Source organism: Doryrhamphus excisus, chromosome 3 (assembly GCF_030265055.1).
Source record: "Doryrhamphus excisus isolate RoL2022-K1 chromosome 3, RoL_Dexc_1.0, whole genome shotgun sequence".
Taxonomy (NCBI): Eukaryota; Metazoa; Chordata; class Actinopteri; order Syngnathiformes; family Syngnathidae; genus Doryrhamphus; species Doryrhamphus excisus.
The window spans coordinates 12,678,439-12,959,487 of NC_080468.1; the positions used below are offsets into that span (position 1 = coordinate 12,678,439).

At 39.5% G+C, this 281,049-nt stretch overlaps 13 protein-coding genes across 39 annotated transcripts; 7 read left to right on the plus strand and 6 right to left on the minus strand.

Moving 5' to 3' along the window:
* Window positions 1–1,956: 1,956 nt before the first annotated feature.
* On the minus strand, window positions 1,957–6,295 carry LOC131125204 (E3 SUMO-protein ligase ZBED1-like). Its single transcript, XM_058066505.1, has 2 exons — window positions 4,797–6,295; window positions 1,957–3,580 (listed from the first exon to the last, which is right to left on the minus strand). The coding sequence occupies exons 1-2, from the start codon at window positions 6,201–6,203 to the stop codon at window positions 3,152–3,154; spliced, it is 1,836 nt and encodes a 611-aa protein (XP_057922488.1). The 5' UTR covers window positions 6,204–6,295; the 3' UTR covers window positions 1,957–3,151.
* A 597-nt stretch (window positions 6,296–6,892) lies between these two features.
* si:ch211-252f13.5 (uncharacterized) lies at window positions 6,893–25,245 on the plus strand. Of its 14 annotated transcripts, XM_058066788.1 has the most exons (10): window positions 6,914–7,076; window positions 7,298–7,344; window positions 7,751–7,861; window positions 8,274–8,393; window positions 15,380–15,882; window positions 17,482–17,687; window positions 18,686–18,856; window positions 18,929–19,081; window positions 20,112–20,178; window positions 21,041–25,245. In XM_058066788.1, exons 4-10 carry the CDS (start codon window positions 8,359–8,361, stop codon window positions 22,588–22,590), a joined length of 2,685 nt encoding a protein of 894 aa, XP_057922771.1. In that variant the 5' UTR covers window positions 6,914–7,076; window positions 7,298–7,344; window positions 7,751–7,861; window positions 8,274–8,358; the 3' UTR covers window positions 22,591–25,245. The 14 variants fall into 14 exon arrangements, 13 of the variants coding, with proteins under 13 accessions (XP_057922774.1, XP_057922771.1, XP_057922770.1 ...); XM_058066787.1 differs by having other exon boundaries at window positions 7,751–8,393; XM_058066789.1 differs by lacking the exon at window positions 7,751–7,861.
* Window positions 25,246–26,930: 1,685 nt separating this feature from the next.
* LOC131125342 (annexin A13-like) lies at window positions 26,931–36,324 on the minus strand. Of its 2 annotated transcripts, none has more exons than XM_058066798.1 (11): window positions 36,178–36,324; window positions 33,714–33,789; window positions 32,599–32,693; window positions 32,358–32,525; window positions 31,167–31,200; window positions 30,936–31,015; window positions 30,536–30,604; window positions 29,173–29,274; window positions 29,010–29,085; window positions 28,770–28,882; window positions 26,931–27,848 (listed from the first exon to the last, which is right to left on the minus strand). In XM_058066798.1, the coding sequence occupies exons 1-11, from the start codon at window positions 36,190–36,192 to the stop codon at window positions 27,729–27,731; spliced, it is 948 nt and encodes a 315-aa protein (XP_057922781.1). In that variant the 5' UTR covers window positions 36,193–36,324; the 3' UTR covers window positions 26,931–27,728. The 2 variants fall into 2 exon arrangements, with proteins under 2 accessions (XP_057922781.1, XP_057922780.1); XM_058066797.1 differs by having other exon boundaries at window positions 32,358–32,528.
* A 1,263-nt stretch (window positions 36,325–37,587) lies between these two features.
* On the minus strand, window positions 37,588–95,816 carry LOC131125339 (probable G-protein coupled receptor 158). Of its 2 annotated transcripts, XM_058066781.1 has the most exons (13): window positions 94,746–95,816; window positions 89,372–89,477; window positions 70,024–70,126; window positions 64,073–64,284; window positions 62,575–62,643; window positions 54,637–54,746; window positions 51,378–51,616; window positions 49,642–49,780; window positions 47,685–47,790; window positions 44,882–45,028; window positions 43,593–43,836; window positions 41,967–42,523; window positions 37,588–41,097 (listed from the first exon to the last, which is right to left on the minus strand). In XM_058066781.1, exons 1-13 carry the CDS (start codon window positions 95,582–95,584, stop codon window positions 40,147–40,149), a joined length of 3,822 nt encoding a protein of 1,273 aa, XP_057922764.1. In that variant the 5' UTR covers window positions 95,585–95,816; the 3' UTR covers window positions 37,588–40,146. The 2 variants fall into 2 exon arrangements, with proteins under 2 accessions (XP_057922764.1, XP_057922765.1); XM_058066782.1 differs by lacking the exon at window positions 44,882–45,028.
* A 3,674-nt stretch (window positions 95,817–99,490) lies between these two features.
* dis3l2 (DIS3 like 3'-5' exoribonuclease 2) lies at window positions 99,491–113,670 on the plus strand. Of its 2 annotated transcripts, none has more exons than XM_058068803.1 (21): window positions 99,491–99,578; window positions 99,802–100,552; window positions 100,618–100,748; window positions 102,020–102,073; window positions 102,174–102,275; window positions 102,355–102,505; window positions 103,480–103,541; window positions 103,627–103,856; window positions 104,159–104,332; window positions 104,483–104,562; window positions 105,648–105,760; window positions 105,979–106,086; window positions 107,169–107,402; window positions 107,483–107,562; window positions 107,652–107,835; window positions 108,232–108,318; window positions 108,418–108,565; window positions 108,651–108,781; window positions 108,896–109,000; window positions 110,052–110,156; window positions 111,157–113,670. In XM_058068803.1, exons 2-21 carry the CDS (start codon window positions 99,802–99,804, stop codon window positions 111,256–111,258), a joined length of 3,132 nt encoding a protein of 1,043 aa, XP_057924786.1. In that variant the 5' UTR covers window positions 99,491–99,578; the 3' UTR covers window positions 111,259–113,670. The 2 variants fall into 2 exon arrangements, with proteins under 2 accessions (XP_057924786.1, XP_057924785.1); XM_058068802.1 differs by having other exon boundaries at window positions 99,493–99,578; window positions 99,787–100,552.
* A 3,466-nt stretch (window positions 113,671–117,136) lies between these two features.
* LOC131126159 (unconventional myosin-VIIa-like) lies at window positions 117,137–119,222 on the plus strand. Its single transcript, XM_058068402.1, has 3 exons — window positions 117,137–117,967; window positions 118,676–118,828; window positions 119,070–119,222. Exons 1-3 carry the CDS (start codon window positions 117,842–117,844, stop codon window positions 119,220–119,222), a joined length of 432 nt encoding a protein of 143 aa, XP_057924385.1. The 5' UTR covers window positions 117,137–117,841.
* LOC131126158 (unconventional myosin-VIIb-like) lies at window positions 119,223–152,404 on the plus strand. 2 transcript variants are annotated; one of them, XM_058068400.1, is made up of 45 exons: window positions 119,223–119,318; window positions 120,220–120,347; window positions 120,461–120,603; window positions 120,833–120,946; window positions 123,030–123,183; window positions 123,266–123,342; window positions 123,427–123,546; window positions 124,454–124,596; window positions 124,678–124,888; window positions 125,814–125,949; window positions 127,641–127,807; window positions 127,901–128,041; window positions 128,844–129,002; window positions 129,191–129,283; window positions 129,514–129,608; window positions 131,470–131,554; window positions 131,629–131,730; window positions 132,773–132,889; window positions 132,954–133,184; window positions 133,264–133,488; window positions 134,978–135,133; window positions 135,204–135,266; window positions 135,348–135,472; window positions 136,084–136,210; window positions 137,430–137,549; window positions 137,637–137,810; window positions 137,954–138,181; window positions 139,508–139,675; window positions 141,234–141,351; window positions 141,425–141,551; window positions 141,622–141,788; window positions 141,865–142,046; window positions 143,158–143,264; window positions 144,397–144,512; window positions 144,598–144,751; window positions 144,826–144,981; window positions 146,176–146,281; window positions 147,527–147,640; window positions 147,733–147,820; window positions 147,889–147,995; window positions 149,755–149,940; window positions 150,029–150,145; window positions 150,237–150,320; window positions 151,800–151,919; window positions 152,009–152,404. In XM_058068400.1, exons 1-45 carry the CDS (start codon window positions 119,281–119,283, stop codon window positions 152,099–152,101), a joined length of 5,982 nt encoding a protein of 1,993 aa, XP_057924383.1. In that variant the 5' UTR covers window positions 119,223–119,280; the 3' UTR covers window positions 152,102–152,404. The 2 variants fall into 2 exon arrangements, with proteins under 2 accessions (XP_057924383.1, XP_057924384.1); XM_058068401.1 differs by lacking the exons at window positions 119,223–119,318; window positions 120,220–120,347; window positions 120,461–120,603; ... (3 more) ...; window positions 123,427–123,546; window positions 124,454–124,596 and having other exon boundaries at window positions 124,849–124,888; window positions 125,821–125,949.
* Window positions 152,405–154,736: 2,332 nt separating this feature from the next.
* LOC131126603 (serine/threonine-protein kinase tousled-like 1-B) lies at window positions 154,737–184,399 on the plus strand. Of its 7 annotated transcripts, none has more exons than XM_058069316.1 (25): window positions 154,737–155,210; window positions 157,659–157,780; window positions 159,147–159,215; window positions 161,256–161,294; window positions 161,402–161,477; window positions 161,550–161,593; window positions 161,688–161,771; window positions 163,461–163,535; window positions 164,715–164,807; window positions 165,157–165,267; window positions 166,121–166,257; window positions 166,347–166,538; window positions 166,624–166,690; window positions 167,465–167,562; window positions 167,682–167,763; window positions 167,845–167,936; window positions 168,008–168,097; window positions 169,287–169,456; window positions 169,547–169,682; window positions 169,753–169,864; window positions 170,214–170,321; window positions 171,093–175,465; window positions 178,719–178,798; window positions 180,307–180,453; window positions 182,856–184,399. In XM_058069316.1, the coding sequence occupies exons 1-22, from the start codon at window positions 155,009–155,011 to the stop codon at window positions 171,240–171,242; spliced, it is 2,349 nt and encodes a 782-aa protein (XP_057925299.1). In that variant the 5' UTR covers window positions 154,737–155,008; the 3' UTR covers window positions 171,243–175,465; window positions 178,719–178,798; window positions 180,307–180,453; window positions 182,856–184,399. The 7 variants fall into 7 exon arrangements, with proteins under 7 accessions (XP_057925299.1, XP_057925298.1, XP_057925297.1 ...); XM_058069315.1 differs by having other exon boundaries at window positions 154,738–155,210; window positions 161,682–161,771; window positions 178,607–178,798; XM_058069314.1 differs by having other exon boundaries at window positions 154,738–155,210; window positions 161,682–161,771; window positions 178,612–178,798.
* On the minus strand, window positions 175,540–182,108 carry LOC131126606 (Golgi reassembly-stacking protein 2-like). Of its 3 annotated transcripts, none has more exons than XM_058069324.1 (11): window positions 181,987–182,108; window positions 181,534–181,782; window positions 180,941–181,021; window positions 180,679–180,882; window positions 180,512–180,598; window positions 180,289–180,419; window positions 178,636–178,768; window positions 178,356–178,479; window positions 178,029–178,136; window positions 177,619–177,744; window positions 175,540–176,639 (listed from the first exon to the last, which is right to left on the minus strand). In XM_058069324.1, exons 2-11 carry the CDS (start codon window positions 181,594–181,596, stop codon window positions 176,386–176,388), a joined length of 1,311 nt encoding a protein of 436 aa, XP_057925307.1. In that variant the 5' UTR covers window positions 181,597–181,782; window positions 181,987–182,108; the 3' UTR covers window positions 175,540–176,385. The 3 variants fall into 3 exon arrangements, with proteins under 3 accessions (XP_057925307.1, XP_057925305.1, XP_057925306.1); XM_058069322.1 differs by having other exon boundaries at window positions 175,541–176,642; XM_058069323.1 differs by having other exon boundaries at window positions 175,541–176,642; window positions 181,534–182,033.
* On the minus strand, window positions 183,124–204,638 carry LOC131126605 (glutamate decarboxylase 1-like). 2 transcript variants are annotated; one of them, XM_058069320.1, is made up of 17 exons: window positions 204,486–204,638; window positions 203,887–204,004; window positions 201,523–201,579; window positions 199,632–199,766; window positions 196,742–196,984; window positions 194,656–194,746; window positions 189,258–189,370; window positions 187,746–187,861; window positions 187,527–187,606; window positions 187,401–187,455; window positions 187,194–187,310; window positions 186,577–186,641; window positions 186,316–186,394; window positions 186,041–186,190; window positions 185,854–185,961; window positions 184,634–184,723; window positions 183,124–184,553 (listed from the first exon to the last, which is right to left on the minus strand). In XM_058069320.1, the coding sequence occupies exons 2-17, from the start codon at window positions 203,960–203,962 to the stop codon at window positions 184,380–184,382; spliced, it is 1,749 nt and encodes a 582-aa protein (XP_057925303.1). In that variant the 5' UTR covers window positions 203,963–204,004; window positions 204,486–204,638; the 3' UTR covers window positions 183,124–184,379. The 2 variants fall into 2 exon arrangements, with proteins under 2 accessions (XP_057925303.1, XP_057925304.1); XM_058069321.1 differs by lacking the exon at window positions 201,523–201,579.
* Window positions 204,639–211,178: 6,540 nt separating this feature from the next.
* erich2 (glutamate-rich 2) lies at window positions 211,179–214,093 on the minus strand. The gene is made up of 5 exons (XM_058069325.1): window positions 214,032–214,093; window positions 212,437–212,529; window positions 212,319–212,376; window positions 212,166–212,237; window positions 211,179–212,103 (listed from the first exon to the last, which is right to left on the minus strand). Exons 2-5 carry the CDS (start codon window positions 212,512–212,514, stop codon window positions 211,979–211,981), a joined length of 333 nt encoding a protein of 110 aa, XP_057925308.1. The 5' UTR covers window positions 212,515–212,529; window positions 214,032–214,093; the 3' UTR covers window positions 211,179–211,978.
* A 17,561-nt stretch (window positions 214,094–231,654) lies between these two features.
* On the plus strand, window positions 231,655–243,343 carry LOC131126361 (kidney mitochondrial carrier protein 1). Its single transcript, XM_058068808.1, has 9 exons — window positions 231,655–231,718; window positions 231,823–231,970; window positions 233,040–233,134; window positions 233,284–233,369; window positions 235,277–235,372; window positions 236,424–236,548; window positions 237,430–237,553; window positions 239,335–239,415; window positions 240,398–243,343. The coding sequence occupies exons 1-9, from the start codon at window positions 231,655–231,657 to the stop codon at window positions 240,437–240,439; spliced, it is 861 nt and encodes a 286-aa protein (XP_057924791.1). The 3' UTR covers window positions 240,440–243,343.
* Window positions 243,344–266,939: 23,596 nt separating this feature from the next.
* On the plus strand, window positions 266,940–280,500 carry ednrba (endothelin receptor Ba). Its single transcript, XM_058068875.1, has 8 exons — window positions 266,940–267,113; window positions 269,298–269,760; window positions 271,550–271,662; window positions 273,777–273,981; window positions 274,401–274,550; window positions 276,241–276,374; window positions 276,451–276,559; window positions 276,734–280,500. The coding sequence occupies exons 2-8, from the start codon at window positions 269,347–269,349 to the stop codon at window positions 276,869–276,871; spliced, it is 1,263 nt and encodes a 420-aa protein (XP_057924858.1). The 5' UTR covers window positions 266,940–267,113; window positions 269,298–269,346; the 3' UTR covers window positions 276,872–280,500.
* The last annotated feature ends 549 nt before the right edge of the window (window positions 280,501–281,049 follow it).

The following is a 281,049-nucleotide window of genomic DNA, read 5'->3' on the forward strand; positions in this document are numbered from 1 at the left end:
AGAGTCAAGTTTCACTGACTCACGACTATTCGATGAAGAGTCAAGTTTCACTGACTCACGACTACTCGATGAAGAGTCAAGTTTCACTGACTCACGACTACTCGATGAAGAGTCAAGTTTCACTGACTCACGACTACTCGATGTAGAGTCAAGTTTCACTGACTCACGACTACTCCGTGAAGAGTCAAGTTTCACTGACTCACGACTACTCCGTGAAGAGTCAAGTTTCACTGACTCACGACTACTCCATGAAGAGTCAAGTTTCACTGACTCATGACTACTCGATTAGTTAAGTTTCACTGACTCATGACTACTCGATGAAGAGTTAAGTTTCACTGACTCATGACTACTCGATGAAGAGTTAAGTTTCACTGACTCTTAACTACTCAATGAAGAGTCAAGTTTCACTGACTCACCATTACTCGATAAAGAGTCAAGTTTCACTGACTCACCATTACTCGATAAAGAGTCAAGTTTCACTGACTCACCATTACTCAATAAAGAGTCAAGTTTCACTGACTCACCATTACTCATTAAAGAGTCAAGTTTCACTGACTCACCATTACTTGATAAAGAGTCAAGTTTCACTGACTCATGACTACTCGATGAAGAGTTATGTTTCACTGACTCACGACTACTCGATGAAGAGGCAAGTTTCACTGACTCACGGGTGTTCGACGAAGACTCGAGTATCACTGCATATACAGCCAAACTTTTGCACACGACTCACAAGCTCAATTCACCTGCTCGGCCCACGAGTATCACTGACTCACAGATGTTGGACAGAGACTCAAGTTCTACTGACTCATGGGAGCTCGCCGAACTTTGTGCACATGACTCACAGACAATTCACTCGCTCAGCCCGCGGATTTCATGGTTATTGAAGGCAACTCACAAATGCGCGCTGTGACGGTTGACTGGAGTGACTCAAGAAACTGATTCACTTCAGTAAACGACTCATAAGCACCGAGTTAGAAGAATGGCGTATCCCATCACGAGTACAGTATTTCCTGTATGTTTTGCAATACTTTTATCCATAAAGTGTGCGTATAAAACTGTCGATAGAGCACAAAAATGTGTTTCTTTCTTTCTTTGTCACCACGATTCAAGCTTCCGTCTGACGCCACATGAACAATCATTTGTCTCCGATGGCCGTTCAGTGTGAAGCTTCGTTCAGGAAAAGACGAAAAATTGAATGCTTTTGTTGTATTCCAACTTAAAAAAAGAATACATGCTGCCAATGTTGTGTTCATACATCCCATTTATGATTGTACTTTTCCATCATGAGGTGACAACTTTTCTATCTAATGAATTTCTAGCTTTGCATTCTACTTGTTTTTACATCTACTGTATGTTTGGAGCAGCGCACAAAAGGTTTGCTCACACTTTGTATGTAAAGGATTTATTTATACTTTTTCATAAGAGGACAACCACAGATGTGCAGAACTTTGTAATGTTTGTCATGTGACGTTGAGCATTTCAGGGCATCGCATGGGGTCAAGATGAATATTTTGTTATTTAATGTGCGGTTTCGTATGACGTATGACGCGGGGTGAAAAAAAAAAAAAGAGCGGTAACTTAAGTGTTCATGAGAAGTGAATGGATATTTGTCTTCTCTGAGTTTGTACATAGCATGTGTTCACTGAAATGAATGTACAGTCGTTTTGTAATAAACACATGAAAATGCATTGAAACTAAGTCAAATGTGTGATATGTGTCATAGATTTCATGGTAATCATGGAAAAAGGTAATATTTCAAATGCTTTAAAAAGTTTACATGGGAAATATTTAAATATAAGTATGATCTTGAGTATTATTTAGTGTAGTGGTGTCCAAATGTCCAAAAATCAAATGATGAGGGGGCCAATTTTTCATTAAAAAACACAAAAAAAACCCTTTATGCTGTTTTAAAAAATATATATTAATATTGTGAAAAAAGTAACAAAACCAGGCAAATTATTTTCAACATTTGGAACCGTTTTAATTTATAACTTTGAATGCATTAACTATTCAACTTCTTTACACAAATAGAAACTGAAACAACATAATGATCAAACTTAAAAACAGTGTTACACAGAGTGCGACAACGGATTATTTGGGCCATGAGAAAATTCGTAAGTCGTAAAATTTACTAGAAATTAAGTTGTAAATTTGTGAGAATAAAGTCATACATCTATGCGAAATTATTATGAGAATAAATTAACGAAAATAACGCGATTAGCATGCCTAGACCTTACGACTTCTCGAAATCTCCGATTTATTTTAATAATCATTGCCAGAGACAGCTATGAAAAGCGGTGGCTTATGTGACCTTTGGCCTTGGGCAAAGACATGATTTCTCGAAATATGAATTTTTAATTTTTTTTTTAATGTGGCCCGATTGCTTAATAATTGCGCAATAACATATTGCCTTGAACAGCTACATAGATCGGTGGTTTATGTGACCTTTGTACTTAGGCAAAGGCAATGTACAATTTTTTTTCCTGTGAATTTACAACTTTTATTGAGTAAATGTACAACTTTATTCTTAATTAATTTACTTTTATTCTGAATTAATTAATTTTAGTTTTTTCTCATAAATGTTGACTTTATACATTATTATACATTATACATTTTTGCCTTTTTTCCCCGCTCATAAATATAATACTTTACTCTCGTAAATTTATGACTTTTTTTTTTTGCTTAAATGTACGACTATATTCTCATAAATTTACAACTTTGTTCTCGAAATCTGAAGGCTTTTTTTCCAATGTGTCCCTATTGCCTGAGAAAGCTATGAAAAACGGTGGCTTATGTGACCTTTAGCCTTGTGCAAAGGCAATTTCCGACTTTATTTCCCGTGAATGTACAACTTATCTAGTAAATATCCAAATTTATTAATGTAAATTTACGACTTTTTTCCTTGTAAATATACAACTTTATTCTCGAAATTTTTTTTGTCTTTTCTCAAATTTGCTACCATTTTTTTTCGTAAATGTACGACTTTTGTTCTTGTAAATGGACGACTTTATTCAGGTAAATTTACAACTTTACTCTTGAAATCTTTTTTGTGGCCTTATACTCCGTCATAGAGTGCAAATAGAAGCTAAGGTTTTTTTTTTTTTATTTCAAGCATGCAACAACACGTTACAACTCCACAGCCTAGCCTAAGCTAAGCTAAGGCCATGTTCTTCTTCAAAAATATGAACATATTGACATTTTCTGGCAGGAGTTGAGACCTTTGGGCACTAACTATATCTCCTGCAGTTGAGAAGATGCGTTCACTTGGAACACAGGTAGCGGGGACAGAAAGGCATGCTTTGGCGAGGTAAGACAGCAAAGGGTACTGTCCGCAGTTTTCACGCCACCACTTCAGAGGGCAGCTGCTGAGAGGGATGGAGGGCTCTTTCCTGTAGTTCTGCATTTCTCTCTCGGCTCGTTCTAATCTGTTGTACTGCTCCGGATCGGCGTAGAAAGAGTTTCCTAGCAGGTCCTCGAGCGCTGTCTTTTTGGGAGCGGGTTCTGTCACTTCGGGCTCGGTTTTCACAGCGGTACATGGAGCTCCACCAGCTGCATCTTCTTCTCTCTCCCAGGACATGGTCTTTTAAACAGAAGAAGAAGTAATGTTAAATTGAATATTCATTCATTCATTCATTCATTCATTTTCTACCGCTTTTTCCTCATGAGGGTCGCGGGGGTGCTGGAGCCTATCCCAGCTGTCTTTGGGGCGAGAGGCGGGGTACACCCCTGGACTGGTCGCCAGCCAATCACAGGGCACATATAGACAAACAACCATTCACACTCACATTCATACCTATAGACAATTTGGAGTCGCTAATTAACCTAGCATGTTTTTGGAATGTGGGAGGAAACCGGAGTACCCGGAGAAAACCCACGCATGTAAACGTGGCTTTCTGTTACTAAATTGAAGAAGCCAAAAACTTACCACTTCCACACAGAATAGGAGGATAACATGCAAACTCCACACAGAGATGGCCGAGGGTGGAATTGAACGCCGCTTTCCCGCCACGCAGTCACTGCTGATTACTAAAGAACGGAAAAAGGTAGAAAAACACTTTTTTTTTTTGATGGCCGAGGGTGGAATTGAACCCTGGCTGTGAGGTCTGCGCGCTAAATTGAATATGTCGCAAATGAATGAATAAAAGGCGGCACGGTGGTCGAGTGGTTAGCACGCAGACCTCACAGCTAGGAGACCAGAGTTCAATTCCACCCTCGGCCATCTCTGTGTGGAGTTTGCATGTTCTCCCCGTGCATGCGTGGGTTTTCTTCGGTTTCCTCCCACATTCCAAAAACATGCTAGCACCAACAAAAGTGATGCTAAAAGTTGCCCATCCGTCATTTGTAATTAATTTTTGGGTGTCTGGAACAAATTAATTGTATTTACATTATTTTCAATGCAACAATTTGCTTTGGTTAGAGTCCGTTTTGGTTTTAATGATTGATTGATGATGTTAACCAGGGCTGTCGAGTGCTTAGCGCGTGAATGAATATTCTGCATTATACGTTGGTAGTGTCTTATGACACAAGCCGTAAATATGCTTCACATACTTATTAGACACATTTAAAGTATGACATTTTTAAATTGTTAAAAAAAAATTTTTTTTGCCCCATACCGAAGTGGGTCTGTTTATGTTTATGTCTATATGTGCCCTGTGATTGGCTGGCGACCAGTCCAGGGTGTACCCCGCCTCTCGCCCTCAGAAGACAGCTGGGATAGGCTCCAGCACCCCCACGACCCTCGTGAGGAAAAGCGGTAGAAAATTAATGAATAAATGAATAAAGTATTGAAATGATACCTGATATTGCTGCAACTGTTTGGCCTTGTTCTGCACCCTCAGGAAGACCGCCTCACACTGGTCACTATCTAGCTGAGGTAGAGTCCGGAATCTTGGATCCAAGGCCGTGCACTCCAGCAGATAGTCGTACGAATCCCCGCTGTATCCGTCTGCAATATTCCTCAGAATAGCAGTCTTGGTGTCGGCCACGGTGGTGGAATCGCCGTCATTCGGCGTCATGCTCTGTTCGATCATGCTCTTCAGCGGCGCGATGAGCGACACGGTCGGACGTTTCTCCTCGCATAAAACCGTCGTGGCCGTCTTCAATGGATACAGCAGCTTCACCAGATCTTCGGCATCTCTGATATCGCAGCTGTCGAGCGTATCAAGATATCTGATGTTTTGTCTTATCTCAGGGCTGGCGAGAGCTGCCGCTATGGCGGCTTGTTGTTCCAGATAACGAGACAACATCTCCAGAGTGCTAAGCCACCGCGTCGTCACGTCGGTGATTAGCTCATGTGACGGAAGTTGCAGTTGCATCTGTTTGGATGTAAACACTGCGGTGGCTGTGGAATTCCCGTGAAAAAAGGCAGCCACGCGTCTCACCCGTCCGAGCAAGCGAGTGACACGTGGGACGCCGAGGCCGGCTTGCGTTGCAAGGTTTATAGTGTGCGCAAAACACTTAATGTGCGGTTCCAACCCCGCCTCGCGCACGGTTACTTCTGTGTTATCAGTAACAACAGCAATGGTGCGGTTTGTTCTCTGAAGGTCCCAGTCAGTGACTGCTTCTTGCAAAAAATCACATAAATGGGACTCGAATAGCGGTTTGGTTTGCAGTGCAACACTTTTCATTTCCCATGCATTGTTAATTATGTGCGCTGTTATTGTTATATAACTCTGAGTACCTCTTAATATCCAATTATCTGTTGTTAATGCGATGCTTTCTGCCTCTTTCAGTGTCTGCACAACGCTAGCCTTTGTTTCTTTATAGAGGTTCGGCACCACAGTGGATGTAAAATACGTGCGTGGTGGAATTGTGTACTTGGGTTCCAGGGTGTGGAGTAGTCGCCGGAATCCTTTATTTTCCACCACAGAAAATGGCCTCATATCAGCTGCAATAAAAACACCGATGTCTCTGGTTATTGTTTCGGCTCTGGAACCCGCTAGAGTTGCTTGGCATTTAACCGGTTTCTTCACAGGTGATTTTAGTATCCAGCTGTGGTGGTTTTGGATGTGTCTTTGCATAGTGCTGGTGTTAGCTGCGGTGTAAGGCATTCTTTTCTGGCAGAGCTTACATATCGTCCGTGTTTTGTCCGTCACTCGGTTGCCGTCTATTATATCCAATGGAAAGCCAAAATACTGCCATACAAACGATTTAAAACTGGCAGGGGCCTCTTCAATGATAATGTTGTCTGATTCCGAAGTCATTTTGAAACGTTCTCGATCCTTTTTTTCCTTCTTCCGGTCTTCTTGTTTTGGTTTAATGACAGCGAGTTTCAACCATGACTTCTTCGATGCTGTGTATGGGAAACTAAACGTAGCAAAGGCACATTACTGCCACCGCAGGTCATACATTGTAATTACAGTAGCCGGCTCACTGTCAAGGGGGGCTCTTATCTCGCGAGAAAAAAACGAGAAATCTTCTCACACCTCAAATATATACACTACAGTAAGCATAGTACTCTATATATGAGAATATTCAATTTAATTATTTTAGTATCGATGCTGTCCATATTCTGGTCGAATTATATACATTGACTTGATTGTTTCAGCTGACCGTAGCAAAGGTACATTACTGCCACCGCAGGTCATAAATTGAAATTACAGTAGCTGGCTCACTGTCAAGAGGGGCTCTTATCTCGCGAGAAAAAAACGAGAAATTTTCTCACACCTCAAATATATACACTACATTAAGCATAGTACTCTATATATGAGAATATTCAATTTAATTTTTTTAGTATCGATGCTGTCCATATTTTGATCGAATTATATACATTGACTTGATTGTTACAGCTGTTTTAAGGCTTTCTGGGAGTTTATTCCAGACACATGGGGCGTAGAAACTGAACGGTTCCAAATTGACTCTCCTCCTGTCGTTCGTGTCAAAGAGCCGACTCTCAGAGCCGATTGGTTTGCGAACGACACATCTACGTGGAGCTGGTAATTTGACAACTACTTCAACATTAACTAACATTTGTATTTCATTGTCAGGATGTTAATTTGCCACTACACAAATAACTATTCAATTAAAAATCTTATTTGTATAGTTACCCTATTTAGTAGTGCGTCTGTAAGTCATGGGTAAGTATTTATTCGACATTGATTTTGAGCTAAACCGAAAGACGCTAGCTAGCTAACGAGAGACTTGGCTAGCCACCTAAATTGACCACAAATGTAACATACAATGTACTTATTTCTTTTCCAAACAGTAATTCTTCACGTCAAACAGAAATATCACTTTACCAGAACATGAAAAAAACTACATTTCATCGAATAACTTGATGTGTACATTATTATTATAGCATTGCAAGAAGAAACGTAGCTGTTGCAGGGTATAAAGTAAGTCCAGGTGAGTTGAACCGAGCTTCTTCAGATTCCCCCACTGTGATTTATTAATTTATATAAAAAACAGAACATTAACAAGTAAAGTGGCACTACAATGTAAGGGACTATATATTACTCATTGGATTTCATTATACTGAAATGCGTGTAGTATTCGGTAAATCCAGCAGAGGGCGTTGTGAACCAAATCAAGCTTGGAGCTCCTGTTGCATTGTTTTATAGATAAAAGAATTATAAATAATTGTGTGCTTAACGTTTCACTGCAGTACATTACGTAATGTTCTTACTTGTTTTATATGAGTTTAATGATGATGCACAGTTGTCAGGGTTTGTGAACTCCATGCAGTCACATCAATCTTTTCAGACGACTTGTGAAGAACCTATCACGTTGTCTGGTTTTAATTTCTTCAAAGTTTTTAAAGCTGCCATCACTCATCAGCGTATTTTATGGTCAACTGGGAGACACAGTGAAACCTCGGCTGCAATGTGAGCATCGGAAGTATGAATACACATGCTGACTTGAGGTATTTCCATGTCCACAACACAGCTGTTTGGAATGTGTCGCGTTGCAATACACGCAGGGTTTAGTGGGGGGGACAACAAAGGACATTCGCGCATACATGCGATAGAAGAAGATAGTGTTTTTGTAGTATACATGGGGGGTATGGTTTTGGTGGTTAGATGTCTGTAGTCTCTGTACAGTTAGTGTCTAGGGTTCATGTGCAACACATGGAAACCATATGAACCATACAATGTACCAGTATGTATGCGTAACAACACAGGAGCTACTGTTACACAATGGATGTAGATTTGTTTGTTTCTTTCGGCTTTTATTTCCTGATTTGTGATTGATTCATTTTTCATGTAGCCATCATGCACTCCTCAAAGTATTCCCATCCTGATTTCTTATGTATTTCTTATGTACATTTGTCTCAGATCATCTAACAAATGAAAATGTTCGTCAATGACAACACAACTGGACACAAAATGACTCCAGCCAAGAGAACGCCGCTTGCCCGCCATGCAGCCACTGCTGATTACTAAAGAACGAAAAAGGTAGAAAAACACTTTTTTTTTTTGATGGCCGAGGGTGGAGTTGAACCCTAGCTGTGAGGTCTGCACGCTAAATTGAATATGTCGCAAATAAATGAATGAAAGGCGGCATGGCGGTCGAGTGGTTAGCGCGCAGACCTCCCAGCTAGGAGACCAGGGTTCAATTCCACCCTCGGCCATCTCTGTGTGGAGTTTGCATGTTCTCCCCGTCCATGCGTGGGTTTTCTCCGGTTTCCTCCCACATTCCAAAAACATGCTAGCAACAACAAAAGTGATGCTAAAAGTTGCCCATTTGTAATTAATTTTTGGGTGTCTGGAACTAATTAATTGTATTTACATTATTTTCAATGCAACAATTTGCTTCGGTTAGAGTCCGTTTTGGTTTTAATGATTGATTGATGATGTTAACCAGGGCTGTCGAGTGCTTAGCGCGTGAATATTCTGCATTATATGTTGGTAGTGTCTTATGACACAAGCCCTAAATATGCTTCACATAATTATTAGACACATTTAAAGTATAAAATTTTTAAATTGTTTAATTTTTTTTTTTGCCCCATACCGAAGTGTGTCTGTTTATGTTTATGTCTATATGTGCCCTGTGATTGGCTGGCCACCAGTCCAGGGTGTACCCCGCCTTTTTTTTACTCTGATGAAAGACAGGAGTGTCTTTCTTTTGGTCGGGGCTGCAATTTGGACACCCCTGACCTGCAATTACAATCTTGTCATACTAGAAAAAGGCATGATGTGACATGGGTAATATAATGTGTATAAGACGCCAAGAAGACTATAGCTGTGTACATTTTCTTTTGGCTCCCAGGCAGTGAAGAGGAGAATGGATCAAATCCGGTCAAGTGGGATTAGTTTAAATCCCTTTCATTTCTTCCCACTCGGAGAAGCCAATCACAATTACTTTCTAACAAACTGCAGTTAACAGCTTATGGCGTGGAGGAAGGATGTCGTCGTGATGGCGTTCCAAGCGACCGGATGTCAGGATGACATTTATGTCTGATGTCACCGCGATGACTGATCCCGTTCTTAGCGGCGCTCTCATCCGACTCGTGCGCACGATAACCAAACGGTCTGACGTACGTAATGTTTTTCTTGGCCGGCCGCTGTTATACAATAAGCAGCTTAAACGCTTTAAAAAGGAATCTGCAGCCACGGCCCACGGTCCAATCCAGATGCGATGACCTCACATCACTGTGTCACCTTGGATTTTTTTTTTTTTTTGTGCCATTTGCTGAGTTTTAGAAAGGCTGCCAGGGGTAACGGGATCATTCCCGGATTAGTGAGGTACACTAGAAGTGATTTGCCCGTGTCACCGCTTGTAACCCTGTACCAACTTCAAAAGCATTGCTCACGCAGCTACGTGGTAAGAGCTCATCTCATCTGCTCATATTTTCAGGAAGAATGTAACTAAACTTAATTCATGTCATGCTTCCCGACATTTCTGACAATCACATTGATGATGTGGAGGCTTCACAGAGTGGATTCAGTTACCACTCAAAGACGATGTGTGTATGTAGTCAACAGAATGAATGAATGAATGAATGCATCGACCACCATCTCACTGTAATACACATCTGTCATGGTAGGAAGTGCATGTAGGCACCTGGGGGCCATACGTACTAAAGAAGGGGCCACTTTGGTGTTTTGTAAAGCGACACATGTAGTGCAACTTAGCCTTGTGATATACGTTGGTATGAAAAAGTTTGGGCACCCCTGATAATTTTCAAGATTTTCCTCTACAAATCACTAAATGCCTATTTTTTTGTTGGTAGGGAATCAGGAACTCCAACCACTTGTGCCTGATGGCGGCGTCCTTAGGAATTTTAGGCTTTCATTCATTCATTCATTTTCTACCACTTTTCCTCACGAGGGTCGCAGGGGTGCTGGAGCCTATCCCAGCTGTCTACGGGCGAGAGTCGAGGTACACACTGGACTGGTCGACAGCCAATCACAGGGCACATATAGACAAACAACCATCACACTCACAGTCATACCTATTGAAAATTTGGAGTCGTTAATTAACCTAGCATGTTTTTGGAATGTGGGAGGAAACCAGAGTACCCCGAGAAAACCCACACATGCACGGGGAGAACATGCTAAATTGAAGCAGCCAAAAACTTACCACTTCCACACAGAATAGGAGGATAACTTGTTTTTACTTCTATCATAATAGTCATGCCATGGCAGACTTCATGCAGTGTTAAGGTAATGTATGTAATGTAAGGTAATGTCTCATCAATGTTTTGTCATTACTGCCACGTAGTGACCAGAATACTACATATCAATATGCTTTGACTAATAATAAACCATAGTCACACACAAAACAGTAACGATTTATTAAGGGATACTGTTGATACCGTCTTCCTACTATTATTATTCTTCTTTTTGAGGCCTTTAACATATTTGATTTTGTGTGATTTTTGAGACACACAGGTTGGTCGTGTTTACATTTATCTGTAGAAAATGTCACGAGCCAAGAAACAAAAATGCGGGGCCACACTTTGGACACCCTGATAACTATCTTGTAAGCTAATATATTTAATGGGACTTTGTGTGCTCCGGTGATTTTCCAAGCTACCGACTGATGTTTATAAATAGGAAAGGTGTCAAAGAGTTGAAAGAATTCTCAGTTGACATTCTTCAGTTTGTTTTATAAGCCACGCCCCCTGCCAGATGTAGTTTGAAAGCGACTGATGTCAGCTCCCAGATGTGGAGTGGAGCCTGCTGAAATCTTTATTTATTCTCCTTTTTTTTCTTAAGAGCTACCAGTAAACACTGTGACGTATTTGAGTTTGTGTCATTGCATGCTGTTCTGGGAAAGTTTTTTTTTTCTTTTTTTTGTAGACCCGCTGTTAAGTGTCTCACTGAAGACTTTCAAAACCCTCTCTCATTGTTTATGTTAACAAGAAAAAAATACCCCCATTCATCACACTTGAAGAGCAGCGTTAACATTGTTTATGTTGATCCTGCATTGTACATTGGGATCAGCAAAACATACTTGAAATACAACTAATACAACAGCCACTACAAACATACTCGGCAATGTATATTATTGTGACTGTAGAGGTGTACGGTTGCACTGAATTATACTGAGAACTGTTCAGAGTACTGTTTTCTCCCAGGTAAGCTAAATGTTAAAGCAGCTCAGTGTATATCCTGGCCATATACAGAAAAACAGCTTCTATAGGATCAAGTATTTAGTGTAACCTCCAATTACACGTGAGCAAAAGCGGGATTCTGCCTCTTTTAATCCTAAATGGAATCCTTATTGCTAACCGACCACTGTTAAGAAAAAAAGATCTGTACGCTTCACACATACTGCTGGTGAGATCAACATTTAATAACATGTTCAAATAAACGTCATCATGTTGTCAAGTAAGTGCACCACTACAAAAGCTGAAAAAATAATAAATATTAATAATAATAAATATTTTTTATATTAACTACAAATAAATTATGCTAATAAATGCTAATAATATAATAATAAATGACTAAATATTTTTAAAATAAATTAAAAAAATGCGCAAATATGAAAAATTTAATTAAGTAAAAAAAAGACAAAAAATGTGATTACATTTCTGTATGACAGTGGTGTCCAAAGTGTGGTTCAGGGTCCATTTACAGCCTGCAACTATTTTTTGGGGGCCCACGGCACAATTTAAAGGGTACCTATTATGCTATCTCCACTTTTATGACTTATAAATGTATTCAGAATGTTTTATTCTCATATTAAACGATGCCAAAGTTTCGGATAATTAGGTTTGCAAAATTGGAAATGAGCCTTGAAACAAGAAGGGATAAATTTGAGGCTAAGTGGTTAGCTTGCTAGCTCACGTCTGCCATCTTGAGTCCCGGCAGCACAAGAGTTACACAATGTGATGTAAACAATGAACAATGGGAGTGTAAAGGTGACTGTAGGGTTGTTATTTCATGTCTACAAGGCTCTTATAATGTTAAAAATTGCATTTTGGAAGTCATAATCAGGCTTTCTATGCTTTAACTATGGAAATATTCCATTTAGTAACATTGAATCTTATGTTGCATTAAATTAATTGAAGGCACTGGAACTCATTAACCGCTATAAACGAGGGATTACATAATTTGAAGTGTTAGGGCTGTGTGCTTCTTTGCGTAAGTTGCCCTGTTGATGGCAATGTTGGCTTACCTGCTTCTGTTGACTAAATGGGGTGATTTCTTGCAATTATGTGAAATAAGGTGGCAACACAACAGCAAAATAACATCAAATATTGGTTTTATTTGATGGATTAAAAGTCTGTGTAAAAAGTTTGGTTATCCCTACCTCCAGCCCAAAAAGCCCCCTACCCTTTTAGGGCACACTGTGTTTACATAGACTGTAAACAGATGGTCCATTAAATTATACGAAGGGGACTGTTTCCACGTGAAAAAGACATATTTGGATCAACAGATCCTCACCTTTCAACCGCACATTCATTTCAATCAGCCATGCTGTTATTTCTATGAATCACCTGTCTATTTACTCCAGAAGTATTCTCTTACCTTTCACCCTCACATTACAGTCACTGCTAACTATGTTTTTCTTTTCATTTGTCACCCGTCTGTATGCGCTTGCCAAATCCACGGTAGTACTCTCACAATCTGCAGCTCCCAGCAGCAGCAGCAGCTAATCAAAGCACACGGTGTTTCCAAATTCCACGCTCTAATTAAGTAGATTGTTGCCGCTCTCTCCCACTCTGTGGTCTCACACATCAACAAAACAGAACTGGCGGAACACAAACATATGCCAAAAACCAAGAAATCCTGCCGTGGAAAAGAGTGTTTTATGGAGTTTAGATACATGAAAGGAGTCAAAATGTGTTTCCTGCACACAGTAAAAAGTTGTAAAATGTTTCCGCATTTGTGTGTTTGGCGATCATCTTACAGTTTTTCAGCAGTTGCCAAAGTCGGCAGCAGCTGCTATGTAACGTATTCGCTGTGATTTAAACATCTTTACCGCTTAACATCAACATATGAGCAGTGTTTACATGGCACAGACCTTTGCTGTGTGTGAAAGAGACTGAGAGGAAGACCTGAAACTGCTGGATTATTAATAGTGGGGCGAGTGCATTTATGCAAAGACTTAGCGTGTAAAGCAGGGGTGTTCAAAGTTTGGCCTGCGGCGCATTGTACTAATAAAGTTAAATGGAAAAAACCCCAGTAAAGATGGGAAAAATCAAACAGAAAGGCACAACATAAAGAGAAAAGGCTGACATGTTGATCGTAATAACTACACAAGGTTTTTGTTTTTTAAATAATTGGGCCTGCATGTTTCTTGCCTTACTGGGCTTTTTGGCTTGTCCATTAATTAATTTCTTAATCAACAAATGTAAACGTTGAATTGTATCATTTGTATACTGTATCAAATTGTTCTGTTTTTAAAATATATTGTTTTTTAATCATATCTTAACCTGTGTATCTGGATTGTTTACTACAAAGAGCTTTCTAGCTCTTTCTAGTTGTGATTAATTGTGATTAAATATGAGTTAAATGTGGACCAAATGTGATTAGTTGTGATCCAATATCAAAACCGATTGATCCACTTTCATATTTGTATTAGTGCTGTTAGATTAACCAGATTAATCACAGTGGTTGCTGGGGATTCATTTCGATTAATCACAATGCCATAACATAGATTTTTAATCAGTATTTGTTTGTTGCGATTCACTCTGCAATTTGTTTGAAGTAGACTTACCTTGTCGGTTGACTGTTCCGTCATGTCGCGGTTGTTTGGCTAAATGTGCTCTGCAATTGGCTAGCGGCCCGCCCAGAGTGTACCTGAAGACAGTTGGGATAGGCTCTAGCATAACTGAAACCCTAGTGGTGACAAGCGGGATTGAAATTTGCACATACGTGACAGTGACACGACTTGCACAATTTTGAGTCAGTCTGCGCTGCAGATGGATTTTAATCTTTGAATCATATTAATAATCATGGATTATAATAATCGTGGATTAATTAGTATGAAGGCGCCAATTTTAACGGCCTCGATTTATTGTTTTTTTATTTTGTAAAAAAGCTGTAACATGTATTATTAGTATATAGATTTCAGCATGGGCTGCATAGACCTCACAGCTAGGAGACCCGAGTTCAATCCCACCCATCTCTGTGTGAAGTTTGCATGTTCTCCCCGTGCATGCGTGGGTTTTCTCCGGGTACTCCGGTTTCCTCCCACATTCCAAAAACATGCTAGGTTAATTGGCGACTCCAAATTGTCCATAGGTATGAATGTGAGTGTGAATGGTTGTTTGTCTATATGTGCCCTGTGATTGGCTGGCGATCAGTCCAGGGTGTACCCCGCCTCTCGCCCGGAGACAGCTGGGATAGGCTCCAGCACCCCCCACGACCCTTGTGAGGATAAGCGGTAGAAAATTACTGAATGAATGAACATTTCAGCATTTTCTTTTGAAACTTTGCTCTATTTCTCCATGTGTTGCTGTTTTATTTGTGTCATTTTATGTGATGAGAAAAAAAAACACAAAGCGTCTCCTAAGACTTAGCCTTATTTTTCCCCCCAAAGTCTGGGATGTTATGTGCAGATCTCTTGCCCTTGCACAAAACCTCACTATCTTGATAGGTATCTGTTAGTGAGTTAATTTGGAACAGAACAGCCCAAAAGCGTTTAGTATGTTTTGTGGTGTGACTTGGCAGAGTGGCATGTCCGGGAAAGCTACGGGTTAATTTAAGACTGGAAGCAAAAGCTGTTGCCAATTAGGAGCAGTGAACGCCACATGTGGGCTGTGCAGAAGGAGCAAAAGGGGGGCAGAGACCAGTGAGTGCATTGGAGCTCAATAACGTCAGTTGCTCCTTACATGGTTGGACAGTTAACAGCCCAAGGGACTCTGAAGAGAAGCGAGATAAAACAGACCTGAAGGATTAAGACACAGAAAATAATCTTTTCAGCATCTCAACATGGCATGTATTGCTGTAATCTTTATATTCAGTCTCGTTTTTTTACTGAGCAGGACTGGGAGTGCTTCCGAAATGTGCCGGGGCTCTCGGTGCCTCAATAACCAGGATTGGAGCAAGACATGCGTGGGAGTGCAATGCCAGGGGCGCACAGACACCGCAGTGTCAAGACGACAGTTTCACCTCGGACAAATGCACCCCGGCTACACTCACCACCAATCCAAGGCAGCACCTTTGACCCCTTACACCAACATCCAACCTCCGCAAGGAGGCTTTGTGCAACAAACCAGCAGCGACGGCACCAGGAGGACCAACCCGAGAACCATCACCGCTGAGGTGTTTCATCCAGGCTGTGCAGGTGGGACCTGTCCGACCACTGTCGCACATCACTCCACGCCTGGCAATGGGGACGCATGCAAAGGGAATGACTGTAAACCGCGTCAAGCTAAACCTGATGGGAACTCTTCACCGATTCATATAAGAGACAGAGCGGCACAATTTATGGAGGAGAGATCAGAACGTGGTCACTGGATACAGTTGACATGTGACATGAAAGCAGGTCTGTATGGAATCACAAATACTTAAACTTGCTGATATAGTTAGTCTTCAAACAGCTAAAATAATGCATTAAGGCTAAAAATAACCAATTAGCTAAAAATGTCATCCAATACTTCTCTACAAGAGAGGAGAAATATGATCTCAGGGAAGAACTACATTTAAATAAAACACTTATATGCTAGGACTACGTTAAAAAGCCATAGCATTTCAGTATGTGGAATCAAACTATGGAATGGATTGAGTAAGACCCTCAAACAATGCACAACGATGAGCCAATTCAAGAAACAATACAAGCAGTTGATGTTTGCTAAATACAAGGATGAAGAGTCTTGAACCAGTCATGATGTGCTATACATATCACTATATTGACACTTACTGTGGTACCCATTATGTCATTGGATGGTCATATCACCTCGTCCTTCGGTACGTGACAAAAAAATAAAAATAAATAAATTACATAAAAAACTTGAACTATATTAGGAAAGCAGGAAGTGAACAAATGTAACAGTTACTGATTGTAAAAGTACCAGATGGATGGTCATTTTAATGCATTGTATGTAATGTCATTGTATGGTGGCAAAAAAAAATAAAAAAATTAAAATTTAATTATTATTTTTTAATTCTATTAAATTTTAAAAATAAAAAATACAAATAAAAAAATAAAAAATAAAACAAACAAAAAACTTAAACTATATTAGGAAAGCAGGAAGTGAACAAATGTAACAGTTACTGATTGTAAAAGTACCAGATGGAGGGATAGGATTTAATAAGCTTTGCTTCTTCCTACTCCTTTTGGACATGTGGAACTGTGAACTGATTATGTGATGCATTCAATTGTAATCTGAGGCATGCTCAAATGCAATAAAACCATTACCATTACAAGGTGAGCAAATGATTAGAAACACCTTTCGGTATGCTGCAGTACGGTTCTACACGATAAAATAAAGTATCTATTAAACATTAATAAATTAAACCAAGAATCAATTAAGAATAAATCCTTAATTAAATAAAAAAAAAGAATAAATCCAAGATTTGTACTTATGTAGGTTACACATGTACACCTTCTTCCTATGGAAAGAGTTGAAATGAGAACGAAAATTAAAGAATGGAGAATGCATGGCGAAAAAGAGGAGAATGCGAAAAAAGAAAGCTATTTCTCTCTTCACCTCAAAATTAAAAAAAGTATATCTAATATCAACTCCAAATATTAAAGCTCTGATATACTCAAATGTTTGAGTTTATGAACTAAAAAAAAATGTGGCAACTAATTGCCTCACTTTTTTCGAGTTCTGCTAACTTATTCGGGTTTACAGTGTGTATATCTTCATTAGTTAGCCTGACTTGTTTGGCAGTGCTATCCAATACATCAGCAATGTTGCTTGGCACTTGAATGATGGATGGTTAACACATCTGTCTCATAGCTGTGAGGTTCTACAATATGTTCCACTCGGACATCTGGGTGTACTTTGTATGTTCTCTTCATGCCTGCATGGGGTTTCTTAAGGTGCTCCGATTTCCACCCCTACAGTCCAAAAACATTCATGTTAGCTTGTTGTGACTGGTGAGTGTGTGACGTAATGATTTCTCTCTGATGCTGCAGGTACTAATGACGTTCCTTCTGAGGATGCTGTCGTTTTGCAGCTGCAGCTATCCAAGGACCAAGAGAAGCTTGTGGAAGCGATGAAGGGTCATCAGGAGGAGGTCAAAGAGCTGCACAGACGCCTCAGCGAGCAACAGGGGGCTCTGGTCCACCAGCAGAGAGAAATACAGGAGCAACAGAGGAAGATGCATGACTACATGGAGCAAGTGAGTGTTCATTTGTTCATGTTATTTTTCAAGGTAAAAGTACAATACAACTTACTATTGGCCACCATCAAGCAAATTGAATTGTATAATTTGTATACTGTATCAAATTGTATTCAATTGTTCTGTTTTTAAAATATATTGTTTTTGAATTATATCTTCGTATATAGATTGTTTACCACAAAGAGCTTTCTAGCTCTTTCTAGTTGTGATTAATTGTGATTAAATATGAGTTAAATGTGGACCAAATGTGATTAATTGTGATCCAATATTCAAATCGATTCATCCACTTTTATATTTGTATTAGTGCTGTTAGATTAACCAGATTAATCACAGGGTTGCTGTTTGTTGTGATCCACTTGGCAATTTGTCCGAGGTAGACTTACCTTGTCGGTTGTTTGGATAAGTGGTTTAATCATGTGTATTAGAATAGTCATGGTCACAGACAAGGACTTGAGTTTCATTTGTTAATGTTATTTTTCAAGGTAAAAGTACAATACAACGTACTATTGGATACCATCAAGCTAATTGAATTGTATAATTTGTATACTGTATCAAATTGTATTCAATTATTCTGTTTTTAAAATATATTGTTTTTGAATCATATCTTAACCTGTGTATCTAGATTGTTTACCACAAAGAGCTTTCTAGCTCTTTCTAGTTGTGATTAATTGCGATTAAATATGAGTTAAATGTGGACCACATGTGATTAATTGTGATCCAATATTAAAATTGATTGATCCACTTTCATATTTGTATTAGTGCTGTTAGATTAACCAGATTAATCACAGGGGGGGGTTGCTGGGGATTAATTTCGATTAATCACAATGCCATAACATAGATTTTCAATGTGTTTGTTTGTTGTGATCCACTTGGCAATTTGTCCGAGGTAGACTTTCCTTATCGGTTGTTTGGCTAAATGGTTTAATCATGTGTATTAGAATATTGTAATGTTTAATATGTTTTAATATGTTAACATATTGTTAATGTTATTTTTCAAGGTAAAAGTCCAATACAACGTACTATTGGACACCATCAAGCAAATGTCCATGCAGAACCTCCAGGAGGAGCTGGACACTCGCCTTGATGCGCTGAGTGAGCCAAGCGGACCTCACCGAGCCCAGCAGGCCCTTTCTTTGCACAAGGTGGACATGGAGGCCAGTGTCATGGAGGTTAATATCAAATATGTGCTAATATGATTGATAAATGGCTGCACTGACTGATGCCCTCCCGCCCCTCCCCAGGTGGGACATTCCCATGTGGCTTGTGGAAGCTGTGGACCCGAAGAGTACTGTGGCTTCAGCAGCGGTCATCCTCATTGTGAGAAGTGTACCGTGTGTCCCGCTGGCTTCTTCCTGGTTGCCCAGTGTTCCATTCACGCAGACAGAATCTGCCAGGTTGGATGAGTCGTTTTTGGCCATATTTATCAGAACAGAAAGAAATGAATGAATGAATATAATTTCCAATATTGAGCTCACCCGAATATAAACCGCATCCACAAAATTTAGAAAAAAATATCTACATATTAAATAAAGCGTATAAAAAAAGTAGCGGCTTATGGTCTGAAAATTACACCTTTTTGTGTTCAATGACACAATAGCCACGTTTACATGAGGAGTTTTTGTATTTCCGAATTGAATCTTTCCGAATGATATTTCCGATGGAAAGGAATATTCCAATCGCATGTCAACATGCCTCGCTATAATCAACCAGAATAGTCAATGGGGCATGGCAGTAAAGCGTAAACACCAACATCACGTGATACTGACTTCCTCTGGAGTTTTTCTTTCGCTTATTGGAATAACTCCGTATTACCAGTTTTTCGTTCATCCAGTCTTGAAATTTAGTTTGAATCAAAAACAAACTTTCCGCAGCAGTCCAGTGCCGATTGCTCGCCTCCATTTTTTTTAATCGAAGAACGTCTGGAGCTGCGTGTTACGTCATATCTCAGCATTCACTGACAGAACGCACTCAGGAACAGGAAAAGATAAAGTTCAATCTTGCTAATATTTTATAATTAAGCTCAACACATGTTTTATATAGATATGTATTTTATTTTTTAATAAAACTGGACTTGTGAATGGCGTATAGAAGGGTTTAGATTTTGTTCCACAGATGGCACTAATACACACGAAAGCTGCTTGCCAACCGCCAATAAACAACAGAAGAAGAAAAACACCACGAAGAAGAACGCAGTCTGACAACTTTCCGTTTGAGCGGGTTCAAGATACCTCAATCGGATTGGGGAAAGGAATATTCCACCCCTGGGAATCCGATTATATATTCATTCGAATTGGCACTTTTCTTTCGGACTGAGGTGTATACAAAGGTTACATTCTTTCCGTTTGAGCAAATAACCCGAATGGAATTGGAATATTTAGGTCCATGTATACGTGACTAATGTTCAATGTACATTTGTTGTTGCAGGACAGAGATGAATGCCTTGAAATAAGTGACCTTTGTGAAGATCAACTTAAATGTCTAAACACACCAGGTAATACTCACAACTTCTGTCAAAATTGATAGTAAAATACCATATACTTTATATGCACTCGTGGATCACAGTAATTACTAAACATGGATGAGACATGACATTACATTACTGTTAAACTGCATGTAGTCAAGTTATGGTATGTCTGACATAACAGAGTAAATAGGTTCTCCTCCTATTCAGTGTGGAAGTGGTAGGTTTTTGGCTTAATTGCCAAATGGTATGAATGTGAATGATTGTTTATCGATATGTGCCCTGCGATTGAATTGAATTGGATTGGATTGAAGTCAGCAGGGATAGGCTCCAGCATACCCCCGCGACCCTAATGACGACCCTAAGCGTCATAGAAATTGGATGGATGAAAATTGGAATTGCCTCATTTGCATGCTATGTGGCCAGAACTCGTTCTTAACCTGAGTATTCATATAGTATACAGTACTGGTGTATATAAACCCATATATTTTTAAAGGTTTTCATTCGTATTCGGGCGGCACGGCGGACGAGTGGTTAGTGCGCAGACCTCACAGCTAGGAGACCAGGGTTCAATTCCACCCTCGGCCATGTCTGTGTGGAGTTTGCATGTTCTCCCCGTGCATGTGTGGGTTTGTGTGGTTTCCGCCCACATTCCAAAAACATGCTAGGTTAAATGGCGACTCCAAATTGTCCATAGGTATGAATGTGAGTGTGAATGGTTGTTTGTCTATATGTGCCCTGTGATTGGCTGGCCACCAGTCCAGTGTGTACCCCGCCTCTCGCCCGAAGACAGCTGGAATAGGCTCCAGCACCCCCCGCGACCCTCGTGAGGAAAAAGCAGTAGAAAATGAATGAATGAATGATTCGTATTCCGTGTCCATGTTCTTTTCAGGTGGATTTAGGTGTCAAGGGATGACAGAGCGAGAAGCCAGAGCCGGCATGTGCGGACACGACTACTTCTACAACTCGGACATGGATGAGTGTCAGGCCTGTGCCGAGTGTGATGGAGAAGCTGTGACATCACCGTGTACTTTTACAACAGACACCATCTGTGCTGGACCTTCTGCTGGCGACGGTGTCCTCTCCCTGTCCTGGGCCGGACATGTGAGTCTGTCAGGTGCCAAAGGCCGCATGATGAATCTCATCTCGCCGGGAGTGCCGCTTCACATTCGTGGAGCGAGCGACGGGAGCCTGGTGTCGGCCGAGGAAGGGCACCTGCTGCTGAGGAAGCACGGTCTGGTCTGGCTGGAGGAGAACCTCTCTGTGAGCCACGGCTGCCGCAGCTTTGTGCAAGTTTCTTTGCGTCTGAACGGTACAGACGCCTCTGAAGGCCGTCACCTCAGCGGAATGAGAATCGAGCAACAAGAAGTAAGGTCACTCCAGGGTATCAGCATGAGCGGGGTAGCAGAGGTCGCCCCCGGTCACGTGATCTCCACTTCTCTGTGGAGCGCCAACCACTGCAACCAAAGTAATGAAGGTCTACAGCTGTATGACACCTCAGCTGCTTCGATGATGAGCCTCGTGTGGCTCTCTCACGACACCGGTGCCGTCGCCATGACGGCACAGGCGATGCTCTCCACGCATTACCACACAAACCATCGGCCGATCTTTAGCACCACCTCCACTTCGGACCCTTACGTAGTTGGCTTGACTCACGACGGTCGTGGGATTCGTTTTGCAGAAAGCGGTACCGTGCGCTTTGTATACCAGCAGGCGTTGTACTCCATGGGTCAGGCGTGCGTGAGCGAAGGTTTCCAAATGTTGGCGTACCTCAACCATAACGGTACCGGCATGGAGTTGTGCCGGAGCTTCAAACCAGGCGTCCACTACCGCGACACATCGATATCTCTCTCTGGAGCGACGGAAGTTAGTTCCGGAGACACGCTGGCGTTTGAGATTCTGTCCCCTGCTCAGTGCAACGTACGGTTCTTTAGCGACAGAACAGGTATCAGTCTTCTCAGTTTGGTTTGGGTTCCTGCCGCTATGTCGTCTTCTATCCACGCCTCTGTGGCTCAAACCGGACTTCCCTCAGGAGCCGTACGAAACAAGCCGCTTTTCTTTCGCCAGGATAGTCCCCAGGTGCACCAAATGGGTCTGCAAGCAAAAGGGTCCGCAGATCCCAGTCGAGATTTTGTCTTCAGGGAGAGCGGCACCGCCAGTGTTGCTCTCGACCTCAAACTGATTCACTCGTGCAGCCAGGTAAAGGTGACTCTGCTCCGGCGTAACGACCCAAACGGAGGAGCTCGATCCGTCCCCCTTTCCCAGCAAGTGGGTGGACAGATGCCCGACGGTAGCCAATGGGCCAGCGTGAGCCTGCGAGCATCATTCCAGGTACAAAACGGCACCACAGTGTTCTTCACACTGGACTGCGTACGAGGACGAGTCAACCAAGTCAGCCACCAAACAGGAAGTGGAGTGTCGGTCTTCTGGGTGGCAGCATAACATCAGCACCCATTACTGAGTTGCACAGCTTTTGGGCAAAGATACTGCGACCATTAAAATTGATAGGAGGTTAAAGACGGAAGAACTTCCACAACTTCCACTCCACCAAGACTTTCTACTGTGGGAATTTTGGTCCATTCGTCCAGAAGAACATTTGTGAGCCTGAGAGAGGACTTGTTGTCTCACAGTCTCAACTTCTTCCACGCCGTACTCGTCCACTATAACAGAAGACGACCACCCCCCAAATTGTTTCCCCCAAAGTACAAAGAATTGACTGATTTACTTTTGGGGGTAAGTCTGAAGATCTTCGCTCATTATCTTTATTTGTATTCTTCATATATCTTACAAAGTACACCCCTCACATTTCAGCAACAGATACAAATCTCGGGTTTAACCTTGAGTAGTCAGTTTGAGCTACAGTAGATGATCTGTCTTCTGAAATAAGGAAGCACTAGTCAGTACAAAGCACTACGTCCTCACTCCCCGAAGCCTTAAGAGCTGCGCTGGACAGTTTTCCAGTCGACTGGTTCTTGTTACGCAAACCATCAAACCAAACCAAAGTATCAATATTTAGTTTTTTAGACTAGATTGCAGAAATTAAAGTGCTCATGACACCAAAACGCCGTGAAAAATAACAATGAAAGGCATATTTTCTGTGTTAGATGTGTGCTGCGGCTGCACGGCGGTCGAGTGGTTAGCGCGCAGACCTCACAGCTAGGAGACCCGAGTTCAGTCCCACCCTCTGTGTGGAGTTTGCATGTTTTCCCCGTGCTTGCGTGGGTTTTCTTCGGGTATTCCGGTTTCCTCCCACATTCCAAAAACATGCTAGGTTAATTAGCGACTCCAAATTGTCCAGGTATGAATTAAGATATGCCTTTATTCGTCCCTCAGTGGGGAAATTTGTATGTGAGTGTGAATGGTTGTTTGTCTATATGTGCTCTGTGATTGGCTGGCGACCAGTCCAGGGGTGTACCCCTGCCTTTCGACTGAAGACAGCTGGGATAGGCTCCAGCACCACCCGCAACCCTCATGAAGATAAGCGGTAGAAAGTGAATGAATGCTAGTTACTAGTTGTGTTGAATGCTTTTGTAGCTATCACTGCCAGTAAAACACATCATACTCCTCACAGCACAATGTTAGTGAATGTTATTATTATTGTGAATATGTCACCTTGTTGGCAATCCATATTTTTTGGACTAGATCTATTCTAGGAAAGTAAGATAATATTACAGGGTGAGAGGGCTGGTATTGTTTTTTTCATGACATTGACAATCCAAAAAACATACTTTTGGCCATTTTTGTGTGTGTTATATCATAGTTATCACAAACAATATTTTTGGATTTGCTGTGAGGCCACAGCTGTATGTGTTTGGTTCCCGGAATGTGTTATGATCGTGACGTCACAGTCAAGATGGTGTCGGTTTCGAACACTCCCCGGGGGGGTGATTTATTACAAAAATATGACAAAAATGTTTTACTAAGTGAGTACTTTGTTTCTTTGGTGTCATGAGCACTTTAAGGTGAATCAGTGACAAATTTAAAATATATTTTTTTAATGAAATGCAAAACAATGCAACTTTACCAACAAAATGATGGACAGTTTCAGTCATATTTTTGCAATTTATGACTGCACAAACCCCATTGAGCGGCTATAAAATATCATAAAATCTCAACTGCACATTCTTCCACATTTATGTATGTAACCATAATACGAACATATGTTCATTTATGTTTGTATCTGCCCTTTTTATAGTCAGCAAGACAGATCACCTTTCTGCATCTGTTATCCATCCCATATTTCACTGCACTGCAGCTTTATATACATATATGATTCACCCGTCACTATATGTTTAAAAAAATCATACTGTAGCATTGTGTGATACTACATAGGTTAGATTTGCTGCAGTATTTATGTAAGGAAACGACCAGCCACATTTCCTGCTGTCACCAAGAAAAAGTTAGCCCGTGTTATGAGCATGTGTATCATGTTTTCAACATTCAACCGCGTGCCTTGTTTAATATGCTGTGTTCTGCATCTTAAAAAACAGACGCCACATGTTCCACAAACTTCATATTAATACTCAATATCCATAATAAGACGTAGCTATCACATACCGCAGCAAGTGCTGTACGTTTATGTTCGCTAATCACGGAAACAAATAAAGTATAACGTATGACCATTTTCATGTAGAGGCTGCTTGATCCTTCCAGGTGGTTCCGATTACACGAGAAAGCAATGAAGCGCTTTTCCATAAATTTCGTATGACAAACTGATATTATTCAGCCAACAGTGGCCCTCCGACAACCTCCTCATTCCCTCGCTGCTGAATTGCTTTGGCGTGGGATCAAAAGTTCCCAGGTGGGTTTTTATGAAAACCAGTAAACCAGTTGATGTACTTGTTACCCCACATCGGTGTGTGTTGGCGATGGATTTTTAAAGAAACCATAACAAACAGATTGTGGACTTGTTTAGAAAGTCAAGTATGTATTTATATTAAGATATTATGAAGATATTATTGCCCTTTTAATTCTCAAACTTTATGCTAAATCATGCTGACCAAAATAATACATACAGGGTATATTTTGATGGCTGGTCCGAGCTGGTCTGAAGGGACTAAATAGGGGACGGCAGCTGTCCGATGTAGCCTGCTCAAAGACATCCCTTCAGACTTTCTCAAAAACTAGATAGGACAGCTCTACTCCCCCATCTAGTCTCTTCAGACTACTGAAAGACTAGATAGGACAGCTCTACTCACCTATCTAATCCAGTCAGACTTGGTTAAAGACTAGATAGGACAGCCCTAGTCTGAAGGGACAGGCAAGAGGGCAGGCAAACCCTCTGGGCAGTCCATGCTCAAACACTAGGTAGGGTAGTTGTCACCCCCGATTTAGTTCCTTCAGACTAACGTAGATACCAGGTAGGACAGCTATAGTTACTTCAGACCCGCTTAAAGATAAGACAGGAAATGACAACACCCCAAATTGTGGACTAGAACTGTATACTCCCAGATGAAACAGGACTGAAGGGTGGAGCTGTCCTATCTAGTCTTTAAGCATGTCTGAATGGACGAGATAGGGGAGTAGAGCTTTTGAGTGAGTTTGACAGGACTAGCCCCAATCTCGTCCCTTTAGACTAGAGCTGTCCTATGTAGTCTTTAAGCAAGTCTGTATGGACTAGATAGTAGGTGAGTAGAGCTGTCCTATCTAGTTTTCAAGTGAATTTGAAGGGACTAGCCCCAATCTCGTCCCTTTAGACTAGAGCTGTCCTATCTAGTCTTTAACCAAGTCTGAATGGACTAGATAGGTGAGTAGAGCTGTCCTATCTAGTCTTTCAGTAGTCTGAAGAGACTAGATGGGGGAGTAGAGCTGTCCTATCTAGTTTTTGAGTGAGTTTGAAGGGACTAGCCCCAATCTCATCTCTTTAGAATAGAGCTGCCCTATCTACAGTAGTCTTTAACCAAGTCTGAATGGACTTGATAGGTGAGTAGAGCTGTCCTATCTAGTCTTTCAGTAGTCTGAGGAGACTAGATGGGGGAGTAGAGCAGTCCTATCTAGTTTTTGAGAAAGTCTGTAGGGACTAGTTCACAATATTGTCCCTTGAGACAAAAGCTGTCCTATCTAGTCTTTAAGCAAGTCTGAATGAACTAGATAATACACTTGAGCTGCCCTGTCTAGTCTTTCAGTAGTCTGAAGAGACTAGATGGGGGAGTAGAGCTGTCCTATCTAGTTTTTGATAAAGTCTGAAGGGACTAGTTCACAATCTCGTCCCTTTAGACTAGTGCTGTCCTATCTAGTCTTTAAGCAAGTCTGAATGAACTAGATAGGACAGTAGAGCTGCCCTATCTAGTCTTTCAGTGAGTCTGACGGGACTAGATAGGTGAGTAGAGCTGTCTTATCTAGTCTTTGAGCACATGTGAAGGGACAAGTCTCCAATTTAGTCCCCAATCCAGTCCCTTTAGACAACAGCTGTCCTATCTAGTCTTTAAGCGAGTCTGAATGAACTAGATAGGACAGTAGAGCTGCCCTATCTAGTCTTTCAGTGAGTCTGACGGGACTAGATAGGTGAGTATAGCTGTCTTATCTAGTCTTTGAGCACATGTGAAGGCACTAGTCCCCAATTTAGTCCCCAATCCAGTCCCTTTCGACAACAGCTGTCCTATCTCGTCTTTCAGCAAGTCTGAAGGGACTAGGTAAGGAATTCGAGTGGTCCTATCTGGAAAACGTGCATAAACATAATAAAAAATATATATCCTATGTATAATACTAAAATGTATTTGTTTTTGGATTCTATTAAAGTGACAATGTTACAAATAAGACCATGTGCAAAAAAACGAACTTCATTAGCTATCAGTTTTTATTTTCTTTGCACGTGTATACCGCTTCTTGCATCAATGGATTACACCAACACCCTTTATATAGTCTAGTAGTGCATTACATTAGTCTATTACAGCAGCCGCTATCATCTTTGCCTTACATTAGCACACAATTGCTAAACACATCAGTGAGCAACATTCAAGTCTTGTATAAGCAAAATTGTCCTAAATGCACACATGATCTCCATGTTACGTGAGTGTAGTGAATGTTAATGGGGAGGGGGGGGGGGGTGTTGTCCAGTACAGTGAATTCATAACAAAAGGATACAACTGGGTAAGTGTCATGTCAAGGGCAAGTATGATGATGGTCTTTCGGCACTTATGTGTTGAGCGTTGCAGCTGTAAATCATTTGCATACTATAGGAAAAGGCATCTTTGAGGCAAAGAGTAAATGAAAGGATGAAACGTCAAGCAACGTCAAGCAATGAAATGTGAAAGTGTTGGAGAAATGTAATTCATGTATGAGTGAGTTTGCATGGTCCCTGTCCTCCATGTTGTTAAAAGCCAGTGAACTACGGCAGTAAGGAAGTTTCCACTGAATGTAATCATCTTGGGAAAAAACTCTAAACAGCAGTTAACATTTTTGCTTTTTGGTCCATGCTGCAGAGACATTAGAGACGTATCAGTGGACACACGGCTAATTCGGAGTACATGACAGCGAGGAGAGTGAGTAAGTACACACAGGAGAGGAGTGAAATACATAGATGGAGTGCTTGGAGGAGGTAGAAAGGAGGATAAATAAGGCAAGTGATGGAGAAAAGTGTTTTAATGCAAGATCTCCAGCAGGAGACGCTTGAAGTCGCCGCCGCACTCCGAATCCAAGGCGTCTTTTAGGGTGACGTCGTACTTCTCCAGGTACATGTCCTTCACCGTCTCAAGGTCAATCTGGTTGGTAAAATTGCCGTCAGGACAGAAAGAATGACAGAATTGTATTTGAATTTCATTCATTTTCTACCGCTTATCCTCATGAAGGGTCACGGGGGTGCTGGAGCCTATCCCAGCTGTATTCAAGCGAGAGGCGGGGTACACCCTGGACTGGTGGCCAGCCAATCACAGGGCACATGTAGACAAACAACCATTCACACTCACATTCATACCTATGGACAATTTGGAGTCGCCAATTAACCTAGCATGTTTTTGGAATGTGGGAGGAAACCGGAGTACCCGGAGAAAACATGCAAACGCCACACAGAGATGGCTGAGGGTGGGATTGAATTCAGGTCTCCTAGCTATGAGGTTTACGCGCTAACCACTTGTCCGCCATGCAACCCATGAAGTAAGATTCCTTATTCATAAATAGAATATTTTTGTAATTAGAGCAAAGAAAACAGTTTTAGGAACTTCTAAAAATGGTGATTAAATGATAAGAGTCCTCTAAACAAAAAAAAAAAAAAGATGGCCGAGGTTGGAATTGAACCCTGGTCTCCTAGCTGTGAGGTCTGCGCGCTAACCACTCGACCGCGATGCAGCCCTTATTTGAATTTAATTTTAAAAAATGGTTCCCGGCATGTGTTGTAGTATTATGAACTTTCATACTGTGACTTCCTGTTCAGTGCAAAGTAAGCTTCAAAACAAAAGCAGAGCTTGATTAACCTGGATTCTACCACAGTAACTAGTTTCGGTTTCAATAACAACATAATCCTGATCAATGATTAAAGCTGCCGCAATTAATCCATTACCCAACTAATCAACAACTTTTTTGCTATTCAATTAATCTTTTTTTGAAATAAAAATTGTGGCAAAAATTTTCTACGCCTACTAGTATAAAGATATCACACACACACACACACACACGAGAGCACTCACCTCAGAGCGACCCACAATGATGCGGATGAGTGTGTCCTCATCAGTACCGATTCCTTTCATAGCAGCGTTAAGACGCCGGGCGAAGTACAGCTGCGGGTTCTTGGCACACCTTACTATACAACACACACATTCACTAAATTTAGGGCACAAATATTTATTATTATAAATATAATATTATTGACTGTAAGAATTCTGGTCTGGCACCAGGGAATTATTATAGGAAATCCTTAAGTTGCATACCGAGAGTGATGTAACAGTCCTTTAGAGTTCCTGTGGCCTCTGAGTCAATTGTGTCCAAAATATCTGTCCCTGAAAGCTTCAAGGCAAACAAAGTTGCAATGAATCAACACGGACATAAAGTCAAAATGAAAAGTGGTGCTTCCTTAGGATGAACACTACTTACCGCCTCATAGGCCTTAAAAGTGGCCTGAAGCTGCATGTAGTTCCTCTGTGCCAAGATGTGGCTGAAGGTGGACTCGTCCGTGCCAAACATGCCTTCTCCTGCCTGTGGGTTACAAATAAATAAAAGCAGGAAACCCTTCAGTATACAATCTGGTTCCAATTTCCAGGAAAGATGTAAACACAGCATTTGGCTAAAAAAACTGTTTGAAGCTAAATAAGATCCAAAACAGGAAGCTGCTTCACAGGCTGACTCAATCATGTGCTCATTTTCAGGTACTAAAAAACGTGCTTGAAATGGGAGTGAGTCAAAAAAGTAAACAAGCATTACGGCTCTTTATTAGCTGATCAAAAGGTTTAAGACCATGGCCTTTAAAAGACAAAATATTCTCAAAAATGTGGATTCAATGTCATTTTCACACTGTATTGATCTCTTGATGGCAAAGGCAAAAAAGCTTTCTCTCTTAGAATGCGAGCATATTGTTGAGCTGCATAAGTAAGCCCTTTAGCGTAGCGCCACTAGCGGAACCAATCAGAGTCAGACCAGGGGCGGGGCAAAAGACTAGATCCGAGAGGCGGGGTACACCCTGGACTAGCCGCCAGCCAATCACAAGGCACATATAGACAAACAACCATTCACACTCACATTCATACCAATTTGGAGTCGCTAATTAACCTAGCATGTTTTTGGAATGTGGGAGGAAACCGGAGTACCCGGAGAAAACCCACGCATGCACGGGGAGAATATAGATGGCCGAGGGTGGAATTGTACCCTGGTCTCCTAGTTGTGAAGTCTGCGCGCTAACCACTCGACCGCTGTGCCGCCAAGACTGGATCCTTTAAAGCTAAATATTAAGCTCACGATAACATCAATGTACAGCACTGGAGGTTCTAGTTGGGCTCCCATGCCCAAACATTCATTCAGACACTACCAACGTATAATGCAGAATATTCATTCATTGATTCATTTTCTACCGCTTTTCCTCACGAGGGTCACGGGGGTGCTGGAGCCTATCCCAGCTGTCTTCGGGCGAGAGGCAGGGTAAACTCTGGACTAGTGGCCAGCCAATCACAGGGCACATATAGACAAACAACCATTCACATTCATACCTATGGACAAAATGTGGGAGGAAACCGGAGTACCCGGAGAAAACCCACGCATGCACGGGTAGAACATGCAAACTCCACACAGAGCTGGCCGAGGGTGGAATTGAACCCTTGTCTCCTAGCTGTGAGGTCTGCGCGCAAACCACTCGACCACTGTGCAGCCCTCATGCCCAAACAATTAACATTGAAATATTGCTTTGGCAGACATAAAATCAGATGATGAAAAAGTTCTGCTTTCCACACCACATCTGAGAAAGTACCTCAAACAAAGATGTGGCGTCCTGTTCGGCTAAATCCTCATCCACCTCGTAGCCCTCATCTCTGCTGGCCTGTAGACAGGTTCAGTTATGAAGACAAAGAGATTTCGCAAGCGGATTACACAAATATCCTCACATATTCAATGGGATCATAATCATCTGCAACACATTCATAGGATAGGAAGTCACAAGGCTTTGTTGTGTTTGTGGTTTCTTTCAAGAGAGGGGAAAAAAAAGGGGACGGGGGTTGAGAGGGATGGGGGACGGTATGCAGGCATAACAATGGCGCCGTGTGTTGCTAAACATCTCAGTAGGCGAACACGAGCGCAGACTAAAAATGCACCATTCATATTAATAACTCTTTGACTGAATGTTCCATAAATCAGGTGAATCAAAAGCTTACCTGCATCAGCGAGATGAGAAGGTTCCTCACATCTCCACTGGTGTCATCCTCAATATCGGCCTCTAGGTCACGTTCATTCACTGCAAAATCGTTACATTTGAAAGTGTATCACTGTCATACAGTAATCCCTCGTTTATCACTGTTAATTGGTTCCAGCGATAAAGTAGTAGGTGAAGGTGTATTTTATTTAACTAGTATTTTTATGATGACTCAGCCCAAAACAGAACCTACCCTGGGCATAGGCCTCCCTGTAGGCGATGATGTCCTGGTAGAAAACACAAACATCGCTTGAACAGGAACAATAACAGAAACATACAAGAATACTGACAAAATACTAACGTTACAGGCAGGGAGTAAAAAGTAAAAAAAAAAAAAAGGAGCGCTTGATTTGCTCACCCGCACAGGTAATTTCATCTCCTTGGAGGATCGGTTATCAGAACTTTTACCTTCCTTGAAGATGTGTGCGGCGTGGAGACACCACATACGTAGACACCACCTTCATGTTTTGCCATGAGTTATTCCTTGACTTCAACAGTGGTTCTCGTCTTCTTTATTAAAAATCCGGCACCAGCAAATTTCTTTGGTTCCATTTTGGAGCAAGAAAAGCAGAGACTTGTGGTGATAAACGCCATTGAACTGAAGAAATAAGAAACTCATGGCAAAACAGGAAGGTGGTATCCGTGTTGATCCTGTTCCCACATCGTATTTTTCGCAATACTAACGTTTTCAATGACGGTAAAAGTAACCTTAAATATTCATTTGTCATTTAAACGCATTTTGCATTTTAGAATTGTAAAACAGGCAAAAACATGGCAAAACAGGAAGGTGGTATCCGTGTTGATCCTGTTCCCACACAACATTTTTGGCAATACTAACATTTTCAATGACGGTAAAAGTAACCTTAAATATTCATTTGTCATTTATACGCATTTTGCATTTTAGAATTGTAAAACAGGCAAAAACATGGCAAAACAGGAAGGTGGTATCCGTGTCGATCCTGTTCCCACATCGTATTTTTGGCAATCCTAATATTTTCAATGACGGTAAAAGTAACCTTAAATATTTATTTGTCATTTAAACGCATTTTGCATTTTAGAATTGTAAAACAGGCAAAAACATGGCAAAACAAGAAGGTGGTATCTGTGTTGATCCTGTTCCCACATCGTATTTTTGGCAATACTAATATTTTTAATGACGGTAAAAGTAACCTTGAGTATTCATTTGTCATTTAAACGCATTTTGCATTTTAGAATTGTAAAACAGGCAAAAACATGGCAAAACAGGAAGGTGGTATCCGTGTCGATCCTGTTCCCACATCGTATTTTTGGCAATACTAATATTTTCAATGACGGTAAAAGTAACCTTAAATATTAATTTAAACAAGAACAAGGAACAAGAACAGGAACATTCAAGAATACTGACCTCATTAGTAGCCGTGCACAGGATCTCAACCAGCACTGCTTCGTCCGTCCCCGCCCCCTTCATGGCCTTCCTCAGTTCCTTGGCGAAGTACACATGGGGAGGGTCCAACATGGCCATGATGGCGTTCTCCAAGTTACCAGTCAACTCCTTTTTCAGGACCTCCTCTAACTCCTCAAAAAAGGGACACAAGCCAGATTGTCGACATGGAAATCCAGGAAAAAAAAGGCGGGCAGGTACTTACGTCGTCGTACTTTTCAAAATAAGCTTGCTTGATCTCCAGACGTTGGGCTGCAGAGCGATTGGCCAAGATTTGAATAATGGCCTCCTCATCGGTACCTGGGGAATATACGCAACAAGAATCAGTGTCAGTTAAAGTCATCAAATTTATAGTTAGCAGTATCACATGTTGGATAATCTTGCATAATTTAGAGGAATAAACAGATTTGTGCACATATAAGCCACATATGTCCATGAGCGATGAAAAACCACCCATTGGAAATTTCAGATTATTACTCAATATAACAGTCTTACAAAGAACACTAAACTCATCACGCAGCAACTAAACACTCAAAGGTATACCTACTTAATATACAAACATGTACCAATGTAAGTTTAAATTGATTTTTTTACGTTTTCCCATAATTCATTTCATCTGGAAGGCAAGCAGCATAGAAAATGAATGCATGGTGATGCAATGCTGCCTATGGGAAGCTGACGTCATTGCAGCTCCCCTCTAGGGCAGGCAGCAATGAATGCCTTGCTCAGTTACGAGACGAGGCATTATGGAAAAACTTTAAAAACTTGTATTGGCATATGTATATTTCTCAGGTATATCTTTGGAGTGTTAAGTCGCTGTGTGATGAGTTTAGTGTTATTTGTTAGATTTGTTATATATATTAACCCAGCGTCGTGAGTGGACCGATAGCTCATGATTGGCACCTGCCAAAGAAGGAGTTACTGTTTCCTCACTGATTTGCAGCCTGCAAAGTATTTAAACAATGTGGAGTAGTTTTGAAGTAAAGGAGATCTCGCACTGAAAAAATGTAGCAGCTTACACACCAGGTATTATGGTACTTTTCTGTAATAATGATTCCAATTGCCTCCATAAAATACAGTATCACTGTTTTGCATATACATCAATGTAAATATTATGGGATGTTTCCTGGCTTGCTTCAAAAATGAGGTTAAAAACTGGTCATGTCCTCAATGTTCTACTTGTGTGTTCTCCCCTCCCCACTTAGCAAACCAGTATTTCCAGTGTGGACATGACTGGTTGTGTGTAACGAGAGCAAACATCTATCAAGCTTTACCTGCATGAAGTTTATCTTCATGTTCCAAAAAGATGAACATACTCACCTAAACCTTTGCACGCTTGTCTAATAGCCTTGATGTCGGTTGTCGTATCAAAGTCCTCAAATGGGACTATTGTGGGCTAGGGAGTAAAAACACAAGACATGAGAAGTCACAGTTTTTCCCATATATTCATTTATTGTGGGGGGGCCCGCCAGAAGTAAAGTTGGACCGCCACAAATCGGAAAATTTGCGCCAATTTTTTTTTGCCAAATGTTTCTGTTGGCGTACAATATGGCGCACATGTTGTAGTATTATTAATACACTGCGTGAGTGCAACTGTATTTTTACCTGCTCTGGCCCAGCAAGGTGCACTGTATTCGGGCATATGCTCCGAGCAGCCGGTGTGACGACCCTGAAGTCTCTTAAAGTGAATATTTGCTTATAAGTGAGCTCTGGACGTTAAGCCAGGCCATTAACGTTACAGGCAGGGACTAAAAAGTAAATTTAAAAAAAGGAGCGCTTGATTTGCTCACCCGCACAGGTAATCTCATCTCCTGGTAGGATTGGTTATCAGAGCTAACTTTTACCTTCCTTGAAGACGTGTGGCGTGGAGACACCACATACTAGACACCACCTTCATGTTTTGCCAAGTCAAGTTATTTCTTGACTTCAACAGTGGTTCTCACATTCTTTATCAAAATTGTGGCACCTGCAAATTTTTTTGGTTCCATTTTGGAGCAAGAAAAGCAGAGATTTGTCGTGATAAACGCGATTGAAATGAAGAAATAAGAAACTCATGGCAAAACAAGAAGGTGGTATCCGTGTTGATCTTGTTCCCACATCGTATTTTTGGCAATACTAACGTTTTCAATGACGGTATAAGTAACCTTAAATATTCATTTGTCATTTACACGCATTTTGCATTTTAGAATTGTAAAACAGGCAAAAACATGGCAAAACAGGAAGGTGGGATCCGTGTTGATCCTGTTCCCACATCGTATTTTTGGCAATGCTAATATTTTTAATGACGGTAAAAGTAACCTTGAATATTTATTTGTCATTTACACGCATTTTGCATTTTAGAATTGTAAAACAGGCAAAAACATGGCAAAACAAGAAGGTGGTATCCATGTTGATCCTGTTCCCACGTCGTATTTTTGGCAATACTAATATTTTCAATGACGGTAAAAGTAACCTTAAATATTAATTTGTCATTTATACGCATTTTGTATTTTAGAATTGTAAAACTGGCAAAACATGGCAAAACAAGAAGGTGGTATCTGTGTTGATCCTGTTCCCACATTGTATTTTTGGCAATACTAATATTTTTTCATGACGGTAAAAGTAACCTTAAATATTCATTTGTCATTTATACGCATTTTGCATTTTAGAATTGTAAAACAGGCAAAAACATGGCAAAACAGGAAGGTGGTATCCGTGTTGATCCTGTTCCCACATCGTATTTTTGGCAATACTAACGTTTTCAATGATGGTAAAAGTAACCTTAAATATTTATTTGTCATTTATACGCATTTTGCATTTTATTTTTGCATTTTGCCAGAAAATATATTTTGCATTTTATTTTTTATATCAGAATTGTAAAACGATACAAATTTATTTTATGTTTATTATTTACATTTTGACTTTTTGCTCAATTTTTTTCCCGAATTTTTCAGTTTATTTTCCCTTGTTTAATTTATTTCTAGTAAAGAACCTCAGTTTGCAAATGGCGCTAAGGCTCCACTAAGCAGTTAACTCAACATTTGTTCATCATATTTGCCGAAAGCTCACATGCCGATTTTGCCCAACTCTCAATTTCCGATATCGATATCAGCCGATACTAATACCGATATGTGTAACATGACATATATCTCCTATGGTGGAATGAACACATATGTGTTATAAGCAGCGCTTTTTTTTTTAATATCGGTTGTCATCGTGAAAAAAATCTGATACCGATATCAACCATTGCATTTTTATTATGCTGATAATTGGACCGATAATTATCGGTCATCCTTAATCGCAATACAAGATGCTACAAAGCGTTCCTTATGAGTAATTTATCATCCCTAATGACTGAAACAAGAGGGGGTTCGGGAATTGAGTTACTGGGCGTGACATGCAGGCCATTTTGTTGTTATGCAGAATGTTGCTGTGTCATGGCTGATAGCCCCCCACCCCTACCCCCCTTTCCTCCCCCTCCTCCTCCATTCATACAATGCAGTATTATTGATTACAATTTCCACATTATTACTGCTTTTGAATTGTGCAAAAATAGAATTGAACCCTGAATAAAACCCACTGTTATGTTTATTGTTATGATTTTTCTTAGAATTTAATGTATTTATAAATACATCCAAACAAAAGCTTATAAGCTCAGGTGTAAAAAGTGCATTTTTAAAGGGAAAACTCCAAAAAATAGACCAAAACTAGTCCCCAAACGGTGAATAAGACATTTGACAGGTACTTTCATGACAAAAAAAGTAGTAATAAATACAATATAAGGTGAAATTGGATGTTGGCCTACCTGCACGTTACCCATGATGCTCCTGATTGTGTTGTTATTAACACAACAAGAATGTCTGATTTGTCTGGTTTGTTGTGTGTTCGGATGCGTGTGAGAAAATGAAAAGGAGTGTCAGGTCTGGCGGGATGATCCTGCAGAGACTCAGCCCTGTCCGGTACCGCAGAAGTGACGTCACTACTGCGTAGTGAAAAATCATAATAATTAAAAAAAAGCTATTTATATGAGATTTTGTTGGTTAGTCACACTGGATAACAATATACGGATGCTACGAACATCACATGGGCGTTTTCATTTAATGTTATTTATGCTGGAAAAGCCTTATTTACTGATGTTATGATTCAATTTCTCCACAGGGTGGCGGTGTTGTACAACATGTGGGAATTTTTCTAAATAAGCCAAGAGGACGTAAAAAGGAGGGATGATGAAGGGCAGACACAGGGAGGAAAAGGACAACAGGTGAAGCTAATAATGACCTGCAGCTGGGAAAGTAGGTAGATAAACCTTGCTAGAAGCTGACAGCCAAATGCATAAAGGTCCAACAGAAGCCTTGGATAATACTTTATGCAGCACTCTCAATGCATTATGCAAATCTGGATGGAACACAGCAAGCGTTAATATTGCATAAAGTGAATGTGGGCCATAATCAAGGCAAGTGGTTCTTTTTATTTTATTTATTTTGCACGTGCAGAGTAAAAAAAAATATAAAGGTAGTACTGTAATTTACATTCAGGACAAGTGTTTTTTATATTTAGATAATAATAATAATTACTATAATAATAATAATGGTCCAGTCTAGTAGTCACCATGTTGGCCTCAAAGGGGGGAAAAAAATGCAAAAACAATGTTTAATGTGCAGATTGTTTAAAAAAAAAATAACTAAAAATTTCCTCTGAAAGTAGGCATTTTCCCCGCAAAAAATAGTTATTACAAAAGTTATTAATTTTTTAATTGTGTGTGTTAAAAATAAACCATAATAAATACAGTTTTACTGTCAATAAAGTACAGTAAAAATGGGCATATTTAATACATAGTTGCAAGCAAATGCTAATTAATCATGATTAATTTTTTAATTAACTAAATCTGTAATTAACTCACTTGAAATTTAATTTGAATTATACAATACAATAATTTATTTATTTTTTTTACAGAAAACCGATATTATCCAACGATATCAGGCGATACCGACATGTACCGACGTGTAACATGAGCTATTTCTTGTGATGTGAAATCTCACTTTTCATGATCAGCAAAAAAAATTTTACCGATATCAACAAATATTGCAATTTTTACGCTGACATCCAGCCGATAATTATCGGACATCCCTAATAATAACAATAATAAAAGTCAATTTTTAATGGTAATCCTAACCATAATAATGAAATGCAAAAAAAGCCAGACCAGTGAGTTAGAAATATTTAATTTGGATCGTATATACATGCAACACAATATGAATGTCCATATATAAATACTCCCACATGGACGCTACAACAGTCTGTAACATTTTTGGGAGTGAAACCATGAAACAAGCATCAAATATTGTACATGAAGGGGGCGGATCTGAACAATATTTTTAAAAAGTGCGTTTAAAATGTGAAAAAAAAGTGATATTCATTATTCACTGTTCTTGCCTTTCTGTCCAACTTTTTAAAGTGTATAATATTCAAACCTGTGGGTTCTTTTAATTAAAAAGAGCACCTAGCAAAGACACAAAAACAGACCGGGTACTGCAAGTTGGTATCTGCACAAATGGTGGTTGAAGATAGACAAACACCGTAACAACATTAATAGTTCCACTGTTGTAACAAGTCAAAATTAACACCAGGATGCCCCCACAGATACCGCATGCGATAGTTTTTTCCAAGATGCTGACAGACAATTGAAGAAGGTTGGATGATAAGACTTTGTTATCCTTGTGGTCTTCGGAACTTTACGTATTTGGTCTGCTTTCAGACACTAGCTACGTCATTTTGCCACCGTTTGCAGATGCTGCACTGATACACTTCTCCACCATACGCTCCAACCTTCAATTGTAAACAAAAACCCAACATAGTACTTGGACCTGAACCTGGAAGATCTCACTCCCAACCCAAAGGGTACAATCCACCGTTTTCCGACTTGAGATTTGGAGGTTCTGGGTTTCGCCTGTAAGCCTTTCCAGTAAACGTTGAAGGTCAAAGCCCTGATGAGACCATCAGGACCACATTGTCTGCAAATAACAGAAACAAGATCCTAAGGCCCTCAAACCGGACCCCCTAGAAATTTGGTCCATTATTCTGAACAGAATCGGTACCAAGGAGAACCCAGTTAGCATTGACCAGGAACATGTTTGACTGATTCCTGGCAATGCCGAGGTTCGACTAACAGTCCTTCCCTTTTCTCCAGAACTCCAGTGTAGACTTTCCCAGAAAGGCTGAGGAGTGTGACACCCCTAAAGGTGGAACACTCTGGTCACCCTTCTTAGAAATATGGACCACCACCCCGTCTCAGCTAATGCAGAGGTTCTGTTCCCGACAGTCCCTCAGAATCCAGAGAAATTTCAGAAATTCAGGGTGAAACTCCTCCAACCGTGGAGCTTTGCCACTGAGGAGTTTCTCCGGAGACCTCAAGACACCTCAGCTATGGTGATCCGAACAGTGGGATCCCTGCCTGGGCTCATCGATATTCCAATAACTGGGTGAATAATTCCCTATTGGTGGCAGACAAATCTACTGGTAAATACAATTAAGATTCAAGTGTGGTTTAAAAGGTGCAGACGAGCAATTAAAGTGACTTCAAGGTTGCGTTGGTAGCAACATAACAGGAAGTTACATTTGCAAATTTTACTTTGACGGACCTATTCATTGCCTAAACACTCATGTGAGCCGACGTCTGATTTGAATGATTAGAAAGAATGTCCGTCAGTGTAAAAAAGGATTTCCACATACTTCCTCAAAAGTGCCAAAGTCAGACTTAAAAAATACAAGGATGAAGAGTCTTGAACCAGTCATGATGTGCTATACATATCACTATATTGACACTTACTATGGTACCCATTATGTCAATGGATGGTAATAAAATAAAATAAAAACTATATAAAATAAATTTGGAAAGCAGGAAGTGAACAAATATAACAGTTACTGATTGTAAAAGTACCAGATGGAGGGGTAGGATTTAATAAGCTTTGCTTCTTCCTACTCCTGTTAAACATAAAGTAAAGTAATGTAAAGTAAATTTTCATTAATTAAATTTAATTAATTTAATTAAAGTAAACAAAACAAAATAAAATGATATATCACAAAATAAAATAAAATAAAATACTTAAACTATATTAGGGGGCGGCACGGTGGTCTAGGGGTTAGCGCACAGACCTCACAGCTAGGAGACCAGGGTTCAATCCCACCCTTGGGCATCTCTGTGTGGAGTTTGCATGTTCTCCCCGTGTATGCGTGGGTTTTCTCCGGGTACTCCGGTTTCCTCCCACATTCCAAAAACATGCTAGGTTAATTGGCGACTCCAAATTGTCCATAGGTATGAATGTGAGTGTGAATGGTTGTTTGTCTATATGTGCCCTGTGATTGTCTGGCGACCAGTCTAGGGTGTACCCCGCCTTACGCCCGAAGACAGCTGGGATAGGCTCCAGCACCCCCCGCGACCCTCGTGAGGAAAAGCGGTAGAAAATGAATGAATGAATGAACTATATTAGGAAAGCAGGAAGTGAACAAATGTAACAGGTACTGATTGTAAAAGTACCAGATGGAGGGGTAGGATTTAATAAGCTTTGCTTCTTCCTACTCCTTTTGGACATGTGGAACTGTGAACTGATTATGTGATGCATTCAATTGTAATCTGATGCATGTTCAAATGAAATAAAACCATTACCATTACCATAAAAAAAGAAAGAGTGTCCGGGTCTTTTCAATCCGACATTTCAATCCTTAGTTGATTGGTCACGAGTCTGCGAATACAAATCCCAAAACAAGACATAAGTCATCATGCCCTGTCCCCACGGTCTTGGTCCTCAAAGTCCCAGGGACAAACGTCAGCCGTTTTTGGAACACTCACAACTGCAGGTTTGTAACTCCTCTCTTTCTTCCTGTCACTGGAGCTTTTAGTTTGACCAAAGCTGCTATGCGAGGCTTCCATCTCTCTAGAGAGGATCTCTGTTTTCCTGACCTCCATTCCGTCTGGGTCTCTACTGGAGCTTCTCCGCCGCTCAGAGGCCGGAACGCCGCACTCTGACTGGCTGATACGCCTTCTTTCTGACACGGGCTTGCTGGAGGAGCTCCGTCTTTCTCGGGGTTTCTTCTCCTTTTCTGGTTTATGAGTGGATGAGCAGGAACCTTTCCGTTTCTTCTTGTGTGTGGAAGGGCTGCTGCAGGTCTTCTCCTGCTTGGGAGAGGGCGGACTGGAGTAATCCCAAGGACAGATCTCTACCATTAAGGAAGGAGGTTGCAAAAGGCTTCCGGTGGATTTGGAGTGGTCCGAGTGGAGTGCCTTGGGTTTACCATCAGTGGGGGTGACGCTTTTTTTACGGCGGATTCTGTCTGGTGAAATGGACTCTGAAACCCCCTCCAGCATGGGCTGCTCGTCAAACTCCCATGCGGATACATCCGGTTTGAGAGGCAGAGGTGACCTGGGTACGCGGGTTTTCCTGGTCTCCCTGATCTCCTCCCTTTCCCCTCCTCTATCTTTAGAACGCCGTCTATTGGAAGGGGATTGTCCGGTTTTCGGTCTCTGTTGAGAACGATTACTTTTACTCATGCCGGAGCTGCTACTTCCTCTTCGGCCTGCATTGGCTTCCTCCGGGGCGATGGAGACATGTTTCTGGGTCTTGGATTCGGACGGCGTCTGAGGCTCTTCCATCTCCCAGGGACAAACTTCGGAAACATCGTACAGGTTTCTTCCCGTCTCTGAGCAAATGGATGGCTGGCTGCCACTCACCTGTTATAATTAAGCAAGGAAATAAAAACAAAATGTGATTCATGAGGTCCAATTGGTACTTTTACAATCAGTAACTGTTACATTTGTTCACTTCCTGCTTTCCTAATATAGTTTAAGTATTTTATTTTATTCTTTTTTTTATCACGTACTGAAGTACGAGGTGATATGACCATACAATGACATTACATATAATGTAATACAATGACCCTTCATCTGGTACTTTCACAATCAGTAACTGTTACATTTGTTCACTTCCTGCTTTCCTAATATAGTTAGTTTTTTTTAATTTATGTTTATTTTTATATGAAATTTTATATTTTTATTTATATATATTTATTTTTGTCACGTACCGAAGTAGTTTTGGTCCCAGTATTGACCCCTGGGGAACTCCGCACGTAATATATGAACTTGCAGATGTGTATTCTCCTAGCTTTATGTATTGCTTTTGTTACGTTACATTATTGTTACGTAAAGTAACTTTTGACTCAGTTCAGAACTAATCCTCTTATTCCATACCTTTCTAATTTAGTTATTAGGATGTCATGATTGATTGTATCAACGGTTTTTGTCAGATCCATGGATATTTTCATCTATTGGTTCCTTTTGGATTTATTCTCCTTGTGTTCCCGTTTACACCTCTCTTGATGAATATTGTGCTTGCGAAAGATGCTAAGCTAACGCATGGATGTGCATAACATTGCATGGTTGCTATGGCAATGCCAGAAAAGCCACTCCACTAATTACAAGCCAGCATACTATACAGTTCTTTGGAGGCTGATCTAATGAGCTATTTGGCAACAATCTGATGACTGTAATTAACTATTAACTACAGTATTTAATTTCAACGTAAACCAGTTGTGAAACCGTACCTGCTGCTTCATGATGCCCATCTTCAAGGGTGTCTTGGAATACTCCACCGACTGGCTGGCGATCATTTTGGGATAATGCTCAGGAGTCTCATCCACCTCGGACAGCATCCTGCCCTCCTGACACTTCAAACCTTTTTTGCTGGCGTCCTCCACGCTTTGCGTCTTGCTGGCGAGCCCCGGCATCTTCTCCTTGGCGCTGGCGATCACACTGAGAGACTTCTGCATGATGGAGGTGCGAAGGTGCACTGGTTTCTTTTCGTGTGTTAAATTATGAACGCTGGCGGATTTCCAGAAGAGCGGGACTGACTCGGTCGAGTCTGCTGGTTCCAACTTGGGCGGCGGGGCGGCTGGTTCCAGCGGCTTTTTGGAATGTTTGCGGCCAATGAGGGAACCCAGGAGAGAACCCTCACCGACTCCTCCCACTGGAGTTGTTTTGTCTCCTGCTGTGGAGCCACTTTGGCTTCCATTTTCTTCATCTTGGTCACAAACGTGGTCGTAGCTCAACGACTTCTGCAAGCCGATCACTTTGTTCTTCAGAGAGTCATCTCGGCTTTTTCCTAAAGGAAGAATAAAATGGACATTTATGAAAAACCTCCCCCTCATTTTAAGATAAGATATCATTTCTAGATTGATAGTATATTGGCAACAAAGCATTTTGTGGCTCTCAGTCCAGACTTAAAAAAAGCAATCTTCACTCGCTAAATGTACTGCAAAAAAGGTCAGTAAGGATAATTCATAATGCCGCCTACAGATTATTCTGCATTACATGGCTGGACGGTGGTCGAGTGGTTAGCGTGGCCTCACAGCTTGGAGACCCAGGTTCAATTCCACCCTCGGCCATCTCTGTGTGGAGTTTGCATGTTCTCCGGTGTCTCCGGTTTCCTCCCACATTCCAAAAACATGCTAGGTTAATTAGTGACTCCAAATTGTCCATAGGTATGAATGTGAGTGTGAATGGTTGTTTGTCTATATGTGCCCTATGATTGGCTGGCGACCAGTCCAGAGTGTTCCCCGCCTGTCGCCTGAAGACAGCTGGGATAGACTCTAGCACGCCCCGCTACACTCGTGAGGATAAGCGGTAGAAAATGAATGAAAAAAATGATTTTTAAATTTTTAAATTTTTAAATTTTTAAATTTTTAAATTTTTAAATTTTTAAATTTTTAAATTTTTAAATTTTTAAATTTTTAAATTTTTAAATTTTTAAATTTAAATTTTTTTTAATTTTTTAATTTTTTAACTCAAGCACGCCCCGCTACACTCATGAGGATAAGCAGTAGAAAATGAATTAAAATTTTTAAAATTTAAAAATGTTAAAATTTTAAAATTTCTTTGTCCCATACCGAAGTGTGTCTGTTTATGTTTAGTGGTAGAAAATGAATGAATTAATGAATATTCTGCATTATACGTTGGTATTGTCTTATGTCACAAGCCCTAAATATGCTTCACATACTTATTAGACACATTTAAAGTATGAAATGTGCACATACTCACTGCTAATGAATGATAATGTAAGGCCAGAGAAGACATTTCTCTGATGATAATATATAATAATACTTATGATAATATATGAATTACATTAGTGTGAAATCTCAACACTTGATGACTAATCATGGCAGGACTCTCACCCTGATGACTCATCTCCATGTGGTTTCTCCTCAAGGTGCTGCGGTTGCTGCCGTGTTCGCTGCCGTCCTCACGGCTGCACTGGCGGTGTAAGTGCATGGTCTCCGGGATCTCCGTGATTCTTTTCATCAGGGTACGACCCAGGCCCTTTTTGGAATTGCGCTTCTTTTGGAGGTGAGGGTTGTTGGCGAGCATCTTCTTACGTTTGTAGACTTCTAGCTGAGCGTACAGCTTTTTCAACTCGTCCTACAAGAAGAAGGAGACCTTGGATTATGTTGTTGTTAGAATAAGCATATAGAGTGGTGTGAAGAAGTGGTTCTTACTTCCATTTATCACAGCAAGTCTTCCATGTTCTGAAGCAGCAAAACAGGCCTAGACCATCACACTACTACCACCATATTTTACTGTTGGTATGATGTTCTTTTTCATGAACACCGACCTGAACTGAGGCAAGTAAGGCCTGCAGTTCTTTGGATGTTCTTGTGGGGTCTTTTGTGACCTCTTGGATGAGTCGTCCCTGCGCTCTTGGGGTCATTTTGGTTGGCCAGCCACTCCTGGGAAGGTTCATTACTGTTCCTTGTTTTGGCGATTTGGGGATAATGGCTCTCATTGTGGTTGGCTGGAGTCCCAAAGCTTTAGAAATGGCTTTATAATCTGTTTATTCATCTTCACGATCATCTATTTATTACATTAACTAATAATAACTATGTTATTATTTATTATTACACAGGAGCCAGGCAACAACATTTCATTGGCAATGGCAGTAAAGGAAGTGTAGTCATCAACCCAACCAACCCAACCAAACCCAACCAATCCCAACCAATCCCAACCAACCCCAACCAACCCCAACCAATGGCAATGGCAGTAAAGGAAGTGTTGTCACCCAACCAACCCAACCCAACCAACCCAACAAACCCAACCAAACCCAACCAATCCCAACCAACCCCAATCAACCCCAACCAACCCCAACCAATGGCAATGGCAGTAAAGGAAGTGTTGTCACCCAACCAACCCAACAAATCCAACAAACCCAACCAACCGTTTTCCAGATGGATAGATTAATTAATCACACTTATTATATTACTTAACACTTTGTGTTCAGTTGTGTTGACATTGACTAACACTTAAATTTATTTTAATGATCTGAAACATTTAAATGTGACAAAAATCAGGAAGGGGGGGCTGGGGGGTAAACCCTTTTTCACACCACCGTATACAACGTATTTAAAGTGGATCTCAATAGATTGTTACCCTTCTAAAGGCACCAACACAATCATTCATTATCCCTCACCCGTATGTCCTCAGGGTCCAAGCTGTGCTCGCTCCAGGCCGACGTGATGCTGTTGTTGAGGTAAGAACCGGATCTCCCAATGTCCAGCTCTTCCTCATAGGCCTCGGTGGCAATATCATCCCGAGCCTGAGTCCCTTTGGACAGAAACTGATACAAACAGAGAATACCATAATAGAAACTCACTTATATTGTATGTATATTTATTATATGACAAAATAATACTTTGGTGTGACAGAACTAAGAAATTGTTTCCTGCAACAAACAAGTAAGTGATATGGAATTTCTGAAATGACATTAGTTGCTTTCCTGTCTGAAATTGAATTTTCTGGACCTGGACAAATGAGTCATTCCTGCCAATATGAAGCACAGAATAAGAGATGATTATATAAAAGTTGGTACTTCTGCAAACTTCCAATGATAGACTTAACTCAATCAAGGCTATGATGCTGCAGTCTTGCATTGAAAGGCAAATACTGCACAAAAGGCAGCAGTATATACAATTACAGTACATAGAAAAATAATAAGACAAATACTGCAATATGCAAGGTAAGCTCGAGAAAAAGTGCCATGTTTACTTTTAATGTCGTAATGGCCATGAAAAACTTTCTGTGTTGATTGTTGACTGTGTGATATTCATTATTAAGTTGTTTAAGTTGTAATAATATAAGATATGCTGCAATATAAGATATTTTTAGAAAGCTAAAAAAGTTGGAAAATTAAGTTGTAATAATAGAAGATATGCTATAATATAAGATATTTTTAGAAAGCTAAAAAAGTTGATTTTTTTTTTTAATGCTGTAATTTTATGTTAGGAAAGTAAAAATATTAAACAAAAAAGTCGTATTCCAACAGAAAAAAAGTCACATTTTACATAAATAAACTCATAATAAAATGTAATTTTAGTAGCATAGAATTGGAAAAAAAAATATGTAAAATGTATTATTTTATTATAAAAAAATAAAATAAAAGTTGATAAACAGGTAAAAGAAAATGAAGTTGCCATTTTTGTAAATTAAGTTGGGAATAGATTGTAATATGAGAATAAATTTGTGAACATAGGCCGGCCGTGGGTGCAATAAATTAAAACAGACCATTTTGGAAAAGCCAAGGAAAAACAGCCGCAATAGGTGCAGATTCTAGAAGATCTAGAAAGCTGTATGCGCGGGTTATTGAGTGTAGCTGCTCTATAGGAGTCCACAATAATAACAATAATAAGTTGCCTTTGAAGAGAAAAAAGTAGCAATTTTTTAACATTTTAGTAGCGTAAAGGTGAAAATATAATAATATAATATAATAAATATAGTATAATAATATAATAAATAATTTAATAAATAATACAATCAATAATATAATAAATATAATATTATATAATTATATAATATTGTAAAATATAATAAGAAAAAAATAATAAAAATAATATTTTGTAAAAAAAAAAAAAAGCCAAACACCAAATTTCTGGAAAATTCGGTTGCAAAAAACAGTTTTTGTTTTATGAAAATAAACTAACAAAAAAAGCTGAGATGCATTTTTTTCTTGAACTACCCAGACATGTGTTGCTTTACAAAGTATTTTTGTAAATTTTTGAAAAATTTTGCGTCATAGTCAGACCGACTCTTGTATGATGACACAACGACTCGGTCACGCATAAGCAAAGAAAGCCAGAATAAAGCGTGACCAAATATTTAGGCCAAAATGAGAACCAGCCGCCGTGTGAGCTTAACAGCCTCCCATTGTGCTTCATTATCCCGGCGTGCTCCAACGTCTGAAGAGCCTAATTAAGACCGAATGAAAGAAGCGAAAACGTTGATGGCGTGCCGCTTTTCTCTCGCAGCGGGACAATTAAATGTTTTCCATCAGACATAAGAGACTGCGTATAAAGACACCCATGGGAGACTTTAGCGAAATTACAATAATGACTAAGACATTTTGAAAAGGTCGACGGCACGGTGAATATACTATATTTTACGTCAAATGATTTGAAGATGATTCATGAATCGTCGCGATTGGACGGCATCGTCAACAACGTCAATCTCTGTATTGATTCTTGATGCTTTCATGACAGGACTCATTTAAAAAAGGATAATGAATCCCAGTGGGGCGCTACGGAAAATCGGCATTCTTCTCCATTTGCTCCGATTCGGCACCATGCCTACTTTGTTGCGACTGGGCCAAAAATATGTAACATGTAGACCTGTCACAAGACGCTCAATCCGCGATGAAACAAAGACGGCTAAAGTCATCACACAGCAACTTAACACACGTCACTTTTTACAGCGGTGCGGTTATATGATGGCCAAGTTCTTGTCAACCCACTGGAATATTCTATATAACAGTCTGACTCGCGGTGTCAACGAACAAAGACGGCTAAAGTCATCACACAGCAACTTAACACACAGCACTTTTTACAGCGGTGCGGTTAATTGATGGCCAAGTTCTTGTCAACCCACTGGAATACTATGTAAAACAGTCTGACTCACGGTGTCACCTGTCACCGAACAAACACGGCTAAAGTCATCACACAGCAACTTAACACACATCACTTTTTACAGCGGTGCGGTTAATTGATGGCCAAGTTCTTGTCAACCCACTGGAATACTCTGTATAACAGTCTGATTCGCGGTGTCACCGAACATGGTGATGGCTAAAGATGGCTAAAATCGTCACACAGCAACTTAACACACGTTTAAAAAAACAAACAAACAATTTCAGTGGAATCCATGCATTTTCTATGCCGCTTATCCTCGGATGCAATGCATTACGGTGCGATAAACTACCTCCAACTACTACAGATGTGGAGTCGTACCTTTGGGACAAGAAGCAGACCCACAGTCACGGTGACGGTTAGATGTGTGTGGGCAAAGATCAGCATCAGCATCCAGTCAGGGTGAAGGCCGGGTGCCAGCGAGAACCTGTCGGATCAGAGATAGTTGAACTTTTTCCAGTTTGTGAATCACTTCCTTTCTCTGTTTACGTCGGCTGTAAATAAAGTCAGACTTATTGCAATTACTATGTTTACATATGGAAGTTGTCTTTGTAATATTCCGGGAGATGGAGAACAGGGAGTGATGCAAGTGTTGTGCGCCGTTGGCCGTCCTTTTAAAGGCGAGCAAACGCTGTTGACTGATGTTTGCGGATCAGGCGAACAGTTTGGTGTCCTCATATTTGCATCATTTGGTGAGCTGTTTCGTGTCTTGGGCATCGTTGTACATTCAAGGTGACAACCCAGAAGAAAACACAAGCTAGTGGCTGTGATCAGAAGAGGGGTGATGATTACTAATGTCATATTAGTCCTTCCCGACCTTCATTCAGCCAACATTAATTGAATCTACCGCTTTTCTCCGGGTAGTCCAATTTCCTAACGGACAAAATAACATCAGGGGTGTGGCATGTGGCTATTTTTTTTAATTTAAAAAATATAATTTAACAAGAAAAGTGCAAAAATTTAAAACTCTGCAGTTATAATATTAACAGAAAAAAGTTGTAATCGAATGAAAATTTTCATGGGAATATATAACATCATAAAATCATAAAGAAATAAATCGGAATATGTGAAAAAATTAGCAAAATTCGCTTGGCAACAAAGTTATAATATTACGAGAATAAAGTCGCAATATCATGGTAGTAAAGTCACAATTACAAGAAAAAAATTGTTTTTTTAAAATTAGGTTCTAATTTTGTAAGAATAAAGTCAAAATATTCAGAGAAAAAAAAACCATAATCTAACGACAAAGTTGTAATTTTAAGAGAATAACATTATGAAGGAAAAAATACATTATTTCAGTAGTGTAAGGTAGAAAATATGAAAGAAAAATATATTTTAAATAATTTTGTGAGGAAAAAAACCAACTGCAATTTTTTAAGAAATTTGGTTGCAAAAAAGTATTACAAGATAATATATACACATCAATAATAATAATAATAATAATTATATATATATATATATATATATATATATATTATATTACAAGAATAAAGTCAGAATAGGATGAGGAAAAATAATGTCAATAGACATAAAATATACAAAAATAACTGACCACAATTTTTTGAAGTTGAAATAACAAGCAGAACAAAATGAAGCTGACATGTTTGGAAAATTAGGTTGGGAAAATGGTTATAATTTAATAAAAATAAAGTCAAAATATTAAGAGAAAAATCTAGTGAGGGACTGTTGGAATTTGACATTAATAACATTGATATCATGAGGAAATATAACATCATTTTAGCAGTGAAAAGTTGAAAATACTCACAACAATATTTAAAAAAAAAACTTATTTTTTTTTTAATACTTATTTTTTTTATTGTAATGTTATGAGAAAAAGCCAAACAGCTAATTTGGGGGAAAAATTTGTTTGCAAAAAAAAGTGTTACGAGAATAAAGTCCAAAATATTATGGGAATAAATTTTATAACAAAATTGAAAAGTGTAACAATATCTAAAAAAAACGATAGCAACATAAACAACACAAAAAAGGGTTGTTGAACATAAAAAAAAAAGTTTCCCGAAGAAAGTGAGCACAGATTGATTTATAACTACGGTAATGATAAATGTGTGCACACTGGAGTTTTTGAATAACTTAAAGAAATTCTGACTCCTAGGAAATGCTGCTCATGTAAAACATCTCGGTATCAATTTTATGATTTGGGATTCAAGTCCATCGTCGAGAAGGATCATTTTTAATAACGACAGAAAGGTTTTGTGCAACTCAGTACATTAAAAATAATTTCGACATACATACATTTCATAACAGTCTTCACACCTACCTGATGATGTGGAAGACTGCCGATAGGAGGAGCTCATTGTAGATGGCCACCGCCATGTATCGCGGTTCGTGGAACGCCGAGTGAATTGTTCGGACGGCATAGCACAAGTAGACACCCCACAACAGGAACAGGAACTCCGCTGGGAAAAAAAAAATGTTTATTGTTTATTTTCATCGTCAGTATGACATGTGGAGCTGCTGGAGTGTTCACAAGAAGCTTCGCGGGGTGCTTCCTTTTTGATGCGTAGCCTCAGTACAAATGTGTTCTCCCCGGTTGTCACAGCAACCAGCAGGCTCCCTCATTTCCTGGTCCTGCACACGCTGTATGCATGCAAATATGGAGGGATTGTTGTGTTTAACGTCAGTCCTTCCGTTGACAGTGCCTGGTGTGTGTGTGTGTGATTCTCTCTTTCTTTCATCTGCCGAGCATCCTCAGCCCTCCTGACAGATGTTCTACTGTAGTTATTCAAGGAAGCAGTATTATATGCCATTGTAACACTTGGAAAAATGACTAGTAAATTCTTAGAAATATATATTCAAGAGTTTCTTTAATAACTCTTGCATCAAACAATAAGCATTTGGAAACAGACATGGAACGAGCAGGCATCAGACACTGATATACAAACTCTTAGTGAGGTACAGTTGAATAACGTTTATGCAACGAGAATCAACACAACGGCTTCTAAAGAAAATTCCCAACTGTTTATGCTAAAATGGAAAACCACATCTGAAAGGGAAAGGGTAATATGAGGTGATGATAGGCAGACTCACATGCCCAGATACCCAAGGTTATTTGAATCAGGTGGTAAGCATGTGGAGGACGTGTTTTGCTAGGTTGTTAGGTTAATTGGCGACTCCAAATTGTCCATAGGTATGAATGTGAGTGTGAATGGTTGTTTGTCTATATGTGCCCTGTGATTGGCTGGCGACCGGTCCAGGATGTACCCCGCCTCTCGCCCAAAGACAGCTGGGATAGGCTCCAGCACCCCCGATGAAGATAAGCAGTAAAAAATGAATGAATGGAGAAAACATGTGAAATGTATCTTTTCACAAAAAGCTTTTTTAGTCGGGAACTGATATTTTCCTGAAACTTACCAATGTTCTACTGCTGATTAATAAAGAACGGAAAAAGTTAGAAAACAAAAAGCTTTTTTAGTCGGGAACTGATATTTTCCTGAAACTTATCAATGTTCTACTGCTGATTACTAAAGAACGGAAAAAGTTAGAAACAAACTTTTTTCCGGGTACTCCGCTTTCCTCCCACATTCCAAAAACATGCTAGGTTAATTGGCGACTCCAAATTGTCCATAGGTATGAATGTGAGTGTGAATGGTTGTTTGTCTATATGTGCCCTGTGATTGGCTGGCCACCAGTCCAGGATGTACCCCGCCTTTTGCAGCTGGGGTAGGCTCCAGCATCCCCACCACCCTCATGATGGATGGATGGATGGATGGACCTCTGATGGCTTCCAATGTCCCACCCGAGATGTTTTCCTTCAATGGAACAATGGAGCTTGAGGTTGTGCAGGGGCGTCAAACGGTAGCCTGCTATGTGGAGACGTTGCAGGGGGAACTTATGCATTACAATTGAGAACTTTGGTGGATAAATTGCAAGGGAAGTTTACAAAATTAGATCCTCTTTAAGATCTGAATTGATAGTTTGGACAACCTTTCCCCGAAATGTTACATAAAAACGCCAGCTGACGAGTCGAAGCAACATGAACAGGAAGTGACTCACCAACAGCCATCATGTAGTCCCAGCGGTCTAACAGACACATCCGAAACTGCAGTCCTTCTGATGAGAAGCCAGCCGTGATTAAAGCCCGACCTAGCTCAGGGTTCTGGCACACCGCAGACGTCCAGGCCACCAGGAACCACAGCACCACCAGCAGAATCACCGTCAGCAGCTTGAGAACGTGCCAGCTGGTCATGTAGGGCGTTCTTTGGGCGGTGCGGGACAGGAACACCTTTAATACTCTGGAGGAAGCGAGAAGAGAAGACGTTTTTGTCCGTGTTCACACAATGGGATGAACGACACAATGGGATGAACGACTCCTTTATTGTTTTTGTTGGATGTTTGTTTGAATTAATGTCATATATTTAGTGTTGAAGTGACAAATACTGGATTACCGCTTTAAGGAGGAATTAACTAACAAGAGAACGTGTTTTTTTTTTTTTTTTTTTACAAACAAGACGGATTTAGCTAATTGGAATTTCCTCATGGGGCTTAGCTGGGAGAGGGAATTTATTTCCTGTGTAATTTCGTCTTTTCACTGCTTCCATAAGACAATGTTGCATCTGTAAAGAGAGAATTCAAACACATCAGCCAAAATTGATTGATTTTTTTTTTGTGTGTGTCGTCCAGCTTTTTGGGGCAGATAGTATTGTTGATGGAATGGAATGGAATGGCCTTTATTGTCATTATATAAGATGTACAACGAGATTGGAGAGCTTCTCCTTTCAGTGCAGTAGTCAAGTTTTTAAAAAAAAAAAGTATATAAAAGTAGAGTAAAAAAGACAATTTAACAAGATATATACAAGATATATGCAAGATATCCAAAATATACACATAGTATTGCACAGGAGCATATGCAGGAGCAGATATATTAATTTTAGTGCAATGATAAATGGGTCATAGTGCAAATAATGATAGGTGTATAGGTGTATACAGGTGAGTAAAGTTACATATGAGTGTATTGTAATGGGTTGTTAAATTTATTTAAAAAAATTTTAATGTTTAAATTTAAAAATTTAAAAAAATTTAAATTTTTAAATTTTTAAATTTTTAATTTTTTTTTCCAATCACAAGGCACATATAGACAAACAACCATTCACACTCACATTCATACCTATGGACAATTTGGAGTCGCCAATTAACCTAGCATGTTTTTGGAATGTGGGAGGAAACCGGAGTACCCGGAGAAAACCCACGCATGCACGGGGAGAACATGCAAACTCCACACAGAGATAGCCGAGGGTGGAATTGAAATCGCGTCTCCTAGCTGTGAAGTCTGCGCGCTAAGCACTCGACAGCCCTGGTTAACGTCATCAATCAATCAATCATTAAAACCAAAACGGACTCTAACCAAAGCAAATTCTTGCATTGAAAATAATGTAAATCCAATTAATTCGTTCCAGACACCCAAAAATTAATTACAAATAACGGATGGGCATTTTTTAGCATCACTTTTGTTGGTGCGAGCATGTTTTTGGAATGTGGGAGGAAACCCATGCATGCACGGGAAGAACATGCAAACTCCACAAAGAGATGGCCGAGGGTGGAATTGAACCCTGGTCTCCTAGCTGTGAGGTCTATGCGCTAACCACTTGACCGCCGTGCAGCCCACTATGAAATTTTATTTGCCGTTATTTTATGTTTTTGTTATGTGAATTTGGAGCAGCCGGACTGGAGCAGGAAGAAACACAGACAAGTAGAAGAAGAGAAACTGGGGTGGGTGTGGGGGGGGGGGGGGGGGGGGGGGGGGGGGGGCAGTAGAGCGAGAGAGACAAAAACAGCAGCAACAACAATTCCCATAACAACAACAGTGACAAACAGGACTGCATCAGTTAAATGTCAATGATGGCTAAGGGTCACAATGGATTCCATATTTCCAATACCGGAGATGAAATGCCATATGGACTTGGAGATATGATCAGATACTCTATGCAGACAGTCAGAGCCCCCCCCCACCCCCACTAGAATATCAAATCGGTACATTTGCCAGGAGAACACTCTGACCGCCTTGACCTCCCTCGACTGTCTTCAAGACGCATGCACAGGAAGTGTGTGTCTGAGCACCAGCTTCATCTGGCAGCAGCAGATAGACATGATGTGAAATTTAAATGTGATGCTTGGTGATGCGTGTGTGTGTGTGTGTGTGTGTAGACCAAGGAGAACTGGTGAAATGGAAGAAAACTTGTACGCTTAAGTATGTTTACTCTTTTGGGGGGCGCTTGATTTTGCGGCACAAGTCAACATTTGAAACACAGCTCTTATGATGATCTAATCTGGATCTAGTTCTGGTTCATTCCGCCAAGATGCAGGAAGTGAACAAATGTAACAGTTACTGATTAGAATTTAATAAGCTTTGCTTCTTCCTACTCCTTTTGGACATCTGGAACTGTGAACCCTGTTTTGTAAATAAAATAAAATAAAATAAATTTGGAAAGCAGGAAGTGAACAAATGTAACAGTTACTGATTGTAAAAGTACCAGATGGAGGGGTAGGATTTAATAAGCTTTGGTTCTTCCTACTCCTTTTGGACATGTGGAACTGGGAACTGATTATGAAAGTAAAGTAAAGTAAAGTAAAATACTTAAATTATATTAGGAAAGCAGGAAGTGAACAAATGTAACAGTTACTGATTGTAAAAGTACCAGATGGAGGGGTAGGATTTAATAAGCTTTGGTTCTTCCTACTCCTTTTGGACATGTGGAACTGGGAACTGATTATGAAAGTAAAGTAAAGTAAAGTAAAATACTTAAATTATATTAGGAAAGCAGGAAGTGAACAAATGTAACAGTTACTGATTGTAAAAGTACCAGATGGAGGGGTAGGATTTAATAAGCTTTGCTTCTTTCTACTCCTTTTGGACATGTGGAACTGTGAACTGAAAAGTAAAGTAAAGTAAAGTTTAATAAAATAAAATAAAATAAAACATAATAATATAAAATAAAACATAATAAAATAAAATAAATATAATACTTAAACTATATTAGGAAATTATTATATTATATAATTATTATAATTATTATTATAATTATTAGGATTTCATAAGCTTTGCTTCTTCCTACTCTTTTTGGACATGTGGAACTGTGAACTGATTAAAGTAAAGTAAAGTAAAATGTAATAAAATTGAATACAATTTAATAAAATGTAATACAATTTCATAAAATAAAATAAAATAAAATAAAATATAATACTTAAACTATATATGTTTAAGACCTAGGACAAGCTGGAGTGTTTATTTCTCACAGCTGGTGGAAAACAGGCTTACCTGTACAGTTTAAGGATGATGGTGCCGTACATGATAGCGAAACCCAACAGGCGTACCCATCGCAGCAGGATACAGCGGAACACACTGGGGTGGAAGTACAGTATCATCACCTGCAAGGGGGGATACATATCATATATTACATCCAATCAAAAATCAACAAGACAGAAATAATTTGAATGGCATGGGAGAATCTGTCAAGGGATGTTCTGAACTCCTGTTTCCCTGACAGGAAAGAATGCTATTTATCTCAACTGTACATGACTTTAGTGTTTCCCCACATTCATTCATTTTTTACCGCTTTTTTTAATCGGGTGCTGGAGCCTATCCCAGCTGTCTTGGGGCGAGAGGCGGGGTACACCCTGGACTGGTCGCCAACCAATCACAGGGCACATATAGACAAACAACCATTCACACTCACATTCATACATATGGACAATTTCAAGTGGCCAATTAACCTAGCATGTTTTTGGAATGTGGGAGGAAACCGGAGTACCTGGAGAAAACCCACGCATGCACGGGGAGAACATGCAAACTCCACACAGAGATAGCCAAGGGTGGAATTGAACTCGGGTCTCCTAGCTGTGAGGCTTGCAGCCCCCACTCAAATTCAGTTTGAAGTAAAACTTGATTTGTTTGTTGACATAGTCTTGTTGTCAGTATTTCCTTGTCCTCCTCGTGTCACAGGGTATGCTGGAGCCTATCCCAGCTGACTTCGGGGCGAGCTGCAGGGTACACGCTGGACTAGTCGCCCGTCAATTGCGGGGCACATATAGACAAGACACTCACATTCATACCTATGGACAATTTAGTCGTGTTGCTGCTGGATGTTCACAGTATCAGAGTGTAACCTAGCATGTTTTTGGAATGTGGGAGGAAACCGGAGTACTTGGAGAAAACCCGGGAGAACATGGAAACTCCACACAGAGGGTGGAATTGAACTCGGGTCTCTTAGCTGTGAGGTCTGCACGCTAACCACTCCATCGCCGTGCAGCCCTGTTTATTTATTTGATGTGTCCCGCCACAAATACAGTATCTTTGGACCACCACAGATAAATATGGCGTTTCCTGGTCACACTAACAGGCAAATTTCAAATTGCAAAAAAATTTTAAAAAAAATTGCAAATTTTCCCATGGGGATGAATAAAGTCCCTACCTACCTAACAAACACATTATAACGGGACCACCTGCATAGCTTAAGGATTCAACTCCATGGCTTAAATATGAATACTTATAATGAAAACAACACTCATTTCAAGCACAAACGAGTCAAGACTGAATAAACAGCCCTTTATCTAAAATACCTTCAGGCCCGTTTAATCAATCATAACCACACAAGCCACCGAATTCTACCTAATTAATACATTGCTCTGCTCATCCCTATGCAGCAAAATCTCTCTGGAACTGAACTGAAAAGAAGAAGCAGTGTCATTATTCTTGTTTGATGTCGTATTCATTGCTTTTTAATGGAGGAAGAGATAAAATCCCTCCATTAAGTAGGAATTTAGTAGCATAGATAAAGGTTTCAAGTGTATTACTAACACACTCAATGATTCTTATTATACTGGCCTGGTTGGAGTTACACGGAAGCCATCTTTAATACATCGGGAATATTTATTATCTATTCTTTTCTGTACCGTTTGTCCTCAGGGAGCCTATCCCAGATGATTTTGGGTAAAATATGTAAACACGGCAACACACAGAAAAAAAATTATATCATCTACAACAGTGATTCTTAACTGGTGGCTTTTCAGTAGGTTGCAACACACAGCTGCAGATATCTGCTGGAGAGGAACACGTCATAAAAAGAAAGGCAGCCATTCAATGCTGCAGCTCATGTTATGTTGCAAACAGCCCCTTTAAATATAAGATAGTATTGGAGACATTTGGGTCCCAAAGCTGCATCTCGTGACCTAAAAGTGGGAGCTGAAACATTTTCAGTGGGCCACAAACAGAAATACGGTCATCCCTCGCTACATTGGGGTTCGAACATCGCTCCTTCACTCGATTGTGTTTTTTTTTCACTTATTAAGTTACTCATTAAGTGATTGCCGGCTAAATTTAATATTGTGCTGGGCCTGGGAAATGCTAGCTTTGCCAGTAGAGTTGCTGAGAGTTAGCATAGTTAGCATTGTGTCTATGTAAGATGTTATTAATATGTCAGATATATTGGTTATTATAAGTCTAAAAAGGCTGCACGGCGGGGGAGTGGTTATCGCGTAGACCTCACAGCTAGGAGACCAGGGTTCAATTCCATCCTCGGCCATCTCTGTGTGGAGTTTGCATGTTCTCCCTGTGCATGCGTGGGTTTTCTCCGGGTACTCCGGTTTCCTCCCACATTCCAAAAACATGCTAGGTTAATTGGCGACTCCAAATTGTCCATAGGTATGAATGTGAGTGTGAATGGTTGTTTGTCTATATGTGCGATTGTGATTGGCTGGTCACCAGTCCAGGGTGTACCCCGCCTCTCGCCCGAAGACAGCTGGGATAGGCTCCAGCAACCCCCTGCGACCTTTGTGAGAAAAAGCGGTTGAAAATGAATGAATCAACAGGTCTAAAAGTAATTATAGGGGTGCTATTTCATGTCTAGAGGGCTCTAATAATTCTTAAAAACATTTTTTAAATCTTAACCAGGTTGTCGAAATTCACAGAAATTCACTTATCAAGGGTCGGTTCTGGAACAAATTAACTGCGATAAACGAGGGATGACTGTAATGTAATGACCAGAGGTCTGTGAATGCACCTCGCTTTCCGCCATCAGATATTTGAGAAGTGTCCAAATTTGCAAAAACAGTTAAGAAATCCAGGTCTGTTAGTAGAGTTGCTGAGAGTTAGCATAGTTAGCGATGTGTCTACGTAATGTCTTATTTATGTTTAAGATGTTATTAATATAGATATAATATTATAATAAATAATAATAATAACAATGTGGACAATAAATAGATGACATCAAATATGAACAACAATGTACAGCGTAAACAGTAATTTGTACAAATAACAAATATATTGGTTATTACGAGTCTAAAAGGGACTATAGGGGTGCTATTTCATGTCTAGAGGGCTCTAATAATTCTTAAAATATATATATTTTTTTATCTTAACCAGGTTTTCTATGTCGAAATTCACAGAAATTCACTTATCAAGGGTCGGTTCTGGAACAAATTAACTGCAATAAACGAGTGATGACTGCAATGTAATGACCAGAGGTCCGTGAATGCACCTCATTTCCCGCCATAAGATATTTGAGAAGTGTCCAAATTAATCTTCTGGTTGATGGAGAGTACAAAGTTTGTTTTTTTTTAATCGAAAAGAGGTTATAGCGGACTTGAACGTCATTGGCCTTCCTGTTTTTTCAAGTTGAAAAAGTCCTATTATGGTTCAGGTTGTAATTCAAACCCCGGTTCGATGCCCGACTGATGCTCTCATATTTTTATTTACTTTCTTTCACACTTCCTCTGCCGTCTGGCTTCTATCCAATTCACACAAAAGGATTGTGACACAAACAGGAAGTCTCCAGTAAGTGGCAATCACAGGAAGAATGGACTTCCCACCTCTTGCTCTCCCTCGCTCCTCCGTCATCCCCTCCTTCATACATGCTGTGTGTCGTGTCAGATTGTAAACATGCTCCACTTGCCGCTCTTTCATTTGCCACATATTACAGGTGTGTCCAAACTGTGGCACAGAGGCCATTTGCAGACAAAGGCCTCCAGCAAAATATAATTGAACATAAAACAACCGCAAAAGTGGAAAAATCTGCAGTCTAAAAAATAATCTAAAAAGAAAAATCTGTCATTTTACAAGCATAGCATTTTTAAAAATTGTAATATTACCAGAAAATGTAAACAAAAATCAGGGTGCGGAAAAGTTATATCATGAGAATAAAGTCAAAATATTATGGAAATAATAATAATAATAATAATAATAATAATAATAATAATAATAATAATAATAATAATAATAATAATAATAATAATAATAATAATACATTTTATTTGTATAGCGCTTTTAAAAGAGTACTCAAAGATGCTTTACAGTAGAGAAAAAAAATAAAAATAGAGTAAAAGATGCATTAAAATACAATACATTCATACATTCATTCGATGGAGAAAATAAAGCCGTAATTATGAGAAAAACATTTACAAGGAAAAGTTGAAATAGTTGGAAAATTAAATAAATCTACATAATAAAAAAAACAGCTGTAATTTTACAAGAATAAAGTCAAAAAATAAAAGAAACATTTTAATTTAAAAAGTTGTAATTTTATTTATACAGTAATCCACACAGTGTTGTTATTTCAACCCCTATTTGCTTATTTTTTTCTCTCACAGGAAGTGAGTGTCATGTAAAAATTATGACTTGAATATGAATTAGTAGTGACAGACATGTAGAAAGTGGCCCGCTCTGCTTCTTCCTACTCCTTTTCAGACATGCCGAGTTGTTGCAAATGTTCCCACGCGATGTTGTATGACCAAAAAGACACCAATATGGGTCCAAGAGGATCATAAAAGCCAGATGAGAACAATAAAAGTTCCATATTTACATTTTATTTGTATAGCGCTTTTTTTAGAGTACTCAAAGATGCTTTAGAGTAGAGAAAAAAATAATAATAGAGTAAAAGATTAAAATACAATATCCACACATTCATTCGATGGAGAAAATAAAGTCCTAATAATGAGAAAAACATTTACAAGGAAGTTAGAAAATTTAATAAATCTACATAAATAAAATAAAACAGCTGTAATTTTACAAGAATAAAGTCAAAATATATAAAAAAAAATAAAATGTAAAAAGTTGTAATTTTATCTACACAGTAATCCACATTTATTTCAACCCCTATTTGCTTCTTTTTATATTTTCCCTCACAGGAAGTGAGTGTCATGTAAAAATTATGACTTGAATATGAATTATTAGTGACAGACATGTAGAAAGTGGCCCGCTCTGCTTCTTCCTACTCCTTTTCAAATGTTCCTGTGCGATGTCGTCCGACCAAAAAGACACCAATACGGGTCCAAGAGGATCATAAAAACCAGATGAGAACAATAAAAGTTCCATATTTACATTTTATTTGTATAGCACTTTTTTAGAGTATTCAAAGATGCTTTAGAGTAGAGGAAAAAAATAATAATAGAGTAAAATACAATATCCATACATTAATTCGATGGAGAAAATAAAGTCCTAATTATGAGAAAAACATTTACAAGGAAGTTAGAAAATTAAATAAATCTACATAAATAAAATAAAACAGCTGTAATTTTACAAGAATACAGTCAAAATATATCAAAAAAAAATGTAAAAAGTTGTAATTTTATCTACACAGTAATCCACATTTATTTCAACCCCTATTTGCTTCTTTTTATATTTTCCGTCACAGGAAGTGAGTGTCATGTAAAAATTATGACTTGAATATGAATTATTAGTGACAGACATGTAGAAAGTGGCCCGCTCTGCTTCTTCCTACTCCTTTTCAAATGTTCCCACGCGATGTCGTTCGACCAAAAAGACACCAATACGGTTCCAAGAAGATCATAAAAGCCAGATAAGAACAATAAAAGTTCCATATTTACATCTCTCATCTCTTTCTCTCTCCACAGACACCACATCCACTCTTCCAGACTTCCTATCTACACCCTACTCCAGCAATAAATCACCTTTACCAATTGGAAAAGCGTAAGTAGGCCAGCCTGTTTCTCACACCCACGTACGCCAACACGAGCATCCACGCAACCACAACCGCAAATGTTCCCTATCATGCAGACGTGTCACAGCACGGGCCTCTCCCCCGATGCTAGCTACATCGAATTACCAAGTCACAGGGGTACTATATATGCGATAAAAAAGACACATCACCCAAAAGGGGACGGTGGCCCCTTCCTTGGTTTTCATCCAAGCCTCCTCCATCAATTAATCAGCAGATGTACAGTATTTTTAAAACAAGCGGTGCTAGAACGAGATGGACTGTTTAAAAATGCATGCAGCGCCCAGGACGGAGCAGCTGCACCGTGCTTGGTGGCGGCGGAAAGGAAGTAAACTGTATCTTAGACCGTATGGTACTTGGAATGGCAGACATGAAGAGGGGAAGAATGAGAGGAGAGAACCTGCAGGGAACGAGAGGCATACTTAAAAAGGTAGCAAGATAATAAGGAAGTGCGGTAAAAATAAAAAATAAAAAAAATAAAAAAAAAAAAAGAGAGGGAGACACCCTCCTGTGTGTGCACATGGATATGCGAGAGGAGCTATTTTTGGTGCAACTGGGGAGCAGAGAGGATGAATGCAAACTCCAATCCTCTGTCACGTGAAGGAAAAACTTCTTCAGAAGAACTAAAATGCCAGGTGCTTTGTGTCGTTCACAAGATAACGCTCCCGCAACAGTGGTGGTGGGGGCTGGGGGGGGGGGTCGGAATGCTTATTTTGCTCAACACTGGATAGATTTTATTCCCGTCTATTCCTCTGGTTGCATTGCTACAGTATTTTTTTAATGAACATCAGGCTTCATTCATTCATTAATTTTCTACCGCTTTTCCTCACGAGGGTCGCGGGGGGTGCTGGAGCCTATCCCAGCTGTCTTCGGGCGCTAACCACTCAACCACCGTGCAGCCTCAATTCAGTATTAATAAGGGAATATTTTCATAGAAAACCTATTTAGTACAGTAAGGTTTTTACCATTATTAGAGCCCTCTAGAAAGGAAATAACACCCCTATAGTCACCTTTACACTCCATCCATTTTCTACCGCTTAGCCTCACGAGGGTCGCGGGGGGGGGGGGGGGTGCTGGAGCCTATCCCAGCTGTCTTCAGGGCGAGAGGCGGGGTACACTCTGGACTGGTCGCCAGCCAATCACAGGGCACATATAGACAAACAACCATTCACACTCACATTCATACCTATGGACAATTTGGAGTCTCCAATTAACCTAGCATGTTTTTTGGAATGTGGGAGGAAATCGGAGTACCCGGAGGAAAACCCACGCATGCACAGGGAGAACATGCAAACTCCACACAGAGATGGCCGAGGGTGGAATTGAACCCTGGTCTCCTAGCTGTGAGGTCTCCGCGCTAACCATTAGACTGCTGTGCCGCCATCAGGCTTCAACTGTTCAATATATGATGTAGGTGATATGTGGGTCATTACAGCTGTAGCTGTAGAACAGGGGTGGGTAAACTACAACCCGGGGGCCACTTCTGGCCCGCCAAGTGTTTAAATACGGCCTGCACTTTCCAAAATATTTCATTAAACTTAACATATAACCTGGCATCATGGCTTGAGGCAACGTTTTGACAGTTTAAGTCGCTTACTTTTTTTTATCAATTTGGTTATTTATGAGGGCGGTCGAGTGGTTAGCGCGCAAACCTCACAGCTAGGAAACTCGAGTTCAATCCCACCCTCGGGCATCTCTGTGTGGAGTTTGCATGTTCTCCCCGTGCATGTGAGGGTTTTCTCCGGGTACTCCGGTTTCCTCCCACATTCCAAAAACATGCTAGGTTAATTAGTGACTCCAAATTGTCCATAGGTATGAATGTGAGTGTGAATGGTTGTTTGTCTATATGTGCCCTGTGATTGGCTGGCCACCAGTCCAGGGTGTATATCTAATATTTACAGTTCAAATTGTTGCAGCTGGACTACCCAGCATGGCTTGCGGGCATTTAGAAATAACAATTTTAAGTCCCGTGTCATGTTAAGCGTTGAGTTGTTCATTTATGTGACGCGTTAACTTCTGTTTCGTTGCACCGTGAGTAAGTGTGTCGTTCTGTTTGATGCCACCTATACTACATAGACGGCCCCGCCACCATACATAAGTCAGATGTAAAATGTATGACACTTTAAAATAAGAGAAATAAAATATATAATAAATAGAACATATATAATAAATAAATAATTATTAATTATTATAATTATTATTATTAAATAAATATATATATAATAAATAGAGAATCATGTACTTACAGGGAAGTACAGCAGTAACGCCCCAAACAGCATTGCTTCCAGCAGAATGAATCCAGATGTGCGGATGCTCTGTACATGAGGAAAGATAATATCATATTACATAATAATGTAATAACATAATAATATCATATTACAATATAAGATATATATTACAGTAAGCCAAATGCCTCCCTCGCTCACGGTGCAACCAAAAATAATACAGGTAACACATGTGGAACACACAGTGTGGGTATTGAATTAGAGGCTTACACATGAATATAAATACAAAACACTAACATTTTATACAAATATGTAACCCGCAAGACATGCTGGGAAGCCCAAGGGATGATATTGGACATCCTTACTATATTTATTTATAGCCCACAGAGCATGCTGGCAATATTAGCAGATAATATCAAAGGGATGATGTTATTGGACATCCTTACTATATTCATTTATAGCCCACAGAGCATGCTGGGTAACTTCCTGTTTGGGGAGCGTGCCCACATACTAGATATGAACCAATGTCATATTTTGAATGGCTATATTAGCAGATAATATCGAAGGGATGATATTGTTAGACATCCTTACTATATTCATTTGTAGCCCACAGAACATGCTGGGTAACTTCCTGTTTTCAGGAGCGTGCCCACATACTAGATATGAACCAATATCATATTTTGAATGTCAATATTAGCAGATAATATCGAAGGGATGATATTATTGGACATCCTTACTATATTCATTTATAGCCCACAGAGCATGCTGGGTAACTTCCTGTTGGCAAAGTGCGCCCACATACTAGATATGAACCAATGTCATATTTTTGAATGGCAATATTAGTAGATAATATCAAAGGGATGATATTATTGGACATCCTTACTATATTTATTTATAGCCCACAGAGCATGCTGGGTAACTTCCTGTTGGGAGAGTGTGCCCACATAGATATGAATCAATATCATATTTTGAATGACAATATTAGCAGATGATATTAAAAGGATGATATTATTGGACATCCTTACTACATTTATTTATAGCCCACAGAGCATGCTGGGTAACTTCCTGTTAGGAGAGTGCGCCCACATAGATATGAACAGATATCATATTTTGAATGGGAATATTTGCAGATAATATCAAAGGGATGATATTATTGGACATCCTTACAATATTAATTTATAGCCCACAGAGCATGCTGGGTAACTTCCTGTTGGGGGTGTGTGCATGGGCTTCCCAGGATGTCTTGCAGGTTTTCATTTGTACAAAATGGTGGTTAGTTTATAAGCATCTATTAGATATGCATAATTTGTGTCTTCCACATGTCTTACTTTTTTTTTTTTGGTTGCACTGTGAGTGAGGGACCAACGTAGGCCAAATGAGATGTTTTTTCTACCATAAATGGACTAATTATAGATGTTATATAAGGTTTCTCACATATAAATGCAGGGTGACATCCACCCACACTATAACACTTCCTGTCACTTCCTGTGACATGGAGCAACAGCCCTTATCTCCTTACCTTATTTCTTCTGAAGTGGTAAACCGCCACCATACTGGCCAAGTCCAGCACCATGCACAGACCCTGGAAGGAGGCCACGGCCAGCCTCAGCCCGCCGTCCTCCTCGGCAAGGCAGGGCGTGTTGTCTCTGCAGTCCGGACAACCCTCGCGGCAAGGAAGGCACTTAACGGAAACATCGGAAGTGTCGTCTCTGTGAGAGTCCCGCTCTTTACCTGAGAACAAGAAGGGGGGGAGGGGGGGGTTGTCACATGTCTGAATATTAATGAGTTCATACAACGATACAAGATTATTGATTTAATTAGATTGAGGCTGCACGGCGGTCGTGTGGTTAGCTAGCAGAACTCACAGCTAGGAGACCAGGGTTCAATTCCACCCTCGGCCATCTCTGTGTGGAGTTTGCATGTTCTTGCATGTGCTTTGGTTAGAACAAATTAATTGGATTTACATTATTTTCAATGCAAGAATTGGCTTTGGTTAGAGTTCGTTTTGGTTTTAATGATTGATTGAGGATGTTAACCAGGGCTGTCGAGTGGTTAGCGTGGAGACCTCACAGCTAGGAGACCCGAGTTCAATTCCACCCTCGGCCATCTCTGTGTGGAGTTTGCATGTTCTCCCCGTGCATGCGTGGGTTTTCTCTGGGTATGCCGGTTTTCCTCCCACATTCCAAAAACATGCTAGGTTAATTAGCGACTCCAAATTGTCCATAGGTATGAATGTGAGTGTGAATGGTTGTTTGTCTATATGTGCCCTGTGACTGGCCGGCGACCAGTCCAGATTGTACACTGCCTCTCACTCGAAGTCAGCTGGGATAGGCTCCAGCACCCCCTGCGACCCTCGTGAGGATAAGCGGTAGAAAATGAAGGAATAAATTTTTAAATTTTTAAATTTTTAAATTTTTAAATTTTTAAATTTTTAAATTTTTAAATTTTTAAATTTTTAAATTTTTAAATTTTTAAATTTTTAAATTTTTAAATTTTTAAATTTTTAAATTTTTAATTTTTTTTATTTTTTTGTCCCATACCAAAGTGTGTCTGTTTATGTGTATGTTTATGTCTATATGTGCCCTGTGATTGGCTGGCGACCAGTCCAGGGTGTACCCAGCACCCCCCGCGACCCTCGTTAGGATAAGTGGTAGAAAATTAATAAATGAATGACTAATTAGATTGACACATTGGAGTGTCGCTTTTATCTACTAAGTAGATCAATTTAGATTAATTAGCTTGAATGGGTAAGAACTCAGCAGTCCGATAAATCAAAATATGGCTGCAATGATAACAACACAAAGTCTTTAATTAGTGAGATTAGGGAACAATGAAGGGGGAAAAAAGAACAAAGCATTGTTACACTGCATTCTTAATTACTCATGTCTGCAGGATTGTTGTACACAAACATGTCTTCTCCCAGATTGCCTTTCAAACAACTTAACTCTACAAGTGTTTCTGTTGGTTCCACGGTAGTCCATTGGGGTTCTCTACGTTCAAAGACGTCAATCTGGTCTGACATCACGCATTCCGCTTTAGTCAATGACCTTCTGCTTCTGAAAACCATGCTTGATTACGTTTGTGAGTGCTAGTTCTCATACTGTATGGATATCCATACAGATCCATCAGTCTTCGTCCAGTCTTCCTCCCAGTGAATTCCGAGGCATTCCCAGGTCAGTTGAGAAGTATAGTCTCTCTAACATGTACTGGGTTTTCCCCCGAAGCTTCTAATAGTCGGACGTGCCCTGAACACATCTCCAAGGAGCGGTCTGGGAGGCATCCTGACTAGTGGTGTATCGGTCATGAACGGTCATGTTCTTTTTTGTGAACAGAATCAACAAGGTCACCGTCCCTAAAATACACGTTCAGTCCGTTCAGTTGCAAATTTTTTTTTTGTCTATATGTGCCCTGTGATTGGCTGGCGACCAGTCCAGGGTGTACCCTGCCTCTCACTCCGAAGACAGCTGGGATAGGCTCCAGCACCCCCTTCGACCCTTGTGAGGATAAGCGGTAGAAAATGAATGAATGAACGAATGAAAGTAAGTTATAAGTCAGCTGCACAGTGACCCAGTGGTTAGCGTGCAGGCCTCACAGCTAGGAGACCCAAGTTCAATTCCACCCTCGGCCATCTTTATATGGAGTTTGCTTGTTCTCCCCGTGCATCTGTGGGTTTTTTCCGGGTACTCCGGTTTCCTCCCACATTTCAAAAACATGCTAGGTTAATTAGCAACTCCAAATTGTCCATAGATATGAATGTGAGTGTGAATGGTTGTTTGTCTATTTGTGCCCTGTGATTGGCTGGCCACCAGTCCAGGGTGTACCCCGCCTCTCACTCTGAAGACAGCTGGGATAGGCTCCAGCACCCCCTGCGACCCTCGTGAGGACATGCGGTAGAAAATGATTGAATGAATGAATGGAATATTTTAATATTAACACCATAGAAAACCACCTTCTAAATACAATTTTTAACACTATTAGAGTGCTCAAGACATGAAATAACACCCCTATAGTCACCGGAAAACCTTTTGGGGAATATACATACATTTTTGTAAGGTGTGTCCCCCATTATATCTGGTATAAAAGTAGCACCGCATTTCAGAAAAAGAACATCATACCAACAGTAAAATATGGTGGTGGTAGTGTGATGGTCTGTCACTGTTTTGCTGCTAGGTATGAATGTGAGAATGGTTGTTTGTCTATATGTGCCCTGTGATTGGTTGGCGACGAGTCCAGGGTGTACCTTGCCTCTCGCCTGAAGACAGCTGGGATAGGCTCCAGCAGAAAAAATGAATGAATGAACGAATATCCAGTAACCTCTTGAACAGCGGAGAGTTGTTATACAAATGAATAGCAGATGATTCAAAAAATGGGTGATGTATTGTCCTTTGCTGACTCAAACAACTCAAAGAATCAATCCCATGATGTCACCACCAACCTTCTTAATGAGTGAATTAATCCTGGTACTGAAGCCCCCCCGGGCAGTCAACATGGAAGAAGCTGGCACTTGCTACCACAAACCGATGGTAACCGATCTATAATATCTTGCTGCTCCAGTGTAATCCTTACCAATTAAATGATCAATTATGTGTATTGAACTTCCAACTCGCCACAAGGTGACTTTACACTGAGGTCATATGCAGCATGAAACATGAGATATAGAACTTTTGCGATATCACAGTTCTCCCCTGTCATTTGCGTCCTTTTGGCCTGTTGCTAGGGAACAATCGTTCTCCAGCCCTGGAGTCTGGTCTGTCTGATCTTCAGGTGCGCACAAAGAATACCAGCAGGCAGTTTTTCCAAGAGAGGCTATCAGGGTCAGCGGCTCCTGTGAGCAAACCCGAAACGCTGTGATTTTTTTTAAATGTCTCTTCACAGAATAAGCCTGCAGACCTCTTGCCTCATCATGCTGCATTACAATAAAGCTCCAGCTTAGCATATCATGGCCCCCCCGGGGGCACGGTATTGCTGGAGTCAGGGATGAGAACCCCTGCAGCTGCTTGATTATTTCGTTCATCAGAGCCAAGCTTCCTGCCTGAGGACACTGCAGTGCTCTCAGTCAAAGGTGTCGGCGTCAATGCAGGAATTTGAATCAAGCCAACAATCGGTAACGGTAATGATAAACTGGGAAATGGTTCAAACCGGGACTAGAAGGAATTAATATGTGGTTAATTAATTAAATTAATTCATATTTGCGCAACCAAAATCAGACTGATATTTGATTGCAAAGTTTAACAATGACACAATAGAAAGTTGTTATGAATTATGACCCGTAAAGCAACCTGTGATGATAGCAGTAATAGCAGTAATTAGCCTTTGTTGTTATGCTACTATAAATATACATTTGCAGTCGGAGATTTACATACTCACGCACTCATGGCCTTGAGTTCTTTTCCTCACGAGGGTCGTGGGGGGTCGCGGTTTCCTCCCACATTCCAAAAACATGCTAGGTTAATTAGCGACTCCAAATCGTCCATAGGTATGAATGTGAGTGTGAATGGTTGTTTGTCTATATGTGCCCTGTGATTGGCTGGCCACCAGTCTGGTATCAGGTTTGTATCAGGTACACCTTTTGGGTGTTAAGTTGCTATGTGATGAACTTAGTGCTGTTGGTAGTGACGACATCACAACTGTCACTGTACACTTCTATATTTGCACATTTACACATTTGCCACCTTGACCTCACAACTAGGAGACCGGAGTTCAATTCCACCCTCGGCCATCTCTGTGTGGAGTTTGCATGTTCTCCTTGTGCATGCGTGGGTTGGGATAGGCTCCAGCATACCCCCCACGACCCTCGTGAGGATAAGCGGTAGAAAATGAATGAATGAATGAATGAATGAATGGCATGCAGAGACTACACAGAGACTCATCAACACCTGAACGCAACATTAGGAAACTCATCAACCCAACTTTTATGAGTTATTACAACATTACCATTTCGCTGGAATTCTGTATCCTTTAAGTGTGTATCTCGATAACTCAGCTTAAGTTTTTACGCACGGTTTAGAGTTTAAAGGAACTGAGTTCTAATCTAGAGCTGTCCGATCTAGTCATTGAGCATTATCTGATGAAGCCTGCTGGGAAAAGAGGCAAAACAACGAAGATAACCTGAGTTGAGATCGATTCACTGCCCTGAGAAAACTACAGAGCAGGGGTCTCAAACTCAGAGTCTGGGTAGCACTGGGAGTACTTAGCTGCAGTTAACATAGTTGTTGTTTACCGGACCATACAATTCAGGCAGAGAGCTTGGTCTGCATTGTCAGACTGGTTTCCAGTAAGGGTTGGACTCTGCCAGGACTTCCCTTTGTCATTGATTCTGTTCATTACTTTCATAGACAGATACCACCACTATATTTTACTTTTCAGGTCATGCCATAGCATCTCAATAGGATTCAGGTCAGGACTTTGACTAGGCCACTCCAAAGTCTTCATTTGGTTTCTGGTGGACTTGCTAGTGTGTTTTGGATTATTGTCCTGCTGAAGAACCCAAGTTGGTTTCAGCTTGAGGTCACCAACAGATGGCCGGACATTCTCCTTTAAGAGAATTTATGCCTCCATTTATCACAGCAAGTCTTCCAGGTCCTGAAGCAGCAAAACAGCCCCAGACCATCACACTACCACCACCATGTTTTACTGTTGGTATGATATTCTTTTTCTGAAATGTGGGATTACTTTAACACCAGATGTAACGGGACACACACCTCGTACCGTGTACTTTGTTCATGAGTAACGTAAAGATGGAACATGAGATCAACAAGCGGATCGGTGTAGTGCAGTGCAGTGATCGGTGCAGTGTCGGTCCGTTGTGGCGATGAGTTGAACCGAAATGCAAAGGCACGGGCCACACTTTGGTCACCCATGTTTGCATTGCCCTGGCGGCACGGTGAACGAGTGGTTAGCGTGCAGACCTCACAGCTAGGAGACCAGGGTTCAATTCCACCCTCGGCCATCTCTGTGTGGAGTTTGCATGTTCTCCCTGTGCATGCGTGGGTTTTCTCCGGGTACTCCGGTTTCCTCCCACATTCCAAAAACATGCTAGGTTAATTGGCGACTCCAAATTGTCCATAGGTTATGAATGTGAGTGTGAATGGTTGTTTGTCCATATGGCGACCTGTCCAGGGTGTACCCCGCCTCTCGCCCGAAGACAGCTGGGATAGGGATACCATGAATGAATGAATGAATGCATAGCGGTCAGTTCTTCAATAAACCCGTATTCGTGTATAAGAGGGACTCCAGCACTGCACACCTTGTCATTAGTATGACATTAGGAAATCCTGCAGGTTTTTGTAATTCCACAAACCCGGAATACCCTTTCAAAGGAATATCAAAGAAAAAATGTAGTGCCGTCAACCGGCTAAAAGGACTGCTTCTTCCTCAATCCTAAAAGGCTTGCATGAGAAGATCCAGTTTTTGATGTGACAGGGAGTTGCAACCATAACACGTAACAGCAAAGAGGGATTTGTAACCTACTTTTAAAGCCATTGAGTGCCACCAGACTTGGATGGTAAAATCCTCTTCTGCACTGGCACTTGTATTTGTCCAACACAAATCCATGGCCGGTGATGGGTGTACACTGAGAGAAGAGAAAAGACAGACACACACACACACACACATATAGACTTTTAGAGGATAATGCTAATCCAACTGTGATTACCACAACAAAAGGGTGCAAACAGAAGGAACCGTACACATGAGATGTCACATTATTGTGTGAAACCTGGGAAGCTCAATTTAGCATGCTTGAGTAGTTCACCTTTTGCACTTCATTAAGCCTCCCAAGCAACAGTGCATCAAGGAAAAGGAAAGCCATCACCACGGCGAAGAGAAATGTCCACCAACATTGGTTTGTTCTTTAGATCCCAACTGCTGGACCACCATTAAGGATGAAGGCTCCAGTACTGAGGTTCCATTAACAAAAGTAAAGCCAAATTTAGCCCAAAAAGTGTCCCACAGAATCATGTTGGGAGCACGTTTAACACCATTCTCAGTACTTTTAAGCTAAGATTTATGGAAGGCAATTGTGGACTCGGGTTAGGGTTGGGTTTGGGTTAGGTCAGGGTTAAGTTAGGTTATTAGGTTAGGTTATTTTAGGTTAGGGTAGCTTAGGAGGAAGGGTTAGGTTAGGTTAGGTTAGGTTAGGTTAGGTTAGGTTAGGTTAGGTTAGGTTAGGCTAGGTTAGGGTTAGGTTAAGTTGGGGTTAGGTTAGGATTAGGTTAGGTTAAGGTTAAGTTAGGGTTAGGTTAGGTTAAGTTGGGGTTAGGTTAGGTTAGGTCAGGTTAGGTTAAGTTAGGGTTAGGTTAGGTTAGGTTAAGGTTAGGTTAAGGTAAGTTGGGGTTAGGGTTACGGTTACGGTTAAGGTTAAGGTTAAGGTTAAGGTTAAGGTTAGGTTAAGGTTAAGGTTAAGGTTAAGGTTAAGGTTAAGTTAGGGTTAGGTTAAGGTTAAGGTTAAGGTTAAGGTTAAGGTTAAGGTTAAGGTTAAGGTTAGGGTTAGGGCTAAGGTTAGGTTAGGTTAAGGTTAGGTTAAGTTAAGTTGGGCTTAGGTTAGGGTTAGGTTAAAGTTAAAGTTAAAGTTAAAGTTAAAGTTAAAGTTAAAGTTAAAGTTAAAGTTAAAGTTAAAGTTAAAGTTAAAGTTAATGTTAGGTTAAGGTCAGGGTTAGGTTAGTTTAAGGTTAGGTTAGGCTAAGGCTAAGGCTAAGGCTAAGGCTAAGGCTAAGGCTAAGGTTAGGTTAGGTTAGGTTAGGTTAGGTTAGGTTAAGGTTAGGTTAGGTTAGGTTAGGTTAGGTTAGGTTAGGTTAGGTTAGGTTAGGTTAGGGTTTGGGTTTGGGTTTAGGTTTAGGCTAGGCTAGGTTAGGTTAGGTTAGGTTAGGTTAGGTTAGGTTAGGTTAGGTTAGGGTTTGGGTTTAGGCTAGGTTAGATTAGGTTAAGGTTAAGGTTAAGGTTAGGTAAGGTTTGGTTAGGGTTTGGGTTATAAGAACAGTACACGCACATTGCCCCCCCCTTATGTATACCACATTTCCAAGTCACATCAGGAGCAAGAACAGAGAGGACTCTACATTTGTACCAGTAATCATTCTGCACAGTAGAACCTGTTCTCCAGCATAGAACTTTGCACTTTCTTTTCCCGCTGTGGTCGGGTTAATGAACTCGCTAGAATGAAGTTCTTGTATCTTCGGTATTATCCACATGGTATTCTTCAGTGGGGGGGGGGGGCAGCAGCAGGCCCAGTTATAAACACGGCTGATGTCAGGGGAAATCACACAGCTTTGCCAAGTAACAGGGACGCTAATTAATATCTAAATTAAGAATTAAGGGCTGCTTGCAGAATTCAAGCTTCTGCATAATCGCAGTTTGGTTTTTACCTCCATAAGCTTACGTACCATCTGGACCTGAATCACTCGCTTTTGGACTCACGTGGCAGCCACTAAAATTAAAGCGGTAATAAATTTGCCATGAATGTTCATAAATAGTTCAACGCTTCTCTGCGGGGAGGATGATAGGGGCGGCTAAATTTATACTTGGCCACAAAATACGCCTGACTTACCGGAGTCATCAAATTTCTTATGGTGTTATGTCACGCTACCACCGTTGGTGTAAAGTTACTGACTTTCAGAACAAATTCATTCAGTGGTGTGAAAAAAGTGTTTGCACTCTTCCTGATTTCTTATTTTATTATTACAATAAATGTTAAATGTTTCAGATCATCAAATTAAAATATGAGTCAATGACAACATAACCGCACACAAAGTACAATTTTTGAATGGAACTTTTTATTATTAAGAGAGAAAAACATCAAAACCGACATGACCCTGTGTGAAAAAGTGATTCCCCTTGGTCAGGTCACCCTTAGAAGCAACAACTGCAATCAAGTGTTTGTGATAACTTGCAATGAGTTTTGGCCCACTCGTCTTTGCAGAATTGTTGTCATTCAGCCACATTGGAGGCTTTTCCAGCATTGGGTTACCCTTAGCAGCAACAACTGCAATCAAGTGTCTGTGATAACTTGCAATGAGTCTCTTAAAGCGCTGTGGAGGAATTTAGGCCCACTCGTCTTTGCAGAATTGTTGTCATTCAGCCACATTGGAGGCTTTTCCAGCATTGGGTTACCCTTAGCAGCAACAACTGCAATCAAGCGTCTGTGATAACTTGCAATGAGTCTCTTAAAGCGCTGTGGAGGAATTTTGGTCCACTCATCTTTGCAGAATTGTTGTCATTCAGCCACATTGGAGGCTTTTCCAGCATTGGGTTACCCTTAGCAGCAACAACTGCAATCAAGTGTTTGTGATAACTTGCAATGAGTCTCTTAAAGCGCTGTGGAGGAATTTTGGCCCACTCATCTTTGCAGAATTGTTGTCATTCAGCAACATTGGAGGCTTTTCCAGCATTGGGTTACCCTTAGCAGCAACAACTGCAATCAAGTGTTTGTGATAACTTGCAATCACTTTTTCACACAGGACCATGTACGTTTGTTTTTTCTCCCATAATAACAAAGAGTTTCATTTAAAAACTGCATGTTGTGTCGTCATTGACTAATATTTAATTTTGTATAAATGTGTTTGATACCCTGAAGTCCCAAAGTGTGAAAAACTTGCAGGGCGTGAATACTGAATTGGGAATGTGCTTGTAAGTGTAAGTCGTTTTCCAAAAAACGCCTCCGTTGTGTCGCTTCTCTGCTTTTCTCCTCGTCGCCCTGGATTGCCTCGTTGCTCCAGCCGTGCTGCGCTTTTAGTTGAGCTGTATGTTTTTTTCGACTGACTGTCTGTCTGCTGTGGGGTCGAACTGGTAAGCGACTGTCACAACAGAGAAATTCATCAGGGGTAGGAAGTGGCAGGTTTTACACTGGCGGAGTCAATCTCCAGGCGTTCAAACGGTAGAGCACGGAATTTTCTTGGTGTCGTTGTTTCAACACTTTTAGAGGGAAGTACTAATATGTCATTATACTGTATAATGTATATAGTGAAAATAATAGCCACGTAGTAGCCACGTATACATGGACCCAAATATTCCAATTCCATTCGGGTTATTTGCTCAAACGGAAAGAATGTAACCTTTGTATACACCTCATTCCGAAAGAAAAGTGCCAATCCGAATTAATATATAATCGAATTTACAGGGGTGGAATATTCCTTTCCGATTCCAAAAAATCTGATTGAGGTATCTTGTACCTGCTCAATCGGAAAAGTTGTCAGGGTGCTCAGCTGTGACGTAACACACAAACGTCTCTCAGATTTTGAAAATGGCGGCAAGCAGTCATTGCTGGACTACAGCGGAAAGTTCGTTTTTGGTACAAATTTTAAAAGAACTGAACGTAATTGCAAGACTGGACGGTGGAAAAACAATTTATTATTATTAATTTATTATTATTAAAAATTTATCCGATCCCCTCTACGCTTCTTCTTCGCTGTCATTTTCCGCAGGATCGCATGGGTTTCAAGTTCAACTGTCCCAACAACTGTGGTAATCACACTCTCGTCCGCCATCTTCGATGAATCATGTAATGTTGTTAACGTTTTACTGCGCATGCCCCTTTGACTATTTCGTTTGATTATTCCGCATTGGAATATTCCTTTCCATGTATACACTGTTTTCTGGTACATTATTCGGAAAGATTCCATTCGGAAGTTTGTTTTTATTTCATTTGAACATGCATCGGATTACAATTGAATGCATCACATAATCAGTTCACAGTTCCACATGTCCGAAAGGAGTAGGAAGAAGCAAAGCTTATTAAATCCTACCCCTCCATTTGGTACTTTTACAATCAAGTAACTGTTACATTTGTTCACTTCCTGCTTTCCTGTAATTTCCTGCTTTCTAAAAGATACTGGTTTATACGGCATGCATACTGTTTATTACACAATCACAATATTCCTAAAAATAATGACTTAGATTTCATGTATTGTATTTGCATTTTTTATAAATATTTTATATTGAAAGGAATACGTATGCCTTTTTATTTATGATGCATACGAGTGAGTAACACCAGGGGAAATGCATAATCAAATTGGCTATTTCCTGTCTCAGGATGGGAATGGAAAAGAAATCATTATGTGTAATTCATCATGGTTTTCATTCATTATTAATTATATATTATAATTATATTATTAATTTATTAAATAAATATATTATTATAATTTTAATTTTAATTTTTTTATAATTTTTTTATATTTTGTCACGTACCAAAGTTCGAGGTGATATGACCATACAATGACATAATGGGTACCATAGTAGTAGTGTATACGCTGTTTTCTGGTACGTCATTCGGAAAGATTCCATTCGGAAAGAGGAATATCATGGCTAATGTTACTATAACGTCTTAGCCTATCTACATGTGTTGCACTACAAAATATCAAAGTTGCATCCTTTCATTTTTCAGTATGTGGCAACCCCAAGGACAACCCCTGTTTCAAAGTGTATGAAAGAGTGTTTTCAAAAATGACTGGAAATCAACATGAAGTATGTTTGTAGAGAGTAAAACAAGAAATACTGCGTAGATAAGTAAGCACAAGTCTTATGGGAATAGAAGTGAAAAACACTTATGTGATGGATAACATGCTGCATGAGAACTAATATTAATACTACCCAACCACCAAAGTGCCTTTTAAAGCAGTCAGTGCTTGTCGTCTATCACCACGCGGTGCCACTTTATCCCTTTATAGCCTGGAAGCAAAGCACCTATACGTACATCTGATAGTAAAGCGGCCCTCATTTTTCTTCAGGCACAATGAAGGAGCTATAAAAGGCGGTTCCTATTTGATGAGCCCTTTAATCAGGCCAAAGGCTGACAATGAGACATTATTTAATAATTGCATGTTACTTTGGATGCAGAGCAGCTTTTAATCCTCAGCTCTTGGCTCTCAGAGTGCCAGGCTGCGTTGTTATTCACAGCTAGTGCAAAGAAATACCTGTCTGTTAAAAAGGGAAACCTGCAGGGACTAAATGTAAAAAAATAACCAAAACAGATGCTTGTTGTCACTTACAGCACACTTTAATAAATGGTGACAGATTTGCATACATTAGACAGTAGCTTATGTTCCAGAACTACTAAAACGAGTAATTAATGCGCCCGTAAAATGTCTATTTCACATACATTCATTCAAACCGCTTATCCTCACAAAGGTCGCAGGGGTGCTGGAGCCTATCCCAGCTGTCTTCGAGCGAGAGGCGGGATACACCCTGGACTGGTTGCCAGCCAATCACAGGGCACATAAAGACAAACAACCATTCACACTCACATTCATACCTATGGACAATTTGGAGTCGCTAATTAACCTAGCATGTTTTTGGAATGTGGGAGGAAACCGGAGTACCCGGAGAAAACCCACGCATGCACGGGGAAAACACGCAAACTCCACACAAAGATGGCCGAGGGTGGAATTGAACCCTGGTCTCCTAGCTGTGAGGCCTGCGCACGAACCACTCGCCAGCTCTGGTTAACATCATCAATCAATCATTAAAACTAAAACGGACTCTAACCAAAGCACATGCAAGAACATGCAAACTCCACACAGAGATGCCCGAGGGTGGAATTGAACTCGGGTCTCATAGCTGTGAGGCCTGCGCGCTAACCGCTCGACAGCCCTGGTTAACATCATCAATCAATCATTAAAACCAAAACGGACTCTAACCAAAGCAAATTCTTGCATTGAAAATAATGTAAATCCAATTAATTAGTTCCAGACACCCAAACATTTATTACAAATTACGGATGGGCAACTTTTAGCATCACTTTTGTTGGGGGACCACCACCCCCTCCCAAAAAAAATACATGAACAAAACAACACAAAATAAACACATTAGACTGGAGTCTAATCTAATCTTTATTTTGGTAGGGTCCATGTTTATATAGCCATGTAACACAATATTCCATGTTGCCAATTAACCTAGCATGTTTTTGGAATGTGGGAGGAAACCGGAGTACCCGGGGAAAACCCACGCATGCACAGGGAGAACATGCAAATTCCGAGGGTGGAATTGAACTCTGGTCTCCTAGCTGTGAGGTCTGCGCCCTAACCACTCGACCGCCATTCAGCCCCGCCTCACATACAGTGATGTAAAAAAAACTGTTGAAATCGTACCTTGGTTAACATCATCAATCAATCATTAAAACCAAGACGGACTCTAACCAAAACAAAATCCCCCCATTGAAAATAATGTAAATCCAATTAATTTGTTCCAGAATCCAATTAATTCGTTGTAGACACCCCAAAAAGAAATACCCCCCAACCCCAACCATTTTACCGAAATCAGTTTTCCCCGTTTTTTTGAAGACTCAGGACATGTTGGCGAGACCATGTCTCTCAACTGGCCTAGGCATGCCTCGGGATCCGCTGAGCTTCCCTTCTTAAGCTGCTGTCCTTGCAACCCGACCTCGGACACCGCAGGAAAACTACAGTATCACTGTCATCGGGATGTACAACATCACACACATACACACATTAAATATTTTGACACCTAAGAAGGAATTGTCTTCAAATGTAACACATAAGTGCCTTCTTCTCCTTGGCTTGCGTTACACCTGTTTAGGTTTCCTCACCCAGCCCAGCAATGTGATAAAAAGCTGTGAACAAGATGCCAAGATAGGAGTTGGCAAAAGCATGAGAAATGAGAAAGCACTCACTGTCCCTCAGAGGTCTATAAATACACTGAAAGCATTCAAACCTAAAAGCATTACAATTGGTTTGTCCCTCGAGTGAAGACTCTTCCTGCTGCTGTTTCACAAGACAACCCAACACCCGAATATATAAAAATGAACTGCTGTTTGTAATCCAAGTCATTTCTCAAAAGACACGCCCTTCAGTAGTCATTTTGAATGAAATATTTCAAGGCAACACGGAATATTGTGTTATATGGCTATATAAACATGGACCCTACCAAAATAAACTCCAGTCTAATGTGTTTATTTTGTGTTGTTTTGTTAATGTTTTTTTTTGGAGGGGGGGTGGACCCCCAACAAAAGTGATGCTAAAAGTTGCCCATCCGTCATTTGTGATAAATTTTTGGGGGTCTGGAACGAATTAATTGGATTCGCTTTGGTTAGAGTCTGTTTTGGTTTTAATGATTGATTGAGGATGTTAACCAGGGCTGTCGAGTGGTTAGCGCTCAGACCTCACAGCTAGGAGACCCGAGTTCAATTCCATCCTCGGCCATCTCTGTATGGAGTTTGCATGTTCTCGCCGTGCATGTGTGGGTTTTCTCGGGGTACTCCGGTTTCCTCCCACGTTCCAAAAATACATGCTAGGTTACACTCTGATACTGTGAACATCCAGCAGCAACACAACTAAATTGTCCGTAGGTATGAATGTGAGTGTCTTGTCTATATGTGCCCCGCAATTGACTGGCGACCTGTCAGCTGGGATAGGCTCCAGCATACCCCGTGACACTAGGAGGACAAGGAAATACTGACAACAAGACTATGTCAACAAAAACATCAAGTTTTACTTCAAACTGAATTTGAGTGGGGGCTACAGGCCTCACAGCTAGGAGACCCACGTTCAATTCCCTTCTCGGCCATCTCTGTGTGGAGTTTGCATGTTCTCCCGTGCATGCGTGGGTTTTCTCCGGGTACTCTGGTTTCCTCCCACATTCCAAAAACATGCTAGGTTAATTAGCGACTCCAAATTGTCCATAGGTATGAATGTGAGTGTGAATGGTTTTTTGTCTATATGTGCCCTGTGATTGGCTGGCCACCAGTCCAGGGTGTACCCCGCCTCTCGCCCGAAGACAGCTGGGATAGGCTCCAGCACCCCCACGTGACCCTCATGAGGATAAGCGGTAGAAAATGAATGAATGAATGAATAATGTTAACCAAGGTACCATTGTAGTTCCAGCATAGTATATAGTATGAGAGGGATTGGAAGGGAAAGTAAAAGCTCTCTTTTGCAAGGTTATATTTCTTATTATTAGCTGAGAGAACAAAACTGAGTCGGCCATTGTGACGAAAACAGACTGTATGACAAATGGAACCTCTGGTTGGTGGCACAGACTTTGGACATCCATCATAACTGCAATCAACCTGTCATTTTAGAGGTTTAGAAAGTAAGTGTTCTCATTCAGAGAATTGGGTCGTCCCAAGACCTCCACGTGGATTCGAGCGTTAGGCCTCACTCAATTATGATCCCGATATATTCGCCTACATTTTGTTGCATCCGCCACTGAGCTGCAGGCAACAGATTAGGGAGTGATTGGTGTCTCCCTATGGAAAATGAATCCTCCTCTCTGCTGCCACGTCTTATCTCTCCTTGTCGTCTATACATCCTTGTCCTTACTTGCACTCTCCTTCCTTACCTCATATTATAATGCATGAGTCATCAGGATAATTGATGGTAATGGTAAAGGTTTTCTTTCATTTGAACATGCATCATATTACAATTGAATGCATCACATAATCAGTTCACAGTTCCACATGTCCAAAAGGAGTAGGAAGAAGCAAAGCTTATTAAATCCTACCCCTCCATCTGGTACTTTTACAATCAGTAACTGTTACATTTGTTCACTTCCTGCTTTCCTAATATAGTTTAAGTATTTTATTTTATTTTATTAGGTTTTATTTTGTTTACTTCACTTCACTTCACTTTACTTACATAATCAGTTCACAGTTCCACATGTCCAAAAGAAGTAGGAAGAAGCAAAGCTTATTAAATCCTACCCCTCCACCTGGTACTTTTACAATCAGTAACTGTTATTTGTTCACTTCCTGCTTTCTAATTTAATTTAATTTATTTTATTTTATTTTATTTTATTTTATTTTATTTTATTTTATTTTATTTTATTTTATTTTATTTTATTTTATTTTATTTTATTTTATTTTATTTTATTTTATTTTATTTTATTTTATTTTATTTTATTTTATTTTATTTACAAAATCAGTTCACAGTTCCACATGTCGAAAAAGGAGTAGGAAGAAGCAAAGCTTATTAAATTCTACCCCTCCATCTGGTACTTTTACAATCAGTAACTGTTACATTTGTTCACTTCCTGCTTTCCAAATTTATTTTATTTTATTTTATTTTCAAAATCAGTTCACAGTTCCACATGTCCAAAAGGAGTAGGAAGAAGCAAATCTTATTAAATCCTACCCCTCCATCTGGTACTTTTACAATTAGTGTCACGATCAGGCTTCACATCCTTGTTTAGTTCCTTTTTTGCCTCTAGTTTTCCCTTCCTAGTTCATGCCCTTATTTTGTATTCACTTCCTCTGTTGTTCCGTTTTCCGTTCCTTTCAATTATCTCCCGCACCTGTTTCCTATTTTGCGAGTGAATTGTTCTACTGCATAGCGAAAATGAATATATATTATTTACCTGCATTGGGTCGTTATCTCTGCATCCTGGAGTCGAACCGTAAAACTCACAAGCCGTTCCGTGACAATTAGTAACTGTTACATTTGTTCACTTCCTGCTTTCCTAATATAGTTTAAGTTTTTTTAAATTATTTATTTATTTTTATTATATTTTATTTGCATTTATTTATTATTTTTTTTATTACCAAAGTGTTCTTGATTGATGGAGCATCCAGCAGCGGTACAACAGGTGAACTCACAGCGCTGACACACGCAACGGGAGGTGTTATATTATAAAGCATAGAAAAGCGCCTTTATGTGAAAATGCTAATTTAAGGAAAAGTCATACGGTATATTACCATTAACCGTGTGGTTTCACCCTATACTTGCCAGCAGCTATGTGGGTTTGCCATCAAAGAAATCATTAATTATGCACTGAAAGCTGCATTTATTAACAGTTCAATTCAAGGTCGATAAGCCTTCCGTTTCATGCACGGTGCTCAACCGTGAGCAGCTGGAAGCTTTCTCTGCAGCTTTACAGTCACTGTACTTAATAAACGGGAATACTCTCGGGGACTGTACGGGAAGCATACAAAACGGAGTGGGAAATCGCATTGCTGTACTTTATGGCAACCAACCAGACTGGAAGACGGCAAAAAAGGACAATAGACACACATTGTTCAAAGTGCATTTTATTATTTTTGCATTGAAAAAATTTGCAGAGGTCGTTCGTTGTTTGGTTATTTTGGATTAAAGTTCAAAGGAATTATCCACACGATGGGCAAGTGGTTAGAATATGGGACTGGGTTAGAATCTCTGCTTAGGCGTGTTCTCCCCGTGCATGCGTGGGTCTTCCCCAGGTACTGCGGTTTCCTTCCACATTCCAAAAACATGCTAGGTTAATTGCTGACTCCATGAATGCCATTGTTTGTCTATATGTGCCCTCCGATTGGCTGATTGGATGTACCCCAAAGACAGCTAGGATAGGCTCCAGTGGGATAGGTGGCATAGAAAATGGATGGATGGATGGAACTATCCAGAACTTGTATATTTTAAGAAGAACACTCACCTCATCACACAGCAACTTAACACTAAACGGTATACCGAATGAATATACAAACATGTACCATTAGAAGCATAATGCATTTAGTTTGAGCAAAGCGTTTATTTGGTGGATAAGCAGCAACAATGCTATAATGCTGCCTCTGTCCACCAGAAGGAGCCAGAGTAGCCCATAGAGAGGCTGACGTCATTGCAGCACTCCAATGAATGTAATGCTGAGATGCAACACATCTGACTTCGGATTCTGCTCTAAGTGGAGAGGTTTGAATACTCAAGATTGACAGGCGGATTGGCATAACATCTGCAGTGATGCCGACTCTGTATCGGTTCGTTGTTATATATGTTTTGATATTAAACAAAGTAGTAATGAATTAATGACACATTTAATTCTGTCCCATTTGACACCCCATGCTACATGTGTCCATGTCATAAAATGGTGTTCATCTTAAGAAGGACACTCATCTCATCACACAGCAACTTAACACTAAACAGTATACCGAATGAATATACAAACATGTACCATTCCAAGCATAATGCATTTAGTTTATTTGGGGGATAAGCAGCAACGATGCTACAATGCTGCCTCTGTCCACCAGAAGGAGCCAGAGTAGCCCAGAGAGAGGCTGACGTCATTGCAGCACTCCAATGAATGCAATGCTGAGATGCAACACCTGGGATTCTGCTCTAAGTGAAGAGGTTTGAAGAGAGGTCTGCAGTGATGCAGACTGTGTATCGGTCCATTGTTGTCCGTACATGTTTTGGCATTGAACTAAGTGTCATTTTAATGAATTAATGACACATTAAGTCTGTCCCATTTGATACCCCATACCACTGGCTGTTCATTGTTGTGTATTATTTAGGGACTAAGCTACATGTGTCCATGTCATAAAATGGTGTTTATCTTAAGAAGAACACTCATCTCATCACACAGCAACTTAACACTAAACGGTATACCGAATGAATATACAAACATGTACCATTACAAGCATAATGCATTTAGTTTGAGCAAAGCGTTTATTTGGTGGATAAGCAGCAATGAGCCAGAGTAGCCCAGAGAGAGGCTGACGTCATTGCAGCGCTCCAATGAATGTAATGCTGAGATGCAACACATCTGACTTGGGATCCTGCTCTAAGTGGAGAGGTTTGAATACTCAAGATCGACAGCCGGATTGGCATCACATCTGCAGTGATTGTGTATCTGTTCGTTGTTGTCCGTACATGTTTTGGCATTGAACTAAGTGTCATTTTAATGAATTAATGACACATTTAATTCTGTCCCATTTGATACCCCATACCACTGGCTGTTCATTGTTGTGTATTATTTAGAGACTATGGAACAACAACCAAAAAAAAGCAAAACAAACAGCCATTCCCGATGAAAACAACTTTCTTATTCCAAAGCAAAGTCCTGCGGGGCCATTCAGGTTTCTTGCAGCAGCGCAGAGAGAAGCCACGTGTGTACAGGTGATAAATTTTTCAGATGCGAGCGACTCGCATCACTAAAAAAATACGCACTCGCCGTGCTGCTGCCAGAATTAATAGCATTGCTCTTTACAGCAACGCCGAAGGTCTGTTGTTTGAATCATGTTTCCGATGAATGGAGCTGCAAATTAGGAGAAAAAGAATGGAAGAAGCTGCGTGTGATAACAGCGCAGGTCATCCGATACCGGGAAGGAAGATGTTATGCGGGAACATATGTCACTTCTCGCTGACTTTCAAACTTTAAGCGATGATTTAAATGCCAATTTACAAAATAAAGCTGTGCTTTTTTACGGGAATAACATGCTGGCAGATGCAGGGGGAATGGTTTCTGGCGGGGGCCTATCTTCTCCTCTTCTCCTTTCTGAGGATTTAATTGGCTTATGAAAATGGAGTAGGGGTGTTCAACAAGGCCACATGGAAAGAAGGGTGTGATAACTAGAGACAAAAAGATGTGAGAAAAAATCCGAGCGGGTATGAAAACCGAAGCGGGAGGCAGAGAGCAGGAAAAGAGGCAGCGTGGGGTTTAGAGTGGGCAACCCTTCTTGGCTGTCATAGTGGCTTATACTCATTAGCGGAGCTCTGCCTTTTGCAGGCTTTTATCTCCAGCGACACATTTCCCAGAATGGATAAAAACAAACACACACATGCATATGCAAACATACTCAGCCCACTTTGATGCGTACTACACTTTAAAAGCGTACGCTATTGAAATCCCATACTCATCTTCTCGTAAAGCATCCAGTCACAAATCACCTGAACAAATCATGTTGAGACTCTTGTATAATTACAGGAGTAATCATGTAAGAGGTGCGACCCTTGTGACTCGTCATCCATAATGCATGAGGTTGTCTGTTTAGTTCATCGTGACAAATCCCACTTCCTCCACAGTCTTTGCTGGAACTGTGAGAAAAATCCAAGAAACCGGAATAAACAGGTTATATGTAGTATTATATGTAGTATTGTGGTGACTGCAATCAGTAATGTTATGAGACATGCTGTTGTGATGACAAGTGAGAAAAGGTTCTCCTCTCATTCCGTGTGGAAGTGATACGTTTTTGAATTTTTTTTGTGGTTAGTGTTAGTGTTAGAGTTCGATTCCACTCTCAGCCATCTCTGTGTGAAGTTTGCATGTTCTTGCATGTGTTTTGGTTACAGTCCGTTTTGGTTTTAATGATTGATTGATGATGTTAACCAGGGCTGTCGAATGGTGAGTGTCCATAGGTATGAATGTGATGGGGTACACCCTGTGGTCCAGGGTGTACCCCATCTCTCGCCCTATAAGCGGTAGAAAATGAATGAATGAATGAATCTTGGCTGCACGGAGGTAGAGTGGTTAGCGCACAGTCCTCACAGCTAAAAGACCCGAGTTCAATCCCACCCTCGGCCATCTCTGTGTGGAGTTTTCCCCGTGCATGCGTGGGTTTTCTCCGGGTACTCCGGTTTCCAAAAACATGCTAGGTTACACTCTGATACTGTGAACATCCAGCAGCAACACAACTAAATTGTCCATAGGTATGAATGTGAGTATCTTGTCTATATGTGCCCTGCAATTGACTGGCGACCAGTCCAGCGTGTACCCTGCAGCTCACCCAAAGTTAGCTGGGATAGGCTCCAGCATACCCCGTGACGCTAGGAGGACAAGGAAATACTGACAACAAGACTATGTCAACAAAAACATCAAGTTTTACTTCAAACTGAATTTGAGTGGGGGCTGCAGGCCTCACATCTAGGAGACCCAAGTTCAATTCCCCCCTCGGCCATCTATGTGTGGAGTTTGCATGTTCTCCCCGTGCATGCGTGGGTTTTCTAGGTTAATTGGCGACTCCAAATTGCCCATAAGTATGAATGTGAGTGTGAATGGTTGTTTGTCTATATGTGCCCTGTGATTGGCTAGCGTCCAGATCTACAGTACTCCACTGGAAAAAATGTTGTGAATGTTTCTATCTTGTTGGGCCAAACAGTTTCATAGACCATGAATGGTGTGTTTATGGCTTGTTATGTCGCCCTCAAGTTGCCAAGCGTAACAATTCACACAGCTATCAGTTCAATGAGACGTAAAGTTCGAAGGACGGAGCACAATCACAGCCGAATCGGAACACATCCGAGAGGCATTAATGTTGGCCAGCCATCAAAAAATAGACTACACTGTAGGATCTGAACACTCTGCGGAGCAAGTTGATGCCCCATCAAATTGAGACAGACTCAGCTGTTATTACTTCTCTCTGGGAGACTTTCCAGAGGCAAACATTGTCTTTTATAAGAACTAGAGGGATGACGTGACCTTTATGTGACCTTTATGACTTGCTACCGGGGTTCAGGACCAATTTTTGTGGGTCTACCACTTAACTCTTGCATTCCATATCCAGCAATGAATGGCATATTTGCAAGAAGCCTCGTTTATGCAGCGTTCAAAGAGAGAAAGCTTTTTTGCCTTAGCCATCATGAGATCATCACAGTGTGAATACTTCACAGAAAATGACACTGAATCAACAGTTTGGCTTTTAAAGGCTGGGGTCTCCAAAAGTGGTCCCACTCCAGGATTAGAGAAGCACCACAAAACCACAGAAATCGTTTGGTAATGGTAATGGTTTAATTTCATTTGAACATGCATCAGATTACAATTGAATGCATCACATAATCAGTTCACAGTTCCACATGTCCAAAAGGAGTAGGAAGAAGCAAAGCTTATTAAATCCTACCCCTCCATCTGGTACTTTTACAATCAGTAACTGTTACATTTGTTCACTTCCTGCTTTCCTAATATAGTTTTTTTATTAAATTAAATTAAATTAAATTAAATTAAATTAAATTAAATTAAATTAAATTAAATTAAATTAAATTAAATTAAATTAAATTAAATTAAATTAAATTGATTCCACATACTGAAATGCTATGGCTTTTTAATGTAGTCCTAGCATATAAGTGTTTTATTTAAATGTAATTCTTCCCTGAGATCATATTTCTCCTCTCTTGTAGAGAAGTATTGGATGACGTTTTTAGGTAATTGGTTATCTTTAGTCTTATTTTAGCTGTTTGAAGATGAACTATATCAGCAAGTTGAAGTATTTGTGATTTTAGAAATAAGGAGTTAGTATGTTCTCTGTAGGCGGCATTATGAATTATCCTTACTGACCTTTTTTGCAGTACATTTAGCAAGTGAAGATTGCTTTTATAGTTATTACCCCATATTTCCACACAATAAGTAAGATATGGTAGAACCAGCGAGCAATTTTTGCTTTGTTCAATACTGAAATATTTCTAGCCACCTTATGTTGTATATTTGTAATATGAGGTTATCCAGCTTATATTTTCATCTATTATGATCCCCAGAAATTTATTTTCGTTCACCTTTTCAATGTTTTGATGGCATTAAGTAGGAACAAGTTGAGGGAACAAGAGTTGGAAAAAAGACAAGATAACGAGCTCATCCGCACATTAGAAACGGCACTGCAAGCATGAACATGTACTGAGGTTATACAATGAGGATTAATTATTTTTAGACAGTTTGCCTTAAGTGACCCCTTTTGCAGTGGATCTTTTCATTTATAATGGCTTTGCAAGTTCGGAATGATATAAGGCTCGAACTTCTTCTGGCCTGCCAGATGCGGTTATACATCCTAATTAACCCAATCACATCATTTAATGATCCAGCCAGTGACGTAAAATGGATTACACCGTTATGAAAGCATCATAGTAATCTGACAAAATATATTTAGTTGTTTATAATATTGGGAAAAAAGTACTGAGCGGCATGAATCTCACCTCCTACGTTGGTACTGAAAAAAGATAAACAAGAGGGATGACTCAGGCTGCCAGTGAATCACGGTGTGAATGTGCCAAATATGGCATGTGTTAGAAGGATCATCATCAGAGGAGAGTAAGAGGCGGTAAAAATGTGGATTGTTGTTATGCATTTTTCTACTCACTCCTCAAAGCTCCGCTACCTCAAACCAACCAGCCAGCCAATAAGCAATCTGCTTTTGTTGTAGAATATTTTTAAAAAGATCACATCCGGTTCAAACATAGCTCAACGTCACGTGAAGTAAGAGCGAAAACATCCACACACACATGCTGGCGGCTTTAAACGCAGCATCCTTCTAACAATATATTAACCATCTCAGTCTGGCCTCTCTGGCTTTATCTCCAAGGCCTCTAACATGTAATATCTCTCTGATGTACTCCTTCCTGATCCTATCCATCCTGGTCACTCTCAATGTGAACCTATGCATCCTCATCTCTGTTACCTCCAGTGGCACTGTCTCTAGACCAAACAACATGGCTGGTATAGCTTTCCTTTCATTTTAGATGAAACTCTTCTATCTACACGGCTGCACAGTAGTCAAGTGGTTAGCACACAGACCTCACAGCGAGGAGACCCGAGTTCAATCCCACCCTCGGCCATCTCTTCTCATCATCTTCCGGGCATCTTCCGGGTACTCCGATTTCCCCATTCCAAAAACATGCTAGGTTAATTGGCGACTCCAAATTGTCCATAGGTATGAATGTGAGTGTGAATGGTTGTTTGTCTATATGTGCCCTGTGATTGGCTGGCCACCAGTCCAGGGTGTACCCCGCCTCTCGCCCAAAGACAGCCCCTGCGACCCTTGTGAGGATAAGCGGTAGAAAATGAATGAATGAATCTTGGCTGCACGGCGGTCGAGTGGTTAGCGCGCACTCTCGGCCATCTCTGCGTTTTCTCCCCGTGTATGCATGGGTTTTCTCCGGGTATTATGCTCAAAGTTAGTATGCTAATAGCCAGAATGGTAGCTTTTTTGCTATTTTTAGACATAAACTTACAGTAATTTTGGGGTTTAGCATGTTAACAGTGAGCTGTTAGCATGCTAACCTGAGAATTTTTTATCAGGAAAAAGACAGCAAAACGATGAAGGACACATACCGTAATGTATTCATTCAGACTGACTTAGTGTAAGAATGCAAATAGACATAGAAGCGCTATCTTGTTTTCAACTAATTCATTTCTTTATGCAACACACCATGCCCAACAAAAATTGGAGCAAACAGAATAAGGTATTATTCTCATTACTCAAACTGCTTCTCGCCCAGCATTACTGTTTCTTACCTCATGTATCACAGAAGATGAAAGCCTACATTTAGCCCCGCACCGCCACCGGTGCAGACCAAGAAAAGGGGAGGGCGGGGGGGGTTGCACACAGACAAAGAGCATGGTCAATTATTCAACCCGTCTTGATGCAATCCATTACGCTGCATTTATTATACATCGTATGGCGAGCGACATGCCATGCCATCCACGCATGACCATCCACGGCGCCCCTCCTTCCGTCATTCCCTCCCTGGTGGAGTCACAGAGACTTCCCACAATCCGTCACGTGAAATTCATTAGCATCGACGTGAGCGTGGAAGCTGAGATGAAGGACCCCCACACAAGCTGACGCATACAGACCGAACACGCACGTTCAGTGTAGCCCACACACACGCTGACACATGCAGACAGAACATGGATGGTCTAACGGTGCTAGATCGCTGCCTCTCCATCAACTGGGAAAGTGTCAAACATGATGCATAGCTATGACCGCCCCTGGGTGGTCCGTCCCAGCAACACAGTTATACAAATAAAATATGACATATTCATACTTGTGTGACTGTACTGTTATTTTTTTCTTCTTTTTGCTCCCTCAATCCGTCATAGATTTTCAAAAATTAATGAATTAATGATTGTTGTTTCATGGGGGCTGCACGGTGGACGAGTGGTTAGAATGCAGGCCTTGCCCATCCGTCATTTGTAATTAATTTTTGGGTGTCTGGAACGAATTAATTGGATTTACATTATTTTCAATGCAAGAATTTGCTTTGGTTAGAGTCCGTTTTGGTTTTAATGATTGATTGATTGATGATGTTAACCAAGGCTGTTGAGTGGTTAGCGCACAGTCAATCCCACCCTCGACCATCTCTGTGTGGAGTTTGCATGTTCTCCCTGTGCATGCGTGGGTTTTCTCCGGGTACTCCGGTTTCCTCCCACATTCCAAAAACATGCTAGGTTAATTGAAAGTGACTCCAAATTGTCCCTAGGTATTAATGTGAGTGTGAATGGTTGTTTGTCTATATGTGCCCTGTGATTGGCTGGCGACCAGTCCAGGGTGTAGCCCGCCTCTCGCCCGAAGACAGCTGGGATAGGCTCCAGCACCCCCCGCAACCCTTGTGAGAAAAAACGGTAGAAAATTTATGAATGTTGTTTCATGGTAGACTATGGCCTATTAGTAAGATTATTGAAAGATAAGTCATATGTAGAATTCAGGTATGGAGTCAGCCATGCAAAAAAAGTTCTCCCAATCCATGTGGAAGTGGTATATTTTTACGGCAGATGTTTGTTTGGCTAGCTAGCACTAGCCTGTCCATGGATCATCTTTCATTGTCATTCATTAATAGTGAGTACCTATACATTTTATTGCAAATGTTGACTCAAAATCGGAGGAGCAGATCGACGTCAAGCTAGCTAGGAGGCTTTTCAAAAATTAATTTGTTAATGATCGTTGTTTCATGGTAGACTATGGCCTATTAGTAATAATATTGAAAGACAAGTCATATGTAGTATTCAGGTATGGAGTCAGCAATGCAAAAAAAGTTATCCCAATCCATGTGGAAGTGGTATGTTTTACCGCGGATGTTTGTTTGGCGAGCTAGCACTAGCCTGTCGATGGATCATCTTACATTATCATTCATTAATAGTGAGTACCTATACGTTTTATTGCAAATGTTGATTCAAAATCAGAGGAGCAGGTCGACGTCAAGCTAGCTAGGACGTTTTGGAGAGGATTCTGTATTACCTTTTGATTCACAGAAGTCCCCACTCATGGCTGAATGGACTACTACTTCTTGTTTGGGTTTTTGATCAATTAGTTGAAGCGTTCAAGCACAATCCGAGCAACAAAGAGCAGTTCAGTGACTTAAAATTGTTATTGTTGCATAACATGTTGATATTTAGGGGTACAAATGAGTTCATAGTGACATATGAAACTTACTTCCATGCTGGTGAGGTTACAGCGATGTGTCCCCGCAAACCAGCCGCTGGTGGAGCACTGGTCAATATCCACATCCTGTAGGTTCACATCCACGCGGACAACACCTCTGCCAGGTGGAGAAAAAAAAGTGTAAAAAACACTTAAGCAGGTAAAAAAACATATTCCATATTATAATACCTCTTGTCATTTGTAGTGTAGTGGTTCACTACACTACTACATTACACTAGGACTTTGACGAGGCCACTACAAAGTCTTCATTTTGTTTTTGTCCTGTGTTTATCACAGCTAGTCTTCCACATCCCGAAGCAGCAAAACAGCCCCAGACCATCACACTACCACCACCATATTTTACTGTTGGTATTATGTTCATTCATTCATTTTCTACCGCTTATCTTTACGAGGTTTGCGGGAGTGCTGGAGCCTATCCCAGCCCTCTTCGGTTGAGAGGCGGGGTACACCCTGGACTGGTGGCCAGCCAATCACAGGGCACATATAGACAAACAACCATTCACACTCACATTCATACCTATGGACACTCACCATTCGACAGCCCTGGTTAACATCATCAATCAATCATTAAAACCAAAACGGACTGTAACCAAAGCACATGCAAGAACATGCAAACTTCACACAGAGATGGCCGAGCGTGGGACTCTAACACTAATCACAAAAAAGTCAAAAACATACCACTTCCACACGGAATGAGAGGAGAACCTTTTCTCACTCGTCATCACAACAGCATGTCATTCATTCATTCATTTTTTACCGCTTATCCTCACAAGGGTTGCAGGGGTTGCTGGACCCTATCCCAGCTGTCTTCGGGCGAGAGGCGGCGTACACCCTGGACTGGTGGCCAGCCAATTACAGAGCACATATAGACAAACAACCATTCACACTCACATTCATACCTATGGACAATTTGGAGTCAATTTGGAGCCAATTAACCTAGCATGTTTTTGGAATGTGGGAAGAAAACCAGAGTACCCAGAAAAATTGGATGATGTTCTCTTTCTGAAATTAAAATGACTGACACGCACCTTCCAAAAAGTTCAAATGCAGTGTGTAACATTACTGACACCTAGTGACGAGTGAACGATACTACATAATATCACATTGTCTTTGAACACATCATCTGAATGCTACATACTATTTGTATTTAGTTCACTGAGCCATTTTTTATGTGCGAAAGTACTGCATTCAACCACAAAACAATGTGATTTAATTCCGTAATTGATATATTGTGAAAAACCGTGATAGAGTGAAGCCTTTAAACTGTCTTGTTTATTGAACGACGGCCTTACCGTCTCTCAAAAAGTCTTCCAAATAAGTCTCCGTGAAATTGAGATTGATCGTCAATACAGGTGGATGTGCAACTGTACATAAAAACCTGACAGTTATATACTGTACAACTTCACACCGCAATCCTTCCTCTTCTCCTTTTTTCTTTTATGTTGCAGTGGATGAGTCTGACACCCGCCGTCTCCATCTGCCTGCTGGGAAGCGGAACAAACAACCATGGAAAGAGGCTTTCACCGCCACATAGCCTCTGTAGTACACAACCAGACAGAATGAAAAAGGGTGTGTGTGTGTGTGTGTGTGTGCACGGAACAGTCCAAGCTTGATAATACTAAAACCACTGAGACGTGACAACTGCATCGACATTGCACATCTTCATATATCGTGAGTTGGAACAACATAAAACATTAGCAAATTGCACAAGAATGAGAAGAAAGGCTTAATCCTTTCCGTCCAGACTTGCTATTTTTAGAAACATCAACACAGCGCTGAGATGAGCAGAGAACGCCCGTTAAACATGAAGAGCCCGTAGCTCCCATGAACAAGAAACGTATACAAGTTATTTGCTTTATCATTATACTGCAGTGCATCTTTATGAGACACACTGCATCATCAATGTATGATTTTGTCCATGTTTTAATGTATGTGTATGTTTTAATGTATTCTATTTGTCTAAGCTGGTGCAAATTACAGTATGGTTAAGTGCAGCACAGGGGCCACTTGCGGCCCGAGGATGTTTCATTGTCCACCTGTGCATGACAGAAATATATTTTCACACAAAAACAATAAAAAAAACATGAAAAAAAATCAACAGTAATTTTACCAAAATAAAGCCATAATATCGAGACAAAAAAGTTGGAAAAAAATATTGAAATGACTTTAATTACTTAAAAAATCTTTTTTTGCAATATTACAGTAATATTACAAAAAACAAACAAAACAACAAATAAAGTTTTTAATTTGGGGGGAAATGTTATGTTACAAGAATAAAGTCTAAATATTATGTCATATTAAGTCATAATATTATATTTAATTTAACAAAAAAGTTGGAATAGTTACAAAAAAACAAACAGCAGAAATTGAAAAAAATCTTCCATAATTTAACATGAATAAAGTCAAAATATTCAAAGAAAAAAAGTTGTATTGTGATGAGAAAAAGGTCACAAATTGATGAGAATTAACTTGTAATATTATGAGGAAAAATCATATCATCTTAATACCACAGTTTATTTTTTTAAGTCAGAATATTGTGAGAAACATAAAAAAACATAATTTATGGAAAATGTGATAGCATGCTAATGACTCATGTTAGCTCTGTTTCTATGCTAATATTGGCATGTTGGCAATTAAGCCATTTTCATAAGTATAAACTTACATAAGGACAAAGTGATAATATGCACAAAGTTAGTATGCTAATAGCCAGAATGGTAGCTTTTTTGCTATTTTCAGACATAAACTTACAGTAATTTTGGGGTTTAGCATGTTAACAGTGAGCAGTTAGCATGCTAACTTTAGCATTTTTAACATGTTTTTAACCACGTTTAGGTATAAACTTATATAGACACTTTGTGTTTGCTAGTTGTTACCTAACAAATAACATGTCAGCTCTGTTACTATGTTAATATTGCATGTTGGCATTTAAGCCATTTTCATAAGTATAAACTTACACAAGGACAAAGTGATATTATGCACAAAGTTACTATGCTAATAGCTAGAATGGTCACTTTTTTGCTATTTTCAGACATAAACTTACAGTAATTTTGGGGTTTAGCATGTTAACAGTGAGCAGTTAGCATGCTAACTTTAGCATTTTTAACATGTTTTTAACCACGTTTAGGTATAAACTTATATAGACACTTTGTGTTTGCTAGTTGTTACCTAACAAATAACATGTCAGCTCTGTTACTATGTTAATATTGCATGTTGGCATTTAAGCCATTTTCATAAGTATAAACTTACACAAGGACAAAGTGATATTATGCACAAAGTTACTATGCTAATAGCTAGAATGGTCACTTTTTTGCTATTTTCAGACATAAACTTACAGTAATTTTGGGGTTTAGCATGTTAACAGTGAGCAGTTAGCATGCTAACTTTAGCATTAAAAACTATTTTTTTTAACCACGTTTAGGTATAAACTTATATAGACACTTTGTGTTTGCTAGTTGCTACCTAACAAATAACATGCTAGCATTGTTGACATGCAAATGTTAGCATGTTAGCATCTCAGCCATTTTGTCAGCTAGTACCATACATAGACATTTAGCGCTGTCATTCTAAATGTTAGCAGGCAAACAGTTAGCATGCCAGCTGCAGCATTTCGGTCATATCACAAAGCTTTTTTTGAAATACATATAACTTCTTGTTGCTTTATGAAATATCTAAGTGGCCCTTGCATCCTTTCATCCATCCTCGGTGGAGAAGGTTTGAACACCCCTGCACTATACTAAGCAGTTGTAATCAAAAGTTTGCAGCGAATGCTATGTGTCACAGCTCTATTCATACTGGCCTCGATTGGCCATATACTATACGCTTGTACATCCGTTATTGTTTACACACATAGTATTATTGATTCTTGCACCTCTCCTTGTCATATGAAAAGCCTGGGCGTTTAACCGTGCAGATTTGCAACCCACTCATGCAAACTGCACTCTGTGTAGATGCATTCAGCAGCAAGGCACTAGCAGTGCCACTCAGATGCTATGCATGAAGAAGACATGCCCAGCTGTGTTGTGACAGGAGAGCATTTTAAATGAGAAAAGGTCTACAGTTCCTCATGCGCCATCTGTTTTCTTGTTTCAGTGCTACTTTCACATTTGCATTTAGATCATACGTATAATAATAATGCTTTTGGAAGTCCAATGTGAGTCGTCGTGTGTGAATTTGAACCCTTAGCAGAATTTTTTTTCAACTGAAATTTGCACCAGAACAAATAGCACAGACGAGAACACGAGGTGCATTCACTGACCGAAAGAACCCCACCCTATCAGTTGAGAATCGCTGCTTTATAGGACTCTCATTAACATAGCATAGGACAAATAATAGACGTAATTACTCCAGTAAAATGTTCCAAAATGTTGATCATCATCTTTATACATTAAAACCTCGGTCAACCTCGTTTTTTTTTCTTAAAAGGCGGAAATTTACAACAAAATTGTTTGTATTAATTTTCCAGTTAGCATATGATATTTTAGCACGCCACTCCAAATTGTATGTATGTATGTGTGTATGTAAGTATGAATGTGAGTGTGAATGGTTGTTTGTCCATATGTGCCCTGTGATTGGCTGGCCACCAGTCCAGGGTGTACCCCGCCTCTCGCCTCCCGAAGACAGCTGGGATAGGCTCCAGCACCCACCGTGACCCTCGTGAGGATAAGCGGTAGAAAATGAATGAATGAATGCCCGTCTATGATGTCATCAGTGGTTGACTCTGTAGTTCTTTGCTAACTAACAGTTACACCACAAGTCTAAAAAAATGGGTTTAATTAATTAAATTTACGTTTTATGTGCATAAAACAATTCTAAATGACAAATGAAAGGGAAAAAATAATATTGGAGGTTACTTTTAGCTTCCTAGAAGACATGATTTTTGCCAAAAACACAATAAGGTTATACACCTTTATGATTTTGTTGTTATTTTGTGAGGTCAAGTGGTTAGCATGCAGGCCTCACAGCTAGGAGACCTGAGTTTGATTCCACCCTCGGCCATCTCTGTGCAGAGTTTGCATGTTCTCCCCGTGCATGCGTGGGTTTTCTCCGGGTACTCCGGTTTCCTCCCACATTCCAAAAACATGCTAGGTTAATTAGCGACTCCAAATTGTCCATAGGTATGAATGTGAGTGTGTACGGTTGTTTGTCTATATGTGCTGGCCACCAGTCCAGGGTGTACCGCGCCTCTCGCCCGAAGACAGCTGGGATAGGTTCCAGCACCCCTGCAACCCTTGTGAAGATAAGTGATAGAAAATGAATGAATGAATAAATAATCCGTACTGCAGACTAAATAAAGTTGTGAAGTTATTTGTATTAACGACATATCTACGATTTATGGATGTCTCTGATGTTCTTTTCTTCCTCTCACCTGAACTCTGGTCCAGAATCCCTCCTGAGTCCATAGAAGCCGGCTGACAAGGTGAGAAGCCAATAGGGCACAAAAGCTCCATGTTCACACTCCAGGTAAGGCGCAGACCACTTGATCTGGTTCTTGTCCAGCAGGTAAACTCCAGCCTTGGGATCAGAGCTTCTCCTGTGCGTTTGTGCTCTCCTTCCATCCCTAAACTCGTTAAACCACTCGGACTCGGGGTTCCTGCTTCTGAGAAGCCGGTGCACTGAGCCGGAGAGGTCCTGCAGCACCACTTCCTTCTCAATTCTGGTTGCTTGCAGAAAGACATGAGGGTTCTGCGTCGGTGCTTCCCCGTGGAAGGTCACCACAGCTCTGTGGATTTTGGGGTCCCCCTCAAGGATGCTCCGAACTAACGCGTGATACCAGTGCAGGTCTCGGTGAAAGGTCTCCTCTCCGGACCTGTTGGCCTGCAGGATCATGTTCAAGAAGTTGGCGGCGTGCGTCATGGTCTCCAGGATGCCGTGCAGGGAGTAATGGGATGCGGCGTTCAAGCCGCCTCGGAGGCTGCTGAGTTCGTACCTCCGTGAGCAGTTGACCTGCCTCAGCGCGGAGGAGTCGCCGCTGTGGAGGAAAGCGGTCACCACTCTCGGTAGGTCCTCCTCGATCTTGTGCGCCACCACGGTGCGCTCCGTGGCCGGCGGCGAGTGGTAATATGTCGGGTGATGGGGCGGCTCCCTGTTGATGATTTGGGTGCCGAACACCGCATTCTCGTCTCGGTCGATGTCCGACCACTCCACGTATCCGTAGTTCGAACCCAAAACAAGCCCAGTTTCCAGGAGCAAAACCAGTAGAGCCATCCTTCCTCTTCAGCGGCACTGAGAAAAAAAGCGCTTGGACATGTGTAGCGAGCATATAACCAGCACAGGAGCACACACAAGAGAAAGAGCCAACACAAATATCCACTTTTCAGTCACACCACCAATCCTAATTCTAATCCTCAATGCGCCATTCATTCAGCAGGAGCGACCACATCCATGCCAGAAGAGGAAGGAGGAAGGTATAAATTGGTCTCCCAAGTTCTCTCATTTCCCTCCCCTCGACTAAAAAAAAAAAAAAAAAATCCCAATAGGCCACAGGAGGTGTCGCCCACGAAAGTGTGTGGTCGTTTCTCACAGCCAGTCTGCCGGAGGTGGGCGGGGCGTGGGAAAGAACTGGAGCTGTCCGGTTCTGAAAGTAAATAGTGCGAGGATTCATTCATTGATTCATTCATTTTCTACCGCTTTTTCCTCACGAGGGTCGCAGGGGGAGGGGGTGCTGGAGCCTATCCCAGCTGACTGTGGGCGAGAGGGCGGGGTACACCCTGGATTGGTCGCCAGCCAATCACAGGGCACATATAGACAAACAACCATTCACACTCACATTCATACCTATGGAAAATTTGGAGTCGCTAATTAACCTAGCATGTTTTTGGAATGTGGGACGAGTACCCGGAGAAAACCCACGCATGCACGGGGAGAACATGCAAACTCCACACAGAGATGGAGCCGAGAGTGGATTTGAACTCAGGTCTCCTAGCTGTGAGGTCTGCGCGCTAAGCACTCGACAGCCCTGGTTAACATCATCAATCAATCATTAAAACCAAAACGGATTCTAACCAAAGCAAATTCTCGCATTGAAAATAATGTAAATCCAATTAATTAATTAATCAAATGACCGATGGGCAACTTTTAGCATCACTTTTGTTGGGGGACCCCCCCCCCCCAAAGAATACATTAACAAAACAAAAAAAAAAAAAACACATTAGACTTTAGTCGAATCTAATCTTTATTTTGATAGGGTCCATGTTTGGTGGAATTGAACCCTGGTTTCCTAACTGTGAGGTCTACGCGCTAACCACTTGATCGCCGTGCCGCCTAGTGCCAGGATATTGCTCATAATTCCCAAAAGGGAATATCATAATTAATCTTGTAGATTATATATGATAAAGCAATAAAACCATGAGGTTTGTGTAATGTTTAAAAACATTGCAATTATTTATATTTAGGGGTATAAATGGCTTTCAAGCTTGTTTACTATTGACTAAATTTAATAGCCCGGAGGAATCATAGAAGCAAATTCAAAAACTACTACTGGCTCCCATTCAAATTCCTTGGCTATTCGCCTTAAAGCCCTCCTGTGTCCAATAAGACACTCCCTGAGGTGCTTTTTGTTTACTGTGCTAAACAGTGGTGTGATTTCTTGTTTTATTTGCATGTTTGTGAAGTGGACTTGGTGGTGTGTTTTGGATCATTGTCCTGCTTTTTTTTTTGGTAGACAGCAGAATTCATACTTCCATTTATGACAGCAAGTCTTCCAGGTCCTGAAGCAGCAAAACAGTGACAGACCATCACACTACCACCACTATATTTTACTGTTGGTATGATGTTCTTTTTCTGAAATGCGGTGCTACTTTTACACCAGATATAATGGGACACACATTTTCCAAAATGTATGTATATTCCCCAAAAGGTTTTCCGGTGGTGACTATAGGGGTGTTATTTCATGTCTAGTGCACTCCAATAGTGTTAGAAATTGTATTTAGAAGGTGGTATGATCGTTTTATATAGTGTTACTATTAAAATATTCCAAAGAATCCTAATATAGTTTTTAGTTTTTGGGAGCATTAACAGACTCATATATTATCTGTACTGCGGCAAGCCTCTAAGGTCCTGCAAGGGTCCAAATTTGGAAAACCAGAACCGCCCCACCCGTCAATAATTAGATGGACTGGGACGATGTTTTGGATCATTGTCCTGCTGCAGAACACAAGTTTTTTTTTTTTGGTAGACATCAAAATTCATGCTTCCATTTATCACAGCAAGTCTTCCAGGTCCTGAAGCAGCAAAACAGTGACAGACCATCACACTACCACCACAATATTTTACTGTTGGTATGTTGTTCTTTTTCTGAAATGTGGTGCTATTTTTATACCAGGTATAATGGGACATACACCTTCCAAAAATGTATGTATATTCCCCAAAAGGTTTTCCGGTGACTATAGGGGTGTTATTTCATGTCTCGAGCACTCTAATAGTGTTAAAAATTGTATTTAGAAGGTGGTATGGTTGTTTTCTATGGTGTTACTATTAAAATATTCCTAAGAATCCCAATATATTTTTTAGTTTTTGGCCGTGTTAACAGACTCATATATTATCTGTACTGTGTCAAGCTACTAAAGTCTTGTACAGGTCCAAATTTGGAAAACTAGAACCGCCCCACTTGTCAATAATTAAATGGACTGGGACGATGTTTTGGATCATTGTCCTGCTGCAGAACACAAGTTTTTTTTTGGTAGACATCAAAATTCATGCTTCCATTTATCACAGCAAGTCTTCCAGGTCCTGAAGCAGCAAAACAGTGACAGACCATCACACTACCACCACCATATTTTACTGCCGGTATGATGTTCTTTTTCTGAAATGCGGTGCTACTTTTATACCAGATATAATGGGATACACACCTTCCAAAAATGTATGTATATTCTCAAAAAGTTTTTCTGGTGACTATAGGGGTGTTATTTCATGTCTAGCGCACTCTAATAGTTTTAAAAAATGTATTTAGAAGGTGGTATGGATGCAGTGTCCTGGCAGAACAATGCAATTTGGTGTTGACTTCAGGCTGTCATGGACTGTAAATGACTTTTTGCCTTTGGTAAGAACCAATGCGGTGCCGACATGTCTAGTTTGTTGTCTCTAACACTTCATAGAGATGATCAGCAGTCAATCTAAGAGTGAAAATAGCAGTTGCAGTCGCCGAGGTGACTCAGGAGATGCTGCCACGGCAGTAGAAAGTGATGACTGTCGATATGATGGTCGCTGCAGCATCTGCAATTACGCTCACATCTGTGCAGACGTAAGACTTAGAAGGGGGGGGGGGGGGGAAGATGACACTGCGTTAGATGAGTGCTTCTGACCCCTTCTATTTCATCCTCTTTTACAAGCTGCGCTGCCTCTTCTAAGCTAATGAATATTTCATAGTCATTTGCTTCTTCATCTGCATGCTTTACAACTTGGGTTCGAGACTGCTGCACCAGCCATCTTTACCACTTTGCTCGCTCAGAGGTTTGGGGTTTGATCAGAGGAAAGCAGAGCAGGAAAAATGCTGGGTTTCATTTTCTTCCCATGAACTGCAGTCAAACAAAAAATGTGCAAAATGTCTCTCAAGAACTAATCCAGTTATAAGTTACAATAAACTTTACTCTTGTGAAAAATGTTAGCACACCACATGCATGGTACACTCCAAATCTGACAAAACATACAAAAAAATTATAGAACACAATGAGTGTGTCCTATATGCACATCTTAGTAAGTTAAATGCACATTTGAATATTTTATATAACAGCCTAATGGTGTGTGTGTGTGTATATCAACTCACATGAGTCACTACTTAGACTTAAAACCAAGCAAAAATGCAAAAATCACCATGCAACACGTTCACACACAACCAAGAGTCAATTTCCTCCACTAAGTACACTGAAACAGTCAAATATTTGCTGCCATCTAGCGGTTTTTAATTTAAATTGTCAAGCTTACTTTAATTGTAGTCGGTAACTCCTGAATGTGAGTAAAAAGTTCAGCTAAACTTTGACACTTCATACGATATATTTGAAAATAACTCTGTCATTACTACAATAAAAATACATTTCGATTTAGAAAGGCATTCGAGGACTTGGATGTGAGTATTTCCGATAAAAGAAGAGCACCATGAACGCAACTGTTTGTGACGACACAGGAAGTGATTGCGTTAGGCTAGCTGTTAGAGCTAGCAGTTTGCTTTCGTAACAACTAGTAGGTAAGCACGCCGACGTCTGTGGTAAGTTGTTGTCCGCATCTTTGGGGTTTATTTTGACACATTACGAAGTTTATACCACAAAGAGTGTGAATAAAAAAAATGCTAACAAACTATTAAAATCTATCGGCTAACAGTAACTCAACCCGTGTAAATTGGTATGTTCCTGAGAGGGTCAAAATAGAGCACATTACTTGTTTATAGTTCTTGTTATTAATTTTGTTTTTCCTAGATTCACTGGCACCAGATGGATTCTCCACGGCAATCTAAGAGGTCCAACCAAAAACGAGAAGGAAAGGGCAGTCAAAGTGAGTTCAAACCCCCCCGTCGTAAAGATGCATATGCCAGACTTGTGAGCCAGCACCGCAGCTGCACCTTCACTAAATTCCTGGAGCAGTATTCCAAGGAGTCGTCTCTCGCAAGGGAAGACAATGGGCCGAGTGTACGGCTTCAAGCCCAGGGTGACAGGTTGAATACGAACCAGCAAAAAGTAGACTTAGTACCAAATCCTTCTGCTGATTCCAGTGACTTTTCTCCCTGTCCCTGGAAAGAAAAAGGAGACGAGAGCTCCTTGTCTTTGTATATGATGAAATTAAGCATTCATAATGCACAACAAGATGGAGAAAGGAAACCAGGTGTGTCTGAGAAGCAGCGGAAGGCACAAAGAAGGGATACAGCCACCAGTCAAGATGGCGACATCGAATCCGGTGAGGAGTTCAGTGCTTTAGGACCAAATGACACCAAGAAGCACCAGCGTCAGCGGAAGAAAACCAAAGACTCCAATAAGGATCTCTCCTCAAAGGACAGTGGCTTATTAACGGAGTGTAAATTCAGTTCAACCCCCCCTGAGGAAGAAGACACAAAGAAGCCAAAGAAAGATCCATCCAAGCAGATGGACGATGGGAAGCCAAAAGATGCAATATCAAAATGTGGAGGTGACTCTCACAAGTCAAGACCTGCGTTCCCTCATGACAAAAACAAACAGCAAAAACCTACAGGTACATTTCTACTAAATTCAATTTAATCTTTATTTTGTGTCACATAACTCTTAATTTGGTTTCAGCGTCCAGTGTCAAGTCCACTGCAGAGAAGAATAAGAAGAGTGGAGGCAGGGGGTCGAGGAAACAAGTGTTTGAACCTTATATGGCCGCCGAGGATGTATCTCATGGCCTTAAACGAGGAGAACTTATTCAGGTGGCTACATTTCTGAGCATATCTTAAACCACATAAGTATCATATATCTGGTATGATTATTAATGGACCCTAACATCACAGTTTGAATTATCATGTTTGCCCTCTGGCTGAGTGGTTAGCATGTTGAATGGAAGCATGGAAGTAATATGGGTTCCAATCTTTTTGTGGACTTTGCATGTTCTGCCCATGCGTACGGAGGTTTTCTCCGCGTTCTTCGGTTTCCTCCAACATTCCTAAATCATGTATGTTAGGTTGATTGGCGACTCCAAATTGTCCATAGGTATGAATGTGAGTGAATGGTTATTTGTCAATACAGTACCCTGCGATTGGCTAGCGACCTCTGCAGCCCTAATGAGACATAGAAATGTGGATGGCAAAAGCTGGAAAGAAAAATTTGGAAACGATGTGTTCAATTTGAACACACACCAAATTTTGGGGTCCTTTCTACTTGCACACTACTTATAATATTAATTTTAAAGACTTAATATATTATATATTGTTTGTAGTTATGTTCTACATTGTTTTGATTTTTTGTGCGCGGTAAATTAGCAAAAATGACATTTAGCATTCATGGCGCCACCCATGATGAACTAGCTATCACTGTTGACTCATTCCGGAAGTGACGTTATCCGGGTGACACCCTTCTGCTAAAACAGAGTAACAAAACAAACACTTTTTGACATAGATCGTCCATGCCAAAATGTTGTGTTGCTGCTGGATGTTCACAGTATCCGAGTGATACTGTTAAGTTTATTTTTTGTTTTTTTTTCCCCAAAAGAGGAAGGTTTAAGACAAAAATGGACAAGCTAAAACAGAGTAACAAAACAAACACCTTTTGAGATAGATCGTCCACTAGTTTCAATATATTTTTCATAAAAATATTAGTCATGCCAAAATGTTGTGTTGCTGCTGGATGTTCAAAGTATGCGAGTGATACTGATAAGTTATTTTTTTTTCTCAAAAGAGCGAGTTTTAAGACAAAAATGGACAAACTAGTGCAGCGAATAAGAGAGATGGACACCCACCTGTTCTTTGCCGTGATCATTTCACTGATGACCGCTATGGAGCACCTTTACAAGAAACATTTAGCTTGAAAGTATGGTGTAAACATATTTTCAAAAAATGCCATTTTACTGGTACATAAGCAGAAAAAGAATTACTTCAAGTTAAGTCGCGTCTTGTTTACATAAAGTCTTTAAAACGCTATTCCATGATAGTGACAAGGCTGTAAAGTGAGACTTAATTGTTGCGTATTATTTTTTTTTTTATAGGGACAACTGCGAATCAACCCAAAGAAGTACCATGAAGCTTTCATCCCATCTCCTGTAAGTACTTTCTGTTGTTGTTTTTTTTGAAAAAGTTTATATCTTTTACAAAAGCTCAGTACATCCGTCACAGAAATAACATGATTGTGTTTTCTCACAGGATGACACCCGGGATATCTTTTTGGATGGGATTATAGCTCGTAACAGGGCACTGAATGGAGACGTAGTTGCGGTACAAGTCTTACCACGGGAGCAATGGAAGGTACTTCATACTTGAATTATTAAATCAAAATAATTATTAAAAGAAATGTTTTTGTAACTACTAATACATCATTTTGTAGGTTGTGAGGTCTGACACTGACTGTGAAGGAGCCAGTGAGCCAGAGACCCAGAAGGCACGTGTGGTGCAAACTACCCAGAATAAGATGGAGCAAAAGCCATGCGTGTCTGTGGAAGAAGTGCATAGTGATCCGGATGAACCTGCATGCAAAGGTCAGAACACCCTTGTGCTAATTTTACTGTTCATTCATCAGCACATTGTTTTTGTCAAATAACTACATTGTAGTACCACACAGTAGCCACGTATACATGGACCCAAATATTCTAATTCCATTCGGGTCATTTGCTCAAACAGAAAGAATGTAACCTTTGTATACACCTCATTCCGAAAGAAAAGTGCCAATCCGAATGAATATATAATCGGATTCCCAGGGGTGGAATATTCCTTTCCCCAATCCGATTGAGGTATCTTGTACCCGCTCAAACGGAAAGTTCTTCTTCTGTTGTTTATTGGCGGTTGGCAAGCAGCTTTCGTGTACATTACCGCCATCTGTGGAACAGAATCTAAACCCTTCTATACGCCATTCACAAGTCCAGTTTTATTAAAAAAAGAAAATACATATCTATATAAAACATGTGCCGAGCTTAATTATAAAATATTAGCAAGATTGAACTTTATCTTTTCCTGTTCCCGGGTGCGTTCTTTCATCGAATGCTGAAATATGACGTAACACGCAGGCTGAGACGTTTTTCGATTAAAAAAAAAAAATGGAGGCGAGCAATCGGCACTGGACTGCTGCGGAAAGTTTGTTTTTGATTCAAACTAAATTTCAAGACTGGACGAACGAAAAACTGGCAATACGGAGTTATTCCGACAAGTGAAAGAAAAACTGGAGGAAGTCGGTATCACGTGATGTTGGTGTTTAGGTGTTTACGCTTTACTGCGCATGCCCCATTGACTATTCTGGTTGATTATAGCGGCGCATGTAGACACGTGATTGGAATATTCCTTTCCATGTATACAATTGCTTTCGGAAAGGTTCCATTTGGAAAGAGAAAAACTCCTCATGTAAACGTGGCTAATGACATGTGAGATTAGACTGTGTAGGCATGGTGTGATTTGTATAGCATCACTTGTATGTAAATGAAGTAATAACAGTTTATTTTTTTATGTTATCTCTTTGCAGACCCACTGAAAAACACCTTAACACCACAGTCCAATGGGGAAATACTTCAAATGACTGCTAAAGTGAGCTCTTTTCTTAACCACTAAATGATAGTGTTGTCGGTGACGGAAGTTCATGAGTATACCCTTTTCATCATCCATGTGTCAGGTGGTGTACATTGTTGAAAAGAAGCACTCGAGGGCTGTGACAGGCTCCCTAAAATTTCTACCCGACAAACCTTTCGCTATGTTCTCCCCTGTGGACCACCGTGTGCCAAGGATTAATGTTCCCCTCAGCGACTGCCCAGAGGACTTCAGCTCCCGTCCGGGCGATTACGCTAACACCTTGTTCATCTGCCGTATCACCAACTGGCCATCTGACAGTAACTTTGCAGAAGGGTGAGTCACAGAATTATTTCAATATTGAACAAATCAGAAAGCACTCCACACTCTTTATTGCTCCCTGGTTCTACCATGTCTTACTTATTGTGTGGAAATATGGGGTAATAACTATAAAAGCAATTTTCACTCACTAAATGTACTGCAAAAAAAGGTCAGTAAGGATAATTCATAATGCCGCCTAAAGAGAACATACTAACTCCTTATTTCTAAAATCACAAATACTTCAACCATTACCATTACGCATTCTCTAAACAACAAGCACCGTGTTCTCATTGTTCTTCTTTTCTGTCGTCCGGCAGCCGACTGGCAAAGACTTTGGGTCAAGCTGGCGAAATCGAGCCTGAAACGGAAGGTATTCTGGTCGAGTATGACGTCGATTTTTCCGAGTTCTCAGATGAAGTGTTAAACTGCTTGCCCAAGAATGTTCCCTGGACCATCCCACCTGAGGAGATGACCAAGAGAAGAGACCTAAGGTGGGCACAGTATGCTGCTTATTATTATTATTATTATTATTATTATTATTTTATGCATCATTCCTGTCTAAGAAAGGTGATTACGCTGGTCTCCTTAACAGCTTGAGCTCGGTATGACTGTGCATTTTACTCATTCTTTCATGTGTATAGGAAGGAGTGCATCTTCACAATTGACCCTGCAACCGCCAGAGACCTGGATGATGCCCTGTCTTGTAAACTGCTTCCAGATGGTAATGCACACTTGTTTTAGATACACAACAGTATCTCACATACGTCTCATATTTCACAGCCATTAGTGCAGCATATCTTCTCAAGGGGCAATACTTAAGAAATGAAACTTGGATTGTATTGCAGAATGCAAGTCACTGTAATGACTCAACACACAACCATTATTCTCTAATTAGCCAACATTTGCTGCTTGACTGCTTTTGTCAGATGTTATTATTTCCCAAACCACTTAAATATCAATTTTGCCTTTTTAGAAAAGGCATTGTTGGTCATTAAACTGTTCTTTGATGGTTGTGAAACGTTGCATTCGGAGGCTGTATTGGTACTATTCTTTATTCATGTCTCTGTTCGTCGATAAAATTGTGAATGAGATCACTCTTTTGGCTGAGAAGCAACACCCCCATACATGATATATTTTGGGATGCTTTACTCTTAGCATGACACACGACTGATAGTAGCGCTCACTTTTTCTTTTCTGGATGCCACAAACAAATCAGAACTGGGATTCCTAAGAGAAAACGCAACAAAATTAATGTTCTGCGGCAGTCCAGCAGCTTGCTAGACTTTTTTTGGACCCTGAAAGGTTCTTCACAGGAATTGAACCGCTCTCCTTGAAGCTTCCAGTCTGTTATTGTCACTCAGGCTTTGTCTTTGTCAACACTCTCACCTACGTTAACCAGAGAATCACTAACATAATGTAAGCTGGTCCTTTTGTGACAGGGCTGAAATGCAGTGGAACTGATTTTTGGGCTTACTTTGATTTTCATGACATAGAAGGACTTTGCAATGAATTGCCTTTCATCTCACAATTCTTCATAACATCGTGGAGTATAAGTGAATTGCCATCATAAAAACTGAGGCAGCATACTTTGTGAAAATGAATGTTTATGTCATTCTCAAAATGTTTGGCCATAACTGTTCACAATTTATCTTCTACTCTACAATTCCAACACTGCACTCAAACTTGACTTCAGTGAGGTGCCCTTCAGTTCACGCATCTGTCCAGATGAACTGATAACTGGGCATCCTGGTGGTCTTTATGTACTTTTTGGAGAACGTTCTCAAGGTGTATTTTCATTTCATACAGGCAACTTTGAGGTGGGAGTCCACATTGCCGACGTGACTTATTTTGTGGAGGAGGGCAACGCTTTGGATGCCTGTGCGAGCCAGCGATCCACAAGTGTGTACCTTGTTCAAAAAGTGAGTAACCTTCGGAAAATTCAATTTGGTACCTCAAATATCATCATGGCCTCTTTTTGGATTATTTGGTGTTTTGGGGGGTGCAGCTCGGGGGTGTCATGAGACACTCGGTTCACTCAGTTTTTGTGTGATCTTGTGATACCCCTAGTTGCAGCTCATTAGCTACTGCTAATGCTAATGCTAATTTCAACATGGTCTTGTGCTTAATCACTCTCCAGGTGATCCCCATGTTACCAAGGCTGCTTTGTGAGGAGCTATGCAGTCTGAACCCTCTGATTGACAGGCTCACCTTCTCAGTCATATGGAAAATCTCACCAGAAGGGAAGGTAAGGTATTTTAGTCTTTATAAAAATCTGTTTTTGTGTTAAGATTTACAGGTGTCTAGACTGGATGAATTGGTTTTACATTATTTTCTATGGGAAAAACCTGTCTTGGTTAGAGTCCGTTTTGGTTTGAGTCAGATCTTGGAAGGTATAAATACAACCACATGATTGTTTCAGTACTGAAAAGGTTCACTCAAATTAATTTAACTTTTTTACCGCGGAGGGTGCTGGAGCCTATCCCAGCTGTCTTCGGGCGAGAGGCGGGGTACACTCTGGACTGGTTGCCAGCCAATCACAGGGCACATATAGACAAACAACCATTCACATTCATACCTATGGACAATTTGGAGTCGCCAATTAACGTAGCATGATTTTGGAATGTGGGAGGAAACCGGAGTACCCGGAGAAAACCCACGCATGCACGGAAAGAACATCCAAACTCCACACAGACATGGCCGAGGGTGGAATTGAACTCGGGTCTCCTAGCTGTGAGGCCTGCAGCCCCCACTCAAATTCAGTTTGAAGTAAAACTTGATGTTTTTGTTGACGTAGTCTTGTTTTTCCTTGTCCTCCTAGGACAATTTAGTCGTGTTGCTGCTGGATGTTGACAGTATCAGAGTCATACTTTAAGTTTGTATTTTTTTCCAAAAGAGGAAGGTATAAGACAAAACATGCATGTTTTGGGAATGTGGGAGGAAGAAAATGTGGGATAAAAAAAAACTGATGAATAGTTATAGATTCACTGAATAATAATTAATCCTTGATTAATTATTGCAGCTCCTATAGTGTAAGATGGGCAGATGGAATCGATGGAGAGAAGTTAAGTTTCACTTGCAGCAGCTGTGGTGGATTCAGGGGCCGCTAAACAACGTGCTAAATTTCAACGCTTGATAAGAAAACATGATCAGTGAAACATAAAGACATAAATATGTCAAAATTGGGGGCTTGTTTTTTTATTTAAGTGCTACATGTACATCTAAGCTGTATTATTTGAGAGATTATATGAGAAAATATGGTCTTATTAGAGTAGGGGTCGAAATTTGGGGAAATAGTTGTCGTCATTGGTCTTTTCTTCCTTCCAACAGATCCTGAGTGAGTGGTTTGGCCGCTCTGTGATTCGCTCCTGCGTCAAATTAAGTTACGACCACGCACAGAGCATGATCGATGCCCCGGAGAAGATGTTTGCGGCAGAAGAACTGCCACCCGTGGACCCCGAGCACCCCATTGATGAGATCCACCAAGCTGTGCTGAACCTCCATTCCATTGCCAAGAACCTCAGAGCTCAGCGTTTCTGTGGTGGAGCGCTCCGACTGGACCAGGTTAGTCGTCCTGTGGTGCCTGATTTGAGCAATGAACGGCTACAAGTATTATTTGATTTTATTTTTTTGCTTTGTTTTAGCTGAAACTGTCTTTCACGTTGGACAAAGAGACCATGATGCCTCAAGGCTGCTACATTTACCAGTACAGAGACAGTAACAAGTTGGTATTAAAGCTGAAATTGCAAGATTTTGACTGATTTTGTTAAGAAGGGCTTAAAAAAATATCCCTGTGTGCCTTTTTTCACCAAGGTTGGTGGAGGAGTTCATGCTTCTGGCTAACATTGCCACAGCCAACCATATTTATAAACGCTTCCCTGAGCTGGCATTGCTCAGACGCCACCCTCCACCCAAGGCCAAGATGGTGGATGAGCTACAGGAGCTGTGTGACCAGCTGGGCATCGACATTGACCTTTCATCCGCCGGTGCTTTGCATGTTGGTACTCATTCGTTGAAAGGGACCTTAGTCCTAATGATATTTTCAAGGAAAACTGCATCTTTTTTTTTATTTTGCTCATCATCTATGGTAATGGTAATGGTTTAATTTCATTTGAACATGCATCAGATTACAATTGAATGCATCACATAATCAGTTCACAGTTCCACATGTCCAAAAGGAGTAGGAAGAAGCAAAGCTTATTAAATTCTACCCCTCCATCTGGTATTTTTACAATCAGTAACTGTTATTTGTTCACTTCCTGCTTTTGTAATTTTTTTTTTTATTTATTTTAATACAATCCTATGAAACACATGTCTGGCCTTTTTTTGTTGAGAAGAATTGTTTTCCATGATTTATTAATCCATGAAATATTTTCTTTTTCCAAATATGTAGAAGAGTCTACTTGCCACACTTGGTGTTGATGAATATTCCACTGCCAGGAAGGAAGTCCTGACCCATATGTGCTCCAGACCCATGCAGGTTAGCTTAATATCTGTACCGGATTAGTTTCATGTAAAAAAAAAAAAAACAAATAACCAAAAAAATTTGTTTTTATTTTTATTTTTTTCTATTTTCTAGATGGCACTGTACTTTTGTACAGGTGTCCTCCATGATGAAAAGCTTTTCAAGCATTACGCCCTGAACGTTCCTCTTTACACTCACTTCACGTCCCCCATCAGACGCTACGCCGATATCATCGTGCACCGACTTCTGGCGTCTTCGCTGAGTATGGCATCCCACACAACGGCCGTGTCCGTTTTCACGGCTGCTGCAGAAATGTTCTCACTCTCTTTCGGTGTGTTTCCATTCAGAGTGTGGTCCTAAGTTAGGACTGTCAACAGAGGAAGTCCAAAAACGGGCAACGCGCTGCAACGAAAAGAAGACTGCATCCAAAAGAGTACAAGAGCTCAGCTCTGAACTCTTCTTTGGAGTATTTGTGAAGGTGGGTGACACAAAGGACTCCTGGTAGGGAGCAGTTTAAAATAATTTTCACATTACTATGCCTATACTTGCATATACTTTTAGCATTGCAGTCATTTGTTATTGTGTTCAACAGGACTGTGGCCCCCTGGACTCTGAAGCTATGGTGATGGGCGTATTGGATCAGTCCTTCGACGTGCTGGTTCTTCGCTACGGGGTTCAGAAACGCATCTACTGCAAGGTCAGCCACATTATACTTTATGAGGAAATGTTATGACTTTATTCCCATAATATAACATTTCCTTCAAAGTCATTTTCCACTTTAATATTATGTAATATTTCAATATTTTACAAATAACTACAAAAAATGACATTTATCCTCATAATGTCAGGTTTGGTCATTTAAATTATTATTATTTTAAATAATTAATTAATTATTAAATAATCAAATAATAATTCAATAATTAATATAAATAATTAATAATAAACAATTAATAATAAATGATTAATAATAAATAATTGATTACTTTTAATTTTAATTTTTTTTCTTGTTAGAATAAAACTTTTTTTAATAATAAAATTCTTCTCAAATAAAAAATGTATATTTCTGTTGTTGATTTTCTTAATTTTCCAGCTATTTCAACATTCTTCTCCTCATGATTTACTTTATTGCTGGAATATTTAGACTTTTTTGCAGCTTAATTTTTTAAAAATGACACCTTCTACTTGTTTTGTCTCTCATAATTCTTATACTTTTTAGTATTTTATTTAGTATTTCAACTTTATGCTACTAAACCACATATTTTTTTCATGCTGTCACGATGTTATTCTTGTAAAATGATTTCTCATTAGATGAAAAAATGCTGTCAATATTTTGACTTTATTCCTAAAAATTTACTCCAGATTTTTCCCTTTTTTTAATTTTTTTTGGTAAATAGTATTTTAAGACCAATTAAAAAAAGCATCCAACATGTCCGGAAAGCCGTTCATGTTTAGAAGAAGCGCCAATCAATGTACTGTACTGCCAGCCATGTCGACTCTGCCTAATTATTTCTAACAAAAATTTGGAACATGTACAAATGAAAGTGTTTCAATCAAACAACCCTGTAATTATCCTTTTTATGAGCAAATCAGCTCAGCACGTGTACGTCGCCGCTGTCACTTCTTATCTATTTGTACACGGAGGCCACATTTTAAGTGGCACGACGGCTGTGAAAAGGGAAGAGAAGTGGTGCAAAGATGCACGATGCTTTGATTTATTCCAACAAACCATTTGTCTTTGTGGCCATCAGTCTGTCGCCGGCCTGGCATCTTTCCAACATCGCAAGGTAGGGAAAACATCACAGCTGACTCTCCTGTGGACGCCTGAGGACCTTCAGGAACCCCCAGTAGAACAGGTAAGACTCCTGTCAGTTTGAAGTGAATATTGACTATTGCACTGGTACCTCAGTTAGCATTTTTTTTTGGTTAACATCCAAAATGGATGGTTGTCCAAGGGTGTCCACTACAACTGAAATGATATTAAATGTTCATTATTCCATTTCACATTTGTGGTATTGTTAATGGAACTCTTTGCTTGGAGGGGAGTCCCTTTTTTATAATCTCCTCTCCATCTCCTCCCTCTTTGCAAACCTCAATTTACATTATTTTCTATGGGAAAACCTGCCTTGGTTAGAGTCCGTTTTGGTTTGAGTCAGATCTTGGACTATATAAATACAACCACATGATTATTTCAGTACTGAAAAGGTTCACTCAAATTAATTTAATTTTCTACCGCCGGGGGGGTGCTGGAGCCTATCCCAACTGTCTTCAAGCGAGAGGCGGGGTACACCCTGGACTGGTGGCCAGCCAATCACAGGGCACATATAGACAAACAACCATTCACATTCACATTCATACCTATGGACAATTTGGAGTTGCTAATTAACCTAGCATGTTTTTGGAATGTGGGAGGAAACCGGAGTACCCGGACAAAACCCAAGCACGCACGGGGAGAACATGCAAACTCCACACAGAGATGGCCAATGGAATTGAACCCTGGTCTCCTAGCTGTAAGGTCTGCGCGCTAACCACTCGAATGCTGTGCAGCCCCAAACTATAATTATTGTTGATAAAATGTTTTGTGTTAAGATTTTTTGTGTGTCCAGAATGGATGAATTGGATTTACATTATTCTCTATGGGAAATCTTGCCTTGGTTAGAGTCTGTTTTGGTTTGGGTCTGCCCTTCAAGAATGGATAAATGACTTTAACCAAGGCACCACTGTCATTAGTGTATTTTTTAAGTTTATTTTTATACTTTGCACATGTGTAAGTACGCATTCTATTTATTTTAGAGAATGCCCGGACTATTGAACCTGTGTTCACTTTTTATTGACGAATTGGTAATTTCTCCTTAGGTCATTTCCATCTTCACACTAGTGGATGTGCAGCTCAAAGCAGACAGCGCACCCATGAAATACAGCGCCGTGCTCAAGAGACCCAACGCAAACGCATCTTAACTACGACATCACTGTGCTCCGTCACTGCTGGACACGTACAGTAAGCAGCGTTACTCGGTTTTGCGCACGGACATCACCATGAGCTGCGAACCACTTGTACGCACCTGTCTAATATTGTGTGACTTGAAGAAAAACATAGCAGTGAGCTCATGGACGTACTTAGGACTTGTGGGTAATAGATTTTAGCCTCATTTATTGTGTGCAGGAATTGTTCTAATCATGAATTTTTGACGGCTTTTCTTTTTACCATAATACATGGAAGTGGTATTTTAAAAAAAAAAAAAAAAAAAAAAGGAATAGGATGTGAAATTTCTTATTCTACTTCAGGCTTATGCCACAGTTAGCATTTGCACATGTCAACTAGTATTTCTTAAATGAAGTAATTGCAGCATTTTATGCAGTGAAACATGTATATTTCACATAGTACCGCTCATTGGTTTACATTTAAGTTCCCAGAACTGGGATACTCAAGGCCTAAACGTGGTTCTTGTATTACTTAGCTTAATAAGCTGAATAATTTATTCATCTTTGTCGTTTTTTTTTAATACAAGATTGAGGAAAGACTTGAATGTAAATTGCTACTGAGGTCATTAATTTTATTCGAATGTGCTTGGAAGCTTTTTTTTTTCATACTCGTACTTTTAAACAAGCTTCCCATTTTTGCTTTAACAGTACCTCATTTAAGTTCATGCAGAGTTGTGCCGTTTGATTAGTTTTTTTCATGCACGGTTTAGTTTGCTTCAAGGAAAACTGCACTTTTGGGGGGTATCATCCACAATCCTTATGCATAGCATGAACACATGTCTTTCTCATTAGTAGCCATTCTAAAGATATAAAAACAGATAAAATAGACCGCTAATAAGGTTTTATGGTTTTATATGTACAGTAGTAACAGGCACATTCATGTTGACGTATTCAGGGTTAGCAGGCATTCACATTTGCTCTCATTTATTTCTTGTTTAAACACTCAAGTTAAAATTTTGACCCATATTGAGTTGTGGACTCCTATAGAGCAGCTCCACACAGTAACCAGCACAGTAAACTTTCTAGATCTTCCAGATTCTCCCCTAAATAGTTTAGTTTAATTTACTCTACCCCCGGCCCGCCTCCAGGTACGGCCACGCTGCTGTGATTAGTCATACTTCCAAGCGCTCCTGAGGACTTCCGAGCAGCTGCCGAGCTCATTTTGTCCGCTCATAAATTGTGACTTGCAGGTGCTTTTGCAGCTCCAAATTGGAGCGTTACCTTTTGGCAGCGACTTGATGCACTCTCTCCACGGGCGAAGCTAGTCGCTAGCCAGCTAGTAGCTAGCCGTTGGTGGTGTGGCAATATGTGTTAATATGCCGGTAAAGTAGTTCTTCAGCGTAACAATGTTAATAATAATATTAATAATTAGGGCTGTAACTAAAGATTATTTCCATAGTCGATTTTAATTTTAATCGGAAGCTTGTTTCGATTAATCGAGTAATCACGTGGGCCCAACACCTCACACAAAGGATGACTGAAGAAATTAAAACATAGACAGACATTTGATAGGCGGAAATCAGAGGGTGTTTAAACTTTTTAAATAAAAACAATTAACTGAATATATTGCTAAAATAGTTACTGATTATTTTGGTGATTGATTAATCAGCGATTAATTAATGAAGCTCTGACAACAATTTTGGAGCTTTTATTCACAAGGCTTTATGGGTGGAGTTTTAGCTAAGTTTTTTTTTTTTTTTAGGTGTTTTTAAGTCTTTAGAATGCACAGTTCATATTTGGCATAAGGATTGTGGCTAATGGGCAACCCCCCCCCCCCCCCCCCCCCCGCCACAAAAAGTGCACTTTTCCTTTAAACATGCGGACTACATTTGTTTTAACTGCCAAATAACTGGACTGTTTGTGATTTGTGTGTTGAAAATGTTATCTCCATGTGTGTAACCTTAATTACTCAATTGTGTGCCGCAGACATTTTTCATGTCTACTGGATGTTAGGAAAAAAAGGTAGCAAGAGAGTCTAGATAAATAAACCCATATGTGAAAATGTGTTCCTGCTTTCTCACTATTTTTTTTTCCTCCCTTTCCCAAATAGACGTTAAATACATTCGGACAATTCACAGGGAGCGTCTGCAGGTGACTCCAGACAGTCTGCACCGGGTACATTTTTCAATGGAGACATCCTTATGTGTATGTGACATTTTTAACACTTGAGTGATAAAAGCAACATCGCCAATTATCAGTCCGTCGTGCTGATAAACCTCTCCAAAAAGGTGTGTCTGTAAAGAAACAGGTGTTGGGTGTGATCACTTATGCAACCTATTTTAGTACCTTAAGGAATCTATCAAATTGTTTATAATACGTATTCATTATTTGTCATGGTTTTTGTATGTTTTTTTTTATTACACAACGTATTCATCAGCAACATAAAAAAGGTCTACACCGGTGTAGGCAAGAAGTCAGTCATGATTCTGGTATTGGTATGACGTGTTATCATCACCACGCCCGTGCACTCCATACTGCGATAAACGCATCAATCTTTGTGTTGCCACAGTAGCACCAGGAACTTTTATTTTATGATCATCTGGTGTCAAGGTCAACTGCATTTTATGTCTTTTTAGGACCTAAAGTCGATGTAGCATGTCTACTGTAGGAAAACTTAGTCAATGGGAGACGTTTTTTTTTTTTTTTTTACCTATGTCATAGTTTGGCTGGTCCTGCGATTTGCATGTAAAAATATTTTTTTTATATAATTTAACATGTTTAACAAGTTAATTCAGTCAAAATGTTATAAACCAAGAAGTGAACATTATCAATGAGTAGGCTTGTGACGGCTACAGTATACTTATGCTGCTTATTATGTTCCTTTAGCCGATTCAGCCTCCCAGGTATGCTACTGTTTGTGTGTTATTGTGCAGTTGAATAACTAAATATGTGTTACATTAGCGTACTGTTAGCGTAGTATTAGCGACACCTGTTAAGCCTGTTGTTCTATCGGTATTTCACAGCCGCAGGGGCTAGATTAGGCCCACCATATTTTGTGGGGCCTGCAAATCCAAGAAATAATTAAATAAATCAAATAAATAATAATCAAAATAATAAATAATCAAAAAAGATTTTTTTAAATATTTTTAAATATATTTTAAAAAATAAAGTGTAGTGAGTGTAGTATAGCTAGTTAAACAGTAGTCAACCGGAAAAGGCATTCATCACATCTTCATCCTCCTGCCTCATAATTCTTTCATCACACACTTTGTCAGCCTCTATGTCCCTTTCTTTGCCACTCTGTCATTTTTGTCTCAAAACAAATTAACCTGTCTTGAACTTGATCCTTTCGAAGCCTGTTTTTTTTTTTTTACATGCTATCAACCTTCCAACCAATCCTACCAATTTCTCTCTAAGCATCATGGGAACTGTAGTTATTTAGCGCCTAAAAAGTAGCTGATTAACATTGGAAATTACAGTGGCAGCCTTCCTGACTGCGTGTTGAAAAACGAGTGTTACACCCCTGGAGGGGGGGGCTTTCCAAATGAACTCCTTTTCAAAAGACAACCCCTTCGGTACCAGACATTTTAGACTACAGTAAACCACGGATATATCGGACTCGGATATATCGGAAATTCGCTCACAACGGACAGATAAAAAAGAACTGATTTTTCTGTAATGCATTTCCAATAAAAATTCATTGCATATATCTGATTTTTTTATAGCGGATTTCGCCTATTTCGGACAAAATCTCCAGTCCCATTCCAATGCATTTCCATTAAATTTCCCTCGCATATATCGGATGGCCGCATCGTGGCGCTCCGATTCGCCGAATCGTGACAGGCCGCTATACGACGTCATTTGCAGCGTTGCCTGCGCGTCCAGGTACATTGGAAACATAGTCAAGGAAGTGCCTTTTTATAACGGATAAAATCCGATTTACGCATATACCGGATATAAATCCGATATATGCGTAAAACGGACATTTTCCGGTATACGCATATAACGGATTTCGCTTATATCGGACAAAACCAGTGGGAACAATTGAATCCGATATATCCGAGGTTTACTGTATTTGAACTGATCTTCCAATGCACACTGAATATTGTGTTCTATGGCTATACTATAAGCAAGGAACCCAGAGATATGTTCTGTATCCCTCAGTAATACCCAGGTAACAAAAGAACCTTCAATATATTAATAAGATTCTTTTGAGGTTAATTTGACCATTTTTGGAAATTGAAATGGAGGGGTATAGCGACAAAAAAAGGCCTACATGGCCACACCAAAAGTATTAAAACCAATATTTTCATGGATGAGGAAGCCTAAGAAGGTAACCAAGACATGAGAAGCAAATTTGATGGTAACTTATTTTTTTTAGTGTATTTTATAGCTGATTTAATACATGGGTCAAAACCGACCCGTTAACATAAGAGATGATACCAGAAAGCTAACACAAGAGGAAGGTTAACATGAGGAAGGTTAAAATCTGGTACTCGGGGGTGTGAAGTTTACTGTCCACTGCCAGAAACCGGCAATAAGTGAGAGCGGGGGAAGCATTTTTCTTGAATAGATCTCAAATGATTAGTGCATGTTGATTACTTTTATCTTTTATTTACATCTTTATTGCTAAGACAACCCTGTGTGTTGTTTGGAACTCCCACCTCTTCCGTGCCACCAGGGTCCAAAGTCTGCATATAAATTCACTACAATGCTCACCACCGTTTGACCCTGGTAAATACACAAGAATGCAGTTCTTGTTTGAATAGCTTATATTAGCACTTTAAACACGTGTGACGTTGCATAAATTTGAGTCAGTGTCTTGGCTGAAAGGTTTGTATCGAAGGACCGCAGTCACACAGTCGATGTAAACTGTAAACTGATTTTTTTTTTTTTTTTTTCATTTAGCAGTACCCAACAGATCCAGCCGGTCTTGGAGGACACCTTCTTGTCGTAAGAGCGGTAATAAGTCCTGTGTCACTTTGAGCCCCGGCAGTGCAAAGTCAAAGTGCCATAAAGTAGTCGGCGTGTCCAAGTGTTTCCTCCTTTTCCACAGCGAGACTGTGTCATCACAGAGGGCCAAAAAGACAGGATTTCATTCAGAGATCTCTTGACACGGGAATTGGAAGGTAAGGTTCTAATTTATTTGCAGCCCTGATGGTTGTTTCATCGAAACCCAGCGAGGGTTGCATAATGTAGCTTTGTGATACGGAGCTGGAAAAGCATATTATAAGTAAGAACTTCTGCCTTTTGGTCTTTTTTTTCAAGTTTTTGCTGGTTTTTTTGCCTTTTTTAAATACTTCATACGACATTTTTTGGAATATTATGACTTTATTCCCATTATAGAACTTCTTCCACGACGTAATTGTCTGTCATATCACAACATAACTTTAAAATGTTTTTTTCTTTATTATTTAAAGTTTATAGTTCTAAATTTAAATAATTTTTCCTAATTTCTTGAGAATATTCTCCTAAAAGTGCATTTTTTTTTCTCGTTGGAATGCAACTAGTTTTTATTTCAACTTAAAACTTTTGTTTATGTTTTTCCTATGGGAAAAAAACAAGTTTCTTTAATATTCAACTTCATTCATCTTAATTTTCCTCGTATTATTATTATTATTATTATTATTATTATAGTATTCTTGTAAAATACTGACTTTTTCTTGTTAGAAGACAACTTCTTTCTTTTAATATTTGTACTTTATTTTTTTTTAATTACTGCAGATATTTAGATTTTTGCTGCCCTCCCTCCCAAATATTTAAACTTTCTTTTGAACTATTCTTAGCAAATGTTCTTTTTGCAATATTTTAACTTTATTCTCATAATATTTGGACTTTTGTTTATAATTTTAATTATAATTTTTCTCCAACCAAATGTTCCCAAAATTACAACTTTATTTTGTTTGCTTTGGCTGTAATGTTGCATTTAAAATGTTTTCTTTAATATTGAAACTTAATGCTACTAAAATGACATTTTTCATCATAGTAAAAAGTTTGAAAGTTTATTCCCCTAAAATTATACATGTTTTCACATTTAGAATGCAACTCGTTTTTCACAACACAATTGCGCTTTTATGGTTAGTTTTTGGTTGGCTAGTCACTCCTGGGAAGGTTCACTACTGTTCAATGTTTTCGCCATTTGTGAATAATGGCTCTCATTGTGGTTTGCTGGAGTCCCAAAGCTTTAGAAATGTAAAAATTTCTGTTAGCATCCGTACACAGAAGAAATAAACTGATCAGCGACCGATTTATCTTTTATGGGTATTTATTCTGCAGAAGGGAAGACAGTTGAAACAGACAGTCGAGCCTTGAGTCCCCCCCGCCTGCCCCCTCCCTTGAAGGACAGGACAGTAGCATAGTTATACAAACATTATCAGGACTTAACCCGGTGCAAGGACATATCTCGGGGTTAATCAGAACCTGTTGACATGAAAACGTCATTGGAGAAACTTGTTTTGGAGACACGGGGGTCTCAAACTACAATCAAATAAATTATAATGTCTTTCAACATTATAATGTGGATTTATTTGTTCCGGATTTAGGAACGTTGTGTATTGGCGATGCTGAGAAAGGTAAGACTGTTCTCATTCATTCAGATAAATACAGTCCATGAACTCATATGAGTGTGATATGGTGCTTCCAGGGGGAGTGGGTTTGGCTCGACTCGGACACCGGGGTCCCCATCGGAGCCAAGGTCAAAGTGACACCAAGCGGTCAGTGTTTATTGGTCGATGATGTGGGAAAGGTAAGCTGCCCCACCACTTTACCTTTACTTTTGGTTCTTTTGTGTGGAAATATGGGCTAATAACTATAAAAGCAAGCTTCACTCGCTAAATGTACTGCAAAAAAGGTCAGTAAGGATAATTCATAATGCCACCTAAAGAGAACATACTAACTCCTTATTTCTAAAATCACAAATACTTCAACTTGCTGATATAGTTCATCTTCAAACAGCTAAAATAATGCATAAAAATAAAATAAAAAAATAAAAAATAAAAAAAACTTTAGTAATAAAAAATATTATTTAAAAAATAAATAAAATAGAAATATATATCAAAAATATTAATTAAAAAAATATATTAGGAAAGCAGGAAGTGAACAAATGTAACAGTTACTGATTGTAAAAGTACCAGATGCAGGGGTAGGATTTAATAAGCTTTGCTTCTTCCTACTCCTTTTGGACATGTGGAACTGTGAACTGATTATGTAAGCTAAGCTAAGCTAAGCCAAACGAAATGAAACTAAAATAAATTAGGAAAGCAGGAAGTGAACAAATGTAACAGTTACTGATTGTAAAAGTACCAGATGGAGGGGTAGGATTTAATAAGCTTTGCTTCTTCCTACTCCTTTTGGACATGTGGAACTGTGAACTGATTATGTGATGCATTCAATTGTAATCTGATGCATGTTCAAATGAAATAAAACCATTACCATTTTCCACACACACACACAGGAGCACAGGCTGTCCCAGGAAGAGGAAGCCTCCCTCAAGATCATGCACCCCACATCGGTGGAGGGGGTGGACGACATGATCAAATTGGGCGACATGACCGAAGCCGGCCTGCTGCGAAACCTGCTGCTGCGCCACAAGCGAGGAATCATCTATGTAAGATTCACGCAATTGGCAGTTATATATTCAGTCGGGAATTGGACTTTCAGCTTAAGCAAGTAAAATTCCAGATCAACATATTTAAAAAAAAAAAAAAAGATACAGGAGTATTTACCAGCAATGGGAGTTCCGTGTGCACAAGTTGGGCTCCATCATCATCCTTCAACAGTGGCTTTTGAGGTTGTGCAGGGGCGTGAAACGGCATTAACTTCATGTTTACATCACACTTTTCTTCCAGACGTATACAGGCTCAGTGCTGGTGGCAGTGAACCCATACCAGTTTTTCCCCATATATTCAAATGAGCAGGTGAGTGGGCGGGTCATTGTCTTTACGGCCACATATTTCATCTTGTCATTCCGCTATCCTTCAGGTAAAACTGTACCGAGGTAAAAAGCTCGGGGAACTTCCTCCTCACATCTTTGCCATCGCTGAATCCTGCTACTTCAACATGAAACGCCATCATAGGAACCAGTGCTGCATCATCAGGTCAGATCGAGAAGCTTATCTTTGAACTTTCATTCATTCATTTTCTACCGCTTTACCTCACGAGGGTCACGGGGGTGCTGGAGCCTATCCCAGCTGTCTTTGGGCGAGAGGCGGGGTACACCTTGGACTGGTGGCCAGCCAATCACAGGGCACATATAGACAAACAACCATTCACACTCACATTCATACCTATGGACAATTTGGAGTCGCTAATTAACCTAGCATGTTTTTGGAATGTGGGAGGAAACCGGAGTACCCGGAGAAAACCCACGCATGCACGAGGAGAACATGCAAACTCCACACAGAGATGGCCGAGGGTGGAATTGAACTAGGGTCTCCTAGCTGCAGCCCTGAATATATTATATTTATTCATTCATTTTCTACTGCTTATCCTCATGAGGGTCGCAGGGAGTGCTGGAGCCTATCCCAGCTGTCTTCAGGGGGGAGGCGGGGGGTACACCCTGGACTGGTGGCCAGCCAATCACAGGGCACATATAGACAAACAACCATTCACACTCACATTCATACCTATGGACAATTTGGAGTCGCCAATTAACCTAGCATGTTTTTGGAATTAAAAAAAACCCACACATGCACGGGTAGATCATGCAAAGTCCACACAGAGATGGCCGATGGTGGAATTGAACTTGGGTGTCCTAGCTGTGAGGCATGTGCGCTAACCACTTGACCACCGTGCAGCCGCATAACTTTCACTTTGACACAAATACTTTGCTTTTTTGACAGTTTAAATATGTAAACAACGACACCAACATAAACACAATTTTCACATTTGGACCTGAAATATGTATATGCGTGCGTGAGTGAGTGTTGAAAATGGCAACCGGGCCACACTTTGGACACCCCCTGACTAAAGGAAGTTGTCCTTTCTTTATCTTTTAAGTGGAGAGTCTGGAGCAGGAAAGACGGAGAGCACCAAACTGATCTTACAATACTTGGCAGCAGTCAGCGGTGAACTCTCTGAGCAGCAGATTGAACAGCAGATCCTGGAGTCCAACCCCATACTGGAAGGTACTATAAAAAAACCAAGTCCAATTCCTTTATAGATCATTTCCGACCAATGAGCTGCGTCACATCGGTTTAAACATTTAAAAGTATTTCTCTGTGATTAAAAAAAAAAACAGCGTTTGGAAATGCAAAAACCATCAGAAATGACAACTCCAGTCGCTTTGGGAAATATTTGGAGATCTTCTTCAATGAGGCCGGAGTGATTGAGGGCGCCAGAGTGGAGCAATACCTGCTGGAGAAGTCTCGCGTCTGCCATCAGGTGAGGATGCTATCCAAACTACGCCACATCTTATCTGTGGAGGCTCTCATTGGTGACGCAGACAACGTACATCACAGCACACATGGGCTGATAAGGTTCCTTCTTATCGTTGCTTAGATAAACATAAACTCAACATGCAGTGCAGATTTCATCTTCTCACCACATTTCCGACACTTGACCTTTTTTAGCAAAAGGTCATATTGCTTAATTTTTATCACCACCTCATCAGGCCCAGGAGGAGCGAAACTACCATGTCTTCTACTGCATGCTGGCAGGAATCACAACAGAGGAGAGGCAAAGTCTGCACCTTTGTGACGCAAAGGAGTACAAATTCCTCACCAGAGTAAGTCACATCTCGAACCATTGTTAGAATTCCTGTGTACTCACCTGAACCGTAGGTGAGCTAATATGTGACTAATGCTTTGTTTGCTATTGTTTGTAGTGGTGCACAACCGTCAGGCATCACAAAGAGAGGTGGAAGTATTATAAATATATACAAAATAAATAAAATTATATATTTACTAGGGCTGTCCAAAATAGCTTGTTAAAAAAAAGTCGTAAATATGTGAAGGGACAAAAGATGTAATATTACCATAACGAAGTTGTAAATTTACGAGAAAAAAATCATAAATTTGTGAGGAAAACAAGATGTATTGTTACCACAATAAAGTCAAAAAATTCACAGGAAAAAAAGTTGTACTTATACGAGAAAAAAAGTCATAAATATTTGAGGGGGAAAAAGTTGTTGTATCGTAAAAAAGTCATAAATATGTAAGGAGACAAAAGATGTAATATTACTACAATGAAGTTGTAAATATACGAGAAAAAAATCATAAATTTGTGAGGAAAACAAGATGTATTATTACCACAATAAAGTAAAAAACATTCACAAGAAAAAAAGTTTTACATATACAAGAAAAAAAGTCCTAAATATTTGAGGGGGGGGGGGAGAAGTTGTAATATCTTAAAAACGTCACACATATGTAAGGAACCAAAAGATGTAATATTACCATAATGAAGTTGTAAATTTACAAGAAAAAAATCATAAATTTGTGAGGAAAACAAGATGTAATATTACCACAATAAAGTAAAAAAATCACAAGAAAAAAAGTTGTAATATTACCATAATAAAGGAGTACATATATGAGAAAAAAAGTCATAAATATTTTAGGGGGAAAAAGTTGTAATATCGTAAAAAAGTCGTAAATATCTGAGGGGACAAAAGATGTAATATTACCATAATGAAGTTATAAATTTATGAGAAAAAAATCATAAATTCATGAGGAAAACAAGACATAATATTACCACAATAAAGTCAAAAATTCACAAGAAAAAAAATTGTAATATTACCATAATAAAGGAGTATATATATATGAGAAAAAAAGTCATAAATATTTTAGGGGGAAAAAGTTGTAATATCGTAAAAAAGTCGTAAATATGTGAGGGGACAAAAGATGTAATATTTACCAAAATGAAGTTGTAAATTTATGAGAGAAAAAAATCATAAATTTGTGAGGGAAAAAAAGACATAATATTACCACAGTTAAGTTGTAAATTTACAAGAATTTTTTTTGTAAGAAAAAAAGTAATAAATAATTGAGGGGGAAAAAGATGTAATATTACCATAATAAAGGTGTAAATTTACAAGAAAAAAATAATACATTTGTGAGAAAAAGTCATAATTTTACCATAATAATGTCATAAACAACAAAAAACAAAAATTGTAAATTTGTGAGGATGCCCAAGGCCAAAGGTCACATAAGCCCCCCCTCCCGTTCATAGCTGTCTCAGGAAATGCCTGTAACATAAAGTTCCTAGTTTTTTTTTTTTCCATAAATTTAGAACTTTATTCTTGAAAAAAATTCTCTAATGTGGCATAAGCAACATTACACCTCATCAGACTGTCATGTTGCTCAACTTAAAACCTACATCTCAATAGCTACGATTTTAAATTAAAAAAAAAAAACTAGTGACCTTGCCTAATTTGTACAACAGTCTTTTTTTCTGGGAGGCTGACGTCATTGCAGCACCCCAATTGTCTGCCTGCCTCCCTGTTTTCCTTTCATTTAACATGACATACATCAGTAAACAATTGGACAAGACTTTGTTTTTAGGAAACATATTCACATGTTGTTTCACAGGAGCTAATGTTTTGGCCAATTTTAGCACCAAACAACCTTGACGGGATGACACAAACACTGCATGACGAGGGGCGGGCAAAGAAGTGCCACCAGAACTCCACAAATCAAAACATATTTGGGGCCAATTGATGACAAAGCAAGTCATTTTTATTCTTAAATGAAAAAAAAGGCTGCTGCAGAAAGGGCACTTTTCTCATGCAGGGTAAAAGGCACCACTAGGGGTCAATCAGTGCATCCATTTACGATATATTTGCATAAATCACAAAAATATGAAATGTATTGCAGGGGGGCTGTATCACATGCGAAGGAAGAGATGACGCCATGGACTTCAATCGTATTCGATCTGCCATGAAAATTCTGACGTTCTCAGACCAGCAGTGCCACGAAATTCTCAAGCTCCTTGCAGCGATATTACACCTGGGCAACGTCTCCTTTCAAGGCAAGTTGCCTCTTCATTTCAACCCAAAATAACATAAATATCACAGTTAAACTAATATTGACCTTGTGATTTCTTTCACTAGCCAACACACAAAATAACATGGAAAGCAGCGAAATCGGCATATCAGAACATTTCAGCATTGCAGCATCACTACTCGAGGTTTGTCTTCTTGTCTTCTCAGCCATAACGATGATAATAGAGGAAGATACGCTCCATATTTTCATGTGTGTGTGTTTCCCACAGGTCCAAAAGTCCTCACTGGCCAATAGTTTGACCCATCGTTCCTTTATGACCACCAGAGAGATGGTGACCAAACCGCTGGACTGTCAGCAGGCTGCTGCCAGTAGAGACGCCTTTGTTAAGGTCTGACATACTGCAGCTTAGTTGCAGCAGAACTCAAACTAATCAACAGGCTCATTGTGCAAGCTAACATGCTAACCATTAGCGTGTTGACACTGGCAATATGCTAATTTGCACCTTATGATATAATCATTTAGGTATAAAGTTGCCCAAAGACAAAGTGCTAGCAATTTCCAGCGGTTAACAGCTTGTATGCTGAAATTAGCATTCTAAATGTTTTGCTATTTTCACATGTTAGCATTTCAGCAATTTTCATTAAAAAAAAAAACCCAAAACAAACCTTAAACTGTATTATGGAAAGCAGGAAGTGAACAAATGTAACAGTTACTGATTGTAAAAGTACCAGATGGAGGGGTAGGATTTAATAAGCTTTGCTTCTTACATAAAGACTAAGTGCTATAAAGTTAGCATCGCTAGCACAATCACATTAGCATGTTAGCATGATGCTAACATTAGCATATTTTTAACCACTTTCATTTGTATAAAAGTACTTTTTGCTAGGTGTTAGCATGCTAACATTGCTAACATTAACGTTAGCATGTTCGCATTGTAGCCATTTTCTCAGGGATTACCATACATTGACACTTTGTACGATCATGTAAGGTGTTAGCATGCGAACAGATGGCATGTTAGCTACAGCATTTGTCGCAAATTGAAGCGCACCTTCCGGAATCAAGATCAAGGGATACTGTGGCCTGTTATTGTTTTCCTCCATGAGCGCACTGAAGAGCACCCCCTCTGCTCATTGGTCGGTCAATGAAACGCCTGCCGATTGGTCCTCGTCTGTGATGAAAAGGGTTTTTTTTTTTTTGCTTTAGGTTATGCAATGACAAGGTGTGCCAATATTTCTGTCTATATTGTTATATTGTGTATTTAAAGTGCAAACACTGATTTGTGTCTCATCTCTCAGGCAATCTACAACAAACTGTTCATATGGATTGTCGGGAAAATCAACAGCGTTATCTACAAGAAACTCTCTGACAACCCCAAATCTTCTTATCTGTCTATCGGCTTGCTTGACATATTTGGCTTTGAGAACTTCCAAACAAACAGGTCAGAAAGCTTCTTATATGACCTCCAAAGTCAGAAGTCACCTTTTTTAAGTGAACAAACTCCTTTTTTTTTGTTCTCCAGTTTTGAGCAGTTGTGCATAAACTTTGCCAATGAGAAGCTGCAGCAGTTCTTTGTCGGGCATATTTTCAAGCTGGAGCAGAAGGAATATCTGAAAGAAGACATTGTGTGGAAGAACATCAATTTTGGTGACAATCAGAAGATTCTGGACCTTCTGGCTGGGAAGCCCTGCAACTTGCTGGCTCTGATAGACGAGGAAAGCCATTTCCCGAAGGTGGTGTTCTATTTACTACCTTTTGTATAAAATCTTTATACCGTAATTTCTAGTGTTTAAGCTGCACCGACTAAATTTAGAGAACCAAATTTGTACATATGTAAGTCGTACCGAACTATCAGCCAGACATGTCCATACTGTGGTACAGGTAGCTCTTTATATGAAAGGAGCCAATCACAAGCTACAAGGGAACTCACGATCAATCCATTGGAAATCGCTCATTAGCTTAAGGCGTCATCTTTAACAGAACTATTAAATCATCACACAGCGACTTAACACTCAAAAGGTAGGTAAGAAATATACAATACGAGTTCCGAAAATAACAATTTTAAGGGTTTCTCATCATGCCAAACATGTCATTGGTCATGGCATTCAGGGACCTCCCCCCACTGGTGTACAGGGGCAGCGCCCCGGCAACCATGGCCAATGAAATGCTTTACTGGGAAGAAATGCATGATGGGAATTTTTTTTAATTCTAAACCAGTTTTGGTACTTGTTTATTCCTTACCTACTTCTTGAGTGTTAAGTTGCTGTGTGATGAATGATAGTTCTGCACTGTTTCTATTTACTACATTTTGTATGAAATGTTTATACCGTAATTTCCGGTGTTGAAGCCGCACCGACTAAATTTAGAGAACCAAATTTGTTAAGTGTTAAGTTGCTGTGTGATGATAGTTTGTCCTGAGTTCCCTTTATAGCGTTTTTGGCTACTGCCACAGAAATAGCTACTGATTCCTTACTGACTCGCGAGCAGTACAGTATTTAAATGATTAAATTCTGAAATAAAGACAACGTCACAAGATTAAATTAGCCGCACCGCTGTATAAACCGTAAGATTCAAAGTTTTAAGAAAAAAAGTACCGGCTTATACACTGGAAACTACTGTACCAGTTTACAGTGAAATAATCACGGTGGTGCTTGACAGGGCACAGATTTCACACTGCTCAACAAGATGAATCAGCAGCATCACAGAGACAAGACCTTCATTGCCTCGAAGAGAGAACATGACACAGATTTTGGGATTTGTCACTTTGCAGGCGCCGTTTATTACGACTCCAAAGGTAGGCAACGTGTTCCTGTACGGTATTCTCCTGCTGCAGTTGAATTATTTAGACAGAAAGTGTCAACGTGATGGAGGTCTCTGCATTATACATTGTTCTCCCCCAATGCACAGCTACCTCCTTCCACCCCCAAGGGATTTGCTTTTAAATCCACAGACTTATACCCGATGCTTGTTATATTTAATAAATTCCCGCTGACAGCCCATGTCGTAAAACAAAATCCTATGTGACTTCATACAGTTCACTCCATCCATACCTATTTTACAGTGTCAATCAAAGCTGACTACAGTTTGTAATGGATCTCATAATACTGTACATGTGTAGTTTTTGTTGAAGCATCAAAACTGCATAAATAATCTTGATATGAAGGGAACTGGGCGGCACGGCGGTCGAGTGGTTAGCGCGCAGGCCACACAGCTAGGAGACCAGGGTTCAATTCCACCCTCGGCCATCTCTGTGTGGAGTTTGCATGTGTGGGTTTTCTCCGGGTACTCCGGTTTCCTCCCACATTCCAAAAACATGCTAGGTTAATTAGCGACTCCAAATTGTCCATAGGTATGAATGTGAGTGTGAATGGTTGTTTGTCTATATGTGCTCTGTGATTGGCTGGCGACCAGTCCAGGGTGTACCCCGCCTCTCGCATAAAGACAGCTGGGATAGGCTCCAGCACCCCCTCGTGAGCCTCGTGAGGAAAAGCGGTAGAAAAATCTCTGTGTGGAGTTTGCATGTTCTCCCCGTGCATGCGTGGGTTTTCTCCGGGTACTCCGGTTTCCTCCCACATTCCAAAAACGTGCTACCTTAATTAGCGACTCCAAATTGTCCATAGGTATGAATGTGAGTGTGAATGGTTGTTTGTCTATATGTGCTTTGTGATTGGCTGGCCACCAGTCCAGGGTGTACCCAAGCTGGGATAGGTTCCAGCACCCTCCGCGACCCTCATGAGTAAAAGCAGCAGAAAATGAATATGAACTAATTCAACCCCATCCGTTTTTAAAAATTCAGTAGCATGTTTGTACCTTTTATTTTTCTTTAATAATCAACGGTATAACATAGGTAAGTTTTAGGCAAATATCAGTTCCCAACAAAAAAAAAGGGAGAATACCAGCTTTTTGTGGAAAGACTAATTTCAATGCGTAACTTTCACTTTCTCAAATATCGAAACAACACAAAACAAAGGTCTATTTTACATTTAAATAACAATTGATAATTCTCCTTGCTGTTGAACTCTTATCAAATAAACTTCACCACCTCAAAACTGAGATTGGCTGGCGACCAGTCCAGGGTGTACCCCGCCTCTCGCCCGAAGACAGCTGGGATAGGCTCCAGCACCCACTGCGACCCTCGTGGGGAAAAGTAAAAACAAAAAATTCAGTAGCATTTTTCTACCTTTTATCTTTCTTTAGTAATCAGTGCTATAACATAGGTAAGTTTTAGGCAAATATCAGTTCCCAACAAAAAAGGGAGAATATCAAATAAACGTCACCACCTCAAAACTGCAGCAATAGTGACTTCTATTAGTCTGCGGTTGCGTCCTCACCTCTTTTTGCCATGATAGACATATAAATATGTATGTGGGAACGAGTGTTCGTGTTTAAAAAGAAGGTATAAATACGTCTTTGATATTGAATGCGTTAAATAGGGCTCAAGATGTTCGGAGGTAATATTGTTTGCTGTGTGTGTCCCCCATGAAGGGTTCCTTGAGAAAAACAGAGATGCTGTAAGCGCTGACATATTCAAGATGGTTGATATTTCCACCAACAAGCTGCTTCAGCAGATTTTTGTATCGGAGCTGTCAATCAACGGACTGAAGACCACAAATAACAAGAAGATCACCATGACACCCAGGAATTCCATGAGGGTATGGAAGGATCTTCTACATTTGAACTGATTTTTTTAAACTCTTCATTGTCACATTTGCCGTTGTGTGTTGTGTTGTTTGACTTCATCGCAGTCCCCAACCGACAACCGCAAGCAAGTACCAACCTTGAGCGGTCAATTCCGTCAGTCTCTGGATGCCCTCATGAGGGCTCTGTCTGTCTGCCAGCCTTACTTCATCCGCTGCTTCAAACCCAACAACAACAAACAGTCTGAGGTGAAGCATCAGTCCATATGTTAATATGCATATGTTTATGAAAATGTAAAAAAAATGCTACTATGCTAATGTTACAATGCTAATGCTAACATGCTAACACATAGCTAGCATGCTAACACATAGCATGATAGCAGTAAGTGTTTATATAGGTTTCTACTAATAAACGGATAAAATGTTACTATGCTAACACCTAACACTACGTTAGCAGAAAGTGTTTTTATAAGTTTCTACTCGAACTAAAATGTTTATGTTAGCATGCAAAATCTAGCATAATATCATTGAATGACAACATTAATACCAATGTAAATGTCTGAGATGTTAGCATGCTATCAATGCTTAAATGCTAACAGTGTTATTACTTATAAAAATTGCAGAAAATGCTACTGTGCTAATGTTGGCATGCTAATTATGCTTAAATGCTAACTCATACACTAAATGAACATGAATATACCTGGAACTTTTTTGACTCGAATGATTTAAATCGGTTGGGAAATGTGCCAAACGTGGAAGTTTGAAAAATGACCCAATTATTTTCCATGGGAAAATATTTTTGGAAATTCTGGGAATGTTTTGAAATATTGAGCTAAACGAGAACGCTCGTGTGAATTCACACAAAAAGATGAAAAGTAAATAGCACATCACCTAAAACGATACAGTCGGCCGGATCTGACTCACCGTTTCAACAATATAACGTCTGTGTTCATGGTCAACAGCTAATTTCCTGTTTCCTTCAAGAACTCATTTTGTTGTTGATTTTAGAAAAAAAATGCTGCACTAATGTCCTGTTTGATCAACTTTGAAGGACTTTGACCGAGAGCTTTGCATGCGTCAGCTGAGATACTCTGGCATGATGGACACCATCCGCATCAGAAAACTGGGTTATCCCATTCGACACACTTTTGAGGAATTCCTGAATCGATACAGGGTGCTCCTGAAGATTACCGACTGCGACCCTAAAACTGTGAGATATCATACACAACATTATTTACTGGTAGCATGATGATATTAGCAAATGCCAATCTTGTAGTACTAATTTTCCAATGGTACTTATGATACATATTCTCTAAGTGTCAGTCAAAACTCTGCATAAATATCGTTGTGGAGTGCGCACCACGTTCTGTCGATGAATCTGCTTGTCCGTATCCACAGAACACAGCTGCCGCCTGTTGTGATGCCATCTGCCAGAGAGCGATTACAGCATCTGACGAGTGGAAAATTGGGAAAACCAAGATTTTCCTGAAGGTTCGGGAAAAAAAGCTTTTATTGGTCTCCATGTGTAATTTTTACCAGTATTTCCTCACATTAGTGAAATCGTCTGTATCCAAAACTAGACGACACATCACATATACTACATACATACAGTTCTGGTGCTTTTCCGTTATGTCTCTTCTTACTGCTATTTTTGTGCTTTGTTGTTTGCTTGTTTTTAAATCTACGCGAGGATTTCCTGAACTGAAAGTTGTTCTTTCCAGGATGCCCATGATGCCGTTCTGGAACGTTTGAGAGAGGAAGAATTCAGCAAGAAAGCGCTTGTGATTCAGCGGGTCATGCTGGGATATAAACACAGGTGCAATTTTAATGCTAATCGAACTAAATGTATATTGTTTGTTATATTATTATTAATAATTATTATTAATATTATATTAATAATTAATTATATTAATGTTATATTATTTTTTAATATTTTATATAATTTAATATAATTAACTATAATTTTTTTAATTTAATATTATTTTATATTAACCCAGACATTTTTTCACAAGACTACCCCTTCAGTACCGGACATTTTATACAACTACGTATGACTGATCTTTCATGGCACATACAATATTGTGTTCTATAGCTATATAAATATAGAACCTCCCAAAAGAACGATTAATTTGTTCCATTCGATTCTCCTCCGCTTATCCGGGTCACAAAGCCCAGACTTCCCGGTCCCTGACCACCTCCTCCAGCTCCACAGCGAGGACACCAAGGGCGTTCCCAGGGCAGCTGTGAGACATAATCCCTCCAGCATGTCCTTAGGTTTGCCTTGGGGCCTGCTCTTGGCTGGGCATGCCCAGAACACCTCACCAGGGAGGAGTTGCCCGAGCGAACTCTACTGGCTCCTCTTGATGTTAAGGAGAAGCGGCTGTACTCTGAGCTACTCCCGGATGATTTTGTTTCTACCTTTTTAAGTTCTTTAGCAATCGGAAGCGGAACACAGTTAAGTTTCAGGAAAATATCAGTTCCCAACTAAAAAAGGCAAATGCATTTTGTTTTCACCTTTTTACGTTCTTTAGCAATCGGAAGTAGAACACAGTTAAGTTTCAGGAAAATATCAGTTCCCAACTAAAAAATGCAAATGCATTTTGTTTCTACCTTTTTACGTTATTTAGCAATCGGAAGTTGAACAGTTACGTTTCAGGAAAATATCAGTTCCCAACTAAAAAAGGAAAATGCATTTTGTTTCTACCTTTTTACATTTACTGTTTTTATGTACTGTTTTATGTCTATTTTTATTGTACATTGTTTTATTGTATTTTTTTATGTGTATTTTAACTCTGTGTTTTGCCTTTTGTGAAGGACTTTGTGACTTCGGTCTGAGAAAGGTGCTATATAAATAAAACTTACTTACTTACTTACATTCTTTAGCAATCGGAAGTTGAACACAGTTACATTTCAGGAAAATTTCAGTTCCCAACTAAAAAAGGCAAATGCATTTTGTTTTTACCTTTTTACGTTCTTTAGCAATTGGAAGTTGAACACAGTTACGTTTCAGGAAAATTTCAGTTCCCAACTAAAAAAGGCAAATGCATTTTGTTTCTACCTTTTTACGTTCTTTAGCAATCGGAAGTTGAACACGGTTAGCTTTCAGGAAAATATCAGTTCCCAACTGAAAAAAGGCAAATGCATTTTGTTTCTACCTTTTTACGTTCTTCAGCAATCGGAAGTTGAACACAGTTAAGTTTCAGGAAAATATCAGTTCCCAACTAAAAAAGGCAAATGCATTTTGTTTCTACCTTTTTACGTTCTTTAGCAAAATATACATTGTCCGTAACGGATACTTGTTTCACTTTGTGAAAGTTTACTTCGTTTCACTCATTTCACTTTGACATAGCTGAAATTTCTAATCAACAATACAGACAAACAAACACAAAAATTTGTAATTTTGCATCAAAATATCAATTTGCCAAAATAACTATTTACAATTTTCACATTTTTAACTGAACTATACCCTGCAGAGCTCTTATCTTTTTATGGCTTAAAGTTGCTCTGCAACATCAATGCATTAGTGCAGAGTTGCATCATCACCCCTTTTTGCCTCTTACCCCCAAAAATCGAAAAGACGTATAAATATATTGTCGGGATCGGGTGTTTGAGATTATAAATATTGGTATTGAATGAGTGATTTTAACAATGTCATTATTCCCTCTCTTTTTCTATAGAAAGTCTTTTTTGAAGAAGCGGAGGGCTGCTGTGGTCTTGCAGAAACACTGGAGAGCTTACAGGGAAAACAGAGTGTATAGAAAGGTAATTCTGTAGAAATTGTGTCTGTGTTCAACAATGTATTTTTTGGCAACTCATCCCACATTGGCTCCAAATAGCTCTTGCAAGGTTTTGGACGCCTTGTGTCAAAGGTCCGTGGTCGGATGCTTCAGTCCCAATATCAAAGACATCGAGCAGCGGCAGTCACTTTACAGTCTCACGTATGTAATCAAGACCAATGTTGTTTATTTGATATGCACGTACAGTGGAGCCCCCTCACATTTGCAGATTTTTTTTTTACATACATGATACCCACAGCACACATGTGCCACTGCTGGAAAAAGCCCACCATTTTTACATGTTTACTTTTTGCTTTTGTTTCACTTTTTTGTCTAAACTTTCTTCAAAATTTTGTATAGCTACGAAAGTGCCACCTTTGACAGTTAGCAATCATATCATTTTTCAATAGTGGTAACTATCACATGATCATTAGCATGTTAGCTTTTTTGCTATTTTTCAAATTTGCTATTTTCTAAACTTACACAGATGGTGTTTTCATTTTAGGCAACATCATGATGCAAACATTAGCATGTTAGCATTTTTAACCACTTTCATGTCGATAAAACCTACATAGACAGTGTTATTATGCTAAGTGTTGCTATGCTAAGTGTTGCTATGCTAAGTGTTGCTATGCTAAGTGTTGCTATGCTAAGTGTTGCTATGCTAGGTGTTGTTATGCTAGGTGTTGTTATGCTAGGTGTTGTTATGCTTGGTGTTGCTATGCTTGGTGTTGCTATGCTTGGTGTTGCTATGCTTGGTGTTGTGCTAGGTGTTAGCGTGCTAGGTGTTTTTTTTTACCTTTTTCTCAGGCATAACCTTACAGAGACACTATCAAGTTTGGTGTTTGCATGCTAGCAGTTAGCATGCTAATGTTAACATGCTAAAATTATCATGTTAACATTTTAGCCTTTTTCTCAGGTATAAGCTTACATAGACACTATCATGTTTGTGGTTAGCATGCAAACAGTTAGCATGCTCACTACAGCATTTAATCCGCGAGTCAGGCTTCGAGTAAGCTATTCGACAGTGAGTGCAACGTTGCCGATCGGTGTCAGCAATGCTGCTTTTTTGATTTTTATATATTTTAAAGTTACAATCGGCTGTGTCACCTTTTTAAAAACACACCCAAAACAAGTAATTATATAGGAAAACTATACCTATGTATGTATATCTTTGACAAGTAAGCACTGAGATGCTGTGTAGGTACGAGCCTACCAGGCGAGGAAGGGCTGGAAGCAGAAGAGGGATGCAGTCATGCTGCTGCAGGCCTACACCAGAGGATTCCTGGCCAGAAAATCATTTCAGGGAATGAGGACTCATGTAAGTGTTGAAACTTTTTTAAAAATTACAGGAATTGCTTATCCATCCTCTACCTCTGATCTAGGAGGACTTCCCTTCACATAAGGAGCATGAAGACGAGGACGACATCGCCTTAGAGCTTCAACGCAGGCTAGAAGAAGTCATCATTCAGGCTCAGCAAGCTGACGAGGAGCCTGAGGTGGAGATAGCGGCGAGGAAAGACGATGATGATGATGATGATGGCCTGCCCACATCTGTTGTGCAAATTATCGTACATGAAGCACCGGATGAATCGGCATCAGAGGAAGAAGAGGAGGTTGGACGTATGCCGAAGAAAGTCTGATGTGTTTAAAATGAAGCAAATGCATTCAAAAATCCGACATATCTCTGTGTAGATTTTACAGAAAATTGACACCCTGTCTGAGATAAGCATCCCATCCTCATATGCAACAACCCCGACTCCATCATTTGAGGAAGAAGATGACTTTGAAGACTTCACCGAGGAGTTTTCCTTCTACAAGTTTAGCATTCTACACTTCCAGGGTGACACCAGCCACACGCACATCACACAGAGACTCAGGAAGCCTCTTCTGCAACACGACGATGAGGCCGACACATTGGTGAGTGGGGGGAAAAAAAATCACTCCTTTATGTTGGGGGTAGATATGTATACTTCAAGAAAAAACTGCATCTCGGCTTTTGTGACTGGTGAAAAAGCCTGGGGGTATCAACTTCGATCTTTGTTCTTCATTTTTTAATTTTTCCTGGCTTATCCAAATATATTTTTTATTTTTTTTAATCCAAATATTTATATTTATCCAAATATTTATATTTATCCAAATATTTAATTTTTTTCTTAAATAAATTTTGTACATTTTCTTATAACTTTCCCCCCCCATGTGACTGCATTTTGTTTTGTCTCATAATATAATATTTTGACTTTAAAAAATTGAATCAAATGTTTTCCTTCAAGGGAAATGACCTATTATGCTCATTTTTGTGGTCTCCTATAGAGCAGTTACACACAATAACCCGCACAGAATTTTTTTTTTTTTTTTTAGATTTTCCAGAATCTGCACCTATTCCAGCTGTATTTTCTCTGATTTGTGCTTCCTGTTTTAATTTATTCCGGGGTAGATATGTATACTTCAAGAAAAAACTGCATCTCAGCTTTTGTGACTGGTGAAAAAGCCTGGGGGTATCAACTTCCATCTTTGTTCTTTATTTTTGAATTAATCCTGGCTTATCCAAATATTTTTTTTTTTATTTTTTTTTTTTAATCCAAATATTTCAATTTTTTTCTTAAATAAATTTAGTACATTTTAACTTTTTTCCCCTATGTGACTGCATTTTGTTTTGTCTCATAATATTTTGATTTTAAAAAAATTAATCAAATGTTTTCCTTCAAGGGAAAAGACCTATTATGCTCATTTTTGTGGTCTCCTATAGAGCAGTTACACACAATAACCGCCACAGGATTTTTTTTTTTTTTTAGATTTTCCAGAATCTGCACCTATTCCAGCTGTATTTTCTCTGATTTGTGCTTCCTGTTTTAATTTATTCCGGGGTAGATATGTATACTTCAAGAAAAAACTGCATCTCAGCTTTTGTGACTGGTGAAAAAGCCTGGGGGTGTCAACTTCGATCTTTGTTCTTTATTTTTTAATTTTTTCTAGCTTATCCAAATATTTCTTTTTTTTTTTTTATCCAAATATTTAAATTTTTTTCTTAAATTAATTTAGTACATTTTCTTAACTTTTTTTCCCCTATGTGACTGAATTTGGTTTTGTCTCATAATATTTTGACTTTAAAAAATTGAATCAAATGTTTTCCTTCAAGGGAAAATACCTATTATGCTCATTTTTGTGGTCTCTTATAGAGCAGTTACACACAATAACCGCCACAGAATTTTTTTTATTTATTTATTTATTTTTTTAGATTTTCCAGAATCTGCACCTATTCCAGTTGTATTTCCTCTGATTTGTACTTCCGGTTTTAATTTATTCCACCCACGGCCCCTTCATAGTGCTTCCTCATTATGGCCCCCGGGTTCCACTTTGGACACTCCTGCTCTATGTGGACATGATGACTCCTATCATCCCCGTCTAGGCATGTTTGACCGTGTGGTGGATTATACTGCGCTTCATGGGGGACCTACCAGAGCCCAAATCTCAGGATGCTGTTTCTCAGGTCTCTCTCAGCATCGCTCGGCCTTTGCCTCACCGACAAGGCAGGAGGCTGAGCAACCTGGTGGGACTCGATCAGGTTAGTATGGAGAAAAATTACGAGCCAGAGTTGAACACTGAAATGATATTGCCTTGTTGGATGCTGTTAGAAAATACTGAGAAAGAACAAGAAAAAACACGGAAACAGAAAAGCATCTGCGATTCCTGAGGAGGTCAGTTCACATGCACTGATGATGATGATGCCATTTTTCTCAATAATTTCATATTTTACCCCCTCCCCAAACAAAAACTAGCCCGAAGACGTCCCAGAGGATGAGGGTGTTTTGATCGGAGAAGGTCCCACGCTCGACAGGCCACTTTCCTCCCTTGAAAAACTGCATATTATTGTCGGATACGCTCTATCCAGACGAGGCATAAGGTGAATATACAGTATTCATTCATTTTACCTACTAGTACCTACTACCTTCTACCCGTTCTTTAGTAATCAGCAGTAGAACATAGGTAAGTTTCAGGAAAATATCAGTTCCCAACTAAAAAGGGGAGGAAAAACATATTTTTGTCAAGATACATTTCAAGCATTTCATTCATTTTCTACCGATTATCCTCACGAGGGTCGCGGGGGGGGGGGGGGGGGGGCTGGAGCCTATTCAAGCTGTCTTTCGGGTAAGGTAAGGTATTTTAGTCTTTATAAAAATCTGCTTTGTGTGGATTTATGGGTGTCCAGACTGGATGAATTGGATTTACATTATTTTTTATGGGAAAAACCTGCCTTGGTTAGAGTCCATTTTGGTTTGAGTCAGATCTTGGAAGGTATAAATACAACAACATGATTATTTCAGTACTGAAAAGGTTCATTTTAATTAGTTAACTTTTTTACTGTGGGGGGTGCTGGAGCCTATCCCAGCTGTCTTCGGCCGAGAGGCGGGGTACACTCTGGACTGGTTGCCAGCCAATCACAGAGCACATACGTATAGACAAACAACCATTCACACTCGCTGTCTGTTTTACTCGATTTTTCTCCTTGCACAGGGATGAGATTTACTGTCAGATCTGTAAGCAGCTGCTGAAGAATAAAAGCAAAACAAGCTGTGTGCAAGGATGGCGACTTCTCTCCATCTGTCTGGGAATCTTCCCCCCGACAGAGCTCTTCCTGAAAGTAAGCTTGTACCGGCTTGCCTCCGTATGAGGCACACAATTTTTCCTGTGATGAGCAGTGATGGCTGCTATTGTGTAGTTGAAATGCAAGACACACTCCTGATCAAAATGTTAAGACCAGTTGAAATATTGAAATATAAATAAGAAGTTATATTTAGCACTGTTGGACCTTAAGGAAGTTCTAAGTAGAGCTTTAAAATGCAATAAGAACAAATGGGAGTGAGACAAAAAAATGTTGGCAAAACTCAATATTTTTACATGATATATATATAAAAAATATTATTTTTACTGTTTTTATTATTTTTATTATATTCATTCATTCATTCATTCATTCATTTTCTACCACTTTTCCTTACGAGGGTCGCGGGGGTGCTGGAGCCTATCCCAGCTGTCTTCGGGCGAGAGGCGGGGTACACCCTGGACTGGTGGCCAGCCAATCACAGGGCACACATAGACAACATGCAAGAGAACATGCAAACTCCACACATAGATGGGGGGAATTGACCCCGGGTCTCCTAGGTGTGAGGCCTACGCGCTAACCACTACATACGCCGTGCAGCCATGTTCAAAATTTTCATTCATTCATTTTCTACCGCTTTTCCTCACAAGGGTCGTGGGGGGTGCTGGAGCCTATCCCAGCTGTCTTCAGGCAAGAGGCGGGTTACACCCTGGACTGGTGGCCAGCCAATCACAGGGCACATATAGACAAACAACCATTCACACTCACATTCATACCTATGGACAATTTGGAGTCGCTAATTAACCTAGCATGTTTTTGGAATGTGGGAGTAAACCGGAGTACCCGGAGAAAACCCACGCATGCACGGGGAGAACATGCAAACTCCACACAGAGATGGCCGAGGGTGGAATCGAACTCGGGTCTCCTAGCTGTGAGGTCTGCGCGCTAACCACTCGGCCACCGTGCCGTATTATATTATATTATATTACAAAAAAATATATAACAAAACATATAACAAAAAAAAACCTTAAACCGTATTATGGAAAGCAGGAAGTGAACAAATGTAACAGTTACTGATTTTAAAAGTACCAGATGGAGGGGTAGGATTTAATAAGCTTTGCTTCTTCCTACTCCTTTTGGACATGTGGAACTGTGAACTGATTATGTGATGCATTCAATTGTCACCTGATGCATGTTCAAATGAAATAAAAGCATGACCATTACTTCATAGTTGTCTTCTTCCACGCTTTTTCCCCCACAGTATTTGGAGCACTTTGTCCGCAGGGGGCCAGACGGTTACGCAGAATATTGCAGTAAGCTCCTGCGGCGCATTCAGTCCAACGGAGAAAGAAAAGAGCTGCCATGTTGGCTGGAATTACAGGTACGCTCGGTCTTGTCCTCATCAGTTTAGTTTTGGTAAAAATAATTCTCATTGATTTTTAAGTTTGATACTTCTTCTCGTTGGCAGGCTGTCAAATCTAAGGAGCCCATAGAAATGAGTGTCAGTCTGACGGATGGCAGCAATGTCAACTTACAGCTGGACTCGGCCTCCACCTCCGCGGAGGTCTGTCAAGCTGCGGCTGACAAGATTAATCTGTGTGACACATATGGATTCTCCCTCTACATTCGCCTCTTTGATAAAGTGAGCTTTACTTCGTCTGCTTAACACTCGAGGGACCCCCCCCCCCCCCCCCCCCCCCTCCAACGAGGACTGGCTTTGCTAAATCTCATATTAACCTTAAGTTGGACAGCACTCTTTAATCATTTTGACCCTTTTGACTCCAGATGTGGTCTCTGGGCAGCTGTGGGAAGCACGTGTTGGATGCTGTGTCTCAGTGCGAGCAGGAGATGAGGAGGCAGGGCAAGGAGGAGCGGGACACCCCCGTCAAGTTTTCAATCCGCAAAGAGCTCTTCACGCCCTGGCACGACTGCTCTCGAGACTTCATCAGCACGGATCTCATCTACAGGCAGATCACTCAGGGTATCAAGTCCGGGGAGTACACCAGCGAGAAGGTGAGGCTCTTGAAGTTCTGACAAATATGGTTTTATTTCATTTGAACATGCATCAGATTACAATTGAATGCATCACATAATCAGTTCATAGTTCCACATGTCCAAAAGGAGTAGAAAGAAGCAAAGCTTATTAAATCCTACCCCTCCATCTGGTACTTTTACAATCAGTAACTGTTACATTTGTTCACTTCCTGCTTTCCTAATATTGTTTTCAATTGTTGTTTCAATTGTTCCTATCAATTATTTTTTATTTTTATCAATTATTTTTATTTTTTATCAATTATTTTTATTTTTATCAATTATTTTTATTTTTATCAATTATTTTTATTTTAATTTTCATCAATTATTTTTATTTTTATTTTTATTTTTATTTTTATTTTTATTTTTATTTTTATTTTTATTTTTATTTTTATTTTTTATCAATTATTTTTATTTTTATTTTTTATCAATTATTTTTTATCAATTATTTTTATTTTTATCAATTATTTTTATTTGTATCAATTATTTTTATTTTTATCAATTATTTTATTATTTTTTTTATCACGTACCGAAGTACCAGGTGATATGACCATACAATGACATTACATACAATGTAATACAATATTGCTTTTATAGTTATTAGCCCATATTTCCACACAATAAGTTAGATACGGTAGAACCAGAGAGCAATAAAATATTACCACACAAACAATATTACCACATCTTCTTCAGTACTTTCAGTTTCACTACATGAGCTACACCTGTACCATCAAATCAGAATTTACCATGGCAACAAGTTTATTAAAAGCAATGTCCGTCATCTTGCATGGGTTGGATTTGGCCTGTGTCAGGGATTTTCTAAGTGGCACAGGGGTCCCCCCTCCTCTGTATAATAAACCTGGGCCTTTCCACACACCCCTGACTCTGTTGGGTCGGGGTGCTGAGCAGGTTAGAATTTTTTTTTCCTTATTTTTATCAAGCTGCTGCACCTCCCCTGGAAAAACACCTGGCCTACTATGTCACACACACCTCTATAATTAAACATACAATACGCCCATAAATTGTCTTGGCTTGCTTTTATTGTGTCTGTTGGTCCTTTTGTGGCAGGGCTGAAATGCAGTGGAAATTATTTTTTTGGGATTAAGTTCATCGTCATGACAAAAAGGGACTTGGCTATTCATTGCCATTCATCTTATTACTCTTCAGAACATTCTGAAGTATATGCAAATTTGCTGTTATAAAAACCGAGGCAGCAGATGTGCTTACAGTACATGCAAAGACTATTAGATATCTACAAATACATGAGTAAAATTTTGTATTCAGTAGAATCTGAAATATGTTTCTCAGGAGGACGAGTATATCCAGCTTGCGGCAAAGCACTATTACATCCAGTTTGGCTCCGCGTACAGCAAAGAGAACATGCAGAAGGTGGTGGAGGACTGCATTGCTACGCCTCTCATCGAAAACAAGTCCATGGCAAAATGGATCCAGCTCATCAGCACAGCATACTTACAGGTGGGAGAGACTGAATGAGTGGTGACACGGTAACACTTTACAATAGGGTACACAAAATGGCAGTAGTTAATGAGGTAAGAACCTAGCCACTAATCATTAGCTCCTCATTAGCTCTTCAGTAATTCCTCAGTTACTACTCTAAACACTACTGGACTTGTTAGTTTATTAGTTCCTTAGTAACTACCCATTATTTTTTCATTAGTTCTTCAGTAACTATTCTAAATAGAAGTGCCTTAGTTTTTCAATAACTACTCATTGGTTTATTCGTTCCTCATTAACGACTGTACCCATTGTTTATCAGTAACTACTCAAAATATATGTGCCTTAGTTCCTCAATAACTACTCATTAGTTCTTCATTAGTTCCTCAGTTACTACTATAAACACTACTGGACTGATTAGTTCATTAGTTCCTTCGTAACTACCCATTAGTTTTTTTATTCGTTCTTCAGTAACTACTCTAAATATATCTTAGTTCTTCAATTACTACTCATGAGTTCCTCATTAACAACTGTACTCATTAGTTCACCAGTAACTACTCAAAATATGCCCTAGTTCCACTGTAACTACTAATTAGTTCTTCAGTAACTATTCTAAATATATGTGCCTTAGTTACTCAATAACTACTCATTAGTTTTTCAGTAACGACTGTACTCATTAGTTCTCCAGTAACTACTCAAAATATGCCACGGTTCCTCTGTAACTACTCGTTATTCAGTAACTACTCTAAATATATGCGTCTTAGTTCTTCAATAACTACTCATCAGTTCTTCAGTAACTACTCTAAACATATGTGCCTTAGTTCCTCAATAAGTACTCATTAGTTCCTCAGTAACAACTGTACTCATTAGTTCTCCATTAACTACTCAAAATATGACACGGTTCCTCTGTAACTTCTCCTCAGTTATTCAGTAACTACTCTAAATATATGTGTCTTAGTTCTTCACTAACTACTCATCAGTTCTTCAGTAACTACTCTAAATATATGCGCCTTAGTTCTTCAATAAGTACTCATTAGCTCTTCATTAGTTTGTCAGTAACTACTCAAAATATATGTGCCTTAGTTCCTCAATAAGTACTCAGCTCTTCATTAGTTTGTCAGTAACTACTCAAAATGTATGTGCCTTAGTACTTCTGTAACTACTCATTAGTTGTTCAGCAACTACTCTAAATATATGTGCCTTTGTTCCTCAGTTCCTCAGTTCGTCACTACTTCCTCAGTAACTACAAAAAATGTATGTGCCCTAGTTCCTCTGTAACTACTCATTAGTTATTCAGTAACCACTCTAAATATGTTCCTTAGTTCCTTAATAACTACTCATTAGTTAGTTCCTAGTTCCTCAGAAACTATTGTACTCATTAGTTACTCATTAGTTCCTTTAGTAACTACTCTAACTGTATGTGCCTTTGTCATTAGTTCTTTATCAGTTCCTCAGTAACTACTGTATTTCTGTGTACATTATTGTAAAGTGAGACTGGAGACCTGATTGGATGCTGTGTTCTCCAGATAAGTAGTATTGTATGTGAAGCAACACCATAGTCAAGTTGTTACTTCCCCAGGGCCCTTACAACAATGGCACCATGAGCAAAGACAGCGTTAAAGGAGAACTCGTCGACTGCGCTCGAGAGAAATGGGCGGTGCACTTCTCCAAGTTTTATGAAGTTACCATGGTGTCCGGTAAGGCAACTGATTTTTAAAACGTTCATGAGGGCAGCGTTGGATTCATACTTTCCTAAATCTGCCCATACAGGACGTGCCTTGCCCAAAAGCAGATTCATCGTGGCGGTTAACTGGAGTGGCATCTTCTTCATGGATGGACGAGACAAGAAACTCCTTGAGCTGTCTTACCTGGAGTTAAACAAAGTCCAAAAGTTAAGGTACGCTTCATGATGATCATTTCTGTTTCTTTATGTTTTTATTAATTTTTTTTATGACATATTTTTATAGCAACGGCCCGTTAAGTGACCAGACGATAAGTGTATCCACCGTTCAAGAGGAATTTATCCTAAAGTGCGGCGAAGCTGATGACATGGTTGAGCTTGTCGAGCACAACCTGAGTGGACTGCGAGCCCGTTCAGTATTTGCGCTAGCCCAGCAGGACTCCAATAAATCAGGTACAGGATTCTAGTAACAATTTACAGTGAAACCAATGCTAACAACAACATAATTCCACGCTACTACTTCCTGCAGATAACCCCGCCTTCTTGGTGTTTAAGCGAGGGGACCTCTTGTCGATAGAGAAGGATGGCAAATATTCCACTGACACGAACATCGTCAAGGCAACAAATCAGAAGACAAACAACAGCGGCGCCGTCGATAAAGCCGCACTGCAGTTTCTTCCAACTCTCAGTAGACCCACTGAGGAAATGCTGGTAGTGTAATATTTTATTTACCTAGGACGAGCGTCCAGATGTTAAAATATTTCATTTAATAACTACATTTTATGGCGGCACGGCGGTCGAGTGGTTAGCGCGCAGACCTCACAGCTAGAAGACTGTTTGCAACTAGATTGTTGCAAATGTTGATCCAAAATCGAAGAAAAATGTCATTTTCCTGAAACTGACCTATTTTCTGGCTGCACGGCGGATGAGTGTTTAGCGCGCTTACCTCACAGCTAGGAGACCAGGGTTCAATTCCACCCTCGGCTATCTCTGTGTGGAGTTTGCATGTTCTCCCCGTGCATGCGTGGGTTTTCTCCGGTTTCCTCCCACATTCCAAAAAAAAAAACATGCTAGGTTAATTAGCGACTCCAAATTGTCCATAGGTATGAATGTGAGTGTGAATGGTTGTTTGTCTATATGTGCCCTGTGATTGGCTGGCCACCAGTCTGGTATCAGGTTTGTATCAGGTACACCTTTTGGGTGTTAAGTTGCTATGTGATGAATTTAGTGCTGTTGGTAGTGACGACATCATAACTGTCACTGTACACTTGTATATTTGCACATTTACACATTTGCCACCTAGACCTCACAACTAGGAGACCCGAGTTCAATTCCACCCTCGGCCATCTCTGTGTGGAGTTTGCATGTTCTCCCCGTGCATGCGTGGGTTTTCTCCTGGTACTCCGGTTTCCTCCCACATTCCAAAAACATGCTAGGTTAATTAGCGACTCCATATTGTCCATAGGTATGAATGTGAGTGTGAATGGTTGTTTGTCTACGTATATGTGCCCTGTGATTGGCTGGCCACCAGTCCAGGGTGTACCCCGCCTCTGGCCCGAAGACAGCTGGGATAGGCTCCAGCACCACCCGCAACCCTCGTGAGGAAAAGCGGTACAAAATGAATGAATGAATTACATTCATGAATTAATTACATTTTATGTTCAATTGTGTTGTCAATGACTAATATACTGCGAGACATAATAGCCCCCAGGCTGCACTTTGGAGACCTGTGTACTTAGGAACATGACAATGCATTGCAAAAAAAATATATACTGTCTAAGAATGAGCCTCATTTATTTTTAATTGTTTTTTACCCAATCAGGAACTGCTCAGTCCAGGCCAGAAGACATCTGGGACACAAAGTGGGCCTCAGAGAGAAGAAAAAGTGTCCCCAGTTTCTTTAAGAGAGTTCGCATTGGACAATTTTAGGTAATATTTTTTTGTTTTGTGGTAATTATAACAAGCAAAGTGGTGTGCGACCCAAGTTCAATTCCACCCTCGGCCATCTCTGTGTGGAGTTTGCATGTTCTCCCCGTGCATGCGTGGGTTTTCTCCGGGTACTCCGGTGTCCTCCCACATTCCAAAAAAACATGCTAGGTTACACTCTGATACTATGAACATCCAGCAGCAACACAACTAAATTGTCCATAGGTATGAATGTGAGTTTCTTGTCTATATGTGCCCCGCAATTGACTGGCGACCAGTCCAGCGTGTACCCTGCAGCTGTACCGGAAGTCAGCTGGGATAGGCTCCAGCATACCCCGTAACACTGACAACAAGACTATGTCAACAAAAACATCAAGTTGTACTTCAAACTCAATTTGAGTGGGTGCTGAAGGCCTCACAGCTAGGAGATCCGAGTTCAATTCCACTCTCAGCCATCTCTGTGTGGAATTTGCATGTTCTCCCCGTGCATGCGTGGGTTTTCTCCTGGTACTCCGGTTTCCTCCCACATTCCAAAAACATGCTAGGTTAATTAGCGACTCCAAATTGTCCATAGGTATGAATGTGAGTGTGAATGGTTGTTTGTCTATATGTGCCCTGTGATTGGCTGGCCACCAGTCCAGGGTGTACCCCGTCTCTCGTCCGAAGACAGCTGGGATAGGCTCCAGCACCCTAGAAAATGAATGAATGAAAGTAATGCTTGAAATGTATCTTGACAAAAATGTTGTTCCTCCCCTTTTTAGTCGGGAACTGATATTTTCCTGAAACTTACCTATGTTCTACTGCTGATTACTAAAGAACAAGTAGAAGGTAGTCGGTTCCATATTTATGTAGCCATAGGACGCAGTATTCTGTGTGCCTTTTAAAGATCAGTCTAAAATGGCCCGAAGACAGCTGGGATAGGCTCCAGCAACCCTTGTGAGGATAAGCGGTAGAAAATGAATTAATGCATTATTAAGAACTACGAAAATAATTTTATTCGCAAGTCACACATGGCTCCGTTTTATGATCGGTCATCATTTTGACATTTGACGATCGAAAAGAAATAGTTGACTGACCGGATGCCATTTGTACTTTAACCTTTAACCTTCTCGCTCTGTGTCCCCACATGTCCCAGACCTCTCGGTAAGGAGAGGTTGTGGGTGTGTTCGAGAGAACCTCTGAAGCAGCCGCTGTTGAAGAACCTGGTCCGCAACTCTGAGCTCAGCTACCTCGCCTGCAACGCCTTCACTGATATCCTCCAAACCGATATTAATGTCTGAGTATGCAGATGTTGTCATCCAATCAGATGTTGTCAGTCCTTAACATTGAGTGCTACCTATTTTGAAGTACATGGGCGACTATCCCATCAAACAGTTCCGCAGTTCTGTTGAGTTGACCGACCAAATCTTTGGCCCAGCTACACAACACCAAGAACTGCAGGATGAGATTTACTGTCAGATCATGAAGCAGATGACCAGCAACAACAACAGGTCGTTTTTTTATTCCGTCCTTGTCATTCACCTAATTGTAATTAACTATAAGTGCGTCCCTTTCCTGCCTGTAGACTGAGCATGGAGCGTGGATGGCAGCTGATGTGGTTGTGCACAGGCTTGTTTCCACCCAGTCAGTATTTGATGAGACACGCTCAGCGTTTCCTCGAGTCACGACCCAGAGAACATTTGGCAGCAGGATGTCTGCAGAGGCTGCAGCAGATGCGCAGGTCAGGCTGGGGATGAAAGATAAATCACCGTGCTCTATGTACATGTACGCTCTGGAAAAAAGGATACCTCAAATTCCGATGAAAAGCTGCACCCACTAAATTTCAAGGAAAAAAAAATATGGACATTCTTACTAAGCTGCATGTGTCCACGTAATAAAATGGCATATTGTGGTGAACAGGGCTACACGGAGGTGAAGTGGTTAGCATTCAGACCTCACAGCTAGGAGACCAGAGTTCAATTCCACCCTCGGCCATCTCTGTGTGGAGTTTGCATGTTCTCCCCGTGCATGCGTGGGTTTTCTGCTAGATTAATTAGCGACTCCAAATTGTCCATAGGTATGAATGTGAGTGTGAATGGTTGTTTGTCTATAAGTGCCCTGTGATTGGCTGGCCACCAGTCCAAGACAGGCTTGTCAACCAATAGGAAATTTCAGGCAATCATTACTCAATATGACAGTCTAACTCACGGAGCAACTTAACATCCAAAATGTACATCTAATAAATATACAAACATGTACAAATACAAGTTTAAAAATAAAAAAAATGCTTTGTTTCAGTAAAGTATGGACAAGCAGCATGGAAAATGAATGAATAGCAATGCAACGCTGCCTCTGTCTGCCAAAGGAGCCCAAAGCTTATTGGGAGGCTGATGTCACTGCAGCGCCCCAATGGACTTTTTTAAGATTTTTTTTTTTTTTTCATTTTAACCTCATATTGGTATATGTATTAGGTACACCCTTTGAGTGTTAAGTTACTGTGTAGGTTAGTGTTCTTGGTTAGATGACACCGTGGGTCAGACTATTTGTATATTTGTATTTTTGCATTTTTGCACTACGTATTTATATACTGTTACAGTTATACTGTTACCGCTTCTGAATGCCTTATATTGTGTTTTAGTTAATTTAACCATTTTCATGCTTAAGTGTTTAATTCAAGCAAATAATATGTAACATTTCCTTAAATATGCATGTTATTCTTACTAATAATAGGCCATATTCAACCGCGAAACCATATGATTAATTAATATACATGGTGATAGTGATGTCACAAAATTGGAAGTATAGTGTGACGAGGGTTTAGTGTGTGTGCCACACTGCCACAAATAAATAAATAAACACCGCTGCTACTGTTCTCACTAAAAGTTTGCCAAACCCTAATGTGAACTTTTCTCTCCTGTATATTTTGTTTGCTCAGCAAGGAGCCCAGGAAGCATCCTCCTCATCTGGTGGAAGTAGACGCCATCCAGCAAAACAGCAGCCTCATTTTCCATAAAATCCACTTCCCAAATGACTCCAACGATGTAAGCCACAAGACTCTTTGCAGTGTTTAACATAGCGTGTGCGTCATTGGGTTTGGGTAAATAAGGAGGAGCATGTATTCAAATTCACTGGGGTTATGATCCAAAGCTTACTGCGAATAGCAAAAAATAAATAAAAAATGCTTAAAAACCCATAAAGATGCATATAAAACTTTTTACATGAAGATGCAAGAGTCACTTTGATATTTTAAGAAAAAAATAGGTTATAGGTGAAAAAGACCATAATTACTTTCTTCTAAGTTTTATTTTTGCAATATTCTTTATTCCCAGAATATTTTGACCTTATTCACTCAATAACAGAACTTTTTGCCCCACAACATTTTGTGAAAAGTTACAATTCTATTTTTTGTTTCTCATATTACAATTTAACAAAATATAATGGTTATATTTTTTTAATATTTCAAATTCATGCTACTAAAATGAGAATATTTTCCTCATGTATAAATGTTTTTTTCTGTTAATATTTTGACTTAATTTGTAAAATATTACTGCACATTGTTTAATTATTGCAGTTTTTTTCATGTTAAATTATAAATATAAAAATTACAAAAATATAATTTAACATGAAAAAAATATATTTTTAGAATGTACCACTGGTACATTCTAAAAATATAATTTAACATGAAAAAAACTGCAAAAAATGTAAATAATATGCAGTAATATTACTGCATATTTAATTTTTGCAGTAATATGCAGTAATATTACAGTAATATTACTGCATAATGTTTAATTTTTGCAGTTTTTTTCATATTAAATTATATTTTTAGAATGTACCACGGTAAAATATCACTGCATATTATTTAATTTTGGCAGTTTTTTTCATATTAAATTATATTTTTAGAATGTACCACGGGCCAATAACAAAACAGCCACGGTGCCACAAATGGACACCTCTGCATTTATAATATGCCTCACACACTTTTATTAAACACATAAATTGTAGACTCAAAAATGATGATGAAAAGTAACCAATAGCGGAACAGCTGGTTCCACGGTCTACGGTCGTTCGACTAGGACTACAACCGCGCTTCTCATCTCCTGTGACTCCGCCTCCATCTCTCCTCTTAAGCAGCTAGCGACGGTACGCTGCCCACTGGGTCATCCCGGCAGGCGTTCTTCCAGTGGCGTCCATTTTCTATGTGACTTAATCCTTTGGGTGTAAGACAGGGCACATAAAGACAAACAACCATTCACACTCATTCATGACTTTATTCTTCCTTTTTGCAGCTAATTGAAGTGACATCCACAACCACAATCCAAGACCTGTGCTGCAGTATTGCCTCTCAACTCAGGCTGAGCTCATCCGATGGATACGGCATTTATTTAAAAACACCAAATCGGGTAAGATTGGATGATATTCCCGTAAAATGTCATTTTTTTTTTATGTTTTGTCGAAGGTGTCATGACTCTACCTTGTAATTACATAACCTCAGGTGCTGATCTTGAATGAGCAGAAATATTTATTTGACAGTTTAAGAGAGACTTCTGATGCTCCTAAGAAAGGGAAAAAAGTGCGAGAAGGTAACGAAAAATATCTCTTCAATATTTTTCAGCTTCTTTATATTTATGGTGAACATTTTGCTTATCAGGAAACTTAGCCAACACACCCTATCTGGTGATTTTTAAGAGGAAGCTGTGGTTCAACGTGATCCCAGGCAAAGACCCGGTTGCAGACCTTACCTTCCATTTCCCACAGGTATGCCGACTGATGGCTTATTACACACTACGTGGTTTTGCTAGTTTCCAAGTCACACTTAAATGTTTCACGTCATCAAACAAATAAATATTAGTCAATAGCAATACAACTGAGCACAAAATACAATTCTTCAATCAAACCTTTATTATTACGGAAGAAAATGCAAACCTACATAGAAAAGTTTATAAAGCATTGGGACTCCAGCAATTATCCACAAATGGCGAAAACATGCAACAGTGGTGAACTTTCAAGGGAGTTGCCGGCCGACCATAATGACCCCACGAGCACAGGGATGATTCCTCCAAGTGGTCACAAAAGACCCCACAACAACATCCAAAGAAGTGCAGTCCCCACTTGCCTCAGTTGAGGTCAGCATTCATGACTCCACCATAACAAAGACACTGGGCAAAAACAGCCTGCATGGTAGAGTTCCAAGACCAAAACCACTGATATACAAAAAGAACATTAAGGGCGGTCTCAATTTTGCCAGAAAATATCGTAATGATCTCCAAGTCCTTTGGGAAAATACTGAGGAGACATAAGTTGGACTTTCTGGAAGGTGTGTGTTCCATTACATCTGGCGTAAAAGTCATGGATTTCAGAAAAATAACATACCAACAGTAAAATATGGTGGCGGTAGTGTGATGGTCTGGGGCTGTTTTGCTGCTTCAGGACCTGGAAGACTTGCTGTGATAAATGGAACCATGAATTCTGATAAAGGAGAATATCCGTCCATCTGTTGATGACCCCAAGCTGAAACCAACTTGAGTTCTTCAGCAGGACAACGATCCAAAACACACTAGCAAGTCCACCAAACCAAAAGCCTCAGACTTTGGAGTGGCCTAGTCCAAGTCCTGACCCGAATCCTATTGAGATGCTATGGCATGACCTGAAAAGTAAAATATAGTGGTTGTAGTGTGATGGTCTGGGGCTGTTTTGCTGCTTCAGGACCTGGAAGACTTGCTGTGACAAATAGAAGCATGAATTCTGATAAAGGAGAATGTCCGGCCATCTGTTGGTGACCTCAAGCTGAAACCAACTTGGGTTCTTCAGCAGGACAATGATCCAAAACACACTAGCAAGTCCACCAAACCAAAAACGTCAGACTTTGGAGTCAAAATCTTGACCTGAGTCCTAATGAGATGCTATGGCATGACCTTAAAAGTAAAATATGGTGGTGGTAGTGTGATGGTCTGGGGCTGTTTTGCTGCTTCAGGACCTGGAATACTTGCTGTGATAAATGGAAGCATGAATTCCGATAAAGGAGAATGTCCGGTCATCTGTTGGTGACCTCAAGCTGAAACCAACTTGGGTTCTTCAGCAGGACAATGATCCAAAACACACCAGCAAGTCCACCTCTGAAGACTTTGGAGTAGCCTAGTCAAAGTCCTGACCTGAATCCTATGACCTTAAAAATGTACTTCATGCTGGAAAAGCCTCCAATGTGGCTGAATGACAACAATTCTGCAAAGTGGGCCAAAATTCCTCCACAGCGCTGTAAAAAACTCATTGCAAGTTATCAAAAACGCTTGATTGCAGTTGTTGCCTCTAAGGGGGTGGCCCAACCAGTTAGTCGCTTTAGGGGGAAATCTCTTTTTCACATCTTTCATGTAGCTTTTTTTTCTCCCTTTTTAATGACAAATTTTAATTAAAAAACAGCATTCAGTTGTGTTGTCATTTACTAATAATACAATTTATTTGATGATGAGACATGCAAAAAAAAATAAGTGTGCGTTGTCTGAACATTGCCTACCTATAGGAACTACCAAAATACCTGCGTGGGTACCACAACTGCAGCAAAGAGGACATGGTCAGACTGGGTGGACTTCTTTTCAGAGCCAAGGTGGATTCTGACCGATCGCAGTTTATTATGATACCCAAAATGCTGAGGGAGCTAATTCCTGTTGACCAGATCAAAAGCGCATCCCCTGAGGAGTGGAAGAAGGTATAGGAAGGGGATGGAAAAATAGAAGTGAAATACGGAATGGACTTGCATGATTTTTTTTTTCTTTTCCCCCCTCCCCAACTTCTAGCACATCATGTCCTCCTACAACAAGCAGAGTGGCATCACAGTGAAGGAAGCCAAAATTGCTTTCCTGCAGGCCATCTCGAGCTGGCCCACCTTTGGCTGTGCCTTCTTTGAAGTTAAAGTAAGTTATGCGGATGAAAGGAGAGGTCTGCAGACAATGAGAAGGACCTCGGTGAATGTGCACGTTCTTCACTATACTTTTCATTTTGCAGCAAACATGTGAATCGAGCTACCCGAGTACTGTTTTGATTGCGGTCAGCAAGCAAGGTGTGAGTCTCATCGACCCCAAAACGAAGGTAGGCACAATAACTGCCCTTTAACAAAAATCTATATTTAAAAATATGCATTGTGGATTATTGCTTATTATTTCACATACACTACAGACACTAATGAAGTAAGCAAATATAATTAAACATTAGCATAGTAGCATTTTTAGCCATATTCAATAGTTTAAAATTGACAGTGCTATAATTATAGGTTTAGCAGGCTAATGCTAACATTAGCATAGTAGCATTTTAGCTGTTATCATGTGTAGAAATCTATATAAACATTTAGCGCTATCATGTCAGCATGCTAATATTACCATAGAATTTTTTTTGGACATTCACTTAGCACTACTATGCTCGGTGTTGCATGCTAACATTAGCATGTAAACAATAGCATAGTAGCATTTTTCGCCATTGTCAATAGTTTTAACACTGACAGTGCTATCATTATAGGTTTAGCAGGCTAATGCTAACATTAGCATAGTAGCATTTTAGCTGTTTTCATGTGTAGGAACCTATATAAACATTTAGCGCTATCATGTCAGCGTGCTAATATTAGCATCAAATTTTTTTTGGGACATTCACTACCACGCTGGATGTTGCATGCTAATGTCAGCATGTAAACAATAGCATAGTAGCATTTTTAGCCATTTTCAATAGTTTTAATATTGACAGTGCTATCATTATATGTTTAGCATGCTAATTAGTAGCATTTTAGCTGTTTTCATGTGTAGAAACCTATATAAACATTTAGTGCTATCATGTCAGCATGCTAATATTAGCATAGATTTTTTTTGGACATTCACTTAGCACTATCATGCTGGGTGTTGCATGCTAATGTCAGTATGTAAACAATAGCATAGTAGCATTTTTAGCCATTTTCAATAGTTTTAATATTGACAGTGCTATCATTATATGTTTAGCAGGCTAATTAGTAGCATTATAGTTGTTTTCATGTGTAGAAACCTATATAAACATTTAGCGCTATCATGTCAGCATGCTAATATTAGCATAGAATTTTTTTGGACATTCACGTAGCACTACCATGCTCAGTGTTGCATGCTAACGTTAGCATGTAAACAATAGCATAGTTTTAACATTGGCAGTGCTATCATTATAGGTTTAGCACGCTAATTAGTAGCATTTTAGCTGTTTTCATGTGTCAAAACCCATATAAACATTTAGCGCTATCATGTCAGCGTGCTAATATTAGCATATAATTTTTTTTGACATTCACTTAGCTCTACCATGCTGGCTGTTGCATGCTAATGTCAGTATAGTACCACTATAGCTGTCTTTGAGACGCACCTGCATTGTTTGGGTCTCAGTTAAATAAAGTTTATTTTTTATTGTATAAAAATCATCTCATTCTCATTGACGCAATCTCATGCACAGTCTTGTCCGATGTTTCGTGACACCCCTCATCTCAATTTTTGGGCCTTGCAATTGTTCATTTCTTCATTCATATCATGCAGTGACATATTCCGTGCTATGATGCGAACCTTTCAGGAGCTGCTGGTCATGCATCCATTCAGCCGCATCACAGAGTGCCACAGTGTGGGCGGCTACTTCCAGATGACCATCGGCACCTTGGTGAGAGGCAATGTCTTTGTGTGTGAAACCTCACAGGTGAGCGTCCCTCGCTTCGATCTCCACTATTTTAAGATTACTGATTGCTAGATGGAGCTATGCTTGATATGTCATGTGTCATGTTTCAGGGTCACGCTATGGAGGACCTTTTCAGATCTTACGTCGGCATGTACGAGAAACAGAGGCAGGCTTTTCGATCAAGAAACCAGGTGTTTACTTGACGTGCCGTTGCTTTGCCTTCACTCCAAAATATACACAATCCACAACAAGATGGGGGGTGTTTAAGGTTTCGTTCTATCACTTTGTTGTAACTGAAATTCATACTGTATAGGGTTACAGAGGGTATAAATCATACCTGACAATAAAATAATATCTTCACAGTCCGCAGTCATATTGAGCAATCAATACACATTATACTCCTTTTTTTTTGTGTGTGTGTGTATTCGTATTGTAGCACCTAAATGGAGGCGGTTCATAAAATGTCAGCCAGAATGTCCTCAAATGAACCTCCCCTTGCAGCTTGAGAGGACTCCATAAATTGTGGATTGTAATGCAACATAGTAGTCGGTTTACACAATCCCTCCTCATTGCTTTAAGACTATTGCTGTTTCCATGGAAACCATGTGGCCAAAAAAAAAAAAAAAAATCAGGTTACCATAGACAGGTGCTTAGGATGTACATTGTGATTATTTGTGCCTCTTTTTTTATCTTGTGGAATTGGAAAAGCTATTTCTAAATTAGATTGACAAGGAAAAAATTTTTCATGAATAACGAGTCCGATAAAATAAAAGCACAGTACAAAAAAAAAAAAAAACATTTTAATTAACTACTGAAGCAAGTGTATTATACAAGTAACACTGACGGGATATTTTAGTGTGTTAAAAAGTAATGCAAAAAAATGTAGGTCAAATGCTTGAATACTTAAACACCTTTTTTGTGTATGACTGTGACTACTACCCGACAAGGAGGCAACAGCGTTTTGATGCACTGCACCAAATTTGGAACAAAAGACCTTATGTAGCCCACAGGCCACATCACTATAGCTTCCCCACCTGCACACCCCTCCCTGCAAACACCACCCTTACCAAATGCAGACATACACAGCAGGGGTGGACGATACTGCACATTTTGGTATCGATCTGATACAGTACTGTACACAGCTAGGTTGACAGGTACTAATATGAGTAGTTTTTTTTTTTGTTTGAAAATATTCAAGATCATTTTTAATGATTTTTGCCTTTTAATTTGTTGATCTTGGTAATTATAATAAAATAAAAATAATAATAAAATAAAAAATATATATGAATATATGTAAATATGTAATAAAATAGGGCAAATATTTTAGTCAAAAAAATATTTTCTTTTCTTAGTTTGTTTGAGCAAAATATATATTGCAAAGTAAAAAAAAGGACATAATATCAACAATATGAACGCAACAAAAACATTTTCAAGCTGAAAAAATTCTTACCCACCAGAGAACTATCCATATATATTTTCATATACAGTTTGTGTCTGAGCCATACGAACCATAGCGAACGAATCGGCTCTAAGAGTCGGCTCATGCCATTATGAGTCAATTGGGAGCCTATTACTTTTTCCTCGACTTTTTTGCTGTTTTTAGATGAAATCTTCTTCCGAGTGGTCGTAGATCTGGACATTTAGTGTTCCTGTTATGTGCTTATTATATTACATGTTAGCATGCTAACAGTTAGCATTGCTAACATCAGCATAATAACATTTTTTTCCATTTGAATAAACTACAAAATCGCTTAGCACTACCATGCTAGGAGTTGCATGCTAATGTTAGCATGTAAACATTAGCATAGTAGCATTTTTAGCCATTTTCAATAGTTTTAACATTGACAGTGCTATCATTATAGGTTTAGCAGGCTAATGCTAACATTAGCATAGTAGCATTTTAGCTGTTTTTATGTGTAGAAACCTGTATAAACATTTAGCGCTATCATGTCAGCGTGCTAATATTAGCATAGAATTTTTTTTTGGACATTCACTTAGCACCCCCATGCTCGGTGTTGCATGCTAACATTAGCATGTAAACAATCCACCTGCGCAGCCCTCCCTGCAACCACCACCCTACCAAATGCAGACATACACAGCAGGGGTGGACGATACTGCACATTTTGGTATCGATCCGATACAGTACTGTACACAGCTAGGTTGCTAGGTACTAAAATGAGTAGTTTTTGTTTGAAAATATTCAAGATCATTTAGTTTTATGATTTTTGCCTTTTAATTTGTTTATCTTGGTAATAATATGAATAAAATAGAGCAAATACGTAATAAAATAGGGCAAATATTTTAGTAAAAAAAAACATTTTCCCTTATTCTCAGTTTATTTGAGCAAAATATATAGTACAAAGTAAAAAATGACATAATACCAACAATATGAACACAACAAAAAAAATTTCAAGCTGAAAAATATCGACCTTGTGACGGAAGTATCGATTAGATACTGCTACTTTGCTACCATTGGATGCTATCAATATTAGTATCGATGCACACGAGCCATATGCTCACTTTTTGTACAAACATAGACTATCAAGTTAGCGTTTAATGCATTTTTTGCATTTATGTGGATTATTGTCAACATGTATGTATTGTTACAACTTGTGTGTGTGTCTGTGTGGGGTGCGGGCGCGCCCCCGTGTATGTTCGTGCGCGTAGCAGTTTCAGCTTTAATTCCTCAACCAGTCAAGAAGTTGTTTTCGCCGCTCTAAGAAGGCTGTTCTCGGGTCAATGTCGAGCGGTGCCTTCCGGTGAGCACACAGCTGATGTCAAGGAGGAAGAAATGATCCCAGATCAGTGTATATTTCTGTGTCACGCCCCCTCTCCCCTCCCTTACTTCCCGCGCTACTAGGTGAACGCTGGCCTCGCGATAGCCTCGCCTACTGGAATCAAAGCCCCGCTCGAGAAGTGGATGCTGACAAGCGGTCATCATGCAAAGGTTACACCGGATCCCCTCCGTGGAGCCTCCGAGGAAGACGCTCATCCGCAGGATCCACCCGGACAACAACAACAACAACAACATACGAGGCGTCTAGCGAAGCACCGAAGCCAAATAAAGTCACGGTCAGCGGCCATTTTTGGGCTACAGCAGGTGGGAATCGATGGACGACAACTCGGAGCTTCGTCGAATTATCGAGAGTGCGTACTTCGGCTCTGCTCGGCGGCAAAGTGCCTTGATGAGTGTCCAAAGTAACAGTGGAAGTGGTGGTGGAAGTTTGGAGGCGACGCCATCTTGGTCACAGCTCTCCTCCTCCCCAACGATTTCTCAACAACATATAACGGCGACCGCAAAGAGCAAGGAAGGTATACGAGCTCGACGAGTGTCCCTCTCCGCCAAGTGTGTCTTTTTTTATAAGGAGGTTAGCGTGTGTTATTGTGGTTGCATCGAGCTAACGTTTGTGGAAGTACACACAAAAAAAATGGATGTCAAGTTCACTGATGCCGTGAGCCAAACGTCAGCTGTCACTTGTGTTGATGGCTAAGTCAAAGTAGCTTGGAGCTACATGTCCGCACAAAGGCAGTGCTACCGTGCTAGCTGACATTTTTTTGCCTTCGTATTTGGACCTAAGTTACTAGTTTGTTGTCGCCGTTTGTAACTGTTCGGTGTCCAGCTGTAGTTGGCTACTAAAGAACTTATGTATACGTACTTACGCATTAATGAAGACGCTGTCGTGCCACTGCTGCTATAAACGTACAGCTAGGCCATAAGTTAATGATGTGTTTAAATGCTTTGTAGTGCTTGGTAATTACTGCGTTCTAGTGACGTTAGTGGAGTGTAGTAATGACTTATAAGCGTTTACCTACTCGTCTTACGTATTAAAACCCGGGCTGTCAAATTAATTAAAATAGTAATAAAATGAATCAGCTTTCCACCTAATCATGATTAATCACCATTTGTAACTTGCACATTTTTATTATTTGTTATATTTTTATTATATATATTATATTTTATTGTATTTTTATTATATTTTGTGAAAAAAACATGATGCGAAAGATAAATGACAGGACACAATTATTATTTTTATACTATATATTTACTATATATTACTATATATATTCATACTACAGTATAGCTGCCATCATACCAGAGTGCTATGGCTTGATGTGATGCGCATGCATAAAGTGACACAAAAAATGTTAACATAATTAATGAAATTAATTTGTTATTGTCGTTAATGTGCCATATAAATTGGAAGTTATCATAAATTAACATCGTCCACAAAGTACAGTGTTCCTTGATGGTCGCAGTGTATATAAATTATATTTTATTATATTTGTATTATATTTTGTGAAGACAAACACATGATCCAAAAGATAAAGACAGGACACAATTATTATTTTTTTGTATGTATTAGCAGCTCCGAATTAACTGCAAATGTAACTTCAATCGCATTTTTTATGACCCATGAAGAGTTGTGTTCAAAGACACCGAGTATTGTCAGTTAGTGGAGTATAGTAATGACTTATAAGCGTTTACCTACTCATCTTACGTATACAAAAAACACGGGCTTGTCAAATGATTAAAATAGTATCAAATTTTCCAAAGCTTTCCACCTAATCATGAATAATCACCATTTGCAACTGTGCGTGAAATATGCACATTTTTATTATATTTTTTCATATTTGTATTGTACAAAAATAATAATTGTGTCCTGTCATTTATCTTTTTTGTATGTATTAACAGCTCAGAATTAACTGAAAAAATCCCATTTTTTATGAGCCACGAAGAGTTGTGTTCAAAGACACAGAGTATTGTCAGTTAAATTCATCGATCCATATCATACTACAGTATGCTTCCATCTGCCGTCATACCAGAGCGGTATGGCTGATGATACATGATGCATATATGCATAATTAATGAAAAAAAATGTGTTACTGTCGTTAACGTGCCATATAAATTGGAAGTTATCATAAATTAACACCGTCTGCAAAGTACAGTGTTTAACAGTGGTTAAGCGATGTGGGCCGTTCATGCAGCAAGTGTTGTTTCTCCCCTTTTTGAGTATTTTTGCAATGTATGGTTTTAGTTTCATGGTAGTGGCGTTCCTTTTCTTTGGCGCACTGCCATTGGAGGAGTGTGCTTTGCATTTAATAGACACAAAGAAGGGCTGGAGGTTGGCGGCGTTCAGGCTTGTATTTATTTCTTTATGTTGAAGTTTTTAATTTGTTGAAATGCGTGGTATCCGCAAAACAGCTTAATTATTATATTGCATTGTTATTTATTGCAGTATATATTCCTTTGATATAAGAAGAAGCCCCCACAAAATGCTTTGTCCTTGCATAACCTCACACAGGCCTTACTGTGCACTCATTGCACAAGGGGTTCAACATGTCAGTCATCACTTTTAGGCCATGCCCCTTTGCTAGAAGCTACCTAAAGATCACAGCGATGCAGGAAATAAAAATAAGACTTAAAAAAAAACAATGCATAGAGAAATGTCACAAATCAAAGCCCGGACAGGCTGCTTATGTAGCATATGTGCTAAGCTAATGCATTCATATTTCATTTGGTAGTAAACGTTACTTGTGCAAAATCAGCCTTTTATCTCATTCTGTAAGTGAGTAACCCCACATCCCAATATCATTGCATGACGGTGCATCTTTTTTTAAAGCGCCATCTACTTCACCGGTTTTCATCCTCCATTTGCTCACCCTCTCTTTTACTAGCGCCTTACATTTTTTTTTTTTACTGAGTGTTTGTTTGGACACATGTAACCTGAACTCTGGTGTTGCCGCTGCCCCTCGCATCAGGCCCCATGGACGAGCTGCACAGCCTGGACCCCCGGAGACAGGAGCTGCTGGAGGCCAGGTTTACAGGAGCTGTGAGCGGCAACACGGGAGGCAGCGCTGGGAGCATGAGTGGAGGTGCCAAGGTAACAGCAGCACACCAGTCGTTTTTTTTTTTTTGCGCATCATTCCGCAGACAAGGGAATAATGTGGCCATTTTGTGCCAACCTCTTGACTGCTAAATAAATTTATTAAATGTTGAATATGTTTGAAGAACATCTTTCCACTCTCAAAATAGGGATGCACCAAGGTTGTAATTAACTACCAGCCATGCTTGACTTTTAAAGTGAGGATGTTTTTAATTTAAAGTTTTGTTTTTTTTTTGCATTTTAGTCAGCTTGCCTTCAATGACTTCATTATTACGTTGAATAATAAGGTACTAATATGACACAGTGATGCTGTATGAAGTAAATAAATCAACTCTGCGGAACACCGGGCGTCTGTATTGCAGCTTGGTAAGTAAACATAACATGAAAATAATAACAAGAGTATTGTGCACATTGTCACTTGGATGACTCATGTGGAGATGCCACTTCAAGTTAGCTGTGTTTGTTCACCAGCGATCGTCATTCCGTGGTTCTCACAGTTACTTGTTCTGCACAGCGGCAAATGTGAAATGTGTCTACCGTCTTCTAAAATTAACATTTTCATTTGTTTTTTATTGGTAATGGTAATGGTTTTATTTCATTTGAACATGCATCAGATTACAATTGAATGCATCACATAATCAGTTCACAGTTCCACATGTCCGAAAGGAGTAGGAAGAAGCAAAGCTTATTAAATCCTACACCTCCATATGGTACTTTTACAATCAGTAACTGTCACATTTGTTCACTTCCTGCTTTCCTATAAGTAAAAAAAAATTATTTAAAATGTGTTTAAAAAAAAAAATATATAATTTTTACATTTATTTTTTATCACGTACCAAAGTACGAGGTGATATGACCATACAATTACATATAATGGGTACCATAGTAAGTGTCAATATAGTGATATGTATAGCACATCATGACTGGTTCAAGACTCTTCGTCCTTGTATTTAACAAACATCAACTGCTTGTATTGTTTCTTGAATTCCTAATTCCAGATTTTTAATTTAATTTAATTTAATTTAATAAATACTGATATGTATAGCACATCATGACTGGTTCAAGACTCTTCATCCTTGTATTTAGCAAACATCAACTGCTTGTATTGTTTCTTGAATTGGCTCATCGTTGTGCATTGTTTGAGGGTCTTACTCAATCCATTCCATAGTTTGATTCCACATACTGAAATGCTATGGCTTTTTAACGTAGTCCTAGCATAGAAGTGTTTCAATTTCAAAAATCTTGTAGAGAGGAGAAATATTTGCAGTTTGTTTCATCTTAGTTTTCATGGTGGAAAAACAGGTTGTTTGACAAAAATGATTGGTCAATGAAATGAACACTGCTCGGGTGTGTTTGTGTGCAGGGTCTGGCCAACGAGTCGTCCAACCACAGCTACGGGAGCCTTGGCTCGTCCAGCGACAAGGAGTCTGAGGTGACCCATTTTGCATTGTCGCTTACACAGTCACCATCTAGTCGTCGTTCAGGAAGTGTGAAAGAAATCAAGCCTGGTCCGATCCATGAGGAATTGGAACTTCGTTTTAGCGATACTTTACCAACCACCCTCATTTGCCGCTTGTTTGTGGGTCTCGCTGTCTGGCCTCATCTTCACTATGTGGAAAAGAATGCTCTTTTTGTGCTAAGATGGCACCACTGACAGTGATTACAAATCACTTTAGTGCTTAAAGTATTAAACACGGTGTAGTAGTTATTAGTTATGGCAGTTGTAAAAATACTACTGGGTCCCTGATAAAATAGCTTGTCGGTTTTTACTGCTGTGCGGTTACATATGCACTGCTTTGAATGATTAATATTGTACAAAAAGAAAAAGACAACAAACATAATTTGTGGCTAATTTGTGGTGCTGTGCTTCGGAGCAATCATTTTGTGCTTTGTGTGCCCCCCCCCATTATTTGTAATGTGAGATTCTGATTTTATTTTTTTCCCGATTTGATAGGGAGTAAAGTTTAGACTTGTATCAGGGATTCCGATATTCCGATACTTTCTGCAAATACACTGAATATGTTGAGTACATTTTATAGCGGAGCGGTGTCGGGAGGTCCGCTGTCGCCGGCGGGTTTTGGGGCGCTGGACTGCTGCATGTTGGGGAGGACAATATGGGCTTAGGGGGGCTGTTCGGTTTCAATACTTGAAGAGGACGACTTTAGTGGTTTTAGTTCCCAGGAGGAGCAGAAGGACTGCAATGAATTACTTTTCTGGTAGTCTACCGTATTACACATACTGTTAATTTAATTAAAAATTTGTGTGGACAAAATCTACCTTGTTACAACGTGCACCCCTGCGACTTACTTCTACTTCTTTAAAATCAGTAGGGGGCTGCACGGTGAGCGAGTGGTTAGCGCACAGACCTCACAGCTAGGAGTCCAGGGTTCAATTCCACCCTCGGCCATCTCTGTGTGGAGTTTGCATGTTCTCCCCGTGCATGCGTGGGTTTTCTCCGGGTACTCCGGTTTTCTTCCCACATTCCAAAAACATGCTAGGTTAATTAGCGACTCCAAATTGTCCATAGGTATGAATGTGAGTGTGAATGGTTGGTGGCCACCAGTCCAGGGTGTACCCGGCCTCTTGCCCGAAGACAGCTGGGATAGGCTCCAGCACCCCCGGTGACCCTTGTCAGGATAAGCGGTTAAAAATTAATGAATGTTTTTGTTCACCACTGTTCCATTTTTTGGCCATTTGTGGATAATGGCTCTCACTGTGGTTGGCTAGAGTCCCAAAACTTCAGAAATTGCTTTATAACCTTTTCTAGACTGTCAGTGATGTTTAAACCGGGGCCATGTAGGTTTGGTATCAGTGGAAAAAGTGGTTAGCACGTAAGCCTCACAGCTAAGAGACCGGAGTTCGATTCCACTTTGTGTGGAGTTTGCATGTTTTTCCCGTGCATGTGTGGGTTTTCTCTGGGTACTCCGGTTTCTTCCCACATTCCAAAAACATGCTAGGTTAATTGGCGAATAGGTATGAATGTGAGTGTGAATGGTTGTTTGTCTATATGTGCCCTGTGATTGGGTGGCGACCAGTCCAGGGTGTACCCCGCTTTTGCCCGAAGACAGCTGGGATAGGCTCCAGCACCCCCGCGACCCTTGTGAGGAAATGCGGTAGAAAATGAAGGATGAAGAAAATCAGTAGGTGTGGCTTGAAGAGCAGTTAGTTCGGAAATTAAAGTTATTTTAATTAATTTTAATTATTAGTTATTAAAATTGAGATACTTAATATGTGAACAAGTCATCAAGGTGTGATTTGTAACAAATGGGAAAATAATAATCGATACACCCATCACCAGAAATACATTATACCACAACATAAATCAATGTAATTAGACTTAGGGACTGGTTGCAGAGTTTCTAAACTGGTCTTTCTGTCGGGCTCTCTTAGCTGTTCAGTTATTTTTGTGTTCGGCCCACTTGTCCTTCTGTCTCTCCCGCTACCCGTACCTCTCCCTCTCTTCTCTACATAGAACTCTGATATGAAAAGAGGGAGCTCCCCCGCCTACTCAGTATGTACTCTCTCTTACCGCTGAAAGCCGCCACAGGAGCTTTGTTAGGTAAAACTCAGGGGACTTATGCATTTTCTCTCCTCCTTTTCTCTTGTGTCGACTTACAGACCCCAGAGAAGAAGCACTCGGAATCATCCAGAGGGAGGAAAAGGAAAGCTGACACCTATTCGGAGAGCAGTCAAGGTAGGGAACTCTCCAAAGTCAGTGGATTTTAAAGCCTTTTTTTTTTTTTTAATATTCTAACCTGTCATGCAGGGAAGTCCTCTACTCGTGGGCACAAGATCAGCGACTACTTCGATGTGAGGATTATTTTTGCTGGCATCACTGTAAAATATTTGAAATGTTTGATTTCCATCTGAATTGTGATGTATTTTGATGTGTTTTAAGTTTCAGGGGGGTAATGGCTCCAGTCCAGTTAGGGGCCTGCCGTCAGCTCGCCGCTCTCCACAGAGCTCACACTCTGCACCAGGCTCAATAGTGAGTAATAATGCTTGCTTGTTATTACATATTTACAATATTTGGTGTAATACCATTACATGGAAATGTGTTAGGAGTTATTTATATGAGTGTAGGATTAAAAATATGAACAGATTCATTCATTCATTTTCTACCGCTTATCCTCACGAAGGTCGCGGGGGTGCTGGAGCCTATCCCAGCTGTCTTTGAGCGAGAGGCGGCGTACACCCTGGACTGGTCGCCAGCCAATCACAGGGCACATATAGACAAACAACCATTCACACTCACATTCATACCTATGGACAATTTGGAGTCGCCAATTAACCTAGCATGTTTTTGGAATGTGGGAGGAAACCGGAGTACCCGGAGAAAACCCACGCATGCACGGGGAAAACATGCAAACTCCACACAGGGATGGCCGAGGGTGGGATTGAACCCTGGTCTCCTATCTGTGAGGTCTGCACGCTAACCACTCGACCGCCGTGCCGGCAGAATCATTCATTCATTATTTTTTTACCGCTTAGGGGGTGCTGGAGCCTACACCAGCTGTCTTCGGGCGAGAGACGGCATACACCCTGGACTGGTGGCCAGCCAATCACAGGGCACATATTGGCAAACAACCATTCACACTCACATTCATACCTATGGACAATTTGGAGTTGCCAATTAACCTAGCATGTTTTTGGAATGTGGGAGGAAACCAGAGTACCCGGAGAAAACCCACGCATGCACGGGGAGAACATGCAAACTCCACACAGAGATGGCCGAGGGTGGAATCGAACTCGGGTCTCCTAGCTGTGTAGAATTAATTAAATATTGTAATAAAATTTTTTTTTATTAATTTTAATTGAGCGTCCAGGTTGCAAATGTGTCCAGCTTTCATCACTATTAGAGCTGTCGACTATTTGTCTTTTATTCATGACTGGCAGCATTTCAATTGTACACTGCTTTATTTACCAAGCAGGTCTCCATTCAAACACGTCTTTATGCTATGTTGTGGTCATTTGTCATTATACAAAAGGTAAAAAGTCTGAATTCACCAGTTATCATAGAACAAAAAAAAAAGTACTGAGAGTTGAAGCAAATATTGTTTCACGCTTTGGTGAGCTACTGACAATCAGCTGTGTATAATGACAACAACAGAGCAAAGGTATTCAGTGACATGTGAACAAGTTAGTACGCACACCATGGATGTGATATCCACTTCCCCATGGGACAAAAACGAGCTCCCAACTAACTACATTGCTTGTTTACTTTTAAAAAAAACAACATTTCATGGTGGTAAAAAAGTCACATTTGTAGTCGGAAGACTAGAAGCTAGGCGGATAACTCCTGTTAGCTAGCTTGCTAGCCAGGCAAAGCGTGTAAAGAAAGATGCAAGGAAAGTGAAACACCTATAGGTTTGCCAAGGGTGTGATCAAACACGCTGGCCTGTGTCAAGCTGTCAAATTGAAACCATTCAGGTTTTACAGACTAGTTTGGATTCTTGTGGCAATATGGGACAAAGTGCGTCTCTTGTCGGCTCAATGCAGGTGTTGGTACGTGACACAGCACACATTGAAGGGCTTTGCCGCTGAACAGTTTGGATTTTGTGATCAGCTTTGAAAGGCATTTATTGGTATATTACCGTTATATTACGATGACGTGTTTTGTTAACGGAAATGGTCCGATCGGAGCATCCCTATTAACTTTTGTTTGCTGTGTCTGCAGATTCGGCAGAACAGCTCCTCCCCCACCAGTTTGTGTTTTGCAGAACACAATCCCAAATCCAGTAAATGCGTCCAGGTAGGAAGAAACCCTCCAGTGACGTGCGGTGAGGTTCATGGCTGGTGAGGCACTGACTTATTTGGAAGTTGCATATTTAAGTGCACTAACAGGCGAAAGTATGAATAGCATTATAGCACGCCCCTTCCTGCTTTCACTCATCATGTCGGACATCCCGTGGCCGACTTCATGCAGTGTTAAGGTAATATAATGTAAGCCAATGTCTCAATGTTTTGTGCCATTACTGCAGCCCAGTGGCCAGAATACCACATTATCACTTGTATTCCAAGATGTTGTGACTAATAATAGACCACAGTCTACCACGAAACGGCAATAATTAATTAATTTCTGAAAAAACACAATATTGCGATATTTTTATAAAACTGACAACAATGTATGGTCTTACCTTTTATATGACACACAAACTCCATATCTTTCCTTCTTTTTTTTATTATTATACAAGACACATTTATTACATACAACATTTGTAATACTACAAGAATAAAGTTGTGATTTTACCAAAAAAAATGTCTGAAATTTAGGAGAAAAAAGTTATACATTTATAACAACAGTCATAAATTTACGAGAATAAAATTGTAAATTCACAAGAAAAAAGTCATAATATTACAAGAATTAAGTCGTAAATTTACGAGAATGCAGTCGTCAATGTATGACTTTATTCTCGTAAATTTTAGGGCCACTTTGAAGATGTATAATCCTCCATCTTGGCTAGCCGATTCATTCAGCAGACCATAAAATGTTATTGCACTTGACTTGTTGCAGAGTCTAAATGACACATTGACACCGAACGTGTATTTCAATAAAGTAAAAAAACAAAAAAACAGTGTAAAGTAGTGCACGGTGAGTACTGTGCACCTCACCGTATGACATTTGTCTTTATTGTATTGTCTGATAAGCAAGAATAATGATGTCACACTTTCATTAAAGACATCACACAGGCTGCCAAAAGCCTAATAAAGTATAATGCATTTTTGTGCAATCATTATATTGGTGCCATGCTTATAAACACAAACAGCCACCCACCCACCCACTCAGTTTATGAAGGACTGTTGGTATAATTTTTCATGATGCTCTGCCTCACCTGCCTCCCCTGATCGCACGCCATTGGTCCTCTCACGCAATGATTCTTAGCACGTGTATGTGGATTAATATTGTTGCCTGTTTGTTCTGTTCTCTTAGACAGACTTAACAGGACTGAAACTTGCTGCTCTGGAGAGCAACAAGAATCTTGACCTGGAAAAGAAAGAGGGACGAATAGATGACCTTCTCAGGGTACGTTGAATATTACCAACATAGACTCAGTATTAGGACAAAAGTGTTGGGACACATCTCTTGTGTCATTGGGTTTGTATGGATCTGCTGTTTTGGACATTTTGGGCACTTTCTCTGTGGGAACACTTAAATACTTCAATGTGGAATAGCCTGAGAATCCTGACTTCCAACCCAAACTACAACTAGAGATTGAGCTCTCATATGTCAACATTCTTGTTGTCGTGTTGGGTGTGTTCCCTTCCAGGGGTCCCATTACTTTAGACTGTGTAATGTATAGCCTGTAGAGTGTTTAGTTTCTATATTATTGCAAATGCACCTTGTCATGGTAGTGTTTTTTTTTTCCAAACAGGCTAACTGCGACCTGCGGCGGCAGATTGACGAGCAGCAAAAACTCCTGGAGAAGTACAAGGAGAGACTGAACAAGTGCATTACTATGAGCAAGAAGCTCCTCATAGAGAAGGTATCCCATTTTCGCGTGCACACACAGCCACAAGATATTGTGTGTGAGCTCAGTGTGTTACTCATATAGAGCTGGAACACAACAATATCCAGTCTCTATAACATATTGCATTTTCATTCATTCATTTTTTATCACTTATCCTCACGAGGGTTGCGGACGTGCTGGAGCCTATCCCAGCTGTCTTTGGGTGAGAGGCTGAGTACACCCTTCTTGTAGACAAACAACCATTCACACTCAGATTCATACCTATGGACAATTTGGAGTCGCTAATTAACCTAGCATGTTTTTTGGAATGTGGGAGGAAACCGGAGTACCCGGAGAAAACCCACGCATGCACAGGGAGAACATGCAAACTCCACACAGAGATGGCAGAGAGTGGAATTGAACTTGGGTCTCCTAGCTGTGAGGCCTGTGCGCTAACCACTCGTGGATCGTGCAGCCCTGAATAGTGTTTGCAATAAATCAACTATAAAACATTCATTCATTCATTTTCTACTGCTTATCTTCACAAGAGTTGCGGGGGATGCTGGAGCCTATCCCAGCTGTCTTCAAGCGAGAGGCAGGGTACACCCTGGACTGGTCGCCAGCCAATCACAGGGCACATATAGACAAACAACCATTCACACTCACATTCATACCTATGGACAATTTGGAGTCACCAATTAACCTAGCATGTGTAACACACTACAAACTACACAGAGATGGCCGAGGGTGGAATTGAACTCGGGTCTCCTATCTGTGTGCCCTGCGCGGTCATATTGCATTTTCCCCATCAAAAGCAAGCACATTATTTTCATCATCATCATCATCATCATCTTACTATTGCACACACTTTGCATGATTTTGTGTGCAGAGCACCCAGGAGAAGCAGTCATGCCGTGAGAAGAGCATGCAGGACCGTCTCCGTCTCGGCCACTTCACCACTGTGAGACACGGAGCATCCTACACGGAGCAGTGGACTGACGGATATGCATTCCAGAACCTGATTAAGTACAGAAGCCATATGCATGCGCACCGTTTTGTTTTTTTTTGTCATTTACCGTTAGCACCACAAAACGGAATAATGCTCGTGTACGCAGGCAGCAAGAAGGCATCAACCAGCAGAGAGAGGACATTGAGCGTCAGAGGAAGCTGCTAGCTAAGAGGAAGCCTCCAAACCCCGCATCACCCTCCCTGTCTGTGGCCTCCACCTCTGAACCCAAACAGAGAAAGACCAAGGTGGTCAACGGCAATGATTCAGACCCCTTCCTCAAGCCGTCCCTGCCCCAGCTGTGAGTACACCAGGGGGGGGAGAGTACTAATCAAAACTACTCTCTGCATCAATACATATGTTTACTTTGTTTTTCTGTCTGTTAGACTGACTCTAGCTGAGTACCACGAGCAGGAGGAGATCTTTAAGCTCCGTCTTGGACATTTGAAGAAGGTCAGTAGCAACACAAAGGTCTTTATTTGAAAGGGGTGGGGTGTTCCTATGAAATACATTATACAATTTTATCATAAGGCAGGACAATATGGACCAAAAACTCGCTTTTTTCCTCACGAGGGTCGTGGGGGTGCTGGAGCCTATCCCAGCTGTCTTCGGGCGAGAGGCGGGCTACACCCTGGACTGGTCGCCAGCCAATCACAGGGCACATATAGACAAACAACCATTCACACTCACATTCATACCTATGGACAATTTGAAGTCGCCAATTAGCCTAGCATGTTTTTGGAATGTGGGAGGAAACCGGAGTACCAGGAGAAAACCCACACATGCACGGGGAGAACATGCAAACTCCACACAGAGATAGCCGAGGGTGGAATTGAACCCTGGTCTCCTAGCTGTGAGGTCTGCGCGCTAACCACTCGTCCGCCGTGCCGCCCGATTTTTATCAAAATAAATACTTAACATGAAGATTTGAAAACTTCATACAAGATGCACATAATTTTTTTTATCTAAAAATAGCCACTACAAAATAAGGTCAAGGTATTAAATAAATATAGAAAGGGTCAAATATAATATTTTTATAGAAAACCTTTTGCTATGCTGAAATCCTCAGCCAATAACAAACAAAGAAAATATGAACGAGTGCCTGGTTTAATAGGACCACCCCTATTATTTGAATTGCTAGTGTATTCAGAGATGTCTTCAATGCTTAAATGACTGCTAAATGTTAAGTCTATTTATGTCGCGTGTTGTGCATTGCGGTCCATGCAGGAGGAGGCTGAGATCCAAGCGGAGCTGGAGCGATTGGAGCGCGTGAGGAATCTTCACATCAGAGAGCTGAAGAGGATAAACAATGAGGACAGCTCGGCGTAAGTCCAAGTTTTCCTCCATTTGCTGCTTAAACGTGTGGAAAAGAAATCAGCATCATAATGTAGACGCTTGCCCCCCCCCCCCCCCCCCCCCCCCCCACCCACACACACACACACAGGTTTAAAGACCATCCCACTCTGAACGAACGCTACCTTTTACTGCACTTGCTGGGCAGGGGCGGCTTTAGCGAAGTTTACAAGGTAAGCTCCTTTTTGGCTGCGTTCCACGTTTCACTTTTGTCTCTTTGTCGAGCATGTTGTGTTTGCTTTGTATCACGACAGGCCTTTGACCTGTTCGAGCAGCGCTACGCCGCCGTTAAAATCCACCAGCTCAACAAGAACTGGAGGGAGGAGAAAAAAGAGAACTACCACAAGTAAGCTCCGGCAGCTATGAATCTGCCAACACAGACGTCAACACAGCATGCTGACATTGATTTCCTTCCAGGCATGCATGCAGGGAATACCGGATACACAAGCAGCTGGACCATCCCAGAATAGTCAAACTGTATGACTATTTCTCTCTGGATACGGACACGTGAGTCACCTCTGACCTCTGGGTGGCTCCTATTCATACTTGACGTCGCTTATTATGCTGTATTTGTAAAGCATTCGCAGTCGAAACTTTTATAAACGGGCCTCACAATGCATGAGCTGCGTGTGGGTTCTACCTCAAAGCAAATACTAGAATGTGTTTTATCACTTATGGAATGTGTAAACATTAGCCACGTTTACATGGACCTAAATATTCCAATTCCATTCGGGTTATTCGCTCAAACGGAAAGAATCTAGCCTTTGTATACACCTCATTCCGAAAGAAAAGTGCCAATCCGAATGAATATATAATCAGATTCCCAGGGTTGGAATATTCCTTTCCCCAATCCGATTGAGGTATCTTGTACCCGTTCAAACGGAAAGTTGTCAGACTGCGTTCTTCTTCTTCTTCTGTTGTTTATTGGCGGTTGGCAAGCAGCTTTCGTGTGCATTAGCGCCATCTGTGGAACAGAATCTAAACCCTTCTATACGCCATTCACAAGTCCAGTTTTATTAAAAAAAGAAAATACATATCTATATAAAACATGTGCCGAGCTTAATTATAAAATATTAGCAAGATTGAACTTGATTGATCTTTTCCTGTTCCCGGGTGCGTTCTTTCAGCGAATGCTGAGATATGACGTAACACGCAGCTCGAGACGTTCTTCGATTTAAAAAAATTGGAGGTGAGCAATCGGCACTGGACTGCTGCGGAAAGTTTGTTTTTGATTCAAACTAAATTTCAAGACTGGACGAACGAAAAACTGTCAATACGGAGTTATTCCGACAAGTGAAAGAAAAAGTCGAGGAAGTCGGTATCACGTAATGTTGGTGTTTACGCTTTACTGCGTATGCCCCGTTGACTATTCTGGTTGATTATAACGGCGCATGTAGACACGCGATTGGAATATTCCTTTCGATGTATACCATTGCTTTTGGAAAGGTCATTCGGAAAGAGAAAAACTCCTCATGTAAACGTGGCTAGTGACAGCAGTCTGTGGAGGCACGGCATCAGCGCCGAAGTCCTACCTACTGGTCCTTGAACAGATCGTGCCATCTGTGTGTGCTTATTATGTGTATTAGTGTTGTTTACAGTCACCCAATGGGGTGTCCTAATTTAAGCCAACTCTCCTCCATCTAATCTTTCTCCGATTTGAGCTTGTTTTTTTAATTTTTTTATTTTGTCCAAGCAGGTTCTGTACAGTGCTGGAGTTCTGTGAAGGCAACGACCTGGACTTCTACCTGAAGCAAAACAAGCTGATGTCAGAGAAGGAGGCCCGCTCCATCGTCATGCAGATTGTCAGCGCCTTGCGGTACCTCAATGAGATCAAGCCTCCCATCATTCACTACGACCTCAAGCCTGGTGAGTTCCGATTTTATAACATGGAAGAAAAACGACAACGGGGCACATAATTCTATATATTTTTCTAAAACATTGTACCAAATACTACAGGTAACATATTACTAGTGGATGGAACTGCGTGTGGGGAAATCAAAATCACAGACTTTGGACTGTCAAAGATCATGGATGATGATAACTACGGCGTGGACGGGATGGACCTCACATCGCAGGGAGCGGGAACTTACTGGTAAAAAAACACGCACTATAATACATCCCTTATTTCATCTCATTCATCACAACGTCTACGTGTGTTCCAGGTACCTCCCTCCGGAGTGTTTTGTTGTGGGAAAGGAGCCGCCCAAAATTTCAAACAAGGTGGATGTCTGGTCTGTGGGAGTGATCTTCTTCCAGTGCCTCTACGGGCGCAAGGTAAAGAGCCAACTGGAAAAAAGGCTAATATCTTATTTAGACTTGTACTGGTTTAAGGTGAATTGATCCAAAGGTAGATTGAAGTAGAGTCATCTCTAGCGACATTGCAACATCATATTATATTAATATATTAATATAGAAACTAAGGCAACTTAATTCTTTAAAAAAATGTTAATATCATTACAAACTTTATCTTGCCAAGCAGCATAAAGAATGATGTTTTACTGTAAAAACAAACACAACAAAAAATATATAAAATGATAAAATATATACATAATTTAAATATAATAATAATTATATATATAATAATTTTATAATAATTTTATTTTGCATTTTTTTTATTTTCAAGCCGTTTGGTCACAACCAGTCTCAGCAAGACATTCTCCAGGAAAACACCATTCTCAAAGCCACTGAGGTCCAGTTCCCAGCTAAACCACAGGCCAGCACAGAAGCCAAGGTACACACACACACACACACACACACACACATACATACAGTACTTACACTCACTAAGTAAAACGTGCACTGCATATTTTTTCATGTGAACACTGCTTGTGGTTACCAATGATATTTTTTATTTTATTTTATGCATTTATTTACTATTATTTAAATTTAATATTAATATTTTTATATTGTATTATTTTATATTGTCTTATTTTATATTTTTTATATTTTATATATTGACTATTTTTAATATTTACAAATAATTTTGTGGTTTGAATCTCCATATTTAGGCTGTTTATTAGTAAAAAAAAATAATATATATAAATATATATATATATATATATATGTTAAAGCTTGAGCTACTTCACTCACAGTGCAACCAAGACTAACACACGTGTTACATCTATTGTAACTGTATCACAGGAACAACACAGATGTGCAAATAGACATTTATAACCCGCAAGGCATGCTGGGAAGTTACCCAGCATGCTCTGTGTGTTATAAATGGCTATCAAATAGTATATGCATGTGTACGAGTATGTATGAATTTTGATACCCGCATAGCCTACGTGGTGCAGTTACTTGCTGTGTTCCACATCTTGTTGCACTGTGAGCAAGGGAGACGTTTACATGACCGGCCGAAATAAAATACATTTTGCTGATCACACAATGAGTCAAGTGGACGCTTCTTTAGGTACACAGCCTGATATCTTAAGAAGAAATTTCCCCCTCGACTCACCTCCCTCCGCCTCCCACCCACCCCTCTCCACTCCCCCTTCTGCAGGCGTTTATCCGCCGCTGCCTCGCCTACCGTAAGGAGGACAGGTTCGACGTGCACCAGCTGTGCTCGGACTCCTACCTCCTCCCTCACATGAGACGCTCAAACTCCTCCAGCTCCCTGCAGCCCCCTGCCTCATCTCTCATCACCTACTGATTGGCTCGTTCATTATGATTGACAGCATCGTGTGGCTAATCCTGGCGCAGGATTGATGGAATGTGGATGTGGATATATATCTTAAAAAGCAGAGATCTTCCAGAATGCATCCGAGCCTAATTAAAGGGAAAAGAGGAGCGAATAGTAGGGGTTCGATGCCGCTGATTTCAGTATGAAAGCAACGGAAATAAGAGACCTGGGTGGGAATGGGGCTTGTAGATGTTTATGGATGTTAATGGAACCTCTTAGAAGACATTTGTACAGTTCGAAGACACCCTTGTTCAAGATCGTCTCTTTTCTTCCAACTTCATCACATGACTCGGAGAAGCAGAAGATTGAGTGTTCAGCAAAAAATAAGGGATTTTTTTTTTCTTCAGAAAATAACACATTTCCCTCATGGAACGCAAAGATAAGTATGGGAAACTATTTAATTAGGAGGGTGACAGAAAAATACGAGTTTGTTTGTTGACAAGTATGTTTCCGTTTAACACAAAAGGATGGTTGCATCTCATTGTTTAAAAAAAAAAAATCCAGATTACAAATTCTGGTGTTGATTTGCACTTCCCACTCAGATTGTGACATCCATCCTGGTGTTGCCGTTTTTTTGTTCTGAAGCGCGACTGCAGCGTCCTCCGTCTGCATTTTTTTTTTTTTTAGCTGTGTCGCAAACGTAGCCGAGGTTACAGAACATAGATGTGGATTTTTATGTCTCAAACCCCCATTCTTGCTGTTTATAGGAGAAAGTCCCACACCAGCCTGGAAGTGGGCTGGACTTGAACCCAGGACTGAACCTAAGACGGGGGTTCAGTGAACATTTCTCACTATCGACTTATCTAAAAGAGGCTCGTCTTTGCTTCCCATTGTCTTTCTTGTCTTTTCTTCTTCCAGAAAGCTGATCTCTTTGCTGCTACACGTCTTGCTCTAACTTTGTAATGTGTGAATGGCTTTGGTCTTGATTATGTGTGAAACACTTCCCCCCCCCCCCCCCCCCCCCCCTTTTTTTTTTTTTTTGCGCCATCGACATCCTCGTGGATGATTGTGGAAAAGACATGCTGACGAGTAGGAGAGGGAGAGCAGCTAGGTAAATAAATATAAACAAATATACTAACTTTATGTGAAGCCTTCTCAGGGCGGGTAATCCATTACGACTTCATTCAATTCATGCTCAAAGACTAGATAGGACGACTGTCTTATCTGGTAGAGGCGTCACTTTGCTGTATCGTAACGACTGCCGTTTTGTACTACAACAAATTATTGTACCTGAGAGCAGGGGTGTACAAAGTGTGGTACGGGGACCATCCACGGCCCATGGCACATTTTAAGATAGCAAAAATTGAAAAATCAGCAATACATTTACAAGAATAAAGTCAAAAAAAATTTTATTTAATGAGAAAGGGTGTTAATTTTACAAGAATAACATTGTAGCATAATGTCGAAATATGAAAATTCATTTGGTAAAATTAGCTTGCGGAAAAAGTTATATTATGGGAACAAATTAAAGGAAAAGTTGAAATTGTTAGGAAATTAAAAAAAAAAGTAAGGGAAAAATATATGATTATATGTTGATGAGAATAAACCTGCCCAAAAAATGTTTAAATAGTTAAAATATTTAAATAGTTGAAATATTAAAGAAAAAAAAAGTTTGTTTGTCGTAAAGTAGTTGAAATTTTTGGAAAATTAGAATGGAGAAAAAAATATATATTATTATGGGAATAAAGTCATAATACAAAAAATTATGAAAAAATTACATTAGATTACTCCAGCCATTTTTCAAAATCCGTCCCTTTCGGTACTGGCCATTTTTGATGATTTTGACTGACACGGGATATTACCTTCTAGGGCTATATAGACATGATATATACAAAAAAAAGTAATCTTCAAAAAATAAGTCTTCAGTAATCAGCACCAGAACTTAGGCAAGTTTCACAAAAATATAAATCCTCAACAAAAAATGTTTCTTTTTTGTAAAAAAAATAGATTTCATGTAAAAGATTTAATCGTGAAAATCACTTTAATGCCCGATACAAGTTAATAAATACAGCTATTAATATAAAAGTTGAAGAAACAAGGCTTTTCCATTACTCAAACTTCATGTGTTGCATCCCTGCCTTAGAGGATAAATACACCATCCCCTCAGACAAGAGCTGTCCTATCTAGTCTTGAACATCAACAGTCCAGCTGTGATGCATTAAACGACCTGAGAATACAATGACCAGGATGAAGTCTGTCAATGACTATTGACAGATATTTATGTCAGGCTAGGTTGCTAAATGTTGGAAGGAAAGTTGCAAACCCAGAGCAGTGTCCCATTTTTATTTTTGATTTTTTTGGTGGTCATTTTGTTAGAAGAATTACATGCATCCCTCGTGTTCAGTCAGGAGCATGGAGCGCATACTTTAATGACATTTAACGTGTGTAGACGGACATAAGCGCAGCCATTTAGTAAGCGGCGTGTCGGACCATATTAGCGGGAGGGGAGGGGGGTGGGGGTCAACGCTTGGCCATGCCATTCAAATGCAATAAAGATTGCCTTCAATGTCTACATTCCTGCAGTTTTTAGACTCGTGCTACCTCGCTGAATGTGTGAGTGATAAAATGGCAAAATTTAGACACAAAAAGTTTAAATAGTAAAGAAAAAGTATACTTAAAAAAAAAAAAAAGTCCTAATTTTATGAGAAACCAAACAGAATAAAATTATATGAGTAAAGTTGTAAATATGTTGGGGGGGCAGGGGAGTTATACTCTAATGGCAATTGGAAAAAGTATAAAGTATTTTTAAAAAAGTATAAATTTTATGGGACTATTGTTTTAATTTTACGAGAAATTCAAAATATGAGAGAAATAATGTCATTTTACTTGCAATGAGTTGAAACATTAAAAGAAATGTATTTTAAAAGTGGAAATATTAATTAGGTCTCAAACTCTACCTTACCCGGGGGGTGGGTTATACTCTAAAGGCAATTTGAAAAAGTATAAAGTATTTTTAAAAAAGTATAATTTTTATGGGACTAATGTTTTAATTTTACGAGAAAGTCAAAATCTGAGATAAATAATGTCATTTTACTTGCAATTAGTTGAAACATTAAAACAAATGTATTTTAAAAATGGAAATATTAGTTAGGTCTCAAACTAACTTACCTGGGGGGGGGGAAGTTATACTCTAATGGCAATTAGAAAAAGTATAAAGTATAAAAAAAAAGTATAATTTTTATGGGACTAATGTTTTAGTTTTACGAGAAAGTCAAAATATGAAAGAAATAATGTCATTTTACTTGCAATGAGTTGAAATATTAAAGCAAATTTATTTTAAAAGTGGAAATATTAATTAGGTCTCAAACTCTAACTTACCTGGGGGGGGGAAGTTATACTCTATGGCAATTAGAAAGTATAAAGTATAAAAAAAGTATAATTTTTATGGGACTAATGTTTTAATTTTACGAGAAAGTCAAAATATGAGAGAAATAATGTCATTTTACTTGCAATGAGTTGAAACATTAAAGCAAATGTATTTTAAAAGTGGAAATATTAATTAGGTCTCAAACTAACTTACCTGGGGGGGAGTTATACTCTAATAGTAATTAGAAAAAGTATAAAGTATAAAAAATGTAATAGTATAATTTTACGAGAAAGTCAAAATATGAGAGAAATGGTCATTTTACTTGCAATGAGCTGGAACATTAAAGCATTTTAAAAGTGGAACTATCAATTAGGTCTCAAACTCTAACTTACCTGGGGTCGGGGCTGGTGGGGGTTGAATCTAGGCCAGGCTGGGTGGCATTGAGCGTTCCCCAAAATCCACCTGAGACCTGGCAGCATTGCTTGTAGCATTTCTGGCTTCCCAGCATGCTGTGCAGCACATCATTGTATAAAGTTGCTAATATACAAGGTTTGAGTTAACTGAGCTGCAACAATTAATCGTTGATTAATCAACAGCTATTTTGGTATTTGATTTATAGGTTGTTGTTTTTTTTAAAATAAGCTTGACACCCAAGATCTACGGCCTGATTATTTGATTAATCAAAACAAGCGTCAGATTAATCGACTAATTAATTGGTTATTATTCCCCATAGTCATACTGGTTGTACTGTATGCGTTTACTTGTTACATTCTTGTGTTTGCACAGTGACTGTGGTTAGTGTCTTAGCTACTGACTGATGCCAGGAACAGAAGAAAAAGACACATGGAGCAGACTTCCTGCTTGTCAAGGTGGACGGATTGTGCCGGTAAGGGAATCTTTTTTTCATAAAAACACATGCTAGGTATGTAAAGTGTGTTTGGGTTTATTGCTTGCACTGTGCATACTTGAGATGTTTAAAGTTTCACGTTTACAGTGACATCTTGACTCTTCATGGATATTACAACCCCCGGTAGTTGATTGTAACCCCCCCCCCCAGTTTCATGTTGTGTAGGGAAAGCCATAACAAAGTCATACAAAAGGAGACAATCATATGTCAAAAAATGAAAAGGTGGTGCAAAATATAGTAGGAAGAAATGAATAAACGGGTCTGGAGGTCAACTAACTGGATAAAATACATGGCAGCAATGGAAGGCTTGATTGACAGTGAATGGACCAAAGTTTAGAACCGTGCAAAGGGATGGCAACTTTGGACATAGGCTCGTTAAAAAAAAAAAAAAAAAGAGGAGCACCAAGAATCTTTGACTTGTGTTTCTGAAGTAGCTTCAGAATTATAGAAGAACTTTTGACTATAGCGTTAACATAGTAATTCTTTTTAATTTAGGGTTTCATGACTTTACTAGCATTTAGTGAGGTATAATATGAAGGTGTAGCAGTACCCTTACAGTGACATTATATGTAAAGTAAGACGGAAGGATGGAGCCTAAAAGTCGGTCCTTAGCTTTCTGAGAATGTGGCCATAAGTTCCAAAGTATTACCTAAATGTCATGTTTGATTATATATAAAAATGATCATATGACTAATTCAGTTTGAATATGTAACGGAAGAGTAGTACATTCCTTTAACCAGACATCCCCTTATACACATTCGGAACCTCTGACTGGGTACAATGCCCCCCCCCCCTTGGCCAAATAAATAGAAAAAAACAAAGACAAGACACAGAAGAGGATAGAGAAACCGGGTGTGTGTTTTGCTTCCATGGTTAAGCGAGATATACATTTTCCAAAGTTAGGAGGACATTGTTAGTGTTTCCGTCGGAGGCTGCAGTTCCGTGACCTTTGTGGCCTCTGCGACAGGCTCTGTGGCAGGTGTCACTGTGACCGAGGCCGGGGAGGGGGCAGCGGCGGTGGACGTGGATGTGGGCGGCAGAATGGGGGCCACACCCTGAGGCAGGAGGGGAGTCAGCTGCGAGGGCAGCATGGTGGGCAGAGGAGGCAGCGGGGCGAGGCCGTGTAGGTTCAACGGAGCGACCAAGGGAGGAACTGCTGGAGATTGGAAGATGAACACAAAAAAAGTGTTGCATGATTATACAATTTATCCATGTTCAGCTTGACAAATACACGCGTCAAATGGGAGGGGGAGCTCATTTTTTCCCCACAGCTTACATCATTAATCTGTATTTTTAGGAATAAATTCTAGCATCAGCCATGATGTGTCACTGTGGCTGTGAAAGTAACAGTGACCGGGGCAGAAGCTCAACCAAATAGGGATTCCGCCTCAAGACAAATCATCCAATCATCATGCAGAAACCAAACTGCATGATGAGAAAAAAAAAAAAAAAAATTAAAGACACCTTTTTAATCAGGCTTTTAACTATAATTTTTAGTCCTATTTCATGCTCTTAGTGTTTAGCTTTTAACTCCAGTGTTTCCTCAGGGTGGGTCCTCCACACTGGGGGCTGTGTCGGGTCTGCTGAGGGGGTGCCATCCTTGGGTCCCTTCGACCCGGCCGACCGGGGGTTCCTCCCTTTGATGTGGGGGTCCTCCCAGTGTGGACGGCCCCAACTGTGGCGTTTCCTTGATCCTCAGTGCCATGACATGTCTCCCTACTGTGTGTGATTATGTGTGTGTGTCTAGTATAGAGGGTGGGAGGGAGGGGCTTTCTTAGTAAATTGTTTTTCCTTTTAATTGCGGTAATTGTTTTTAATTCTGTAAAGCACTTTGTGTTGCATGTCTTTGCAGGAAAAGTGCTATACATATAAAGTTGATTTGAAACCTCAAATTATCCCACCGAGGTCAGTAGACGCGCAGCGTCAGACTGTGAAAGCACCGTGGCGCTGAAGGTATGAATTAGGAGACAGTCGTGTCAGTTACCTGACATAAGTAGCTGATTCTGAACAAAAAGACGGACTTGCAGTCTTAGAGCCATCGCCACTGGACTTCAAAATACTTTTGAGTAATCATTTCCTGTTTTGTGTGAAACCTTACGCTTCTAATTCCTGTTGTGTTAAGAGTTGTGTACCTGTGCTTCCACCCGCCGCTAAGCTGCTGCTCCCTGCTAGTGAGATGGTACCGAGGTCTGGGAGTGGCAGGTTCAGATTGGGGAGGTTGGGTAGCGGAGGTAAGCCACCTGGGAGGGGCATCAAGCCTGAAAGAAAAAAAAACATATCGTATTGTGTTACAGGAAATGGCCGTCAGCACAGTGTACGCTTATATATACTTTTAGCTTTGCGTTTATACTGTAGCATTTATTAAGGTAGTTTTGTGTCAAGTCAATCAGTGTTGGAATATTATTGTATGTGTGGGGAATTGGCGCCCCCACGTGTTGTGTGGGCAAACTGCCACCGCTCATAGTCAAGCGCATTCACTCGCATTTGGTAATTTAGAAACTAAAACAATAGCGGCATCCAAAGAAAAGCTAAAATGGCTCACCTGGTAGCGTGGTGGCGGGATTGAAGCTGGCGGTGGCAGGATTGAGGGGAGCAAGGGGGCTCAGGGATGGACTGGAGGAGGCAGGGAGCAGAGGGACTGTGGGCAAACCTGGTGAGGAGGAAGGAGGTCGAAACGGTTAGGTTACTGTATGGAATTGTAAAAACAAGCGAGGCCAAATCTAACAAAAAAAAAAATGGTGGTCATCCAAATGTATAAGACCTGTGTACCCTAAATTAATACTTACAATTATAATACTTTCTCTATATTCCTAAATTCAAGCACTACAGAACGGCAGTAATACGTAGAAATTAACAAAAAAAACCCTACCTGTTTGCAGCTCACTTGGCATAGTGGGCGGGGCAGTGCTGATTGACAGACTAGACAACGAGTCCTCAAGGCCAGCAGGGACTGTGGGTGCAATATGGGGCGGGGTCACGGCCGACAGCTGGACCTGCATAAGTTAACATAAAAATAAAATAGCTTAATAAAATTCTGAAGTGATTTGTAACCATATGAGCTCCCTGATTTGTTATGATAATATATGATAATTCATATGAATATATGATAATTTGTATAAGATCAGGTGATGAGTGTATGCAGCCAAGACCTCGGTGAATCCATCCTTCAACGGACTGACAGGCACGCCAGACGCATTCCCGGGAAAGCTGATCTTCTTCCCTTCCTCGAAAGGTCGCGTGGGGATCCTGTGGAGGTATCCGTAGCCAATCCCGCATCCAAGGCTGCAACAAGGAGGGACATTTGAATTTGAGGTAAGCCTTATTTTAAAAGCACACACTGACATGATTTAGAAGCGGAACATGACAAGTAGTGAATGCTTATTGACCTCGCTGCCTAATGGGCAAGGTCTTCCGTAGTCTAGGATTTTTCTCATGCAATAATGTGGAAGAATGACAGAACATATGATTAATTGTTCTACAGATTATTCTTATTGCTTGCATTTCTTTTGCAATGTAGCGAGCGACACAGACTGTGAGCGCGCACCATTTAGCACTGTTTTGTTTATATTTACTTTGTACACCAAATGCCTCGGTCGGGATAAAGGTTCCGCTACCCGAGGCACCTTCATTAGGTAGTTTTCGGGTTTTTTTCCCCTGTTGAGTGTCGGTTGTCGCCGTTCATGCGCTCACTTTGTTCATTCTGTTTAAAATCAAAACAGTGTTTGCCTTAGAAACCTTCGCTTCTGTGCCTTCATTCATGTTAATGTACGCTTTCTCACAAGGCTAATTCACAGCTAGCACAGTGTATCCTCTCACTAATAGCCCCGCCTACACAAAGAGGCTGAGTGAAAAGACGATCATCTAGCCACACCTTTATAATGTTTGTCAGTTAGTACAAAAAAAAAACCTTTTGTATCTGTCACGGTCTAAATGTACTTGTGGCGACCTGCCACAGTAAATGAATGCATTCATGTTAACGTACGCTTTCTCACAAGGCTAATTCACAGCTAGCACTGTGTATCCTCTCACTAGTAGCCCCGCCTTCACAAAAAGGCTGAATGAAAAGATGATCATCTAGCCTCACCTTCATAATGTTTGTCAGTTAGTACAAAAAAACAACAACAAATGTATCTGTCACGGTCTAAATGTACTTGTGGCGAGCTGCCACAGTAAATGAATGCATTCATGTTAACGTACGCTTTCTCACAAGGCTAATTCACAGCTAGCACTGTGTATCCTCTCACTAGCAGCCCCGCCTTCACAATAAGGCTGAATGAAAAGACGATCATCTAGCCACACCTTTATAATGATGTCAGTACAAAAAAAACAAATGTATCTGTCACAATCCAAATGTACTTGTGGCGAGCCGCCACAGTAAATGAATGCATGGGAAAAGCTGATTAAATTACACTTTACAACTGTAAGTGAGGCCCCGGAGCAGAAAACCACTATTGTACTTTACTGCTGCTTTAATTAAACTGTTACAAATAACAGAACACCCCATCCCCCCACCCGCACCACAACAAAACTATTAATTAGACTAAATGTTTCACATCGCTGCTTGGAAACCCTACTTTAACTAACAACATCAGCTATAAAAACAGACCTATTACCTTGAACGGCGGAGGGTATGTTTGTAAATGGATTTTGGTCTAAAAGTTGAGGACAGATTTTAATTAAATTTGGTGTAAATTTGTGGCACGAGTCGTTCCACGCTTCCAAATTTCACATTCTTAAAAATAAAAATATGAATTGTTTGACCTCGGCATTATTATGTCCATTATATGAATATTATTTATTACCTCCCCTCTCCTCCCCAGGCACTATTGGGCGTGATGACCACCTCTCTGCAGTTGTCGGTGTCTGTGTTGTACACATAAAGCTTCAGGCCCTTCCCCTCATGGCTCTCTATCAGCGAGAACAAATCCTCAGACTGCACAGGAAGAAGACGCCATCATCATCACCAGGTGAAGAATACATACACAACATACATGACTGCATATTTCACGTCGTGTACCAGCCCACCTCGTTCATAACAGTGTCAGCTCCGATAACGTAGTCGGTGTGTGGCCTCAAACCTGCAATAGCTGCAGGGGAATTGGGCTCCACTTCCTGCATAGAGGAGCACAACAACAACAACAACAAGTGAGCGCCGAGCCAAACGAAGAAAACAGATAGCGAGATTTACATACCAGAACGTGCCAAACATTCTCATTGGCGCCTTCAAAGCTGCAGAAGCGAATGGAAACCCCAAGCAAGCCTTGGCCCCCCCACAGGTTACTGGGGGTGACTGTGGATTCCCGCAGCTCCAGTGTCTTTGAGGAGTAAACCAGCATCTTGACTGGTTTCTCTACGCTGGCTTTGAGGAGGTCCTTTAGGGTGTCGTTATCCTTGTTCTGCGGAGGAGAGGCAATCAGGGAAAGATGTTTGCTATCGCAGGCAATGCCGACTTACCAGTCGGGTGTTATTGATGGAAACGATGAAGTCAAAGAAAGGTTCCAGTCCTGCTCGGTGGCCTGGTGAGTTCTCCTGAACCTGCAAAACAAAAAAGAGGGACTATCAATCAAAACTTGTCTCTGGGTGGCTTGTGAATCCATCATCATGTGGAAATAGCAGAAATAATACGAGTTTTTAAGCATTTAAGGGGTTAAAATTCATCTTAATTTACTGAAGTACTAAATTAGTATGGTTTATTTTTTTGTCAACGACATGCAATCGTTCAATCTCCGTAGCATGTAAATATTTATCAGTAACCTTTCAAAATATACGGATATATGGTCCACATATGTTGACGTTCCCAAGATAGGAGCCTTTAATCAACCATCTTGGCATGTGTCATTCAGTCTCTGCTGCGTAACGTGTAGCATTCTAGCAACTTAGCATATTTTACTAGCTCCAAACACAACATAAAAGCTGGTTTTGTGTTGCTCTAAACACACAAGGCCCGACATTGACACCCCCCTTTCCTGGTCAACACAGCGGTTGGGGGAAAATTAGCAATGCTAGGCTAATAGCTAAGAGCCGGATATGGACGTCTTCAAACTCACCCGGAGAACGTGGTAGCCTTCTGAGCCGCCTCCCGGTATCTCCACGCTCTGTGTGCCTCCCATTGTGCCGATGTCTTGAAGCGGTTTGTTTTTTTAATAAGGTTTAACTGCGGACTGAATCCAGGGAACGGGAAAGTACCCGACTACTTGTACTCACCGGGTACACGTCGTCAAATGAGTGGTCATCTGATGCGCATGCGCTGTTACGTGGCAGGAAGTGGAAGGTCCCCGTTTCCACATGGAGTGTTACTGGGGTAACATTCATTTATACATTAGTAAAGTTTGCTTTATGTTTGCATGTTTATATCTTCCTAATATGGTACCCACTAAAATGTGTTATAATTACTTATTTACAGTAATACGTATAAAGCGATCAGATTAAGTATACGGAAACATTGAATATTGCATCGATAGTAGTTTAGTTAATACATAAAAAAACAGCATTAGTTTTACATTGAAGCGCCGAAAAACTGTAGTCGGAGGCGGGGTGTCGAACTTGGGAGAATACTTTATTCTTCTCACAACCATTAACTCACACTCCTCGCTACGTGAGACATAACCGCGCACCTTGCAACCATAACAGGAAAAGAAAAAAACCCTTTCCCTCGCGCCCACCCTCCCGGGTGGCAACCACTCCCCTATCGATCGTTCCGGGGTGAATTATGTTCCGGTAACCTCGCACTACAACATGGAAAAAGCCGTATTCTAAACTCATAATATTACGAGGAAAAAACATTGCTTTAGTAGTACAGAGTTGGAATATTAAGTTGAAAATAGATTAATATTTTTTGTAGAATTTGGTCAGGAAAAACGTTATAATATTACTAGAATGAAGTTATAATATATATAAGAAGACAATTTATGAGGATTGTTGAAAAAAATAGAAAAAGACCTGTATCATTTTTCATTATATATTTTCACCTATATCACAAAGATTAGAACGCATATTTTTCTTGTAATAAATATTACTCCATAGCATATCTACATGTGTTGCTTTACAGTAAATACTGTATCAAAAGTGGCCCTTGCATCCAGTCATAGAATATCTGTTTTGCTAATTTCCTAAAATATACTTATGCATGCACATCATTGCAGTGATATATGTATTTTTATTAGCTTATTTGTTTGGGTATTTGTATGTGAACACACTTGAGACACTATAAATACTTCAATACCAATTACGAATACATGTTTTGTCCTACCCAGCCATCACCACTAGAGGGCACTGGCGTCCCGTTCTTGGTGTAAAAGCTCTAGCACAGCCTCTTTGTGTTTTTAAGGAAATGTTATAAAAAACTGCAACCTTTCTGTTCTTTCTTTAGAGATGCAGTGATGCTGAATCATATTCTATTCTCCCATCGGAGCACAGCGAGAGCACGGAGAGGGGGTTATGGTCAATGGAGCAAATGTGGGGTAAGAATTTGCCGCTGAGGAGTGAAAACACAAAGATGTGAGGAGCATTTTATGCAAGACAAGCTGACACACAGCCTGGAGATAAAGAAAATGCTTCTTTAGATGATGGAGCACAGACTTAACACAGATATACAGTATGTAAAAAAACAAAACAAAACAGAAGACTCAACAACTTAATGTGCTTTAACATGAATAGACTTTATTATTTGTATTTATTTTTTTTGCTAAAGTGCCTCCAGCGTATCTCCTGTGAAACATTCCTCTACAGCTGCTCAAAAACCATACCGGTCACATCCAGGAGTGGCTATTTCAATATGATTTATGCAATTGCACCATTGACATAATGGTCCTCGGTTTACCATCAAGGTTGTGTTAAATAACTCTATAGAATACTGCAAGTCTACAACGTCCATTTACAATGGAGGAAAGGTGAACATAGTGCAAAGACACAAACAGGAGCTCCTTGAACGAGATATTCCACTGAGCTCCCATAATACTGGGTATACAGTTAATATGTATTACAATAAATATACTATATTACAGTAAATGCATTAGAATTCTGACATATACGAGAGAGATAGAGAGTACATTCTCGCATCCCTTGCACATCCCCAACAAACAGCCAGACGTCTTTCTCCGTCCTGTCGCAAAGTCGCCGGTCAGTCACCTCAGACGTTCAAAAGACTCAAAAATCACAGAAAAGAAGCGCACAATAAAAATTGCATCGCCGTCGAGGGTGTCAAAAGACTACATCTTACGAACATCGAGTGAGTTACACACGAGGAATCATGACTCGCGCCGTTTACGCTCTGTTTTTCTCCTTTTCTTTGGCTGACAGTCACTATAGAATTCATCATGTCCTGTGATTTACATATTACAAATCATCACCATGAAGTACACATGAAGATACATTAAAATACCTGAATTTCAATCTCTTTTTTTTTTTAATCTATATATAATCAAATATTACTAGATATTATTTCAGAACACACACGGGTATCACATGATTGCATATGAAAAAGAGACAATGAGGCAACCGGCATTTTTTGAGATGTAAAAGTATTCACAGCCATCATTTCAGTTGTAATATATAATGTTTGGGAACCACTTATTACATGTATTAGCTATGTCGTGTATTCATTATTATTATTATTATTCACTATTCATTATTATTATTCACTAACGAGCATCCCTTCTTCATCCGTGCTTTTACATATTCAACCACAATCGACATGAAATGACACCAGATTGAACACACGCAATACAGGAAGTCCCCGCACGCATCCATTAGTTACCCGGAACTATGTGCTCATACGCATACGGGTTTTTGGGGGCGGGAGGTTCGGGGTTGTCTTCCAGTCTTTTTGTTGAGTTTGCCGTCAAAATACAACACAAAGAACAGCATTGGTGCTTAAAAGGGGGGGGGGGGGGGTCTACAGGTCCTGACCCAGCCTCTCTATCTCATCGATGAGGAAATCGATGTCAGACTGAGTGGCCGCGTGGTTGGAGACCACCATGCGGAAGAAGTTGACTTTGTTACCCTGAGGCTGGTAGCCCACCATGGTGGTCCCTGACTCCATCATCATGGCCTTGATCTTTGGTGCGACCTTGGTAGTGAATGGGAAGGAAAGGAAGTCAGGACGGGGGGTTTGGTTTTCGGCGGTGAAAATGCTGACACGTGTCTCACCCTGTGGAGCTTTTCCCGCCTTTCCTCGCTCTCCGGCATCCCCCTCAGGCTGGGCGGGATGTACCAGAAGCAAACGTTGGTGTGCTGGGGCTGCAGACACAAACAGTCGTAGTTTATGTACTGGTCCTTCGGCTTATATATGAAAATATATATGGGATGAGATCGGGAGCTCGGTGAACTTGCTTGTTGGAGGACTCGCTGCCCTGTTATGTTATGTTACGTGATTATGTTACGTCATTAAATAACGCGTCTTTCTGGATTCAATACCTGTTTTTTTGCAAATTGATGTGTTTTTTTCCTCTTTAGTGACATTTTTGGACTGATGCAAATTATTAATCTGGAGTCACTTATCATCCAGAAAATACGGTATAAAAACTGTTATGTTCTTCCTCATTTCCTCAACAAAATGTCTTAATTGTATATATTTTTCTAATGCGTGTTGGACGTGGAATTATGTATACTAATGTTTCAGAAGATGACAAATAAATTTACACAAATACAAATAAAAAATTAAATGTAAATATTTTAAAGAATATCTAAATTAATAAAAACATGAATAAAAGTGGAAAAAAGATAAATTAATATGACTTAAATGAAATAGTAAAGAAATACTCAAAATAAACAAAACATAATTATTCATTCATTCATTCATTTTCTACCGGTTATCCTCACGAGGGTCGCGGGGAGTGCTGGAGCCTACTCCAGCTGTCTTCAGGCGAGAAGCGGGGTACACCCTGCCATCCAATCACAGGGCACATATAGACAAACAACCATTCACACTCACATTCATACCTATGGACAATTTGGAGTCGCCAATTAACCTAGCATGTTTTTTTGGAATGTGGGAGGAAACCGGAGTACAAATACAAATTAAAAATTTAAAATTAAATATAAATATTTTAAAGAATAAATAAATTAATAAAAAGATAAATAAAAGTGAAAAAAGATAAATTAATATGACTTAAATGAAATAGTAAAGAAATACTCAAAATGAACAAAACATAATTAAATAAAACTAAAAAAAATGTAAATTACTGAAATAAACATTTAAATTGAATAACAATAAAAATGGCCATAAATAAAACATTTAATATTAAATAAAACAAAAGTGGGTCACTGCTTCATGACCACTGGAAGATGTGCGTCCCAGATTGAGAACATTTGCGCGACTGGAGGACATCAACAACAGTAAAAACGGTAAAAAAAATCTTCCATCTTACCACTCCATCAAACACCATTTGGTACCCTTCTCTGTTCTTGATCTTGTTGTACAGGTACTGAGACAGATCCAAGCACCTGTCGATGTGCTGCTCAAACCCAATGGTACCCTGGAGAAACACATTGCATCAGCGTATTCATGCCCCCCCCGTCCACGGACGCACATTCTAAAGGTATATGTCCTGTTACCTTGGCCTTCCACATGAGCCAGAACTTAAATATATCCACATGTCGCCCACATTGGATGGCTTTGTCTCCGGTGTCGTACGTGACGTCGTACTGCTTGTCCGGTTGGAACAAATACCCAGCACACATGGAGTTGCACCCTCCCATCAACCCCTGCAAAGAGGCATGTGACTTTCTCTATAGTTCCGCATCTCATGGTGTGAATATATGAAGATGAATGAGCTTTCATGGTCTGATGGCACACCGGCTGCTAAAGCGCTAATGGTTGCGTTGTGTACCTTCTCTCTGACTAAGATGGCGGAACACTGCAGAGGCACACCCATCATTTTGTGAGGGTTCCATGTCACAGAGTTGGCCCTGCAAAGTTGAAAACAAAATATTCCATTGAGGAATTACCGCTGCAGTACCCAGCATGCCTTGCGGGCACTTTGTAGATAATAATTTGCACTATTTTTTTATTTGCAATAATTTGAGTGTTTAAAAATGTTATTAGCAAAAGGTTTTGATTTGATAGGCTAAATGTTGAGATTAGGGGTTACCTCTCGATCCCGCTGAGCTTATGGCGGTGCTTTCTGGACATCAGCAGTCCACCACCCCAAGCGCCCTATGGAGACAAGACAACACCGTCACACAAAGGCGATTTTTGCTATATTTTTTTTCAAACCGATAACTGCTTCTCCAGATAGTACCGCTAACTTTTATATCTACTTTTTAAATTTAGATTTAACTGCAGTTGGTACATACCTACAGGTAAGAAGGACTCAAACAAATCTGAATTGACCAACCGGACCTTATCACGACATTATTACAACCACATCACTACTATCAGGAGAACCAGAGAAAAGAGGGGAGGGATCCGCCTGCTGTGGCCCAGTAAGGTGCACTGTATTCGGACACATGGTGTGAGGAGCCGGGGTGATGCCATGGAGGTCACTGCAAAAATTATGCACATGGCTGAATACACACATAGCATGATGTGGGGACAGTATGGAACTGCCTTAACACTTTTGGGACTTGAGGCTAAATTCTGCACATTTGCTCACCTGCACAGTACGGGTAATTTTGCCTCATTGGATCTATTTTTATTGAATATTGATGTCATAATTCCCTAATATTGTGCAGTATTAGTATTAAAATGATGATCCGTTATGCTCACATCAACATGGAGCCACAGGTTGTACTTCTCACAGATGTCAGCGATGTCATTGATAGGGTCAAAGGCTCCGTAGACGGTGGAACCAGCCGTGGCATTGACAAACAACGGCACGTAACCCTGTTAAAGAAACAAATACAACACTTTCAGATCATAGAAATTTGCAATGGGCCGTGCCGTGAAGACAAAAGTGAAATAAAGACCCCCAACCTTCTGTTTGGCGTCAATAATCTTGGCCTCCAGATCAGCAGGAATGACCCTCCCCCTGTAAGAATGGAACACATTTGACTGCACTGATGCTTTTTTTTTTTTAAATGAATATGTGCATTTCATTACCTCTCATCTGTGCTCAACAGAATCACGTTCTCGGTGCCAAAACCCAGAGCAGCACCGGCCTTCTTTATGGAGTAGTGGCTCTGCAGGAACAACACACACCCGGTAAAAACATTACCCTTACTCATTAACTCATTCAATACAAAGACGTAGTTCTACCTTTGTCATTTGGGGCTTAAAAAAAAACTTCAAGGAGGTTTTGTTATATTTCATAAGACTTACATGTTCAGATGTGAAGAGAACCAGGCGTGGAGCTGCGGACATGCCTTTGGTCTTGACTTCTGGGAAGTACTTGTAACGTGCGATCATCACACTGTACATGTTAGAAATGGCGCCCCCTGTTGAGACACCAGTGTTTAAAATGAGAACATGGCAGGTCAACTGATGTTTATATTTTGGTCTTTTTTTGTCGAATGAATTAGTATTCAGGCCCCACTGATTTTCTCGGAAAAAAATAATTGCTTTATGCCGCTAAAAACAAAAAACAAAAGCAGCTATTTTCTTGTAATGTTACCTTTTGCCTTTTGTTGCCTTTTTTCCACAATGTAATTTTATTGCTTCCATTTGGCCAACACTAATGTTTTTTTTATTTTAATAAATGAAAATTTAAAAATTAGCATGCTAACATTAGCGTGTTTAACCACTTTCATGGGCATAAACCTATGTAGACTTACATAGGTTCCATGTTAAGTGTTGTCAACACCTAGCATGTTATCATTATTAGCATGCTACAATTAGCATGTTCAATTTCTTTTGTTGATATTTTTAATTGTATCAATTTATGTAGACACTTAGTGCGTTCATGTTAGGTGTTCACATCTAGTATGTTAGCATTGTTAACATGCTAACAAACTGTAAATTGTTAGCATTGTTAAAATGCTAACATACCATGCTATGTTTTTTTGCTATTTCCAAGGGTATAACCTTAAATAGACTGTTTTCATTATAGGTGCTAGCATGCTAAAAGTTAGCATGTTTGCATTACTAGCATGCAGACATGAGCATGTTACCATTTTTAACCACTTTCATAGATACAAACCTACGAAGACAGTGTTATCATGTAGGTGTTAGAATCACCTAGCATATTAGCATGCTAAAATTAGCATGTTAAATTTTTTTGTGCTATTTTCAAAAGTATATACTTCTATACACACTTAGTGTTTTGATGTTAGGTGTCCGCAAGGCTAGCAGCATGTTAGCTTTTTTGCTATTTTTAAAAATATATACATAGACAATGTATGACAATGACAATTTTTTGCTGTTTTTTTAAAATATATACATAGAAGATGTTTTCATTATAGGTGTTAGCATGCTAACAGTTAACATATTATCATTTTTAACCACTTTCATGGGTATAAATGTACATTGACAGTGTTATTGTGTCAGGTGTTAGCATGCTAGCGTTGTTAAGATGTTAACATTAGCATGTTAGCATTAGACACTGGGTTTACGATGCAAACAGAGCCACAATCTGTTAATATACAGTGAAGGGGGTCCTCTGTACTCCTTTGTAGTGTAGTGCACAAAGTGTGATCGTTATACTATATTTTATAGTATAGTATAGTATATTATACTATATTTTTATATTTTATACTATATTTTCGAGGGCCCTTCGTCATCACAATGAATGCCTTCATTAATATTATACAGCACAACGTGGTCCCAATATAATCATCCTTTCTAAATTGTACCATTTAATAGTAAATAAACAGTAATTATCATTTCTCTGCTAACCTGGAGAGAAAAGGCCGTCTCCTTCTCCGCCGGGCCAGCCAATCATCTCTCTCATCTTCTTCAGCGTCAGCTGCTCCATCAACACAAACACCGGCGCTATCTCATAGGTGAACCTGTCAATCATGTGATTGAAAACGCTGGCATCAGCACATCATGGGTGCACGACTGCAACATCTGAGTCTAACAATTGCACTGACGTTTTAAAAAAAAAAGAAAGACACTGTTTGGTATGTACACACACACACACATTGGCTTTCCATTAGCTTCTCTATAATTCCATTGGCAAAGTCTAAATTGGTGCCGGTGCTGACTGAGCTAATTAGAGTGTCTGATAGGAGTCTTATAGGCAGCAAACATTCATATTCAAATGCCTGGTGAAACCCCTCAGTAGTTTAATTAAAGCACACAAAGCTTTGATGGCTATCTGTCAATCCTTCCAGCCCTCAGCGGCAAGTCCGGGACAGATAACACGACACTATACGTGTGTGTGTGTGTGTTGACTACAGCATACGGAAAAACTGATAATAACGCCACCTTTTTGTGATTTGGAGGGAATAAAAAGACTAAAAGTCACAGAGATGAAGGTGTGTCGGACAAGCCCAGGTAGTGAAGGATGAGTGAAAGGAGGCTAAATGTGTCCCGCAACCCCAAACCTCCCACACTTCGCCTTGTAATGGGGCCACTTAGGGTGCCACCATTACCACTGGAAAAAACATCGAGTTCGCAATTACTCTGCATGTTCTGCAGCAGAGGAACGGCTTTTGTGTTTTGTGTGCAAGAGGGGAGATAAAGGAGGAGGAGGAGGAGGAGAAGGAGAGAGGGCTGTGAAAACAAAGAAAGAGGGAGGGGGCTCGGACAAGGAGACACAGAAAGGACAGCTGGATTTTAAAAAAAGAAAGTGAAAATATGAGAACAAACATGCTTTGAGTTTTGAATTTCATTTTAGATGATTTTGATGGAGGCTGAACGGATGAGTGGTTAGCGCACGTGCCTCACAGCTAGGAGACCCGGGTTTGATTCCACCCTCGGCCATCATGTTCTACCCGGTTTCCTCCCACATTCCAAAAACATGCTAGGTTAATTAGCGACTCCAAATTGTCCATAGGTATGAATATGAGTGTGAATGGTTGTTTGTCTATATGTGCCCCCTGTGATTGGCTGGCCACCAGCCAATCGCCCGAAGACAGCTGGGATAGGAGCCAGCACCCCCTGCGACCCTTGTGAGGAAAAGCGGTAGAAAATGAATGAATGATTTTGATGGAGGCTGAACGGTGGGTGAGTGGTTAGCGCACATGTCTCACAGCTTGAAGACCCGGGTTTGATTCCACCCTCAGCCATCATGTTCTCCCCGGTTTTCTCCGGGTACTCCGGTTTCCTCCCAAATTCCAAAAACATGCTAGGTTAATTGGCGACTCCAAATTGTCCATAGGTATGAATGTGAGTGTGAATGGTTGTTTGTCTATACGTATGTGCCCTGTGATTGGCTGGCCACCAGTCCAGGGTGTACCCCGCCTCTCGCCCTGAAGACAGCTGGGATAGGCTCCAGCACCTACCACGACCCTCGTGAGGATAGGCGGTAGAAAATGAATGAATATAAAAAACTATTTACAACCTTCTTTAACATTATTAGAGCCCTCCAGACATGAAATAACACCCCTATAGTCACATTAACACTTGTATTACCTAGAAGGTTGTAAACAAGTTTTCTACATTCATTCATTCATTAATTCATTCATTTTGTACCGCTTATCCTCACGAGGGTCGCGGGGGTGCTGGAGCCTATCCCAGCTGTCTTCGGGCCAGAGGCGGGGTACACGTTGGACTGGTGGCCAGCCAATCACAGGGCACATATAGACAAACAACCATTCACACTCACATTCATACCTATGGACAATTTGGAGTCGCTAATTAACCTAGCATGTTTTTGGAATGTGGGAGGAAACCGGAGTACCCGGAGAAAACCGGGGAGAGGGTGGAATCGAACCCTAGTCTCCGAGCTGTGAGGCATGTGCGCTAACCACTTACCACCGTTCAACCTCCATCAAAATCATTCATTCATTATCTAACGCTTATCCTCACGGGGAGAACATGGAAATGCCACACAGAAATGGCCGAAGGTGAAATTGAACTCAGGTCTCCTAGCTGTGAGGCATGTGCGTAAACCACGTGCAGCCTTGGTTTTCTATGTTCTAACTATAACATCTTTCACTAACTATGATAAATGAGGGATTACTGTATTGTCCAAAATGGAAACCAAAAGAAGGACACCCAACGTTCTAATATTCCCAAAGCTCTTTAAAATTCTCCTCCTTGAGAGCCATTTCACGCTGTAATGGCAATAATGGTGATGATTATCACAATCAGAGCCAATCATTGGTCTTTTGAGGGTGAAAATTACTCCTCAGTCACCTGCCCGTCTCTAGGGACCGCCTCTAAATGCCCTTATTACCATCATCAAGGGCACTCATGTGTGTGTGTGTCTTTTTTAATGTGTGTCTTTTATATGACTAACCCCCATGACCCGCAACGTCACTCTCGGCGCCGTAAAGCACCACCGAGTCCGAGAGTGTCTACCAGGGCGGAGGGGGAGTTGGGGCTGCTCTACGGGGAGCCACGACGGGCACACTTTCCACAGTGCGACATGTTTTTTTTTTTTTTGCGCGATGCCTTTAGGACATTGTGTGACAGTGTGGAGCCCAGCTGGCTAAGACCAGTTCAACAATGAGCCTGCAGTCAATGGACCGGAAAGCTTTGCTGCTAGAACCCGGTGCCTGCGATACAGAAAATGGGGCGGCGTCCTGACTAATGATTTGAGAAATAGGATAAATGAAGTGCCTCAATTTGTGTTGATGATCTTTTATTCCTATATCAATATTCAAAATATGTCGTGTTAATCCTTTTGTTTGCCATTGCTTCGGTTTTTCTTCATCATTTATACATCTGTGCTTTTATTTTCTGATGTCTGTTTCCTGTTTACTCTGATTTTGGGTGCTGGGGGGTACACTCTTTATGATTTGAAATCAGGGATCTACAGTGGAACACTTGAAAGAATCAAATCACTGCAAACGTAATACTGAATTTCATTGCAAATATAATAACTATTACATTTGCAGGAAATTATTACATATGTGGGAAAGTGAAAATTGGTAAATATAATAACTTCCCACAAATGTAATATGAGACAAAATAATGATCTTTGTGGTGGTTGTTGTTGTTTTTTTTTCTTTTTTTGTGGAAAAAATATTATTCAAAAAGTATAATTTGAATACATTAAAGGAATCTTTAATTATTAAATTATAATTTATTTTAAATTAAAAAAGAAAATTAATTGGCGACTCCAAATTGTCCATAGGTATGAATGTGAGTGTGAATGGTTTTTTGTCTATATGTGCCCTGTGGTTGGCTGGCCACCAGTTATTGTGTTTAGGTAATACAAGTGTTAATGTGACTATAGGGGTGTTATTTCATGTCTAGAGGGCTCTAATAATGTTGAAGAAGGTTTTAAACAGGTTTTCTATATTCATTCATTCATTTTCTACCGCTTTTACTCACGAGGGTCGCGGGGGTGCTGGAGCCTATCCCAGCTGTCTTCGGGCAAGAGGCGGGGTACACCCTGGACTGGTGGCCAGCCAATCACAGGGCACATATAGACAAACAACCATTCACACTCACATTCATACCTATGGACAATTTGGAGTCGCTAATTAACCTAGCATGTTTTTGGAATGTGGGAGGAAACCGGAGTACCCGAAGAAGAGGAAATTTGGGTGGGTGGGTGGGGGGGCTTCAGCTATCTATCAGGGCTTTTCCCCCATTGTCTATTTTTCAGTATTTTCTGTGACATATTTTCCATTGAAAATGAATGGACACTTTCAATATCAATTTATTTTGCTTACACAGGTCGAGGAGTGGTCGTCAATTCAGCCTGGTGGTTGCTGGTTTGATCCTCAGTCAACATGCTCACATGCTTTTTCCTGGACTACCGTTACCTGATGCATCTCTCTGTCCCTGTTTTTCCACCTCCCATGGTGAGTTTTATGTTCTTATTATTCTGATACTCGTGCCGCTCCGTTAAAGACTTTATTGAACCAACCGACCTGCATGTCCTTGAAAAAAAAAAACCTCTTGCATCCTTACACATTTTGTGATGCAACACATGAAGATATGCTAAAATGTTATATATATTTCAAGAAAAAATGCATTATATAGGTGAAAAAGCATATTATTACTGTAAATTTTGCTCATTTTTTAGTTTTCATTTTGTTTGAGTCTATATGATGTCTTATTTATGACTTATTTTCTATTATTATGTCTACTATATGTAATGGTAATGGTTTTATTTCATTTGAACATGCATCAGATTACAATTGAATGCATCACATAATCAGTTCACAGTTCCACATGTCCAAAAGGAGTAGGAAGAAGCAAAGCTTATTAAATCCTACCCCTCCATCTGGTACTTTTACAATCAGTAACTGTTACATTTGTTCACTTCCTGCTTTCCATAATACAATTTACTTTTACAATCAGTAACTGTTACATTTGTTCACTTCCTGCTTTCCTATTTTATTTTATTTTATTTTATTTTATTTTCATACTCAGTTCACAGTTCCACATGCACAAAAGGAGTAGTAAGAAGCAAAGCTTATTAAATCCTACCCTCCATCTGGTACTTTTACAATCAGTAACTGTTACATTTGTTCACTTCCTGCTTTCCATAATACAGTTTAAGGTTTTTTTTTATGAATTTTTAAATTTTGTAATGTTTTGTCCCATACCAAAGTACGAGGTGATGTCACCATACAATGACATTATGTGTACCATAATGTGTATTGGGTGATACGAGTGTAAATGTGACTATAGGGGTGTTATTTCATGTCCAGAGGGCTCTAATCATGTTAAAAATCCTATTTAGAAGGTTCTAAACAAGTTTTCCATGCTCTAACTGTGAAAATATTCAATTTATAAATAAGGAATCTATTTTTTTGCGGAAATTAGCTTATCACGGCCGTATATATGCGATACAGTATATATTTTTAATGCAATCATGTGATATCATCATTGCGATATGATGCACTAGTATGAATGTTTTCATTGTGGGGAGCGTCTGTGTTGATGTGGTTCGTGCCCTCTATCAGACGAGGCCCCCATGTAACTGTGACCCGGGATCAATATGCAATCTAACCACCCCTGAGGCTGGACCCACTGAGATTATCCACACACGGCGCAGCAGAGCGGCTGCCAACCGTCTATCAATTCCCTTTGGTCTCTACACGGGGGAAAAAAACATTTACAATAACTGGCCTACAAAACGTACGTTGTGTTATGGCATCCAGACGGGGGTTTCCATTAATGGGTACACACAAGCAGGCCACGGAGGATGAGAGTTTTGGCTTACATGTTGGTGTTAGCTGTGGAGGTGAGCCACTCCCCGGCAAGGCCGATGATGTCCAGGCCTGAGGACAACTGGTTGAAGAAGCGAGGGTGACCTGAGAGGGAAACAAACATTGTTTAATTGTCGTATGTGTCCTACTTAGCTAACATTTGGTGTTAATGTGATCCCCCCGAGCAATAAAACCTAAATAGATTGTTTTAGCACTCCTCTAACAAGGTTAAAGTACGACAGCCGTTTAGACTCCAAGGTCCTTTGCACACGCAGCCTTAAAAAACGCCTTCAGCTTGAATGCAGTCATGGATAGAAATGTAAATGCCTTGCTAGTCGGCTCACATAGTAAGTAGCTCATCCAGGGCTCTCCAAAGTGCGGAACCAGGGCTCATTTCATTTTTTTATTGGACATTCGGAAAATTCATTTCACAAGAAACTATTTACTCACCTAAATGATGTCATATTATGAGTAAAAGTAACATTGTTTTAGTAGCGTAAAGTTGAAATATTTTTTGAAAAAATTATAAGAATTAAGTCAAAATATTGTGGAGAAAAAAGTCATAAATCCGAGTAGAAAATGTATATATAGAAAAATGAAATATTCGGGAGAAAAAAAACAGCACAAATGAAAACAAAACAACAGAAATGTTATGAGAATAAAGTAAAAATATTAAGAGTAAAATGCCTTGGAGAAAATTGTAAAATTTGGGGGAAAAGTTGTAAAATTTTGAGAATAAAGTCAAAATATTATGGGAATAAATTCATAAATAAGAGAAGAACATTTACTAGATGAATGGTGAAATAGCTGTGAGAAAACAGCAGAAATATTACGAGAATAAAGTCAAAATATTGAGAATTTTTTGGAATTTTTGGAAAATTAATATTACAACAAGAAAATAAGTGGCAATTTTTAGGTGAACAAACTCCTAATATAAAATCATTTTAAAGAAAAAAGTCAAAATGCTATGAGAAACAAACAAAACTTATTCAAACTTGTAATGAGAATAAAGTCAAATATTATGGAAATAAAGTCATTATTATGAGAAGCAGATTTACAAGAAGAAAGTTTAAATAGTTGGGAAAAAGCAACATCAAAAATTGAGAAAAAACGCCAAAATTTTCTGAGAATAAAGTCAAAATATTAATAGGAAAAATGGCATCTTCCAATGAGAAAAAAGTCACAATTATACAAGAATAAATGTATAATAAATAATCAAACAAAGAATGAATTTATAATTTTTTGAAAATTGGGGTGGGAAAAAGCTATAATATTATAAGATTGACGCTGAAAAATTATGGGAAGTCATAATTATGAGAAAAAAATTTCCATGAAGAAAGTTTAACTATTTGGAAAAATAAATAACAAAACACACACAAATTTAACAAGAAAAAATATGCATGTCAAGGAAAAAATAAGTCACAATTTTATAAGAAAAATATTAAAAATATATTATAGTAGCACTGAAGTTGTTGAAATATGAAAGAAAAAAAACATAATATTATGAAAAACAAATAAATTTGGGAAAATTAGGTGGACAAAAATGTTATAATATTTCGAAAAATCAAGTCAAAATATTACAGGAATCAAGTCAAAATATGAGAATAAAAATTTTCCAATATTTTTTTTGCTTTACAAAATATCAAATTGGCCTTTGTCAGATCCATAAAGTACACACTGGCTTGCAACGGTGTGACCTTATTATTGCTTAGTCTATCAAGCGCCCGTACAGTAAAGGAGAGAATTATTTCAGCACCATGGATAGCTCCTAAATTCTTGTCTGTGTTTCTTGGGAAAGCGAACATGAATCTCCGAGTTAGAAGTGAAGCGGCCACCGAGTGATGTACGGGTTTAAATCCCAAGGGACAGTTTAGCCGCTGTCATTTTAACAGCTGCAAACAGGCCGTGTCAGGACGCCCTCGGGCAACACTTGCTTTAATAAGCCAGATGAGAGGGTGGGGGCGGGTGGGGGGGGGGTTGGGTGAGTTGCCTTATTAGCATGGGTGCCCTAAATAACACATGATGATTCACCGTTACGTCACATGATTATCACTACACCCCCTAAAGGATTGTATACAAGTCACTTTGTTTATTTCCTACCTGTCCGGACGCCATATTTGAGCGTGTCTCTGCAGTCCACCAGGATCTGCTCCAGAGATTCCGGCTGGTCGGAAAGCTCCAGGTTGAAGCCCTCCATCCCTTCCAGGAGCTGGTGAGGGTGGTGGAAGTCCAGCACCTTGGTAGAGCGGTCGAAAGTCTTCTTCACGTAGTTGGTAAGGATGTCCACCACCTCCAATAAGAACTGCATGGTCGGTTCTTCTCCATTCTTTGCAGGCAGAAGGTCTGAGAAGATGCAAAGACATGCAGATAAGAAGGTTTTTTTTAAATCCCAAAATAGGCGCCTTTTCTGCAGAAAACGTTTCATAATTTGTACCAAAAATTTAGAGTGTAGAGTGTTGAAACGGTCTCTGAACGCACCATAGTGTATTGTTCCGATTAGTGCTTTAAATGTGTTCCATCAGGGTGTGACGCAGTCTCTTTTATTGCAAATGTTGCACCCGAAATCAGAGTAGCATGTCAAAATAAAGCTAGGAGGAGGCCGTGTGTTAAAAATACACATTTTCGTATCAATTACTACACGTTTTACCACCATTTTCTGTGTATACTTTAACAAAACTATTCATTCGTGTTTTAATTGTAGATGTTTGTTTATGTGGTATGCTAACAGTATGTGCTAATATGCTAAAAACAAATGAAAATCAAGCTAGGAAGAGGCCGTGTGTTAAAAATACACTTTTTCGTATAAATTACTTCACGTTTTTTCCACCATTTTCTGTGTATACTTTAACAAAACTATTCATTCATGTTTTAATTGTAGATGTTTGCTTATGTGGTATGCTAACAGTATGTGCTTACATGCTAAAAACAAATGAAAATCAAGCTAGGAGGAGGCCGTGTGTCAAAAAGTCACATTTTCGTATCAATTACTGCACGTTTTACCACAATTTTCTGTGTATACTTTAACAAAACTATTCATTCATGTTTTAATTGGAGATGTTTGTTTATGTGGTATGCTAACAGTATGTGCTAATATGCTAAAAACAAATGAAAATCAAGCTAGGAAGAGGCCGTGTGTTAAAAATACACTTTTTCGTATAAATTACTGCACGTTTTACCACCATTCTCTGTGTACACTTTAACAAAACTATTCATTCATGTTTTAATTGTAGACGTTTACTTATGTGGTATGCGAACAGTATGTGCTAATATGCTAAAAAAAAAAAAAAAATCAAGCTAGGAGGAGGCTGTGTGTTAAAAATACGCATTTTTGTATCAATTAATGCACATTTTACCACCATTTTCTGTGTATACTTTAACAAAACTATTCATTCGTGTTTTAATTGTAGATGTTTGTTTATGTGGTATGCTAACAGTTTGTGCTAATATGCTAAAAACAAATGAAAATCAAGCTAGGAGGAGGCCGTGTGTCAAAAAGTCACATTTTCGTATCAATTATTGCATGTTTTTCACCATTTCATAGCACATTTTCCGCAGAAAACAGTGTTGACATTTTGGACTTCAACAGTCTTTGAACGCACCATAGTGTGCTGTTGCGATCAGTGGCGAGTACCCATGCATTTTATGCTTAAATTGTGTTCCATCAGTTTTTTGACACAGTCTCTTTTATTGCAAATGTTGCTCCTGAAATCAGAGTAGCATGTCAAAATCAAGCTCGGAGGCGGCCATTTTCTGTGTATACTTTAACAAAACTATTCATTGATCTCTTTTAATTGTAGATGTTTGCTTATGCGGTATGCTAACAGTATGTGCTAACATGCTAAAAACAAATGAAAATCAAGCTCTCAAAGTCAAATTTTCATATCAATTATTGCATGTTTTTCACCATTTCATAGCACATTTTCCACAGAAAACATTTCATAACCTCTACCACTGTTTTAGTCTCTTTTATTGCAAATGTTGCTCCAGAAATCGGAGTAGCGTGTCAAAATGTGTTAAAAATACACATTTTCGTATCAATTACTACACGTTTTACCACCATTTTCTGTGTATACTTTAACAAAACTATTCATTGATCTCTTTTAATTGTAGATGTTTGCTTATGTGGTATGCTAACAGTATGTGCCAACATGCTAAAAACAAATGAAAATCAAGCTAGGAGGAGGCCGTGTGTCAAAAATACACATTTTCGTTTCAGTTACTGCATGTTTTACCACCATTTTCTGTGTATACTTTTACAAAACTGTTCATTCATGTTGTAATTGTAGACGTTTGCTTATGTGGTATGCTAACAGTATGTGCTAATATGCTAAAAACAAATGAAAATCAAGCTAGGAAGAAGCCGTGTGTTAAAAATACACATTTTTGTATCAATTACTACACGTTTTACCACCATTTTCTGTGTATACTTTAACAAAACTATTGATTCATCTTTTTTATGCTAACAGTATGTGCCAACATGCTAAAAACAAATGAAAATCAAGCTATCAAAGTCAAATTTTCATATCAATTATTGATGGAGGGGTGGCGGCATTATTGATTTCATAACCTCTGCCACTGTTTTAGTCTCTTTTATTGCAAATGTTGCTCCCGAAATCGGAGTAGCGTGTCAAAATGTGTTAAAAATACACATTTTCGTATCAATTACTGCACGTTTTTCCACCATTTTCTGTGTATACTTTAACAAAACTGTTCTTTCATGTTGTAATTGTAGACGTTTGCTTATGTGGTATGCTAACAGTATGTGCCAACATGCTAAAAACAAATGATTTGCTTTTTATATGCTTAGCTTCTCTATGAGGGAAAATAATGTACTAAAAGCATATAATAGTTCAACCCTAATTAAGGGAAATTCAATGTTAAAGTAAAAAAATAAAATAAATACATCAGTAGAGTATTTAAATTGTAAATAATAGTATTCTCTGGTAGAAACAAAGGGTTAAACATGCTTTACGATGACGGTGTTTCTCACCTCGGGCAAAGAGATTGGAGAAATCGGTCTCGGTGCGTCGGAAGCGAGCATCCCTGTCACTGTTGTCACAGGAGAGCAGGTTCTTCTGGCCCAGTCGGCCCTTCTCCTCCAGGCTGTTGTTCTTCTGCAGGAACCCTAGCGTGTTGCACGGGGAGGTGCACGAGTTATCACCAAACATCTCCATCTCGCTCACAAAAACACACACACACACACACAGTCGAATCTTTGTAATAATGCCTTTTTTACACTTTTTTTACTGTTAGTTATGCATCATTAAAAACTATTTCTGATGGAGGCTAAGCCAAACTAGTCTATATATAGAAAATAGACCACACCCCCATTTGTGTTCACACACACACACACACATATAAAGAGGGTTAATGAAGTATGGCCAAAAGCCAGCATGTCTGCTGTCACTGGGCCTGCATGGTGATTGGTGCTTGTGAAAAGGCCCATAATCAGGCCCATACATTGTCACCATAGTGTAAATTCTTACATGGGAAATCACTAAATACCATATTTTCCATATAAATTATTATCAATAATATGATATATAGTGGATGAAGCAGCACTCTTTTTAATTTTGTTTAATTTTTTATTAATAATTAATTAATAATTTTGCTGAATTTTATATGTATATGTGTATTTTTGTGTATACTATAACAAAACTATTGATTCATCTTTTAATTGTAGACGTTTACTTATGTGGTATGCTAACATTATGTGCTAACATGCTAAAAACAAATGAAAATCAAGCTAGGAGGAGACCGTGTGTCAGAAATTTACATTTTCATATCAATTATTGCACGTTTTTCACCATTTCATAGGCACTTTTTCCCGCAGAAAACATTTCATAACCTCTACCACTGTTTTTTCATTGAGTGTTGAAATTTCGGACTTCAACGGTCTTTGAACGCACCATAGTGTGCTGTTGCGATCAGTGGCGAGTACCCATGTATTTTATCCTTAAATTGTGTTCCATCAGTGCTTGACGCAGTCTCTCTTATTGCAAATGTTGCACCCGAAATCGGAGTAGCATGTCAAAATCAAGCTAGGAGGAGGCCGTGTGTTAAAAATACAAATTTTTGTATCAATTACTGCATGTTTTTCACCATTTCATAGCACATTTTCCGCTGAAAACAGTGTCGACATTTCGGACTTCAACAGTCTTTGAACGCACCATCATGTGCTGTTGCGATCAGTGGCGAGTACCCATGCATTTTATCCTTAAATTGTGTCTATATATAGAAAATAGACCACACCCCCATTTGTGCTCACACACACACACACACACACACACACACACATAAAGAGGGTTAATGAAGTATGGACAAAAGCCAGCATGTCTGCTGTCACTGGGCCTGCATGGTGATTGGTGCTTGTGAAAAGGCCCATAATCAGGCCCATACATTGTCACCATAGTGTAAATTCTCACATGGGAAATCACTAAATGCCATATTATCACTCAAAATTATTATCAATAATATGATATACAGTGGATGAAGCAGTACTCTTTTTAATATTTTTTTCATTTTTTTCTGAATTTTATATATATATGTTATACCTATATACATAAGAGCTGCTGTATTGTTTGTCTGCTTTGGAGGCAAAATGGAAAAGACACGGTCCGTGTCCGGGGGGCGGTCAGGGTGGGTGAGAGGAGCTCTCATCATCACACCCACGGGGCTAATGTCCACTGACCTTCAGAAGATGAAAACACGCTGTGACAGTTCTCTTCTCTCCCTGCCTCAACCGTGGCCTATTTGAACAACCTGCCACTTTATCTGGCACACACGACCCTACTGACGTCCACGGACCGGGTTCCCCCCAGTATCAGTATCAATCATGGGTGTTGTTGCGCGTATTTCCACAAAAACAAAAACAAACTTACCGCAAATCTTCATGCCGAGTTTCCGTGTACATCCGTGCATCCACGCATACTCGTAGGCTAAAACAGAATACAACTTTTTTTTTTAAATGTTGGATTTGTGCGCAGCCCCCCCACCCACGGATGGATGATGCAAAAGCCGGCCAAGCAAGCAGGATAGCAAGGAAGCGGCGGCGGCTGCGGCGGGGATGCATGACGACCACCATGCTTTGGACGTTTAGAGGCGTAATGGCGGCACGTGGAGCGCGGGAAAGCGTCTAATAATCATGGAGAAGCCGGAATGATATCGGTAGTGTCGGTACAAAAAAAAAATCTCGAAAAAATGTCGAACTCATTTGTTTATTAAACTTGTCAGCAATTAGAGGAAAATATAAAATAAAATATTAGATCATATTATATAATATTTATAATATATTATAAAAATATAAATATAAAAAATATTTTGTTATGTTGTTTATAGCTATGCTTCTTTGCCCCCTAAAATAAAATAATAATAAAAAATTGACAATATCGAACTCATGTGTTTATTATACAAAATATAAAATAAATTATCATATTATATAATATTTATAATATATTATAAAAATATAAAAATAAAAAATATTTTGTTATATTGTTTTTAACTGTTTCTTTGCCCCCCTCCCCAAAAAATAAAAATAATAATAATTTTAAAAAATCGCCGATATCGAACTCATTTGTTTTTATGTTGTTTTTAACTGTTTCTTTGCCCACCTCCCAAAAAAATAATAATAATTCAAACAGGAGCATTTTCTAGTTTAATCAGTATCGGCCCGAGTGGACGTGGGATCGATACCAGAATTTTTTTTCCCGGCATCGCCCAAGCTTACTTTTTCGTGACGGGAAGAGTCCTAACATTTCCGACCTATGAGGCCAAATCAATAGGAACACACGCACACGCGCGCACACACACACACACACACACAGCCAAAGGGGGCGGGCGCGGGAATTAACACCCGTGAAATGAGCTCACGGAGGAGGGCGGGAATTAATTGAGTAAAACTGCGTGTGTGTGTGTGTGTGACTGGAGCGAGCTGGTGATGTCCCGGAAGTCTATATAGCAGACGTTTATAATAGTCTATCATACACACACACACACACATACACACACGAGTGGGCATGCATGAGCAGAGAAGAGGCCCATTGTGACTAAATGCAAAGCGACAGAATCACGGAGGGAAAAAAAGAACGAATTTTCACATCATCAAATACATATATTTATTGTAAACAAATACACACACACACACACACATACACACACATACAGCCACCAGACGGTAGATGAAGCATATAACAGATCCATAATGGCGCCATCCAGCATCAAATATGTATTCAAACATTTACACAACGTGCGCAGAAGATTGCCTCATCGTAAAAAGTCCGCAATTATTATGAATAATTACATGAGATTGCATATAAGCGCTAATGCATGCAACATAGGGCGGAATATTGACTGTATTCTACCTAATTTGCTCAAAATAACGACTAAGAAGCATAAAAATATTTCCATAAAAATTTTTCGACTCATTTAAAGTCAGAAAACAACGAAAATATGTATTTTGATTACGAAAAAATGACAAAAATCTCAATAAAATATTATTTTTGGAGGGAAAAAAGGCCCAAAATGCATGCAATAAAAATCAGAAATAAATGAATTAATATCAACACTGCTGAAAATCAACTTAGAATAAAAATAAGTAAAATTTAAAATAATTATAATGAATATTTCTATCCCCTTGCTCAAGGGCTAATGTACGCAACATAGCGCACAAGCACGAATTCATATTGATATAATATTTATTCTAACCCAGCAAACGTGTTAAATAAAAATATCTACAATTATAATCAATATTTGCATTTAAAAAATAAATCTTCTCCCAAAAAATATTTTTAAAATATTTTAAAAATGTGCAAAAACACAATATAAAACGACCACTACTCCAAACGTGTGCAAAGCAATATGTTGCAGGATGGAATATTCTCATAAAAAAAATACTATAATGGAATTGTTTCGATATGGCGCACTATATGTGCGCACTGCTGCGCACTCAGACAGACAAGCATGGCGGGTGGGGGGGAGAGAAAGACAGACAGGCAGCTGTGATGGCTCTGTTTTTAACCGCAGTGATTAACGACGGAGCCCACACAGCAAATGACCCGGTCGAGAGTCCCCCCCCCCCCCCCCCCCCCCCCCAGACAGAGAAGGAGGGGTGGCGGCCGAAGAGACGGATGGAGTGTGCGCACTTTGAGCAAGGCACCCAAATACTCTCAGCCATGCACAGTATGAGACCATCATATGGGGGGGGGGGGGGGGGGGGGGGGGGTCGATAGGCGTGTTTATTCACATACTTGTGGATGGGGGTCTTAAATTGGCGGTGTTGGGGTCTTGGTCCCCCCCGGTGGCTCTCGGTTCTGACGTGGCCATTTAAAAAAAAAAAATATGATCCCCAGATATGACGCAATTCAGCTGAAAATAAAACAAAATTTATGAACCTCAATAAACACTTTTTTTTAATCATATATATATATATATATATATATAGATATTAAATCTGCACGTGCACATTTTCCAAACTGACCTGCTTGGATGCGCAATTTTGGAAGCACAATTGCGCACCCGCAGCAGACCTTGACACAATGAAGGGTGGAGATAAACACTTACATCCATTTCGGAAACGTGCTGCTATATTTCCTTTTACGCATTAAATTACGCATTAAATTAGATCAAAGCTGCAGTATATCACAATGACGAATAATAATCATAAAAATAAAGTGAAATATGACCATTTTTGTAGGTATAAATGACACTTGAAACGAATTAAAATTATAATTAATTGACATTTTTTGTAAAAAAAAAATAAAAAATCCAAATATCAATTAAGGTGAATTGCGATTACAGTTTTACGCACAATAGACGCGCCAAAGTGATAGAATCAGATACGTCTTACCGGTGCAGGTACACGGAAGGAATCCACACACACACACGCACGCACGCAGTAGATGTTGCGCACAGAAGCGAGCCAATCAAATCCTATCCAGCGGTGCACAAGTGAACACTGTCTCCCTCAAGAACATTTTTATGCCTTATTTATATCAGCAGGCTCCGGGCTGCCCATTGGTCTGTTCACGCACATGAGTCACACCCTCAACCTCCTCTCTGATGACTCAGAAGGCTCGTCAAGGGACACAATCGATTAAGACAAGAAAAATACAAAACAAAAATACCCCTTGTCACTGTGAAATGTGGGCAGGCTATTTTTTGCATGTGCGCCACCTTGGGAAGAAAATAGTTTGTGAGGTCATAGTTCAACAAAGACTGTTGGTTTAGTTGGGTCACTCCGGGGGTTAAAAATAATGTGTACACAGATGAAAAGGTTCAAATATGCATGGGTGTCTTTTAAAGCAACACAAAGTTATTCTAACCTTTAAATATGTACAGTGGGATGCTTTTTAATATTTTTTTGCATGTTTGTCGCAATTAAATGTTTCATTCATTCATTAATTTTCTACCGTTTATCCTCACTAGGGTCGCGGAGGAATGCTGGAGCCTATCCCAACTGTCTTCGGATGAGAGGCGGGTTACACAGCCAATCGCAGGGCACATATAGACAAACAACCATTCACACTCACATTCATACCTATGGACAATTTGGAGTCGCTAATTTTTTGGAATGTGGGAGGAAACCGGAGTACCCGGAGAAAACCCATACATGCATGGGGAGAACATGCAAACTCCACACAAAGTGGAATCGAACTCAGGTCTCGCTGTAAGTCCTGTGCGCTAACCACTTTTTACATCATTACCAAACCTACATGGCCCCGGTTTAAACATCACTGACAGTCTAGAAAAGGTTATAAAGCAATTTCTGAAGCTTTAGGACTCTAGCCAACCACAGTGAGAGCCATTATCCACAAATAGCCAAAACATGGAACAGTGGTGAACAAAAACATTCATTCATTTTCTACCGCTTATCCTCACAAGGGTTGTGGGGGTGCTGGAGCCTATCCCAGCTGTCTTCGGGCGAGAGGAGGGGTACACCCTGGACTGATGGCCAGCCAATCACAGGGCACATATAGACAAACAACCATTCACACTCACATTCATACCTATGGACAATTTGGAGTCGCCAATTAACCTAGCATGTTTTTGGAATGTGGGAGGAAACGAGTGGAATCGAACTTGGGTCTCCTAGCTGTGAGGCCTGCGCACTAACCACTTTTGCCACCGTTACCAAACCTACATGGCCCTGGTTTAAACATCACTTACATTAATTGAGATCTATCAGTCTAGAAAAGGTTATAAAGCAATTTCTGAAGCTTTGGGACTCCAGCCAACCACAGTGAGAGTCAGTATCCACTAATGGCCAAAACATGGAGCAGTGGTGAACCTTCCCAGGAGTGGGCGGCCAACTAAAATGACCCCAAGAACACAGCGACGACTCATCCAAGAGGTCACAAAAGACCCCACAACAACATCCAACAACAGCCTCAGTTAAGGTCAGTGTTCATGACTCCACCATAAGAAATACACTGAGTTCCAAGCCCAAAACCACTGCTGAACAATTCTGCAAAGATGAGTGGGCCAAAATTCCTCCATAGTGCTGTAAGAGACTCATTGCAAGTTATCCCAAACGCTTGATTGCAGTTGCTGCTGCTAATGGTAACCCAACCAGTTATTAGCTTTGGATGTTTTTCTCCCTTAATATAAGTGTCATTTCAGAACTTCCAGTATGGCGGCTGACAGGAGCAACATCCAGTTTGCGCCTACTGCAGATGCCCATCTAAATCGGTATTTTGTAGTACTATTTTGTAGTACAATTACTATTTGTATTTGTGTAGGCTGGGACAAGTAAGAGCACACTTTAACAAGCCACGCCATGTTTTTTTCTCTGATGCTTGAGTCAGTTAAATTTTACACTGCATTAAAATGTTTAGTATTTAGCATTTTTATTGCAGAATAGCTTGAACTGTCAGCGTCCATGTTTAACAATTATGTCAGCACAATTGTAATAATATCCACATGGGCACATCTTAACAATATATTGTTTTGGTAAGGTTCTATTTTTGCTTTGTTTTGTAAATTGGTTTATGGACTGGCTTGATGTTCTTGTCAGCCAGTGCTGTGATGGGTCCTGAAAGCCTTACGTTGCTTACTTGTTCATTCCTTTAGCTACAATACCAGGCAAAAAAAAGAAAAAATAGGCGGCAGTGGCCCCCCATACCTCCACTGGTGTATGAATATGAATGAGAATGACACATTTACCATTTGTTGAATGATTCGTAAAATTTACAGAAGGACTAGGTGATATAAACAATATGGTCGTCACTGACAAGGGCCTTCAGTTATGAGTGATGCCCCCTGCAACATCTCACATAGCAAACTGCCGTTTGACACCAGCTGTCTTTGGGCGAAAGGCAGGGTACACCCTGGACTGGACGCCACCAATCACAGGGCACATATAGACAAACAACCATTCACACTCACATTCATACCTATGGATAATTTTGGAGTCGCTATTTTTTGGGAATGTGGGAGGAAACCGGAGTACCCGGAGAAAACCCATGCATGCACGGGGAGAACATACAAACTCCACACAAAGTGGAATCGAACTCGGGTCTCCTAGCTATAAGTCCTGTGCGCTAACCACTTTTTCCACTGTTACCAAACCTACATGGCCCCGGTTTAAACATCACTGACAGTCTAGAAAAGGTTATAAAGCAATTTCTGAAGCTTTAGGACTCTAGCCAACTACAGTGAGAGCCATTATCCACAAATGGCCAAAACATGGAACAGTGGTGAACAAAAACATTCATTCATTTTCTACCGCTTATCCTGACAAGGGTCACCGGGGGGTGCTGGAGCCTATCCCAGCTGTCTTCGGATGAGAGGCGGGGTACACCCTGGACTGGTGGCCAGCCAATCACAGGGCACATATAGACAAACAACCATTCACACTCACATTCATACCTATGGACAATTTGGAGTCGCCAATTAACCTAGCATGTTTTTGGAATGTGGGAGGAAACCGGAGTACCCGGAGAAAACCCACGCATGCACGGGGAGAACATGCAAACTCCACACAAAGTGGAATTGAACTCAGGTCTCCTAGCTATAAGTCCTGTGCGCTAACCACTTTTTCCACTGTTACCAAACCTACATGGCCCCGGTTTAAACATCACTGACAGTCTAGAAAAGGTAATAAAGCAATTTCTGAAGCTTTAGGACTCTAGCCAACTACAGTGAGAGCCATTATCCACAAATGGCCAAAACATGGAACAGTGGTGAACAAAAACATTCATTCATTTTCTACCGCTTATCCTCACAAGGGTCACCCCTGCACAACTTGTGGTAAGTTTAAAAACACGATATGACCTGTGGAAGACATTTCAGGTGGGATCTACTTGTTGGAAGCCATCAGGACCATCAAGGGAGAATAAGACTTACTTCCACCTTTCAATGTCGCATTATTTGCTGATGTGGTGGGAATTTCAAATGGGCATTTTTGTGGCTTTGAAGGACATGAGGGCCTCACAGCTAGGAGACCCGAGACATCCGAAGCTAATAACTGGTTGGGTTACCCTTAGCAGCAACAACTGCAATCAAGTGTTTGGGATAACTTGCAATGAGTCTCTTACAGCACTGTGGAGGAATTTTGGCCCACTCATCTTTGCAGAATTGTTCAGCAGTGGTTTTGGACTTGGAACTCTGCCCTGCAGGCCGTTTTTGTCCAGTGTCTTTCTTATGGTGGAGTCATGAACACTGACCTAACTGAGGCTGTTGTTAGATGTTGTTGTGGGGTCTTTTGTGACCTCTTGGATGAGTCATCACTGTGTTCTTGGGGTCATTTTAGTTGGTCGCCCACTCCTGGGAAGGTTCACCACTATTCCAGGTTTTGGCCATTTGTGGATAATGGCTCTCACTGTTGCTGGCTTGAGTCCCAAAGCTTTAGAAATTGCTTTATAACCTTTTCTAGACTGATAGATTTCAATTAATGTCAGTGATGTTTAAACCGGGGCCATGTAGGTTTGGTAATGGTGGAAAAAGTGGTTAGCGCGCAGGCCTCACAGCTAGGAGACCCAAGTTTGATTCCACTCCGTTTTTCTCCGGGTACTCCGGTTTCCTCCCACATTCCAAAAACATGCTAGGTTAATTGGCGACTCCAAATTGTCCATAGGTATGAATGTGAGTGTGAATGGTTGTTTGTCTATATGTGCCCTGTGATTGGCTGGCCACCAGTCCAGGGTGTACCCCGACTCTCGCCCCGAAGACAGCTGGGATAGGCTCCAGCACACCATTCTACCATTGTGAGGATAAGCGGTAGAAAATGAATGAATGAGATTAGACCTTTGAAGAAGAGTATTCTTCTTAAGGCCCTTCTCTCGCAGATGCAGTCTGATGGTGATTGGACCAAACTCCAGGAAAAACCTTCATTTGGACCGAGGATCGCCTTGTGTCTTGATGGACGACCAATCGGATCCTTCGGTTTATAGCAGGTGACATTTTTTGGGAGTTTAAAATGACTGAAAGCTTTTTTTTCTTTTTGCCATCAAACAGTGTGACGGAAAATGACATTGAATTCACATTTTTGCCAAGATTTTGCCTTTTAAAGTCCGTAGTCTTAAAATTATGATCAGAAACGTCCATCACGATATTAGGGATGTCCGATAATATTGTCATGCAGATGAGATATCAGCTCATATTGATATCAGTTGATCTTGATATGTTATTGATACCGTCTCTCTGCATCTTCTTGTGAAAGGTGCTTTTCATGGTCTATGAGCTTACGCCACAATACTATTCCTACCCAAGTACCAGCAATGTACACAGTTAATGACCACTCCCCCACCCCACCCCCGCAATACATACCAGTACAGTAATATTCAACTTTATGACTTGACAACACTGCATGCGTCATAATTTTTTTTTTTCCTGTGACCCGAACTCCTTTTTATAACCTTGACATAGACAATAACATCGAGCTCGTGCCTGGTGGGCGATGACTTAGTGTCTCGAACGCCACCCTCACGCCTGCGTGGCGCTCCACTGAATGGGCAGACAATCGGCCGTTATGCTCATCCAGCCATGAGGAGTCATACAGCTTTTCATACGGGTGCCGCTCGTATTTCGTAGTAGCGCACAACTCATAAAGATGAGCGCCAGGATGCAAAAGGAAGACAAAATACAACACTTGCTGATTAGCCTGGATAATAACGACTTGCAACACATTGTCCGGTACAGCTCTTAAGGAGTCGAGGAGTGATTTATACACTGCGTACAAAGCCACACTCGCTGGCGGGGGGTGCTGGAGCCTCTCCCAGCTGTCTTCGGGCAAGAGGCGGGGTACACCCTGGACTGGTGGCCAGCCAATCACAGGGCACATATAGACAAACAACCATTCACACTCACATTCATACCTATGGACAATTTGGAGTCGCTAATTAACCTAGCATGTTTTTGGAATGTGGGAGGAAACCGGAGTACCCGGAGAAAACCCACACATGCACTGGAAAAACATGCAAACTCCACACAAAGTGGAATCGAACTCAGGTCTCTGAAGCTGTGAGGCCTGGGCGCTAACCACTTTTTCCACCGTTACCAAACCTACATGGCCCCGGTTTAAACATCACTGACAGTCTAGAAAAGGCTATAAAGCAATTTCTGAAGCTTTGGGACTCTAGCCAACCACAGTGAGAGCCATTATCCATAAATGGCCAAAACATGGAAGAGTGGTGAAACAACCATTCACACTCACATTCATACCTATGGACAATTTGGAGTCGCTAATTAACCTAGCATGTTTTTGGAATGTGGGAGGAAACCGTAGTACCCGGAGAAAACCCACGCATGCACGGGGAGAACGTGCAAATTCCACACAGAGATAGCTGAGGGTGGAATTGAACCCACCTGGAAGGTGCATCCCAGGTGTGCCTGATGACCAATCAGGTGGAGTAGGCATATATAAGAGGCAAGCAGTGCTGGCGCTCCTGGAAGTGTTGCTGTGTGGGTGACCATGTGTCCATGCTGTTTGCTTTGTTGCTATTTGCTTTGTGCTATTTGCTTTGTTCTGTTTGTTTTGTGCTATTTGCTGTGCTGTTGTTTGTTTGTTGTTTGTGTCAGCTATTATTGTTTCTTTTGGTTTTGTGTGATATCCTTCGAACATCTAAGCATGCACGGCAGAAAATGAGGCATTTTTTGCAGCACTGTACGATTGAATTGAAACAAATTTCAATCAAGTACAAGTTAAAAAAAGACATTGAAATATTTTTGTATCAAAAAACTGTTGTGACAGTAATTTATGAAATCAAACCAAACTTTGTAAATCATTGCAACCCTACTAAATGTATTTACACATATGAATATATATGGGTTGCACGGTGACTTAGTGTTTAGCATGCAGGCTTCACAGCAAGGATACCCGAGTTCAATTCCACCGTCGGCCATCTCTGTGTGGAGTTTGCATCTTCTCCCCGTGCATGCGTGGGTTTTCTCCGGGTACTCCGGTTTCCTCCCACATTCCAAAAACATGCTAGGTTAATTAGCGACTCCAAATTGTCCATAGGTATGAATGAGTGTGAATGGTTGTTTGTCTATATTGGTTATTGGCTGGCGACCAGTCCAGGGTGTACCACGTAGAAAATGAATGAATGAGTGAATGAATATATATAAACTACTACGTATATGTGTAAAAAAAGTGTTTTCCCGCTTCTTGATTTTTTATTTTTTTGCATGTTAGTCACACTTAAATGTTTCAAATCATAAACCAAATTTAAATATGAGTCAATCATAACACAACTGAACACAAAATGCAGTTTATAAACTATTATTGAGGGGAAATCCAAACCTACATGGCCCATGTGTGATAAAGTTATGCCTCCCATTAAAACATAGCTGAGATGAATTGAAATTTAATTAATAAAGCCATTTTTAAAGGTTTGGGACTCCAGCAAACTACAGCAAGAGTCATTATCCACAAATTCTGAAAACTTGGATCATCCCAGGAGTGGCCAGCCAACTGATTTCAGAAAAATATCATAGCAAGTAAAATACAGTGGTGGTAGTGTGATGGTCTTGGGGCTGTTTTGCTGCTTCAGGACCTGGAAGACTTGCTTGTGATGAATGGAAGCATGAATTCCGATAAAGGAGAATGTCTGGCAAATCTGTTTGTGACCTCACGGTGAAACCAACTTGGGTTCTTCAGCAGGACAATGATCCAAAACACACCAGCTAGTCCACTTCTGAGGACTTCGGAGTGGTCTAGTATTGTGTTGAATGAACCTTATCATCTTTAACGGAAGGAAGGAAGTTTGTTTCGCCAAATAAATGACTAAGCACGCTAACAGGAAATGAGATAAGTATAGTCTGTTAGTTAAGACAATGGCAGTAAAACATTATTTACAAATATTAATAATATTAATGCATGTTTTGGAGCTCGCTATCACTTCACTTGCTCTTCTTCTCCTGCTCCTCATCTGATGGTAAAGATGAGTTTGGGCTCTCAGATGGTTCTCCATCACTTTCAGAGTCGTCATCCTCCTCATCATTATCACTATCGCTGCTGTGCTGCTCTGCATGGAAAAAGAACCATTTTAGTGTCCATCACCCCCGTGTTTATTTGAAGGCTTTTCACCTTCTAGCAGCTTCTTCTGAATGAGAGGAAGGAACTCGCGAGCTTCAGGGTTCTGCGGTTCATAGAGGAGAACTGAAGAGACAGCATTAGAATGCTATTACGTGTCCAGAGGCAAGCAGCTGATGGATGCGGAGGTCTAGATGTACTACGTACTCATCTGGCAAAGTCTTCTGGCCTGCTGGAGGTCCTTGGCCTTTAAAGCTCCAAGGAACTGAAAGCAGAGATGTTGACTTAACATCTCAACATATGGTTGCTTTCAGTGTCACCTCACCTCAATTTTCAGTCCGACTGGAACCTGAAGGTCTTCTTCTGTGTTCTCCCCACTTTGTTTCGCGTTCGCGTTTTGCATGGCAGGTATTGCCTCCTGGAAACATCAGAATGGTAATGGTTTTATTTCATTTGAACATGCATCAGTTTACAATTGAATGCATCACATAATCAGTTCACAGTTCCACATGTCCAAAAGGAGTAGGAAGAAGCAAAGCTTATTAAATCCTACCCCTCCATCTGGTACTTTTACAATCAGTAACTGTTACATTTGTTCACTTCCTGCTTTCCTAATATAGTTTAATTTAAAAATAAAAAATAATTTTTTTTTTTAATTTTTTAATTTTTTAATTTATCACGTACCGAAGTACGAGGTGATATGACCATACAATGACATTACATACAATGTAATACAATGACCCTCCATCTGGTACTTTTACAATCAGTAACTGTTACATTTGTTCACTTCCTGCTTTCCTAATATAGTTCAAGTTTTATTTTATTTTTATTGATTTTTTTTATTTTTTGTCACATACCAAAGTACAAGGTTGATTTTAGAAATAAGGAGTTAGTATGTTCTCTGTCGGCGGCATTATGAATTATCCTTACTGACCTTTTTTGCAGTACATTTAGCTAGTGAAGATTGCTTTTATAGTTATTACCCCATATTTCCACACAATAAGTAAGATATGGTAGAACCAGAGAGCAATAAAGGAGTGTGGAATGATTTCTGATTGAGAACAAATTCTGCTTTGTTCAATATTGAAATATTTCTGGCCACCTTATGTTGTATATTTGTAATATGAGATTTCCAGCTCATATTTTTATCTATTGTGATCCCCAGAAATATATTTTCCTTCACCTTTTCAATGTGTACATCGTCTATTTGTATTTGCTGGTGCGTGTCCTTTCTGCTGTTACCAAACAGCATGATTTTAGTTTTATTTAGGTTACTTAGAATAATCACGATCTCGATGTGTTTCCACTGTCAATTCGCAGTAGAAGTCAGTCCCTGAGCTCGCCCTTCAACCCTACCAATACAAGTGCGTTTTATTGGTCGTGTCGTTTGACATTGCATACATACATCTGATCACTGGCTCACAGACGACAAGTAATTATTGTCTGGATAATAATAATAATAAAAAAAGACATGCAGTCCAACCAGTGTAATATTCAATAAAACTCACTGGCTGAGGATGTACAGTCACGTTGTAGTCAAAGAAACAAGGTACTGACAAGGTAGCACATTATACTGCATACTGAGCTGTAAAATACAAGCTGGATATGCTAATCACCATGCTGGCATGGCAGTATAGTACTATGATGGATGTAGGATGTCATGTAGTGGAGCTTTAGTACTTATTTGCAATGGAGGGAGTTGAATAGTGGCTTGTAAATGTACACTATGGTACATTTTACCCACATGAAGAAACTTTATAAACACTTTTACACGAGCAGTGGAATCATATTCACATAATTACCATGAAAGGAAATAGTACTATTATTAATACTATAGCAATATAACTAACTTAATATAAATTCATTCATTTTCTAGCTACGTCTTATAGTCTGAAATATTTCATTCTGCATAACTCTTACCCAATTGTTGTTGAAAATGAAGCCAAAGCAGAGCAGAAACAGATGAATACTTTACAATGGACTTGCTTGTTTGTAGCACGTGAACTGTTGCCATGCAACAAGGTGACGATGCCAGGTTGCCGTAACAACACTCCAAACATCGCCTTTTCGACTCAATACCGCCTCCTTCGATAAGGGAAGGTATTGCTTCTCAGCGTTATAATATTGATGAAAATGATTATTGTTAATATGAACTTTGCTCTTTTCTCCTTTTACGTACATTTTTGATGTTGTTTTTTTATTTATTTAAATAATAGAGTTTATTTTTAAATATTTTTTGCAATGCTTTATTCCCAGATTATAACTTCTTTAAGGTATAAAAGTATTTTATTTGGTTTCCCATAATAATATTCATATTATGAAAAAAATTACTAAAATTTATTTTTCATATTTCAACTCCATACCACTTTCCCCATATTATGAGTTTATTCTCTCTATGACTTTTTTTCTTGTAATATTTGGACTTTATTACAGCTGTTTTTCCATTTTTTGCAGTTTTTTTCCAAATATTTAAATTTTTTTCTTGTATGTTTTCTTCTTCTAATTATTCCAATATTTAGACTTTTTGCGCAACCATTTTTTAAATTTTATTGTTTTATTTTGTTTGTCATAATATTATGACTTAAAAATATTTTAATATAATATTTTAACTTGATGCTACTAAAATATTTTTTTCTCATAGTATTACAGCATGATCCTCATAAAAATCTTTTTAGTTTTACTTCATATTTTCAATAAAAGTATTTTATTTTGTTTATCATAATATTCATATTATGAAAAAAATTACTTTAAAATAACAGCATTTTTTTCATATTTCAACTCCAAATGATTTGTCACAATATTATGATTTAAAAAAATTAAACTATTTTTTATTTAATTTTTCAACTTGATGCTACTAAAATAATATTTTTTCTCATAGTATTACAGCATGATCTTCATAAAATTATTTTGTTTTACTTCATATTTTCAGTCCAATCTTCTTTCCAATCTTGCTGTTGTAGTTTTAGGTTCCGTGTTAAAATACATCTTTAAAATGCAGCACATGACCCAAAAACAACATATTTACATTTTGTCTTTCCTTTGAATTTTCTTGAGAACGTTGCTGCTTGCACGTCCTCCATCTTTCATCCAATAAGTGGCTGTAAGCGGTACATTAGCTGTGCATATGTTGAAAAAGCCGCTGTCAATCTACGTGTGTGAAATGGAGAGAGATGACGGTTCCGTGAGCGTGGCTAATGGGTTCAGGTCTCAAACGCTTGACTTTTTTTTTGTTTCTTTTTTAAGGGTTGTCCCAAAACATCAGTACGATGTAAAGTGACAGACTTGTCACAGAGGTTAAAAGTCATCCCATGATGGACAGGTGTGTTCATTGAGATGACTCTGTGGAGGAGTCGTTCAGGAAAAAAACAAATGTTGCACTCTTACAGTGGGGGTGACAAAGTGTGTGAACCCTTTCCTGATTTCTTTTTGTCACACTTAAATGTTTCAGATCATCCAACAAATGTAAATATTAATCAATGCAGACAAAAAAATGAACACAAACACATCATGTCATGCCGCTAAGGAAAAAAGGAGCCATTCATTCATTCATTTTCTACTGTTATCCTCACAAGAGTCGTGGGAGGTGCTGGAGCCTATCCCAGCTGTCTTCGGGCGAGAGGCGGGGTACACCCTGGACTGGTGGCCAGCCAATCACAGGGCACATATAGACAAACAACCATTCACACTCACATTCATACCTATGGACAATTTGGAGTCGCTAATTAACCTAGCATGTTTTTGGAATGTGTTTAAGCGTGGTTAAACGTGGCTATTATTTGCCTAACCAGCCTGCACGTCACTTAAAGCGACATAAGAAGTGATACACACGTCTCTGGTCCTGATTCCACCATTGGTATCGATACCACATCTTATTAAAGTTGAGGAAAGACGAGTCAAATACTAAGTGGGTTTTCTTTTTTTTTTAAGATGGGGTACTGGCATCGCCTCATAACAGATGGACCCAACCTGCACACAAACACACATCCATCAGACCCACACCAAGCCACCTGCCATATACGGAAGTTTGATGGGAAAATGTATTCCGTCCAGATGACGCGGTAACTGAATCATTTCACACTTCAGTGATCCTCTGCAATTTTATTGTGTACATGCGAGCACTGTGTGTGTGTGTGTGTGTGTGCGGTAACCTGGTCTATTAGTGTGCAAGGGACATAATGTCTACTGCAGAGACTTCACGTGCTTCACGCACGTTTCCATATGATGAGCCCGGGGGGCCACCTTGAAACAGAACGCAGACACAAAAGGGCGGCTGACACCTTGCAATCTTGCACTAACGTCACCGCGTGACATGTGACATGTGACATGTGACATATACTCTAGCCAATGAACATAATGTTGACAATGTAGCATCATTAATAGGGAGCAGCTTTAAGAAAAATAAAGCTACATCCGCTTGTCATTGGAAGGACTTGATCCTGGGGTTCTATTTGCCTTATACGTATGTTTATGTAGAGCGTAAATGCTCCACTGTGTCCTCAGGCGGCGACTTTTATGAAGCATCTGTGCAGGTCTATCAGTGTTGAGGCGGTAGATGATCAATCCATCCACATGCGGCACATAATAATAAATGCAAATTACAATCAGAGCGGCCTGGAGAGGATAATTGCTCCATTATGGCTTCTGTGTGTGTGTGTGTGTGTGGCACAGAAAAAAAGAGGAGGAGGAGGTGGTAGGCAAATGCCAGCCGCTTGCATCACATTCAGGCTACATAACAGGACGAGAGAGAAGCTACAAGTATCGACTTATTGTTGGACACTGTTCCATATTTCCTGTACGAATGCCAAGTCGGGCTAATTAAAGCTTTTGACGTAACCGCGGTTCACAAATCAAAAGAAAGCAACACACACGATGCTCACAGTACAAAATTGAGAGGACACGTCATTGAATTTCATTCCTTTCCAGACGTGCTTTACATTGCAAATATTGCAAGATTCTGAGAGATTTTTTTGCAATACTGTGTAATGTTTTCGAGATCTTGAGTAACTTTTATTAAATTCTGGGAGTTTGTTTTGCAAGATCCCAAGAAAGTTTTGCAAGAACCCAAAAAACTACTGCAAGATTTCAAGAAACTATTGCGAGATTCTGAAAGATTTTTTGCAAGATCCAGAGAAACCGTTGCGAGATTCTGAGTAATGTTTTCGAGATCTTGAGTAACTATTATTAAATTCTGGGAATTTGTTTTGCAAGATCCCAAGAAAGTTTTGCAAGAACCCCAGAAACTATTGCAAGTTTATTGCAAGATTCCAAGAAACTATTGCGAGATTCTCAGAGATTTTTTTGCAATTCTGAGTAATGTTTTCGAGATCGTGAGTAACTATTATTAAATTCTGGGAATTTGTTTTGCAAGATCTCAAGAAAGTTTTGCAAGATCCCAAGAAAGTTTTGCAAGATCCCAAGAAAGTATTGCATGTTTACTGCAAGATTTCAAGAAACTATTGCGAGATTCTGAGAGATTTTTTTGCATGATCCAGAGAAACCGTTGCAAGATTCTGAGTAATGTTTTTGAGATCTTGAGTAACTATGATTAAATTCTTGGAATTTGTTTTGCAAGAACCCAAGAAACTATTGCAAGTTTATTGCAAGATTCCAAGAAATTATTGCGAGAGTCTGAGAGGTTTTTTTTTTTTTGCAAGATCCAGAGAAAACATTCCAAGATTCAAAGAAATAAGAAATCAGATCCTGAGTAACTATTGCTAAATTCTGAGATTTTTTTTACAAGACCCAAAGAAACTATTGTGAGATTCAGAAAAAAAAGTATCAGAGATTCCGAGAAAGTTTTACAAGACCTTGAGAAACGATTGCAAGATTTTTTTGAAATTTCTGTGAGATTCCAAGAAACAAAATTCTGATCATTTTTTTTGTAAGATCCCAAGAAACAATGGAAAGATCCCAAGAAAGTTTTGTAAACCAAGAAACTTGTGAGATTTTGAGAATCGTTAGCAAAATCTCAAGAAACTATTGTTCTTGAGATCACACACAAAATTGAGAGGACAAAATAAAAATTGAGAGGACACATCATTGAATTTCATTCCTTTCCAGGCGTGCATTGCATTGCAACTATTGAAAGTTGACTGCAAGATTCCAAGAAACTATTGCGAGATTCTGAGAGATTTTTTGCAAGATCCAGAGAAAACCATTGCAAGATTCTGAGAAATGAGATCCTGAGTAACTATTGTTAAATTCTGAGATTTTTTTTTTGCAAGATCGTTTTGAACAACGTTTATCAGCGCAAACGAACAAGAAAACAATGTTTAATATGGCTTCCCCTGGGTGAATCAATTCCATTTGCATAGGATGACATACTGTACACACTGTAAAGTCACAAGTACATGCGAGGATGTGTTGTTTTGAAGCGCTACTATTCCAATAATCAGATTATTTGTCATGTTCATGGTCAATTTCACGAAAACCACCAGGTTCTTTGTGTTTGGCTTTGTAAGCACCCTTCCACTTACCCTTTTCCATTTCTCTGACAAGTTAGAAAATAATGGAGCTGGTCCATCCGTCTCTCCCTCAGCACATTCCTCATTTCCTCACTCGTCAACTGCGAGTTTCTTCATTTCTCTCCCCCTCTCCATCTCTGTCCCTCCCCTGGATCATCCTTCTTAGAAGCTTTTTCATTCCACCCCGTCCTTTCATCCCATCCATCTGCCTCAACATCTATGCCCGCAGCTGGGCTTTTGCTTGCTTCTCCTGCTGCGTCTTCTTCGCTGGCTGTCCACCAAAGGAAGAAGGAACTTGATGAAGATATTATTATGTTACTGTGCCACGTATATTACAACTTATTCTGATCTTAAAGTGCTTAAAATGATGTGAGAGCTTATGTTTGCTGTGTTGGTTTAGTTTGTTCAGGAATAAGTACAAAAAAATATTGCGAGATCTCGAGAAACTATTGTGAGATTGCGAAAAAAAGGAAGTTTTGCGAGACCTTGAGAAACTATTGCGAGATTTTTTTGAAATTTCTGTGAGATTTCAAGAAACTATCGCGAGATTTTGAGAGATTTTTTTTGCAAGATCCAGAGAAAACGTTGCAAGATTCTGAGTAATGTTTTCGAGATCTTGAGTAACTAAAAAAAATTGTCTCAGAGATTCTGAGGAAGTTTTGGGAGACCTTGAGAAACTATTGCAAGATTTTTTTGAAATTTCTGTGAGATTCCAAGAAACTATTGCGAGATTCTGAGAGATTTTTTTGCAAGATCCAGAGAAACCGTTGCAAGATTCTGAGTAATGTTTTTCGAGATCTCGAGTAACTATTGTTAAATTCTGAGAATTTGTTTTGCAAGATCCCAAGAAAGTTTTGCAAGAACCCAAGAAACTATTGCAAGTTTACTGCAAGATTCCAAGAAACTATTGCGAGATTCGGAGAGATTTTTTTTGCAAGATCCAGAGAAACCATTGTTAGATTCTGATGTTTTCAAGATCTTGTGAAACTATTGCTAAATTCTGAGAATTTGTTTTGCAAGATCCCAAGAAACTATTGCAAGATTCTGAGAGATTTTTTGCAAGATCCAGAGAAACCCTTGCAAGATTCTGACTGAGAAATGTTTGAGATCTTGAGTAACTTTTGTTAAATTCTGAGAATTTTTTTGTAAGATCCCAAGAAAATTTTGCAAGAACCCAAGAAACTATTGTGAGATTTTGAGAATCATTTGCAAGATCTCAAGAAACTAATGCAAGTTCACTGCAAGATTCCAAGCAACTATTGCGCGACCTTGAGAAACTATTGCAAGATTTTTTTTTTTGATATTTCTGTGAGATTCCAAGAAACTAAATTCTGATTTTTTTTGTAAGATCCCAAGAAATTTTTGCAAGAATGTGAGATTCTGATATATTTTTGATATCCAAAGAAATTTCAAGGCTGCAAGAAAGTTTTGCAATATCCAGAGAAACTATTTTTTTTTTATTTTGCAACTCAGCTGCCGAGAGATACGTCATTTTTGATTGACATCTCCATTAAACCACCTCACTGACTCAAGGACAAACCAGGATGCATTGCCATGGGAACCCAAGCCAAAGGAGACCCCCCATCTTCTTGATCCCTTTTTTTTGACAGGTTTGCAAGTCTGTCGTTTTCTGCTTTCCAAAGCTCACCAATGTACAATTACAACATGCAATTACCATTACCAGGAGAATGTCGACTGCGGTGAGTCATGACACTTGAAATTGTCGTCAAAGCTCACTACGGATCAGTTCGATACAGCAACAACAAGCCGGCATTTTCGGACTTTTCCACTCAGGAAACTGTTTTAAAAATTACCGTTTTAATACCGTAATCTCCCTTCTGGAGATTGTAAATTAGATTGTAAATTATTCATTCATTCATTCATTTTCTACCGCGGGGGTGCTGGAGCCTATCCCAGCTGTCTTTGGGCGAGAGGCGGGGTACACCCTGGACTGGTGGCCAGCCAATCACAAGGCACATATAGACAAACAACCATTCACACTCACATTCATATCTATGGACAATTTGGAGTCGCTAATTAACCTAGCATGTTTTTGGAATGTGGGAGGAAACCGGAGTATGCTGAAGAAAACCCACACATGCACGGGGGGAACATGCAAACTCCACACAAAGATGGCCGAGGATGGAATTGAACTCGGGTCTCCTAGTTGTGAGGTCTAGGTGGCAAATGTGTAAATGTGCAAATATATAAGTGTACAGTGACAGTTATGATGTCGTCACTACCAACATCACTAAATTCATCACATAGCAACTTAACACCCAAAAGGTGTACCTAGTTTTTGGAATGTGGGAGGAGAAAACCCAAGCATGCACGGGGGAGAACATGCAAACTCCACACAGAGATGCCCCGAGGGTGGAATTGAGCCCTGGTCTCCTAGCTGTGAGGTCTGCGCGCTAACCACTCAACCACTGTGCCGCCCATTGTAAATTATTGCTTCAATGACTCCATGTTTAACCACCGAGCTTTACTTTTGTATGTGAATACCTGCCCAGTCATGCTAGTATTTATTATTTACTCAGGTGTTTCCTCACCTGGATATAAAACCTCCGATGGATCCAATTCGGTCTTCCCATTCCGTGTCTCTTCCATTCTTACAGAAGCACAACCAGAAAAACAAGCAAATTAGAGAAGCAAGAGGATTATGCTAGCATAACACAAAGGTCCCATAAAGAAACCGCCGTCAGCTAAATGAAGAACAGAGTGTGGCATCATGCTTGTCATGATGCCATCAATCAAACCCGTCAAGCAGGAAGCCATCCATCCATCCATCAGGAAAAAACATCATCTCTGCACACTTCCTCCCTTGGTTCATCTGGATTTGTGTGATTGTCCTGTTGTCATTTGCCTCCTTGTCCAGGTTGGCTACAAGTCACCACTTTCAGAACGCCCGGCGTTGATAAGAGGTGAGGAATAACCAAACATGTCGGCCACACGGGCGGGCAACCGCCTTTTAATATTTCACCGGGAAGAAGAAAAGGAGTGCATACATCATTGTGACAGAGGCAGAATGGAGAGAGACATCCCTCTGTTATCTCCACACAGGCATGCAGTGTCAGAGATTGATGGTACGAGTCTTTAATAGCGCCCTCACACACACATATATAAAAAAAATCTCTATTTCAAACACAAAAAACATCCATCCATTTTTTTTCTCTGACCTCATCCTTCTGTCCGACTCCAGTTGTTTTTCACTTCGCTGGAATAACAATAACAAAGATGTCAACGGGGGTAAATTAGTTTACGAGACTTTCAATACTGTCAAAGCATCGGAAATGGAAGTTGCCAGTCGGTTGGTAGCTTTTCCTGAAATAAATAGCACACCGCCCTCCTAATAATAAAAAAAAAGTAGCTGACAGCCATACATGACTCTCTAATGGGGAGTGGTTAAACCTTAAGCGCAAACCGTTTAACCGTGATTTATGTCACCACTTGGCAAGGCTCAAGTCCTATTTCTTCCACGTAGAACACAGTGCATGCAGTCGCTTTGAGTGCAATACACTCAGCCGCTAATTCTATTTTTTGACTGGACCCTACACTCTTTGAGTGGGTCAAAAATTACTCATATTAGAATCAATGCATTTTTATGCAAATTTAGCAATTTTGGTTAGAAATAATAACTTGTATGATATTTAGTATTATATTTAGGACCACACAAGAATGATTTCAGGTTAGAAACATGCACGTGGACGAGTGGTTAGCGCACAGACCTCACAGCTTGAAGACCCAAGTTCAATTCCACCCTCGGCCATCTCTGTGTGGAGTGTGCATGTTCTCCCCGTGCATGCGTGGGTTTTCTCCGGGTACTCCGGTTTCCTCCCACATTCCAAAAACATGCTAGGTTAATTAGCGATTCCAAATTGTCCATAGGTATGAATGTGAGTGTGAATGGTTGTTTGTCTATATGTGCCCTGTGATTGGCTGGCGACCGGTCTGGTATCAGGTTTGTATCAGGTACACCTTTTGGGTGTTAAGTTGCTATGTGATGAATTTAGTGCTGTTGGCAGTGACAACATCATAACTGTCACTGTACACTTAGTGTTTAGTGTGCAGACCTCACAGCTAGGAGACCCGAGTTCAATTCCACCCTCGGCCATCTCTGTGTGGAGTTTGCATGTTCTCCCCGTGCATGCGTGGGTTTTCTCCGGGTACTCCGGTTTCCTCCCACATTCCAAAAACATGCTAGGTTAATTAGCGACTCCAAATTGTCCATAGGTATGAATGTGAGTGTGAATGGTTGTTTGTCTATATGTGCCCTGTGATTGGCTGGCGACCAGTCCAGGGTGTACCCTGCCTCTCGCCCGAAGACAGCTGGGATAGGCTCCAGCAACCCCTGCGACCCTCGTGAGGAAAAGCGGTAGAAAATGAATGAATGAAGATTGTTTACATTGAAATTGACTTGCATCTTCCCAGTATGAGCAGAGGTTATATCAAGGACATGTTTAGAACATGGCTGTAGTTTGCTTATTTTTGCAACAGGCTGGATTTTTGTGTTCCGTAATCGTGTTAATGAGCCTTAACATGAGAGAGAGAGAGTGCAAGACAGCATTGCCTAGATAGATAGACTGGTGTAACAATACGAAATAATCGTTCTTTTCTGCTTCTCCTTTTCACCTGAAGAACACGTTTTGTATGCGGGAGGGGTTAGCAGTCTCCTTCAAATACACACACACAGAGACACACACACTCACAAACGCACATTCTCTCACCCCTTCAACACAGCCCTATAATTTGCCAGATGCGGTGAATTGCCGGTTACTATGGCAACTACAGAGAGAGGAGAGTTTCTCGTTTTTTTTTTTTTGCTTCAATTTTGGCATATGGCTGCAAAGACGCAGGCGTCGGCTGAATGGTCCAATGGTGGCGAATGTTGGCGACAATTGGAGTCAACCAATCAGAGATGAGATTCCAGTGCTTGTTTGCACATGCAGTGTTTTTTATTTTTTATTATTATTATTTTTTTAACACAGAAATAGAATCATTCATGTGGTTTCGAAAAAAAAAAACGAGCAGAGCTTACACAAAGAATTGACAAGCCGAGTGTGATATAACACACACACACCTCATTTGTGTTGACGTGATGTTTGTGTGTAACATTTAAAAAAAAAAGTGTACAAATGCTAAATTAAAAGCTAGTAATTCCAGGAAAAAAAACTCACAAGTCATCACCTACACTAGAACATGCTACTGCTGAGCCAATAAGAGAGGATTATTCTTAACTCTATCACACACACACACACACACACTGCTGCATCTGGTTTGGACTGATAAGAGACATTTTCCTGCCCTTAAGGGAATCGGGTAAAAGTAGAACACGACAGAAGGCGATGGGAAAGAAGGGGTGGGATTGTTTTGGCGTGGGGTGAGAGTTACAGTTGAGGAGTGTGTGAATGCCCCGTCATTGTCATCGTCATTGACGATTGTCTAAAAACCCCACGAGAGCGTGTGTCCGTACCGCGTTCGATGCTGTGGGCTGATTTCAGTGGAACAGCGGCTAATCAATTAACAGCATGTTCACATAAATAAGTAATTTTTCAAGGTGAACACACGTTTCGATGGACTTGGGAGTTGGTCAGAAAAAGCTTAAAAAATTTATTTTTGTCTTATCTTAGGAATAATAATAATAATAATAATAATAATAATACACGGGGCGGCACGGTGGTCAAGTGGTTAGCGTGCAGACCTCACAGCTAGGAGACCAGGGTTCAATTCCACCCTCGGCCATCTCTGTATGGAGTTTGCATGTTCTCCCCGTGCATACGTGGGTTTTCTCCGGGTACTCCGGTTTCCTCCCACATTCCAAAAACATGCTAGGTTAATTAGCGACTCCAAATTGTCCATAGGTATGAATGTGAGTGTGAATGGTTGTTTGTCTATATGTGCCCTGTGATTGGCTGGCCACCAGTCCAGGGTGTACCCCGCCTCTCGCCCGAAGACAGCTGGGATAGGCTCCAGCACCCCCGCGACCCTCCTGAGGAAAAAGCGGTAGAAAATGAAATGAAATAATAATACATTTTATTTTTATAGCACTTTTCAAAATACCCAATTAACAGAAGAATGGAGTTGAATAAAAACAAGTTAACAGTAGAAGACACACCAAAATACAACATTCATTGGTTAAATAACAATAACAATGTAGGTTTGTCCTTGGTTTGCCCTTGGGGGACCAGAATACAAGGACTCCTAGTTCCCCGTTATGTGGGCGTCTTACATACGTATATGTCTGACGACCATCAAGCCGGGCTACGTCAGCCGACGTTCCTCTCTCTCTCTCTCTCTCTCTCTCTCTCTCTCTCCTTCTTTTTGTCAAGCTTCGCAAATTTCCCTTTAAGCTTTCAATCTGCTTTGCGGTGAGCGTGACGCTCCGGTCCGCCATGGCCAAACAGCGGGGAAGGAATTTACATAAATCTGCATGGCTAATGTAGTGTGCAAATTGAAGGAATGACACTGTGACTTCCCCTTTTCTCCATCGACAACATAATACGGCAAAGTGACCTCAAACCAAAAATGTAATGGCCTGATAAATTCATTGGTTTCCTTTCATTCGGCGCGGAAAACAAACTGCATTTGTATGTGTAATTGCCCATGAGTGAGAGAGAGACGGAAGGTAGAAAGGGGGGAAAGTGTCTGAGACAGAGTAACAAACTAAACAAAGGAGACGGATGGATCCATTAAAGCCGCTGCTAATCCAATCTAATGGGAATAAGAGTGAAGGACAGTGGGAGAAGACATACTGTCAATGGAGACCTAAATGTGTAAAGGGTTGTTAGAGATGATTTGAAATGGAACTGGTGTAAACAAGCGGAACTAGATGGACTGTTGAATACCAAGAGAAGAGCATTAAATCAAAAAAATTAAATTCAATCCAGTTTAAAGTCGTCCAGTAAATGAGTAGGCAAAGTCATTCATTTGCTACTGATTATCCTCACAAGTGTCGCAGAGGGGGGTGCTGGAGCCTATCCCAGCTGTCTTTTGGCGAGAGGCAGGGTACAGCCAATCACAGGGCACATATAGACAAACAACCATTCACACTCACATTCATACCTATGGACAATTTGGAGTCGCCAATTAACCTAGCATGTTTTTGGAATGTGGGAGGAAACCGGAGTACCCGGAGAAAACCCACGCATGCACGGGGAGAACATGCAAACTCCACGCAGAGATGGCCCAGGGTGGAATTGAACTCGGGTCTCCTAGCTGTGAGGCCTGCGTGCTAACCACTCAAATTCAGTTTGAAGTAAAACTTGATGTTTTTGTTGACATTGTCTTGTTGTCAGTATTTCCTTGTCCTCCTAGGGTCACGGGGTATGCTGGAGCCTATCCCAACTGTCTTCGAGCGAGAGGCGGGGTACACCCTGGACTGGTGGCCAGCCAATCACAGGGCACATATAGACAAACAACCATTCACACTCACATTCATACCTATGGACAATTTGGAGTCGCTAATTAACCTAGCATGTTTTTGGAATGTGGGAGTAAACCAGAGTACCTAGAGAAAACCCACGCATGCACGGGGAGAACATGCAAACTCCACACAGAGATGGCCGAGGGTGGAATTGAACTCGGGTTTCGTAGCTGCGTGGCCTGCGCGCTAACCACTCTACAGCCTGTGCAGCCTCTGTTTATACAATAGATTAAAAATAATCACTTAAAACAACAAAGTTCCCTTGACTCAGTATTTTGACTTGTCTCTACTCATCAGCAGGGTCGTCCCTGAACGCAGCATAGATGGATCCCCCTTTACCTGATATATTTTCCCCATATCAACAACAGGATAGAAACCTTTTATAAAGGTACACTTCATGAAAAAGTCGTTCCACCTCCAAATAAACCGAATGCAATTGTAATATTTGGGTCCATGTATACGTGACTAATGATTATCTAAGCCATCATTGTGTCACTTTCCTGGTTCACGCTTCATATCCTGCAGTCCACAGGCTGGAGAACTACTACACCTGCATGCTTCACTCCTATCTTTGGGCTAAACAAAAAGTCTTCCTTTCGTGCAGATGAAATGTGACATGTCAGCAAAGACCTCGGTAAAGTTTTTACCATTTTGCATCTTATATTTTTTTGCAAGTAGACCATTTTCTCAGACCTTCAGCAGAGGGCCTTGACGACAGGATGTTGCTGATAGCAGAAGGATGGTGCCGGACAAGGATGAATGTCACATGGTTTCAGTGGTAATGTAATAGTAATGGTAATGGTTTTATTTCATTTGAACATGCATCAGATTACAATTGAATGCATCACATAATCAGTTCCCAGTTCCACATGTCCAAAAGGAGTAGGAAGAAGCAAAGCTTATTAAATCCTACCCCTCCATCTGGTACTTTTACAATCAGTAACTGTTATATTTGTTCACTTCCTGCTTTCCTATTATAGGTTTTAATTTTTTAATTTTTTAATTTTTTATTTTTTATTTTTTATTTTTTATTTTTTATTTTTTATTTTTTATTTTTTATTTTTTATTTTTTATTTTTTATTTTTTATTTTTTATTTTTTATTTAAATTTTTTTTATCAGGTACCGACATACGAGGTGATATGACCATACAATGACAATACATACAATATAATACAATGACCATACAATGACCCTCCATCTGGTACTTTTACAATCAGTAACTGTTACATTTGTTCACTTCCTGTTTTCCTAATGTAGTTGAAGTTTTTTGGGGTTTTTTTTTTTCATGACTTTTTAGATTTTTGTCACGTACCCAAGTAGGAGGTGATATGACCACCCAATGACATAATGGGTACCATAGTAAGTGTCAATATGGTGATATACGTATATAGCACATCATGACTGGTTCAAGACTCTTCATCCTTGTATTTAGCAAACATCAACTGCTTGAATTGGCTCATCGTTGTGCATTGTTTGAGGGTCTTACTCAATCCATTCCATAGTTTGATTCCACATACTGAAATGGCTTTTTAACATAGTCCTAGCATATAAGTGTTTTATTTAAATGTAGTTCTTCCCTGAGATCATATTTCTCTTCTCTCGTAGAGAAGTATTGGATGACATTTTTAGCTAATTGGTTATTTTTTAGCCTTATGCATTATTTTAGCTGTTTGAAGATGAACTATATCAGCAAGTTTAAGTATTTGTGATTTTAGAAATAAGGAGTTAGCATTATGAATTATTCTTACGACCCTTTTTTGCAGTACATTTAGCGAGTGAATATTGCCTTTATAGTTGCCAGTGGGGTTTGGTGTAGTCTGAATAAAAGCAAAACACTGCAATGCATGAAGATGAAGAATAAAGACAAGTGACGCATGAGGACATGACGGTGACGTCATATGCGCTGGAAGGATATTCATTTTTTTGAATATCTGTAAGCTTTTGTGTAACAGCGACTCACCTCCATCATCATGTGACAATCAGAATGCAGCATCCACAGCAATGGGGGAGTTCGAGATGGGGAGGGGGGGGCGAGCACAGTGAGCCAGGGCATGGTAAACAACTAGGACAGGCACACACCAAGACACACGCTGACTATTGTGGACAAGCCTTCACTTTCCATTAAGTTCAGTGTTGCCCCCAGGATGGGGTAAAAATACTCCACCATGGAGGACCGACACAACAACGGTGTGTCTCTTGTGTGTGTCTGCATTAACGGGAAAAAAAATAATTCAATAGTATTTACAAATATACACAAACGCAGTCTGATTTATTCATGCAATCTCCTTCAGCAAATTGGAATGAGGATTTTTTCCAATCGAGTCTTTCTTCCGAAAATTAAATCTGCAGTATGTTAATCCTGGAGGATAGAATTGTGGAGGAGAGAACAAGTCGTGATGTACCCTAACTAGGACATGAGTGGGCGTTTTAAACCCTTCAGCGTGAAAAGCCTCGCACCGCATGCACTAATACACCCCGTGACTTCCACATACTGGATGACATCACACTAGCGTACTTCGTTTTTTCCTGATTTCTTTTTTTTTCTTCCATGTTTGTCACACAGACCATCAAAAAAATGTCAATATTAGAATATTAGTTAGTAACAACTGACATGACCCTGTGTGATTGCCTCATAAAGCTACTAACTGGTTGGGTTACCCTAAGCAGCATCAACTGCAATCAAGCGTTTGATTAACTTGCAATGAGTCTCTTACAGTGCTATGGAGGAATTTTGCAGAATCCTGTATTCTCCTTTATCGGAATTCATGCTTCCATTTATCACAGCAAGTTTTCCAGGTCCTGAAGCAGCAAAACAGCTCCAGACCATCACACTACCACCACCATATTTTACTTTATATTTATATATATTTTACGCCAAAGTCTTCATTTGGTTTTTAGTGGACTTGCTGGTGTGTTTTGGATCATTGTCCGGCTGAAGAACCCAAGTTGGTTTCAGCTTGAGGTCACCAACAGATGGCCGGACATTCTCCTTTATCAGAATTCATGCTTGCATTTATCACAGCAAGTCTTCCAGGTCCTGAAGCAGCAAAACAGCCCCAGACCATCACACTACCACCACCATATTTTACTTTTCTGGTCATGCCACAGCATCTCAATAGGATTCAGGTCAGGACTTTGACTAGGCCACTCCAAAGTCGTCATTTAGTTTTTCTTCAGCCATTCAAAGGTGGACTTGCTGGTGTGTTTTGGATCATTGTCCTGCTGAAGAACCCAAGTTGGTTTCAGCTTGAGGTCACCAACAGATGACCTTCAGCAGAGTTCATGCTTCTATTTATCACAGCAAGTCTTCCAGGTCCTGAAGCAGCAAAACAGCCCCAGACCATCACACTACCACCACCATATTTTACTGTAGGTATGATGCACCATTACTTTTAAGCTAGATATGATGGGACACACACCTTTCAAAAGTTAAACTTTTATCTCATCAGACCACAGAGTATTTTCCCAAAGATCTTGGGGATCATCTAGATGTTTTCTGGCAAAATTGAAACGAGCCTCAATGTTCTTTTTGTTCAGCAGTGGTTTTGGTCTTGGAACTCTGACATTCAGGATGCTGGGTAACTTCCTGTTACTTCCTGTGGTAGAAGATGAATGAATGAATATTATTAATTAGCCTATTATTATTACAATCATCATTATTCTTCTTCTGATTATTACTAGTACCACCAGTAGTAGTAGTAGGCTAGTATTAGCCTGCTTATTGGCTTGCTTATTAGCGTGCTTTTGCCCTATTATATGAAATGTTTCAGATATTTTTTTTGTAAAAAAAAAAATCAATATTAATTTTTTAATCAATAAAAAATATAAAATTATTTAGGAAAAATGTATACAATTTTTAGCCTGCTTTTGCCCTACTATATGAAATTTGTCATATATTATTTATATATTTTTTCATAGATTTTTTTTTTACAAAAAATCTATAAAAAATATAAAATTATTTAGGGGGGCTTAAGAATATTTTATGGGGGCTTGAGGCCTAATGACGCCACTGCCACATACAACCGCATCCTCTCTTTATTTTGTAGCAAACACAGATATACTACCCCCCTCCCCCCGATACTGCAAGCGTATTCTCAAGCTTGTGTTTGACAAATCACCACATTAAATGCGGGCCATTTTAAGAGCACCCTCCTTCCCTGTCCTTATTGCTTTCAGATAAAACTGCAATATTTCCATCCGTCAACCATGCTAATAACACACACACACACACACACATCCATGGTCATTAATAATGTACTGATGGCAATGCTGAGGTTACTGACCCATTGCAGACCCATTCATCAAACAATACAACAAGCATATGATATTAATACATATACAGTAGATGAATGTCTCCCATTCACGTAAATTGAGCCCTTCCCTTTTCCAGGGGCGGAAACTATAAGGACGAATGTGATAGAAAACAGATAAGATGAACTTGTGGTATTTACAGCAGCAATATATTGTGGGAGAAACCATGTAAACAGGCAGAGGACACACACATTCTGACAGGTACATCAGACACACAAATTCAAGCCCTGCAAAGGTGATGTACGGAATCATTTCCTAATTATAGATACATCCGTCGTCCTGTTATCTGTGAGATGTAATTGAATGACCTGAACGTAATGAAGTGTATCTGGCGGGGCCGTCATCCAAGGAGGCTCAATAAAGTGTTGAAGAGGCCATTATGATACGGGATTGTTGAAGTTGTATTGTACTGGCCTCTAGCGGTGATGAGGAGAAGTGCAAATACTCAATGTGTTTCATGGCATGCTGTAACAACAGATTACATAAAATAAGCATGTTGATGGGCCCAATATATATCAAAACATATTAAACATTTTAAACATATTAAACCATATTTTATACGTCTTAATCATTTCTAAATTTCTGTTTTTAAACTTTTAACATGAAAAATGTAGCTGGCACACTTGTCACCAAGATAGTCAGATGCAATGTGTAGTTTGTACAAAAAACATAACACGTCAACACAGGAAGTTAACAAATTATTAGTAATTACTAATTTTAAGATTAAATAAACCAAACAATCCCTATGATACAGGAAATGCCACCAGTTTAAAGAACCAATTCAATTTGAAGCCCAAGTTCAGCAATGGGTTAGGTTGCATAGCAACGGAAGTAGGCGGTGTCACTTATGGCAGTAGCCAATAGGGGGGCGAAGGGCGGGGCGTCCTCCTCAAACACGAAAGGAGGAGGAGCGGGGAAACGGAGCTGCATGTAGCTGTGTAGCTAGTCAGATGCAATGTGTAGTTTGTACAAAAAAACATAACACGTCAACACAGGAAGTCAACAAATTATTAGTAATTCCTAATTTTAAGATTAAATAAGATCCTTCTAAATAAACCAAACGATCGCCATTATACAGGAAATGCCACCAATTCAATTCAAAGCCCAAGTTCAAGCAATGGGTTAGGTTGCATAGCAACGGAAGTAGGCGGTGTCATTTATGGCAGTAGCCAATAGGGGGGCGAAGGGCGGGGCATCCTCCTCAAACACGAAAGGAGGAGGAGCGGGGAAACGGAGCCGCATGTTCAGACCCCCGGCAAGGACTCAGGCCCGCCCATTAGCTACTACTAACATCCTATTTCATAGCTGGCGCTTGTTGAAACTCCATTGTGAGGCCGTGAAAAAATGTCCAGCTTCAACTGGAAACCGTTTGTATACGGCGGGCTGGCTTCTGTGACGGCGGAATGCGGTGAGTTGATGTGTGGGAGGAAGCCGCCCAGGAGGCCCGAATGCGTGGCTTGTCTGTCTGGCTCTGTCGTGTCCGTGCTGACTGCATGGTGGTCTGTGTGACAGGTACATTCCCAATCGACTTAGCCAAGACACGTCTTCAGGTTCAAGGCCAAGTAGGCGACAGTAAATACCGAGAAATCCGGTACCGGGGTATGCTGCACGCCATGGTCAGGATAGTACGAGAGGAGGGCGTTCGAACACTGTATTCAGGGTATGTACAGTAGCTCCTATTTGTGTTCATATGCATGTTATCACTATCCACTTTCACTTTTATTCAAGTATACATTCAATAATTTCCCGTAAATGGAACCACTTCCACTTTTCGAACACGTGTGGGTGTCGATTGTATCAAAATATGTATTGTATCAATCGCAAAGGAAGTACTGGTATCGAACCTACACCGCCATTTTTCAGGTTTTGTTGTTTGTATTCTTATTTAGGGAATAAGTCAAAGTACACAGGAGGGAAACAATTTTATGTAATAAAATGGAACTGGGGAATTATTTAATTAAAATTAAAATATAATATATTAAAATATATATAATTTTTATATATAATATATAAAAATAGAAATATATTAAATTTCTATTTAAATATATTATATATTTTATATATATAATAAAAATGATATATATATATATATGTTAAAATAATATATATATATATAAATCTATTTTATTTATATAATTTAATATGCAATTAATAATAAAATGGAACTGGGAATTATTTAATTAAAATTAAAATATAATATATTAAAATATATAATATATATAATTTTTATATAATATATTTAATTTTTATTTAAATAGAAATATATTTATTTTCTATTAAAATATCTAATAATTTTCTATAAATATATTAGATATTTTATATATATAATAAAAATGATATACATATTAGATATTTTTAAGTAATATATAAATATATTTTATGTATATAATTAATACACAATTAAAATAATAAAATCATTATTATTTTATGATACTGTTCCATTGGTTTATATTGTTGTATTTATGTCGTAATGCCTTTTTTTTTATTGTGGTTCCAGGCTGGACCGTATTGAGTAGGATTCCTTATTATAGTATTAATAATCATAATATTATTATTATGGAATCTTTTCATAGAACATATTATTACAACATTATTCAACATTAATAGAGCTCTCTAAGCATGAAATAACACCCCTATAGTCACATTTACCCAATACGTGTTGCTGTAAATGTGTTCCATGTTGTTCTTATATATATATATATATATATATATATATGTAACTATTATAGGATCGCTCCCGCCATGCTGCGCCAGGCATCCTACGGGACCATCAAAATTGGCACATACCAGAGCTTCAAGCGGTTGCTGGTTGACAGGCCCGAGGGTGAGGCCCGCTTTCTATTCCAACATGCATGCGCCTGTCTGAACGGTTGGCCCAACGGCTCGACAAAACCTGCCTACTTTCGAAGTGTTTATGCAAAAACACGACAGCTGCTATGTAAAGTCTAACTTGTGCTCCTGTCTGCCCATCAGATGAGACACTGTTGACGAATGTGTTGTGTGGCATTCTCTCCGGGGTCATCTCTTCCTCCATCGCCAACCCCACGGATGTGCTGAAGGTAGCTAAAGGCTCAAATTACCATTCTGTTGTAGAAGAACAGGTTGGACTGACTTGTGCGTTTTCTGAGAATGTCAAACACACTGAGAAGCTGCGACTACAGTTACAAAGACGGCTGTAGTGTGCTGCCAATGCACGAGACTCGTCACACGTCAACGTTTCAGATCATCAAATTTTAATATTAGTCAATGCCAATCTGCATGGCCTTGCGGAAAAACATGGTTTCCCCCTAAAGCTAATAACTGGTTGGACCACACTTAGCGGCAACAACAATGAATCACTGTACTTGCTACACTACCATGCTTCTATTCATCACAAGTATTCCAGGTCCTGAAGCAGCAAAACAGCCCCAGACCATCACACTACCACCACCATATTTTACTGTTGTTATTTACTGTTGTTATGATGTTGTTATGACTTTTACACCAGAGTGTTTTTGCCAAAGGTCTTTGTCAAAGGTCAAAGGTTACTGTTGTTATGATCTTTTTCTGAAATGCAGCGTTACTTTTCGCGATACACATCTTTGAAAAAGTTCTCCTCAGGCCAAAGAGTATTTTCCCAAAGACTCCCAGTCTTCCAAAACAGCCCCAGACCATCACACTACCACCACCATATTTTACTGTTAGTATGATGTTCTTTATCTGAAATGTGGTATTACTTTTACACCAAATGTTATGGGACACACACCTTTCAAAAAGTTTAATTTTTGTCTCATGAGACCACAGGGTATTTTCCCAAAGGTCTTGGGGATCATCAAGATGTTTTCTGGCAAAATTGAGTTGTTCAGCAGTGGTTTCGGACCTCTGCCATGCAGGCCATTTTTACCCAGCACTGACCTCAACTGAGGCAAATAAGGCCTGAAGTTCTTTAGATGTTGTTGTGGGGTCTTTTGTGACCTTTTGAATGAGTTGTTGCTGCGCTCTTGAGGTCATTTTGGTTGACCGGCCACTACTGAGAAGGTTAACCACTGTTCCATGTTTTGGTCATTTGTGGATGATGGCTCTCACTGTAGTTGGCTGGAGTCCTAAAGCTTTAGAAATGGCTTTATAACCTTTTCCAGACTAATTGAGCTCAATTTTCACACATTTAGTTTGTGTTCACACTTTGTGTTTCTCCTTTATTAATAATAAGAAGTTTAATTTGAAAACAGTTGTGTTGTCATTGACTGACATTGACATTTACGTTTGACTTTTTCACACCACTGTGTATACTTTATGTACCTCTGAACCAATGTTGTTAAAGTCGTATTAAAATGTCACCGACTACTTGTACTAGCTGTGGGAAGTCATGTGTAAACATACCCTTATACATGACAAAGACTAATGCTAATCTAACTTTTTGTAAAGGCAATTCTCTTTGGATTTGGATTAGATTAGATTGCATAAGTGTACCTAATGAAGCGGCCAACCAGTGTGCTTATCCTGGTCCTGAGACATAGTTACGTTAAACCTTCACTGGCGACTTATTAATAGACGTGAGGCCTTCAAGGCTGAACATAGTCTTCTGTAAATGATACGGTTGCATGAATATGATTTGTGTACGCATGCTAAAGGGCCCCGCTGAAGGCAGGATGACCTCATGTGCGTTGAATGCCTTTTATTAAGAGTTAACAGATATGAGCAGCTGAGGACTTACAATCACTGTGTGTGTGTGTGTGTTGCCAAGTGGTCATGAGACAAAATGGAGGACTAATATGTGAAAGCGTAGCAAGGGAAGCTTCAGCTAAAGAATGTTCCCGGACAAGGAAAAAATGCAGACAGACCGATTTGCCAAAAAGTCCTTCAAACTTTTTGTCTTTGCTCTCCAATGGCTACCATAGTTAATTAATGCTAATGTTTTCTGTTTAAGAGTTGTGTCCTTTATATATTTACTTGTCTTATCCAAAGGTGTGTGTCTCTGCTTTGTCAGATCCGCATGCAAGCCCAGGGAAATGTGATCCAGGGCAGTATGATGGGCAACTTCATCAACATCTATCAGGAGGAAGGGACCAGGGGACTTTGGAAGGTACAAACCACTTCTTTTACTTGCTACCATTCCTGACATTAAAAATAATAATCATTAAACATGAACTGCAATGTGTAAACCAAGTGTGTCCAAAGGGTGACCCCACGGCCAATTTTAGGGTGCTGCAATGTTTTTTTATTGGCCCGTGGCACATTCTAAACATATATAATTTAACAAGAAAACAAAAAAGTCCAAATATTAATAGAAAATGTTGTGTTTTTACAAGGATAACACAATATTATGAGGAAATATAAATATTAAAGAAAAAAGAGGTTGTTTTTAAAAGTTGTAAAATGAGAAACAAACACAGCAAAACAATTGTGGGGGGGGGGTAATTTGCCGGAAAAAGTTTTAATGTTATGAGCATAAAGTCTAAATATTTTGAGAACAAATTTACGAGAAAAAAGTTGAAATAGTTGGATAATTAAAAAAAAAGAAGCAAAAATAGGATAATAACGCAGTAGTTTTACCAGAATAAATTCTAAATATTACAAGAAAAAAGTAGTATTATATGTTTCAATTTTATGAGAATAAAGTCATAATATTTTAGTAGTAGTAGTTAAAATATACAAAAAATATATGCTACTTTTTAAAAGTTTTAATATTATGAGAAAAAAATAAAAACATATAAATAAATATAAAATAAAAAATAAAATAAATATTTCTTATACATTTTTATAAATATAAAAATAAAAAATGAAGTCATATTTTGGGGGAAATTAGGTTGAGGAATAAGTTATAATATTATAGAACTAAAATCATAACATTTTCAGAGATGTTCATATGGTTCATCATTAATTGTTGCACTTTTTTTTTTATTATTTTGTACTGGATTTCTGCAGCCTAATTTGGCTTTAAGCACATTGCGCCCTCTGCTGGTTGCTGCCAAAAAGTGCTTTACTCATTTACTGTACGCAATAACTTAATAATAATTAATAATTCCTTGTGAGATGGAGAAATAAAATAACAGCTATAGGAATATAGGATGCAGGAAGAGCTTAGACAATGATGGTGTATGATCTTGCCAATCTCGCCTCTCTTCCTCCATCAGGGTGTGTCTCTGACTGCTCAGCGAGCGGCCATTGTCGTCGGAGTCGAACTGCCGGTCTATGACATCACCAAGAAGCACCTGATTCTGTCGGGTCACATGGGCGACACCGTGTACACGCATTTCTTGTAAGTGAGTGCAGGAGCGGATCAGGAAGAGGAAATTAGAAGCCGTGCAGCAAGACACCGGAGTATGTTTTTAAGGTGCAACCAGTTAAGGAGCAGACATGCGCCTCCAGGCTGTGATGCTGACTTTCAGTTCGTGTTAGGTTGGTGTCTGCTTTTTATTTGCTGAGCGGCAAATCGGATCAGCTGTGCTCCCGCGATTACACGACATTCCAGTTAGACCAGTAACTATGGGATCTGAGGCTATTTTTCATGGAGAAAAATCCATGCACCCATCTACTGTGGCGTGACAAAAGATTTTTAATTTATCGCTTGTTTGTCACACTTAAATGTTTCAGATCATGAAACACAGAATCCAGTTTTTAAGGGAAGAAACATGGCCGCCACTGTTAAACATACATTAACTAAGGCCTCACTTGCCTCAGTTAAGGTCGGTGTTGACTCCACCATAAGAAAAACACTGGGCAAAAACAACCAAGACCAAAATCAGAAAAAGAACATCATACCAACAGTAAAATATGGTGGTGGTAGTGCGATGGTCTGGGGCTGTTTTGCGATTCTGTGATAAATAGAAGCATGAATTCTGCTGAAAGAGAATGTCCGACCATCTGTTGGTGACCTCAAGCAGCAGGACAATGATCCAAAACACACCAGCAAGTCCACCTCTGATTGGCTGAATAATGGCATGACCAGTATGGCCGAATGACAACAATTCTGCAAATTCAAATCAACTGCAAATGCTATAAAATGCAACACTTTTTCACACCACTGCACGTTCACGTCGACTGAAGCATCCATCTTGCTATAAAATGTCCACCGTTGATTAAAAGACAATCAGGGGAAATAAAGACTAACCACTTCCTTTGTCTTCTTACGGCATACAGGTCTAGTTTCGTGTGTGGTCTTGCTGGAGCGTTGGCTTCCAACCCTGTGGATGTCGTCCGAACACGTATGATGAACCAGAGAGGAGGAGCTTTGTACCAGGGAACACTGGACTGTCTGCTGCAGGTCAGTCCACATCAGGGGTGTCCAAAACACATACAGGAAGTGAAAGGATGCAAGGGACACTTTGATATTTTCTAAAGAAGAAAAATGCATCTCGGCTTTGTCGTAGTGGTGAGAAAACTTATTAATAATGAGTATTTGGCCTTGGCACTTTGTTATATTTTTGTTAATAGTGAGAAAATTTTTTTCTTTAATATTTCAGCTCTATGCTACTAAAATGACATTATTTTTCCTCATAATATTATGAGGAAATACTATTAATAAAAAAGAAAATAAAAAATAAAATAAAAATATAAAATAAATAAATAAATTAAATTATTAATTAAAAATAAAATATTTTTATATATTAAAAATGTCAAATCTTTCTTGTAATATTTTGACTTTATTCTCATGAAAGTACTGCATTTTTCCCAATTTTTTTCAAATTTTGCAACTATTCATATATTAAATAATATTTTGACCTTATTCCCATAATATTCTAACTTTTTCTGCAACCAAAAAATCAAACTTTATTTTGTGTCTGTTCTCATAAGACTTTTTTCTTTATTATTTTAGCCCTATGGTACTAAAATTACATTATTTTTCCTTATAATATTATGAGAAAATATTCTTAAATCTCTAATTTCTCTTGTAATATTTTGACTTTATTCTCATGAAATTACTGAATTTTCCCCACATTTTTTCAAATTCTGCAACTATTCATTTATTAAATAATATTTTGACTTTATTCCCATAATATCATAACTTTTTCTGCAACCAAAAATTCTAACTTTATTTTGTTTGTTCTCATAAGACATTTTTCTTTAATATTTCAGCTCTATGCAACTAAAATGACATTATTTTTCCTCGTAATATTATGAGGAAATATTCTTAAAAATGTCATATTTTTCTTGTAATATTTTGACTTTATTCTCAGGAAATTACTGTATTTTTTTCCACATTTTTCAAATTTTGCAACTATTCATATATTAAATAATATTTTGACCTTATTCCCATAATATTATAACTTTTTCTGCAACCAAAAATTCCAACTTTATTTTGTGTTAGTTCACATGATATTTTTTTCTTTAATATTTCAACTTTAAGGAGCTAAAATAACTTTTGTTTTTAATATTATGTTGTTAAACTTTTCTCTGAATATATGCTACTGGCCCTTTAAAAAAAAAAAAAAAAAAAAAAAAAAAAAAAAAAGCAGCTTAAGCCACATCTCTGTTGTACATATTGGAGCCCATAGACGAAAACAGTGTGTACATAAACATATTCAAACTTATGCTATCTGAGTTAGCTTCAGCAAGGACTTGTCCCAATGTCCAATGTCCAATGTCCCAATGTCCCAATTTGACGCTCAGTAATGTGATTAATACTCGGCCATCTTGTTGAAAAAGCCATTACGAGCGTCTTAGCCAACCACCAATTTTATAATCGTGTCCAAGGGAGTCTTTTCACAAATAACGATGACGCAACAACAAGAGCAAGGGGTTGTATGTGACCAAAGAATACTTAAAACCAAAGAGGTGTACCTTTTTAGAACTAAATCAATACTAAGCACTCTGAGTCAGGATATCTCATCCCGTGTTGTCTCCTGCGACTCCTTCAGTTTGAGGCGAATTGCTTTGTTTCACATTCGACGGCGGTGCTGCATATCTTTCAGTGTGCTTAAATATTTAGCCCAAGCCGTCACGACGCCAATTTCCCAGCTAAAAGCACCCAAAGGATTGTTGAATAATGATCAAGGGATAACAAGCTGAAGTGTGTTTCAAACCTGTTTGTCTTCGCCTCCTCAGACGTGGCGCTCCGAGGGCTTCATGGCCCTCTACAAGGGCTTCTTCCCCAACTGGCTCCGTCTGGGCCCGTGGAACATCATCGTATCCTTTAAACATCTCGTTAGCGCTGCACTCTGTTGTTTATCTACTGTGATGCAATGTCGTTTGGCGCTGTAGAAATCGGCGAGAGGCGGGGCTACACCCTGGCCTGGTGGCCAGCCAATCACAGGGCACATATAGACAAACAACCATTCACACTCGCATTCGTACCTATGGACAATTTGGAGTCGCTAATTAACCTAGCATGTTTTTGGAATGTGGGAGGAAACCGGAGTACCCGGAGAAAACCCACGCATGCACGGGGAGAACATGCAAACTCCACACAGAGATGGCCGAGGGTGGAATTGAACTTGGGTCTCCTAGCTGTGAAGCCTGCACCCTAACCACTCGACAGCCCTGGTTAACATCATCAATCAATCATTAAAACCAAAACGGACTCTAACCAAAGCAAATGTTTGCATTGAAAATAATGTAAATCCAATTAATTTGTTCCAGACAACCAAAAAATAATTACAAATGATGGATGGGCAACTTTTAGCATCACTTTTGTCGGGACCCCCCCCCTCCAAAAAAAAAATACATTAACAAAACAGCCTATCCTAGCTGTTTTCGGGCGAGAGGCGGGGTACACCCTGGACTGGTGGCCAGCCAATCACAGGGCACATATAGACAAACAACCATTCACACTCACATTCATACCTATGGACAATTTGGAGTCACTAATTAACCTAGCATATTTTTGGAATGTGGGAGGAAACCGGAGTACCTGGAGAAAACCGGGGAGAACATGCAAACTCCACACAGAGATGGCCGAGGGTGGAATTGAACTCGGGTCTGGTTAGCTAATGTATTCAAGATATTTACATCATGAAATGACTAAGGCAACATAAAAATATTCACATTTGAGAGGCTAAAATCCCAGATTATTTACATTTCAAAAACAAAATAGTTGTCGATTAATTGGATAAATGATTAATCATCGATTCATTGATTAATTGTTGCAGCTCCTTGACTCCATGTCCAGTTCTTCCTCACATATGAGCAGCTCAAGAAGATCAACATCTGAGTGGCGTAGCGTCCAGAAATGTTGAATATGAGCACAAGTTTCCGAGACGAGAGGACCAAAATTATCTGGACTGGGATGGATCCTTGACGGAACCGCCGGGTCCGCAGGAATTGATGGACACCCTCGTTTGCCGTGGCATGGAGTCTTGTGTGGGCTACGTGTTTTTCCTCAAGCCTGCTGTGGCTTATGTGGGAAAAATGGCTGCGACTTCCGCAAAGGGACGCTTTGGAATTTGATATTTTTAGCTCACGCGAAATGCTTCGTTAAGAATCAACCGACAGATTCATGTACCAACACTCCGCCCACTTCCGGGACGCCACAGTGGCCTCTGTTCATACGTGAATGTCTGAGGCTTGAATGTCACCAGAATAATGTTCAATTTCAAAGCGGCCTTAAATTTTGCCAGTAGAGGGACGTTGCACATGTTTGAGAGCAGCTGACAATCACTGCAGTCATTCCCTTTCGAAATAGCAAGAGTGCTTTTAAGTCAACACACTTGGACTCGTATTTTTTCCAAATATATTTCTAAATTGAGAGCAATTTAAGCAAGAAAACTTTGCGTTATTGAAAGCATCCTGAAGCTGGAAACCTCTGTTAGCTAGTTAGCTAGTAGGACCGTGCATCTTTTAAGACCAGTTGAATTTGAATGAATTTACATTTTGCACTTTTAGATTAAAAGTTAGCTTAAAATGTACAAAAAGAAGAAATGGGGAGTGAGACAAAAAAATGGAGTAAGCAATTTCCTGCAAGCTAGCATTAAAGTGAAATTGGTTATTCATCATCCGATTAAAAGACCACAGCTAAAAAAAAAAAATCCTAACATAGACACACCCCCCCGGAACATCTCCAAATAGCCACTTTTCGTTTGACGCCCCTGCACAAGCTGAAACTAAATTTTTCCATTGAAGGATCGCGACAGGACCCCCCTCTTCAAAGTGCCGTATGGAAAACAGATGCTGATTGTTATTGGACTGCAATTAGATATTTTGGAGGTCATATTTTTTGTTCCATGAACATCAGGATCAGGAGGTCTTGCTTATGAAGCTCAACAATCCGACCACCTTTTTTTTGCCTTTGCCATCAAGAGATGGCAAAAAAAAGACATTGAATCCACTTTGAAAAGGATCGAGTGTGCGTTTTTTTCACAAATATATTTTGAAATTGAGAGCAATTTAAGCAAGAAAACATTGCGTTATTTAAAGCATCCTGAAGCTGGAAACCTTTCAGTTAGCTAGTTAGCTAGCAGGACCCTGCATCTTTTAAGACCAGTTGAAAACGTGAATTAATTTACATTTATTTTGCACTTTTAGATTAAAAGTTAGCTTAAAATGTAAAAAAAGAAGAAATGGGGAGTGAGACAAAAAATTGAGTAAGCAATTTACTGCAAGCTAGCATGAAAGTGAAATAGGTTATTCATCATCCGATTAAAAGACCACAGCTAAAAAAAAAAAAATTCTAACATAGACACGCCCCCCCTGCAACATCTCCACATAGCCACTTTCCGTTTGACACCCCTGCACAAGCTGAAACTCCCTTTTTCCATTGAAGGATCACGACAGGACCCCCCTCTTCAAGGTGCTGTATGGAAAACAGATGCTGATTGTTATTGGACTGCAATTAGATATTTTGGAGGTCATATTTTTTGTTCCATGAACATCAGGATCAGGAGGTCTTGCTTATGAAGCTCAACAATCCGACCACCTTTTTTTTTTGCCTTTGCCATCTAGAGATGGCAAAAAAAATTACATCGAATCCACTTCGAAAAGGATCGGGTGTGCGCTTTTTTCCCCAAATATATTTCTAAATTGAGAGCAATTTAAGCAAGAAAACTTTGCGTTAGTGAAAGCATCCTGAAGCTGGAAACCTCTCAGTTAGCTAGTTAGCTAGGAGGACCCTGCATCTTTTAAGACCAGTTGAGAACTTGAATGAATTTACATTTTGCACTTTTAGATTAAAAGTTAGCTTAAAATGTAAAAAGAAGAAATGGGGAGTGAGACAAAAAATATTCATCATCCAATCAAAAGACCAAAGCTAAAAAAAAAAATCCTAACATAGACACGCCCCCACTGGAACATCTCCACATAGCCACCTTCCGTTTGACGCCCCTGCACAAGCTGAAACTCACTTTTTCCATTGAAGGATCACGACAGGACCCCCCATCAAGAGATGGCAAAGGCAAAAAAAAACAGCTGAAACAAGCCAATTTCCGTTTGACTCCCCTACACAAGCTGAAACTCACTTTTTCCATTGAAGGATCACGACAGGACCCCCCTCTTCAAGGTGCCGTATGGAAAACAGATGCTATCTGATGGATATTGGACTGCAATTAGATATTTTTGGGGGTTATTTTTTATGAACATCAGGATCAGGAGGTCTTGCTTATGAAGCTCAACAATCCGACCACCTTTTTTTTTTGCCTTTGCCATCAAGAGATCGCAAAAAAAATGAATTGAATCCACTTTTTTTGTGGTCTCAAACCTTTGATCTGGTGATGAACAACCTGTTTCAACTGTAAATTGCTTACTCAAGATTATTTTTGCAAGATCCAATAGTACAATTTTACATCTGGTCTGAACATTTTGATAAGGAATGTATTTGCGTGGATATTTGTTTACCGCTTATTTGCACTACAATTGCTGTTACCGCCAACTATAACCTTTTCTTCCATTGTTTATTTTCTATATCTCCTGGCTTTACTGTTCCTTGCTGCCAAATTTGCAATAATGTTGTCTTTTAAATGTTGTTGCAAAGGCTGCTGGATGGGTGTTAAATAATAATAAATAATTTAAAAAAAGAGTTGTTGCATTTCCGTCCTTTCACCACAGTGTGGCGCTGTGTAGCTTCCACCCAGTTCATTCCAGAGCCCACTTCACAATCCCCACCAGCCCTCATCTTTGAGGCCACGGATCTAGCACACTTGCTTCTGAGGGATCGCCCCGGCCTGTCTCCAAAACACGCGGCATGCCACAAAACATCGACCTATGAATTATTCACAGGGAGTCGAACATGTAATTGTTCTTGTTTCAGCGGGTAAATTCCCAGTTTTCCCTCATCAGAGCTGTTTAGATGCTGACGGCTCCAGGGAACACGGCGAGAAACACACTGTGGTGAACTCCAGTCTGTGTTGTGTTTGTGTGCCTTGTTCTTTTTATTTTGGGAGTGTCACCATGGGACTTATTACTTGGGAATATTATGAAAACTTTGGACTAAGCCACCACAAGTTGCACTTCTGGGTGAATATTGCTGGGTTTTATAACTTTATTGAAAATATTTCCATATACAAAGTGTATTTTTATGGTTGTGGTTTAAACATCTTTCTCCAATTAGAGAACACAAATGGTGGGGTGTTGTGGGTTTGCCCCCCCCCCCCCCCCAATTGGCACTTTAGCCTGGCATCCCGTTTTTTACAAGCTGGACAACTTTGGCCAAGAGGGATTCCGGCAGTCACAGCCATGCTGCATTGTGGCTTTTATTTGCTGCCTGGCCCAAGGGTGCGGTGGGGAAGTGGAGAGGGGGGGTTGGCTCAATTGTGTTCCAGGGATCAGAGTGGGCTTTTGTGTCAAAAGGATAAGGCTATGCTCTGCTCCAAAACCCCCTCAACCCCTTCTGTCCTTTCATTTGTTTTGTTTTTTTTTTGTTGTTTTTTTTCAGCCGTCGCTCGCATGGAAATGCGGCCCACTCCAACACCCGGCGGAATAAATGGCCAAACAAACGGGAATTTAGAAAAGGAAACAAATCTATTGGGCTCTGCTGCTCCATTTGGAAGGTCTGCAGTGTTTCTCGGCTGCACAATGCTGAAAAAGACATTTCTTCTTCTCATTACTGCTCATTATTGCCATTAGATTACAGTCTTCTATTCAACACAACAGTTTCTTAGTGAAACTATTTTCCCCGGAAAAAATAATTAGTATTTAATCTGCATCATGTCAAAAAACAAAATTCAGGAAGCCAGGAAAATACATTTAAAATGTTGTCTATAGACATTCGAACCTTGGTTAGTATCATTAATTCGTTCTGGAAGGTCTGACTCTAACCAAAATGGATGTTAACCAAAACAAACACTAGTTGCATAACAAGCTGCTGGAGATCTTCTAACAGTTTGTGGTAACCAGTGCCCTGTACTTTGTTGCCAGACCAGGACCAGCAAAAAAGGACACAAACAGACTCCTCCAGTTCCGTTCCCACAGTGAACGCGACAGTACTGCACAACATTTATGCTAACACAATGGTTATTTAGCTAGCAAAAAATAAACATGAACAGAAAAGGTGTCCGTTTTTTTTTTATTTCTAAGTCGCTCTGGAATATAAGTCACAGGAACAGCCAACCTATGAAAAAAAAAGTACGACTTATAGTCCGGAAAATACGGCAATGCATTCCAGAGTGCCAAAAACGTGAACAACAAAAGTGTTTTTATAGTTTTGCAGTTATAGTTTTCAATGCAGAAAACAATTGGAAATTATGACTGACAGGAAAATACATTTAAAATGTTCTTTATATACATTGGAACCTTGGTTAGCATCATTAATTTGTTCTGTAAGGTCCGACTCTAACTGAAATGGATGTTAACCAAAACAAACACTAGTTGCATGGTAAACTGCTGGAGATCTTCTACCAGTCTGTGGTAACCAGTGCCCTGTACTTTGTTGCCAGACCAGGACCAGCAAAAAGGACACAAACCGGACTATTTCGGAAACAACAAGACTCCTCCAGTTCCGTTCCCACAGTGAACGCGACAGTACTGCACAACATTTTTAATGGTTTTATTTCATTTGAACATGCATCAGATTACAATTGAATGCATCACATAATCAGTTCACAGTTCCACATGTCCAAAAGGAGTAGGAAGAAGCAAAGCTTATTAAATCCTACCCCTCCATCTGGTACTTTTACAATCAGTAACTATTACATTTGTTCACTTCCTGCTTTCCTAACATAGTTCAAGTTTTATTTTATTTTATTTTATTTTTATCAAGTAGTACGAGGTGATATGACCATACAATGACCCTGGTACTTTTACAATCAGTAACTGTTACATTTGTTCACTTCCTGCTTTCCTGATATAGTTTTTTTTTTTTTTGTTTGTTTGTTTTTTTGAATTTTATTTTTGTCATGTACCGAAGTACAAGTTGATATGACATTAGGAAGAAAAAAACATAAATAAGTCGCTCTGGAGTATAAGTCGCAGGAACAGCCAACATATGAAAAAAAGTGCGACTTATAGTCCGGAAAATTCGGTAATGCATTCCAGAGTGCCAAAAACGTGAACACCAAAAGTGTTTTTATAATTTTGCAGTTATAGTTTTCAATGCAGAAAACAATTGGAAATGATGACTGAAAGGCCGTCCTCATACATTTTATATGTTAAATGTCTTTTAGGCTTATTATACTGTGATAAATATTCAAAATAGTAGTATAATCAAACAGTATTCTCAGTACACTTTACTTGAAGTCAACGCCCGAGTCGACTGCTCATCTTGACCAAGATCTCAACCAACTTGGCAGGCCCCACTAACTCATGGTCGACCTACATTCACACAAGAGTAGAAGAAGACGTGTGGACCCCAGGGGGGGGCGGGATCACAAGGATGAGCCGCTGGTAACGGCGCTGCGATTGTTCCGTCAAGACGAAAAGAGGCCAACACAGCGACTGTTTAAGGAGATAATGTGAGTGGAGATTTATTCCACATGTTGGCGTCCTTTCATTGTGGAACTCCCAAGAATCAGCAAACTCTCAGCGATGAAAATATGATTTCTTGGAAAATGTTTCGATGCGGACACATGGGAATTACAGAGCGGAGGCGGACACAATATATGCGAAATATGTACGTCACAGGATATCACACGGCAGCAAATTCGTTTGTTTTTTTTGGCCAAAGTACAGCATGGAGTGACGTTTAAATACGTCTCGGAAACTTGAGTATTCACATGGAACATTGAATGACTTTTGAACAAAACTGGGTTATCCTGGAATACTATTACGTATTTTGGTAGTACACATGACAAGATGTCGGGCTCTATGATTTACGGAATTAGCGACTAAAAATGGAATCTACTGGAAACTTGTGGAAATTGACATAATACTACTACATTTTCTTTCTTATTACTTCAATTTTCTACTTATAAACACTGCTCTCATAATATTGTGTTTTCAGACCCATAATTTTAAAAATGTTGTCCTCACTCTAATTTTGAAAAAAATCTAAAAATTTTTGTTGGCCTTTTAACAAAATAAATATTCAAATTTATGCTGCCAAAATGTCATTATTTTTCCTCATAATATTACAACTTTATTCTCGAAAAATTACAAATGTTTTCTTTACATTATGAATTTATTCTTGGAAAATTACAGCAATTTTTTTCCCCATTTCTGCTGTTTTTTTTTTTTACATTTTCCAACTATTTCAACTTTCTTGCTATAAATGTTATACTCATAATATTATGAATAAATATTATAAATATAATAATAAATATTGGGTTATTTATTTCAATATTTTTTTCTCCAATATAATTTTAGAAATATTCCAGCATTCTCATAATATTAAAACTTTAAAAAAAATGTAGTACAAAAATATTGCTGTTTTTTAATTTATTTTCCAACTATTTCAAATTTCTATTCATAAATGTTGATATCTTAATACTATGACTTTATTCCCAGAATATTAGATTTTTTTCCCTAAGCAAATCTTCCAAAATAATTTTTTTGGTTTCTCATAATATTCTAACTTAAAAGTAAAAACCCAAACTTTATTCTACCAAAATGTTGTTAATTTTTGCTCATAATATTACAAATTTATTCTTGGAAAAATACAGCTATTTTTCTCCATTTTTGTTTTACATTTTCCAACTATCTTATTTTTATTCCTATAAATGTTGTACTCGTATTATTATTAATGAATATTATAAATATAATAATAAATATTGAATTATTTATTTCCAATGTAATTGTACAAAAATTCCAGCATTTTTTTCTAATAATATTAAAACTTAACTTAACTTATTAATTAAAAAATATTGCTGTTTTTTAAATTTTAAATTTATTCTCCAACTATTTGGAATGTTTTCTCATGAATGTAGATCCTGCAATACTATGACTTTATTCCCCTAATATTATATTTTTTCTTAAGCAAAGTTTTTGTTTCTCATAATATTATAACTTAAAAAATGTTTTTTAAAAAATCTACTTGATGTTACCAAAATGTTGTTAATTTTCCTAATAATATTACATTATTCTTGTTTTATTTTAGTTTCCTTGTTAAATTATATTATGAGAATGTTCCGCGGTCCCAAGCCGCACTTTGGATACCACTGCTTTAGTAACCTATTCATCCTTAGATCTTAGCTGAAAGTCGCCGTTTTGCTCCTTTCTTCTCAACTAATGTACCAACTATTTGTATAACACGTCAGACTACCAACAAAGCTTTGCTCTAAAATGTGTTGCGAGCGAATAAATCCGGGAATGCTGTCAAGATAACATCTGCACACATCCTAGTTCGACAACTTGGCTTTTACGTAACTCCCAAGGATAAAACACTGGGAGGAGTTCATCGCCGCTCAGACATGACAACCGACCATCTGTTTAACTCCCACCGTCACAACCTCGTCTCTTTTTACATCATGTGCTCGGTTACAGATCCCCTATTAGTAACGCTGCCTCTGATTGGCCGGGGAAATCTGCTTGATTTCCAATTCTCTGCAGATGGGCGACTGACTTTGGGGCCTGCTCGGATTGGGCGGGTTCCCAGGTGCAGACTCGTGTCTGAAGTTCCGGGTCTTACATCTTTGGCGCTCGCTTCTTCTTGAAAAAAAAAAAAAAAAAAAGAACAAGCAGAATGGATGATGATTTTAGGCGGTGGGGAAGATGAGTGGAATATGGCGAAGTGTGTGGGAGTGACGACAGACGTGAACGGCGGGGATCAGATGTTAGGTGGAGTCGCTGGGGAGGTACTTTTATGGGGTCTTGGCGTGTGGAGGATGGGGTCAGCGCCACGAGAAAAAAAAACACTGATGGGAAGAGGGGGAGGATCCATGTTGCATTTAATACCGTAGGAAACATCACACTTCAAAATGCTACAGTTGAACATTTCTATAAACCCGATCCCTGCAATGCATTTTTTAATGAAAATGAAGAAGCAAAAAAAAAAAAAATGAAAGTAATACCACCTTTACTTTGAAATGACATAAGAGTTATTGACCGTCCATTGCGTGAGTGGAAATGAGTGTTGCGTTTGTTCTGACACAAACTCCACTATGTGTTTATCTTCAAACAGATGACTGATGATCTCCATCAGGAGAGAACAGTAACATCACACACGGAACTCAAGCAGGGCCAGAGGCATACTAGTAAAAAAACTAAATACATAAATACATATGACATGTGTAGGCTCTTATAACATACTCTTATATTATTATTATTATTAGAAATGATTTAACTGTTAGCATGTTTTTTAGTTCCCATCAGAAAAACTGTGGTTGTAAATTTGTGTTGGACTTAATGGTGGCTGATTGTTGCCAATTTGGGGCAGGTGTGTGTGTTTTGCACTGAAAGACCTTGGCTTCCTGTGATTGGCTGCAGCAGCGGCGCCGCCATCCATAAGAGGAAGCCACCAGGAAGTGGAAGAGCCCATGCCATCTCTCTCTTTGCTCCCAACCTGATGCATTGATGCTGAGCTCTGAATTTATGGACACTTTATATTTGTGAACTGCTGTTTTTATTTTCCTGTTTTGTAAATAAATTCATTGTACCACCACAAAGGTTTGAATCCAGCGGTATTTTGGACCTGAGGGAGTTGACGTGTCTTCCACTTTATGTTAAACACTGGTGTTCCCTAGCCTGGGCGTAAAATAAACACAAAATAAACTACAAAAACACTCCGCTAAGCGCCACAGGTCCCCCAATATTGCGATTTACAGCATAAATATTAGTCCTACATTTATTTTATTTACATATTTAGATTCCTGGGCCATAAAAACATACCATGGAAGTGTTTAAATGACTTAAAGAACGCTAATGTTAGCATGCTAACACCTAGAATAATGTTGCAAAAGTGCCTACGGCTGAAAATGCTAAATATTTTAGTATAATTAGGTTAGCATGCTAACATGTTAATGTTATCATGCTAACACCTAGCATGATAGTGTCTGTATATGAAAGGGCTGACAATACAACTATGCTAATGTTAACATGCTATTGTTTATTATTATTATTTTATCTACATATTTAGATTCCTGGACCATAAAAACATACCATGGAAGTGTTTATATTACTTAAAGTACACTAATGTTAGCATGCTAACACCTAGAATAATAGCGGTAGATGTTTACAAAAGGCCTACTGCTGAAAATGCTTAATATTTTAGTATAATTAGGTTAGCATGCTAACATGTTAATGTTAACATGCTAACACCTGGCATGATAGTGTCTGTATATGAAAGGGCTGAAAATATAACTATGTTAATGTTAACATGCTAATATTAACATGATAATGTTAGCATGTTAACACCATGTGTTTACCTATGAAAGTGGCTAAAAATTCTACTATGTTAATGTTAGTATACTACGATTGCTAACATGCTAACAGTAATATTTTCAGCCCTTTTCATCGGCTGAAAAATTTATGTTAAACCCTGGTGCTCCCTAGCCAGGGCGTAACAAAGTCGCAAAATAAACTACAAAAACACTCCGTCAAGCGCTACAGGTCCCGTTGTGATTTACAGCATAAATATTAGTCCGTTATATTAGTAGTTAGCATATTTACACCTTGTATGATTGTCTCTAAAAAAATCTACTATGTTAATGTTAGCATGCTACGATTGCTAACATGCTAACAGTTGTATTTTCATCCCTTTTCATTGGTAGACACTATCATGCTAGCTGTTAACATCAGTATGTTAGCATGTTAACCCAATTAAATTGAAAGCTCGAAATGGAGTGGGAAGAAGTAAAACTTATTAAATCTCACCCCAATATTTCTGGGCTACTCCAATGAAAAACCAAAGAAACCCAGAAAACCTTGCTAATATTAAAAAGCTAACAATGCTAACTTGCTAACATTAGCATGTTAACGTCAGTATGTTAGCATGTTAACATGCTAACAGTGTCTACCTATGAAAACAGCTAAAGTGCTCTTAAGCTAATATGAAAAGGCTAACAATGCTAACTTGCTAACATTAGCATGTTAACATCAGTACGTTAGCATGTTAACATGGTAACAGTGTCTACCTATGAAAACAACTAAAGTGCTATTAAGCTAATATTAAAAGGCTAACAATGCTAACTTGCTAACATTAGCATGTTAACAGCTTGCATGATAGTGGTAAATGTTTATATATGTGTCTACCCATAAATAGTAAAACATGCTGGTATGCTGAAGTTAGCATGGCAGCAATGCTAATGTTAGCATGTTATCATTAATATTGAAAAATTACATGAATTCACTGACAATGGCTGAGTGTGGAATCAATTAACTACGCACTGTACCGTGTAAATACATTAGTTATGAATTGCCATGTTCTTTCATGACCAAGATTATAACCCCTTCACATCGCCAGAGTGAGGTTGCGGGTTTTAACTATACTATAATCATCAAGATCCAAAACATATGATATTAATGTTTTATGTACACAACGCATAATAGCGGTAGGTGTGTTGAAAAAGTGCCTACCTCTGAAAATGCAAAATATTTTCGTATAATTAGGTTAGCATGCTAACATGTTAAAGTTAACATGGTAACACCTAGCATGATAGTGTCTGTATATGAAAGGGCTGAAAATACAACTATGCTAATGTTAACATGCTAATATTAACGTGTTCGTGTTAGCATGTCATGCACCTTGCATGATTGTCTGGCTATGGCTAAAAATGGCTAAAAATTCTACTATGTTAATGTTAGCATTCTACGATTGCTAACATGCCAACAGTTGTATTTTCATCCCTTTTCATCGGTAGACACTATTACGCTAGCTGTTAACATCAGTATGTTAGCATGTTATCCTAATTCTACAAAAATATTTAGCATTTTCAGCTAATATTAAAAGGCTAACAATGCGAACTTGCTAACATTAGCATGTTAACAGCGTGCATGATAGTGGTAAATGTTTATATATGTGTCTACCCATGAAAATAGTAAAACATGCTGGTATGCTAAAGTTAGCATGGCAGCAATGCTAACATTAGCATGTTATCAGAAAAATTGAAAAATTACATGAATGAACTGACAATGACGTGTGGAACCAATTAACTGCGGTAATGTACATTATTAATGTACAGAAATACATAATAATACATGAATGTAATGTACGTCCCCCCCCCCGCCCCCGCTTTTTTAACTGTGTACTAACCAATGAATGTTGTATTTTGGTGTGTCTTTTATTCTGTTTACTTGCTCTATTCAACTTCATTCTTTTGTAAAGTGTCTTTGAGTATCTTGAAAAGCGCTATACAAATAAAATGTATTATTATTATTATTATTACGTAAATACAGTAGCAATGAATTGTCATGTTTCTTGTAAAAGGTTGCAGATTTTAACTATACTAAAATCAGCAATATCCAAAACATATTATATTAGTGCGTTATGTACACAACTGTCCATTCACATACACAGAACCGGTTTGGAAGCCTCACAACTGAACACAAAGGTCAGCAAGATTAGCCAAACTATTCATTTTTTCCCATCACGTACGGATCTCCTGTTTCATTGATTTTCATACTCTTATATGTTGCGCCATATTGTGCACTATTTACTTTCTCATTCAAGTCATCAGTGACTTTAAAGAAGACTGCAGATAAGCAGCAAAAACTGTTCAAATACGACGAGGACTGCAGATAAGCAACCTTCCAGCCATCGTTCGAGTTAGTGCATGTCCAATAATCTATATGCTCAAGAAAGCAGCAACGCCTTGCCGATAAATGAGGTCTTTGTAGAAGTATCGGAACTTTTATCACTCCCTAAGAAACATAAGAAACCCCGCAAGAATGAAATAATGACAGCCAATCAAACAATCTAGCAGTCCTCTTAATGTGATCCTTATCAGAATCAGAATGCCCTTTATTGACATTTTACATATAGTAGAATGAAATTGCAGCAGCTCCATTTTCAGTGCATGTGCAATATTAAGGGCTCTAAATGCAATATACTAAGTTCTATGTGAAGTATTTCTATAATGCCTCATATTAACTCACTAGCAAGATCTCAGTATATAGACTGGTCATGTATCTCATCTCGTTTCATATTATCTACATACTGTATTTGTATATAACTCTGGGTAAAACTGTTGATTTTGTTAATACTTGGGTTGTTTATATTGTTTATTTTTCTATATTGTGTATTTTGTACTGCTTAACCATATTCTGTACTCCCCACTGAGGGACGAATAAAGGCATATCTTATCTTCAGTGCAAGACAGTATGACAAAAATATAAAAACAAAAATAACAAAAATATAGAAATTAGAAGAATAAAACAAAAAAAAAAATAATAATAAATAAATGACTGTCATATGCCATATACTAGAGTTGGGAGAAAGTCAGTGTTTTCAAAACAAGTCGGTCGAGTCAAGTCTAAAGTTATTAGCTTGAAATTTTGGAAAAAAAAGTCATAAGTACTATTATGTTTTTACCAAATAAAATATCATAGACGGCACGGTGGTCTAGTGGTTAGCACGCAGGCCTCACAGCTAGGAGACCAGGGTTCAATTCCACCCTTGGCCATCCCTGTGTGGAGTTCTCCGGGTACTCCGGTTTCCTCCCACATTCCAAAAACATGCTAGGTTAATTAGCGACTCCAAATTGTCCATAGGTATGAATGTGAGTGTGAATGGTTGTTTGTCTATATGTGCCCCGTGATTGGCTGGCGACCAGTCCAGGGTGTACCCCGCCTCTCGCCCAAAGACAGCTGGGATAGGCTCCAGCACCCCCCGCGATCCTCGTGATGAAAAAGCGATAGAAAATGAATGAATGAAAATATCATAGACTTCATATTTGCTGGCAGATTCTGTGGGAAAATCTGCTTGGAATGACTTTTTCAAGTCATTAGACTAAAGTCCGAGTCAAGTCCTGAGTCAGTGATATTGAAGTCTGAGTATAAAATCATCAAAATTGCGACTCGAGTCTGACTCGAGGTCAGGCTGTAGGGCTGTGAAGCTGTGGGAAAATGTCATGAAGACAACAACAAAGCTAGCGGCGTCCCAAGACTTTTGCACAATGCCGCACTGTATTTAATAGTTCTGAGAACAAGCGGGAAGATAAACAGTCACATGCCTTGGAAAAGACATGACTTCGCATCACACAGGCATCTGCTGAGGGAACAACGCTGACTTCAACTTGTACGCAAATCCACGTAAAAGTCAGCCCTCCTTTATAGCGGTTCATTGGTTCCACACCAGACTGCGATAAATTAATTTCTGTGATACAGGATTCAATGTTAAAATTAATATTTTCATAGATAATGCATACAAAACCTTTCTAAATGCATTTTTAGGTTATTAGAGCACTGTAGACGTGAAATAACACCCCAACAGTTAGCGTGTAATTTAGCCACAAATTTACCACTTCCACACGGAATGGGAGGCAAACCTTTTTTCACTCTATTATGTTGGACATTGGTCGAGTGGTTAGGAGACCAGCGTTCAATTCCACCCTCGGCCATCTCTGTGTGGAGTTTACGTGTTCTCCCCGTGCATGCGTGGGTTTCCTCCCACATTCCAAAAACATGCTAGGTTAATTAGCGACTCCAAATTGTCCATAGGTATGAATGTGAGTGTGAATGGTTGTTTGTCTATATGTGCCCTGTGATCCAGCACCCCCGCGACCCTCGTGAGGATAAGCGGTAGAAAATGAATGAATGAATGAATGAATGATACAGGAGTCAATGTTAAAATTAATATTTTCATAGATAACACATAAAAACTGTTTATGACTTTCTAAATACATTTTAAACACCCCAACAGTTAGCGTCTAATTTAGCCACAAATTTACCACTTCCACACAGAAAGGGAGGCAAACCTTTTTTCACTCTATTATGTTGGACATTGGTCGAGTGGTTAGGAGACCAGCGTTCAATTCCACCCTCGACCATCTCTGTATGGCGTTTGCATGTTCTCCCCGTGCATGCGTGGGTTTCCTCTCACATTCCAAAAACATGCTAGGTTAATTAGCAACTCCAAATTGTCCCTAGGTATGAATGTGAGTGTGAATGGTTGTTTGTCTATATGTGCCCTGTGATTGGCTGGCCACCAGTCCAGGGTATACCCCGCCTCTCGTCTGAAGACAGCTGGGATAGGCTCCAGCACCCTCGTGAGGATAAGCGATGAATGAATGAATGAATGTTGGACATTCAATGGCTGACTTCATTACTTCATGCAGTATTAAGTATTACTGCTTCCCAGTGAGCAGAATACTACATATCACTTGTATTTTCCCATAATAGACAATAGTCATTAGGATTTTATTGCAGGTTTGAATGATCTAACAGCAGGCACAGTAATCCCGAATAAAAACACAGGCTACTATTGTGGCCGTAATACACCACCAAGCTAAAACTAGCTATTTAGCTTCCTGTTTAGTCAATATGAAGAATACCAGTATAAATATCAGTGCATAATAACATGTCACATTTTATTGTCAGTAGCGATATTAGTAAATAGCCATTAATTACATCACCGTTAGTTTTAATACCTTCAGTGACGCTGATAAATAAATCAAACTAAAGGGAATTACCACAACGACAACAGAGAACAGAAGATCACATTTGTGCAGATTAATGGACAGAATCATACACTGTGTCTTGGCTTGGAAAATAAATGGTTATCTGTAAAGATCAGCAAGGCAAGCAACAAAGAAGCTCCTCTACTGCAGGCTTGCTCTTAAAAGGCCGTTTATTGGGACACAGAGACACATATAAACGCTTCTCTGACAGCCCTTGGCTTTATTTACTTTTCTAAACACGTCACAACTCTCAAATCGTACAGTTTGTCTGTTGGCATTGTGGGAAAAAAAATAAATCAGAGTGCTTAGTGCTTAGGAGACCCGAGTTTGATTCCACCCTCGGCATATCTCCGGGGACTCTTATGTTGGACATTGGTCGAGTGGTTAGGAGACCAGCGTTCAATTCCACCCTCGACCATCTCTGTATGGCGTTTGCATGTTCTCCCCGTGCATGCGTGGGTTTCCTCTCACATTCCAAAAACATGCTAGGTTAATTAGCGACTCCAAATTGTCCATAGGTATGAATGTGAGTGTGAATGGTTGTTTGTCTATATGTGCCCTGTGATTGGCTGGCCACCAGTCCAGGGTGTACCCCGCCTCCGGCCCGAAGACAGCTGGGATAGGCTCCAGCACCCCTGTGACCCTTAGGAGGATAAGCGGTAGAAAATGAATGAATGAATAAATCCTTTGTCACACATGTTGTCGGCCTCTCTGTCTCTCTTTCCCTCTGTCCTCCTATTCATCTGGCAGTTGTTTAGCCACTCAAATTGATTTCAGAATTGACTGCACGACGGAAGAGTCAGTAGCGGTTAGCAGTCCTCACAGCTAGGAGACCCGAGTTCAATCCCACTCTCGGCCATCTCTCTGTGTGGAGTTTGCATGTTCTCCCCCGTGCATGCGTGGGTTTTCTCCGGGTACTCCGGTTTCCTCCCACATTCCAAAAACATGCTAGGTTAATTAGCGACTCCAAATTGTCCATAGGTATGAATGTGAGTGTGAATGGTTGTTTGTGTCTATATGTGCCCTGTGATTGGCTGGCGACCAGTCCAGGGTGTACTCCGCCTCTCGCCCGAAGACAGATGGGATAGGCTCCAGCACCCCCGCGACCCTTGTGAGGAAAAATCGGGAGAAAAGGAATTAATGAATGAAAAAATCTTGGCATTTCATTTCAGTCATGGGTGTACAGCCAAGCTATAATCAAGCATAGAATACAAGCATGATGAGCAGTACATGCTGGAGTTAAATGATCCAATAACATAATTTAGCTTTGGGAATCTGACCCTAAAAATGTAAAATAAAGTGTTGATATGAGAACAAGAAGGTTATGGTGGATTATGGTGCTGCTTCCGAATCAGTAGCCTCTTGGCCCACTTGAAAATCAAAAGGCCTATAAATATATTTTTTATAATATAAAAATAAATATAATATTATATAATATATTAATAATATTATAAAATAATATTTTATACTAATTCTATACATTATTAATATATAAATATATTTTTAGATCAAATAATATATTAATATATATTTTAAATATATTAAATATCATTAAATTATATACATTTTAATATTAAAAAACAGTTTACAGTAAAAATAATGTATATTAATTTAAATTAATTAAATTAATTAATCAAAAATAATATTTGCAAAAATGAATCATATTTTTAATGACCTCTCATGGCCCACATTCAGTAGTGTTACTAAAGGTGGGCCATGAGAGGTTAAATTATATTAAATATATTACATTATATCCATTTTAATATTAATAAATAGTTTACAGTATAAATAATTTATACTCATTTAAATTAATTAATAAAAAATATTTGCAAAAATGAATCATATTTTTAATGACCTCCCATGGCCCACCTTCAGTAACACTACTGAATAATAATTACTAATAAAAATAATTAATATTAATTTAAATTAATTAAATTAATTAATAAAAATTAATATTTGAAAAATGAATCATATTTTTCATGACCTCTCATGGCCCACCTTCAGTAACACTACTGAAGGTGGGCCATGAGAGGCCAATATTATTTTTTATTAATTTAAATTAATATTAATTATTTTTATGTATGTATGTATCATATAATGTATCATTTAATGTATATTTTAAATATAGAATGTAATATATTTAATATCATTTAATTATGGCCCACCTTCAGTAACACCACAGCCCACCAGGGTGCCGCGGCCCACACTTTGGGAATCACTGAAAGAACATTTTCTTGCCGGAGTGACCGTGACCCAAGTGTGACCCAAGTGTGCTATATGTCAGCGAAAACCATCATATTTCATCGACTTCAGTGCTGCAGCAACTTTGCAGCTTCCACTGTTCCACTGAATTGGACTCAGGTGAACAAGAAAAGAGGCCATTCCGGCGCCCCAATGGTATGCAAGCACAACTTGCCAAGAAAAGAGCAGCACTACAAAAATGTAATGATTTCCAAATGTTGATACTGGATAGAAGTGGATCTGTGCTTTTTTTCTCCTGATTAGAGTCGCCGTCCAACATGATGAACATGATCAATATTTATATTTTGTAAAAGAAAATGACTGTCTTTTCATCTTGGGGTTGCAGCAAGTCAGTCAGATGAAAATTTTGGTCTTTATCGCATTTAAATGACCACATATTGTGTGCACAAAGAGCTCGGAAGGTATGGCTGTTCTAAATGAAAACCAAATGTTGCTACACGTTCCTTTCTTTAACATGCCGGATTCCTGTAGAAGCAGCCTGAAATCTCCTGGGGTCAAAACATCTTCATGATTGTTATTTAACAACAGAGGATTTTCTCTTTTTTTGTTTTTTTTTGTTATGATTTGTGATAAAATTTGGTAAATGTGGTAAAATGTTCATATAACCTAATTTTTGTGTGTCCTTGAAAATATTTGTACCGTAATAAAAAAAAAAAAGTATTGCCCGAGATAATTCTATAAGCGAAAAATGACTTTAATGACTGTGTAACATCGGAATGGGGAGATTTAATACTCCTATTATTCATAACAACAGTAAATACTCCTATTCCTATTATCTCTGCTCTTCTTAAAGGGACAGTGTCCAATTTTTCAGACTTAAATGTTGTCACACAGTGAAATGACCAGGGGGCTCAATAGACAAAACACAACACAAAAATGACAGCTAGCAAAACACACATAGCACAACTATTAGTACTACTAATATGAGGAATACTAAGTGATAACAATGTTAATTTTAAACACTTAAGCAACAGCAAGGTATGCTGGGAAGCCAGGCACGAGCTAGCTAACATTGCACATCATGTCAGGTACTTATTACGACGATAAAAAAAAAACCAAGCTAAAGCAATATTGTTATTGTAGCAGCACAGACAAAACACAACACAAAAATGACAGCTAGCGAAATACATATAGCACAACTATTATTACTACTAATATGAGGAATAATAAGAGATAACAATGTTAATTTTTGAACACTTAAGCAACAGCAAGGTATGCTGGGAAGCCAGGCATGAGCTAGCTAACATTGCATGTTCTTCCCGTGCATGCGCGGGTTTTCTCCGGGTACTCCGGTTTCCTCCCACATTCCAAAAACATGCTAGGTTAATTGGCGACTCCAAATTGTCCATAGGTATGAATGTGAGTGTGAATGGTTGTTTTGTCTATATGTGCCCTGTGATTGGCTGGCCACCAGTCTGGTATCAGGTTTGTATCAGGTACACCTTTTGGGTGTTAAGTTGCTATGTGATGAATTTAGTGCTGTTGGTAGTGACGACATCACAACTGTCACTGTACACTTGTATATTTGCACATTTACACATTTGCCACCTTGACTTCACAACTAGGAGACCGGAGTTCAATTCCACCCTCGGCCATCTCTGTGTGGAGTTTGCATGTTCTCCTTGTGCATGCGTGGGTTTTCTCCGGGTACTCCGGTTTCCTCCCACATTCCAAAAAAACATGCTAGGTTAATTAGCGACTCCAAATTGTCCATAGGTATGAATGTGAGTGTGAATGGTTTTTTGTCTATATGTGTCCTGTGATTGGCTGGCCACCAGTCCAGGGTGTACCTGTGAATGAATGAATGCTGATTTTCGAAAAACACAAGTTTAGTTTAAGATGTCTAAAAATGGCAGTCCAAATATGGCCGTGAATTGTGGCATGTGTCGTTTTTTTTCTGAGGGGAGGGGCATTATCACAGAACAAACATGCCAAATTCAGCCACACACTAATCTGTACATGCATAGAATATTCCTATAGAAATACACACAACGCCTGAGGCTTCCTGTGTCATTTCACTCTAGGTATTGTTTATCTGTGGAAACATCTCCTCCTTTTTGTTTTTCAGCAGATGCGAGGGAACAAAGAAACGTGGAGCTGGTTAAGGGGCGGAAGAAATAATGGGGGCCAGACAGAAAGAAAAAGGAAAGCGTGTCAAGAGAACACATGTGTGGCACGTACGCATCCTGAATGTGGAAAGGTTGGGATGCTGTGGAAATCCCTAAATGAAAACAGCAAAGTGAACATGCTAACAAGGAAAAGTTATGTTGTGAATGTGACATGACATGGAATCTTTAAAAGGGTCTGTTGGGTCATTGGAAACATTCTCAATGCAAAAATGCAAAGAATTTGGAAATGATACCCGACAATCCATCATATAATTAAGAGGCCCACACAAATGTCTCTGCATACGGGGGCGAGGCTGAGAACCAACGTGTCGTAAATCTGTATAGGATGCTACGAAATGTCAGTCAACTCAACTCACCCCAAATCCAAAACAGAACAAAACAAGAACATATGAAATATGGTTTTGGAAATCGTGTTCATTGTGTTTTCTGGTCTGAAAAAGAAATCAACCACTTGGAACTATGTCATTTTGGGAGTCCAGCAAACCACAGTGAGAGCCATTATCCACAAAAGGCAAATACCTGGAACAGTGGTCAACCATTCTATTGTCATCCGCTTATCCGGGATACATGTCGTGAGGGCAGCAGTCTCAGTCGGAAAAACCCAGACTTCCTGGTCTCCGTTCACCTCCTCCAGCTCCATCGGGAAAACACCAAGGCGTTCCCAGGCTAGCTGTGAGGAACCACCCCAATCAAAATAACCCCAAGAAAGCAGCAGCGACTCATTCAAGAGGTCACAAAAGACCCCACAACAACATCCAAAGAACTGCAGGCCTCACTTAATTAATTGAAATCTAAAAAAGGTCATAAAGCCATTTCTAACGCTTTGGGACTCTAGCCAACCACAGTGAGAGCCATTATCCACAAATAGCCAAAACATGGAACAGTGGTGAACCTTCCCAGGAGCGCGCGGCCAACTAAAATGACCCCAAGAACGCAGCGGCAACTCATCCAAGAGGTCACAAAAGACCCCACAACAACATCCAAAGAACTGCAGGCCTCACTTAATTAATTGAGATCTATCAGTCTAGAAATTATCATGAACACATTTCTAAAGCTTTGGGACTCTAGCCAACCACATTGAGAGCCATTATTCACAAAAGGCAAATACCTGGAACAGTGGTCAACCATTCCATTGTCCTCCGCTTATTCGGGGTACATGTCGTGAGGGCAGCAGTCTCGGTAGGAAAACCCAGACTTCCTGGTCTCCGTTCACCTCCTCCAGCTCCATCGGGGAAAACACCAAGGCGTTCCCAGGCTAGCTGTGAGGAACCTTCTCAAGCAAAATAACCACAAGAAAGCAGCAACGACTCATTCAAGAGGTCACAAACAACCCCACAACAACATCCAAAGAACTGCAGGCCTCACTTAATAAATTGAAATCTAAAAAAGGTCATAAAGCCATTTCTAAAGCTTTGGGACTCTAGCCAACCACAGTGAGAGCCATTATCCACAAATGGAACTGTGGTGAACCTTCCCAGGAGTGGGCGGCCAACTAAAATGACCCAAAGAACACAGCGACTACTCATCCAAGAGGTCACAAAAGACCCCAAAACAATATCCAAAGAACTGCAGGCCTTACTTAATTAATTGAGATCTATCAGTCTAGAAAAGGTCATGAAACCATTTCTAAAGCTTTCGGACTCTAGCCAACCACAGTGAGAGCCATTATCCACAAATGGCCAAAACATGGAACAGTGGTGAACCTTCTCAACCAAAATGACACCAAGAGCACAGGGACGACTCATCCAAGATGTCACAAAAGACCCCACAACAACATCCATAGAACCGCAGGCCTCACTATATTCTCAGTTAAGGTCAGTGTCCATGACTCCACCATAAGAAAGACACTGGGCAAAAGCGGCGAGTTTGAGTTCCAAGCCCAAAACCACTGATGAACAAAAAGAACATTAAGGCTCATCTCAATTTTGCCAGAAAACATCTTGATGATCCCCAAGATCTTTGGGAAAATACCATGTGGTCTCATGAGACAAAAGTTAAACTTTTTGGAAGGTGTGTGTCCCATTATATCTGGTGTAAAAGTAACACTGCATTTCAGAAAAAGAACATCATACCAACAGTAAAATATGGTGGTGGTAGTGTGATGATCTGGGGCTGTTTCGGAAGACTGGAAGTCTTTGGGAAAATACTTTTTGGCCTGAGGAGAACTTTTTCGAAGATGTGTATCCCGAAAAGTAACGCTGCATTTCAGAAAAAGATCATAACAACAGTAAAATATGGTGGTGGTAGTGTAATGGTCTCAGGCTGTTTTAGAAGAATGTAAGTCTTTTGGGAAAACACTCTTTGGCCTGAGGAGAACTTTTTTGAAGATGTGTATCCCGAAAAGTAACACTGTATTTCAGAAAAAGATCATATCAACAGTAAAATATGGTGGTGGTAGTGTGATGTTCTGGGGCTGTTTTGGAAGACTGTAAGTCTTTGGGAAAATACTCTTCGGCCTGAGGAGAACTTTTTCAAAGATTTGTATCCCTAAAAGTAACACTGCATTTCAGAAAAAGATCATAACAATAGTAAAATATGGTGGTGGTAGTGTGATGGTCTCGGGCTGTTTTGCTGCTTCAGGACCTGGAAGACTTGCTGTGATAAATAGAAGCATGAATTTTTGATAAAGGAGAATGTCCGGTCATCTGTTGGTGACTAGTCCACCTCTGAATATAAAATAAAAATATTTGTATTTTTGTGGAGTTACGAACAGACAAAGAAGAAAGGAGATTGGGCGTATATTTTACAGCAGGTTCCCACCTGTGTAATGAGGCTCTAATGACAACCGCAACACCCAGGAGACCTATCATTGGTTTTCAACCTTGTCATTAGGTTGCAAGCTGACCTTTCAAGTCCAAGCATTTCTCATTTCACGAGGATGGCTCTTGCTGTTGGTTCATTCATTCATTTTCTACTGCTTATCCTCACGTGGGTCGCGGGGGTGCTGGAGCCTATCCCAGCTGTCTTTGGGCGAGAGGCGGGGTACACCCTGGACTGGTGGGCAGCCAATCACAGGGCACATATAGACAAACAACCATTCACACTCACATTCATACCTATGGATAATTTGGAGTCGCTAATTAACCTAGCATGTTTTTGGAATGTGGAAGGAAACCGGAGTACCCGGAGAAAACCCACACATGCACGGGGAGAACATGCAAACTCCACACAGAGATGAATTGAACCTAGCTGTGAGGTCTGCGCACTAACCACTTGATCGCCATGCAGCCCATTTCGGTTTGTTTCGCCTCAACTGTCGGTCATGAATGAACATCCGATGAGTGTCGGTCAATCTCTCGGCCTCGGTCTTTCAGTCAGCTAACCCTAACCCACAGAGCGAGGCACAATTATAGAATAAGCGGTAGAAAATGAATGAATATACGTTAAAGTGTTCAAGTCTTACTGGTACTGATGCACAGTCAGGTCCGTCCGTCAGGTGGTAATGGTAATGGTTTTATTTCATTTGAACATGCATCAGATTACAATTGAATGCATCACATAATCAGTTCACAGTTCCACATGTCCAAAAGGAGTAGGAAGAAGCAAAGCTTATTAAATCCTACCCCTCCATCTGGTACTTTTACAATCAGTAACTGTTACATTTGTTCACTTCCTGCTTTCCTAATATAGTTTAAGTTTTTATTTATAATAATAATATTATAATTATAATATATATATATATATTTTTGTATTTTTGTATTTTTTTTTATTTTTTTGTCACGTACCGAAGTACTCGGTGATATGACCATCCAATGACATAATGTGTACCATAGTAAGTGTCAATATAGTGATATGTATAGCACATCATGACTGGTTCAAGACTCTTCATCCTTGTATTTAGCAAACATCAACTGCTTGTATTGTTTCTTGAATTGGCTCATCGTTGTGCATTGTTTGAGTTTCATCCTTAAACTGATGGACAGACTCTAGGAAGAGATAATGAAAAGCCCAAAACTTTATCAACAACCTAAAAACAAACAGTCTTGATGGTTACTCATATTAAATAGACAAATGATGTGTTATGAGATGCCTCTATCAGAACTGGAAGCAGTTGATGAAGCGTCGAGCACTTAAATAGATTTAATGGTGAAATTCACCCGGTAGATTCTTCCTTTATGGAGCTAATAAAGTAGCAGATAATTACTCTCTGCAGTGCAAAGGTCGGCTCCTTTGCTGATGCTTAGAGACTAGGACGCACACGTCTCATGGACTGCATAATACACTCCTGATCGCAGTTTTAAGGCCGGTTGAAAAATGGCAAGAATTATATTTTTATATTTTATATATTTTTTTCAATTATATATATTGATTCGGGCAAATTGTCCATAGGTATGAATGTGAGTGTGAATGGTTGTTTGTCTATATGTGCCCTGTGATTGGCTGGCCACCAGTCCAGGGTGTACCCCGCCTCTCGCCCGAAGACAGCTGGGATAGGCTCCAGCACCCCCTGCGACCCTGGTATGCCCTTGGCTTTATTTACGTCACAACTCTCAAATCGTACAGTTTGTCTGTTGCCATTTTGGAAAAAAATAAGTCAGAGTGGTTAGCGCACAGGCCACATATGTACTAGCTAGGAAACCCCGAGTTTGATTCCACTCTCGGCCATCTCCGGGTACTCCGGTTTCCTCCCATTCCCCAAAAACATGCTAGGTTAATTGCCGACTCCAAATTGGCCATAGGTATGAATGTGAGTGTGAATGGTTGTTTGTCTGTGTGCCCTGTGATTGGCTGGCCACCAGTCCAGGGTGTACCCCGCCTCTTGCCCGAAGACAGCTGGGATAGGCTCCACCAAATCAGATTTATGCGACAAAAAGTCATAATTATGAGATCAAAAAGTTAAAATTATGATATAAAGGGTAATAATTCCTCAACAAAATGAAATAGGTTCTTCCATTCATACAAATCAGTTGTGTAGTTTTTGCAGAGTGCAACTAATAAAATATTCATTCATTCATCCCAGCTGTCTTGGGGGCAAGCCCTGGACTGGTGGCCCAGCCAATCACAGGGCACAAAAAGTCAAACAACCATTCACACTCACATTCATAACTATGGACAATTTGGAGTCGCCAATTAACCTAGCATGTTTTTGGAATGTGGGAGGAAACCGGAGTAAACCCACGCATGCACAGGGAGAACATGCAAACTCCACACAGAGGGTGGGATTGAACTCAGGTCTCCGCCGCGGGCCGCGTGTTTGAGACCCCTGTTCTATGGTGATGGTTATCGGACTGTAGTCGGCACCAGTAAAAACCTTATTTCCTGTGTCTTGATACATCTAATGGGATCCTCCAAGTCTAGACTTGGTGACATTTTTTTTTGGGGGGGGTGTACCTCTTGACATCGAACCTCCAACAGTACAAAGTTGTAAATTTAATTTGAAAGTTTTGATCATGAGTGTAGCACCCGAGGCCGTCATTCACTACGTAGTGGAACTCTGCGGGTGTGCTGTGTGTCCTCAAGTTGACACTGAAAGCAATAAAAACCAACACAACACGACCCTTTGTCAGCAAAGTAACTTGAAATGTACTCGGTACATCTCTTAACGAGGTTCGACTGGGTACTTTAGCTTTAAATTAAATGGGACATGTTACTGGGAAACACTGGGAGACCTTCTTTGTTTATGGCGTTTTAGCTTTAAATACTGAAAAAGCTTCTTTGTGTGTGATGGATTTGCAGTGAACCCACAAGACATAAAGTGGTTCTCGTTGCTGAAAAGAGCAAAGGTCTGAAGTAACGCAGAGTTTTATGGCCGCCGATGCAGAGGACGGTACAGCGGGCTCACAAGGTTCTTCGAGTGATGAGCATCACATGACATTTAGCGAAATTACAAAGCCTCAAATATTAGAGCACATGCTGACTATGGGATAATACTAAAGGGGGGCAGTGGGGTTGGTTTCTTTTTTAATTATATCAGGTGATTCTTCCAAACAGAAGTTTCAGTGATGCCTTCAAAGAGCAATGTGATTCATAACTCAGCTGAATATTGTTGCTGTTGCTTTTCCGCCGCCATCGAATGACAAATCTTTCCATTCATGGTGTTTTTTGGAGAATCATCGTGGCTCAGCAACATCAAAAGCATCACAAACATGCCAGAACCCTGATTATATCCACTGATAAAATGAAGAAAACTACAAAGAGTTGTGTTTTAGGACAGATCAAGAAACAAGAAACATGTATGTTGGCTACTTACCCGCAAAACTACTACATTATTTATTTTTAAGTTTTGATGTGCTTTTTCATCATTAAATTGTCCCTCAGGAATAATGCACTATAAATAGCCTGATTAGACAAAAAGTCAAAATTATTAGATAAAAGGTATAATTATGCCACAAATAGTCAAAAATATGAGCAAAAAAAGTCAGAATTATGAGACAAAAAGTCATATTGATGAGACAAAAAGTCATATTTATGCAACAAATAGTCAAATATATGAATAAATAAATCTATATATAATACAATAATATATATATAAAGCTTCTTGTATCCCATTTTGTATCTGGTATGTTATTATAACAATATTTGGAATATGTGTGTGTGAGGAAGTTATATGAGTTGTGTTAGAATTATGAGACAAAAAGTCATATTGATGAGACAAAAAGTCCAAATTATGACATCAAAAGTCACATTGATTAGACATAAAGTCAAAAGTATGAGAAAGTCATAATTATGAGATTAAAAAGTCATATTGATGAGACAAAAAGTCAAAATTATTAGATAAAAGGTACAATTATGCCACAAATAGTCAAAATGAGCAAAAAATATGAGCAAAAAAGTCAGAATTATAAGACAAAAAGTCCAAATTATGAGATGAAAAGTCATATTTATGCAACAAATAGTCAAAAATATGAGATAAAAAGTCAGATTTATGCGACAAAAAGTCATAATTATGAGATCAAAAGGTCAAAATTATGATATGAAGGGTCATAATTCCTCAACAAAATGAAATACTAATACTAATCAGTTGTGTAGTTTTTGCAGAGTGCAACTAATAAAATATTCATTCATTCATCCCAGCTGTCTTCGGGCGAGCCCTGGACTGGTGGCCAGCCAATCACAGGGCACAAAACGTCAAATCATTCACACTCACATTCATACCTATGGACAATTTGGAGTCACCAATTAACCTAGCATGTTTTTGGAATGTGGGAGGAAAACCCACGCATGCACGGGGAGAACATGCAAACTCCACACAGAGATAGTTGAGAGTGGAATCGAACTCGGGTCTCCTAGTTGTGAGGCCTGATATCAATTTAAAAAATCCCAAAGTAACTTCTAAGCATCCTGCCGGCCTTCCTCCACCCCTCCCCGAGATGAAACAAGGCGTGGTTGGGGGGGGGGCAGGGATCCAACCAGCTGACTCTTGAGAGTGCACACAGAGACGCAACAGCCAGTACTGGACAGAAGCAGGTCAAACTGCTCACAGGGTTTGGACTTGGAGCTCCACTTGGATACCCGCCCGGCAAAGACAAGGTGGAGATGACTAGGCTGTCGTTTCAAGACCAGCCCCCCCTCCAATTTGGGAATCTTTTTCTGTGGTGACAGGGTCAGAGTTACAGAGGACGTTTGAGCTCAGCAAAGTGAGGTAAGTATAAGTTTTGGCAAGTGTTTATTACTCATATTTACAGTGGAGTACAGATGACAGAACTGGGTTTGAATCCAAACACTATTACACTACACAATACTGACATTTATATGCATTTTAAGTTCTGAAAAGGCTTTTGATCACTTTAGACTTCAACATTTCATGACTAAATCTACCTCAAAGAAAGCATCCATTACCGTCCAATCAGGTTTAGGAACAAACAACGAGGGCGTGGCTTACATTTCTGCTAGCGAGTAACAGTGATTAACATTCAGACGTGTCAACATGCTACCGAGGAGAATTTCATTTGCATTGGCAAGTTACAAGGTTATGGTACAGTGCTTACGACTTGTAAAGACTTCGGACTTGACTTGAGACCTGGTTTGGACTTGCACATCTTTACTTGAGACTTACAAAACTCAGACAAAACTGCGTCTAAGTCGAATATCCACATCTCCCCCTTCTTCCCCTCCCCATCCGGCTCATCCTATCAGAATTAAAGTCAAAAGTATGACAATTAAGTATGACAATGACATAATTATGAGACAAAAAGTCAATTTTTTGAGAAAGTATGAAATAAAAAGTCATAATTATGACACAAAAAGTCCCAATTATGACATCAAAAGTCATATTGATGAGACATTAAGTCAAAATTATTAGATAAAAGGTATAATTATGCGACAAATAGTCAAAAATATGAGCTAAAAAGTCTGAATCATGAGACAAAAGGTCATATGGATGAGACAAAAAGTCAAAATTATGAGATGAAAAGTCATAATTATGCAACAAATAATACAAATATGAGATAAAAAGTCTGATTTATGTGACAAAAAGTCATAATTATGAGATCAGAAAGTCAAAATTATGATATAAAGGGTCATAATTATAAGATAGAAAAGTCATAATAATGACACAAAAAGTCAAAATTATGAGATAAAAAAGTCATCATAAAGTCAAATCATAATTATCAGATACAGGCAGTTGTATCACATATCTTATCATTTCTGTTTTTTGATCTAATAATTTCAACTTTTATCTCATAATTTGGACTTTATATCCAATAATTGTGACTTTTATGTCTCATAATTATGACATACCATTGGGATTTTTTTTCTTTCAAAATTATGAGAGGGTCATAATTATGAGACAACAAAGTCATAATTATGAGACAAAAAGTCACAATTCGGAGACAAGAGAGTCAAAAATGATGCCAAAAAAGCCATAATTATGAGATAAAAAAGTCACCATAAAGTCAAGTCATAATTATCAGATACAGGCAGCACGTATGCAGTTGTATCACATATCTTATCATTTTGTTTTTTTATCTCATAATTTCAACTTTTATCTCATAATTTGGACTTTTTATCCAATAATTGTGACTTTTATGTCTCATAATTATGACATACCATTGGGATTTTTTTTCTTTCACACAAAGAGTCACAATTATGAGATAAGAAAGTCAAAATTATGATATAAAGTGTCATAATTACAAGATAGAAAAGTCCTAATAATGACACAAAAAGTCTTAATTATGAGATAATCATAATTATGAGACGACAAAGTCATAATTATGAGACAAGAAAGTCAAAAATGATGCCAAAAAGTCATAATTATGAGATAAAAAGTCATCATAAATTCAAGTCATAAATCTGAGATTTAAAAAAAGTAATCATAAAGTCAAGTCATAATTATCAGATACAGGCAGCACGTATGCAGTTGTATCACATATCTTGTAATTTCTGTTTTTTATCTAATAATTAAAACTTTTATCTCATAATTTGGACTTTTTATCCAATAATTGTGACTTTCATGTCTCATAATTATTTATTATTATTATTTTTTCTTTCTTTGGTAGAAGCAGGCCTGCATATATTGGGTATAATCATTAAGCCCTTCATGTGATTGACTCGATGTGGCAGAAAGTGAAACACACACCACAGTAGGTGATGGTTCTTAACAACAGTACCCCCCTGGGGGGTCGAAATTCTGTCGGAATTTCCCTTATTTTTTCTCATTTCCGCTTATTTTATGAAACATAATCCGTTATTTTCAATAAACAGCTGATAGTATCTCTTTAGCAAAACATTATGAGATCATCATTTCCAAGTATTACATACAAGTACACGTTATTTACTTGAAGTAAATTTAGTTGACTTCAGCCTAGGAACCGTTTCTCTATTTCAGGAATTCTCAGCGAGGATCAATAGCAGCACATTTCCGATCAAAAGCCAGGATGAAGACAACCTTCTACTATACGGGGTTACTCCTTCTGGGGCTTCATTTCCTGGTCGCCTTTGGGCAGCTGGAATCAAAGAACCAGATGCCTCCTGATCCCCTTCCCGCTACACAAAGACGTGGACTTATCGAGCGGGACGTGCCGGGTCCGGTGAGGCCCAACATCACCATGCCGCGCCGCAGAATGCCGCCCATGTGCAGCGCACCCACAGAAATCCGAGACACATTCAAGTACATCAACACAGTCGTCTCCTGCCTGGTGTTTGTCGTCGGCATCATCGGAAACGCTACGCTTTTGAGGATCATCTATAAGAATAAATGTATGCGGAACGGACCCAACATCCTCATTGCCAGTCTGGCTCTCGGAGATTTGCTGCACATCATCATTGGCATTCCCATCAATGTTTACAAGGTAAGCCTATGGGTCAAACATATGGGTTGAATGATTTAAACCAACTAAAAGTGGAGATCCTGCATACCTCATGTTTTTCCTCCTAAAGCTTCTTGTAATCCCATTTTATATCTGGTATGTTATTATAACAATATTTGGAATATGTGTGTGTGAGAAAGTTATATGGGTTATGTTAGAATTATGAGACAAAAAGTCATATTGATGAGACAAAAAGTCCACATTATCAGACGAAAGGTCATAATTATGCAACAAATGCTAAAAAATATGAGATAAAAAGTCAGATTTATGCGACAAAAAGTCCAAATATTGACATCAAAAGTCATATTGATGAGACATAAAGTCAAAAGTATGAGAAAGTCATAATTATGACATTAAAAAGTCATATTGATGAGACAAAAAGTCAAAATTATTAGATAAAAGGTATAATTATGCAACAAATAGTCAAAAATAGGAGCAAAAAAGTCATATTGATGAGACATAAAGGCAAAAGTATGAAAAAGTCATAATTATGAGATAAAAAAGTCATATTGATGAGACAAAAAGTCTAAATTATTAGGTAAAAGGTATAATGACAATAACAAATAATAATAATAATAACAAAAACATAATAACAAATAGTCCAAAATATGAGCAAAAAAGTCAGAATTATGAGACAAAAAGTCATATTGATGAGACAAAAAGTCAAAAATATGGGATAAAAAGTCAGATTTATGCGACAAAAGTCCAAATTATAACATCAAAAGTCACATAAAGTCAAAAGTATGAAAAAGTCATAATTATGAGATTAAAAAGTCATATTGATGAGACAAAAAGTCAAAATTATTAGATAAAATGCAACAAATAGTCAAAAATATGGGATAAAAAGTCAGATTTATGCGACAAAAAGTCCAAATTATGACATCAAAGTCATATTGATGAGACATAATGTCAAAAGTATGAGAAAGTCACAATTATTATTATAATTATGCAACAAATGGTCCAAAATATGAGCAAAAAAGTCAGAATTATGAGACAAAAAGTCAAATTGATGTGACAAAAAGTCCAAATTATGAGATGAAAAGTCATATCTATGCAACAAATAGTCAAAAATATGAGATAAAAAGTCAGATTTATTCGACAAAAAGCCCAAATATTGACTTCAAAAGTCATATTGATGAGACTTAGGGTCAAAAGTATGACAAGTCATAATTATGAGATTAAAAAGTCATATTGATGAGACAAAAAGTCAAAATTATGAGATAAAAGGTATAATAATGCAACAAATAGTCAAAAATATGAGCAAAAAAAGTCAGAATTATGACACAAAAAGTCATATTGATGAGACAAAAAGTCCAAATTATGGGTTAAATGATTTAAACCAACTAAAAGTGGAGATCCTGCATACCTCATGTTTTTCCCTCCAAAAGCTTCTTGTATCCGATTTTATATCTGGTATGTTATTATAACAATATTTGGAATATGCGTGTGTGAGAAAGTTGTATCCCGGAAAGAGTGTTCATTTGTACAAGGGAAGGTGGTTAAAATAACACACGATGCGTATGCGGAAAGTGCAGTACATATGATTTTGATAAATGCAGTATAATCTCACCAGTCCAGTTGTGTCATAAGGGTTACCGTACTTTGATGTCCATCAATCCAAAGAATCCAACACGTTTAGTTTCACGCATGTCGAGTCTAAACGACACGCCTGAAGCTGGGAAAAACAACAAGATCATTTGCTTTGCTCCCTCTTTGTGTTTTTTTTTTTTTTTTTTTTTTTAACGCTGATTCTCCAACTCTCTCCCTCCAGCTCCTGGCGGAGGATTGGCCTTTTGGGGTGGCTCTGTGCAAAGTGGTGCCGTTTGTCCAAAAAGCCTCAGTGGGGATCACAGTGCTGAGTCTGTGCGCTTTGAGTATTGACAGGTAAGCTCGTCTTTTCAAGCTTATTACTTATTCGCTTTTTTTCCCAACCCCAACACCCAATACCCAAGATATATTTATTTCTGCAAAAATAGGTGATGACACAACTGCATAATAGAAGAGATCATGTTTGGTGCAGTTTTAAGTGGCCACATTTTATAAGAGCTTGGTGTCACGAGGGGGTGAAGCTCGTTTAGTTCCTTTTTTCCCTTCCTAGTTCACGCTCTTATTTTGTATTCACTTCCTTTGTTACTCTGTTCTGTTTTCCGTTGGTTTCCGTTTTTTCCTGCACCTGTTTTCCATTTGTGATTCCTATTTAGTTCAGGTGCGCGTTCCTTTGTTTGTCGGTTCATTGTCTTTGTTTGAGTTGGACTTGCTAGTGCGTTGTTCTGCTGCATAGCATAAATAAATATACTTTTACCTGCAAAAAAATATATATTTTTTTCGCATAAATAAATATACTTTTACCAGAAAAAATCTTTTTTTAGCATAAATAAATATAAATAAATAAATATACTAAATATACACATATATACATAAATATATTTTTTTAATTTTTCGTATTTATTTATTTATTTATTTACACATAAATAGAAAAACATGTACCAATACGAGTTTAAAATACAAAACGTTTTTTTTTTTAAGTTTTGCCATAATGTATTTTGTCTGAGTAAAGCATTTCATTGGGAGACAACCAGCATATAAAAATGGATGGATGCCACAGAAATTCCGCCTGTGTCCACCACCACAGGGAGCCCAGAGAGAGGCTGAAATCATTGCAGCACCCGAATGAACGCATTGCTCAGATGTGAAACATTTTGTTAAACTCCTATTGCTACATGTTTTTATATATTTTTCAGGTATACCTTTTGAGTGTTAAGCCACAGAGTTATTTTGTTATACTGTTTTATTTAATGACCTCTTGAGATTTCCAATGGATTGACAAGCTTGTCATGAGTGCACTTATAGCTCGTGATTGGCTCTTACCAAAGAAAGAGCACAGTATTTAAACAATTAGTAGTATTTCTGAAGTAAAGGAGATGTCACAAGGTTAGAATTTAGCCATAGTTTAATTTAAAAAAATGCTGTATATTAGATCGATTTTTGGGGCGTGGTGATTTTAAAAGTAGTTTGCGGGCTGAAAATTGTGAGCACCCTGACTCTAGGCAGACTCAAGTCACAGTTTGGTGACTTTGGACTCGACTTGACAATTTCCTCAAAGACTTGTAACTTAAGTGTTGGACTTTAACATCAGTGATTCAAGACCTGACTTGGACTGTAGTCTGATGACTTGAAAATACTTTTCAGATTTTCAGTGTGTGTGTGTTGAGTAAAATGCGTTCCCCATTCCTGACCTGACTTGTCTTGACTTGACTTGCACATCTTTGCTTGAGACTGACTAAAATAGAAATGGTAACTAAATCATTCAGTGATTCAAGACTTGACTTGGACTGTAGTCTGATGACTTGAAAATACTTGAGATTTTCCAGTGTGTGTGTGTGTTGAGTAAAATGCGTTCTCATCCCCGACCTGACTTGTCTTGACTTGACTTGGACTTGCACGTCTTTACTTGAGACCTGACTAAAATAGAAATGGTAACTAAATCATTCAGTGATTCAAGACTTGACTTGGATGTAGTCTGATGACTTGAAAATACTTGAGATTTTCAGTGTGTGTGTGTTGAGTAAAATGTGTTCCCATTCCCGACCTGACTTGTCTTGACTTGACTTTGACTGACTAAATAGAAATGGTAACTAAATCATTCACGACCAAAGATGTACAGTCAGCATGTTTTTTCAACCCAAAGATGTATTTATATGTGTTTTACGTTTTTTTTTGGCGGTGATGATGCAACTCCACAATAAAAGAAATCATGTTTGGTGCAGTTTTAAGATTTTAAGAGCACAGTATTTAAACAATTAGTTTAATAATTAGATTTTTGGGGCGTGGTGATTTAAAAAGTAGTTTGCAGGTTTGAAAACTGTGAGCACCCTGACTCTATAAGACGCTTAGCAAAGGTTAAACTTAAACTGCTTCTACTGAGTATCTTCTAAGCACATACAAAGTCGTTATTGTTGTCCGTCAGCTTGCCTCAACTCATGTGACCGACTCTTCAGGTACCGTGCTGTGGCCTCGTGGAGCCGAATCAAAGGGATCGGCGTTCCAAAGTGGATGGCGATCGAAATCGCACTCATCTGGATATTGTCCATTATCCTTGCCGTGCCCGAGGCCATCGCTTTTGACATGATCACCATGGACTACAAAGGGGAACAGCTGAGGATCTGCTTGTTGCATCCCATGCAGAAAACCGACTTTATGAGGGTGAGAGCTCGCGACCGCGTAATTCATTGCGGACGAGGCGTCCTGTTGACACAGCTGTGCACACGGCTGAACTGCACGTGCACGGTTAAATCACGCTGAGACACACGACACATGCAGATGTGCATGCCGGTGTACAAAGGTATCCCGCTTGGATAGCTTCTGAGGTTAAACAGAGTTTACGGAAATAGATGGGACGTATCTCGGAAGCAATCACTCTTTTTTGCTGGCATGAAATACCGTACCACTTAAGCGCGACTGTGTCTGATAGCGCTTGAAATATCAATATTAAAACTGAGATGATATGATAGATGAATTGTTAAATGGAGTGTGTCTTTGAGTCACACCCAGGGGGTCGTGTTTCCAATGTTTTTTTTTTTTCCGAATGCAATGATGATGACGATCGACTTTATTCTTCCTAGTTTTATAAATCAGTGAAGGACTGGTGGCTGTTCAGCGCATATTTCTGTCTACCGTTGGCCTGCACGGCCATTTTCTACACCCTGATGACCTGCGAGATGCTGAGGAAGAAGAACGGGGTTCAAATTGCGCTCAGTGATCATCTCAAACAGGTTTGCAAGTTATTTTTTTTCAACTGCATCGATTAAACTGTATTGCGGAATCATTCAAATCACCTGAAGCAAAAAAAAAAAAGAGTACAATTCCTAACTGTAACCAGCAGGGGCGCTCCTGAGTCTTTGTGTTAAAGCAGGGGTGTCCAAAGTGCAGCCCGATTCTAAAAATAGGATTAAACAAGAACACTTACAGAGAAAAAAAAACGCAGCAAAAATTTGACAAGAATAAAGTCAAAATAATAAAAGAAAAAAGTAACCTCAATGCCAAAAAGTCATAGTTTAACAAAAATTATGTAATCTTCAGAGAAGTCAAAATATTGTGGGAATAAAGTTGTAATTTACAAGACAATTAATTATACAAATAATTTACAAGTAATAAAAAAGAAAATGGAAAATATCAACTGTAATTTTAAAAGAATAAAATCAAAAAATGAAGAGAAAAAAATTGAAATTTTAACGGGAATAAATTTGTAATACTGTGAGGAAAAATTATGTATTTTGAAAAAAAAACTTATTTTTCAAAAGTTGTACAATTATGAGAAACAAAATAAAATAAAGTTGTCATTTTTGGAAAATTAGGTTGAGGGAAAAAGTTCAGATTCTATGGGAAGGAAGTCGTAATGTGACAAAAAGCGCCATCGAAAATGGATGGATGGATGTCTGGAACAGATTAAGTGGATTTATATTTTTTCGAGGGGAAGAACTGCTTCAATTTTTGTACTTTTTATGGCATAAATGCGTAATGATACTTCAGGTAGCAAGGCATTCCATAGTTGTGGACTCAAGGCAAACTCAAGTCACAGTTTTGATGACTTTTGACTCAACTTGACAATTTCCTCAAAGACTTGGAACTTAAGTGTTGGACTTTAACATCAGTGATTCAAGACTTGACTTGAAGTGTCGTCTGATGACTTGAAAATACTTTCGATTTTCAGTGTGTGTGTTGAGTAAAATGCGATCCTGAACTGACTTGTCTTGACTTGACTCGGACTTGAGACTGACTAAAATAGAAATGGTAACTAACTCATTCACGACCAAAGATGTATTTACATGACATTTTTTTCAACCCAAAGACGTATTTAAATGTGTTTTACGTTTTTTGGCGGTGATGATGCAACTGCACAATAGAAGAAATCATGTTTGGTGCAGTTAAGATGCAAAAAAAAATTATAAGCGCTTATCAAATCATAAAAAATCGCCAGTACATTTTAAATAATGACAGGTTTGAGTTATGACAAAACTTTTTTTTGTATTTTAAACTCATATTGGTACATGTTTTTATATGTATTTGAGTTTAGTGTAACAAACAAACTATACTAGAACAAAAAAATTGTGTCTACAATAACTGAGTAAACATGACAAGATGAGTACAACATAACTATAGTAATAGTAATAGTAATAGTAATAGTAATAGTAATATTAATAGTAATAGCAAGAGTAATAGCACATAGTAATAAGACTTTTTTCTCAGAACCAGACAAGTGTGTCCTATTAATAAATCCAATTATGTCCGGTTATACTTTCATCCAGCCTAACATGAGACTTCCGCTTTTCATCATGAAATCTTATTTCCCTAAAAAAAACAAGATGAGTTTGTGGAACCAAAAAAATTCCCCAGAGGACCAGTCTGTGCCAGAAAATACGCCATTATGGGTCATCATAGTGATGAATGTGCATTTGTGTGCAGCGACGAGAAGTGGCAAAGACAGTGTTCTGCTTGGTTCTGGTCTTTGCTCTGTGCTGGCTTCCTCTTCACCTCAGTCGTATTCTAAAACTCACCATCTATGACGAGAAAGATCCGAACCGCTGCGAGTTGCTCAGGTAACGAATTAAATACGGGACAATAACATTTGATGGAAGTGCAATATATATTAACGACATGCGTGGCAATTTCCAGCTTCTTTTTAGTGTTGGACTACATTGGTATCAACATGGCGTCCGTCAACTCCTGCATCAACCCCATTGCCCTTTACATGGTCAGCAAGCGCTTTAAGAATTGCTTCAGGGTAAGTTACAGCTCTTACAATCTGTTTTTTAAAGCCAATAACCCTGCATCTCATTGAAGTTGAGTGTGCATGGTGTGTTGCTAAGACCTATAATAGTTAAAAACAAGGACGGCGGATGTGAATATGTAAAATGGCTTGACATTCTCTCTCAACACGTTTTTTTCCCTTTCCCAGTCCTGTCTGTGTTGCTGGTGTCTCCCCGCCGAAATGCTGATGATGGACGAGAAGCAGTCATGCCTTAAGCTGAAGGTCACAGAGCGAGCATCTGACCAGAGCAACTCCCGCATGACCAACAAGTCCACTACAGCCTGAGGATTGTGAAGCTACCCAATGAAAGGAAAAAAAAAGGACGTCCAAAGAATTACCACGTTTGAGGTTCAGCGGAGGGGGGGGGGCATCTACAATACCTTCAAAAACAAGTTCCTGGGAAAATACGCTTCGAATTGAGGCCCCCCCCTTTTTACATACACAGCGCACAACTGACCTTGAATAAGATATCAGCAGTAAGGATGCATTCAAGTGACTCGTTCAACAAAGTCTGCATAATGTTCCTTTCAAAGAATGTGACGAGGAAGACAATGAGATGTTTTTAAGGACGCCGGTGGAAAGTCAGACACAATGGAGGAGCTCCGTAGGTAATTATATAAAGAATATAAAGACAATAAAGAAACAGCAGTATGTAAATTAACTTCATAGGGGTCTTTCATAGGACCAAACATCACCTAAACAATGTACGTATACCTTTCAGCCTAATGCAGCATTTCTTGTGAGTAAACGGAACTTGGAAGTAGTTTTTTTTAATCTATTTTGATAATCAGAGAGATTATATGTGGGGGGGAAAAAAGGTTGTAAAAGTTTGTATCTCCTGGTGGGCGGCCATGACTGAGAACTAGTGCTTCCCCCGCTCTACTCAATTTTCTCAAAATATTAAATTACAATATTACAAGAATAAAGTCAAAATAGTGAAAGAAAAAGTAACCTCTATGAGAAAAAGTCATAGTTTAACAAAAATAATGTCATATTGGGACAAGTCAAAATATTGTGGGAATAAAGTTGTAATTTACAAGACAATTAATTTAATTAATTAATTAAATAATTTACAAGTTGGAAGAAAATTGAAAAAAATCAACTGTAATTTTAAGAGAATAAAGTAAAAAAAAATGAAGAAAAAAAAATGAAATTTTAATGGGAATAAATGTGTAATATTATAAGGAAAAATCATGTATTTTGAAAAAAAAACATAATTTAAAGTTGTACGATTTTGAGAAACAAAATAAAATAAAGTTGTCATTTTTGGAAAATTAGGTTGAAGGAAAAAGTTCTAATTCTATGGGAATGAAGTCGTAATGTGACAAAAAGCGCCATCGAAAATGGATGGATGTCTGGAACAGATTAAGTGGATTTATATTCGACCGAGATAAAAGTGGCTAAATGTCATTTATTTTGATAAAATGAACTGAAAATGTGCTCATCATTTACTTCTCCACACTTTAACTGAAAGAAATCCAGATGGAAAAGCAAAAAAAAAATCTATGTTCAGTGACATATTGCAGCCAAGGGCTTTGTAAGACTTTTACCACCAGCTGTTTATAATGATCTGATTTGTCAGATACAGATACAAAAGTTCATTCATTCATTCATTTTCTACCGCTTATCCTCACAAGAGTCGCGGGGGGTGCTGGAGCCTATCCCAGCTGTCTTCGGGCAAAAGGCGGGGTACACCCTGGACTGGTCGCAAGACAAACACAGGGCAGATATAGACAAACAACCATTCACACTCACATTCATACCTATGGACAATTTGGCGTCGCTAATTAACCTAGCATGTTTTTTGGAATGTGTGAGGAAACCGGAGTACCCGGAGAAAACCCACAAATGCACGGGGAGAACATGCAAACGCCACACAGAGATGGCCGAGGGTGGAATTGAACCCGGGTCTTCTAGCTGTGAGGGCTGTGCGCTAACCACACGACCGCCATACAGCCCATAACAGTGGGCGGGGCAGTCATACTGTATAAATACAGCAGAACCTTGGTAAACATCATTCATCTGTTCCAGAAAACTCTAACCAAAATGAACTTTAACCAAATCAATTATTCTCAAAACAATTAATGGAAACCCAATGAGTCTGTTACAGTAAGACATGAATGTTAACACCCAAAAAAATTATAGTTCCATCCAGAAAACAATTCATAATGTCTGAAGATTCATACAAATGTATGGTTGCTTGTATCAGATGCGAGACTAAGACACAATGAACGTGTTTATTGTGTTTTGCTAAGAGTTATTTCTTGAATTAAGACCTTAAGTCTCTGCTTTTCTTATTGAGCACGGCGATTCAAAACGTATTAATATGTACTAATGTACTGTATCTTTGGTATTGAATGAGATGACATAACATTGCAAGACGGGTTCCATTTTGTACACTTACCGAAAAATGTACGCAAACCAAAGCAAAAAATCTTAACCAAGGTTCCACTGTATAAAAATATAATATCTTCATAGAAATTATTTTTTTTAACAATACCATTTGGCTCTCACGTTAGCCACGTTTACATAAGGAGATTTTCCTTTTTCCGAATGGAATCTTTCCGAACGTACCAGAAAACAGTGTATACATTGGAAAGGAATAGTCCAATCTCCTGTCTACATGCACCGCTATAATCAAACGGATAGTCAATGGGGCATGCAAAGTAAAACGTAAACAACATCACGTGATTCATCGAAGATGGCGGATTACCACGGTTGTTGGGACAGTTTCAACGCTTTTTAAAAAAAAAAATTAAAGCAGCAACTTGAACGTTCAGTTCTTTTAAAGTTTGTATCAAAAACGAACTTTCCGCTGTCGTCCAGTGATGACTGCTCGCCGCCATTTTCAAAACCTGAGAGACGTCTGCGTGTTGCGTCATAGCTGAGCATGCGCTGAAAGAACGCAGTCTGACAACTTTCCGATTGAACGGGTACAAGATACCTCAATCGGATTGGGGAAAGGAATATTCCACCCATGTGAATCCGGATTATATATTCATTCGGATTGGCACTTTTCTTTCGGAATGAGGTGTATACAAAGGTTACATTCTTTCCGTTTGAGCAAATAACCCGATTGGAATTGAAATATTTGGGTCCATGTAAACGTGGCTAGTGACCCCAACAATGCAGCAACGACTCATCCAAGAGGTCACAAAAGACCCCACAAAAAAACATCCAAAGAACTGCAGGCCTCACTTGCTTCAGTTAAGGTCATGTGTTCATGACTCCACTATAGGAAGGACCCTGGCGTTACTGGTTCGAGTTGATGACTCACATGCTAACAACTCATTTTCGATTTCCGGATGCTTCTTTTTGTTTGAGCAAATAACTTGAATGGAATTGGAATATTTAGGTCCATGTAAACGTGGCTAATGTCTGGTCATAAAAATGTTGGCCTTTGGAGTAATGTACTTGAGAATGCTTTAACCCTAGCCGAAAAAAACCACCCAGACCACTTCCAAAGCAACATCCCTGTGAGACACAGTCCTATCAGGGGCCACTCTGGACTCCTTAAAACTCCTACTTAAGGATAAAAATCCAATGGGGACAACATCACCAATGTAGAATTATTATCCCGACTCATGTGGTCTGCAGCCTGGATAGCGACAATGACTTTGAAGTATTCTTTGTCTGCACTGCACGGACTGTTTTGCAGTGTATTTTCTTTATATATTTAGCTATATATATTGTCTTGATGTTATTTTTAATCCCGTTTTACATATATGCTATTAGGTTGTTTTTTTTTGTGACTGAACTACTGATGTATGATTACAGCTGTGAGAGTATTCTGTTATTGTATTATTCCGGGCGTCATGCTCAGATTTTATATGTTTTTATTCGTGTCACATGTTAATCCGACTTGTTTATACCATGAATTGGTTGGACGAGAAAGACTATGTATCTTTTTACAATAAACCCAAGTGTACATAAAGTACTTTTTGTGGATGTTTTACTGCTGCTGCTGCCTGTTATTGTGGCCGATGTGTTTGTGTGTCATTGATTTTAAGTGTGAAGGCAGGCGGCATCATGTGATGGAGTCGGCAGAACACAGAACATTATTGTGATCTCTCACTTGTCGGTTACACACAAACAACAGCACACAAGAAGCTTTGACCTGGGAATGTTCCTGCAGGCTAATCCGCCGTCACGCATGTCTCATTAGCAGCCGGAGAACCAAACAAGATCTCTTGTCCTGTGATCAGTCAGCGCCCCATCCTTAACTATGTCTCACTTGCGCCTCCTTTGGACAGCCGCGACCTCAGGGGTGTCCAAACCAGGGGCATCACTAGGTTCTGAGGACAGGCGGGGGGCTTAGTCCCCTGGAGATGCACAGGATATGAATGAATGTAATCCAAAAAAAATCCTAAAATCAAATAACGAACAAGAACCGGGATAGAATTTTCCCACTTTTGGACAGATTTAGTAAAGATACTCAATTGTTTTAGGCCACCATTAAATTT

Coding starts and splice junctions, on each gene's coding strand:
- LOC131125204 (XM_058066505.1), bottom strand. CDS start 6,203: ATGACTTCGGAATCAGACAACATTATCATTGAAGAGGCCCCTGCCAGT. Junction 3,581..4,796: donor AACAGTTGCAGCAATATCAG/GTATCATTTCAA, acceptor TCTGTTTAAAAG/ACCATGTCCTGGGAGAGAGA.
- si:ch211-252f13.5 (XM_058066783.1), top strand. CDS start 6,988: ATGTTAATTTGCCACTACACAAATAACTATTCAATTAAAAATCTTATT. Junction 7,077..15,379: donor AGTGCGTCTGTAAGTCATGG/GTAAGTATTTAT, acceptor TTTACTGAGCAG/GACTGGGAGTGCTTCCGAAA. Junction 15,883..17,481: donor GACATGTGACATGAAAGCAG/GTCTGTATGGAA, acceptor CTGATGCTGCAG/GTACTAATGACGTTCCTTCT.
- LOC131125342 (XM_058066797.1), bottom strand. Junction 31,201..32,357: donor TGTGCACGGCTACTAATGAG/GTCAGTATTCTT, acceptor GTTTTCTACCAG/GACATCATCGCCTACAGGGA. Junction 29,086..29,172: donor CTTTTAAGGCCTATGAGGCG/GTAAGTAGTGTT, acceptor TTTGCCTTGAAG/CTTTCAGGGACAGATATTTT.
- LOC131125339 (XM_058066781.1), bottom strand. CDS start 95,584: ATGGCTCTACTGGTTTTGCTCCTGGAAACTGGGCTTGTTTTGGGTTCG. Junction 89,478..94,745: donor GATTCTGGACCAGAGTTCAG/GTGAGAGGAAGA, acceptor TCCACCTGGCAG/AGGTGTTGTCCGCGTGGATG. Junction 70,127..89,371: donor GTAACCTCACCAGCATGGAA/GTAAGTTTCATA, acceptor CTCTTCTCTCAG/TGTACACCCATCACCGGCCA.
- dis3l2 (XM_058068803.1), top strand. CDS start 99,802: ATGGATTCTCCACGGCAATCTAAGAGGTCCAACCAAAAACGAGAAGGA. Junction 103,542..103,626: donor TACTTCAAATGACTGCTAAA/GTGAGCTCTTTT, acceptor TCCATGTGTCAG/GTGGTGTACATTGTTGAAAA. Junction 107,563..107,651: donor CAGTACAGAGACAGTAACAA/GTTGGTATTAAA, acceptor TTTTTCACCAAG/GTTGGTGGAGGAGTTCATGC.
- LOC131126159 (XM_058068402.1), top strand. CDS start 117,842: ATGAGTGTGATATGGTGCTTCCAGGGGGAGTGGGTTTGGCTCGACTCG. Junction 117,968..118,675: donor TGGTCGATGATGTGGGAAAG/GTAAGCTGCCCC, acceptor ACACACACACAG/GAGCACAGGCTGTCCCAGGA. Junction 118,829..119,069: donor ACAAGCGAGGAATCATCTAT/GTAAGATTCACG, acceptor CTTTTCTTCCAG/ACGTATACAGGCTCAGTGCT.
- LOC131126158 (XM_058068400.1), top strand. CDS start 119,281: ATGAAACGCCATCATAGGAACCAGTGCTGCATCATCAG. Junction 135,267..135,347: donor CATCTGCGATTCCTGAGGAG/GTCAGTTCACAT, acceptor AACAAAAACTAG/CCCGAAGACGTCCCAGAGGA. Junction 137,811..137,953: donor ACATTCGCCTCTTTGATAAA/GTGAGCTTTACT, acceptor TTTTGACTCCAG/ATGTGGTCTCTGGGCAGCTG.
- LOC131126603 (XM_058069315.1), top strand. CDS start 155,009: ATGGACGACAACTCGGAGCTTCGTCGAATTATCGAGAGTGCGTACTTC. Junction 166,691..167,464: donor GTCTTGGACATTTGAAGAAG/GTCAGTAGCAAC, acceptor CGGTCCATGCAG/GAGGAGGCTGAGATCCAAGC. Junction 169,457..169,546: donor TCACTACGACCTCAAGCCTG/GTGAGTTCCGAT, acceptor CAAATACTACAG/GTAACATATTACTAGTGGAT.
- LOC131126606 (XM_058069322.1), bottom strand. CDS start 181,596: ATGGGAGGCACACAGAGCGTGGAGATACCGGGAGGCGGCTCAGAAGGC. Junction 181,022..181,533: donor AAGGCTACCACGTTCTCCGG/GTGAGTTTGAAG, acceptor TTTGTTTTGCAG/GTTCAGGAGAACTCACCAGG. Junction 178,769..180,288: donor GCCTGGGGAGGAGAGGGGAG/GTAATAAATAAT, acceptor TCCTTGTTGCAG/CCTTGGATGCGGGATTGGCT.
- LOC131126605 (XM_058069320.1), bottom strand. CDS start 203,962: ATGGCCACGTCAGAACCGAGAGCCACCGGGGGGGACCAAGACCCCAAC. Junction 189,371..194,655: donor TCCACAGCTAACACCAACAT/GTAAGCCAAAAC, acceptor CATGATTGACAG/GTTCACCTATGAGATAGCGC. Junction 187,607..187,745: donor TTCTCTTCACATCTGAACAT/GTAAGTCTTATG, acceptor TTGTTCCTGCAG/AGCCACTACTCCATAAAGAA.
- erich2 (XM_058069325.1), bottom strand. CDS start 212,514: ATGCAAAACGCGAACGCGAAACAAAGTGGGGAGAACACAGAAGAAGAC. Junction 212,238..212,318: donor CAGAAGACTTTGCCAGATGA/GTACGTAGTACA, acceptor CTGTCTCTTCAG/TTCTCCTCTATGAACCGCAG. Junction 212,104..212,165: donor TCAGAAGAAGCTGCTAGAAG/GTGAAAAGCCTT, acceptor TTTTCCATGCAG/AGCAGCACAGCAGCGATAGT.
- LOC131126361 (XM_058068808.1), top strand. CDS start 231,655: ATGTCCAGCTTCAACTGGAAACCGTTTGTATACGGCGGGCTGGCTTCT. Junction 231,719..231,822: donor TTCTGTGACGGCGGAATGCG/GTGAGTTGATGT, acceptor TCTGTGTGACAG/GTACATTCCCAATCGACTTA. Junction 235,373..236,423: donor GGACCAGGGGACTTTGGAAG/GTACAAACCACT, acceptor TTCCTCCATCAG/GGTGTGTCTCTGACTGCTCA.
- ednrba (XM_058068875.1), top strand. CDS start 269,347: ATGAAGACAACCTTCTACTATACGGGGTTACTCCTTCTGGGGCTTCAT. Junction 271,663..273,776: donor TGCGCTTTGAGTATTGACAG/GTAAGCTCGTCT, acceptor CCGACTCTTCAG/GTACCGTGCTGTGGCCTCGT. Junction 273,982..274,400: donor AGAAAACCGACTTTATGAGG/GTGAGAGCTCGC, acceptor TATTCTTCCTAG/TTTTATAAATCAGTGAAGGA.